The sequence below is a fragment of the Canis lupus genome, chromosome 38 (genome assembly GCF_048164855.1).
Source record: "Canis lupus baileyi chromosome 38, mCanLup2.hap1, whole genome shotgun sequence".
In the NCBI taxonomy this organism is placed as follows: Eukaryota; Metazoa; Chordata; class Mammalia; order Carnivora; family Canidae; genus Canis; species Canis lupus.
Genome location: NC_132875.1, coordinates 5,793,662 through 6,071,873, shown reverse-complemented (window position 1 = coordinate 6,071,873; position 278,212 = coordinate 5,793,662). Strand labels below are relative to the sequence as shown.

At 47.5% G+C, this 278,212-nt stretch overlaps 1 protein-coding gene and 3 long non-coding RNA genes across 6 annotated transcripts; 2 read left to right on the top strand and 2 right to left on the bottom strand.

The window, feature by feature from the left end:
* Window positions 1-41,165: 41,165 nt before the first annotated feature.
* LMX1A (LIM homeobox transcription factor 1 alpha) lies at window positions 41,166-193,796 on the top strand. The gene is made up of 9 exons (XM_072814529.1): window positions 41,166-41,237; window positions 41,660-41,757; window positions 44,033-44,219; window positions 145,616-145,848; window positions 183,358-183,530; window positions 186,304-186,381; window positions 187,713-187,782; window positions 190,175-190,345; window positions 192,121-193,796. The coding sequence occupies exons 2-9, from the start codon at window positions 41,682-41,684 to the stop codon at window positions 192,279-192,281; spliced, it is 1,149 nt and encodes a 382-aa protein (XP_072670630.1). The 5' UTR covers window positions 41,166-41,237; window positions 41,660-41,681; the 3' UTR covers window positions 192,282-193,796.
* LOC140626622 (uncharacterized) lies at window positions 70,764-87,226 on the bottom strand. 3 transcript variants are annotated; one of them, XR_012025685.1, is made up of 5 exons: window positions 87,093-87,226; window positions 81,494-81,669; window positions 78,336-78,465; window positions 76,874-76,949; window positions 70,764-71,105 (listed from the first exon to the last, which is right to left on the bottom strand). It is a non-coding gene; the product is annotated as an uncharacterized lncRNA (long non-coding RNA). The 3 variants fall into 3 exon arrangements; XR_012025686.1 differs by lacking the exon at window positions 81,494-81,669 and having other exon boundaries at window positions 87,093-87,220; XR_012025684.1 differs by lacking the exons at window positions 78,336-78,465; window positions 81,494-81,669 and having other exon boundaries at window positions 87,093-87,220.
* Window positions 134,735-137,546, bottom strand: LOC140626699 (uncharacterized). The gene is made up of 2 exons (XR_012025741.1): window positions 137,433-137,546; window positions 134,735-136,536 (listed from the first exon to the last, which is right to left on the bottom strand). It is a non-coding gene; the product is annotated as an uncharacterized lncRNA (long non-coding RNA).
* LOC140626829 (uncharacterized) lies at window positions 137,595-139,353 on the top strand. The gene is made up of 3 exons (XR_012025829.1): window positions 137,595-137,726; window positions 137,891-137,934; window positions 138,902-139,353. It is a non-coding gene; the product is annotated as an uncharacterized lncRNA (long non-coding RNA).
* Window positions 193,797-278,212: the final 84,416 nt, after the last annotated feature.

The window sequence follows — 278,212 nt, the reverse complement described above, 5'->3', positions numbered from 1 at the left end:
TACCCTCTGCTGATAATTTGCCATCACTGATGTAATCCTAGAGACTGGGGCTCAGGCCCTGAAGGATCGATCCTTCCCGGGAATGGTCTCAAGGCTTCAGGCCATAAACCCAGAACATTTCCCCACCCCAGGGAGGAAGATTGGGGCCCCTGATGTGGGATGGATTTAGGGCATTCCTGGGGCACATGACTGAGTGGGAATGGGAGGGGAAAGGCCGCCCCCTCCCCTCTTGCCTCCAGGCAGGAAGGGATGGGGGATTGGGGAAGGGAGCCTCTGCCAGCCCCGGGCAGCCAAACTCCTTTGCAGGCAAGGAGGAGCGGCCTTCATCCGTTCCATGGAAAACTCCACGGAGCTGTCCCGTGACAGTGTTGGAGCACACGGGCGGCTCTGACCACACTGAACTGGCCGGGGTCCGGGCCCCCAGGGGCAGCTCCTGGCCGCCGCCCGCCAGCTGCAGGGACGCTGGGGACCCGCCCAGCCCCAGCGGGACACTCGGTGCCAGGATCGTTAGGCACGGGCACCCTCTGCTGCCAGCTCAGGGTATCACACCCACCGTCCCAGGAAAGAGGCTTCCAGAAGGTCTGGGAGGGATGGGATTTTCAAAATGGAAAACAGGAAGTTTGAAAAAAACGAGCCTCAAAGGGACTCAGAAGATCCCCGATGGCCCTTGCCAGAGGCTCCCTCCGTGGAGTTTTAGTTTCTGGGGAAATGGGCTCCAAAGAGCAATTTCGAAGAGGGAAGAATGGAGAGGCTCATGGGGAAGCTGGGAAGGACCACCTCCTTCTAAGCTGCCAGCCCACCCCCCGGCCCCCCCCCCCCCAACGCTAGCTGGATGCACACCTGCCACCTGCGACCTGCTGCGTCACCAACATCACACGTGAAGTGAAGGGTAATGATGCCACAGGAGGGCTGGTCCAAAGCCGCTTACTGCTAGGTGGATGGCGGCAGTGGGTGCTCCCAGGACAACACGGCCTGCCCATTAGACTTCTTTAAAAAAAATTTTTTTTTTTAATTTACTTAATTTCTTTATTTGAGAGAGAGACAGACAGAGAGATTGAGCATAAGCAGGGGAGGGGCCGGAGGGAGAAGCAGACTCCCCGCTGAGCTGGGACCCTGACTCAGGACTCCATCCCAGGACCCTGAGATCATGACCTGAGCTGAAGGCAGATGCTTCACCGACTGAGCCCCCCAGGCGCCCCTTAGACGTCGTTCTCAGAGACAGAATGGGGTCTTGGGAGAGTGTCCGCGCGTGCACTTTCCACGGGACCGGGTTTTAGGGAAATGTTCTGTTGTTCTTTGCTTGGAAAGGCTGTGAGCCGGGGGTACTGCAGAGTGGACAAGTGCTGTGTCAGCCTCTCCCAAATTTGCAGAACCAGACACACGCTGGCCGCGAGTGAGGTCACCTGCGTCTCAGATTACCTGGTGGAAGGAGAAGAGGACGAGGAGTCACGGGCCTGGGGTCCTCTGCGGGGTGAGCAGCAGCCCCTCGGCTGACCCTGGCAAGGTCGCTGGACCCCCTCGGGGCTTCAAGTCCCTCCTCAGCCAAGGTCCTGGCAAGATGGTCTCTGAATTCCCTTCCACCCCACGGAGCCAGTCATGTCTTTTAGAACTTGATCGATGCTCTATTGCACAACCTTCCATGGAGGCCTGGGAATGCCCGGAGCTCTCAGTACTGGGTCCAGAGAAAACCCCGAAAGATCCTCTTCCTCAGAAAGCTCAGAATCTGAAGGAAAAAGAAACAGGTTAGAAACCGTTGAATTATTAATTGAGCACTTGCTATGGGTTTAGTGCTCTGTCAAATTGATAGAGGTATCTAGCACCAGGGGTTTCTAGCACCAGGGAAACAGAATTAGTTCATCCTCCCCGGCTGATGGCGAAGCTGGACTCCCAAAGCACCTCTTTTGCTCATTTTCCCCTCCTTTACCATCTCCCTCAGATCGAAATCCTCCCAAAGGTAACCACGTCTCACGCATTTGTGGTAGGCCCTTGAAAATCCACCTTGCGTTTGTTATTTCTCCAGATGACGTCCGCGGGAGTGGCGCGGTACTATTTTATGTGTCTGAAAAATGTGCATGAGTAATGTTTTTGCTATCAGTCTCCCCTTGACTCATTCTGTTTTACTCTGCACTACGCTTTGAGATCTTTCAGCGACGCTCTAGGTAAGTCCAGCTAATCCCCCCCTGACGTCTGCGCCGTATTCCCGTAAACAGCTCGGTGGCCTCCAGTTCTTTGCCAGGATAGGCATGGATGCTTGGGTCTCCTTGCTCGCGTGTGTAGGAGTTTCTGGAAGGCATATCCCAGGAATAGGACTTACCTAGATCACAGTCACCTGCCCACGGCACCAACACGCCCACACGGCTCTCCGGGAGGTTGCAACAACATATTCCACTGGTGCATGAGGGTCCCATGTCTACGCGTCCTTCCTAGCATTGTTGGGGTTCAAGTGATTACTTTTGTGAGCTGCATGTCAAGTGAGACTTTTCTGGAATTGCCTTTCTCTGATAAGTAGAAAGATTGGGCTCCTCGCTTTATTCGCCTTTTGAGTTTCCTGTCTGTGAGTTACCTACTGATAGCGTTCTAAGGGACTCGACCAATTTTTAGTGACCCGAAAGCCCCCAACGTTTCCCCAATTTATTGATATTTCGCTTTTTTTTTTATAGGAAACCAATGGGCTCGGCACATGGTTCCTGTTCTCTCTTCGCTCAAATAAATCACAACAGGATTTATAGGCAACTTCCTCAGAAAGATACATTTCACATCTTGGCAACAGCTAGAATGCGGAATGCGTGCATGCATCCTCTGAGAAATTTTGGGTCAAAACTCGATCGGGCTTGCTGTTTAGCACAGCTGCTAGAGAACAGACGGGAGCCCGCTTGTTTGATGAGGCTGAAAGAACCAGCGGGATTTTGACGGACTGTCATCACCGCTGGTCACGTCTACTCTAACAGGAGGGTGCGAATAACCACCTCTCACATCCTGAAGCAGACACGTGGGCACAGGCCAAGCCCCCTAAAAACCGTTTTGGAGAAGGGTTCAGTTTTGTTCAGTTATAGGAAAACAGAAGTCTCGGGAAGAGCACTGACCCGCTTATGGCAAATCTGAATGTTGTATGAGAGCACGTGGGACAGAGAAGAAACAGGTGGCTGAATGACAATTTGGAAGGATCCCGAAGCTTCCATTTTGTTGCTCATCTTAATTAAAAATTAGGCTTGGCCTAAATGGGGTTGTTGCCCATTTTTTTTTTTTTTTTTTTTTTTGGCAAATGCCTAATATATCATCACTTCTTTGTCCTTCTTTCTATTATTGTATTTCTTGACTTCTTGTTACTGATTAGCAGTTTTTTTAAGATTTTTTTTTTTTGAGAAAGAGAGAGAGAGAAAGAGCAAGAGAGAGTGTGAGCGGGGTGGGGAAGGGGCCGAGGGAGAGGGAGAAGCGGGCTCCCCACTGAGCAGGGACCCCCCCCCCCCCCCCGCATGTGGGGCTTGATCCCAGGACCCTGGGATCATGACCTGAGCTGAAGGCAGACGCTTAACTGGCTGAGCCACTCAGACTCCCCAGGCAGGAGTTTTAAAAATATTCTCTACATCACACCTTTGAAAGCTACAGATGTTACAAGTAGCTTCTCCCAAACTAATACTATTTATTAACTTGAACAGAATTTTACTTTTGATGTAGTAATGAAATCCATTCTCCTACTTTGAGGTTTACAATTCCAGAGTCCTGTAGGAGAAAGCACCTTCACCTCCAGGGTTTGAGGAACACTTTCTCCTTCTGAAGCATGTACAGAATTAACCTAACAAGAGACTCAAGGAGCCAAGTGCTTGCTCTGTGAGTCATAGGTTTGGACTGGAGACACCACAGGCCCTTCTCTTCCCAAGACTGAGAGGTCCAGATCCACAGAGTAGGTGGGGAAGGTGGAGAATGGACACGGCTGGTGGAGAGAGCGGCCATGCATGGATCGGGGTCCGGCCCGTAGGCCCCGGGAGCACGTGGTTCACTGTACTTGAGCACGCCCAGGTCCCCGCAGCCACTCAGGCCTTCACCGATCCACCCTTCAGATCTGCCCCTATCGAGGGGGAAATGTAGCCGCATGTCTGCTCTTCCCATTCTCACCAATCAGACCCGCCACCTTCCTTTCCACGAGGAAGAGCCGGTGACAGGGCAGAAAGGGGATGCTGAATGGTCTCTTCCAGTATTTCTATTTCGAGTGAAGTAGTCATCTTCAGGTTGAGATGGAAATGTGAGCTGGGGCAGAGAGTGAACCAATGCCTTTCCCTAGGCAACCTGAAGAGCTTCATGGCATAGTCGAAGAGAATGTGGCTTGGAGAGGTTGAGTAACCTTCCCACGGTCACACAGCAAGAGGTGGAGCCAGAATTCAGAACCAGTCCCTAGAGTCCACCTGACTGTAGAGACAAGCCCTTAATTTCTCTTCTGTTACCTTAGATTGAAGGACGGACTCTGCCCCCCTCCTTGCTCCAGCTCTCTCAAATCACGGATGCCTAGGGTATTAGAATTTCAGTGTCCGCCTCCCACAGTGGCCTGGTTGTGTTGCTAAGAACTTCACTGCTGAGAACCCAGTGAGCACAAAGGCTTGTCCGGAGCCACCAGTGAATTAGGGCAGAGAGTGGGCATCTACCAAGGACCCGACGAAGAGTTCTGCATTCCTGCTGGATGCTTTTAGCCTTGAGCTCCTGTTCCCAAGAGGACCGACGTAAATAGCAGAAGACCCAACCTAAGCCGACTTAGGCAAAAAGGGGAATGTACTGTCTCACAAAAGAGAGAGGTCTGAAGGCAGGGCCAGCTCCAGGCCTGGCAGGGCCCAGGCCCCCGGACCACGCCTTCCGGACTCCTCATGCCATCTCTAGGGCCTTCCTTTCTCCTTGCGACAGCCATTCTTGACAAGCTTGGCTGAGGATGACTACCGGGAGCTGTATAAGGGCATCCCAGCCGGCCAGCGCTCACGGCTGAAAAGACTTTCTCTCCCCGTCACCTTCCTGGGGGGATCCTGGTGCTCACAGCCTCTTGTCTGTGAACCCAGTTCTGGATACACCTGTGGGGATGACCCCACAGCATCAGCAGCGGCACCTGTTCACGTGGCTGAGACGGTGAGGCAGTGGCTTCCTAAAACAAAATGAAAAATTAGGCCTGGTCCCTCGAAGGGACAGAGATGCACCCAAAGAGGCCAAAAAACGAGGTGTCACCGCAGTGGACAAATACAACATGCAGTCACTCGTGTGTATATCTCCATTGCTACCTCCGCTGTGCTCCCAGGGGACCTGTCCAGCGTACACACGGGGTGCCCGACATGGGGCCGAGTGTCCCGTGTGCATCGCCTCATCTCATGTGCTTCCGTGACATAGGGACCACCATGATCCCTGTTTTAATGACGAGGCTAACCAACGTCAGGGAAATCCCGTAACCAATTCAAGGTCACGCCAATAGTAATGGACAGGACCCAAACCCAAACACAGGAACGCCTTGATCTTGTTCACATACCACTCACCACTGCATCTATTGCACAAAAGGCAGCTAATCCCAGGGAAAGAGGGCCTCCCGCATCCTACAGACATCATAAATCTCCCCTCGCCCCAGCCGCCACCAAACTGTAGCACAGAAAGCACAAATCCATATTTGTACTGCCCATGATTTCAGAAATTCTGGATTTCCGCTCCCCTCGCAGCTCACAGACGCTTCCTCCCTTGGCAAAGGCTGACCACCCACACGAGAGGGCTGGTGTTGTGAGGGGACAGCTGTTTTGGGGTTGTCCACAGCCAGAGAGACATTTTATTTGTTTTCAGCCAAAGAAAGATATTCTCCACACTACCATCCCCCACCCCCACCCCACCCCAAGTCGCCCGGTTCCAAACTGGCTAAACCACTTTTGTTCAGACTTCCCGAGCAATTTCATCCCTGGGGTGGAAACAGAGCATGGAATGATTTGGAGCAAAAGGACAATTTTTGGACAATTATGAGTGAGTGAAAACAGGAGGTTATAATGGATGTTGTCTCTCAACCCTTAACTCCAGCATTTGTAACCAAGAACTCTGTCCCTCAGGTTTTGGTGGTAGGAACGTAATGCTGAGCAGTTGTCTGGAACTACTTCTAGATGTTCAGTAATTGGAAACAGTGATGCTGACTCAGGAGCCCATCAGTTGGGTTGCAGAGCGCCAATTCACATAAGAAAAAGAGGGGGAAATGTTGGAAACATGTAAAGATAAAAAAATCCAACAAAAATTAACAAATATTTCATATACATTTTGAGAGTGACTCGTATTTCTCCCTTTAAAATTGCAATGTCGAATGCCTAATTTAAATAAGTCCTGTAAGAGGAGTGAGCTGGACCCAATGATGAAAATTTTTCAGTAACGACGAGAAAGCAAAATCTCTTATTGGGGGGCATGCAGTCAATGGAAGGAGACAGTGTGGTTTAGAAGTGAGTCAGGTGACACAGCTAGGAAGTTAATTTGTCTGCAAAAATGCATTTTGAAATTTGGTCCAGGATGGGATCAGACATGTTCCAATTTCCTCGAATGGCTTTAAAAGCTGGAAAACACCCAGCTATTGTCCATGATTTAGACACAGGACTTCCTGGAGGCAGAGAAATGCTTTTCGGAGTGTTCCTTCCAACTCCGTGATTTCTCAGGGCCTTTGCATTTTACAACGGGTGCATCTGAGCACATTAAGAGTCTGCGTGTGTGTGCGCGTGTCTGCATGAACACACACACACACACACACACACACACACACACACTTGTTTGGACCGTGAGCCTGTGTGGGATGCATGAGAAGAGAGAACAGAAGAGGAAGGTGGAAATACGAAAATCTTGCACAGCGTGGAGCAGGGCTGGTTGTGGTGGCCGCGTAGACGAGTCCCCTCTCATTGGCAAGTGCATCATTCACAGCAGCCGCAGCGGGCACAGCCAGCTTTCGGTCCTGGCTCTGGGGCAGATGAGGCCACTCCTGGCCCCTCCTATGCCACCGTGCTCCTTTCCCGGGAGCATCCTGTGAGCAGCTACGGTTGGGGTCAGCATACTGTCTGGCCCTTAAACTACTCTGTAAATGCCTGTTGCAGTGATAAGTGGCACCCCTCAAGCCAGGTGAGGGGCTCTGGCCTGGGGCTGTCCCAAATTTTCAATACGGGGCCTCCTGCCTCTCCAGGGAGTATTGGTTGATGGAGGTTGGAGCTGGGGGCAGGAAGACTGTCTATGCACTGACCCCCCCAGGTGTCTGACAAAGGGCACCTTGTTCATGCCGCTTCTTTGTACGGGGCTGGGGGGCTCCCCAAAGCAGGTGCTCATTAACAGGGGGGCCGAAGGACCAGGTCCTAACCTCGGACCTGGCTCTGATGTTCAGCATTAGGCAGGCCTTTCAAGAAGTTTGCTCATCAAGCATGTACGGCATTTAGAACAGACATTTGCTCTATGTGAAATTCTATGCCAATAATAATATACATAACGTACTTTTCTATTTATGCAAAAAAAAAGTATGTGGGTTTATGTGGCGTAACTGAATGCATAGAAGACAGGAAGGACTCACTGGGGTACAGGTGGGTACTTCTGGGAGCAGAGTGGGATGGGAGGCAGAACTAAGTGTGCTTTTACTTCTCTATTTCTTTTTTTAAAGATTTTATTTATTTATTTGAGAGAGAGAATGAGCATGAATGGAGAGAGGCAGAGGGAGAGGGAGAAGCAGGCTTCCTACTTGGTGCAGAGCGAGGCTTGGGGCTCAATCCCGGGACCCCAGGATCACGACCTGAACTGAAGATTAACCAAATGAGCCACCAGGGGGGCCCCACTTCTGTGTTTATTTTTCACAACAAGTTTTCATAGGCATTCCTACATCACTTCTGAAATTCCGCAAAATATTCATCATTTCTTTCATTAAATAAATATAAATGCATACGAATTCATTTATTTTCTGTCTCTGATGAAGACAGGGACCATTGGAAAGATGTCATGGACGAGGGGCATCTTTTTTTTTTTTTAACTATCGTTTCCCCCAAACAGTATCTGGCACAGGGTAAATGTTCAGTATGTATCTATGGATTCAGTGAAAGGACTGTTTACAAAATTAAAAAAAAAAAAAAAACTGCAAACATGTACATGTTCCAAATGCAAGGCTTTAGTCTCTGGAACAGTCTGGCTTGTGCTAAGTACTTAATATGTGGATTAATTAAATACTTTGGTATGTAAAGCTTGGTGCCCGCTCTTAGAGATTTTGAAATCCAGACGCCCACCCTTCTAGCCCCACCCTTCTAGCCGTGTTACAAAACGGATTATGCAAAGTCTCCTGAAGATGAATAAGCAAAGAGTGGGGCGGGGGGGGGGGGGGGTCAGTAAAGGGAGCTAGAGTTTCTTTCAGAGGTAATCAGAGCAGGCTTCGCGGAGAAGGTGAGGTCCAAGGAGGATTTTGAAGGGTGACCTAATAGTTTCCTGGGGCTGCTGTAACACATCACTACGGCCTTGGTGTTAGGAGGCCCAAGCAAGATGCTGGCAGGGCTGTGCATCCTCCAGAGGCTCCAGAGGAGAACCTGTCCCTTGCCTCTTCCAGCTTCTCATAACTGCCTGGCAATCCCCGGAGCTCTTGGCTTGTCGCTCCATCACTCCGACGCTTGCCCCTGTTTCACGTCACCTTCTCTGAGTGTGTCGGGCTCATCCACCTTGGCCTCTTTCTCATAAGGAGACCTGAAACTGCATTCAGGGCCCGCCCAGACATTCCAAGATAAGACGCTTTTTTTAAGACTCTCAATCACTGCCTTTCACCACGGAAGGTAATACTCACAGGGTTTGGGGCTTGGGAAATGAAGATATCCTGAGGAGGCGTGTTTCCTGCCCAGCAGAGAGGGAGAGAACTCTAAGACGCGGAGGAGAGAAGAGGGGTGCTCCTCGCTTCCTTACAGGTCTGCTTCTCAAAAGCACTCTTCAGTCAACTTCTGCGTGTGGTTCTCCCAGTTACATCTGCTCCCAGAACAAGTGGGAGTTTTGTTGTTTTTAAAGATTTTATTTATTTATTTTAGAGATAGAGTGTGAGCCGGGGGAGGAGCAGAGGGAGAGGGGACAAGCAGACTCGGAGCCCAACTTGGGGCTCAATCTCAAGATCCTGAGATGACGACCTGTGTTGAAACCAAGAGTCGGCCGCTTAACTGATGGAGCCCCCCCAGGTCCCCTGAAGGGGTGGCAAGTGCGAGGTATGACATGGGGCAGTCTCAGCAGAACCATGTCTGATTCATTGGAGGAGAGAACAGAGACAGGAAAACCATTTGGGGGCCCATCCCAGAAAGCAAGGACCTGAAGTAGGACGCTGGCACGAAAAAGGAGAGAATGGGCAAGAGAATCAGAGGCGGATTCGCCATCGAGGCATTTAACCGGGTAGAGGCTGTGAGGTGGTGTTTGAGGTTCTGGGTCAGGGCCACTGTCAGTGGTGGTCTTGACAGACAGGGGCACGCGGGTCAGGGCAAGGATGGGGAAGAGGGGACCGTGAGTTGGGGATGCTGGTGGGGTCTCCAGGTACACGGGCAGGTACACGGGCACGAGAAAAGAGGCCACCGCGGTGGGAGGGCTCCCCAGGATGAGAGAAGAAGTAACCAGTGAAGGAGGTGAAGAAAGAGCACGTCCAGCCAGAGAAGCCAGGGGGAAGAGCCAGGTTGCAGGAAATGCCGCCGTGGGGACCCGGGAGACCATGGGTGTGTTTCTGTATTGCTGGTCTGTTAGCAATTCTTCTCAAGTAGAACCCAGTTGGCATGACCCCGTTTGGAGTAGAACCTGGGTCCTGAGCTCTGACCTCTCGGCCACTCTCTCCCATATTCCAGCAGCCCACACCCCCAGATCCCCAGGTTGATGGGGGGTTGTAATTGGAAACCCAGATTACCATCCTTGGTCAGACCCCATAGGAGCCATTCCAGACCATTCCACAGAAGCCAGAAATATATATCCATGGTGATAAAACATCCAGCCCGATCACTACAAACTATAATCCTAGAATGTATGACTCTAGTTCCCCGTAGAAGTATCACCACAAGATGATAATTGATTGTTCTTTCCAGACAGGGCCGTTTTGGTGAAATGACTCGTGGAGATACTATTTTCTTGTTCACTGGTATTTATGCAAAGATCTTGAATATAAAACTGTTCTTATCCTTTCCGAGTTGAAAAATATTTGCTTTTCCACACCATCTGATGTATTTTCTCTTGCAGACATCTAAGGGCTTTGTGATACAACCTAGTTGCTGTTTTAATGTCGTCCATCAGGATGCTCAGGCCAAGTGTTGCAGCAGATTGCAGGGGCACCTTATGTTGGGTTTTCTGGCACAATCCAGTCTTTCTTTTGCTCACCTTCATTCACCCTAGCCTTCCTCCATACTGGCACCTAATAGTTTGATGGGCAACACAGTCATTCATCACGCGTCTTTTCAACTTCTTTTCGGAGGTTGGTGAGACGTAGAAATCCGGTAAGTGGGATGATGGAGGTAGACGTTGGTGCCATGACGGACCGATGGTTGAGTTGTCTGGGGCCCTGGGCCTCCTCCAGCCTAATCGTGTCACACCACAGAGGCAAGGCCAAGATATAGGTGTGGCTTGTGGCATCAGGACTGTGCACCAAGCTGAGCCTCCCCGGCATTGTATAGCATGGAGCAGGTGAAGGTGACCTGAGGCTGCTGTGGCAACAAGAGGACCAGGGCAAGCCAATGCCTAGTGTAAGTCCCTTCAGGCAAGATTGTCCACGCTACTGCTACCTCCCTGGATGTTCCTTACGTGGCGCAGGATCTGCGGAGAGGGATGTGGGAGACAGGTGAAGCTTTCTCTCTATTCTACTAAGCGGCCTCCCCTGTGCTGATGACGAGGCGGGAGTTAGCCTGTGGTTGCCTTAATTGGATGGCTAATTTGCAGCACGATTTCACGAGACTCCTGGGCACCGGAATGTGCTCAGTCACCCAAGCAGCCACGTGCCTTGCCCTCTGCCATGGAGCCTGGCACTAAGGCCGGGCAAGTACCCAGTGGCCTGGCCGCAGCACACCAGCCAAGAGGCCACCCACCCTGAGTCCTGCCAAGACCTGCAGGGAGGCTGGAGGTCTTCTCTGCTGGCTCTCTGGCATTGCTCTAGTTTCTCCTGCAACCTGGCCATGCGAATGCCACTGGTGTCATAAGGACAAAGGCAAAGGGGACGGAGGATCTGGAACAGGGCTCTCCCAAGAGCCAGACCTGAGGAAGCTTTGAAGGTCAGCTACCTCGTTCTGTGTGGCCGGGAAAGCGCCGTCTGGTGTGTGGGGTTCAGACCGAGGGCGATGCCCAAGGCCGAGCCCCAGGACCCTCTTCATAGCGAGGCCTCTCGGGCCTGAGAGCCCCACCCTTCGGGCCAGGCATCTCTAGGAAGGCTTCTGCTTACTGACCTTCCCAGCCCCACCAGCTCTTTGTACCCAGAAGGGAAGCCATCCTTCAATAAGTGGGTTCAGAACCCGTAGGAATCGCTCTGGCCCTCTGGAGCCTCTGACATGCAGCGGCTACTAGAACTCTGGCAGAGGTCTCAGACACGTTTCCTCCAGAGATCCGAGGAGAACTGGGGCCATGGCTAAAACACCCATGACAAAAAGGACACAGCAGTGCTCGTTTGGTGGCCACCAAAATAGCAGAAAGGCATCCTGGGCTGAGCTAGACCAGCGACACCCAAACCTGTCTGTGCATCAAAGTCCTCATGGAGGCCTGAGCGCTTGGCCCGGATCTGTGGAATCGCAGTCCCTGAGGGCAGCTGGATATGTCTTTTTAGAGCTCCCCAGGTGACGCTCATGTGCAGGCAGGGTCAGATCCAAGATGCTTGCTCCACATCTGGGTGGCGGGCCCAGAGAGTGACTCACCGGGGCCGGCTGAGCCGGGCCGGGGGGACCCACGTCTTCTAGCACCCGGTCCCAGTCTTACATCACCCTGGGACTGTCATGCCATCCTGGCTGAGTCCTGCACACCCAACCCCGTGGCGCCCTCAGGGCCTTCCTGACCTTGCTCAGCCCCACAGCGCTGTTCATCCACATGTGCATGCTGCGCCTGCATGTTAATCTGCTTATTAGGGGGAAAAAAAGACACAACATATTTACTTGTCTCAACAGATCGAACTCTAAGTCATGGTCCAGAACAAGGACTTCGGGCCCCACAAGGCTTGGAGAGACATCAAAGTCGGGTCTCTTCCAGAGTAGGAGACATCAGAATCTAGTGGAGACGGAATCAGGCAAATCAGCTTTGGAATCGGTTTTTGAATCTGAGCTCTGAATCTCAGTTTCCTGACATGTAAAATGTGGCTCAAAGGAGGACGTGTGATCACGTGAGTGAATGCACCTGCCTTATTAGGGTGGGTTGGGTCTGCTGGTGTGACACAGCTCTCCATCTCTCGCGTGAAGCAAGGCTGCATTTCTCCCACACGCCACAGGCTCGGGGTCAGGAGGGGATGGTGGATGGTGGGACTGTGCGGGTGGCAGAGCGATCCAGGCTGTCTCCACTACCCTCTCGACATCAGGCTTCGGGATCCACACGGAGGATCACATGCCTGCTCCCCAGTGTTCTCTGGAAGTAAGCGCGTCGACATTCCATTGGCCCAAGCAGGTTGCAAGAACACATCTAACCTTGGGGGACCCATGCTCAGAAAGGGAAGAGAATTGCCTTGAAGAGCACAAGTGGTGTCCAGCACCACATGTAGGGTCTGGTGGCAGCGAGAGCCATCACCCCACTAAGACGAGGGCACAGGTTCCTGGGCTCCCCTGTGAGGCTGAGTCACCTCCCCGGCATCACGCGGCTCCCAACGGACCGTTTTCTGCTGCATGGACTCTCCTCCTGGCTGACTCATGCGCCCCTCCTCTGGTTGAAGACTGGAAAGAAACATTTCCAACGGTCACAAAAGTATGGGAGCAAACAGCATGCGATTCCACCACCAAGCCTTCCAGCTCAGGGATGGCTCCTTCCTCCAGGCCACATAATTCCCGTCGTATTTCTAAGTGGCTTATGCTTGTCAGCAGTCATACTTCCTCGGTAAACAATGGAATTTGAGGTATGGCTTACAAGAGATACATCATTCTTCAACACATGCTTTTGACTTGGTGGGGGGGTAAGTTGACAGCATGGGTCCCCGAGCAGTCGTTTGCCAGGATGTCCTCCTTCGGCCAACCTCCTCCCGAAGAATCCTTACCATTCTCACTGGTGGAGCCCCGGATCAGGGGCCTGCCCCAGCTCTGCAGAAGCTGCTCGGGCTGCAGGTCCCCTGAAACACCAATCCAGCCACATAAAGTCAGAACACTCAGGGGGTAAGAGGGAGAGAGTCAGCCTCCAGCCTCTCCAGCTTCCATAAAGTTCTTCCCTAGAAGCACACCTGGAAGTTTCTTTTTGTTTGTTTGTTTTTGGAAGTTTCTTTTAGGGATCCATTATATGTGCATGTTACATTCAGCTCCTGCCCTCCACCCCCCCCCCCCACCTCCATCCCCGTCCCGCTGTCAATCAGCTTTTGTTCTGGATTTCAGGACTCTGCAGTGAGTCGAACCATCTCCTGCTCCCCTGGAGTTGATGTTCTGGGGAAGGAATAGAAAATCAAACAAGGAAGCCCAGAGGTAAGGAATTCTATTTGAGGCAGAGCCCGTGAGTAAGAAAAGCGTGCAAGGCACGGAGGAGGGGATTGCCCGTGCTGGGGAGGAGACTGCTATTTTAGAGAGGCTCCGGAAGACTTGTGAAGAAGAGACAACTAATCAGAGAGGTGAATGAAGAGAAAGTGCCAGTAATGTTATGATGCAGCTGAGTGTCCCACTGAGAGGACGTGTGTGTGCGTGTGTGTGTGTGTGTACACATGCACGCAAGTAGCAACGTCCACAGGCAGGGCAGGGTATAGGCCATCGTGTTTTGTGCATATGTGGGGCGTGAAGTTCTGTGTGCAGGACAGATGGGGTAAGAGCAAGTGTCAAGGCCCTGAGGCAGGTAGTAGATTGGCCTGCTTGAAGAGCAGCAGGAAGGTAACTGTGACCAGTCACCTGGTTGAGCAAGGGGAGGAGAGGGAAGGGATGATGGGTCTCATCAAGACAGGTCTTGTCCGCAGGAAGGGTCAAGTTCTGATGCCTCCAAAATGTAGCCCCTTTCAAGGTCCACACTGCCTTTCACTGTGCGCAGTGCGGCTCCGCTGCAGAAAGGGGCGCAGTGCCATGACTGCTGAACCTGGGGAGATGCTGGCCGTCACAGGCTCCGGGGTCGAGGCTCTGAGATGGCCCTCAGTGTGTCCCGGGGGAGTCTAACATCCTGGGAGGCAGGTAAAGCCTCCTTCCCACCCCGCTCGCTTCTACCCACACCTCTCCACCACTCATCCTTACAATGCCCATGGTTATGAACCCGTTTTACTCCTGAGAAGCTTCGAGGGCTCTTGTGGAGCCCTGCCAAGAGCCTGAGGGGTCTGTGGGGAAGACAGGAGCCCCTCCCTCTTTGGGATGGATTGTGCGACCCCGGGGCCTCCGAGAGCGGGGTGCTCTGGGAACTTCCAACACGAGGTCCTGCTGGTCAGCCCTGAGGTGGATGAGGGGTTCATAAAGCCAACCCCTCCTCGCCCAGCTCATCCATGGGCACCATCTGCTCACTGCGCTCCATTGCCCTGCTAATTGTTTTTCTTGGCATTCCAGGGTAGTAGGTCACGTTAGATTCTTTTCTTTCAAATAGTCTCCTGACATCAAAGTGGAAGGGATGTAAGGTAAAGAGAAATAAATCGGGGAGGATTCCGCATGTTTCACAACCGCTTTCATGTCTGGGATGTGCAGGAATGCCGGGGTGGGCACAGAGGCACAGATTCTGTTATCTCCCCCGGTTCAAGGAAGGGCGGTGGGTGGGAGTGTGGTATCCAAATGCAGAAACGATCTGGACAGACAGCAGGGCAGCGGGCTGCATGAAAGCAAGAGTCAAGGGCAAGATTTTTCAAATTGAGATAGCTGGGTGGATAAGGGGGGGCTGAGGCCGAGCCATAAAACATGCGAACTGGAGGGGGTGTGGCCCAGCGGTGGGAGGTACGCAGTGACCAGGAATGTCCACGGAGAGAGCTGAGAGCTCATTGCTTATGTGTGAGCTGCGGGGAGGGGGCACCACCCCGGCTGGGGCCCCCACTTTCTCACCTGTATGGGACAGCGTGGCATTCCTTGTCGCAGGTCTTCCTGAACACTTCTGAGCTAGGGCACAATTTATTCTCTTCCGAAACAGCAAGTGGTCAACTGAAGAACTACATGTGATTTCAGTATTAAAGAGGGGTTCGGGGTGGCGGGGGAGCCCTCGAAGGCGTGAAGGGTCAGGTGGCAGCAAGAGCCATCACCGTGCTCAGAGGACGAAAGCTAAGGCTGACGGACAGGTGGATTGTAACATCTGGAGGGTTGGGAGGGTTGGGTTCACGTCTGTTGCCCAATGAGCCCATGAGAGTGAGGGCACACAGGGTGCAACACAACTGTGATTTTTAAAATTTTCTCCCTGTCTCTGCCTTTATTTATTTATTTATTTATTTATTTATTTATTTATTTATCTTTCTTTTTTTTTTAAAGATTTCATTTATTTATTCATGAGAGATACAGAGAGAAAGGCAGGGACCCAGGCAGAGGGAGAAGCAGGCTTCATGCGGGGAGGCCGATGTGGGACTTGACCCCGGGGACTCTGGGATCACGTCCTGGGCCAAAGGCAGGTGCTCAACCACTGAGCCACCCAGGCGTCCTTCTGCCTCCTTTTTTCTTTTTTTTTAAAAAGATTTTATTTATCCATTCACGAGACACAGAGAGAGAGATATAGAGGGAGAAGCAGGCTCCATGCAGTCCGATGAAGGACTCTATCCAGGACCCTGGGGTCACAGCCTGAGCAAAGGCAGACGCTCAACCACTGAGCCACCTGGGCTGCCCTCTGCCTCCTTTTAAATGCAGTTCACATACCTCTTCCTTATGGTGCAACTTGGCAGTGTGCCTCAAAAAAAAACTTCAAAACCAGGGGCGCCTGGGTGACTGACTCAGTGGGTAAGCCTCCAACTCTTGGTTTCAGCTCAGGTCAAGATCTTGCGGCGGTCGTGGGATCGAGCCCTGCGTCTGGCTCCGGCCACAGCGTGGAGTCTGTTTCGGATACTCTCTCCCTCCCTCTCTCAAATAAATAAATAACATCTTAAAAAAGAAACAAACCCACAAAACTTCAAAATGGTCAAACCCCTTCCCCCAGAGGTTGTACTTCTAAGATTGTATTCCAAAGAAATGATCGGGGGCTAGCTACCATTAATTGAGTTCTATGTGCCAGACCAAACCATTTCAATATATCATTTTATTTTGGCCCAAACCATTTCAATGTATCATTTTATTTTGTTCTCCACAATCACCTATACAGAAGATATTACTATCACCATGCAGCATGTGAGAAGAATGAGACGTAGGAAAATTTAGTAGATTCATACATTTAGTAAATTTAGTAAAGTTACCGTGACCAAGAGGTAAAGCCAGGATTTGAATCCACGTCAGTGATTCCAAAGCCTATTTCCAACCTCGACAATCTTCTCCGTCTTTAGGAACAAATACAATGATTTATGTTTAAGGACTGATTAAACTAACTATGGCTCATATGTCATGTATGTATGAGGAAGACATGAAAAGTGAAAAAGTGAAAAAGACATGAAAAGTACAACACTTTGTCATGGATATCTATATTGTATTAAGTTAAAAAAATAGGTTATGAAACATTGTGTACAATGTGAACCTGATTATATGAAAAAAATGAGAGCAGCTAGGTGCTGGTGAAGTAAAATGTTCACATTTGCTATATGTTAATATGCAATTGTGGGTGATTTTTCTTTTCTTTTCTTTTCTTTTCTTTTCTTTTCTTTTCTTTTCTTTTCTTTTAGTTTTTTTTTTTATTTTTCTTTTCTTTTTTTTTTTTTTTTAAATTTTTATTTATTTATGATAGTCACACAGAGAGAGAGAGAGAGAGAGAGGCAGAGACATAGGCAGAAGGAGAAGCAGGCTCCATGCACCGGGAGCCCGACGTGGGATTCGATCCCGGGTCTCCAGGATCGCGCCCTGGGCCAAAGGCAGGCGCCAAACCGCTGCGCCACCCAGGGATCCCCTATTTTTATTTTCTTATTAATGCTTTCTGTTGTCTCAATAATTTTCTTAAAAGTAAGGGCCTGGCTTCTTTTAACCAGAAAAAGGTAAGAAATGTCCCCCCAAACAGCTTGCTTTTTATTATAAAATTAATACCTGATCGGTATTGAATTTTTGGAAACTATCTGAAAGTAGGAGGAAGGAAATAGTTATTCTAATCTCCCTACTTAGCCGTCCAGGGACAACTATTTGGGTGTATTTCCTTTCTGTGCATGGTCTGTTTATTGGTTTCTTTTACATAGTCATTCTCAGGTTTAAATAGGAGCTACGCCGTTTCAGTGGCAATTGAGAGCAAGAAAATTTTATTTGTTTTAACTGTCTTTCTCACTTGACTGTACAGACTGTGAGGGCAGAGATGTTTATTTTCGTGTTCTTTCTTGTATTTGCAGCCTGTAGCTCAGTGCATAGCACTTTATAGATGCTCAGTAAATACTTGGTGAATGACTAAGTGGTGGGGGCCAGCCAGGGGGGCTGGCTCCTGAGTTTTGCATAATCGCAGCAGAAGTCCTGCTTTGCAAGAGTTAGGAGAGAAGGTCCCTGAGGCGGGGCAGGCAAGATGGGGGGCCATGGGGGAGGATCTTAATGCTCATGGTTGGAAATTGAGATTTGACATATAAGGCCACTGGGACTCACTCCGGCCTTCCAAGTGGGGATGTTATATGATCAAAACCAGTGAACGGAAACGTGATTCTGGCAGCTTTGAGGGTGGGTGGGGGCAGCAGAGGGAAGGGGTTGGAGGCAGGGAGGCTGGAGGCTGCCCTCGAGAAACTTCCTAGTTTTTGAGCCCCAGTATGTGCCTGGGGAGGGGTTTGGACGGTGCTGTGAGCGCGCACACGGAGAGGAAAGGGTCACCCGGGGCTCTGCTTCCAGGGCCCGGGAAAGGAATGAGTGGAGGCAGAGACAATGCAGGAGGGTGGGGCCCAGGGCTCGGAGGCCTCCGTGCCAACAGCCCAGTGAAAGTGCCATTAAAGCAGCACCCCGATCCCCTCCCCCCCACCTCTTTTGGCTTCTTGGTTGCCTGGGTGTACAGAGGAACAAATTTGTGGTGTGGACAAATTCCAGGCCAGTCATCCATCATCCACAATGAATACTCACTAAGCACTCATCACACACTCGGCAGCCTCGCCCTTTCCAAGAGAGAGTTCTGGAAGCAGTCCAGGGGTCTGCCCAAGGTGACTTGCCAGATTCTCCCTTGAACTTTGCTCCCTCCCTTGCTCCATTCCCTGTTTTCTTTTAATTCAGAAAAAGCAACAACAAACAGTTCTCAGCGCCCCTCCCTCCCTGGGCCTCATCCCTCCCTGCGGTTTGGCAGCTGAAGCTCCTTGGCCGGTGGGGAGATTACCTAACCCGGCCTGTGAAGGGCCCAGCGTCCAGCGGTCTGGGCGGGGCCGTGCACCCCTGGGGAGCAGAGTTCCCCGCCCCGCCCCGGGGGCCCCTGCAGCCTGAGCCACCCGCCCCGGTGCCCTCCCTACGCTGAGCTACCCGCCCCGGATGCCCACCCCCCAGGCCAAGACACCAGCCCCAGCCCCCCAGCCCGAGACACCCATCCCGGGCCCCCCTTAGGCCAAGACATCCAGCCCGGGCGGCCCCCCCAGGCCAAGACACCTGCCACGGGCTCCCCCAGGCCAAGACACCTGCCATGGGCCCCCCCAGGCCAAGACACCAGCCCCGGCCCCCCCAGCCTGAGATGCCAGCCCTGGGCCCCCCCAGTCAGAGACACCTGCCCCGGATCCCTGCGCGCTTGGGGCTGGGGGGGAGGCATAGCGCAGACGGCCAGGGTTCGGCCCCCCACGAGCACAGCCACCCCGTGTCCAAGCCTCAGTTTCCTGCTCTGTAAAAGGGGAGTGAGGGCGCCTGGACCCCTCACTGTTTTGCTGTCAAATTCCAATGCGGGAAGCACCAGGAGGGGTACTTGCAACGTGTACTATAGGAGTCCTAGCATTTAATGTTGTTGATTATTAGGGTTCGGAGTATCAGCACATTAAGGATCACGTGAGGGCTGCAAGGTCCTTCTCAGCTGTTCATGGGGCCCTGTGCCGCTTGACCTGACGCTGGGCTTGCACCTTCCCAGGCTCAGGCCATTTGGTGATCCTGTTTTCCACTATTTGCGTCGCATTATGGACCGAGAAAAAAATCAAAATATTTCATGTTTTCAAAAGCAGCAATATGCAAAAGCACAGTAAACCCCACAAAAGTAGAAATGCTTGCCTTTTAAATTAAATAAAATTTAAGTCGACGGACAGGACAGTGGAAGCATGGGGATGCATGACCAAGGAAGGGGGGTCTGGTGCGCAGCGCTGGAAGGCAAACAAAGCCACGTTTCAAGATTCCCTGACCATTTTCTTCCATGCCACTTAGGTGTGACCCCAAAGCACAGCTGGCTGGGTGCTATTCACAGCCCCCCCCCACGGGGCTCCCACCACACCTGTGCCTATCTCCAAGCACCCCGAGCACTGTCCTGCAACCTCTGCTTTCCTTGGTGGGCTCCCCCAGCAGTCTGTGCACTGCTTGAGGTCAGGGGCTGAGAGAAGCAACCTTGCAGCCCTGTGGGACAGCCCCCCTGGGAGCCCCAGACCTCGCCTGTGGTTAGGGAATGGGTGGGTGGGCGTGGCCAGGTGGGCGGGGGCAGGGTGCTCTGTGGAGGTGGTGGGAGGAGAGGCTCTTGGACCTCTACGGTCCCCTGTCCCCTCCTCTCCTCTCTCCTTTCCGCACCCAGGAGGGCTGCTGCGTCCCAGCAGCTTCAGGTAAGCACAGCAAAGGTGAGAGTCTTGCTAGTGTGATGGGCTTAAAAGGAAACAAGATCTAACTGTTGTCAGGCTTATCTTGTGATCAGTTTGGGAGACTTCCTTCTGGAAATAACTGGTGAGAACCCATGAAATATGTTTCCAATCCTCCTGTCAGGCTGATGGTCACCCCGATGACTCTAAAGGGAGTCTGAGAAATCTATGGGATGACTGCGCCCAGAGGATGAGCCCCCGCTGTCAGAAATTTAGGTAGCTGGAAAATCCAGGGGGCTGTCCCTCCAGCAGCTGTGGTCACTCACCTGCAAGAACCAAACTACTGGGTCTGGCCTTCGTGTATCTCTCGGGGTGAGGGAAAATATGAACTTCTGAGATTTCCCACTGGAGGCCTTACTGAGGAAACATGCCAAGCCTGAGGCCTGGTGCTCTGTCCTGCTGGTGACCAACGGGCTGTCAGGAAGGGGAGGCCGTGCGGCCTTCCCCTCCAGGGGACAGAGGGGAGCGAGTTTGATGACAGTGCACGGAGCTGGATCATGGATCTTTCCAGAAAATTTGTTCCGGGTCAGTTTATTAAATATATGTATCACTCTTAAATAACACAGACTTGGAATAAACCATTAAACATTTTTTAAACTTTAAAATACAGGAAATCTAAGCTTGGGACGCCTGGGTAGCTCGGGGTGTGATCCTGGGGTCCTGGGGTCAAATCCCTCACTGAGGTCCCCACAGGGAGCCTGCTTTTCCCTCTGCCTGTGTCTCTGCCTCTCTCCGTCTCTCATGGATAGATAAATAAAAATCTTTAAAAAAAATGAAGTTCTTAAAAAAAAATCTAAGCTCTATGTCTTTTGATTAAGGAAAGATGTTTTTCTTTCTTTTTTTTTTTAAAGATTTATTTATTTATTTATTTATTTATTTATTTATGAGAGACACAGAGAGAAAGAGGCAGAGACACAGGGAGGGAGGGCAGGGAGCCCGACGCAGGACTCGATCCCAGGACTCCAGGATCACACCCTGGGCTGAAGGCAGGCGCCAAACCACTGAGCCACCCAGGAATCCCAGAAAGATGTTTTTCTTTCTGAAGGTAATACATCTATGTGAAAAATCAGCGTGTGCAGGGAAGCAAATGGAATGGGAAACAATCCATCGTCGACGGAGCTACATGAACGTTAAGCGTTGTTAACCTCAGGTGACCCACATCACGTGCCAAGTTGTGCAAATGATGCAAAACCTCACCGACCTGGAGCCTGAACACAGGACTTTATTTGCTTTTGTCCTTTGGAGGCTGCAATAATTTGGGGGCCCACAGTGGAGTTGCTCTGGAAAGCGCCCCAGGCACCCCGGCCTCTGGCAGGCCACCCTAAGAGGACACACAGATTGCAGGGCAGGGGTCATCTGCCGGTGGAAGAGGCGGTGACGTCCCAAGTCCCTTAAGAGGGATAGGGTTTGCCAAAGAAACACAACCCCCTAGAGAGCATCAGTGCATGTGGGCGCCGTCAGGCAACCAAGACCTGGAGTATACTTAGCTGCACTGGGGGACCTGGTGGGGGGTAAATCCAGAGTCTGAGCTGGTGCCCTCACGAAGCAGATGAGGCCTCGCTGTGCCCCTGCAGCTACCAGGGACCCTGTCTTAATGCAGACCCGTCTGCTCTTACCGGGTCCTCCAAGAGCCGGCGGAAACGTTTTGGGTTGGAGTCTGCTCTGAGGTTGAAGTACTTGTGGCCTGTGGGAATGAGAGGCTTGGCTTATGTGGGGTACTTTGGGGTCACACTATAAATTAGAGGGACAACTAAGACCAGTTTGTGAATGGAAATAATTACGGACAGCCGCCTTAGAAGTTACTCAATGAAACCTGGAGGAAAAAAAAAATCAGTCCTGGGCAAGAATGTTCAGCATACCATGGACCAGACGGAAGGGTTTTTTTTTTTTTTTTTTTTGGACTTCTAGGAGAGATTTATTTGAAAAAAATATTACAGCATATAAAAACTACATAAAGTCTCGATTTCCACTCATCCAGTGGTAGGTTTGATATAACGCACAAGACAAGAGGGCTTCTTTAAGGGGCTGTTGAAGACATTGGCCAGGAACTGTGGCCCGTGGATCCCATTGGCTCCGAACACACAACTTGGAAAGAACCATGGCAACCTAGAAAGTTTCACTTGTCCCGCTTATGATTCCAGGCTGAGCGCTGACAGATTTTATGTGTGAGTGGAGAAGGTCGTAAACCCCGAGTTACCACTCCGCCCCTGCCCTGGCTCTCTCTCCAGAGCTGTGGGGAGACTGACTGGTGTGTATGGTTCCTGCTTGCAGACCGGTTTGTCAGCTAGTGGAGGACTGTGGATGGCCCAGCACTGTGGAGGGCCTAGCACTGTGGAGGGCCCAGGACCGTGGAGGGCCCAGGATGGTGGAAGGAGCACATCCATGGAGGGAGCAGGGCTGTGGAGAGACCAGGACCATGGAGGGCCCAGGACTGTGGAGGGACCACATCCATGGGGAGACCAGGTCCGTGGAGGGAGCAGGACCCAAGACCATGGATGGACCAGCACTGTGGATGGCCCAGGACCATGGAGGGCCCAGGATCATGGATGGATGGACCACCACTGTGGATGGCCCAGGACCATGGAGGGCCCAGGATCATGGATGGATGGACCACCACTGTGGATGGCCCAGGACCATGGAAGGACTAGGACCATGGATGGATGGACCACCACTGTGGATGGCCCAGAACCACGGAAGGACCAGGACTGTGGAGGGCCCAGGACCATGGATGGACCACTACTGTGGATGGCCCAGGGCCATGGACAGCCCAGGACCATGGAGGGCCCAGAACCATGGACAGCCCATGACGGTGGAGGGACCAGGTTCATGGAGGGACCAGGACAGTGGAGGCACCAGGACCATGGAGGGACCACCACTGTGGATGGCCCAGGACCATGGACAGCCCAGGACCGTGGAGGGCCCAGGACCATGGATGGACCATCACTGTGGATGGCCCAGGGCCATGGACAGCCCAGGACCATGGAAGGACCAGGACGGTGGAGGGACCAGGTTCATGGAGGGACCAGGACGGTGGAGGCACCAGGACCATGGAGGGACCAGGACTGTGGGTGGCCCGGGTTGGCAGGAGAAACACACACATGCACAGGGTCTCCTGATTCAGATTCTGGGACCGAGCAGAAGTGTTGCACTGTGAAACCCATTCACACCGATAAAAGAAAAGGAAATGCAGATTGGGGGGCGAGAACAAAATTGTGGGAATTGCTTGAACTACTTGAGAACAAGTAAGGTTCCAGGCCTTTTAAAGATATTCACATAAAATGAGCATGTTGGTTACACCGATTCAAAAACATTTTTTTAAAGATTGTATTTATTAGAGAGAGAGAGAGAGAGGGAGCAGGGAAGGGGCAGAGGGAGAGAGAATCTGAAGCCGACTCTGCCCTGAGCGTGGAGCCCCACGCGGGGCTCAATCTCACAACCTCGAGATCATCACTTGAAATGAAAGCAAGAGTGGGCCGCTCACCGGGCCGGGCCACCCACGCGCCACCACCCACATTCAACGACATAAAGTAGCTCCTGCAATAACTTGAGGTGCCAACCCACCTCGATGAGGGATTCTAGACCAGCGATTTTCTGGATCATCGCTTTATGAAAATTCAAGCAAATCGAGTGCCCTCCCTCCCGGGGAATCACTCCGGAGGTTTTAGGGGAGCGGGCTGCCCTATAGACTCAGAGACCTGTCCCACAGGACAGGGGTGCTGCTCCAGGGCGATGGGGCTTCCCTCTCAGCCGCCTCCGGTCTCCGCCGTCCCAACTGCCTACAATTCTCTGCTTTTCCCCTCATTATTGTATTGTCTGTGCCTCAGTGTCCTTATCTGTGAAACGAGGAAATGACAGTCGCTCCCTGATTTGGTTATTAAATGGGTTTACGTAAGTAATACATGGGAAGCAGTTGGAATAGGGCCTGTCGTGTAGGAAGTGCTCAACCTCATTGAGGTTGTTTGATACTATTACTGTTATATCTGTTTCCTCCCCTTCTTCCTGACGTGGATGCTGATAGTTTCACTTTCATGGGCATTGATACCCAATGGGAAGTCCCATTTTCTTTTGGCTAGCAAAATAACTGAATCTCAGCAGATTTCCTGCTTTGGGCTATTTTTGGATATTTTCATTGCTGCGGATGCCTGAAGGACTCTTTGATTACTTATGGGTTTGTGGCTTTTTTTGGGGGGGGGGCGTTGAATTGAATTAAATTGAATTGAGATATTAAGCGTCCAAATGCCGAATAAGGAAAGTGCCCCTGGATTTGAAAATAATAAAAGTGTATTTCGTTAACAATTTGAATAGCCTGGACTCTCCGGTAATTTGCTTTTGTCTTATTTCCAAGGAGTCTGAGTTAGCGAGGCATTTTATATGTGCCGGGGGCATATTCTCTGTGTGTTTGCATGTCCTGTCCAACTTGGAGTTTATATTGTAAAGGGGATAGGGAGGCTTATATTTACAGCCAAATTACTAAATACTGTGAATTTCGTGTGGGGAAGACCTACTTGGAGGTGGTCTGCCTTTGGCATGTTGTCTTTATTGCCAGCCTCCCCGTGCAGAGGGCAGGGGGTGCCCTTGCGAAAGGTTTTTGTCACAAAATTCTTTGCTTATTCATGGACTTGCTTGTTCATTTGTGAAGCATGTATTTTTTGATGCCTCACTCTGGGCATGGGGGGAACAGCAACAAGCAAGGCAGCCCCTAACGTGTGGCCCTTACCTTCTGGTAGCGGAAGCAAACAAACAAACAAAATCAACCCATAAATAGCTGAGTGATCAACCCGAAGGTGACAAATGCTATGCAGACCAGGTGAGTCTGCGCAGGGCGGAGATGGGGGCAGAGGGTGCTTGTTAGCTAGAGACACCTTCTCTGATAAAGCAGTAATTGAACAGAAACCTAGAGAATTGAAGGCACGAGGCATGTAGGAAAGGAAATGAGCGGGGCCGGGAGAAGGGAAGCAAGTGCAAAGGCCCTGAGGGGGGAGATCATGATCAAGAACATACTGAAAGAACCAAGAAACTCCAATTTTAAAAAAAGGAGAGGTGGGCAGCCTGGGTGGCTCAGCGGTTTAGTGCCGCCTTCAGCCCAGGGCCTGATCCTGGAGTCCTGGGATCGAGTCCCACGTCGGGCTCCCTGCACGGAGCCTGCTTCTCCCTCTGCCTGTGTCTCTGCCTCTCTTCTCTCTGTGTCTCTCATGAATAAATAAATAAAATATTAATAAAAAAGGCAGAGGGATTTGAGATATGTACAGGGTTGTGGTTCAGCAGGTGTGAAGCTCCGATTTGGGAGAACGAATGTTCTGGATGACAAGAAATCACCTACTTATGTTTATATTTATGTTTTAAGATATGCCAGGATCAGAAGGTTTTATCTCATTTGCCAAATTCAGTTGACTTGAAGGGGCCTTTTGGAGGTTGTTGTGGAGCAGGAATTGCAATGGCATCTCCGCTCACTGCTGTGCTCGTTAGTTGTGTTGTCCATGGGAGTGACTGGATGTGTGTGGGGTTGGGTGGGTGGCACGGAGGCCTCCAGTTTGCCATCCTGGAAGTAGGGTGGCTTCAGGAGAACGTACATCTGGGTTTCCAGGAGATCTCCCTCTTAGGAGACGCTGGAAGACTGGGAGAGACAAGCACCCGCAGTCACTCCTGCCCTTTCAGCCCTGACCATGCCCACCCCACCCTGGTCCCACCTCCTCACATACCTTCCTCCTGAGTGTGGACACGTAGAGTAAATAGGGCAGAGGAGGGTTCAGAGAGGCTCCCCCAAAACTATTTGCACCCCCCCAAAGTTTCTTGGGAAGGAGACTAAAGCAGGGAAGTCAAATTTTTATTGTCCGTTAGGAAATGAAGTGAATTCTTGAAACAGGAATCCATGCCCACGTCTGCTAGGGATGGACTGTGTGGGCTCACACACGCACCTCTGCAGAGCCATGGTCCCCAGTCCCCAGAACAGGTGGGAGGGGTTGACCAGTCAGCTTCTCTGGTCCTGGGGCCTGGCGGCCTGTCGTCAGTCAGCGGGAGGAGGAGTGGCTCCCAATGGTCAGCTCAGCGTCCCTCCTCTGCCCTGTCCCTGGCGCTGGTTGTCTTGCCCGGAGCCTCCACACCCAGGTGGGCTGAGAGTGGGAAGAGGCTCCCCTTTGCATCCCCCCTCCCCTGCATCCCTCCTCCCCTCCAATGAGTGCAGTCACCTCCACCAAGAGCAGTGCCTGGTGGTTTGAACACCCAAGGCTTGACTGGGTTAAGCAGGCGGCCTTCAGCCTAAAAGGGCCTGATGTGGGTGAAGCAGGGCAGCAGGCAAAAGGAGCAAGCGCTGGACATAAAAATCCGAGAGAAGGGACTCCTGGGTGGCTCAGTGGTTGAGCGTCTGCCTTCCGCCCAGGGTGTGATCCTGGAGACCCCGGATCGAGTCCCATGTTGGGCTCCCTGCATGGAGCCGCTTCTCCCTCTGCCTGTGTCTCTGCCTCTCTCTTTCTGTGTCTATCATGAATAAATAAATAAAATCTTAAAAAAAAAGATCCGAGAGAAGAGGTGAGACCAGGATGCTGGCGTTTGCATAACCCCATGGGGGTGGAGAAAGAGAACACAAAGGTTTAGGTAAAGTAGCTTTCTTTGCTTTGTATGTTTTGGGATAAATATATTTCATTAGACATTTATCGTGTGCCCAGGACGGTGCGCACAGGCAGGTACCTCTCAGGGTGGACGCGGCCCGGGGCGCGGGGCCTGGAGGCCGGACGGCACCCTCGGGCCTGGCGGGCACGCGCCACCAGGGGGCGCCCGAGCTCACGGCAAAAGGCCGGTCCTGCCCAGCGGGTCCGCGGGATTCTTTCTTTTTTTTTTTTTTTTTTGATTTTATTTATTTTTGTTATTTTTAAAGATTTTATTTATCTATTCATGAGACACACACACACACACACACACACAGAGGCAGGGACACAGGCAAAGGGAGAAACAGGCTCCACACAGGGAGCCTGACATGGGACTTGATCCCGGGACCCTGGGGTCAGGCCCTGGGCCCAAGGCAGGTGCCTAACCCCTGAGCCACCCAGGGATGCCCTGGTCCGTGAGATTCTGGGAAAGATGGGCCGTGCATCCCAGGGATGCGGCTGCTCTGGGGGGGGGGGTGCTGGCTCCCCAGCTCCAAGGCCCCCCGCCCGCCCGCACCTCTCCCGGCCCTTCCCCTGCACCTGCTGCCCTGCATTTTGCATTTGCAATTTCAATTTTTTTCCCCTTCTGGAAAATAATCTTTACCGAGATCCCATAAGCCACACAATCCGCGCCTGACCTGAAGGTGTCCTCTTTCTTTGCCATTTGGTCTTTTTTTTTTGGTGTGGCACCCTCCAGACCGGGCCTCTTTCCTCAGATCTGAGCAGCTTGGGCGTCCTGTGCCTCCTTCTCTTTGTGCCCAACGTGGCTCTTTCTCTTTTCCCAGGGCCGGCGCTGCCTGGGAAGGATTTGTGTCTGAGAATTGTTCTCTGCCGGACCAGAAACAATTATGAAGATGCGCGAGCGTTTGACTCCGTCTCGCCAGGCCCTTGTGGGGCAGTGGGTATTTTTATTTTTCTGGGGTTCCTTTGTCTGGGAGATGGGGTTGAGGGGCTGGGTGAGAGCCCTCAGGCACTGTCCCCCAGCAGGTACAGGTGCGGGGCTGCCCGGCTGGAGAGAGACAGAGTGCCAGGGCCCCAGGCTGAGCGTAGCGTCCCCAGGGGGATGAGGCCCGAGCCCATCGTTGGTGCCCCTTTCTCAGCTTCCACCCAGTGGTATTTCTTTGTTTTTTTCTTACATGTAAGTGCACGTGAGGCATTTATAGACTTAAAATTTCCAGGCAGGGGGATCCCTGGGTGGCTCAATGGTTTTGCGCCTGCCTTTGGATGAGGGCGTGATCCTGGAGTCCCGGGATCGAGTCCCACGTCGGGCTCCTGGCATGGAGCCTGCTTCTCCCTCTGCCTGTGTCTCTGCCTCTCTCTCTCTATCATAAATAAAAACAAATAAATAAATCTTTAAAAAAAATTCCAAGCAGGCCCTGGGGGAGGGGGGGTCTGGGATCCAAGATCCCTTGCGAGTTTTAGACCTGAGAGAAATTGTGTATTGGTTAGAGTCCCGTTGTGGAACAGAAGCCACCCCGGTTACTTAAGCAGTGAGAATTTAATATAAACTGTAGTTAAGTAGGCTCAATTAATAGGTCACTAAAGAGGTGGGAAGAGAACACTAGGTTATCCTAAACGTAGGAGGCCCTGTCACCTGTAGGAATTAGAATTTAGGACCTTGGCGGGGGCAGCCAAGTGTCCAACTCTTGGTTTCGGCTCGGGCATGATCTTGTGGCAGCGGTGGAATCAAGCCCCACGTTGGGTCCCGAGCTCAGCGTGGAGTCTGCTTGAGATTCTCTCTCCCTCTGCCTCCCCTCTCCACTCACTCTCTTTCTCTCAAATAAATTAAAATAAAACTTAAAAAAAAATTAGGACCTGGTGGACCTGGGACCCACACCTCTGAGGATGGGGCATGGCCAGCGGGTATGTCTCTGAGCTGTGGACACTGGGGAGGCAGACGGGCTTCAGCTGCCATCAGGGGATGACATTGCTACTCTGGGATGAGGAAATATTGCGGGGGCAGCCCCCAGAGCCACAGACCGAAGCAAGGAAGCCCAAAGAGGCAGACTTCCAGGAGGAGATGAATCCTTTCTTCCACCATCTTCACCTACTGGAGCCTAATGTGGAATCATCCGGAAAAACAGAAATATGGTGTGCAGAAGGGTGATTTTAGAGCTGAGAGGCCATGGCCTAGAATCTGGCATGGTGTGCTCAACTGCAATAGCAGAGGGGGTCAGGTGTGGGCAAGGGCAAGGGAGGGACACTCAACCAGTATTTTTTTTCTTTTCCTCTCCTTTTTATTTTTATTTTTTTTTAATTACTGATACTTCAAGACTAATAGGTCTGATGATGAACCACTGCGATGTCAGACTGGCTGCATGGGACAGGAGCTTATGTGGCTCCTGCACAGGAAGAGGGCGCCATCCTTGTCCATCATTCCAGAGAAAGTTCTGTGGAGGCTTGCAAGTGCCAGAGGCCTCGGAGGCGGCTCCTCTGAGCTGGGAGGCCCATCAGACACCCCGCGAACAGGAGAGCTGCCTCCCTCTTGTGGACACCTGCCGCGCCGCAGCAGAGCAACGGGACCGCCTCCTTGAACACCAGGAATGAGGTGGGAGCTGGCTGGGAAAGGTCAGTTGATCCTCTGATGTCGGTGAAGGAGCTGTCAGCCCTGGTTCATGGGGACGATACCTTTCTCCAAAAGGGATGACAGTCTCATCCCTTGAGATCTAGATTCACTGCTTGAAGAACCCAATGGCCTATTTGGTCAGGTACAGAGGCCCAAAGCTAAAAGACAAGCCTATCCCTCTCTTTTTTAAAATTTAAATTTAATTGATTAACAAAATGTAGCATTAGTTTCAGAGGTAGAGATTAGTCTTAATATAACATCCAGAGCTCATTCCATCATGTGTCCTCCTTAATGCCCATCCCTCTACCACCTCCCCTTGGGGACCTTCAGTCTGTTTCCTATGTTTAAGAGTCTCTTATGGTTTGTCACCCTCTCTGATTTTGTCTTGTTTTATTTTTCCCTCCCTTCCCCTATGATCATCTGTTTTGTTTCTTATGTTCCGCATACGAGTGAGATCATATGGTAATTGCCTTTCTCTGAGCTAGGTAAGTAAGAAAACTTCTTACAAAGGAAGAAACTTACTTTGCTCAGCATAATACCCTCTAGTTCCATCCACGTCATTGCAAATGGCAAGATCTCATATTTTTTGATGACTGAGTAGTATTCCATTGTGCATATACACAATCTCTATCCATTCAGCTGTGAATGGACATCTGGGTTCTTTCCAAAGTGTGGCGATTGTGGACACTGCTGCTATGAACACTGGGGTGCAGGTGCCCCTTCGGGTCACTACATTTGTATCTTTGGGGTCAGTTCCTAGCAGTGCAATTGCTGGGTCGTAGGGTAGCACTATTTCCAACTTTCTGAGGAACCTCCCTACCGTTTTCCAGAGGGGCTGCACCAGCTTGCATCCCCACCAGCAGTGTAAGAGGGTTCCCCTTTGTCCACATCCTTGCCAACATCTGTTATTTCCTGATTTGTTCATTTTAGCCATTCTGATGGGTGTGAGGTGGTATCTCATTGTGGTTTTGATTTGTACTTCCCTGATGTCAAGTGGTATTGAGCATTTTTTCATGTAACACAAGCCTATCTCATCTAGACATCTGCCCTGGGTCTTGGAGTATCCTTTAAAGTGGGGTGGGGGGGCCGACTTTCTCTGTAAAGGGCCCAGATAGTAAATACTTGAGGCTGGAGACCTTACCGTGTCTGTCTCAATCACGCACTCTGCCAAGGTAGTGGGGCAGCAGCCATGGATGGTAACCAAACAGAAGGGTAGGTTGTGTTCAGATATAGCTTTATCAGTGACACTGAAATTTAAATTTCATATAATTTTCACCTGCCATCAATGTTACTCTCCTTTTGATTTTGTGAAATTGTTTTAAAATGTGAAAAAAAAATCATTCTTAGCTTGCAAGCCTGACAAAAACAGGCAGTGGGTTGGATCGGGCCCATGGCTAGAGTTGACGAATCCTTGATTTACAGTCTTCAGCCTTTCAGGTCCTTAGGTGGTACCACTCAGTGTCAGCTAAAATCCTTAAAGTGGCTCCTGCACTACCTTAAATTCCCAGAAAGTTAGCCATGTATCCACAGGACCCAGCTCCTGGGATCGCATGGGTCATGGCACCAGCCTGAGCTTTCTGTTCCCTGTTTTACAGGTTTGAGGGGGCTTCCAGGGGAGAAACTCTGACTCTCAATTCCACCTTTTTTCTAACAAGACAGAGAGTCTTGATCTCACTTAAATACCTGGTGCTGGGTTCTGACGAATGGAGGTTTCCATCTGAACCTAATACGTAGCATGAAGAGTTGCATAGAGACCATTCATCATTGAAGGGAAGAATGTCTCCAGATATCTTTAAACAACACACCCCCTCAATGCACTGAAAATATATGATGGGTTTAGTGACAATGTGATTTTTACGTGGTTTCCCCGAATCCCAATCTTTTTCAAAAGCAAGCTGCACTGTGCTACAACTTCTATCCAACGCATGGTTTCATTTCATGGATATTCAATTTGGAGATTCCAGTGGAGACAGGATAAATATGAGGCACCCTGAAGGATCTGAAAGGGTTTTTGTGGAAAAAAGCTTAGAGCGGCCTTACCTTTTGGGTCGCAAAGCGGGGAGTGGGTGTTTGTGTTTTCTTTCAGGTGTGCAGAGAAGTTCTGGAAGGATAGCTAGCAAGAACTGAATACCTGGTGGATGTGGGGGAGACGCTTCGCTGCATCTGCTTCCGGGCCCTGGTTGTGAGCCCTCTCTGCACCTGCCTTTTCCCTTCTTCCCTCCTCACCTGTCAGCAGGACCTGACTCTGCCAGGTTGCGAGGACACAAGGCTCCCTAAGACACAGATGCATGTGTTGCCAGCGAAGGAGCCAGGCGTCTAAAGAAAAACTGGTAATATCATGTGATAAATGCTAAACAGCCCGTGAAGGGACCCAGAGGAAGTGCTAATTACCTGTCTAGGAGCAGAAGAGGTAGGTGTTCAACGGGCGCGGAGGAGGAAGGGAAGGGGACTCCTGGCTGAGGACGTGGCCTGCGCCCGAGCCCAGGGCTGTGCCCGCAAGAGTCCGGGTGATGTCTGCAGGGCTGTTTGGGGTGCTAGAGTGGTCGGGGGTGGTGTCCGATGTTGAGTCCATGGGGGGCAGAGAAGAGAAGGGGAGCAGGGGTTGGAAGGGGGGTGATGAGGCCTGCAAAATCGGTTGGGGACAGTGTGTGAGAAATTTATGCTTTTCTGGGGCTGGGGGGGGAGGGTCAGGGTGTCCCTCAGAGGACTCAGAGCAGTGAGGGCACTGGGCAGACAGACAGGAGGCCCCCAATCTGTGAAGTGGGGGGCTGGACTAGCCGAGCCCAGGGGTGCCTCGCAGGGCTGACATTTCTCAAGGAGATCAGTGTTTGTTCTCTTTGCGAAATCGCTAGGCCGACTGCTGAGGCTCAGCCAGGTGTAGGGGGAGGCCTCGCACCCGGGCCTCACCTCGGGGCGGTGAGCAGTCCTCGGGCCTGTTGCTCAGGGGAGAAGAGGGAGCAGGCTGGGGAGAAGTCACCGCCTGGGCCTGGGACTGAGTCAGTGGCCCAGCCAAAGCCCGCTACCCAGTGGGAAGAAAGATGAGTCGCTGAAGAAACTGATGGATGAGCTCCTCCCTCCCCACCCTGCCCAGATGTTCTGGGAGACTCTGGCTGAACTCTGGGGCACACCCATCCATGTTCCTGGCAAGCATGGCAGGCTGGAGTGTTTCACTACCTGGCTTTTAGCTGCTGCTGGCGCAGACCCAGGACAGGAGGGCTTAGGCCTAGCGAGGGCTCTGTGATGCCCGGAATGGGCAAGACCCCTCAGGTGGGTGCCCTGCTGTCGCCGGAAGGACCCGAGGGCAAAGGTTTAGTCATGGACACTTGGCAGCTCCAGACAAGGGCAGAGTTTTTTTCAGGCCGATGTTCAGGGTGGATCTCTCTCTACTTGCATATGAAATCAATGAGATAATGGATGTGAAAACATTTTGAAAAGTCACCAAACTTATTGCACCCCGTCCTTCGGCTCTGCCTCCTGCATTTCCCACTCCTGCCCCTGTGCCACCATTCCCCCAACGCTCCTTTGATTCCTTTTTCTCCTTCTGTTCTCCCCACACAGCTGAGCAGACTCAGCTTTGCTGACTCCATTTCTGAACTTTCTCATCCATCCCCCTTGATTTCATTTCTGCAGTCCTTGCCCTGGCCCGGGCCCCGGATTTCTTACTTATACTAGAGTAATGAAGTTTATCTGTTCTAGTCCCCCCTTTCTTCTTTTGAGTTATCAGCCACACTGCTACCAGATGCTGTCATCTTCAGCCGTATTCCTGATTATTTTACTCCTCTGGTCCAAAGCGCTCAAAGGCTATCTGTTGTCTGCAGAGTGATAAACTCTGAGGTCCAGTATTCAAGCCTCCTAGGCTGGCCCACTTCCCTGTGTTCACAGAGATCCTCTAGCTCACCTTGGCTTTCTGCCTTTTGTGCTTTCACTCAAGCCCTGCAATCTTCCTGGAATGCCTTCACTTTCAGAAACCTCCTCACAAGTTTTTTTCTCCCTTCTCCAAGGTCCAGATGAATTATGTATGGGATAAGAAAGGCGGGAATGATTATAGTTTAGATGCATCAAAGCATCTTTAAAAAAAAAAAACTTATCTCATTAACGTATCCACGCGGCGTAGACTCATTTTGTGCAGGACACTGTGCTGTGGATTGGGATACAAAGGCTCACCGGGGGGATCCCTGGGTGGCGCAGTGGTTTGGCGCCTGCCTTTGGCCCAGGGCACGATCCTGGAGACCCGGGATCGAATCCCACATCGGGCTCCTGGTGCATGGAGCCTGCTTCTCCCTCTGCCTGTGTCTCTGCCTCTCTCTCTCTCTCTCTCTCTCTGTGACTATCATAAATAAATAAAAAAATTAAAAAAAAAAAAAAAAAAACAAAGGCTCACCGGGTACATGCACTCGGGCACGGGGATCTAGAGCTCCGGGGATTAAGCTAGCTTCTTTCTTTCCTTTCTTTCTTTCTTTCTTTCTTTCTTTCTTTCTTTCTTTCTTTCTTTCTTTCTTTCTTTCTTTCTTCTTTTTCTTTCTTTTTTTCTTTCTTCTTCTTCTTCTTCTTTCTTTCTTTCTTTCTTTCTTTCTTTCTTTCTTTCTTTCTTTCTTTCTTTCTTTTTTGCTTACCCAAATCCACAATTGCATCTCCAACACTAGTGCCAAAATATCTGTGGAGTGGCTGTATCTCTTTTTGCCCTTGCTACCAGGAAGCTCAAAGGCAAATTTGACCCTCAAACCAGTATTCTTTAGTGTGTTCAAACATCCACACATAACAGGTGCCAAGTGTGGACTCAGAGCTCTGTTAGATCAAACTATGATGTGTAAGACATACGCATGGTTTCTGCCCCAAAGAGCCAACTGTTAATTATTACATAGTTAGCATATCTTCATTTCTGTTTTCTCTATTCCTGATCTTGTAGTTTGTTGCATCTATCTTTAGGAGCTTTTTTGTTTCAAGTTTTAATTTACATTCTAGGTAGTTAACATATAGCTTAATATTAGTTTCGGGAGTAGAACTGAGTGATTCATCACTTGCATCCAACATTCAGCGCTCAAATAGACCTTTAGTTTCATGTTATAAAGTGATTTTCAGAAGTACAGTCTATATATAAAAGTAAAAATGTTCCAACACTGCTAATAAGGTCCCCGATTTGATCACTGTTGCCATGAATTATATATATTTTTGTTCCTTTATCATGGGGTCTCTCCTAAAGCCAGCTAGACATATAAATATAACTGATACAAAGTTTGATGTGATCGTCACAATCTTGTAAGGCCTTATTTTTCTCTGATCCACCTTGTAAATTCAGAGTGACATGTAACATTCTGTCACAATAAAAATATTAGCCCCAAATTATTATTTTGGGGGAAGATTTGCTTTTCTGTGGCCCGTATATAATTTTGATTTAAAAAAATCGATTACAGTATTTTTAAAAAATTTTATTTATTTATTCATGAGAGAGAGAGAGAAAGAGAGAGAGAACTTTCTTATCCATCCCCCTTGATTTCATTCCCTTTCAGCAGGGACACAGGCAGAGGGAGAAGCAGGCTCCCTGCAGGGAGCCTGACGTGGGACTTGATCCTGGGTCTCCAGGATCAGGCCCTGGGCCGAAGGCAGGTGCTCAACCACTGAGTCACCCAGAGATCCCCTCGATTACAGTATTGATAATATTTGTATGTCACCTCAAATCCTTTTTAGAAACTCGGCAGGGTGTGGGATGTAAATCAGTTAGCATTTGGATAAACATGGCTTATCCATTGGAAAAAGTGAGAGTGGGGAGATGCAGGGGTTAAGGGTCCCTAACCCAGCAGCCACTCGGGTTTAATGTACTTGCAGGGTGGAGATGCAGGTGGACACCCCTCCTTCCTGAAGACACCTGTACGTAGCTAAGGTCTTGCTACTGGGTTGGTGGAGGTGGTCTCTGCACCTGCTCAGCACAGAGCTGCCTCTGCACTGGGCGGTGCCTGCCCGTGGGCCACATTCGGAGAGGCTGTACCCCAGCCCTGGAGACCCCAGTGCTGCAGAAGGCTTTAATCAGGCCTCCAACTGTTCCACCAGGCGTGGTGCTCAGGGACGTTTGCCTAATCCACCGACACATTCACTTCATAGCAACTGAGGTATGCTGGGCACGTGAATCAGGGAACCAGGCCCAGGATTTTAACAGACCTCATGTCTTCACAGATCTCTCTCTGTTTTGGTGCCTGGGGAGTTCACTGCTTGTGTGCCTCCCCCCTTCTCATCATTTCCAGGTTCTTGATATTTAGTGTGAAGTATCACATGTAGATGTCAAAGATGGGGCTTGTGAGAGCCCACAAGTGAGAAGCTTGTGCAGGAAGCCTGCAATCTGGGAACCTGTTATCATGTGGGATTTTTCCAAAAGAAATCCCTGCTCAGGTCGGGGGTGGGGTGGCATCAAGAGCCAGATTCCACCTGAATCTCACTTGATGCCAAAAATGGTCTTCAGTCTGTTTAATTTATGGCGCGTTCTCAGGACATCTGTACTCAGATGCTAGGTACTAGGGCCACATGTATAAGTAAAATGGTCCTAGAGGTGTTTACTGTCTCATGATGATGATAATGATGATGACAATGGTGACAGCAGATAAAATTCACTCAACTCTTACTAACGTGCCTATTTCCGTGCTAGGTATTTTGTATTATTTCACGGAATGCACGAAAATTCACCCCCAATTATTCCCTCGATTTAATAAAAGGGAAAACTGAGGCTTGGAGGGATTAAAGAACTTGCCCAAGACGGTCCTACAGGGTAGAGTCGATGATCAGTCCCAGGTCTGTGTGACTCCAGGCTCCATCCTCTCATTGCCCTACTATGCCACCCTCCCAGTCAGAGGGCACAGCCTCTCTGGGGCACAGAGGCACCTCAGCTATGGAAGGTGGGGCAAGACAGGTGCTATGGCTAAACACATGGACTCTGTCTGAATGCTGGCGTGGCTCCTGTTTGCTCATGAGAACATGGCAAAGCCCAGGTGATTTTTCCTTCAGAAGTTATGTCTGCTTGTTCCCCAGGAGGCTACATGAGGGCATAAAGGTGACGGGCACTGAGGGAGGCACTTGATGGGATGAGCACTGGGTGATATGCTATATATTGGCAAATTGAACTCCAATAAAAAAAAATAAAGGATATTCGAATGTTAAATGAACCAGACAGCTTATGAGATGTTTCACATCCATCTCTTCTCTGAACTCTTGAGGAGTATTTTATTCTTTTCCTTATACAGAGAAGGATGCTGGAACATGGAGGAGTTGACTGATTGAAGTTTGAACAGTTGATACATGTTCCAGCTGGGATTTGAACTCAGGCCTCCATGGTTCCAAAGCCAGGCATGCTGTTTCTAGGATACCCAGGTATGCCATGAAATAGGCTGACGCTGAAGGGCACTCTCTGTCTAGGTAACAAATACTCCCTGGGGCTCTGGTTAGGGAGAACACCGCGCTGGGTGCAGGAGAAACACAGATGAGTGTGACATGGCTCCTCTGAAGGAGGACACGGTCCAACAGGGAGATGGAGTGGGCCATGCAGATGATTCTAGACAAGATCCAAAGAATGTGGTGCTGTAAATGGTGCCTTTGTTAGCTGACCGCCTCCCCCCCCTCCCCGCCCCATTCCAGCAGCTGGTTTGGGATGGCCCCCTTTCACCCCCAGAAAGTCCCGAAGGACCCGAAGTACCCGGTGCTCCAGCTCCTTTGGGAGATCTGCACGTGAGTGCAGGCCCACTCCTGGGGAGAGATTTCAGAGGTCAGGAGAGTTTGCAGCTCCAGTGCCCCCCACCACACTGGTCTCTGGCCGCCCCACCAGAGTACGGCCTTCTCTGTCTAGGCAGTAACGTGTCTGCTTTTTTTCCTCTCGCTGGAAACGCACTTTGACATTTTTTTAACAAATAACACAATTTTCCCTTTGTGTTTCCCTTAATAAAACACAGAAATGAGAGCAAGAAAAGGAAAGTAAAAAAACATGTTCCTGTCATCTCCACTCTGTAACAGGATGTCCTCCCTCCCTTGCTGTCTCCCTCCCACCGCGCGAGGGCCTCTGCTTACCCCGTCCTCACTCTCTCCCCGGATCTCAGCCACAAGCGTTCATGAGTCTGGTGGTGGAGCTTCTGTGTTCTCTGCCATAGATGGGGTAGCTCCCCGGCTGGTTCCACAGATTGCTACTTGACAGAGGACAGGTGACAGGAAGAGGACCAGAGGCATCTCCCAGGTGAAGAGGCATGGGCAGGTTACAGGGACCCTGTGCACCCTCTTGAGGCCCCCCCATTCACTACCCTGGCCTGTCTTCCTCCAACGATGGCAGCTTCCAGACCAGCCTGGCAAGAGCCCTCTGTTTCCTCCTCAAAGCAAAGTACTAGGCTTAAGATGTAGTCCCTGGATCTCTTGGAATCTGCTTGAAGTTGCAAGATTCCTGATGTTTGGAACAGCTGCCTATCTCTTAGCAGGGATAAATGTTGAGTTTCCACACCAGGGGCCAAACACCAATTGTACGATTGCAGTTTCGGGGGAGATGTGGCCTACCAGCAGCCCATGTGGAAAAGGACAGAGGAGGGTTGGTTAATAACATACACGGGATGAGTCAGCGGCCGCCACCGAAAATGCTAACCCCAAATCGGGCCATGTTAATGGGTGTTCTCTGGCCAGAAAGAGGAGATGAGGTCCTGAACACATGGTCATTGGGAAGCTGCAACAGGTCTGGGTGCCATAATTTAGGAGGAGAGGGAAAAACTGGAGCAGGTTCAGAAACAAAGCGAACAGAACAGAGAGGGCAGCTCTGCCCACATCTGACAGATCTTGGAAGTAGGATTTGACATTTCGAATGGCCAGCCCTGAGCAATCAATGGACCAGATGTGGCAGTGCCAGGGAAATGAATTTTGACCCAATATAAACCTAACACTTGGGTCAGAGGAGCTGTATGTTTGCTCCCACCTCTAAAAGTCAATAATTTGGGGTATCTCTCCTAAAGCCTGTCTACCTCACTTCCACAAACTCTCAGAAAACAGTGTTTCTGATAAAAGGGAGAATATGGCTGCATCGTCATGAAGAGCTTCTGGACAGTGGCTTTGTGGCATCTTCTGTCTTTAAAAAGATGAAATTATAGCGTTGAGTCTAAAACGAACGACCATGTGGCATGATCAGGAGACTCTTCCACAGATGGAAAGATGTCTGTCTACCTGCCCACGATGTCACGGAGCTGGCTCAGGTCAAAGTGAAATGACACTGGGGGAGGAGTGGGATTCACGATCCCCAGTCAATCGAGAGAGAGAACATAAAGCATAAAAGAAAAAACCCCGAAGGAACAAAGTGTCTCTTTAATGATTTGGACACGTCACTTAGCCCCATCGGCATCTGCACCTGGACCAGTTCTGCAAAGCGGGTGATGCGCTGTGGGTTCTAATGCTCACCCCATTGTTTCACAGCCTGCAGGCCGGGAAGGCCTGTGGGACCATTGGGTGAGTATAACCCTTCATTGCAGAGAAGTACAGTTGCCCAGAAAGGTGAACCTGGCCTACCTGACTCAGTGGCAGAACTGTCCGGGGAAGTGAGGTCCTTGGATTCCTGACCCCGCCATGTGCTTTCACCTGTACTAGAGTGCTCCCCCCATCCCTACTGTGAACACAGTGCTCAACCATCAGTTAAGTAAGTGGCATTTGTTAATCACATATATGAGCCTGGCTCTGCACTAAGGACCCCACGGCTTAGAATATGATTATGAGACGGTCTCCATCATGAAGGTGCCCAAGAGCCAGCTGGGGGAAAGACATTCCTAGCAAACACTTGTGAGTGATCTCTGCTAATCAGCCTGCCTTCCAGATGCAAAGACCATTTCGAGGGGCCTGGGTCCCAGATCAGATGAGAACCCATCCACATCCACTTCCAGAGTATTCTCTACAGGGAATACTCTGACCACCAGTTAACCATATTTCATACATTCAAGACCTCTAGTGAAACCCAAACTCTGTTGGGCATTTAAAAATATTCCTTATGATGGTATTTGCTTTACTTTGTTTTTTTTTTTTCTTGCCTGACTTCTATTTTATATATTATCCTAAGAATACTTTTGTAATTCATATTTTCCCCCCACACTCTACCTGGGGTGGCAGAAAGGACAAAGGACAGGTGTCAGGGGACATGCCACTAGCCGTCTGGGCCACACAGGGAAACCTCCCAGCCCTGCTTAAGCCCCAAAGATTCATCTGAAACAATGGATAAAACTATTTGTTCTGTCTACCTCACAGGTTTGTCGTAAAGATCAAGCGAAATCATGTATGTGAAAGTATCCCGGAAAGTATAAACCGGCACTCAAATGTAAAGTATTAAACTCTTTGCCCTTTTCTCTCGTTTCCCTGAAGTCATATTCTGTGTTTGGCTTGTGCCTGCTGGCAGAAAGCGCTTCTAATGGCGAGTGGGGTCAAGGCCCCCTGAGCACTCTTGAGCCACAGCTGCCAACACTTTTTTTTTTTTTTTTTTTTTAAATAAGGAAGTGGTCCTGTCCTTGGAGAAGGGAATAGAAAGTGCTCGCTATGTGGCATCTCGCCTGCTCAGGATCACTGTGCCAAAGTTCCTGGCCATTCCAAGTCAGTTCCCTGCAGCTCAGGAGTTGAGGGGCCCCCAGAGAAGCCGGCCCAACTGACCCCTCCCGTGGTGCTCACTCGGCTCCGTTTTCCTCACCTGTAATATCAGGATAATCATTGTCTCCACCTCATAGGGTTGCTGTAAAGATTAAACGAGTTAACTGTGTAACCAAGCCTGGCACGTAATAAAATGTTCGATAAATGTTAGGATCTATTTATTGAGCATCCCCTTGGGGCCGGGCACCGTGCTCACCTCCTGGACTACGCAGGTGATTAAGACCCGGGTCGCGCTCCTGGAGGGGCTCGAGGTCCGACCGCTGTAAGCTGAGGTTAGGAGGTGTAGGGAGTTGATATCTCCCTTCTCCCCCCGCCCCAGTACTCTGCTCCCCTAAGTGCGCCCCCTTAACTGACTTCCTGCTCAGTGGCACTGCGGGCTCGCGTCTGGGGGGTCCCATCCCACCTCGTCTCTGCCCCCGAGAGCCCCCATTGGAGCTTCGGGCCGCGGCTCCTCAGGCAGCCGCACACCCCATCCGCGGACGGGGTTCCGTCTGAGCCGGCCGGCGCGTTTGGAGCTCAGGGGAAGTTGGGAACTTTGCAGGGGCCCCGGCTGCAGGAGCAGGGGGACTGGGGGGCTCGGGGGTGTGGGCGCCCCCCCCACCGCCCCCCGCAGGCCATCGCACACCTCCGGCAGCTCCCCCAGGCTTCCGAGGGCGCGCGGGGAGGGCCGCGGTGCCCGAGCGCCCGCGGCGGTGGAGAGCTGCCGGGGAGCCGGGGGCGCCCCGAGGGAGCCCCGAGGGAGCCCCCGCACGTGGAGGGGAGGAAACTTTGCGCGGCTGCGAGGCGGCCGCGGCGAGCCGGGCCGGGGAAGGGAGCCCGGCGGCCGCTCCAGGGGCGCGCTCCCAGCCCGCCTCCCCGCGCACCCCACCCCTTCCCTCCGCCGCGCGCAGCGCCGCGGCCCCTGCGAGCTGCGGCCGGATCCGCCCCGGCGCAGCAGGGCCCGACTCGCACCCACGACCCCGGGCCTCCGCCCTCGCTCCCGGCCCCGGAGCGCCCCGGGCCTCCCCGCCGCCCCCCGGCAGCGACGCGGGCGGCCAGGACGCCCCGAGAAGGCCGGCCGCCCGCGGCCACGTCCCGGCCCGGCCCGCGCGCGCCGAGGAGCGGAGCCAGGGGCCGGCGCTCGCTCGGGCTCCCTCCCGGCCGCGCCGCCTGCAGCCCCGAGGGCCTCCGCCGGCCCCGGCCGCAGCTCCCCGCGGCGCCCGGCCGCCGCCTCCCGCCCCGGCCGCGGGGAGCGAGCTCGCCCACCAGGTAAGGACGGCTGCGCGCCGCAGGGCTCCGGCTCGGGCGGGCGTGTTTCGGAAAGTTGATTTGAAATGCGTCCAAGAGAGAGCAGGGCCAGCCGCGGCTCCTCCCCGAGGCGACTTCCCCGCTCCCGCAGACGTTCCCGGCACCGGCCGGCCGGCGGGAGGACCGCCCCGCGCGCCCCCAGCGGCTCTCGGCGCCCGGGGTCGGCGAGCAGGCGGGCGCGCTCCGGCTCGCTCTCCCGGCCCCGCCCGGGCCCCGGCAGGTGAGGGGCGCGAGGGGGGAGCACCCACCCCACCCCTCGGTCCCGGCCTCCCCGCGGCGCTGGGTCCCCGCGGAGCCGTCCCTGGGGCCCGCAGGGGTGCAGGTCGGGGCGGAGTCGGACTCGGGATGGGGAACCGCGGCTGGGACCGCGCGAGGGTGTGCGCGGGGGCGGGGGGGCAGGGAAGGGGAAGCGCAGTTGGGGGGCGGAGGTCTCAGTACAAAACGCGTTGACTTCAAGTGAAATCAGATCACTCGGCAGTTCGCGGTGACTCGCCTCTGCTCCCACCCCACGTTGCTCTGGGCTGGACTCTCGTCCTGGGGACCCCGGGCACTCCCGCCGTGCTTTCCCAGGAGTGCGGCGGCCCCGGGCTCCCGGTCCCGGAGCGCACGGACCCCAGAAGCAGCGTTTCCTCTCCTCCGCAGGTCCTCCCGGCCCGGCCCGAACATGCTGGACGGCCTGAAGATGGAGGAGAACTTTCAAAGCGCCATCGAGACTTCGGCGTCCTTCTCGTCGCTGCTGGGTGAGTGTTCAGGCCGCGCGCCCCGGGGCGCACCCTCTTTGCACCGGACCCCAGCCCTGCAGCCCGGCTCGCCGGGTCCCGGTCGGAGGAAAGGGACCCCGCGCGCCCCGCGCGCCCCGCGCGCCCCGCGTCTGGCGCCCAGTGGAGCCCACGCGCCGTCTGTCCATCAGTCCCCGTGTGTCCTTCCTACCCCAAGCCGCCCCAAGGCCTCCCGCGCCGGGCACCGAATTCCCCAAAGCCGCGAGGGGCGGGCGAGATGGCTCGCGGGCGTCTGAGTGGCAAGTGATTAAAAATACCCAGGGCTGGGTTTTTAATCACGGAGCTGATGGACGCGTCGCAAATGCCGCCCGCTTCTCCGCGGCCTAGGGGCGAGCGCGGGGCAGCCGAGGCTCGCAGGCGCCCAAGTTCGAGGCGGCTTCTCGCCCCCTCCCTGCCCCCACCAGCTCCAGCCCGGGTCTCAGCCTCGGGCACGGCCGAAGGGCTTTTCCGGGCCGGTGGGCAGCGCAGCGCGGGGATTAGCCCGCGCCGCAGGGCCCTCGCCTCGGTTTTAATTAACTGGAGCCGGACCTCGAGGCCGGCGGGTCCCCCCTGCCTCCCGGATCCTTCTGCAGCGACCGCGGAGGAGCCGCGAGCCAAGGGCCTCGAAAGCGCGTCCTGCTGACCTGAGGCCAGGGATTCGCAACCCCACCTCCCACCCCGACCTGGGTGCTTCTCGGGTGTTTTACTATTTTAGCGGGAGGGGTTTTCGTTTTGTCATTTAAACCTCTTGCCTCTTCCCGGCATTCGGAACCGCTAGAGCCGGGAGGTGATGGTGATGAGACTGGAGACGGTTCGGCTGAGAAACCACATCCAGGGAGGACCCCCCACCATCCCCAGCTGAAACGAAATCCCGGGCGCACTGCGTTCCCTCCTTTCAACCGGGTTTGCGGAAACTTCTCGACTCCGTCCAGCGTCGGAAGAGCGTGGGGGGGTGTCCCCCTCCGCAGCTGGCATTGCCCTGGCACGGAGCGCGCGCGACCTTGTGCCCACAGCGCGCGTCGCGGCTCCCAGTGTGCGCTCCGCGGCTCCCACCGCCCGGGTCCCGGCCCTGAACGCCGAGACAGGACAATTTTACAACTGAAAACTATCTTTTCTACTTTTCTGAGTCCTCCCCTGCGCGCCCCAAGGCGACAGGCTCCACTCAAGAGCTGGTGGCAGGATCCCCCCCGGGGGGGGGGGGGGAACCACAAGAGTGTCGCGAGGAAATGGGGAAGGGTCAGGCCCTTTGGGACACCACGCGCAAGAGTATTGTTATCAGGGGACATAGGCCTTCTTTAAATAGCTGTGAAATGTGCCGACAAAAGCGGCCAAGTGTTCCCCCATCCTAAAAATAGGGCATTCCCCACCCCCCCACAAAATAGAGGAACAAAACAGACAAAAGTCCAAAGGGTAGGGTAGAGAGGATTCCCTCTTTCCGCGGAGTGGGTTTGGGGTGGGTGCAAAATCGCAAGCGCTGCAGCTGAGTCGGCCGGATTCCCGGAATTCCCGCAGCATCTCCGCGCCCTGCTTCTTTCCTCTTTTTTTTTTTCTCCTCTTCTATTTTGATGCGTCTTAATTATTTATATGTGTACGTACGAAAATACACATAAAATCCTCCGTTTAAACCCACCTGCAATTTGTACTCCGGCCAAGGCACAGCACTTTGGGGGTTCATTGCTTTTTTTTCCACAGTACTGAGTTTGCCTGGAGCCAGACGGTATTTTTCTGTATGCCTGAGACTTTTTAGGAAGAAAATAAAAGTTTTAAAGCTTTCCCTCAGAAAATACAACAGAAATTGCATTTTAGCAAAAAGACAAGACCAATCCTCCAAAATTCTTTTTATAGACTCACAAATTTAATATTAAAAGAGACAAGCAGGGTGAGTGACTTAATGCTTAGGTGATAAAGGTGGGAGCGCAAATTTATTTGTAGTGTAATTGTACGGGATGTGCGCTCCTTTGCGCGAATACCTGAGTAGGTTGGATCATTAAGGCCGCTTATTGATTTCCGCCCCTTCCCATATAGGAGAATTTGAACTTTCCCACAGAGTCGCTGTTTTATTAGAAACAACACCTGGTTTGATTTTTCTCTGTTTTCCAAAACTCGGTTTGGTTGATTAGCAGGGATGGGGGGTTTTCCGGGATGGGAGCGCGGGTTGCAGGGTGGGGGGTGGAATCGGCGGGTGTAGGATTGATCGGAGTGTGGCCGGGGTGCTGAGCCGGCGCGGTTGACCCGCGAACGTCTGTTGCTGCTGCAGGCAGAGCGGTGAGCCCCAAGTCTGTCTGCGAGGGCTGTCAACGGGTCATCTCGGACAGGTTTCTGCTTCGGCTCAACGACAGCTTCTGGCACGAGCAGTGCGTGCAGTGCGCCTCCTGCAAAGAGCCCCTGGAGACCACCTGCTTCTACCGGGACAAGAAGCTCTACTGCAAGTACGACTACGAGAAGTAAGTGATCGCGCCGCCGGAGCGCGCCCCCCGCACCCGCGCACCCAGAGGCGCGTTCACCCGCAGGCGGTGCGCTCCCCGGGGCCGCAGAGACGCGCGCGCTGCGCCCTCCCCGGGCGGCCCCGCTGGCGTGCCGGCCTCCCAGGCGCCCTCCCGGACTCGGCTGATCCCGGGGGACACACCTCTGTGCGCGCTCCGACCCACCCGGCTCGTTCCCGCCGCTCCCCTTCTCTGGGGTGCCCCGCGGGCTGCCGGCGGCCAGGTCTCCTGGGGGGCGCCCACGCCGTCGCACCCACGTGTCTGCGCCCCCCGCGCTCTGGGATGGGAGCAAGCCGTGCGGCTTCAGCTCCCGCGGCCTCCGGCGCGGCCCGTCCCCTGTGCGCATCTGTCCACGGGCGTCCCGACAGCCGGGGCTCAGCAATGCTGCTTCCTCTGCGCTCTGCGCACACCCCGTTTGCCTTTGCTCTCCATGATGCCCCGGACCCCTCCTTCTCCGCCCAGAGTCTCCAAAACCCTGGGGGCACAGGGGCCCTTAGGCCGGAAGCGCGGCCTGGTCTGAGGCCCCCTCCTCCCTTGCACGCCTCCCCTCCCCCGAATCCCCCGTGGGGGTGTGCACCGCAGCCCCGCACCGGATTCACTTCTCTCCAGCCGAGGTGAACGTTCTGGGGTGTTCTGAGAATTAGTTGGCAGGTATTTAAGCAAGTAGATTATTTGGAATCTCGATTTCTGTAATGCCTTAAAGCCTGGATGCGGCCGGGAGTGGGAGTTAGAAGGATTTCCTGGTTCTCGCCAGGCAGGCCCAGAGTTGCTTAGTGGGTCCATGGAGAAGGGGAATTGCTTTTCCTTGCAAGAGCGGCTAGTTCACGGGGACACTGGCTTCGCAAAGCTGATCACGCACGGTTTGGAGGAAAATGCAGCCGAACGCAGGCCTGTGTGTGTGTGTGTGTTTTTTTTTGCACACGAGGATTGGTGTGTATGGCCAAGGGGCCGCGCGTGCGTGCACAGAATTCCGAATGTGTTACTGGTGAATAAGACAGCAGTAGGTGAGGATAATCGAAGGAGGGGCAGTGTGCACGAAAAGCAGCTCCTATCACGGTATTCAAAACACAGCCAAGGGGTGTGTGTGTGTAAGTCTCCTTGTAGCAAGAACAACAACAAAAAACGCTGAGAAAAACCAGAAGTGTCTTCCTTTCTGTGTTGCCTGGGCTATGGGTTACTGAAAGCTGGCGAAGCTCATACCCAGTGACCACACACACGCACACAATCTTTTTTTGGCCGCAAAGGGCTCTTTTGCCCACCATATACTTGAGCTTTGCCCTCCTGTGGAAGGGGTCCTGGGCCTGGATGCTGGTTTTGAAAAGATAACTTTGCATCTTTAGCCCTAAAAAAGAATCCATGTTCGGTTTTGGATGAGTTGGACAATACAGAAACGTATAAAGAAATGAAAACACATGACCACTTTACAAAGTGGTAATTATGGTTAACATTTTTTAAAGAAGACATGCCTGTATCCGTTCTTGGTTGTCTGTTTGTTGCCACAGTGTCTGAGTGAAAAGTGCAATTTTTAGGGAATTAAGCAGATTTCGCCCACAGAACTTCAAGTATCACCTTTGGATAAAGCTTCTGGTGGATTGCTCGCTTCCCCCCTCCTCCCCCCACCCGCCCTCTCCTGCTTTTCATCTGAAGGTTTTGGGATTGTGTAGACCCAATCTTTATCTTTCTGCTTATAGATTACTGAAATGTCCACATCCTTCAGGCACAACACTAGCGAATTCAAAAGTATTGGAGCTTAGGAAAGGATTTGGGTTGTGAATTTCTATTCTGTTTGTTAAAAAAAAAAAAAATCACGAATCAAAGAAGGCTTAAGGGTCAACACAGCTGTCTGGCCAGTCAGATCTTCTTTAAGGAAGTCAGGCTGTGTCAAGAGGGGAAGAAACAGTTGTTGTAAAGTACTTAACACAACAATGTCCCCTCCATTTCAGCCTCCCAGGTTTGGTGCAGTTTGGGCTTATTAGCCTACTAGGGTCAGTTCTCCTCTCTCACAGCTATTTCTGCAAAGGGAAAATTGCAGGGATCAACTTGCCAGCTGTTGGCCAGAACCAAAAAGATTTTGTAGAGGAGCATGAGCTGCATTGTTCAGAGAGGTGTTGATGTTACAATGAGGGGTTTTCGTTTTAATTTTAACGTCTATTTCGGAAACACATGTGCAAAAAATGGAGTTGTTTGCACTCGTTAGCTCAATGCACACTATCACCACGGGTCTGTGCCCGGCCTCTCTCTCTCTCTCTTTTTTTAAAAGGATGACTTTTATTCCTAGTTTCTCTTCCGTTCCCCATCCCAATCCCAGCCTTCTTCAAAACAAAATGGGGTTTTAATACATCTGATCGTCTTAACGGCATTAGCATGCATGGTGGTTGCTGGGTTGGTTTGTTTCAAAATTAGGCTCAAGACAGATTCCTTTAATCAGCCAGCTGTTACCAAGCTTCTCGCGGCAAGGCATTGGGCTGTGGGATGAGAGGCTGTGAGACCGAGTCCCAGCTGCCTTCAGGGGGCTTGTAACCCGGCCCTATTGCCTTTCTGTATTCTCCCAACTATGGAGCATTTCTTAGAAGCCTCCTCTAAGGGCAGGACTAGGTGTTGCCCAGAAGCTCTCCTGAATGACCAGATCTTTATCCTCCAGAGGGTCAATTCAGCTGCAGATAATCACCGTGAGACAGGCACAGCACGTTTCCTCTTTAACGAATTGATCATTTAAGAATAATTTTGCCCTTTCGAGTGGGTCTTTTTAAAATCTGAGGCCCAGGCGAGGCAAACAGAGGGAGGACGGAAAAGAGGTGGAGGTGAGGCAGTGGGACAGCGTGGGGGTAAATGAGGAAGCACATCATGAAGATTCGGGGCTGGTGTGCCCTGCTTTCCAAATTCGCCAAGTGTAAATGCTATTCCTTCATGTTAAGATCAAAGAATGTATAGCCAATGTGCAGTCTCCAGGGACGGTCATACACATAAAACATAATATTAACAAGGGGAGTTTATTGTATTTGTTTTAGCCATTTATATGTGCTTTTTCAGGCTGTGGGCAGTTTTGCATTTGAATTATTAGCTGCCTATTCGTGGTGTCAGGTGGCCAGCTAAAAAGGTGAAAATTCTACTCCATCAGCTAGTGGCTTCACCTTCTTGGTGTCAAACACCAAATTTGTCTAATTAAAAAAAAATGGAATTGACAGTGGCATCTGAGACACAGCCATTTGTTTAAGACTTCAGGATGTTTTGTTAAATATTTGTCTCGTACACTATGACACCCTCAGGAGTAATTTATCTTCTGATCATCCAAAACAAATAAGCATTTAAGGTGGAGCGCAGAACACTGATTTATGAATGTCCATAGGAATTAAGAGCTGGAGGTGGTCTTTTGGTGCATGACAAGTCATCAGAGAAAAATAACTCGTTAGGTGGGGCGATATGCTTATGGTACTGCTGAAGCTGTACCAAGTGATGTAAAATAGGAGGATCCTCTAGGTATGGATGTTTAAAGACTGGATTCAAAGGTTTTCAGTATTCCTGAAAGTTAGCAGACAACCAAAATATTTTCCAGCCTAGGGGACTTCTATTTATATAACTGTTGTTCCCTATTTAACTGAGTCCTCTGTGATCTGGGTAGTTTGGAGATTTCCCTGAATTTGTTCCAAACAAATACTGTAGTTGGACTGTGGCTGGAGACAGAAGAGGCTGCTGAATAACGGGAATGTGGTAATACAATAGATAATTAAGCCTTCTGGAAGGGATCCCACATTTAAATCAAGTTTATATTGTTTCTTTCATGTGCCTGGCAGCTCGGTGCGTCAGCCGGGGCCCTCTCCCCTCACATATGAAGTTTATCATTATCCCCTAGATTGTTCTGGACATCCTAGGAGCAGAGTGGGATAGTTCTGCTGTCATCAGGGCTGTTCTCATAACATCACAACTCCCCACATGTCAGCAAATCCCAGGCCTTGCGAGACCTTTCCTCAGAGGGCCGGTCCATGTTTTCTCCCCTTTCTTTTGGAGCAGACCAATTTTCTGAAGAAAGGGACTAAAATGGGGGCAAAGTGGATATCACATTTAGAGTCGTCTCTATCTTGCCTTGGACCTGCTGATTGGCAGCCCCTCGGAGATGATGGCCGAGGTAATGATCTCTATTAGGACCAGTAACGAACTAATTCTGCGTTTTGTCAAGGTGTAGCGTAGGATGTGAGTGTGTGTGTGTGTGCGGGGAGGAGAATTCGTTTAGTCTTATATTCCTGTGACATTACTTGGAGATCAAAATGGGGCATGCAGCTACTCATAAAAGGAGCCCAGAGATGAAATTACAGAGGCAGTTGTTAGATTTTTGCTGTACTTACTTTATCTTTTGCTGGCCCGGCTCCTGGCATAATAAAATGTAAGGAATATAAAAATCAAACACAGCTAGGTAATAAATTGATGTCTGCATTAAATTGCAGGGGGGTTTAGCTCGGGATAAGCACTGTCCACGGGCTGTGGCTGTGTGTTGATGCAGGCCGAGTAATCTCTTTTTTTATTTAGTGGGTGATTGGAAACAGTCCTTGCTCAGAGGTGTTTTCTCTTTTTATATGTATTGGTCCCTGGGTAGGACTTCCTTGGAATCTCAGACTTAAAATTTTGAAATAAAATTAGACAGCACAAGTAGATATTAATAGTATTCTGGGAATTGCATATGAACAATGCTTTTCAGAGCAGGGTTGTGGGATTCTTTTGATCCTTACATAAATGGAGCACATTATAAAAAGTTATTTATCCAGTCCAGTGTTGCATACTGTAGAGTCCTGGAACTTTTGTCATCCACCTAGCTACTAAGGACTTGCTTTTGCTTTCAGGTTTCAGTGACCAGAGCTTTTCTGAAAGCTCATCGTTTGTCTTGCTTTTCAGTTTCATTTTTCTAATTTATAGCTTTTTGTATTCGCCGAAATGCTGTTACTGATTTTAGAGAGGCCTCGTCACCGTTGCTTTTTCATTCTGGAAAATTTTTTTGGAGGTCATGAGCAGGTACTGTTTCTCTAGTGAGAACAATTTCCATTTCTTGAATTATCAGATAATTATTCTTTTCGGTCAAAGAAATCATTGGGGTCATAGCGTTTCGAAGTGAGAAAAGAGACGGGGATTTAAGATACGCGTTATACTATCAGAAATTTGGTAAAGCTCCTTAGAGCCAATGCCCATACAACACGTCATTGTTGAATCACGTCAAGTTCAAAATAACCCATATTGAATCCCGTCCACTTGATTGTTCAGTACAATGGGAGTGAACTGGGCGGGGGGGGGGGCGGGCGGGGGGGTGAACTATGGAAGGAAAATATGCACTCGCATGGGAAGATGTAAAAACAATTTCTGCCACAACTGTGAACTCTTAGTCCTATTTGAGTGCTTTTCAAAAAATTTTAATTTATTTTTAATTATTTTATTAAAAAAAAAGATTTTATTTATTTATTCATGAGAGACACCTAGAGAGGGTCAGAGACACAGGCAGAGGCAGAAGCAGGCTGCCCGCGGAGATCCCGATGCAGGACTCGATCCCAGGACCCCGGGATCACAACCTGAGCCGAGGGCAGAGGCTCAACCACTGAGCCACCTGAATTATTATTATTTTTTTAATATCTTTCTAACATGGATTTTTCAATGTCCTTTCACATCTTCAGAGGGGAGTTCTTAGTAAGCCACTTGCGGGCTGAGATGGGAGGATTGGGGGCTGCCGAGGTGGAGGGCCGCTCACACCCTCTGCACGGAGCAGAGGGGTCCCTGTCCTGGGAGGGCCCTGTCCTCTTTTCAGCAGGCCTGAGGCCACCCCCTAGGAACCCCTGTGTTTTTCTGAAAGTCTCTTAGTGACATGTAGACCAGTGTTATTGCCAGCAGCCTTTGCAGATTTGGTTTGGGAGAGTTGGTGATTTTAGGAGCCAAACGTAGCAAAAGTTCTGAAGGAAGTAACATTTGAGGGCAGGAGAAAAGAGGCCCTTCCCTCCCGTGTGCCTGTTTTACTGGGACCTATGGGGAAATGGGCCAGCCGTGCCTTGGGATTTTACATCATCTCCTCAGTCTTTTTGACTCGCACGATGTGGGATGTTTAAGTCCATTCATCACAATTAGAATTAGTTATGTTATCGCTGACCGACGTCGGCTGCCGCTTTGTGTCTCTTTGTCATATATTAAATGAAACTCAGCCAACCGCCTTGCTGAAATGAAGCGGACACCTTCCAAATGTCAAATTGTTATTTGAGTCGAGCACAATGATCTGTCTCTATATTTTTAACCAAGACGAAATTAATAAAATTGCTATGGCCCTGGCATTAATTAGCGGGAGGATTAGAGCTGTATGGGCTAAAAAGGAGGTGTAAACACTGTAATCTTGCTACATGTTTGTTTTCACACTACTGAAAATAAATAAAATGAGACTTAGGATAGGGATTAAGTTTCTTTTGGCATTACACAGCAGATTCGATCGGAATGCAGCAGGAACACTGAAGTATTAGCAAGGCATGATGGAAGGAATACAACCGTGGCCCTCAGTCAGTTTCCCACCTTGTGTGTATGCTTGCTCCCATCACAGATGACCCCATCTGGGTAGTTAGACAAAGATTTTTAAAACCTATCTCCGTGCCGTTCTTCTCACTGGCGCATCAAGGCAGCCGAGTCATCTGGAGAGCTTGTCACCTGGCTGCCATGCTTGAATTAGCCAGAGTTGCAGGAAACCATTGCCAGATTCCCCATTAGTGCACCATAATGTCACAACAACTAAAAATACAAAATGGACTGTGCTTTTCCTTAGTCCTCTAGCTGAAGCTCCACAGGAGAGTTTGGTCTCTGCCGGCCTTTCCAGATTCCAGTTTGGGGATCCTATTTTTGGATAACAGTAAATACGTCTGGCTTTACTGACTCCAGTGTCTCCCTGCCCTATTAGATTTGTGTTTTATCATTATTATCCTGTAATGGACAAGCCCTGATAGATGTCTGGCCACTATGGATGGGCCTACCTTGGCTGACAGGCCCAATTAAACTCTGTGTGTATAACAAATATCTTCAGCGTCCAGCGTTGCTGGGAATGGACCCCATGCGTTATCTGGTGTTCACATCTGGCCCCGTCCCATTCTGCCTCCCCCTCACTCCCCTATGCCCTGTGGAATTCTAGTAACTTGACTCTTGCCAGCATCAGATCTTACTTAAATACCATCTCATCAACTGCCTCATTTTTTTCCCCAGGCCATCCTTATGGACCATTAGTCCTCTTTTGATTTGCTCACGTGGAGGAAACAAATTAGTCTTCTGTGGATGCAGAAGTCAGAGAGTCCTGTCACATGGCCACCCAGTTATAGAGCAGGGCTCCGCTCAGCAGTTGGCAAGGGGCATACCCCTCAGGTTTGCATGATGCCATGACCATCGATTGCTCTTTGGGTGACCATGTAGGCACCCCTGAACATCCTCTGAGTGTGCCTGGTACCTCCGTAGATGCCGCTGTACGTCCTGCCACTCTAGATGGATGTTTTTTTGGGAGGGAGGGTGGTCAGAGAAGTGCCTGAGCCTGATGCTGTCACCAGTAAATCAGAAGGAGTTATTAGGTGGGAAGCCCGGCTGGCATTCTGCTAGGAGGTAAACACACCATTCAATCCCAGCTTCTTGCTGTTTCTCTGGACATGGCCTCTCTCCAGCCTGGAAAGAACCATCCTTTATCTCTGGAGCATCAGGTTCTGCTGCTGCAGCGGGGAGGGATCTTTCCAGCAGCCTCCTCTCCGGTTCCATGGGGCCCTTTGGCCACACCAAAGCCACGCCTTGACTCAGTTCTGGTGCCTCCTCCCCATCGAGCCTCAGGAACCTTTAAAAGGATTTTTGAAAACAAAACAAAACAAAACACCCCCTCCTGAACTCCAGATTAGCCTCTTAAGCTCATTAAAGTTCCTTTAAATACCAAAATGTTGGGCTCCTGGGGACTATCCCCCCAAACCATATTTTCATTCTTCACATTGTTGTCATTCACTGTGCAGCAGATTAAGGGCAGCTCTCTCTGGGCCCAGAAACGGTCCCCTCTCTCTCTCTGCAGGAGGGTCCAAATATGTCTTTGTTTGAGTACCTCAATAGCCTGAACCTAACTAAGGAGGAGCCAATGTCGGCTTGGCCTGGGGGCCCCCAGCTCCACGCTGGAGAAGAGGTTGATGTCTTTGGAGAATAAGATGGGGCCCCAGACGGGGAGTGGGCAGTTGAGTGGAGAAGACGTGGCTTGTACAATTTTCAGGAGCTGGGTCTCCACTGGGTCCTCTCCTGGTCCCTAGAGAGGCCCGGGATGGATGAGCACTCCAGTGGCCTGGATTTCAAGGGCCCTCCTTGGCCTAGAGAATGAGGCTGGTCTGGGGAGCCCCCTTTGTGGGACCCAGCAGAAACGCTGGAGCCCAGTTTCTGTTCTTCCCCTAGGCGTTGGTGGACTGTCACAGGTCAGAGGTGGATTTTTATGGCCATACCTGCCTTTTGCCTGATGCTCCTCCCTCTTTACTTCGTCATGCCTCTTTTCCAAGGAGCCTCCTTAATACACCCACCCCCTCTTTGTCATTTCAGGCTTCCTTCCCTAAAGCTGGCTCTTGGGGAGAGCTTTCTGGTTTTGACAGTGGAACAAATCCTTTTTAACATAACCATCGAGAGAGTTTCCTCCCCTGCTGCTGGCTCCCCTCACCCCTTCTCCTCCTGCCCCTCCTCACATTGTAGCAGGGATTCCTTTGTGCCCCGGGGACAGTGATGGCCGCCATCTTCACAGGAATGGAGCCTGAGCTCCTCAGAGATGAAAACCAGTTGGCAGTGCCATGGGGTATTCTTTGGAAACCCAAAGAAGAAGAACATTCCAGAAGACCCTCCCTTGCATTTCTTTGGCAGGAGTGTTTGCCTGGTCCCCATGCCTCTGTTTCCCCTGGGGGCTCTATGTATCTGGCATCCCTAGATTCAACCAGGGCACTACTTTCTACAAGTCCAGTTTCAAGATCGCAGCTCAGACTTGCCCTCTTGCTTATCTTGTGCTCTGAACCCATCTTGTGACCTTTGAAATTTCATATTATCTTGTGTACAGGCTAGTGCCTGGTCTTAGCTATCTGTCAAACGGGGCAGGCTATTATGAAATAATTCACATTGGGATGCACATGAGAATGTGGTGTTCTTTCCAAGATACTTTTTAACTCGAAGGGTGTTTAGTCGAAAAGGAATGATGACCCAACAGTAGAGTTTGAGGTCCTAGAGTGGGACCAGCAGAGGAGATGATCTTGGACTGGAGGCAGGTAATGCTTCGTAGGGTGCCTTCCTGTCTGTGTGTAAGGCTGGTTGGGATTACACACCCGCTCCTTTTTTCTGGGTTTTATTTTCTCTACACTCTGCTGTTGGCTGGGGTCTTCCTTTTAAAAAATCCACATCCATAGATGGAAGGGGTTGGACAGGTGGGCGAGCATGGTTTGGGCACTGCATAACTCCCTCCATTACTGGAAAAATAACTGGAAACACATGTTCTATTGTCAAGAGATGTCCAAGGCACACTGTCTTCATCTGTACCAAGGAATGTGCTAACAACCTCATAGCGTTATTGTGAGAATTAAATAAGAAAATGAACATGAAATGCTTTTTGGTAAAATACAAAGAACTAGACAAGGTTGGATATTATTGTTGATTTTTTTTTATAGGAATAAGAGGATACGGATTCTCTGGAGCTGTGCATGATAACTCTGAGTGCTGTCTAGGTGGTTAAGAGCCTAGATTGTGAAGGCAGGGTGTCTGGGATCACGTCCTTGCTCTGTTGCTCACCAGCCGTTTCCGTGGGCAAGGGTCTTACTTTCTCAGTGCTGGTTTCCTCTCCCTAAAATGGGGATAATGATAGTACCAACCTCATAGGGTCATTGGGTTAATATTTATAAAGCGTGCAGGTCCATGCTTGGCTTGTAGGAATTGCCCTAAAAGGATGTGTGGACAAAAACGTATCCTTTTCCATTTTCAAGAGCCCCTTGCCTGTATTATCTTGATTGGACCTCACAACAATTTTAAAAGTCAGATAAGGAGAGTTTTTTTTCTTCCCCCTGAATTTTATTGCTAAGAAACTGAGGCTCAGAGAGGTTAAGAACTTGCCCAAGGTCACGCTGTTGGTAAAGAGGGAAGCTGGGATGCTGTTCCCAGCCGCTGACTCCTGGTCCAATGGCCTTTCCTCTAAATCACACCATCTGCTGCTTGAATTCTGGTGTTCACACCCCAGTGAGATCACAATTCTCAGTTTGTCCTGTTGAACCAGCTCTTGGAAAACAAGTCCCCACCTGCTAGATACTTGAGCTTTTGGGCAGCCTTCTGACGGTCAGCTGTTTCTATGTTCCGTGGTTTTGAAGGAAGTTTTTTGGATTTGGGGATTGCCTGAGTGTGTATGTGTATGTGTGTGTGTGTGTGTGTGTGTGTGTGTGTGTGTGTGTTTGTGAGAGAGAGAGAGAGAGAGAGAAAGCTGCTAGCATACACTCATCGCACTCCTGTTTATCAGACTCCACGCCCACAAAGCCATCCTGCCGCCATCTTTTCCGGTCCCATTCCATCTGCATTGGTCTCCGTTGTTCCTCTAGCTTAGCTGTTCTTCCCCCACCGGAAGAATGACAAAAAGGCAGACAAGCATCCATTTTTCTCTCTCTCCAGCTCCCACAGTTTGCTATTGGTGGCTTGTTCTGGGAGCCTGTCTGCACATTTGGCAGCAGAACTGTTAAATATCAGATCTGGAGCCTTCCAAACATAACTTCCATTGGGACTAGCCAGCAGCTGTCCATCCATTCCTTGCATAACCCCTTTCCAAGGTTTCTTCTGAACTGTGTTGTATTTTCAAGTGAGCCTCAGCCTCAGCTAGAAAAGATCCCGCTGTGCCCTGGAATGAGGCTGGTTTGCAGAACTGTTGATTCCTTCTTGTTTATGACTTGGCCTGGCCGGATCAAAAAAGGGGATAATGGAATATTGGCTTTTAAGGAAATTAAGTATTCCTGTATGGCTTTACTTCGCTCACCAGCGCTGACACTTGGTTCACTTAAAACTAGTTCCAGTCAATTTTAGGGAGATGGAATGTACGCGTGAATTTAATTTCTGTAAAGTGACGTGTAACGAAACTAGAGATTTCAGGTAAAACAGCAGTAACTGGAATCCACTTTATCTGGTTGTATGTGGATTTCTCAAATTGAGAATTAAATGGAATCTTATCAACCATTGGTTTATTAATTAAATCACTTGTTCATTCATTTCATCATCAACCAGACTTACTAAATTCCTCTATGTGCTAGGTATGTAAAAAATGAGCAAAATGGAGCATTGATGTGTTAACAGTCTAGTAGAGACTGCTTAGAGGCTTAAATTAAACAGAGGCCTAAGAGAAGAGTGAGATTGTTAAGAGTGACATGGCCTGTTGGACAGAGAGCCCACTGACTTAAGTCCCTTGGTTCTGCATTACTCTGTGCTATTCGTGATCTTATTACTGCTTGTCACAACATGAAGGATATATTTATTTGTTGCTTTGTGGCCTATGTTACTAGGTCATAAACTCTGTGAGGGCTGAGACCTTCCTGTTTTTGTTTTGTGTTATTTCTTGAGACCTGTATCTCAGCATCTTGCATGGGACCTGACACATAGCAGGCATTAGACAAATATATGTTGGTTGAATGGATAAACTCATCAACAGGTAGCTTGCTTGGGGTTGTTATAAAAGCTTCATGGAAGAGGTAATAAACTAATAAATAAAGGCATATTTCAAATCGTGGTAAGCACCAAGAAGCAAATGAAAATAGTACATAGTAATACAGAACCAAGGAACACCACGCTTTAGGATATATTATCATATAAATCATGAGAAGAGGGGAATGCCCAAGGAGATACAACACAGAGTGGGAGAAGCACCTGCATTCAAGGAGCTCATCCTTGATGGGATGACACAGAGGCAGAGAATGCCGGGTGAGTGGATTTCTGGAAGACAACGCAGAGGTGGAGACTTTCCACAAGTAGGGCTACCTACTAGCTCTTGAAATTGGCAGCCATTGGTAACCTTATCAAGAGGTCATCAGAAGCATAGAGGGGATGGGACAGCATTTTAATGGGTTGTGGAGTAAAAATTAGTTGACATAACAGAGGGAGTGATATGACCAGCTCTTCTGAGAAGGTGGCTAGCAGAAGAAAGAGCAGAAGGAAATAAGGCAGTGCCGGAGGTGGAGCTAGAATGAAGGGAAGATGTCATAGGATGGGCTAGTTTTGAGCGTCCTTGATGGCTAAGATGACATTAGCCAGGAAAGGAAGGAGGCTGAGGATCCAGGAGAGAGGGCGGCCTCCAGTTGACAGAGGAGCAGCTAGCTGGGGGAAGGGTCAGGGACACATCTAGGGCACATAGAGTCTGGCCCTGCTCTCCTCTCTCCCAACCATTTACTCCCTTTGTCCTTTTCTGCCTGCCTCTGTAGATTAGCTGGAACTGACACCACGGAACAGAGGGTAGCAGAAGGTAGGCTGTCCCCCATCACTCCTCAGGTAGCTGCTGCAGATTCCCACATCGCTTCTTTCCCAAGGCTGCCTTTGTTCGTGGGCCCGAGGGGGCCAGCAGAGTGAGTCTCCAGCCTGTGTCCTCCTTCCTCACACACTAGTTGTCTTAGGGTGAACCTCACTGTCTGTCATCTTCCTGGCTCCACTCTTTACCCATCAATGGGTGACATTAATCATGTCACCTATTGCTTAATTTATCCATCCAACCCACATACATCTGACTCCATCGATGGAGTCACAACTCCATTTGGTTATAGTGTGGTCCGAGGTGTACACCGTGTGGCTGATTCCTCAGGACAGGTGTGCAAGCCTGCCCAGGCCCAGAGCTAGTCAGCTGTGCTTGGCAACTAGACCGTCCACATGCCTGGCAGTTGAAGGGGGCTTTTGCTTCCTGTGATACTCAGGAGCAACCTGAAGAGAAGGACCTCCAGAATGGGGACACCACCCCCCTCGTTGCCCAGGGTGGCCGGGTCTCTCCCCCTGGCTATCACTGTTTGTGGTCTCATTCACACGATTGGTTGGTATGGTAACTTTCTCAGACTGGAGTCTAGAGTGACCTGGAAGATGGCAGTGGGTTTTTCCAGAAGCCTTGGGCCATAATCCTGCCTTTGCCTCTGCTCTGGCTGGATAGGCCTGGGCAAATCACATAATCTCTTTGAGATCACACGGTTTGCCTCAGTGCCTTTCCCTTGAGCTCTCTCAGGTGTGGAGCATGATCGCAAACTGTCTGATGTGCGCAGGGAGGGAGTGGGAATGGTTTTGACAGGAATTTGGGGAGTGGTGCATGGAGAGGCGTGCAACTTTCCTTAGGTCTACGGCTGTCACATCCGTATGACTCTAGGAAAGAAAAAATAAGTGTCATCAGGGGTCCGAACTCTTCACTTAGAAGAAGGTTAAACTAAAATTGGTGCTACCAATGGAGCTGAGTGTTGTTCAATGGCTCTGCCTCTGTAGCCAGTAAATTCAGTGGGGAAAAAAGAAAATCCGTGACAGGTTATTTGAGATCATAGACACCCAACTGATTCATGGAATGAGTTTTTCTACTCGTCACCTGGCTGTGGAGCTTGGTTTGGACTGAGCTTCACAGTGCCAGAAGGAAAAACTGTAATACACAGATTTCCAAACTTGATGATGTATCCCTTTTTCAGTTTCCCCGTTGACCATTAAAGAGCAAGGGCCAAATGGACCGCACTCTTCTAAGTGGCAACGTGGACACAGTGGGATTGTTGGAAAGCCATTAGTAGCCGAACCTAGTTAATCTCAGCTCAGGTAAATGCTCTTCCTCACTGGCCGCTTTCCCTCAGCTCAATTATTAAAGGATTAAAGGACTTCCCCGATGAGCTCCCTTAAAATTTTAATGATGTACAGTATTGTAAGGGGTTGGACTGTTACGACAAAATGATTCAGCTTTGCCGATAGTGGCAGAGAGTGAATCAGAGAGAAAAGAAGGTTCCGAAGCTTGTGTCAGCTGTAATAGGTAAGACCCGCCAGCGGTGAAGTCACATGTTGTGGTATCTGGGCAGCTCACATTCCTGACTTTTAACCAGATTGAGCCAATTTCTGGGGGCAAGATGGAGGGACAGTATGTCCTGCCTGAGGCCCCCCCCATCCAAGTATACTTCTTCTTTCTTAGGGTTGGATAGTATTTTCAGGAGAAGCTGATGGCAAGATATGATTGTTTTATTGTAACTGTGTCTACGGGGGTCATTTGGTTCTCAGTGGTCCCTTTGAGCTTTCTTGAACATGAAGCATGGGCTTCAAGTTGTCCCCCCTTTTCTTGGTGTGTGTGTGGGGGCAGTAACATGTGTGCACACGTGCATGCACACACATGGGCACACTCTGTCCCCTTGTGTAACTGGGGGTATGCACATGTGGGGTCACGGGGACGAAATCAGAGGTGGGAATCTGTGGCCAGAGAACTGAGTCTGCACTTCTGAGTTTCTGTGGGGACCCAACCCATGTCAGACCCGTCAGTGTCAAGGGATAAATTCTGAGCTAAGAGCTGCAACCAAGCTTAAAATCCACGCATGCCAGTGCACGTGGGTGTTCTGGATATGCGGGTCTGCAGTGGGGAGGGCAGCGAGAGCTGAGTGGCTGGCACTGTCCAGGTTGGTGGCGTCCGTCTTAACTGCTACGTCTCCATGCACCTCGCTGACAGCCTAATTGATGAATCACTCAGCATTTAGAAGCCCTAGATTTCAAGGGTCATTTCTAATATTGAAACCCTATTTGGTATAGGATCTCTTTGTTTCTTGTTGTCTTTTTTTTTTTTTTTTTAATCCCATTCCTTATTCGGTTGTTCTAAAGCTGGAGTTCAGGTTATTATCATTTCCTCTGTTGGGTTTTCAACTTTCCTTCTAAGCGGTGCAGCTGTCTTGACTCAGTTTCTTTTCTCTCTGCTTGGAGTTTACCAGTTAATTAAGAATAGTGCTGTAGTTAGAGTAGGATTTAGAACTGTGGTCCTAACCCTGTTTCCGCCAGCCAGAAAGGTAAATTTTACGTCATTCACTCATTTACTTATTCAGTTGTATTTATTGAGGACCCACTACGTGCTAGATATCATTACAGGCTCTCGGGGGAGAGCCTTGAACAACAAAAAAGAGAAAATCCCTGACTTCATGGAACTTACCTTCTAGATGAGAAAGAAAACAGTAAAGAAACAAAATACACCCCCCACCCCCACTGCCACCACCGATACGCACAAGTTTGACTTTTCCTCCTACTCAAATATGTCTATTTAATGCTACAACCCACCCCTACCATCTCCACCACCCCATTATGTGTCTATATTTTCCCTTTTTCCAGCCACTAACCACCTCCTAGCATATGCTATAATTTACTTTTTTATTATGCCAATATATCATTTCCCCCATTAGCGTGTAAGCCTCATGAGAACAGAGCCTGGAACAGTTTTGCTTACTTGTCCAATGCCTGGAACATGATAGGGACCCTGAGCCCGCAGTGGAAGATTGGAGGGCGGGATTCATTGATAAAGCTGTCTCATAGCAGTGGTAAACAGAAGAGCAGACAGGAGGTGATTCCAGGGTATTCCCCCGAGCTGGGTACTTCACGGAATTGGAGAGGACGTGAGGGGAGAGGGGTCCATGGGAGCCGTGGGGGCAGCGAGAGTTTTCTTGGCTGTGGACAAGATCATGTATCTGCTTCCGAGCCCATCATTTTATTCCTGAAACACTTCCATAGAAGCCAGAAAGGAGGGGGAAAGGACACAAGTGAGTGAAAAATCCAGCAGTGTTGACACTTGGAGATGGTGTTTGGAGGAGAGGTTTCAAACCTGGGTTTTGCTTCAGGGTGTTCACGAGTCCCCTGAATTATTTTCTCAGATGTAGGAGTGTGTAGGTGTGTGTGTGCGAGCACATGCACGTGCATGCACAGGTGCACTTTTCTGGGTCTGTAGATTTTGTTAGATCCTAGAAGCTGCCTGTGATCCCCAAAGGGGTAAGAGTTAGTGATATGGAAGAAAGGAAAGTGTGAGGCACATTCTCGCATGGAGGTTATGGGCACGGATGGCAGAAAGTCGGACATACCTATCCCCCGCTTTCCCCACCCAGCACATGATAAGGGTTCAAATCTCCACTCCGTTACTTCGTAGATTAACCTCTGCGGAATCCGCCTCCTTATTTCTAAAAGGCAGAAACTATCTCTTTACATATGTTACAGGGATTAAAGATCACGTGTGTTCATACAGCATCTAGTAAAGATCCTCGGTCGATGGCAGCTAATTATACTAATAATTTACCCACTGATGTTCAGCACTGCCCACCAATTGTCGATTATGCCCATATGGGCAATTTTATTCTCATACCAGTGGTTTGTTTCTTTCATTACTCTTAAACCTCAGCATCACTTTTCTAAGAATTCTCAGTGGACGTACCTAATATTTTTAAAGGACGTAAAGGCAGACAGATCGTCTTGTAAAGTAAAAACACACATCAGATGCCAGAAAGAAGAATCACGAGCAAGAAATCCTTGGTTTGAGAACAGGAGCTTTCAGACAGATAAAATCTACTTCCCATTGTTGGTTTATACGAACCGACTGATAAACTTAAGCCACAGGCATCCCGTATTTATTTGTTACATTAATCCTAAACCAGAAGATAATTAGCAAATTTGCTAAGTAGGCTTATGTTTACCCATCTTTGCCAACAATTGTGATCATTTGTTGGCGGCTGAAGGTTGAACTGAGTTCTTCTGTCTTGATCACAGCTGTCAGGAGGAAATAAGGCACTTGAATCTCACAAATGTGTGAACTTTCTAGGTCTCGTGTTATATGGAACAGAGGCTTAGTCTCTCTCAGAAGGTACCAATAATGATGAGACTTATTAAGTTATTGATCATCCTTTATAAGCAAAGCAGCAGAATGGACCCTAATTAAACAATTTGCTAATAGTCATTTGATGAATGGGCGTACACTTCAGTTTTCAAGTTTATCTATAATACGAATTCACTTATGCATATATTGTCAGTATTTTAGTTTTTTTTTTTTTTTTTAAGGACTTATTTGAGAGAGAGAGCAGGGGGAAGGGGAAGACGGTGGAGAGAGAATCTGAAATAGACTCTGCTTGGCATGGAGCCTGACACGGGGCTTGATCTCATGACCCTGAGATCATGACCTGAGCCAACACCAAGAGTCAGATGCTTAACCGACTACACCACCCAGGCGCCCTAATGAGTATTTTAACTTTTACGAGGGAGTGCAAAGTCTTTATTTGTATTTTCTTTTTATTTATTTTTATTTTTTATTTATTATTATTTTTGTATTTTCTTTTTAAAATCACAGTTTCTTGGGTGCTTGTGTGGCTCAGTGGTTGAGTGTCTGCCTTTGGCTTGGGGTGTGATCCCGGGGTCCTGGGATCGAGTTCCGCATTGGGCTCCCCACGGGGAGCCTGCTTCTCCCTCTGCCTATGTGTCTGCCTCGCTGTGTCTCTCACGAATAAGTAATTAATTTTTAAAAACAAAGAAAATCGGTTTCTTTCAATTCTTCTTTTTTTTTAATTTTTATTTATTTATGATAGTCACAGAGAGAGAGAGGCAGAGACACAGGCAGAGGGAGAAGCAGGCTCCATGCACCGGGAGCCCGACGTGGGATTCGATCCCGGGTCTCCAGGATCGCGCCCTGGGCCAATGGCAGGCGCTAAACCGCTGCACCACCCAGGGATCCCTCTTTCAATTCTTCTAATGCTTGCTTTGAAGCTACCAGGAGAACTACTGGTGATGGATATTGAGAGCCTGGAGGAGAGAAAAGCCTAGAGAGTCTGTGACAGCAGACGCTGCATCATGTACTCATCATCCCAGTCTCATTTGAGCCGAGGAAATTGAGGCTCACAGAGGCTGAGCTGCGGTCCCGATGTCGCATGGTTTCTGAGCGGTGTGGATGGGAATCAGGCTCAGGCTTTCCAGAGCTCCCTGCGGAGTGTCACAGCTGCTTTGTCTGCCTGGCAAAGCCCTGGAGATGCCTCCTGTTCTCATCACCAGGTTGTGTGGAAAGGTCATGCCAGTCCCTTTGGTGGAAATTGAAATTCAGGCAGTTCTGGGGCAGTTCTGCGGCCGAGCACATAGGTTTAAGTCACCCTGTAAGCATGAGTGAAGTGATTATCCTGGACGGAATTGCACAAAACTGACCAAACAGTGATGGAGAAACAAAATCTGCAAAGATGGAGCCATTAACCTGGCAAATGGTTCCTTCCACCATTTCGTCTGGGTTTGGGCACACAGAAATTTGACCATGACTTACTGTAACTGTACCTTGCGCCTAAGAGATGTTTATATATTGTATATACATGTAGATTTGATGTGTATGACACATACACATGTGGAATCATTGGATTTTAGTGATAGAAGGTACTTTGTAGATTATGGGTGGTGTACACAGTGAAAAACAGGAGACCGGTTGCCTAATTTCTCATTTTTTAAAAAAGATTTTATTTATTTATGCATGAGAGACACAGAGAGTGAGAGGCAGAGTTGGAGAAGCAGGGTCCATGCAGGGAGCCCGATGTGGGACTCGATTCCGGGTCTCCAGGATCAGGCCCTGGGCCGAAGGTGGTGCTAAACTGCTGAGCCACCCAGGCTGCCCTGATTTCTCATCTTTATTTTTAAAGTAATCTTCTATAGATGGCATATAGCTGAGTCTTTTTTTATCCATTCTGACCATCTCTTTTGGTTGAAGTGCCTTGTCCTTTAGTATTTGATGTGATTATTGATATTGTCGGATTTCAGTCTGTCCTTTTGCTCTTTTTATGCTATTTTATTTTCTCTTTTGTTTTTGCTTTCTCTTTATGCACTGTTTTTGTTGTTGTTGTTGTCCTCCATTTCTCCTTTCATGCCTTTTTTTATTTAATGGGTTTAAATTTTTTTTTTTTTATCTTTTAAAGATTTTGTTTATTTATTCATAAGAGACACAGAGAGGCAGAGGGAGAAGCAGACTCCCCTCGGGGAGCCCGATGTGGCACCCAATCCCAGGGCCCCAGGATGATGACCTGAGCCAAAGGCAGACGCTCAAGCACTGAGCCACCCAGGTGTCCCTATTTAATGGAATTTTAAAAATAATTTTAGTTTCGTTTAGTTATTGGATTCCTAACTATGGTTCTTTAAATTATTAGTTTTTAAAAATGTTTATTCCCGGCATTATAATATGTATCTCTAACTCTTCAAAATGTGTGTAGAGTTGATATTGTATCATTGCACTTAACACTTAAGAACCTTAGAACTATATTTACTCATTTATTCTCTCCTTCTGTTCCGTTTGCTATCGTTGTCTGAATTTTTTCTCTCTCCTTTGGATTGTGTCATTTCTATTGATCTACATGTAAGCTCATCAACACTTTCTTTGTCATCTTTGATCTGCTGTTAAGTCAATCCAGTATATTTGTTTAATTTTAGATATGGTACTTTTCAGTTCTGGAGCTCCTCTGTCCAATTACGGTAGCCAGGAGCAATGGGTGGTTACGTAAGCCTAAATTAAATACAGTTGAATACAGTGAAAAATACAGTTCCTCAGTTGCACTAGCCACATGGAAAGCACTCGGTGGCCACATGTGGCTGGTGGTACTCTATGAGGCAACAGAGACATAAACCACTTCCATCACTGCAGAAAATTGTATCACACAGTGCTGTTATAGAATCGCTGATTCTTTATAATTTGAGTTTTTGGTTACTATTCCCTATCTTTTCCTTCTTTGTAAGCGTATTTTTTTTCAGTACATACTTACGCATAGTTATATTAGATGCTTTAAAATCCTTGTCAGGTAGGGGCACCTGGCTGGCTCAGTCAGTAGAGCACTTATTTGTATTTTGTATTTGTATGTGACTCTTGATCTCAGGGTTGTGGGTGCGAGCCCCACGTTGTGCACAGAGATCACTAAAATAAATAAATAAAATCTTTAAAATCCTTATCAGATAATTCGAACATCTGAATCATTTTGGAGTCGATCTCTGTTGATTCTCCTTTCTCTTAAATACGGGTCATGTTGATGATTTTAGATTGTGCCCCGGAAATGACACAGCAGAGGTAACCTGAATTCTTCTGTTCCTTCAAAGAGTATTTATGTCATCAGAAATTTCCAGTAGGCAGCTAACTTGGTTGAACTCAAACTGCAAACTCTGGCTTTCCTATGGCTTTCCTCACTTCAGCATTTTGATCCTTAACTCGACTACTTGGAGTCTACCCATTGCAGGTGGCATCCAGGGGCCAGCTAGAGGTTGAGGTAGAGCTTATCCGCAGGATAAGGGGTTCCCCCTCTGTGGGTCTTTCCAGATTTCTTCTCTCACTTTTAGCTGCTGTGGTTGCCCCGAATTTGATGTTCTGGTCCTTTCCATCAGTGAGACTGGGGCTTTTCCATTCGTGTCTCTTGGTTACGCTGTCTGACTGAAAGCAGTAAAAACAGGAAAATCACCCAGTTCTAGTCATTTTGGTCATCATCTGGTGTCTTCCCATACTGCCTTTGTATGTTTTGTCCTGAGTTTCCGGTTATTTGTGGGAGGGGAGGGCACTGAGTAGTGTGGAGCTACTCAGTTTGCTGCAAACAAGCTACCCTTGTTTTGGATCTTGGTTCAGCTGTTTCCTGTGTGACCTCATTACTTACCTGTTATGCCTCAATTCTCTCATCTGTAGGATGGGAATAAGGCTGCCAACCTTAGGAGATTGTCATGAAGATAAAGGAAGTGCAGTGAGTGCACTTGGAGTTATTTCTGGCACAGAGTAATTGTTATTTGCGGGATTTGGTGGCACAGCCGGTGTAAGGCTTTTTTGGGGGGGAGTTATTTCGGCGTGTGGGCACTTACTGCCTTCAACTGCCTTGCTCTGTCCTCTTTTTCCATTTAGTCCGACAGTCCAGCTTCACTCCCCTCGCTTCATTCACGAATTACCCTCCCCAGGCCCGCATCATGCTGGCTGCCTTCACTGGACAGCCTTAGGTTGCTGACATGTTTTGGGGACAGAGAAACCCCATCTTGCTGCGAAAGTGTATGTGTGTGTGGGGGCACCCCTATGGTTCTCAGCTCAGGCCTCGCCCCCACTGTGGGGCGAGGTGCACCTGATGCATATTGGTACCGGCATGAGCATAATTTTGTAGTTTGAGCTTTCTGTCCCTGGAGAGACAGATTGCTTCTTCTCTTCTGACAATTGCAGCATGAGCTGAGATGGTCCTGGGAAGCTGAGTTCTTTCCGTGGGGTCTTGAGATCAGACAGGAGGCCCAAGAGAGCACGGTGATAGGGCCTGCATCTCCCTTGATGGTCTCGTGGGATGCCTAGATTCCTCGGGAGATTCAGGTCTGCCTTGGTTGGTCTCTGTGAATGTGGCTGACCAGCACCAGGCAAATCTTTGGGTTGCCCCCCACCCTCGAGGTTCACCCACACAGCTGTGCTTGCAGCAGGCAGCCAGCCAGCACGGGCACAGGTGTGCAAACCCTGACGGCGGCCCCTCCAGGTGAATCACCTGTTTCAGTCTTGCTGGGGTCCTGGCCAGGTGCTGGGACCGACTTGTGGCAGGCTGGGAACACTACAGAGACCCAGTGCGGAGCTTGTTTTCCAGAACCCTGGGGCTCCCGTGTCAGGACTCGCACATTAACTGTTCACTCTCGGGGTGGAGGGGGGGCATGGGTAGCACTGTAGGACCGCCCTTGCGCCCGGCGACAGAATGGGACATGTTCCCATCCCTGTGCCCTGCTCCGTTCACACGCTGACTGGTTGTTGCTGGGCCGGGGACTGACAGTGTGCACCCGTGAACCCTCTCCAGCACTAGCCACAGGAGCAGATACTTGGCCCAGTGGGCAGCTGATCAAAATCCAGAGGTTTCTGTGTGAGATCCTGAGAAAGTGCTAAATGAGGGCACAGCTTGGTGTTTTTGTTATGCCCCCCCCACCCCAGTTTGTGTCCTGTGTGCTTCTTCTCTCCCCTGGCCACTCTCACTGCTCTTCCTCCCCTCACCCCATCTCACCCCGGAGCTAGAGCGAGGCAAGCCCTGCAAGCTTCCAGGCTTCCACCCTCCATGGAAATATTTTCCATTAAAACCTCGTTGGTTTCCCAGAGTTCGGAGTCCCTCCCGATTTGGTTTGTCTTCCTCTCTAATTCCCCCCTTTCCCCCCTTTGCTTATAGTCCCTTGCACTCTTGCAGAAGGCGAGGGGGGCAAGGGGATGGGGTCCCTGGGTGACGGGCACTGAGGAGGGCACGTGATGAGCTGAGCACTGGGTGTTAGACTTATACGTTGGGAAATTGAATTTAAATTAAAAAAAAATTTAAAAAAAAATCAAGTTCCTTGTTGGACTCTCTAAGTAGAGGTGGTGGCTACAGCGGCTTTGGCCTCACCCCACCTTTGAGAAATCCCCAGTAAAGGCCTCTTAGTGAGAAGGATTTACAATTGAGACAATGCTGCTTTCACAGCTTTTAATTACACTTGACTCCTTCCAAAGCCGCCTGCTGGCTGGAGCTCCCCTGTTGAAAAGGGCTGGATCTGGACTGAGAGCAACAGGGAGGCTCCTGGGGCTGGGTGGTGTGTGTGACCAGAGAGGCCCACAGTCCAGGGGTCCCCTCCCTGGCAGGGCGGTGCTGCCCCAGAGAAATCCCAGCTTGGCCCACTTGAGCAGGCGGTGACACCCAAGTGTAGGGTTGGGAGCCACAGGGGGTGGCCACCCTTGGGTCCGTGTCTCCTCTAGTGGGTCCTGGGATGGGATTTGGAGGGCCTGGCGCCCGCCTCTGGCTTGTCCTGCATACCCAGCAGGCTGGCACCAGGTTTTGGCATCTCTCTCTCTCAGGTCAGGTTAGACTTGGTTGAGGTCAGGATCCCTGGAGCTTTTTCTGGGTGGCCTCAGCTGCTGCAGCAGCTCCTTGAACAGGCCGGCACCCCTAGTTGGTTCTGGATGATGTGCAGAGGTAGCGTTAGCCTGTGATTTGGGTTGGGTTGGGATCTCTTCTCTCCTTGGGGTGTCACTTCTTTCTCCTTTTGGTCCCTCTGTGGTCTCTCCCCATAGCCTTCATCTCTCTTCTGCTCTCCTTCTCCCCACCAGGGAGTTCATTTCTCCTCTGATTTCAGCTGGTGTCCCAAGGAGAGGGACTTTTGAGTCTGAAGCCAACCCAGCCCACCTCTACCCTGGGCTCTAGACCCATGTTTTAAATGGCCTCTCGTGGAGATGTGCAGCTCAGTGAGTTGTTGAGCCACAGAGGCCAGGGGAAGGTTGTCCCTCTCAGCCTGTCCGCATTTTGAGCTGGAGAGTTGTCTGTCGTGGGGTGCTGCCCTGGGCACAGTAGGATGTTTAGCAGCTTCCTTGACCTCTACCCACTAGACAGATGCCAATCTCAGCCGTGACAATCGGGACTGTCTCAACGTTGCCAAGTCTTCCAAGGGGTTGAAATCTCCCCCAGGTGAGAACCACTGGGGTACAGTGGCTACTAGGAACTCAATGGAAGTAAGTTTGGGGAAACAGATGAGTTAGGTTTTCGAGATTTGATACACGCGGTGTTGCCAGAAATTGGGATGAGGAGGGCCTGGGAAGGGCTGGGGAAGCAAAGGATGCAGTCACTGCAGAAGGAAGTGCTGGGAACCGGAGGGCCGGGCTTTCCACCGAGGTTGTCCCCTAACCGGGCTGGCCCAGTCCCAGGACTCAGGGAGGCCTAAAAGGAGACGCTGGCCCAGATGGACTGTAGGCTCCACTGTCCGTGACCCTGGTTTCACATCACTGAACCAGTTTGTAAAGGCTTCCCCCATGGATGGTGCTGTCCTTTCACAGGGACACAAAGCAGGTAAAGGAGAAACACACTGGTAGGGGGTGCGTCTAGCGGTTGGCCTCATATGGCCCCTATTTGCAGCTGTTCCTAGCTGGTCCTAAGAGACCCACACGTTGCCTAGAGGGTGCAGGGAAATACTGAGCCTGGGAGGCCATCCTATGGAAATGGGACTGGTCCAGGACCCAGGTATCTTCCCTCCCATCTCCTCTGCCCGCTTTCCCTCCCAGACCCCCCACCCCCAGCCCCTGTAATCACCATTTCCATCCGGCCTCCTCCAGCCTACTGGAAAGATCTGGGAGGCTGGTGATGGATTTGACTGAACAGTATGTAATATAAAAGGGCAGAGCTGAGCCTGCAGGGACCGGGGGCTGCATGAGCTCCAATATTGCTTCCTGCAGCAGGGCAGTGTCGGGGAGCCCCTCTGGGATTACTCACACAATATTACTGCCACCGGTGAGGTTGGGGGGGGGAGCAGACAGGCGCGGGGAGGGTCTCGGGCTAGCTGCCTACGAGGCCCGGAATAACAACAACAATAATAATGGTGATATTTTCATAATAGTAAAAATAGTAATAATTGTGTTTTCCAGGTTTATTAACTTTGGGAAGTCTGGTTTATTAACTCTCCTGGCTTATTAACTTTGCGAAGTCTTTGCTCATTGCAGCATCTGCCTGAGGCTGGCGGGCGTGTTTGAGTTCATCCGTCTCAAGCTCTCTAAGAGAAAGAGGGGCACAGGAGAGAGGGGAGGGGCAGGAGCGGTGATATTTGAAGTAATTAGACTTTATTGAAATCAAATGCCCAGGCAAGAAATGGTAATTAACTGAGAGAGGAGGATGCTCTGTTCTCCCTTCATCCAAGGAAGGTGGGGCTGTCAGAGATTAGCCTCATCTTGGGGCCACTGGGTAGCTTCTGAAAGGCTGTGTTGCAAGGAATATTTTTGTTTAACAATAGAGATCTCAATCGAACAGGATGGGAAGGAAGCGTACCTCCTTTCTCCTAGTACAAAATACAAAAAGGGGAAAAAAAAATAAAATGTAAGAGATAGAATGGTTTAATTGGAAAGTCACGTTCTGTCCCTGAAGGAATTCACTAGTGCAGATAATCCAGGACCCAGTAAATGAGGGAAGAAACTGATTATGCAGATCTGGGGACATCAGATAGAAAACTTTTGATGAGGATTATGGTGAGGAGGACGATTTTGAAAACTGACCTGATGGTACCCGGGATTAGGAACCCGGGAGGTTGGGTTTCCTTGGGTTCCCTCTGGGGGCTGTGCAGTTGCCTTTGGAGGGTTTTAGAGGTGAAGGTGCAGGGGCCATCTGGGGCTCAGGGCTGGGACTGGCGCCTCCGAGAGAGTCATTCAGCTCAACCTAAGGAAGACTTTCTAACACTGCTTTTGAACTTGGAGAGAGTGAGTCCCTTATTGTCATGGTGGCATAGAAGGCGTCCCAAATCCTTATGTTAAACATATATTTACTATCTGCTGTCCTTCAGTACAGAGAAGAAAGCTGGCCTAACTCGATGACTTGGAGATCAAAAGAACATTGGATTTGGAGGCAGGAAACTAGGTTTAAGACACCCTTTGAACCCGAGTTTCTTTATGTGTAAAAATGGGGCAAGTGATATCTGACGGGGTCGGCATAAGGCTTGTACGCGACGACCAAGTCTGAGAAATGCTTTGCAGACTGCAGAGAGCTCTGTACCTTCAAGGTTGAAAGCAGTTGTTGTTATTATTAAAATTCATCGTTGTTTTATACATACAAGCCTCCACAGTTGTGTAGTAGCAGACATTCTTTTTCTCCCAGCCTCTCTGGTGGTTTTGCTTTACGTTCGCCCTCCTGGCGCTGGACGATAAAGAGCTGCTCTGTCAACATTGACACAGGGATTGCTCTGTGTCTGGATGTATTCAATCAGTAATTTTCACTTGCAGCTTCTTTTGTCAGTGCTCTGAGACTCATGGCCAAAATGCACTGTGGACACGCAAAGGCTCTCCTGTATTACGGGGATTTACTTCTAATTAGGAGAGTATCAAGTTGAGAACCGGGCCCCTCATCAGGGTAGAGCCACTCTTGAGCTGATGGAAGGAGGCTTAGCTTAGAGGCTTGGGTGGAGCTGTGTGGTTCGGGCCCTGAGAAAACCCGGACTTTCAGCCCTAGGTGGGCCTTGGTCTTCACATGCTGACTCATCTGTACTCATCCCTCTCACCTTCTGCAGGTGGTCTAAGGAGGCAGGGCCTTTTGAGTAATGGTCCCACTTAACACTCATCCCCCCAAACCTACTGAATGCTATTGTGTCAGGGATTTGTCTAATTTTTTTAAAAAAAATTTTATTTATTTATTTGAGAGAGAGAGAGGGAGAGAAAGAAGAGAGAGAAAGAGAAAGAGAGAGAGAGAGAGACACGCAGGCTGCCCATCAAGCAGGGAACCTGATATGGGTCTTGATTCCAGGACCCCTGGGTTCATGACTTGACCCAAAGGCAGTCACTTAACCAACCGAGCCACCCAGGCGCTCAGCACCTGTCTTATTGTAACAAACCATCCTTCCCACTGGTTGACATCTGAATCAGGCTGTTGCGGCCACACCGTATAGACTAGGAAATGATGTGGGTGGGTTTCTCTCTATTTAGAACACAGATGATAAAAAGATAACTGTAAGCATTTGGTGGGCACCTTTCGTTCATTTAAACCTTATCAATTCAGCAAATGTTTGCTGTGGTGTAGTTGGGCCTATGGGAGGGAATAAAAGGAACAAGACAAGATCTCTGGCTTTTGGTGTTGTATGATCTAGTGCTGGTGTTGAAAGTCTAGATGGGGGTGAATTGAGAACATGGACAGGCAAAGGTGTAAATTAAGCACGCAAGAGCTTATCACAAAGGCATCTCTAAAACCGGGTGAAAAGCAAATCAGAGAAGGTTTCCTAGAGGAGGTGAGTTTTGATTCGGGTCTTTGAGAAGACAGTTAGCAGAGATCATTGTTTCCTAGGCGTGCTGCCAGCCGTGGTACTGACGGCGACCTCCCACAGCTCATAGGTACACAGTTTTCATCGCGGCAATGGTGTCTTCTAACATGTATAGAAGAGTCATGGTATCAGACCAGTGATGTCCTAAAAAATGATATAAAGTTTCTGTTAAAATAAGTCTGTTTAAGTAAAATAAGTTGAACAGATTGCAAGTATAATGGGTTACAATGGTGCAGGTGACGCGACCCTTGACCTAAACTACGTCTGGGGAGGTGGAAATTCCTGAAGCTTAGAAATACTGGCATAGAGGAGATTATCACTTTACATAGGTTTGGTGCCTTATCATTTGCAATTTGATGTGGTTTCATCTATTTCATGCGGCCTGTCGTCATAACTCCTCCAGAGGGTGGACTCGCACACCATGATCCTAGCACAGATTGGAATTTTGTTTATTTGTTGATTGAATTTTGACTGATTAATTTACATATACGAAAATGAGGCTTGGAGCAGTTGCCTTACCCAAGAGGAGACAACTAGTGAGTCGTGGACGGGGGTTACATCCTGGGCCTTTTGATTCTGAGACAGGTACTCCGTTGTAGAGGAGTGAGAGGGTATTCCAGGCCGAGGCGGTGGGATTTGAAGAAATAGCGTTGTAGCTGGCAAATTGTGTTCTAAACCTAGGGATGCGGCAAGAAGCTGGTGGACTGGATCAGAACATGATTACACATGAATTGAAAAATCGGGGGGCAGCCCGGGTGGCTCAGAGGCTTAGCACCTGCCTTCAGCCCAGGGCATGATCCTGGAGACTTGGGATCGAGTCCCACATCGGGCTCCCTGCATGGAGCCTGCTGCTCCCTCTGCCTGTGTCTCTGCCTCTCTCTCTCTGTGTTTCTCATGAATAAATAAATAAAATATTTTAAAAAATCAGGGGAGACCAGGGTGGGAATAATTGCAGAGGGTTTTCAAAGTCTAGGTGTTAAAGCAACAGTGTGTGTTCTTTATTATTATGATTTGTAGTAGTAGCAGTAGCTGTGTAAAAGTCATGTAACATGAAATTGACCATTTTTAAACCATTTTAAAGTCTACAAGTCAGTGGCTTTCAATCCATTCACGATGTTGTGCCATCATCACTACTGTCTAACTCCAGAATGTTGCCATCATCCCCATTCCGTCAACCCTGTACCCGTTAAGCAGAGATCCCTTCCTTTTCTTCCCCCAGCCCCTGGCAAACACCGCCCTGCTATCTGTTTCTACGGATTTGCCTATTCTGGGTATTTTCGTATAAATTGAATCATGTAACAGAGGGCCTCTACGTCTGGCGTCTTTCACTTTGTATAATATTTCAAGGCTCATTTCTGCTGTAGTAAATATCAGTATTTCATTCCTTTTTATGGGTGAATAATACTCCATTGCATGGATATACCACATTTGTTTATCATGCATCCGTTAATAGACATTTGGCTTGTTTCTATTTTTTGGTTACTGTGAGTAACATTGCTGTGAATGTTCATATACAAGTTTTGCTTGAACACCTGTTTTCAGTTCTCTTGGGTATATACCTAGGAGTGCTGTTCCTGGGTCACACAGCAATCTTATATTTAGCTTTTTGTGGAATTGTCAAACCATTTTCCTACGGCAGCCACCTGTGTGTTGTTCCTGTCAGCAATACGCAAGGGCTCCAATTTCTCCGTGTTCTCACCAACACTTGTTATTTTCCCATTCTCTTCTGATTCTAGCCATCCTGGTGGGTGTGAAGTGGTACCTTACCATGGTTTTGATTCGTAGTTTCCTGATGACTCATCATGTTGAGCATCTTCTCATGTGCTTATTGGCCGACTCATCATGTTGAGCATCTTCTCATGTGCTTATTGGCCATTCGCCTATTTTCTTTGCAGAAATGTCTCTGCAAGTCCTTTGTCTATTTTCAAATTGCGTTTTTTGTCTTTTTGTTGCTGAATGGAAAGAGCCTTTAACTATTCTGGAACTAGACCCTGTGATCTGCAAATATTTTCTCCCATTCTGTGGATTGTCTTTTCATTTTCTTGATCATGTTTTCTGATATACAGAAGTTTTAAACTGTAATGAAGTCCAATGATCCATCCTTCCTTTTGTTTTAACTTTAAAACAAGGAGGTCCATGTGGTTGAGTGTTACAAGGTTATAATGCTCAAAGACACTGAATTGTGAGGTAATTAAATGCTTATTGGGGAACATTTGGAAAATATTAAAAATGTAAGGAAAATGAAAATCATCTATGATATCACTATTCCCAGAACACCCTCTTAGTATTTTGGTGTTTTCCTTTCTAGTCTTTTTTTTTCCTCCCTTTTTTTTCATGGGTATTTATGTGTGTCTGCCTGTCTGTTTATTCATACCTGCATGTCTGTTTATTCTTAGAACCACTCATCTGCATCTGACACTATGTGGTGAACGTGTGCCCGTATCATTAGTCTTTGAAAGTATGGCTTTATTGGTTATGAAACTTAATTATAGCATAATTTGTTTAATCATTTATGTTTTTATAATTAACATTTAGTTGACCTTCCCAGTAATACGTATTTTATCATGTCTTAGATTATTTCCTTAGGTGGCTGAGGGGAGAATTACAACATAAAATATATGAACATTTTTTAAGGTTCTTGAGATCTTTTCCTTCCTTCCTTCCTTCCTTCCTTCCTTCCTTCCTTCCTTCCTTCCTTCCTTCCTTCCTTCCTTCCTCTTTTTCTTGTTTCTTTCTCTCTCTTTTCTTCCTCCTTCTCCCCTCCCTTCCCCGCTCCCTTCCTCCCTTCCTCCATTCCTTCCCCTTGAAAGGGGCCAGGTGGAGATATCAGTGAAAATCAGTTTGGAAATGGTGTTGAGCTGGGGCAGGGCCTGTTTTTGGTTCTCTACCCTTGGTTCTACGAGCTTACAACTCCCATTAGCAGTATGTGAAGGTGTCAGGCTCTTTTCATCTTTCCCTCGCTATTTTTAAAAAAAATAGATTTTATCTTTCAGACCAGTTTCAGATTCACTGAGAAATTGAGTGGAAGGTACGGAGCTTTCCGAGAAGCTCCCTGCACTCCCATGTGCACAGCGCCTCCCATTTATTGACCTCCCCCACCAGACTGGTGGTCCATTTGTTATAGTCGAAGAACCCACATGGACAGCTCATTATCCCCTAGAGCCCACAGTATATACTCAGGTTCCCTCTTGGTGTAAAATTTATGGGTTTGGGCAAATTTATAATGACGCCACTTATATTCACCATGATTGTATTGCACAGAAGAGCCTTGCTGTCCTAAAAATATCTGTGCTCCACCTGTTCATCCCTTCTTCTCCACTAACTGCTGGTAACCACTGATCTCTTTACTGACTCCATACCTTCTCCTTCTCCAGAATGTTATGCAGTTGGAATCCTACAGAGTACATGTAGTCTCTTCAGATTGGCTTCTTTTGCTCAGGGACATGCGCTTCAGATCCTTCCCTGTCTTTTCATGACCGGACAGCCCATTTCTTCTTAGCATCGAATAACATTCCATTGTCTGCATGTACTACAGCTTTATTTATTCCTTCACCTGCCAAAGGAAATCTTGGTGCCTCAGAGTTTTGGCGATTGAATAAGTTGCCATAAACAGCAGTGAAAGGTCTTGTGTGGACATAGGTTCTCTGTTCCTTTGGGTAATACCGATTGCTGGATTGTGTGGTAAGAGTATGTGTAGTCTTTTTTTTTTTTAAGTTTTTATTTATTTATTTGAGAGAGAGAGAGAGAGCACACAAGTGAAGGGGAGAGGCAGAGAGAGAAGCAGACTCTCCGCTGGGCAAGGAGCCCAAAGTGGGGCTCGATCCCTGGACCCTGGGATCATGACCTGAGCCAAAGGCAGACACTTAACCTACTGAGCCACCCAGGTGCCCCAAGTATGTGTAATCTTGTAAGAAACCACCAAACTGTATTTCATGGCGGCTGTGCCATTTTGCATTCCCACCAGCTGTGGGTGAGACTTCTTGTTGCTCCATATCCTTGTCAGCATTTGGTGCAGTCAGTGATCGGATTTTGGTCTTTGTAATCACTGTGAAGTGATATCTCATTGTTCACTGACCAATAGTCACCCAGGCGCCCCTTCATCGACCATTTCTTACTTAGAGACATTTGCTGACTGATAGTGTTAAATTGGATTTTAGGTTATGTAAGAATTTGAGTAAAGTTTCAAAGCGTCAATGGCCATTTTTTTCTGCTCTGTCTCTTCTTTTATACATTTTTTTGTTCTCTTTTGTGTGTTTACATGAGTGAACACTTTATCATATTCACTGGATATGTTTTTCCTAGTTTGTCATTTGCTTGATAATTTTTTTTATACCATACATACATTTTATTTTATAATGAAATATTCCTTTTCTTTTGTGATTTCTTCCCTGGCATTAATGCTTATTAGTCAGACGAACAAATAGGAATGGAAGCTCATGTCTGTGCCAGGGACTGTATCAAGCACTGTGGAAATAACCATGAAAGGCCGACATGATTCCTATCTTCATGGAGCTTGGAATTCCTGAGATGATCAATACTTGACTCTTGCTTTCATGCTTTTACATTTAACTTTTCTACCCATCTAGAATTCTACTGTATATTGGTAAGGAGATAACTTTCGATTTTTCTCTAATATCCAATTTTCCTGATGTCTTTTGTAGGAGGGCTTATCGTGCTTTTGTCACGTGCTGACTTCTTGTACATCAGAGGGTTTGCAGGGAAACTTAAATTGTGTCATTGACTTTATCAATTCTAAGATTGCCAGTACCCTGCTATTTGAACTTTTGTAGCTTTATAATTTATTTTTATATCCTCAGTAGAGGATGGCCTCCCTTATCGCAGAAGTTTTTTTTTTTTTTTTTTTTTTTTTAATAAAGACCTGTTTGGTTCTCCTCAATTCATTCTTCATGCTGTACTTTGTATTTATTTTGTCAAGTTAGAGGCAAAATATATTAGGATTTTGACGGGTATTTTCTTAAACTTTGGGAAAGGATGGCCTTGGTAAACCAGTCTCCTCATTAAGGAACAGGCTGTGTCTCTGCATTTATTCAAATCTTTCCATCTCTCTGTGAAGTTGCATTTTCATTGTGATGGTACCACATATTCCTTTTTAGGGTTATTCCTAGATATTGTGCGTTTTCTTGTTGCTGTGAATTCTTAGTAACTTTTGTTTGAAAAGTTAGTTTCTACGTGTGTTTACACGTAGAAAAAATAATTCTTCCATATTATCTTGTCTCTGTGTTTTACCCAGCTATTAATTTTGTTTTTCATTGCTTTCTTGGTTTGATTCATTTTCAAGTAATGAAAATGTATTGTATCTTCTTTCCAGTAATTTTAAGTCTTTGTGTCTGTTTTATGCTTTTTGACACAGGACTTTTAAAGTACTTAAATTGTGGAGGTTTAATAGGGAATATTCTTACCTTTTTCCTGGATTTTAAGGGAGGAATGAACGCCTTTTGGTTTTTTAAGTATGATGTTGGCCCTACATTTAAGGTTGACATTCTTTTTTAATAAACATAATAGTATATTATTAGTTTCAGGGGTAGAATTCAGTGATTCTTCAGTCTTATATTAACACCCAGTGTTCATCATATCGTGTGTCCTCCCTAATGGCTGTCACCCAGTTACCTCATCCCCCCATCACCCCTCTAGCGACCCTCAGTTTATTTCCCGTAGTTAAGCGTCTCTTATGGTTTGTCTCCTTCTCTGTTTTCATTTTATTTTATTTTTCCTTCCCTTATGTTCATCTGTTTGGTTTCTTAAATTCCACATAGGAGTGAAATCATATGGTAATTGTCTCCCTCTGACTTAATTCACTTAGCATAAAACCCTCTAGTTCCATCTGTGTCGTGGCAAATGGCAAGATTCCGTTCTTTTTGATGGGTGAGTAATATTCCATCATGTATACATACACACATATATATGGTGGACATTCTGGAAGAGTAGCTCTGTTCCTACGACGAGGTTGGCGGGCATTGGTGTGTGTGCCTGTAGGAGAGAGGGCAAGAGAGAGCTCAGTTGAATTACATTCAGCTTCAATTAACAGCAAACCCAACCAGCCCTGGCTTAAACAGAAGGGGAGTTGTTTTTTTTCCCCCACATTACAAGAAGTCTGGTGAGTGGAGGTGATGTTGTGGCTCATCAGTGCCATTGGCAACCAAGCTCTCCCTGTATTTCTTCTTTCCATCCTCAACACATAGGCCTTTATCCTCTTGGCCACAGAAAGGCTGCAGCCCCAGCCTTGAAACCACATTCCAGGTGGGAAGAAGAGGGCAGGGCCTGAAGGTGAGGGGTAAAAGTTCTGAGTCATACCAGCTAAGTCTTTTCTCCTTAATCAAGCTTTCCTAGAAGCCACTCAGGGTCTTCCATTTGCATCTCGTTAAGTCAGATGGATGACCTCTAAAAGCAAAAATTTTCTGGGAGAAGGGGTCTGAGCCTGCTATGGGTCAGCCAGCCAATAGTAGCTGGCCCAGCTTGGAAGCACAGTAGCTTGGGGCCCTTAGGGCAGAGAAATAACGTAATACCTCGGGGGGCTGGGGGGGACAGTTGAACTTCCCTCCTGACCCTCTTTGCCAGGCATAAGTCCCTTAACCTCCCTCTCTGTTCATGGGGTGGTTTCTGCGTAGACTTCCCAGAAGCGTGTTTGTAAAGGGCAGATAAAAGTCAAATCCTGAAAGCGCTCCTATTTTCATGCCAGGTTTTTTTTTTTTTTTTTTTTTTTTTGGTGTTAGGATGATTTTTGTGTTTGTTTGTTTTTTGGTTAATGAGTAAACTGTTCTTTCTCCCTGATTTTTATGGTGTTATTATTAAATTACTTTTGCCTGAACAGAACCAAAAGGTGGACAGGATGTCAAAAAAGGTAACAGGGACAGCTGTTCGCAAGGGGAATGACTCCCCCCCCCATTTTTTTTAAGATTTTATTTATTTGAAAGAGAAAGAGCAGTGGACAAGTAGGGAAGAGGGGCAGAGAGAGGGGAGGGGGGAGAAGCAGACTCCCTGCTCAGTGGGGAGCCAAATGCGGGGCTCCATCCCAGGACCCCAGGATCATGACCTGAGTGGAAGGCAGCCACTTAGCCGACTGAGCCACCCAGGCGCCCCAGGAATGGCTCCTTTGAAAGAGAGTGAAAATTGGGTGCTAAGAGAAAAAGAAAGTCCTCTCAGCTTCTCCCCCACCCAGGGGAGGGAGGCAGAGAGAACCTGTGATGGTGCTACTTAGTGCTTCGCCTTCCTCCCCTGCCTTGGGGTAAGAGAACTGCCTAGCTTCGCAGTTTGATTGGGAAAAGCACCCTCGATCATGTTGCTTTTGTGGCAACTATTAATTGCTTCCTGAATTTATATAGCATAAATAAAGTAGGTTGCCAGGGAGTGAATTACCCGGTGGATAAATGGTGGGTCATTAATGTAGTGTTGACCCTGAACCCAGAGGATGACGTGAGATCCGCGAGAGCGCTCGAGAAATTTACCAGAACCCATTTCAGCTGGAGGTGATGTGTTTTAAATCCCCCTGTAATGCAATGAGGGGAATCAAATTAGATAATAGTTTGCAGAAATCTTCTGGGCTTGGAGCCCCACTCACAGGGAGTTTATCCTCTTGTGTTATCCCGCGTTCCTTTCTGGGGCTATACCTGTGTCCCAGCCATTCCCGGAGCGGCTTTCTCACCCCCCTGCCCTAGTTGACACCTCGGAAATGTTGGGGTGGGCGGGCGTTCCCCGTGATTATCGTTATTTTTGTATTAACAATTCCGATGTTGCCTTATTCTGAAGCCTAAGATTTGAAGGAAGATGAAGAGAAGGGTCATTCCATCCATCCTGCTGCAGCCTTTGTGATTTTCTCCTTTAGGAATGTCCACGGGGTCCTTCCGTGGGTGTCACATGGTGGGAGAGTCAGGGTGCGTGTGTGTGTTAATTGTATTCGTGGAGAGTGGCCTTTCTCTGGGCTTTGAAAACCCATGATCGGAGGTATCCGGGAGTCCCGTCTCTAGACTCTTCTCCCTGGGAGCGGGTTCCACAAAACCAGAGCAGCTCTGGAAGCCCAGAGTGATGGGTGTTGGTGCGGGCTATGTAGGATGTGCGCTGGGTCCCGGGGCGGGCAGGTTCCGAATGACCAGAGAGCCCACTGTCCTCTTGGGCGTCTAGAAATACTGGTTCCATGAGTGACCTGTCGGGGTAGGGGTTTGTTGTGTTCCCTCATCCTTCTCAAACTGGCTGTCACTGAACCAGATCCTGATCAGAAATGGGAAGGGAATGGGGCGCCCGGGTGGCTCAGCAGTTGTGCATCTGCCTTCAGCCCAGGGCATGACCCCGGGGTCCCAGGATTGAGTCCTGCATCGGGCCCCTGCAGGGAGCCTGCTTCTCCCTCTGCCTGTGTCTCTGCCTCTCTCTCGGTGACTCTCATGAATAAATAAATAAAATCTTTAAATTAAAAAAAAAAAGAAAGAAATGGGAAAGGAAGCCTTGCCCCTGCTCGGCTCCTGCCTGGCCCGGGTGCGCCTCCTGGGGATGCAGACTGCAAGGTGCTGGTTCCCACTGGCTCGGGGCTCCCCTCAGGCTCCCTGTCTTCTGGCCCATCCTCTGGTGTGATGTAAAGGGGCAAATACACGAGGCCCCATGGCCAGCTTCACGTGTGTAACGCAGGTGTGGTCCCTGGCCGCCCCCTGCACATATGGGCCAGTGAGGACATGTTAGCATTAGAGACTCCCCTGTCTGCCCCAGGCCCTTTAGGACTCTGCGGATACCACCATCCTTCCCCCCACTCCTGCTCCCTGCCCCTTGCATCTATTTCTGTATGTGGTCCTACAGCCGCCTGTCAGCCCTGATCTTCAGAGTTCCACTGACCTTTCTCTCCTGTTCCAGCTTCTCCCTGCAGGGCTCTCAAGGCAGGAAGCAGCCTGAGGGTGAGCCACCGGCCCTACCTCTGGGGACCAGGGAGGGAGGGACCCCCCCAAGGCTGGTGGTGTGGCTCCCACGGGGGCGATGCCAGGGTTCCCAGGGCAGCCAGGCCTCGAGGTGACCCGAGGTCCACATGGAGGCTGGGTCCTGTGCTCCCGGGCCCTCGCCTGTCTTCCTGTCAGCTGGTGGAATCAGTCGTGGAGCTGGGGCTGGGGTGGGGGGCAGGCACTGTGCGACCCCCCTAGTGCCCAGTGATTACCTGCCCCTCTCTCTCTATCTCACCCCTCCTCCAGTGCCTAGTGATTACCTGCCCCCCCGTCTCTCTCTCTCTCTCTCTCTCTCTCTCTCACACACACACACACACACACACACACACACGCATGCTTGTGTTCATAACCAAGACAGAAAGCCCTGGGATTCATTAAGCCACTCAACCAAAAGAGAAAAACCTTCCTCCTTCTATCAAAAAATGGAAAGCCCCCTGCCGGCATGTCCCACAGACAGACTAGGTGAGGAGGTACTGTTCACCAGCCGCCCCACTCTGATTTGGGCACCTGCTAGGGCCTCCTTGCCTGAACAACTCTGGTCTGCGTCAGGACCCTGATTCACACCGGTGCTGCCGAGAGGGGCACACCTCAGGGGTGTTTTTAGGCCACAGCTTGGAAAGGATGAGCTCCTAGCCGCTGGAGGCAGGGCTTTCCAGGAGAGGGGCAGAGGTGCTTGTGGGGGGAGGGGGAGTCACACACGTCTACACATGCATCCGGGTTGGATGGGGACTCTCCAGAGCCTCGAGCGCCTGTTGGATGCTTTTGAGATTGTTCCGGGGGCCCTGCCGGGTGGAGGGGCCACGTCTCAAGGTTGTCAGACCCACTGAAGGGTAGTGAAGTCCCTACGCTGTGCCGCAGACGCCCGTGGAGTCAGGGTGACAAGGATTTAGTTTTACAGTGTTGGATTAAGGACCAAATGCAAGATGACTTGGATAATTTTCTCTTTGCCGGCTCCTTAGCTACGAGTAATTTCTTCTAACCTGCTTCCATAATGCCAATTACAGCTGTTAGCACGTACTTCAAAGCCAGGATCCAAAGTACAAAGCCATGGTTGGGATTTCCTGTGCTGGTGTCCCAGAGGCTTTAAACCAAGGTTGGAGTTGGTGGAGATGAAAGGCCGTGGGTTTTTTCCCCCGAGTGCTCTTGGGTTAGTGTGGATGCTGGGGAGGGGGGTCTCGGAGGAGGCAGGTGGAGCCGGCCCCCAGAGAGGCTTGGCCACAGGGAAGACCAGTCAGGAGCTGCGGATGTGGCCTGGGACAACATCCACATGGTAAACCTGGGGCTCTGGTGTCCTAGAAGCCGATTCCCAGTGAACGGGGAGAGGGAGAGAACAGGCCTAACAAGAGACAGAGGCAAATGACCTGTCTTGTTGAACATGTCCAAAGGGACAGACGGTGGCACTCGAGGCTGTCCTTTCTTGTGTGGGCCTCTGATCTAACCTGCAGGGCGGATGACAGAAGAAGGAGCCCAGTAGCCAGCCCACCAGGAGCCGCTGGGACGCCGCCCCTCTGGTGCTGTGGCCTGGGAGGGAGCGGGACTGCCTGTGGCCACCACGCTCCTACTCAGTGTGAAGAGGACCCCACGAGTGTCACCTACTGACTGTGTGTCACTCCAGGTAGTCCCATAAATACTGGGGGCTTCTTGATGGGGAAAGGCAACATGCCCGGCTGCTACAGGAAACAGAAGCTGCCCATTTTGCATCCAGGGAGAAGGTGCTAGAAGGCTCGTTGTGGGTCTGGAGACCAGGGACATCCGTGCTGTCTGTTCAAGCCCTGAGAGACGAAAGAGAATGGGGCGGGGATGTTTGGAATGAGAGCTGAGAAAGATACTGGAATAAAACGTTTTAAAAATGTAGAGGAGAGGCTAGAAGAAATAAAAGGAAGAGAAAAGAGAAGCCAAGCAACGAGGAAGGAAAACAAGTGCAGGACCAGCTAGAAAGGGGGCTGGGGTTAGCATTTGGGTTCCTACACCCTGTCTTTCGTCAGCTTAAAGTTAGGAGAGTAGGGACGCCTGGGGGGCTCAGGGGCTGAGCATCTGCCTTGGGCTCAGGGCGTGACCCTGGAGTCCTGGGATTGAGTCCCATATTGGGCTCCCTGCATGGAGCCTGCTTCTCCCTCTGCCTGTGTCTCTGCCTCTCTCTGTGTCTCTCATGAATAAATAAATGAAATCTTAAAAAAAAAAAGTCAGGAGGATAGACTCAGGGGAGACCTGGGGACACCCCGCACTTAGAATGCAGGCAGAGATGCTGAACTCTGGGGAACAGAGGGTGGCTGGAAGGGGGTGGGGGGGGGTGGTCACGGGGGGATGGGCATTAAGGAGGGCACACGATGGCATGAGCACTGGGTGTTATATGCAACTGATGAATCACTCAATTCTACCACTGAAACCGAAAAAAAAAAAGGATGCAAGCAGGGAACCAGAGTTGCTGGGGTGCATTTGGAAGCGTCCTGGGATGTCTGAGTCTTAGGGGCCGATGCGGTGAAGCCGTCTTGCTTTGCCACCATCACTGCCTCGGCCTCCAGGGGCCAGGCTGGCAGTGTGTCCTGCAGCTCCGGGAGCTCCCATGTGACTGTCCCCCGGGCATCTTCCACACAGATGGCTGAGGCAGCCGCTGTTTCTCAAGGAGGCACCTGCTTGAGAGATGTCTGCTGCCTCACGTAGGGAGCTGGCTTTGGGGGCTCTGTTTGCTGCGACCCCTCCTGCTGGTGACTGTAGGGTGAGGGCTGGCTCCAGCCAGTTCTCTGGCATAGCCTCCGGCTGCCTTCACCCCCGCGGCCCCCCAGTCCAGCCCTGGTTTCTGAGGGCAGCTGGGGAAATGCCTCCGAGGGATCCCTCCTGTGACGCTGGGCTGGTGTCTTCAGATGAACAAATGGGAAAATGTGGAGATTTCCTGAAGAGGATTTTTCCAGTTTCCTTAAGCATAAGCTGAGCTTTCATGTGTGCTCCCGTTGAGACTGACTTGGAGGCCCTGTCTCAGTGGACCCACTTGGCTTCTGGCTTCTCTTGGGTTTGACCAGTAGGAGCTGGTGGGAGAACTGAGGCCAGGTGTCTGCTCCTCTGGCTCCTTCCCTTGCCGCCCTGCCATGTGGGTGTTATCCTTTCGCCAAAAGCCATAGTTATTTCAGGTGACTCTTCCTGCAGCAGCTCTCTTGAGTCAGAAGCTGTTCCCCACCTGGCCCTGCAGGTGTAGGGATGGTGCGGTTCCCTGCGGCTCCCAGCCTGGGGTACTGTGCCATCCTTAGTCTCTTTCCCTCTTTGAATTTTATTTTATTTTATTTTTAAAAATATTTTTAAAAATTTATTTGAGAGAGAGAGAAAGAGTGTGAGCATGAAGCAGGGTGAGGGGCAGAGGGAAAAGCAGACTCCCCGCCGAGGAAGGAGCCTGATTTGGGGCTTGGTCCCAGGGCTCCAGGATCATGATCTGAGCTGAAGGCAGACGCTTAATCAACTGAGCCACCCAGGCACCCAAGTCCTTTGAATTTTAAAGGTCAATGGTATCTTTTAAAAACTACTGTTACCTGACCCACCAGTGATGGCAACATTGACAAGGGGAGTGTATGAGGTGTGGGACCGAGGATGAGGTTGGGCGGTCCTTTCTGAAATGGCTCATGACACGAGGCAGCTTGTTCTGGGTTGCTCTAAGTGAAGTTACAGAATGGTTTGGGGTAAGGAGCTGAGGAGATGTGTTTTTTGGGGTTCAGGATCCATGTGCCTACGATGTGAATCATCAGGGCCATTAAGCTGGGATGCGGGGTGGCTTTGTGGGGGTTTGATCTGTGTGGTCACACAGCAGGATCTGCATAATTTACAGGGCCCAGTGGCAAGGTGAAAATACTGGGCCCTTCCTTTAAAAAATTAAGAATAACAATTTTATAATGTATATATATATTGTTTATATTCTTAGGTATATTAGTACCTTATGGATAGATAAGATATGTTATAGTCTAACAAGAGTTAAGAATTTTAATTTTTAAATTATTAAGAATTATTAAGATGGGGGGCACCTGGAGCCCTGCCCTCAAGAGGGACCCAGAGATTAATTCTCTGCTGTCCTATCTTAAGAATTCTTTTTTTTTTTTTTTTAAGATTTTGTTTATTCATGAGAAACGCACATAGAGAGAAGCAGAGACACAGGCAGAGGGAGAAGCAGACTCCATGCAGGGAGCCCAACGAGGGACTCAATCCCGGGACCCCAGGGTCACGCCCTGAGTCCAAGACAGACACTCAACCACTGAGCCACCCAGGTGCCCCCCATCTTAATAATTCTTAATAACTTAAAAATTAAAATTCTTAATTCTTGTTAGACTATAACATATCTATCCATAAGGTACTAACATACCTAAGAATATATGTAATACATATGTTATAAAATTGTTATTCTTAATTTTTCAATGAAGGGCCCTGTATTTTCACCTTGCCACTGGACCCTGTAAATTATGCTGGTCCTGCTGGGGTGAACTTGTATGTGGACTCTGTTTTGTTTCCAACTGATGTGAGCTGAGCATGACTACGACTAACCCTCTGCCCACGAGAAGGCCGTTGATTAGAGTGCCACTTCTTCAGGGGACTTTTTTTTTTTCTTCTGGTGTGCAGCCTCCTTGTAGGAGCTAGAGAGCAACAGTGGAAAGATAATGCCTCTGTATTTTGTTCATTTCCACCTTCTCTACCCAAAAGTCTGAATGCAAGTTCCCATCATTTGCTGGCACATGACAAGACAACCCAAAAGCTAGTGGCTTGCAACAGCAGCAGCCGTCTATTTTGTTACTGGATCTGCAGTTTGGGGAGGACTCAGCTGAGGTGGCTTGTTGCTGTTGGATGAGGCTGTCAGCTGGGGTGGCTCAGCCGGGGACAGAGGGTCTGTCTCCAAGATGGCTCGTACCTGTGGCTGGCAGGTTGGTCCTGGCTCTTGGCCTGGGAGCTCGGCTGGGGCTGGGGGTCCTGGTTCCTGTCCACGTAGGCGGCTACACAGGGTTGCTTGGGCTTCCTTGCAGCATGGTGGCTGGTTTCCAAGAGCGGATGATTGGAGAGGCAGGAAATGGAAGCTGCCGGTCCTAAAATCTGGGCCCAGAGACTGGCATCGCACGGCTTCTTTTGTCCTTCCACTGTCACAGCACCCACTCAGATTCAGGGTGAGGGGACACAATCTCCAAATGGATGGGAGGGCAAAGAATTTATGATCAGATACCTAATCTGCCACATAAGCATACCTTTCTCATATGAAAAAATATTAAAGGTAATGATGGAACGAAATCTCTGAGCAACAGCAAATGCAGGGCAGAGCGGGACTCAGTGTCTAAGAGCTCCTGATTTCCCAGACTCTGCTCGTCTAGCATACCATACTGCTGTTTTGCATAATCTAATAAACAGCGGTAACTCTTCTCTGTCCTCATGGCCCTGGTTTTCAACCTCAGAGCACACTGGAATAGTAATAAGGGAGCTATCTAGTATTTTTTTTTTTTAACTGCTGAAACAGAGTCTGTTCATTTAGAACACAAAGATTAGCATCAAAACCCTAAAAACAGAAGCAATTCTCATTCTCAGGTGATTAGGGGGCATGGGGTTAGTACAGTACATGGTAGCTTCTTGTTCTAGAGGCAGAGTGGGAAGTTCAGGACCCCTGCGTGAAAGGCCGTGATGGTGTTGGGGGGCCTCCTCTGGGTCACTCTGAGGTTAAGACTGAGGTTTTGGGGGTAGCTCTCAGCCCTCATGAATGGGGATGCCACACACCAGGTTCCCCTGAGAAGCACGTAAGTCAGTAGGGCCCTCTAGCAACGACCATCCCCGACCTCTTGCAAAGAGCTCAAATGCCCATGTGCCGAGGGAGCTGGAAGATGAAGAGTCACTGTCCCCGGAGCCTTTGGGGTAAGCAAACCCTTCTCTTCCCCGGAGTACAGAGTCTTCAGATTAGAACTTGCTCAACCCAGGGTGACAGGCCTTAACCTCTGACTGTTCTGGGAAAGAAGGCGATGGTCTCCAGAGTTGGTCCTGTGTGGGTCTCTGATGTGGCACTTGGAACCCATTTCTATCTTCAGGCACGTCTCTGGAAGGACATGAGCTAGCTAGCGGTCCTCCACACCTGTCAGGTGCTGTCCTGGGGTCGCCAGGTCACCACTCCTGGCACGTGGTCGCTTAGGTAGGAAGCCGAATGGGCTTAGGGGCTTCCAGTGGTTTCAGAACCCAGTTGAGCGGAGACTTCTTGCCACGTACACCTCTACGGACCTGGGAATGTGGTCCAAGGACAGCCGGGTCTGAGACCCGTTTTTACACCTGGGAGATTATTTTCCGTGTGATTATGAACCTCCGATAAACCCCGTATCACTTCAGGCCTGTGTGCCTGTCGTCTTGAGAAACTCCGATGAGTGGATGCAGTTTATCCCGCCTACTCTGGTTCCAGTCAGGCATTCCTGGGGAAGAGTGAGAGGCCCCAGGGGAAGAACAAATGTGAATCCTGTTGACTGAGATGCTTAGTTCTTGGGATTCCATTACATCGGCGGATGAGATTCCAGATAAGTCTGAAACTCCTTGAATGTGGGAAAGAAGTGGTAAAGTCAGACGAGGGGTAGACGTTCAGATTTGCGGACGTTACAGCACATCCTGGCCATATTGGCAGCTTTTGTATTAAACACTTCTTTCATTGTCCTGTGGATGATCAGATTTGCCCAAGAATATTCTAGAACTCCTCATCAAACAGTGTCCTTCCCACGTCCTGTCCATGCGGCTCACCTCTGAATTGCAGGCTCCTGAGTGTGTGCAGGTGCTTCTGCCCTTCAGGTGTGATTACTTCCCGGTGGATCTCTGTGACACCCGCCCCACACAGCCCGAGGACTTCTCCTTCTTTATTTTTTTTTTAAGACTTTATTTATTTAATCATGAGAGACAGAGAAAGAGGAGGAGAGACACAGGCAGAGGGAGAGGCAGGCCCCATGCAGGGAGCCCGATGCAGGACTCGATCCCGGGACCCCCGGGATCACACTCTGGGCCGAAGGCAGATGCTCAACCGCTGAGCCACCTGGGCGTCCCCATCCCGAGCACTTCTGACACGAGCACCGGCCCACCTCCCCAGATCATCCGCTAACATAAGACCAGTCCAGAAACACAGGAGCAGCGTGGAGGCGAGGGGGAGAGGCAAGGCGCCTGGGACATGACGACACCACTGCCCCCGTGGGTTGGGTGCAGGACCCCTGGTGTCACTTGCCTGTTCTGCGCCGAGTCCGATCTGCTTTGTCCCCGGGCCCCTCGGGACGACTGGTGATGTCCAGCCATACCCAATAGCTCCCTTTTACTTCCGGCTCCGCCTCGGGTGTCCTGTGGATTTTGAAAGCGGCAGCTTTGAGGTCATAATGCTCCATCTGCTGACTTGCTATTGAGGAAGAAACAAAGGAGCTGGCAAAGGAGGTGTTTCTTATCCCTTCACCCGACTCATTTGCTCTATAATTTGAAGCAGGCCAAATCTACTCATTCGGCGAGTGAGCTTGGGTGGAGGGGAGCAGGAGGCTGGGGGGGGGGGTGGCAGGAGACCAAGTCTGGGTCGGAGAGCAAGGATTGTATTCACCCATCCCGGAGGAGGATTTCAGGTTCATGCTGCGTGAAGCGAGGATGAATTGATGGGTGGGTGGGTGGGTGGGGGTGTCCAGGGTCTCTGCCTTCAGGGAACTATCCTATCAGGCCACTATCAGCCTGAAACTCTGGAACAAAGCAGAGGACAGTAGCCTCTTGTCGTCAGACCTGGGTTCAAATGATGACTGCCACTCACTGCCAGTAGAGCGCTGGGCAATGGTTTTGTGTCCCCGAGGCATTTGTTCATCTGTAAATCGATGAGGATATTTATTCCATGAGGTCTTATTGTGAATCTCTAATGGCACAGTTTGAGGAAGGGACCATCAGGGGTAGGTGGCATTTTTCTTTTTTCTCATTCCTCCAGGTACGAGGAGGTGAATGGGTATCGTGGATCATCGGGAAGGTGGATGGTTCACGTCTGGAGCACCCGGCGATGCTGGGTGCCTGGGGGTTTGGATCCTTCCCCGGGAGTGGGGGGATCTGCTGAGAACCACGCAGGGATGCAGGTTCAGCAGGAGCTGAATCCAGGGGAGGGATTGGAAGCAGAGGTGGTGAGGGAGGTTTCCCTAAAGGAGGGGAGCACGAAGCCACCGCGACAGCCGACCGTCGCCGCTGCTGTTAGAGCAAAGGCAGAGGTCTGTGAGCAGGTCACGGGGTCCCCTTGCATCTGGGGCGAGAGGTAACAAATGAGTTGACAGTCTGCCCTCCAGCCCCCCCGCCGCCAGGACTTCCTCAGTTTTGCCACCGGGGGCTCTTGCTAGGCAGAGGTGCCTTCCCTGCCAGGTTTTTGCTATTAACGTTGATCCCATGTATCAGAGAGTAGAAAGCAAGCCTTGGAAATCCGCATCCAAGTGGGACTCGAGGCTCCCCGTAGCAGCGTGTGCCAAGGGGGGGGGGTGCGGCGTGCTCTCCGCTCCGCATCCAGGAGCAAGCCCTCCGCATCACTCACCCTGTCAGGGTACCGCGGTGGTAATCACTTCCAAATGGCGGTGGGGTGGGGAGGGGGGTCCCCCCCAATCGCCCAAGGAATGTCTTGACTCAGGACGGAAAAGGAGGTTTTCCATGAGCAGCTCCTCTTTCCAAAGGGGACCAACCATAGAATATGAGACGCCCGCGAGCCGCTCTTAGCATCATCCATAATCATAGCCGTGTCAACCCAACAGAGAGGGGGAGGGAACAATAGTCAAGGATGGTGACACGTCCTGTCAAAGGACCTGGGAGGTGCTTTTAGGATGAGCGGCTCCTCCCTCCGAAAATGATGCATGACCTCTCCGGTTGTCTTCTGAGGAGCAAGCGTAAGAGTGTGCACGGGCACCCCTTCTGTCCCTAAATGGATAGACTGGCATGGTGAAAGTCCCTCGTTACACACGCAGATCCACGCTGCAGGGTCCAGTGCAAGGGCATCCAAACCACACGTCACACGGTCACTTACTAGCTATGAGATTTCCATTAAGTCACCTTTCCGAGCCTTGATTTTTCTTACCTGTACAATGGGGATTATAATGCCCGTTTTATAGAATCGTGAGGACTGAGTGATCCCGCTTTTGAGAAAATGTGAATGGCCTCATAGGTGCTCAGTAAAATCACATTAAAATTGTATTGAAGAGGGAAGCCCGGATGGCTCAGCAGTTTAGCGCGTGCCTTCAGCCCGGGGTGTGATCCTGGAGACCCGGGATCGAGTCCTGCGTCGGGCTTCCTGCATGGAGCCTGCTTCTCCCTCTGCCTGCGTCTCTGCCTCTCTCTCTCTCTCTCTCTCTCTCTCTCTGTGTGTCTCTCATGAATAAATAAATAAAATAAAATCTTTTTAAAAAAGTGTATTGAAGAGATGCAGCGTCTTTCTGAGTGTTTTACCTCGGAGGTCTTGCTTGCCGGGTTCCTGCTGGGCACCTGGCAGCGATACACAGGAACATCATACCCAGACTGTGGACAGGTCTGTTGCATGCACAATGATTTCATCTGTTTCTTTCTTTTTTTCTTTCTTCCTTTTTTTTTCTTTTTCTTTCTTTCTTTCTTTCTTTCTTTCTTTCTTTCTTTCTTTCTTTCTTTTTTTTTTTTTATTTCATCTGTTTCTTGCTGCAGCTCTTACTGCAGCTCTTACTGCGCCCACTTGCAGTGGAGGGATCTGAGACCGGGGCTGAAGCGACTTGGCCACGTGGCCCGTCTGTAGGGTGTCCTGGCCGCTCTAGGCTCTCGTCCTGGGCTGAGCACAAGCCCTGTGGAGTCCAGGGGGAACCCACCAGCGGCCACTGGACTGCCTTCCTGCGTGGGATGCGTTGAACCCCGTAGCATTGATGCATCCATTTTAGACGTGGCCTAATCATTTCCTTATGAATATGCTGACCGGCTTTTCCTCAAGACTATTTCTTCCATAGGTGATTCTTTTCTTTCCTTTTTCCTTATATTGGCAAGCAGGCTCCGGAAGCCCTTCTCTGGGTGCCCAACCACCAGAAACGGTTTTGTGTCTCATCAGGAACATGCAGGAGGAAGGAGGGAGGGGTAGTGGCTTTCCTGGTCTTTTTTTTTTTTTTTTTTAAGTTAAAATGTAAAATATGCCAGTGCTCAGGGATGATTTTCATTTAAGATCTCGGTCCAACAGTCAGTTCAAATACTGATGGCTGAATGAGGTTCGCACTAAGAACTCACCATACTCCTCCCACCCGTGGGCCAGGCTCCTATGGACGGAAATTCCTTCACGTGTGTGCAGGACCGGCTGACCTAGGTCAGCATGGCTGCTTGGTTGCAGACTCAGACAGGTCTGTCGTAAGCGTATTGCTGAGGTCTGGAGGTTACAGGTGAATCCACTAGCACCTAACAGCATCTTTATTGAGTATGGACATACGGCACACCTCCCAGAACTCCGGGGCACAGCATGGTCCCAGGGAGGGAGGTCCTGACGGTCTTCTTTATTTTCTCCACCACATGGGCACATTTATGGTATAATAATTATCTCAAATTGTACTTTGGTTTTGGGCTTGCTCAAACCAGCCTTCACTCCCAACTGGTCTTCTCTCTATGTGGGCCCTTGGCTATCCTGAATTCTTGTGGAAGAGCAATTGCATTTTCCGGAGAGCAGTATCTATAAGATTTAAACCTTTTTGGAACTAATTTGGTAAGGTTTGGAGGGACCTTGTGAAGGCCTGTAATGTGATATACACGATGTTTTTCACACGCAAGTTGGAGATCCTCTCTCTTTGTCTCTTGCTGCCTATTATCTTTCCTCTTGCCTTCCCTCCACTTCCAAAGCTGTGCCCTGGCATTGCTTCCTGTGTTGGTCAGCAGAATGAATTTCCTGCCATTTGTTTCACTGTCATTTCTGGAACAAGAAGGAAAGTTTGGCCTGCCTTGCCTGCACCGCCTGATTCCCTTGCATGAAGCCACAGGGAGTTCTCATTACCACTGCCCATATGCACAGACACAGCATCTGTCTCCTGCCCAGGAGAACACCGGGAGAGTTACTGCCAGCGGCTTTGGGCTGACCCCTGTCTCCTGCTGACCGATTCACTGTGTCTGCTGCCTGGACAGGGAAGAGGAGGAGGAGGAGGAGGAGGAGGAGGAGGAGGAGGAGGAGGAGGGTGGTATGGCACACACAGTTTGGGCTCCAGACCATAAGGGCTGGAGTGAAAATCCTGCTGATGGTGGGAAGTCAGGCAGAGGCAGCTCAACCACCAGCCATCTTATCTCCAGGAAGTACGAAGAACCATATCCTGGATGTGTGATGGCGTGAAAGCCACCACCAGGCTAATGGCGAGATGCAGAGACCTTCTCCACTGACTGCATCTTGTGAAGGAGCCGTCACCACGTGATGCAGATAAATGGAGAAAGCACAAGCTGGCCATCAAGTTTAGCTCGTACGGTGTATATTGGTTAGCTGTTGCCACAGGGATGCTGCATCTTGAGACTCAGGACTTAAAAAACCAAACATCTGTCTTACTGATGGTCTCTGTGTTGGTCGGGGCAACTGCCTTTTAAGCTGTGGGTCACTCGGACTTGGCTCCAGGCTTCAGGTTGGGTTCAGGTCTTATCTGTATTTGCTTTGGATCAGTAGCCACGGAGTCATGTTCTCGTGGAGGATGATGGAAGCCAGGCTACACATACACATCAACCCACATTCCATTAACTGAACAAGTCCTATGGTGCAGCCCAAATCAATGGGGGAGGGAAAGTCCCTCCATCTCCAATGGACATGGCAGGAGGGGAGTGAATATTTATGACATTTTAAGTTAAGGTATCACACAAAGTTATGCTTCTAGAAATTCCATCAACTCAAGTTCTGAAGATGGAGAAGAGGAGGAGGAGGTGGAGGCAGCAGGTGAAGGGTATCTGATGGGTTGGTGGGTACTTAACTGGGGTGGTAGTCCCCAGAAGTGGGGCAGTGAGAAGGTGGGCTTCTCTGTATGAACATCTGGGTGACAGGGCTGTGCTGGTTCCCGTGTGCCATGGCTCTTGCTTGGTCAGGCCTTGTCCTGCCCATGACGCCTTATCTCTTAGGCCCTATGGGTTCTGGAATCTGCCTATCCTTCTGTAGTTTTCAAGGAGCTGTGAACGTGAGCTTTTATGCTTGTCACTGAGACCAGTAATAGAGAAGAACCAGGTTCGAGTTGGATGTGGCCAATACTTGAGTTAGATTTCTGTATCCCTGTATTTCTTTTTTTTTTAAGATTTTATTTATTTATTCATGAGACACACACACACACACACACAGAGAGAGAGAGAGAGAGAGAGAGAGAGAAGAGAGGCAGAGACACAGGCAGAGGGAGAAGCAGGCTCCATGCAGGGAACCCAATGTGGGACTCGATCCCGGGTCTCCAGGATCACACCCTAGGGCAAAGGCAGGCGTTAAACCGCTGAGCCACCCAGGGATCCCCTGTATCCCTGTATTTCTTATGAGCAACCAGTGAATACCCAGTCTGACTCTTCTGCTGTAGAATGTGCAGTTGGCCAGCTCCACCCAGGAGCCATGGCAGGAAGAACAGTGGTTATTGGGACTTCTTGGTTTCCGGACACTTGCACAGCTCCCTGTTCTTGCCACAGCCCTGAATGCAGAGGTTGATTTTTTAAAAATTTTTATTTATTTGTATTAATTTTTTTTAGGTGCAACATTTGGCCTACTAAGTCATTCAAACTTAAGCTTTAAGGTTTTCTTCTTGATGTCTCTTTTCCCCCGTGTGCAAGTTTTGAGAACACTCCGTGCAGATAATGTCCTATGTCAGAAGTGTTCTCTCTTCTTTCCTCCTCATCTCCCCCTTGCTCACATATTTCTGGAGGAAGGACCCTTTTTCCAGGGCCCTGTCACTGCTGGGTGGCAATATGTGTCTCTGAGACCCCTTTACTTGGGCAGAGTGCTATTTAACGAAGTCACCCCTACCTGTAGACCAATCCACCTGCATATTTCTTCCTTCCTTCCTTCCTTCCTTCCTTCCTTCCTTCCTTCCTTCCTTCCTTCCTTCCTTCCACACCTACTATGTGCTGCTCGGCACCTTATTTATTCATGAGACACACACACACACACACACACACACACATATAAAAGAAACAGAGACTCGTTCTTAGCTCTCAGGAGGCCCACACTCCAGAGTGCCTAAGAGATAAGGAATAGAGATCAATATAATGCAAAGAGGTAAGTTTAGTGGTGAAACGATGTGCCAGGACATCGTCCTTCAACTAGGACTTGAAGTAGAGGCTTCCTACCCCACTGATGGAGTCAGAGGCAGTAGTGGTGCATGGAAGGTGTCCTGGAAGAGGTGATACCTGACAAGAATTGGCAGATATGGAGAGGAGAAGCTTTGCAGGCTGGTAGGACAGTGTCAGTAAAGCCACCAGGCAAGGTACTCCAGGGAGAAAGAAGCAATTCAACATGGCGGGATTATAGATAACAAGATGGGGCCTGGCCGATGAGGAGGCAGGGAGGGTGGACCAGGGTCTAATAATGGACACCTTCGGATGTCATGTAAGGAGCTTGAATTTGGGGACCCATTGAAAGTGCCCTTTGGAGCAGGCAGGTGACATGACAGGATTTGCACTGTGTTTATATAAAAGCACTCACTGTGTGGAGTTCTTTCTTAATTATTGGGGTTGAGGGAGTAGGAAAAAAACCCTCGGACTCATAGTGGATGATTTCCACTTTTTCACTGTTTGGGCAAACCAGTCCTTCCTGTCCCTGATGACCAGGTTTAGAGGGGGCATATTCCAGGCAAGATGGTCCCAAACGCAAAATATTTTTTGCAAATAATTGAGAAAAGACTGAATTACAGTCATGGCCACTGGGTTCCTTTTTCTTTCTGAGACCAGGCTGTGGTCTTGAAGGATGAAACTTATTTTTGGAAGGAGAAGCAAAATTTATATGGCATACCATGATCCTCCCAATCCCATGAGATGGGCTCCATTATTATTTTAATTAATTAATTAATTAATTAATTAATTAATTTTAGATGAGGATACTGAGGGCCAGAGAGAGTAAGTAACTTTCCCAGAGGGACCTGGTTAGTAGAGCGGAGCCTGGCTGGCCCGCCTCACTTCTGAACATCTCCAGAACTAAACTTTAAAGCAGCGCGCGTGGCACAGTGTCTCCCTGACTCCCTCCTTCCTCCAGGCCCAGAATCTGAACGTCTTGGATCAAGGGAGTGATAAGCTCTTCCTTTTAAGTAAACAACAGCGTCTGGTCTGGGATAACTCGCACACACCAGACAGGACATCCTGTGGAGAAAACATGGAAAGTTTTCTGCTCTGTTGCCATTGCCTTGAAATCCACCCTGAGCGCCATAGCTTGCACCAAGATGACTGTTGGGGCAGAGGGGTCATAGCGTCTGGCGGACCACTGAGGATGGAGGAGTGGCTTCCTTCTCAGTCCGTCCTTAGCCCCATGGGTACCCACCTACTCCCCATCATGCTTTGCCTCCCTGGGACCCAGAGGGCTGGTGGTCGGAGTGAAGAAGGCGTGGGCGTAGGCGCTGTCTGGAGAAACGAGTCATTGGGCTGCCGAAGCCAAGTCCGTGACCAGCATGATCCCAGGAGGGCCAGCAGTTTGTGGTTACTTGGCCACTCTTCCAGCTGAGGAATGTGCTTCCCCCTTCTCATATGTCTTGTGCTTTTGTAAATTTTGACGAGGATCCATGAACAACCCAAAGCACCAGAGTGGGTACAAGGTCAGCCAACCACAAAGCATTCCCGGCCCCCAGCACATTCGGACTAAGTCAGATGCCACTTGTGAGCCATAAAGGAGATGATCACTTCATGGATAAATGCAGCTGGGACCCCGTGGGCTGCGGAAAGGCAGAGGCGAAGGCGGCCCGTCCCAGAATTTACCTGCGCATTTGGGAGCATCTTGGAGTCTTCTGCTTGGTGCTGTAATCTTGGCACAAAAACTGTGTTCTCGCTAGCTCTACATTCCTGGTTTTGGCCCAAGATGTGTAAAAATTATACGTTATCTTTTCAAAGCTCGAGAATTTCATCATTATTATTTATACTACACCCTTGATTTAAGGCGATTTACAGTCACGACAAAGCTACGGACAGAACATCTGTGTCCCGCCCCCCACCCTCCCCCCATCCACATGTTGAATTCTAATCTCCAGTGTGATGGGGTTTGGAGATGGGGCCTTTGGGAGGTAGTTAGGGTCAGAATAGGTCACGAAGGGAGGGACCTCATGATGGGATTAGTGCCCTTATGAGAAGAGGGGGAGAACGGAGCTCTCTCTGTCATGTGAGGACACAGCAAGGAGACACCATCTACAGACCAGGAAACAGGCCCTTGCTGGGATCCAAATCTGCCAGCACCTTGGCACCTTGGTTTTGAACTTCTCAGCCCTAAGAACTCTAAGAAATAAATGCTGCTTGTTTAAGTCCCTCAGGCTATGGTGTGCGTTGTAGCAGCCTGAGCTAAGACAGCAAAGGTGCAATAAAATAATTGGAACAAGAATGCCAGAGAAGGAGCAGAGTAATGAAGGGGAGCAAGAGGCGTTCCAAACACATAGGCTTAGAGGATCCTTCAGGCGAACACATGACACTTTGTTCTGAGTTTCCAAGGAGCCAGGAGGGAAAAGCAACGATCCTGAGTTATTGGTGGGTTGGGGGCCTCCACTGCTAGCAACTGGCAGCCTCCCCATGCACCAGGAGAGAGAAACTTTGCCTTTGATACTGTTCTCTAAAGATGAGGGATCCTAGGAACGATTATCTTAGGGTCACCGGACAACTTTGTGGGCAGTGATTTTTGTAAAAATGACTGCCAGGCGCTCAGTAATACTGGTCTTTCATCTTCATGGCCTCTGGGTGAGGTAAAAAGTGATCAGGGACGGGTATTTTCAGTGGACGGTTGGAGAAACTGAGGGGAGGGCTTGGACCACCATTGTCAGGAGTACTTAGGGAGTGAGGGGGAGAGCTTTGACCAGCGTCACCAATGTCTGAGAACATCCTCTTCTTTAGAAAAGTGTGAGCAAGGGGAAGAGGGAAGCGGGGGTATCCTGTTGGCTCTGCTGCGTGAGCATCTGTCGGCATGACTTTGGGAAAGTCACCTAACTGCAGGTGAGTGACCTGTGAGCTTCGCAGCATCCTCTACTGCGGAAGCAGAAGGTGGACGATGTTTTGAAGATCTCTCCTGTGATTTGGTAATCCCTCCCTGCCTCCTCTCCCCCTTCCCCGGGCCCGTCCCCAACAGCCATGTACAGAAGTAAAACCAAATGAAATAAGTCATCTCACAAAGAATTACTTCATCTCAAAAAAGTAAGCTGCTTTCTAGGGATACATAACTTGGCAACAGTTGAAAACAAAGGAAAAAGCAAAGAAGCCGTTTCATCTGTGTTCATTTTGTTTGTCCTTTCTGTCTTCACCCGCCTGTTGCTTTGCACCTGATTTTGTTTTCTCCTTAAGGTACATCTTGGAACCTGGCTGTCATTTTTAACACTGGGGGAACATATTTAGCAGAGTGTTCTCGACTTTTTTTTTTCTTTTGGCACTGAATTCCAGCAGGTTGGAAGCTGCTTGTGTGTATACACAGGGAGGAAGGGCGCCTGTTCGGATGGGTGTCGAGTGACCGAGAATGGTTCGTGTGGTGTGATGCGCTGCATTTGCTAGCTCCCCCTCATTCTCTGTGCGTGCACGTTTTAAGTAAATTTTAGGTCTTAAATTTCAGATCTTAGGGAAATCCTGGCGTGTTCTAGTATTGTGCTGACAGACGAGCGTGTTCGGGAAGAGTGTGTCTTAGACTCATGCTAGCTTGGGGTGAGCCAGATGCTCTGTGTGTGTCAGGGTGGGGGGCTCTAGGGTTGTGGTGCCCAACTGCGCAGGTGCCAGGTGGGGTGATAGGCAGGTGGCTGTAACACCCCATGGAACTGGGGCTGTAGGGAGTTCACTTGCATCGGGGTTTCTGCAGATGGCACAAGGTCGCAGTCCTGCAGCTTCTCACCAGGTTCAGAATTGTGTTAAGCTTGTCCTGAGAGTTCGTGGTTTTGAGTCCTCATTGTGCATATTTGCACAGTGGACAGAGGAGAATTTTACTGTGATGTCGTATATATGGAAAGCAGGTATCTGGGGTCGGATTTGCTCTACGCCAGAACACTGCCATCAAACGCCTGTCCTGAGAGCCCCCCCCTCCCCAGATGCCACCCAGGAGCTTCTCTGGCTGGTGCCACCTCTGTCTATAATTTTTCCTGGGTTCACAGGCATCCCAGGATCCATGGCTAAGGAGAAGCAGAGAGGGGTGGGGGTGGGAAGGGGGTAGGGAGAGGTCTGGGCATTTCTACAATATCATATGCAAGTGCTGTGCAAATAAAATGCAAATGAACACGGAGGGCTCAAGCGCTGAGCAAAGGTGATGCAAATTTGCTTTTAATTTCCCTGCAGTTGTAGGCACTGCGGAGGCATCCAGGGAGCCGCTGGGAGGAGCGGGCCGCCGTGGGGAGACAGAGATGGGCGCTCGGTGGTCAGTGGTGGACTTGACTCTGGCTCTTGCTGTTTGACGTGCCAATAGACAGCAGCTCCTCGGAGGACAGCTGAGGAGAACCACTATCTCTGCACTTGGAAATGAGGGATGCTTGGGAGAAGGGAGAAGAGGGCTTGGCTGGGGTCAGGTCAAGGTTCTGATGGGGAAGAAGGTTGCGTGGAGCACTTTCCGGTATGTCTGGGGAACTCTGCTGAGGAAGCTTCCCCAGTCCCTAAGTGATGAGGAAGCCCTTTCCAGAAAGTCAAGGGGAGAATGAAGTACAGAGGTCTAAAGTTGTGAGCACGTTGTAGCTGATGGCAGGTTCTGGCCAGCCCTGAGCTCAGAACGAATTGGCGAGAACTCCGGACATCAGCTGAAGCTGAGGATGGTGTGGGCTCTGAAGAACGGATGGGTCAGGGGTGGGCCTGCTGCCACCTGTTGGTGTCATGCTCAGCAGGGCTTCTGATGAATCCATCACCATGTAACTAACTCTTCCCAAAGGGTCCTTAGGGAAGAGTTTTCTGATCCAGTGTCTCTTGTCCCACAGAAGTTCTTGGGCAGCCAGTTGTAGGTATCTGAACCAGTGACCCAACAGTCCTGCTGGGTCAAGGCCAAGGATGGGCCCCAAATCAGGCCTTCGTATCTCCTGCCTGAGAGACAGTCTGAGAGGGGAAAAGAAAGGATTTGGGAGATGAAGTCAGGTGTCAAGAAGAGCCAACTGCCACCTTTAATAGTAGAGTTGCTGAAAGAGTACTGGTCTCTTTTCTTTCTTCTCCCCACCCCCCCCTTTTTTTTGTAGCGTTTTTCTTGGTTGCCCTGTTATCAGTCATACATGCAGGAGCTCCAAGAGAAATATGTTTTAACATCCTGAAACTGAATTATTAAATGGGGATTAACTTGGTGTTGACTTTTCTTCATGGCTGATTTGCAGTATAAACTGGGTTTAAGGCATCTTTCGCTAAACCTTCTGGATTTCGGTGGATCGCATTGGATGAGCCATTCATTAAAGATTTCATGCTGATGTTATTTGTTTAGGCTTTGATGCCCTTTTTCTGTTTTCCCTCCCCTTTCATTCAATAATGATATCTTTCAGGCAGAGAATACCTTCCATCCTGTGGTATTAAGGGCTTTCCATGATAGAGAGCATGGCCCCATGGCCAGCAGCGAGGCAGGAACTCAGAGGACTGTGGTGGCCTGGCCTCATCCCCAGGTGGCCATATAGCTGGGACTCTCTGCGAGAAGGAGTAAGCCCTGGGCTCCCTGGTTGGCAGATGCCTCCTCCAGCTGCTCTTGGAAACCTTGGGTCCATTAACAAGGGAACTTGCCTTTTCGTTTTAGTCTTCAAACACCCAGAGAGAATGAATCACTTAAATTCATGTGACGCGTAGATGTCCATCATCGCATTCTTGTCAGGGAGCAGATATTGAAGAGAAGAGGAAGGGACCAAGATCTACTAGAAGGACACTCACTGGCTCTGTTAAAACCATGGGTCTGAACCCTGCTTCCCCCTCAGACAAGTGATTCAGCCTCTGCGAGTCTCCCTTGTTCATCTGCAAAGTAGGAAAAATAAAAACACTCTTGGTGTTGTGAGGATTAAAGAAAATGATTCTCGTAATGAGCTCAGCATATGATAGATGCTCAGAATTTCCTTTCCACATGCAGACACGCTTCATGCAGCTGAGTCGTGGTGTTGGCACCATTTTTAGCCATTATCCTCACAATGTAAGTACTTCCTTTGATCCTATGGGCTCTCTCTCTCTCCATCGTTGTTAGAGGCTGCCCCGTATCACATGTGGTCATTTGCCACACTTACTGTGGAGTATTTTGGTTGTTTCCCAACTTCAGTCCCCTTCTATGGGCCTTAGAGACTCCTGTCTAAGGAACATGCTGCCTCTGTTCCCTCTGGAACACGGAGATGAGAGATGATCTCAGATGGCATGGGAGCATTTCACACGGACCAGCCACCTCGGCCCTGGCCAGCGCTCAGCTGCCAAAGTCCAGGATGGCACTTTGAATGTCATTCTCAGCCCTTTGGGCCCCACATTAATTGGTCTGTTCTTGCAGCGGGGTGTCCCCACTGTGTGCATCTGAGGCCTGGCCTGCAGCACCACGGATGTGCTGCTCCCTCTCTCTTTAGAACCCTTTGGCCAATTGTAGGCGTTTCCTCCCTTGAACCCCTGCTGACAGAGGCCTCACTGGCCCTGCTTTCCCCGCTGCCTGGGCCACATGCCTTCCAGCTGAAACTTGCACTTGAGCCTCCGGAGTCTTTCAGTCTCTAAGTGACAGAGGTCCTCGCTGGCAATACATGAGCTCTCGTTCTCCCCAGCTGGCTGTGTAGAACCCAGCCCTGCCAGAGAAAAGCACACCGGCGCTGGGGCACGTGCATGCCCGATGAAGGGAAAGATGGTCAGCCAAGGGGCTTTAGTACCTGCACCTAAGAGGATGCCTCTCTGGGACATTTTAGGTTTCAGCCTCTTAGCTCACGTTTCACTCTTGCAAGTGGTGTGAGGCTCCTTCTTCAAGGAGCACCTTGAATTGTCTTTCTGTCCTACGACCTTGCTTTCCTGGTTTAGGAAATGGGAATAGGCTTTTAATGGGCTGGATGCTTGACACGCATTGTCACATTGAAGCTTCTCACAGTTTGGTGCAGTGGGCTGGATTTTATTATCTCTATTTTATAGATGGAGGCATTTTACAGATGAGGCATCAGGCTTTTTTTTTTTTTTAAGATTTTTTTATTTATTCATGAGAGTCACAGAGAGGCAGAGACACAGGCAGAGGGAGAAGCAGGCTCTGTGCAGGGAGCCTGATGTGGCACTTGATCCCGGGACTCCAAGATCATGCCCTGAGCCAAAGGCAGATGCTCAACCTCTGAGCCACCCAGGCGTCCCAGAGGCGTCAGACTTTGAGAGGCTGAATGGTGTGCCTGAGTTCCCAAACCGATATAGCATGGGTGCTGATAATGGACTCAGTTCTACTGAACCCTCAGGCTTGGTGTGGGGGCAGTGGAGCAGGGGTGAGCCTTCTTCCTGGCTATGTGGGCTGCAAGGTCTTAGGGTCATTTAGGATCTTAGCCCTGGAGGTCACAGGAGGTGCCTAAAGTTGCTCTAGAGTCTTCTGGGAATCCATTTTTGTGTCTACTAATGTCCACCCCCTAGCCCTCCCTGGCCACCACTGTCTTCACCCAGAATGTAGAGGCCTTAAGACCATCGCCCACCGTTTTGCTTTTCAGTGTTGAGTGTTTTGCTCCTTGAGTGCAAGTTGGGGACATGCAGAAAACTAACATTAGACCATTTCAGCCTCACTGGGAGTTGAGACGTCCAGGGTTGCTTTCAGCCTTGTGTTTTCCTGGTGAGATAAAGGACACAACAAGCCCTAGGAAATACTGATCCCTAGGTCCTGCCCAGACCAGTGATGCCAGGACCGGTGGGGGTGTGGTGTGAGCATCGGAGGTGTCTCTGCACCACCCGTCGTCACCGCCCTGGTAATTCTAGTGTGCAGCTGGGAAAGAGAGCCTTTATTTTAACCTCTGAAGGAAAGAGATTTGCAGTACTTGGGTGGGCAGAAGGGGAAGGACAGCAGAGTTTACCTGTCCGTTCATTCAGGACCTAATGTTCTAAGTATTGTGCTTGGGGCTCTAGAGGCATCTAAGACGCCCTCTTCCTAGTCTGATGGGGAAGAAACACACAATTAACTGAGCTCAGACCAGGCACATGTTGTGGTTTGCACACCTCCGCACCCAAGGAGCTTGTTACAAATGCAGGAGCTAACACACTTGCTAAATGTGGGCTTACTCTCCTGCTAAACCAAGCATATTCAAGCCCCACAGCCTTTCTTGTAACCCACACAGTAATGGAGAGGAAATGCACATTCTCTGGAAACAGAGTAAAAACATAAAGTGACATTGCTCGCAGCACCAGCCAGTCCAGGAAGCCCTGTTCTTTGTAACGTCTACTGGTTCATACTGGGAAAAGCCTGTGTGAGAGGGAAGAGTGACCTTGAGGTCCCTTGAGGCCGGGACCTTCAGGTACCCGATCTGACTTGGTGGCTGTGGTGGGGCCCAGGCATCTGCTGTTTGTGCTACCCATGGGGTATGGAGGGGTCGCTCTAATGAATCAGGGAAAAAGCAGATAATTCTGAACGGAGACTGTGAAGAAGGCTTCACCGTGGAGGTGATGTTTGGAACTGGCCCTTCTGCGTGGGGCTGCACACCTTTACGGCCCTCTGAAACCACATCTGCATTTTGTCGGGTATGCTGGTACTTCTCCTCTGGGATGGTGAGCTCCAAGCACCCAGCAGGAAAGTCCTGGCCCCTCTTGCCATTCCCTGGCTGGCTCTTCATGCCCTGGCATGCATCTCTGCACCTTGCAGATGCCCTTCCCCATCTGCAATGCCCTTCCCGCTTTCCTTCGACCGGTCGGTTCCCATTTGTTGTTCAAACCCAAGCCAGACTCCTTTCGCAGGAGGATTTTGGGATCGCTGGGGAACATCCTGTATAAGTTTGACGCTCCCTGTTTCTCCCTATCTTTTGAAGAGGAAAGTGTCTAAGGATGGCTGGGATTTAGCAGAGTGGGGTGAGGGAGGTTAGGAAGTAGCCTTCTGCAAAGGGAGGAGGATGAGCAACACAGGACAGAGTGTTCTTGAGGCCTGGCAAGCCCTGGCAGGCCTCCGTGCGCGGGGTGGCATCTGAGGCCGGGATGGGTTTAGTAGGCTAAGTTTGGACGCGGGGCTCTGGCGTGGGGTGTGCAACGGCACTGCGATGTGATCAAATCTGTTCTAGAAGGAAACACACGCACTCCTGGTGACAACGCGGAGCATCTGCTTGCTTCCACAGATCTGTGTAGAGTGGAAAGAAATTTGGGGGTTGGCCTACAATTCTGCTTTTCAGATATATGTCCCTTCTACACACGTGGCTGTCTGTGTATTTACACAATTTAAAAGAACTCACAAGCAAGTCAGGCTCATCGGCTTCTATTTATGTATGTAATTGGAGTGGGATTTTAAGTCTGGATCTTTAATCAGTTCTCGAAAGGTTACAACTGTTTCCAACCAACCTTTTCTGGCCAAAGAAATATTTAGGATGAGAGAAGAGTAAAAAATGTGCAGTGTTGGTCTCCTGGGGCCCAGGATGGTGCCCGAGACCCGTGCGCAGATTCCGGGCCCATCTGTTCGATTTGCTGCTACCAGCCACGTGAACTTTATGTTGATTGCGGTCTCTTCCCGTCTGCCTCCTGGGAGCTAGTTTTCTCCAGGGCCTGGGGCTGAGGACCAGCACTAGGGAGGGGACTCTTCTTAAAGAGCCAGCCCTTACCTTTCCATTCATGGCTTTAATACTCCTGTGTCCTTCTCTCTCTGCAGGAGAAAGTATCTTCACTTTTCCATACAAGTAGGTGGAATTTCTCCACTGATCACACACTTTCTGATTGCAGTGTTGACCCAGGTGCCCCTGTTCTTAGGAGGGCTGGGGGTTTCTGTTGGAGCAGGAAAAAAAAAAAAAGAAGCCTCAGTTTTTTCGAGGCAATGTCATTAGGTTATGTCTCTTAAAAAAATAATTATATCTGATTTTGAAGGGAACCTCCTATTTGTTACAGAGAATTTGGAATACATAAAACAGAAATGAAAATACTCCATCATCACACGATCTAATGTTTTGTTACCTGGCTTCATGTTTTTTTTTTCCTCCATCTCTGCTTCTCTATATTTATAAGGATCATATTATAATACATATTATCTTACAAACAGCTTCTGCATTGAACAACTTATCATGAACACTTTCCCGTCGCATTAAAAGTTCTTTCACATTTCCAGTGTCAGTTTCAATGGCTGCATAATGTTAAATTGGATTTATGTACCATAGGATCCAGCTGTTGGACATCCTTGATTTTTTTTTTTTTCTGTAGGGAGTCAAAGCTGAAACTCAGATAGGCTTCAGATTGGCATCCATGCATCGTCTGTAACTGCGTGCAAACATGCATGTGCATTTAATCTTCATGGGGAAAAAGTACCACTGCTTTTATTAGATACTCAGAGGTTTAACTGCTGGAGGGTCAGAAATGGATAAATATACTTAAGTTAAATCCCCAGAAGAGGAATTGCTGAGTCTGAATGGTCTGTACATTTTTAAGGCTTTCGATGACCTTGCCAGCTTGTCCTCCCAGGGGAGCTGTGGCAGTTTACTTTGCCACCAGCAGCAGCCAGGAGCGCCTGTGTCCCTGTACCCTGGCCAACCATGACCAACCCGAGGCATCACACCTTTAGAGACTTGTCATCAAGTTACTACTGGCTGTTCTGGCCCTTGGCTTCTAAGTTCACTTTAAGCGTTGCAGAGTGAGTGCTCCTGTTAGAGACAGGGGCACCCCAAATGCTGCAAGGGTGGCGGAGGTCTGGCTGAAAGGGTTTCTAACTGGAAGATCTGGTTGGCAACCAAGTCAGCACAGCCACCTCCCTTGCTGTGCTCGCCAGGCAGGGTGGTGGTCAGCAGCTGGGTCGCCAGGCTCAGACTTGATTGTGTTTTCACGTTGGTCCCCGTGCTTGCCCTCTAGCTGTGTTACCTGGCACAGGTGTGTGAGCACTCCACATCTCCGTTCCCTCCTGCATAGACTAGGTAGGGATCTAGCATTCATGCCCATCCCACCCGTTAGGGCTCCAGCGAAGCCCAGTGAGAATGCCCTTGCGTGGCACTTAGCTTAGTGTCCACGGCATGTGCTGAGCCGTCATCGGCTGTCACTCTTATGAGCGCACCATTCTGCGGGTGGCTCCCTCCCTCCAAGTCTTAGGCCATGGTTCTCCATGTTGCAGCTTTTAGGGCTGGGAAAAGTCTTACTGATGTTTCTTTCAACTCAGGTCTTTAATTCTGCAGATGAGACAACCGACGAGACGTACTGGCCCCCACTGAAACAGGGAGAGTGGTCCCTCCCGGTTCAGAGGCTGTTTTTGAGGACCAGACATCGTCTGTAAAGTTCTTTTAAACCTGCACACACTGATCCTGTGTCAGTTAGTTGTGCACTGTCTGCATGGCTCAATACAAATCAAACCCAAATGGAAATCGGCTACCTGGAACCTGGGGTTAACTGGAATCTTCCTAAGCCCTTTCTTTCCTTGAAGCCACCTAGCCCAGCGTCCTGCAGAGAGCTCTGCCCTAGTACCTGTTTCCAATGTTCACAGGGAGTGTGACAAGTGCTCCAGGTTGGGGTGGAGGATCGTCAGCAGCCCTGGTTATGTTTGTCTATCCCGGATCCCTGGGTCTTGTTCGTCTCTGAGGCCCACCACCTTGCCCGCACTGTGAAAGAATGAGCGAATGAATGATGCCTCCCTAGAAGAAATGAAGGGGAATAATTTTCATCCCTGGGCGTTTTCAAGTCTAAATCTCTTAGCTGGGGGGTTCGCAGGTGGATGCCGTGGGCTGAGTATCCTGCTGCACAGGTGGACTCCAGGTGTGATGCCGGGCCTCTCTGCTGTGAATGAACCTCAGAACCATCTCGAGTGTCTAACCCGTCCTTTCCCCTCTGCCTTTCACTGCACAACAACCACTCCTACGGCAGACTCACCTTCTGAACCTTGCTTCCTCTCTGTGTGGTTCTCAGGGCTTTTAAGACGAAAACGATGTTTCCAGAATGGGCAACGCTGAGTCTGCTGTAAAAAAGGAGATTCCCAGTAGCTGTGCTCATTTCCCCCTACTTGCTAAAGAAAAAGAAAAACCCAGAATCCTGTAGAAACACGATGCCAGATTGTGCTTTTTATAGCTGGTTTGTGTTGGCTGTCTTTCAAAGCCCAAAAGTAAGTGTGCCTGCCTTTGCCAGCCATCCCTGCCTGTCTTCGTCCGCTGTGAGCAGCCGGGTAGTATGTGGTGGTTCGGAGGACAGGTCTAAATCCCAGCCCCGCCGCTGACTGGTTGTGTGATATCAGGAGAGTGATTTAACCTCCCTGACCGGTTTCTGATGCCTGAAGTGGAGATGATAACAGAACCTACCTCGTGGGGTTGAAATGGGGACCAAATGTATCAACGTGTGTAAAACAGCACGTGCTACTACAAGCAAGCATTCAAGATTGGGCATCTCTTTTATTTTGAATTTTGCTAGTGATTTCGGCCTAAGGAAGAGTCACGGGTGATTAGGCGTGGTCCAGTTCACTTACCTCCTTCTCTAGATGAGGGAACTGAGGCCCAGAGAGGTAAAGTGAGGGACCCAGATTGACTCAGCTGGCATGTCACATGGATGGAAACAGGCAGACCAGACCTCGAACCACCCTCTCTTCGCCTCTGAGCCAGGGGCAGATTACTTGCTGCTGCTCACATGGGTGTTTCACGCGCCTTGGAGTGGTTTGTCCGTTCTGGTGGCCCCATCCTTCCAGCCAGCCCCTGTGCATCTCATCCCTCCGTATCCCCTTTGGAGCGAAGGGCCTGGAAACCCAGTCGTCGGCTGCTGAGCGGAACCGCTGCGAAGGTGGAGAGCATTGGCAATGGCTGGAGTTTGCAGGGCAACTGTCGGAACAGTCTTTAGATCTTATATTGGTGACTAGGAGCCATTTACGTCCATACTAACAGGTGAGCAGCGGAACGGGCGGGTGTCTGAAGTGGTGATATTTAAGCAGGAGTTGGGTGTAAATTTAGCAGAGATGCTGGGGAAAGAAGGCTAGAATAAAGGAACTCGATTGCCTCCAGTCCAGTGGTCCTCAACGTAAACATGCATCAGAATCACCTTGTTAGGGAGACGGGCACTGAGGAGGGCATGTGATGGGATGAGCACTGGGTGTGATACTATACGTTGGCAAATTGAATAAAAAAAAAAAAGAATCACCTTGTTAGAACAGGCTCGATAAATACAGATGGCTGGGTTTCACCCCCGAGTTTCTGATTCAGAAGGTGGGGAGGAGGGCCGGGAATTTGGCTCCCTTAACAAGCTTTCTGGCAACGCTGCTGGTCCAGGGACCAAACTTGGAGAACCACAGCTCTCCAGTCTTTCAAGTCTGAAAGGCTATCATTCTTAACCCTCCTTGAGAGTCGTTAGCGTCTTACCATCTGCTGAGTTCTCAGCACTTAGCACAGTGTCTGACTCATGATAGGTGTAGTGGCCTAAAAATGTCCCCACAGAGATCCTGGTTCCTAACCCCTTATTTGGAACAAGGACCTTTGCAGATGTGATTAAGTGGAGGATTTTGTGATGAGATTATCCTGGATTAGGCAGGTGAGTCCTAAAGAGCCACAGGGGGAGATCTAACACATACACACACAGGCACACGCACGCAGGCACACGCGTACACACATGTATACACATGCACACGTGCACGTGAACACACACACTCACAGAGGTGATGTGAAGATACAGGTAGAGATTGGAGTGGTGCATTCACAAGCCAAGGAATGTTAGTAGCCACCAGAAACTGGAAGAGGCAAAAAAAAAAAAAAAAAAAAAAGAAAAAAAGAAACTGGAATAGGCGAGGGACAGATTTCCCCCAGAAGCCTCCGGAGGGCATTATGACCCTGCTGATACCTTCATACCAACCTCATGACACAGTTGTGACCCACAGAATGGTGAAGAATAAATACCTGTTGCTTTAAGCCCCCAAGTTTGTGATAATTTTTCACAGTGGCCAGAAGAAAGGAGTATGGTAGGTATTTGGCAAACATCAATGAGAGGAGTACCGGAGCTTAGATGCAGATATTAGGATGTCCATTTAATTGGTACATAAACCGAGGGCTCCCTGGATCTGGTCTATGCATACGTTTACTCAAAAGGATGCCCAGGTCTGTGCCTGCCTTGTTTCCCATCTTCTAGCCCGGTGTCCCCCGCCCCACCCCTAACTGCATGTTAGGAGGATTGAACTGGAATCCCCAGCTGTAGGGCCTAAGCTGTGTTATTCTTTGAAAAGTTTCTCAGGTGCTTGGGGTGTGTAGCCAGGGCTGGACACCACCTAGGCCACGTTCTTCATGGAAGCTGGCCCACCCTGTGGTGGCAACTAAGACCATAAATACGTGAGGGACTTGAGCGTTTGCAAAGCACTCCTGTCAAATTGAACCCCGCAGTGGCCCCCTGAGGCAGGCAGGCAGGGTGGATGCTGTCTTCTTTCTCCGGATGTGTGATGAGGCCTAGAAGCGGGACCAGCCTCAGCCCCTGACCCACACTCGGTGCGTCCTGCGCCCCAGGACAGTGTTGCTTGTGATGGTGTGCACCTGATGACACTCAGCATGGGCTGGCAGTCCGGAGATTTTGGACACTGGAAGCATGAACACTTGTATAGATTGCATCACCTGAGATGTGGGATGAGAGGAGAGGTCAGTGCGATTCAAGGCTGGGGAGCCTTAGCGACATTTCTCCCGAAGAACTTCACGTCCCTCCCCACGCCTGTTGCTGGGACACTGCATCTGACTCTTGAGCCAGGCTTGGGAGCCCAGTGGCCCCTGAGAGCCCTCGCTCACTCGCGAGCACAGGGACCCTTCTGGAGGAAATGAGTTTCCACAGCACCGATTTGCTTATGTGAGTGCTGGGGGCCTCTTGGCTCCTGTTTCTCTCAGGGACAGTCGGAGAAGGGTAGCTGAGCACACGTTTGGGTGACTTTTGGGTCAGGGGTTTTAAGTCGCATCAGCAGTACCCCTCCCCCTCGCAAGCGCAGTTGCACACCTCGCCGTCACTTCACAATGTGAGGGCACAGGGCCCGCGGGCCACAGTCTCTGGCCTGGTGCACGGGGACGCCCCAGCGGGGCCCCGCGGGTCTGTTTGCTGTGTCCACTCGGCCCAGCTGCTCGCGCTGGCGCCTCGCTCTGCCAATCGGATATTACCTAGTGATTTTTATGGAGTCAAACCTAGAGGAAATTTGAGGACGAGATCACTTCCTCTATTTTAATTAGAGTTCTGAGACTGTTTGCCTCCAACGCAACTGCACCACCGCACATCTGCAGCAGGCGGGCTGCCGTGACCGTGGTCAGGCGCCGTGGATGGCAACTATCCGGAGAGGGTTATTTGAAGAGCCAGGTCAGGACTGCCACTGCCGGCTGAGTGTGCGCGAGCACAGACACACACTCGCGGTGGACCCCATACAGATGTTTGAGCAATCCCTGGAGAACACACATTTTCTGTTGTAATAAAGGAAAACACAGTCCTCGGTGGTAACCTAGGAGACATGGGGTCCCCCCAGAATTGGAATCTTTAACCACATGTTGGCTGCTTGCAGGCCCGGCCCGGGAGGGCCTTTCCTGGTGCGGACTTCACGTCGCCTTGTAGTTCCCGGCGGCAGAGGAGACAGCTGCCTGCTGTTCGCTCGCACATAAATCCCTGGGGAGAAATAAGAGCTAAGTGGTTGTTACAAAGGGGTGAAGGGTTTGGCTCTCACGGTGGCGGCTAGTCACAGAAACGGCTCTGCTCTTCCCCACGATGCTTCTCCTCCCCAGACACCTTTCTGCCCCTAATCTCTGTGCATGTTCTGGAATCACAAGGCTGGAAGGGGGATCGGGGGGCCACCTACCCACACCCCTCATCCCCCCCCTACACTGCCTGTCAGTTCTTGCGTGCTGGCCCGGCCCAGGAGAGCTGTCCATCCAGTCACCCCCTGGGATGGGCATAAATATTGTTATCTCCATTTAATAACGTGGCGCTGGAGCAAGGTAGAGCGTATATTTGTTCCAGGGGAAATGACAGCGGTTTTAAGCCTAGTGACTTGGAGGTGATTTAAACCCCCTCATCTGGATTTGTTTAACACACTTCAGTTTTATTATTCGGTTTTCATACAGGAAGTTAATGAATAACTCAGTCCGGCTCTATAGCTATACAACCAAACAAGGGACCCTGGCTGGGAGTTCATTCTCAGGACAGGCGTACCTCGATTTACACAATAGCAGAAGTCTTGGGAAATTGTCTCTCCATCAGATTTTTGAAATAAGAGCCTTTAGAGGAATGAGGAATATAGCAGTCAGTGGGTTTATTGTTGTTTTTGAGGTTTTGTTTTGTTTTTTTCCTTTCTGTTTTTAAGGAAAGCCAAGATGCATTTTGGAACATGGATGACTTTCCCCTAATTGACTTTTTATGGATTTGTTGGGAATAGAGGATTCCTCAACAGGACTTTGTTTTAAGCTTGGGGATCGTGGCTCAGGGGGCAGGTGTGACCCTTTTAGGAGGTCTTGCCAGGGAGTTGAATGAATCGATGCTAGACCATTTGAGCAGAGGGACCCATCTTCGCCCTTCCTGGATGAAGTGCACCAGTGTTCTGGAACGCAAAAGAAGAAAACAATTCACAGATGTAACCTCTTTCAGGGCCCAATTCCAACCACATCTTGACACTGTCTCCTTTTTTGGCAAATCACTTTCTGAATCTGGGCTTCCTTCATTAAAGAGAGGTGTCATCTGTGCTTCAATTATCTATTAGGAGGGGACTGGGAAAGAAAAGTGCCTTGAGGTCCTTTATTTATTTATTTTTTTAAGATTTTATTAATTTATGAGAGGCACACAGAGAGAGGCAGAGACACAGGCAGAGGGAGAAGCAGGCTTCTTGCAGGGAGCCTGATGTGGGACTCGATCTCAGGACCCTGGGGTCACGCCCTGAGCCAAAGGCAGATGCTCAACCACTGAGCCACCCAGGCATCCCACCCTGAGCTCCTTAGAGAAATGGACTCTCGTGTGCAAAGAGGATTTTTAAAATCCTTGATTATGTTCTGCCCACCGAACCATCTTTCGGGCATAACGAATTGGACTGGGTCAGTGGATTCCTTGGGAAGAAGCCCACCCCACCCTGAGGCAGCTGGGTAGGCAGTGGACTAGGAGGTCATTCAGACAATTAACAGTTTGCATTTTTAAAGCTCATATGCTCCCTATTATCAAGACAAATACAACGGAATGCCTTGATTTATTTTTCCTAATTAGCCTAATCTTAAGAGTAATTCCCACTGTAATTGCCTCCCAGATTTCAACCTAGTTGGGTGATAGGCGGGGCGGAGAGATGAGACCTCAGAGAGCACCTCGGACCCTGAAGAATTGTCAGCTCCCTCCTGGCACCAAACATTCTTTATAGTATGGTGCTAATTATTTTACTCTTCTCTAATTATTTCTAGACACAATCTTGCAAGTGCCCAGAACACCTTGGAGAGGTGTTCAGAGATTGGAAACAGGCTTGTCTTTAGAACTGAGCAGGCTGAATTTGAATCCTGGGGCCACAGGTGATCTGTGTGGTTGATTTTAGGCAATTGACTGTCCACATCCGCAAAGTGACTCAGTGGTACTAACCCTGCAGAACTCTCGGGGTGATCAAAGGAGAGACCGTATAGACAGTGAAAAGTTTGGTGCCTGGCCCACGGTGGGCACCCTCTCCGCCACCCTGGATGTTCTTAGTCTGTCTTTAATGAATAAGGGGAAACTGAGGCACACACAGAGAGGTTAAAGTCACGTGATCAAGGCAGAAATCAATGGGGAATCCTCAGATTCTGGTTTTTGAAGCTGTGTGCTTTCATTGTCCTTGTGTACAGAGTTAGGAAGCTTAGACCAGTCAAGGGGCCAGGACCTGGCAGGACGGGCCCATCCTGGCTCTTCCCTGGCTCTTGTCTTCCAGGTGGGATTTGCACAGTCTATCAGGGCACTTCCTGCACACATCCTGGGCCTGCCAGCAGGAAAAGAAGGACACGAAGATTTAGTGGGTGCTTTTGCATAAGTTAACTCATCTGATGCAAGAGCTGTTCAGGGTTAGAATTACTGAACCTCTGTTACAGATGAGAAAATTAAGCTTCAGGCATTTTAAGTAGTTTGTCCACCGTCACAGAGACAGTGATGGTAGGGGTCAGCGGGCCTCCAGCTGCCGGCCCTTCTGCCTCGCCCATGTCCGCCCGTACGGTGACCACTCGGGGTCCTACATCCTCTTTGAGTCGGGACCAGTCCTGGGCTGGGGTTCCTCTACTAGCCTAGGAGAGGGGCTGTACTTTTTCTAATTAGCTAGTCCACACTCTGACTGACACCACGGAGCTGGGTCACCTGGCTGGTGAAGTTGGGGTGTCTCATCACCCCTGCCTTCCACCCCACTTCCATTTCCCAGACCACTGAGCCACTTCAGGGAGACCAGGGCCCATCAGGCCAATGAGGGCATTTGGAAAAGAAGCTCACACAGCTTCTCTACGTCGCTGCATTTCACAACCCGTCCTGGCTAGGAATGCTTGCCGACGTCTGGCCTAAGCCCCGGTCCATTAGACAGAACCCGTTCCTTTTAGTTTGGTCCTCAGTAGGATGGCAAACAGCTGGTCTTACAGCATCTGTCCTCATCTGTCATGAGGAAGCCCTGGCGCATGCATCTGCCTCAGACGTGTAGGCCTTTCCTCCTCCTCTGGACAAGAGGGCCATGAGCCCATACCACCCTGCGACACAGAGCAGCTCTTAGACCAGAAGAAGGTCTATAGCGTTTCTGAGCTGTTGTGGCAAGGGATGAGCAGAATTATAGAATCACGGAATCTGGAAGTGGAAGGAATATGAAAACCCAGTTTCATCCAACCATGTCCTGTTGTAGACTGGTCCTACAGTGTCCAGACTTGCCCAGCACGGGTAGTAAAGAGGATTTATTTTATTTTATTTTATTTTATTTTATTTTATTTTATTTATTTTATTTTATTTTATTTTGTTATTTTATTTTATCTATTTTTTAAAATTAATTAATTATTTATTTAAATTTCTTTTTATTGGAATTCAATTTGCCAACATATAGCCTAACACCCAGTGCTCATCCCATCAAGTGCCCCCCTCAGTGCCTGTCACCCAGTCACCCCAACCCCCCACCCACCTCCCTTTCCACCACCCAGTAAGGAGGATTTAGAGTTCCTGCAGAACTTTCTCCTCCAAGTCCATGATGGGCCATACCTGCAAAGCGGAGGCCAGCATTCGTTTATTCCCCTAATGAATTCCTGCCTCCGGGCCAGACACCCTGCAGCCTGTTTTCATATGAACACTTAAGTTAAAGGAAACACACTTCTTCTTTTTAAGAATAGCACCGTGGATGTGTGGCTAAGGTATGAATGGTTTTCTTCCAGGTATGACTGGTTTGCTTCCAGTCAAGCACTTGCACTCTGTCCGGGCTTGGCAAGGTCACCTTCTCTTTTCTCCAGTCACCCGTCCTGTGGATGGAGAGACTGAGGCACTCTGGCTGTCCCGAAGCCAACAGTCACGGTTCTGGTGGTGGCCCTCGAAGCCTGCTCAGAAATCCAGAAACTTCCTGCCGCCTCTCCGCACGCTCTTCCCTGTGGGGAACAAGAACACCCGGGGGGAGGCCGCCTTTCTTTCCACGTGGGTGCAGACGGGCGCGAGGCGGCCGGGGCTTTGTAAACGGAAGGACTCCCGTGTTGGCAAACCTGCTCGGGCTCAGCAGACATGTCCATAAATCTTGCTGAAAACAAATGGTTTAACTAGAGAAGGAAAGTTTAAAAGGCCCTGTGGGCATATTCTAATCACTGCTCGCTAATATGGGCCAGCTCGGGTTTAGAGCGCGGTGCTCCCAGCGGAGGGCAGGGTAGGCCCGCGTGCAAGGCCGCCGCCGGCTGTAATTAACTCTGCCCTCGCTGCCCGCGCTTGCTCGATATGAGCTGGGACCCCCAGCGTGAGCCTCCCGTAGCTCCTGTTCCAACATCAGACGCCCACACCGAGCCGGGGTGGTCCGCTGGTATCAAGTGAACTCAGCAGCCGGGTAGATTTTTGTGGTCCCTACTGAGTCCCTTTAGCTCGGGAATGCTCGCGATCCCTGTGCTTATGGTCACGCTTTGCTCGCTGCAAAGTTCTTTTGCATACACGCTCGTGGCCCGTTACAACCCTGGCAGGTGGCAGGGCTGGTGTGATATTCAGCTAACAGACGCGAGGCAAAAACAAACAAACAAACAACAAGCTGGGAGAGGCAGCCGCTTGTGTGACGTGGCCTGTGTCGCCAGCGTGGATTCAGACCTGGGTCCTTGGATCTCGACGCTGTTTCTCAAACGCCGGTGTTCTTATGGACCAGAGATGGTTTGCAAAGATGGAAGTTGGGGTGAGAGAGTGAATTTGGCTCTTTTCTTTTACTTCCTGCCAAGGGAGGTGATGATTTTTCAGCAATTTCTTTCTTCTGTCTCCTGGCAACAAAGGGATATTAGATGTAAAGTAAGCATAGCCTCGTCGTTCATGATGTCTTGTGGGCAGTGACGAGGAACAGCCCACCTGCATGTGACTACGATGAGAGTTTGTGTGTACCCTGTTAGAAGAGCCATACATTTGAAAAATAGTTTTTATTTTATTTAATTATAATTATTTTTTAAGATTTTATTTATTTATTCATGAGAGACACAGAGAGAGGCAGAGACACAGGCAGAGGGAGAAGCAGGCTGTATGCAGGGAGCCCAACATGAGACTCGATTCCAGGATCCCAGGATCACGCCCTGAGCCAAAGGCAGACACTTAACCACTGAACCACGCAGGCGTCCTGAAAAACAGTTTTTAGAACATGCTGCATGCTGGGCTCTGTTCTGACCACTCAACCACATTCTCTCTGCCCATGGAGATAAATTAGGACCCAAGGAGACAAGTCCAGAATAAAGATGCCGGGAGGAAGAACAGTGCTTTGCTGGGTGGTGAATAAAGTGACCAGATGGGCACTTAGGCTGGATGACCTGGAGGCTATTTGAGCTGAGATCTGACTGCCAGAAGGAACCATTTATGTAAAGAATGGGGAGAAGGACATTGTTCCAGGTAGAAGAGAGGCCTGTGGAAATGCCTGATGTTGGGGAAGAGCGTGGGGAAGACCTATTGGAGGCAGAGAAGGAAGTCTGCGCAGCTGCCGTTGAATGAAGGAGGGGAGCAGCGTGGCTGCTTCCATGAGTTGGAAAAGGTGGCAAGGATCAGACTGGAAGTTTAGTCAAGCTGAGTAGGGATTTTGGATTTATTCTAGATCCATTAGAGAAGTCCCCCCCCCTCCCCCCCGCCCGGAGGGCTTTACACCGGGGAGTGAGATCTGATTTACATTTTCAAAAGGTCACTGGCTGCTGCAGTGGCTGAGGGTAGGGAGGCAGGAGATGGAGAAAGCAGTGGAGACAGTGAGGAATGAACAACTCTGGACGTGATTCGAAGGACCGGTGGACTTAGATTGTGGCTGAGGGACAGAAGGAACCCAAGATGACTCCTGGGTAGATGGCGGCCCTACCTAGGCTGCCATGTGGACCATTTGGCAAGTGGAAGGGGGCATTGCAGAGTCCTGTTTGGCCATGTTAGGTTGGAAATGGGTTGTATATCCAAAAGGAGGCATCAGTAGGCAACCTGATGTGAGTTTGGAGTGAGGGCAGAGCTCAGGGTTGGGGTTCATCAGCTGTGGATGGTCTGGGAAAGCGTGAGGTTGGATAGATGGCCTGGACAGAGTGTGGTAGAGGGAAGAAGCAGAGGCTGGTGCCCAGGATTTGGGGTTCCAGCAGAAAGCAGAGGCGTCGAGGCTGGGGGCCGGGCATGCCATGTGTTTCCTTCTGTCCGATGCCCCTAACCCCAGTCAGCTGTCTCACACCCGGGGGGCCACTGAGCACAAGGGGGCTGAGTGGGAGGTTGATTGATCGGTGAAGATTCATTGCTGTTTCTGGAGGAAAAAAATCCCCTTACGTGGATGATCTAAAAGTCAGTAGGACTCTGATCAGTGAACAGGTCACGTACTCCATGTCTGCTGTCGGTCAGGCACCGTTCTGGGCACTGCAGCCTTGTTTTCAGAGGACAGTGCATTGTGGCTTCACATGTGCGTGCACACATATGTACACAGATGTAGGTGGACCCGATTGACAGCGGGTACAGTTTGCTGAGCCGTCGTCCTTTGCCATGCACGTCCTTCGGGTACAGCTGTGGCCCAGCATCATCAAGCCTACTTTCCACTCTGCCTGCGGTCAGCCTGAAACCTTTTCCCTGTATGCATGTTGCCCCATCCTCACCTCCAGGAATCCTGGAGTCTTCCGGGGGGATGGACCTGGACTGGGTTGTCCAGCTCTGTGTTTGGCATGGTTTCTGGTTTTCGTGTTTGCTGTGGCCATCACTTAAATCTGTCACATCTGAATCTGTGAACGTTGAGGCCCCACGTCCAAGCCACCTGCTGTCAGAGGCCTGGGTCTGTGCTTTGGGGTTGGGTGCTCCTTCTTTGCTGCTGCTTTTCAAGTGAAGATGAGGGTTCAGGGCAGCTGGGTGCAAAAATATTCAAGAACTAGGGCAACCCGGGTGGCTCAGTGGTTTAGTGCCGCCTTTGGCCCAGGGTGTGTGGTCCTGGGGTCCTGGGATCAAGTCCCACGTTGGGCTCTCTACTTGAAGCCTGCTTCTCCCTCTGCCTGTGTCTCTGTCTCTCTCCCTCTGTGTGTCTCTCATAAATAAATAAATAAAATCTTAAAAAAACCCAAACAAACAAGAACTAGAGAATCCTGGAGAGTCTTCCTTATTTTTTTTTTCCAAAAAGCTTAGTATCTTGCATTTCTGTGTTTTCTTTCTCAGAAGCACTTAAAGTGTTTTCTGCTCCCTATCCCATTCACCCCCCAAAGCCCTGGGAGTTCAGTGAGGGGTAGCAATTGTTACTCTCATTTTTGGAAGAGAAGGCTCCTAACAGAATCCTGCCTGAGGTCAGAGAGTTAGCCAGGGGTGTTGTGGGCCTCAAGGCCCCAGGTCTGGTTCCCTATATCCTGGAGTGCAGAGGTAACTTCTGCAGCAGAGGTGTTGATCTCAGATTTGCAGATGGTACACACTTTAGGACCCCATCTCGTCTCCAGTCCTCTGATGCCTGTCCTCTATTAAGTGTCACAAAGGGCCCATCCAATGCACAGATCCTGGGGAATTGGGTAAAGGGTCAATAGGACACCATGGTGCGGGGCTGGGGGGGCGGGGATGTTGATGTGTGTGTGAAAAGAATTGAAAGCTGCATTTAGTTTTAATGAAGTTCGATAATGTTTGTGTTTAATCTCAGATAAGCCTACTCCCGTACCTTTGCCATTTCGACCTAGCCCTCGAAATTCCTCAGTAGAAAAACAGATTGGACTACAAAACCATGCCTGCCAGTTTACCAAGCTGGCTTTCTGTGTGGTGTGCAAATACTTACTAATGTTAACGATAGGGGCGCCTGGGTGGCTCAGCGGTTGAGCATCTATCTCCCTTTGGCTCAGGGCCTGATCCCGGGGTGCCGGGATCGGATCGAGTCCCACATCAGGCTCCCCGCAGGGAGTCTGCTTTTAACCTCTGCCTGTGTCTCTGCCTTTCTCTGTGTGTCTCTCATGAATAAATAAATAAAATCTTTAAAAAAATAATGCTAACCATAACCGGTGACAGTGACATAGCCAACAACAACAACAAAAAACAAAAAAACAACGACCTTAAGGTTGAAGTTTTGGGACCATGGTAGTAAATGGTCTGGTGTATAGAGGCGACTGAACGGGAGCGGCGTCATTCAGGGTAGAACGGGGAGATGTGGAGGTGAGCCCCACAAATCCCCACACCTTCCTCTTTAAGAAGTCAGCCCTCAAAGCACCGAGGACTGGCCCCTGGGTGATGGCTCATCAGGGCGGGGTGGGGGTGGGGGGGAGACTTTGGAAGAAGGGGGGTGGTGGTTTTTAAAGGTGAGGATCAAATTTAAAAGCACCACCATTCACCTTGGTTGCTAAGCCCCCCTGAGCCCGAGGTGAGGAATTCTGATTGGCAGAGTCTGCAGGGACTCAGACGCGGGGAGCGGCACGGAAAAACGGGAGGCTTAGGACGGGGACCCTGGCTGCAGAGCGACTTGGGGCTTCAATAAGCCCGAATCTGCTGAGAATACATTTTACGAACATGCAGCGAAGTTGGCTGCCTTTGTTTGGGGGTTTGTTAAGCATTATCTAAAGAATGCCATGGTTCAGCCTGCTCGGTGTGAAGCCTAATTCTTCCCCTTTCTGGAGCCACGGCCTGGTGTGTTCAATTTTTCTCTCTCCGTAGGGCTGCAGGCTCTCTGGTACTCCAGCCAAAAAAACACTCATATTTTAGCAAGCTTAGTCCCAGTCTGGTTGCCAGGCAGTAAAACGAGCACTTGCCCGCCCCGGGGAGAGGGGGACCGGGAGCTGGAAAGGGGTCATGTAAATGACGGCTCAAGCCCTCCCCACAAATCTCCACTTGAGCGTCTTTGGGGCAGTTGATATGTTTATTGATGTATAGGCCCCGACCATTGACCACTCATTGCAGCAAATAATACAAATTATTTTCATCATCATAGAGATGCTAAGGGGATGATAAGTTGGCCTCATGTACCCCCCGCCTCCCGCCCTGGCCCTGGGAGGGAAGGCGTTAGGTCTTTGGCGAACATTCTGGACAGGTGGCTCAGGCCCCCATTGAACCACAGTGGAAACTGAGGCATACAGAGCTGCTGGCTCTGAGAGGACAGATGAACCAAGCATCCCTGCCCCCCTACTCTCTCAAGGGAGGACAGCCCAGTGTCTCTCTTAGCTCTTCTCTCACGTCCCCTAGTAGGAAAAGAGCCTGCGTGCATGGGAAGTAACGTGCGCTTCGGTTTCTGCAAGTACTTAGCCGTGACCGTTGTTGTGACCCAGGCATGGAGCCGGGCATGGAGCTGGGCATGCTGGTGCGGCTTTGGGGGCGCCTGGGGCAGGAGACGCAGTCGGCCCATGCCCGCTGCCGGCGGGGCAGCTTCCAGGGCCAAGGCCTCTTCCCACTGGCTGCGGGCTCCATCCCCTTGCTTCTCAGGGACCCGGGTCACTCGTCGGGGGGTCGCTGCATCCAGCGTCCCTCAGACAAGCGTGGTGACCGTGCAAGTTCCTCAGCCCGTGGGCTCCGGAACTCGTGAACAAATGAACGTGAATGGGAGGCCCTCGGGACACACAGCCGGTGGGGTGGGGGGTTCCCTTGGGAGTTGCTCCGGCTGATGCTGCAGGAGAAAGCACCCACGAGCTCAGGGCCCGCCTGCTTTGACGCAGGGTAATGCCCGCTTGGGGCCCTCCGAGGCCGGGGGTCCCCATGGTGCCAGGTAACGAGGTGCAGCCTGCAGTCGGTGGGAAGAGGTGCAGGGCTCATGCGCCAGCGCCATCGTTCGGGCCTCTCTGCTGCTGCCCGGCAGGTGGCTCTTTGTGGGGAGAACCTGGCTTTTGTTACTCTGGTTCAAGTACTCCTCCCGCCAGAGGATGACCTGTGTGCTGAATTTCTTCTGGCCTTTTTTTTTTTTTTTTTTTAAGATTTTATTTATTTATTCACAAGAGAGGCAGAGACACAGGCAGAGGGAGACGCAGCCTCCACGTGGGGAGCCCGATGCAGGACTTGATCCCAGGACCCCGGCATCACGACCTGAGCCGAAGGCAGATACCCAACCGCTGAGCCACCCAGACGCCCCTATTTCTCCATCTTTACATGGCAGGTTAAAACAGTTCCTATCTCCTATTTAAGGATTAAATTAGCTGACACGTGGTCAACCCTTAGACTGGGGCCTGGCACAGGGTGACTGACCCTATCGGCTATTGTTGCTGCTCCCAGGAATTCACATAAGCACTTACACACAAAGCCAAAAGGTTTCTGGGGGCTGATGGATGACCTGATGCCCAATCCTAGACCCCTGGATGGGAATCCGACTTTCCTTTTTTAGGTCATCCAGCCAATTGGAAGAAGCTGGATTCTTGCCCCGTAAGAGGACAGATCCTCCTCCCGCCTCTCTGTGCCGTTCCAGCGGGAAGCTGCTCCGGCTCTGCGGGGCGTGCGCGTGCACGTGGGAGTGGAGACGGGGTGCAGTCATCTGGGGAGCTGACCTCCCTGTGGCCACCGTGGGAGGAACAGGGGCTACAAGGAATCCGCGGCCCAGGGAGGGCCTGTAAGAGCAAAGGAGGACTTGGTTTTCCTGCAGCCGGGTGCTCTGCAGGAGTCACAGGGAGCAGTGACAACATGGGATAATCTGTCTCTGACACCAAGGGACATGTGCCCGCAGGGAAAGGGAATGTGCAAAGGGGGAAGACCCAGGGAGGGACCTTCCATCCCAGGGCTGCGGCCCCCACCTGCGGCCCCTGAGCTGCTGCCCGGGCCCTGGCACAGCCCTGGAATGCCCCTGCCCGAGCGGGGGATTTGGCAGGGATGCCCTCTGGAGGCTGGCACTCCTGCTCGCGAGCCCCTGGTGGCAAGTAGCGAGGTGAGCAGGTGCCAAGACAACTTCATCGCCACGATGTGCCACCCACAGAGCCTTTCTGCCCCCTACCTCCTGCTGTGGGCGGTGTTTTGCTCGGCTCGGGCCTGCCCTGCATTGGAGATTCCTCGGGGCCAGCAGACTCGCCACACCTTCCCCACCATGTGCAGCTTTCTCAAGGGAGCCCAGCCAGGCACATGTGGGTCCCCAGGGCATTTGCACCCCTGCTTGAAGCTCCCAGGGCTCCTCCTCCCAGTGCATTGCTACTCCTTTCCACGGTGGTGGCGCGCCTCGGATTTGATTGATTATGGATTTCAGAGCCCAGATCTTGAGCTCGGCCAAGGCGCGGAATGATCCTTCTCTGCATCTCTGTATTGCTCAGTGCCCCGTTTCTGATCCAAGATATGATAATATCAAATCCCACATGAGGAGTTTTTGCATCCTTTAGGAGGTTTGCTCACGAGCCTTATCTCCTGAATATTCCCCCTCTCTGAGAGTGTATTCTCTTCTGACGGTTCCCTGAAGCGCCAAGGGATTTATTGCAATTGATGACGGTGGCCGTGGATCACACTCAAAAAATTTGTTTTGCTTTTCTTTACAGACACCGTGTGATGGCGAACGCACGGTCTGAGGCCATTTCCGTTGCCAGCTCGGGGCAGAGTGATTCTAACCTCACGCTTTGGGTCCTGTGTTCACCCTGGGCTGGAGCATGAGGTTGTAGGGTGGCTGGCCTTTCGGCCTCCTATGTCATCCCTCCAGTGACTTGGGCTGATCCGTCCTGGCACCTGCAGGAAGGGGGTTTGGAGCTGCACTTTGCCAAAGCTTGCAAGGGTGAGGCTGGAGGGGCAGGGCTGTCTGTCTGTCTGGCTGGAATCCTTTTTATGTTTGAAAACCTTTTCACAGGCAGGGATTTGATTTTAAAATCTCAGCAGACTCATTATCAGAAAAGGCGGGCCTGGGTTTCAGTGTTAAAGGCCTCTTGATGGGCAGGAAAGGCAGAGGGTTTTCCAGAATATGTTGTGACCGGGGAGTTTACGTTTGCCAGGGAGAATCAGAAAATGCATTCTCGGGACTGTAGTGGGGATGACTCCTCTGAAGGAGCCCCTTTTTGGCTTTTCCTCCGCCCACCGCATCTCATGTGCCCTTCCCCCACGCTCACCCCCACCTCCAGCCTCTCTGAGGGCATCCCCCCACTCCCGCCGGGCTCCCCTTTGCGAAGCCTCAGGGACATTCCCAACACAGTTGTGGTTATCTCCTGCCTAGCCCCAGTCTGCTCTCATTCTCTGAGTTGGCTGGCATTCAGACTCATAGGGAGGAAGACACACACAGTCTCGCGCTGCGAATGTTCTAGAAACCAGAGGGAGGGGAGCACAGTTCTGCCGATTGTCTTTCCTGGATGCTGCCTTTTCTCATCTCTAGTCTTTTCCCTCCCTTTGACCTGCCCCCACCCTGCCCCTCATCCTCAGGGCATTTGACTCATCTGCAGCGGGGACCACCTTCTTTCCGTGGGGAGGCCGCGTTGGGGTCCGCATCTGGATTTGTTATAGAGGGGAAAGGAGGGGGTTTTGCTGAGGCAGGGGGAAGACACAGAGTGTGGGGAAGGGGGGCCCAGCAGGGGTGTTTGTGAGGTGACTGGAAGTCACGTGGAACTGAGTCGACCTCTGTCACTCTGGTCAGGTTTAGTGGGACATCATTGGGTGTTTTTATTGGGGTGTCCCTCACAAATGCTAATGAGCAGTTGCATTGGGCTCTCCTGCAAAGCCCAGACGCCTGCTTGTTGGGGGTTTTCTTCACACTCGCTAATGAATAACTGCCATTAGTGTACTAGCCAACAAAGCCAAACCAGTGAGTGCAGGGACCCAGGGGCAAATAACTTGCCTGGTAGAGGCCCAGCCTAGGACTCAGGGCTGTCTGGTGTTGTGAGGTTGGGAGGAGTGAGCTCTGTAGCCCTTTGGTGGCAATTTCAGATGTCAGCCTGGCCGCGTTTGATCAATGAGCAACCTCGTTTATTGGAAACCATAGGGTTCCTTCCACTATTATTGCCAGAGTTCCTGTGAATCCCGTTCTTGTATATTTAAATGAAAAATCAAAACAAGGTGACAAAACCCATCACTCTGGTGATGCAAGAATGCTAGGGCTTGTATTCCCAACAGTAGTAAGGACACAGGAAATGCTATTGATGACCGAGGGGCCTACTCTGCTCCAGCCCCAATGTTTTCCCTAGATGACTAGATTTAATCCTTCCAACGACCTTAAGGAGATGTTGTCATCTCCACGTTACAGATGGGGAAACCAAGGCTCAGAGAGGTTAAGTCACTCACTCCTGCCCGTGAAGAAGTTCCCACCAATGTTTCACCTCTAGGGGAATTTCATTTTTTTGCCTCCATGGCGCGTTACATCCGTGACCGCCATGGTAACAGTGCCATAAAGTTTCAAGGGACTTAGAAGCCCTGAGGCTGTGGCTGGAGACTGCATCCCACAGCTCTTTATGAGGGTGGTGGCCATCCATCAGGGCCGCTGCCACTTCTGATTTCCGTAGTAAATACTCACCCCTGGAGTCCAGCACTGGGAAGGTAGATTAGCTAAGGGCAGTTTGGTCATTCCTCACTTCTTAGAATCAGCAATAAACCCTGACTTCTATGCCCAAGAACCTAACTCCCAAATTGGTTCAATTCACTTCCATTTAACCCAATCTGACCAAGAGTTACTATGGATATATGGTATGCTAGGTATGATGCTGTGGGCTAGGGATACAAAATGAATGTTGTTCCTCTAGGGACACGATAGAGTGAAGGAGTCAAATATAAACCAGTACTTATGAATACAGTGACATAAACCACAGTAGATGTATGAAACTGTTCTTAGCACAGAAAGTTGGAAGTGCAAATGTGTGTGTGTGTGTGTATGTGTGTGTGTAGGGGTGCTGGGGACAAGGATGGAGGATGGCCAGTGGAGGCCATAACTGGACTGGAAATTTAGAAGAGAGAAGTCACTCTCGGAACCCAGGCAGGTGTTCACTGCCCAGGACCCAAGGCAGATCTGCTGTCAAGCTTGGATGAGGGTGTATGGTCATTTAACCTCTCTGGTCCCACTTTCGTAATCTGTAAAAATGGAGATTATAATTGTGTCTGACTTGGGTGGTTTTGAGGGATAAATGACAGTCTTAGCACCTGAGGAGTGCCTTGGGCAGGTGAGACAGGTAAGTGAGCATGACGATGCTAGTGTTTGTTGTCTTTTGTCTTCATTTGGTGCTACCTTGGGGTGCCTCTCTGTGACCCTGCGTGCGCTCCCAGTGGTGCCAGGTTTATGGTTGGCACTCTACTGCATGTCCTGTTGCACCCTCATCTGGAACACTTAACTCTTGTATTGTCACTTAGCTTTCCTCCTGTATATGCTCTGAATCTCTAACAGATGTTAGACTTCTCTTGGTAAGGGACAGTTGCTATTTTTGTGATACTCGTAGCATGGGGTAGCTCAGTGCAATGGGCATACTTAATTATTTACGAATAAAATAGTATGTAACTGCTGCAGTGTGTTCCGTGGGGCAACATGCATATGAAAAGAGACAAAACAAAGATTTAGGTAGCTTAGCTAAGTACTCATTGTATGGGAGCCTAGACAGGAAGGTGAGGCCTGCCTCAGTGGATGGGCTCCACAGGACCCCAGATTGGTTGACTTGACTTCTTTTTTCTAAGATTTATTTGTTTATTCTTGGGGCACCTGGGTGGCTCAGTAGGTTAAGCATCTGCTTTCAGCTTGGGTCATGATTCCAGGGTCCTGGGATCGAGCCCTGCATTGGGCTCCCTGCTCAGCAGGGAGCTTCTCCCTCTCTCTCTGCCTTTCCTTCTGCCCCTTCCCTTTCCTTCTGTTTGTGTGCTTTCTCTCTCTCAAAATAAATTAAAATTTATTTATTTATTTTGAGAGAGAGGGAGAGAGAAAAGGGGGAAATGGAGAGAGAGAATCTGAAGCAGACACTCCACTGAGCATGGAGCCCCACGTGGGGCTCAATCTCATGACCCCGGGGTCATGACCTGAGGTGAAACCAGGAGTCAGATGCTCAGCCAACTGAGCCACCCAGGCATCCCCAGTTGACTTGACTTTCTTGACCAATTTCTCCCCGTTGAGTTGCTTCTATCTTTGCATCTGCTGGGTGTGAACATGTGGACGCAGAATGAATGTCTTGGGACTTTGCCATTAGGAGGTTCCCATGGGGTTGGAGCTGACCAGGTGGGCTCCCCTCTGTAGATAACTCCTCCTATGTATCCTCTAGAAAGGCCTGGGAATGAGTCTGTAGGCACGACAGGCCACTCAGTGGTCATGATGATTTCACCATCCCTTTAAGAGCTTGCTCAGAAATTTTTCTCCATCCACCAGACATAACACATTTGGACTTGCCGCAATGGCCAGTGCTCCATAGACACCCTCCGTGGTGCTCCTACCTGAGCCAGAGCACTTAGTGCTGTGACTCCTCCCAGCCTGTTTCTCCAGCTGTGTTGGTGCAAATCCAAAGCACGAACTGCTTCTCTCGGGACAGGTGGGAATGTGGGTGCAATGCACAGGCTGAGCCATACAAAGTCTTCCTGTTTCCTCTCCACACTGCCAGGGAGGTGCTTACGAATGCCTCTCCATGGCCCATGGAAGAGTGTTCAAGGAAGATCTGAGTCTTGCCTTCTTCCCCGCCAGCCATGCTGTTCAGGGACTTCCCCGGCTGCATTCTAGGCTGAAGGCCGGTGGGCCCCAGGTTCACCCTCACTGGCCTCTTCCTAAACCACACCATCAATAACTATGGCTTGCAGGCCCCATGCAGACCCCTAGCAAACCAGCCTGACTGCTCTGGGCCTCCTGGGTTTCTCTCTCCCTCTTATTTCAGCACTCACTGGACAGTGGAACACAGCCAGCTGACTTCCCAGTCCGTCCCCATCCTTCCACCCCTTCCTGCCATCATCTTGCCCTGCCCCCACCACCCTGGTCCTTCCAGTCTCCCTCCAGTGGCCTTCAGCTTGTGTCGACAGAGGGGTTGTGCACTCTTGGACCTGGCGTGTGCACTTGCTTGAGCCTGGTGGAGGTGGGGACCGGCGGGATGGGAGGGGAGGGGGCAGTGAGTAGGGGTCCATCCACGGTTTGATTGCCACCCTCAGGTTGGCCCCGGTGCTTTCAATGAGTGCATGAGGCTGGTTGATGCTTCAGCCACCAGTGTAACCAGATCTCTGTGGGCTCTTGAAAAATGGAGCTCTCTTCAGCAGCAAATGTTTGCAATTAACTTTAACATATGGTGGAATTTGTTTTTGTGTCCGTAAAGCATGATAGGCAGTGAGGATCTGGCAGGGAATGCACCAAGCTCGTCACGCCCTGGGCCCAGCTAGTGGGCGGGATCTTTCCACTCGGTTTGGAGCACGAGACACTCGGTGAACTAAGCGGTCATTGATGGGTCAGCTGGGGCCCTGAGCCCTCTCTATGGCTTGCCACATCCTCTTCCTGCCAGATGTTTCTACCTGTCCGGCAACGCGGTAAGGTGTGGTCCCTTTCCTTTAATGATGGGGCTCCGCAGCCTCTGGCCCTGACTGTCCTTGCTTCTCAGTTATGGCCCCTGCCCAGCTCTTGTTCCCTTGGTATATATACCTTCTACCCCAGGGGTGTCCTGCAAGATCCGCATGCTCTGGTTGGTAACAGCAGTAAGAATCATAGAACAGCTCTGGGACCAAGTCCCGGGTAAGTCCTGTGTTTGGGTTCATGTTGGGCTACAAGTAACATGAAACTGAATTAACAGGGGGCTGAGGCCAATAGGAGAGTGATCTTTGCCTAACGGGAAACTGGGGGTATGAGTGACTGGGTTGGTCTGGCAGTTTGGGGTCATCAGGGATCCAGTCTCTCTCCAGATTCCCATCGTCTGTCTTCAGGGTGCTGGCTTCTTGGACCAGCTTGTCCCCCAGGGCCTGCAGCTTCTCATCCTCGTATGACAGGTCCAAAGTGAGAAGGAAGGGCTGGGACCAGTGCTTGCTTCATTGTTTGCTTCTCATGTGGAGGAAAGTCTTTGTCAGGGGTCCCTAGCAGACCGCCCCTTGTATGTATGTCTTTGACTATAACTGGGCCACATGCCCACCCCCAGGCTAGTCACTGGCAAATGGGAAAGAGATCAGTCTGCCTGGCTTAGGTAAGTCATGACTCATCCCTGGAATGGGGAGCGCATTGCTGCCCAATGAAGTCGAGATCCTCTTAGCAAGGTAGGGGTGGTGTTCGGGAGGGCAACCAACAGTGTATGGTGTATTGATTCCTCCACTGTCAGAAATGGTGATGGCCGAGGGGATGCTTGAAAGTGCTGGGAGGGGAGTGATCACTCCTGGGGACACAAGGCCATGGGATGCGAGATTGCAGCAGCCTCTTCAGGTCCTTGCATATCTATCCTGTGTGCTGCCCCTGCTTGCGATCCTCCCATAGTGCTGTTTGCCCCAAGTTATGACTGCTCAATGATGTGCCAAGACTTCCCATTTCCTGTGAAAGAGTAGTCAAACCCAGCATTCAAGGCCCTCTCCCTCTGGCTCAAAATAACCTCACATCTAGCAGAAAACATCATTTCCTGTTTTATCTCTTGATAATTCTTTGGGCTGAGCAGACGGCAAATCGGTCTGCTCTCTGCCTGCATAACCCACCTTGGGTTTTTTGTCTCTACGAGCTTGTCCCTCTATTTGGCATGTCTGACTCCATAACTCAGCCTGTTCTGATTCTACTTTTTGTTTGAGGTTTTCACTTAAGTCCTCATTTCTTTGGAGCACACCTCCTTGATGGCTCAAGCTGGAGGTGTCCTGAGTCTCCTATGAATTTCTGTAGCCCCTATTACTGGTCTACCCCTAAGAGCCACGGAGAGCACTGGATGGGCATAGATGACCTTAGAGCAGGGCACAAGGTTTGCGCTGACCCTTGAAGGCTGGGGAAGATTTGGGTTAGCTAAGAGGACAGAAGCCATGCCAGATTGTTGGGGTGCAAGATGACCATCTATTAAGCGTGCACCAGGGTCTTCACATTCCTGCTTTTGTCTCGCTTTCCAACATCTTAACACTCTTTCTCCAGGAGCAAGTAAAATTGGTGTGTGGTTACCATAATGGACAGCTCGGATAAAGGGCACTTGCAGAAGGTTCTACTGCACCGTACTGATGTAGATCAGGGGAGGTCTTTAGTGGGGCTGAAACCCTGATGTCCTTTGGCACAGGGGCAGTTCTCACATCTACCCCATTAGTTTGCTGAACTCTGAGCTGGTAGTTTCTAGTGTGGGGTTGGAAATGCTGAGCTGTATAAACAGACCTTTGAGGAACTGATGCTCAGCAGGATGCTTCCAAGCAGGCCCGCTCTCAGTGCTGGGATAGATGAAACCCTCTGGAGGCAATCCCCAAATAGGGAGTCTAGACCTCATCTCTCACCCTCTTTTGTCTTGAACACTCCAAAGGACTGAAGTGTGCTAAGCAAGATGATGGGAGTCAATGATGAAACAGGATATTGTGACCTCCGGGCAGCTTTTGGCGAGCCTTTGATGGCTTAGCCAGGGGTGAGGTAACGAGCCCAGACCCCTGAAGAGGCCACATGCTCGAGCTGTTGGGATTCCTCTCTGTCCTGTTCTTGGACTTTGGGTCTAGTACGTAGAAAGCACAACTCCTCCTCTGGGGATTCTTGTTGCCTGTCATACAGTCTTTTGCATTAACTTTCAGAAATTCGTAAACATGTGAAACACATCGAGACAAGTAAAGCCAGGTTACGTGGATAACCACGTAGTGTTCTACAATCTGTTTTTAGAACTATTCTCTCATTTGTTGCTGAAGACTGATGATGTGGGTATTCCTGACCCCATTTCTCAGGCTCAGAGAGGTTAATTAGCTTGACTAAGGCTCCGCACCTAATATGTTGTAGAGGGGGGTCTCAAATTCAGGCCTTTCCATGCTCTTTCCACTATAGTTTCATTGCCCCTTAAATGATATTATAAAAAGAAATTGTGACATACCTTTCACCTTGCTTCCTATGTGTCCATATAGGCACATGCGGGAACATTTACTAGCCTTCCTACCAAGACGCAGTCTCTCTCAGCACTGTACCTAAGGCCTCAATATTTTGCATGTTGTATGAGGTGCAGAGCTTAGCATAACCAGTCACTCTGCTCACTCCTGAACCAGCTGCTCTACTGTTCATGGTGGTAGCGTTATTTTTATTTATTTTTTAAAGATTTTATTTATTCATTCATGAGAGACAGAGAGAGAGAGAGGCAGAGACATAGGTAGAGGGAGAAGCAGGCTCCCTGTGGGGAGCCGGATGTAGGACTTGATCCCAGGACCCCAGGATCACATCTGAGTTGAAGGCAGATGCTCAGCCACTGAGCCAAAGAGGCGTCCCCATGATGGTAGCTTTAATGTTAGCCCAAGGACATCATGAGAAGGGTAAAGCTAAGGCAAAGGAAGATTACTTGGAATATTAGAGGGCCAAATATGAGTGCTGTGGTTTTGTGACGTTTTGACTTCAGCTTGGCTTCTCTTGTCATTAGGTGAGATAATCCACAGTGGTCCAAACTTAGGCTCCTTCCAGTATGACTTCCTGAGAATTTTCCCTACAGCATGGAGGAGGCTTACCCTGCTCTTGGTTAAGGCCTATGACCACTCCACGTGTGCCCTACATGCCATGGGATCCCCGCTCATGTTCTTGTGGGGTCACTCCAGCCCCAGCACTACTCCACACCTCTCACCTGCATCTTGATGAGATCTCTCTGGTGGAGAGGGAGGAGAAACTGCTTAATGTGTAAGGGGTTTTATTTTGGAGGAATGGAAATGTTTTGGAACCAGAAAGGAGGTGATGGGCTTGTACAGCATTGGGCTCCTACCGCATCATTCGTACCAGCCACCGTTCCATGATGACTCCCATTAAAACAGACCTTTGACCTGATAGCCCCTTCCACCTGTCATTCCATTTCTCTGCGCTTTTCATGAAATTCTTTGAAAGAGCTGTTGCCTCTTGTGTCTCCAAGTCCTTCCACTCCATTGAGGCTTTCCCCGGCCATCTGCTCACCTCTGCGTGGCCAAGCCCAGTAGGCAGTGATCAGTCCCCATCTTGCTGGATCTTGCTTGATGGGCTTCATCACTCTTGTTTCCATGAGACACTCCCTTCCCTTGGCTTTCCCTCCACTTCCTGTTTGTTCTCCTTTCTCCTGGGTCACTTCTTCGCAGGATCTGTCTTTTCTTACCTGGAGTACTTTGGTAACCTCTTTTTTTTTTTAATTTTTATTTATTCATGATAGTCACACACAGAGAGAGAGAAAGGCAGAGAAACAGGCAGAGGGAGAAGCAGGCTCCATGCATGGGGAGCCCGACATGGGATTCGATCCCGGGTCTCCAGGATCGCGCCCTGGGCCAAAGACAGGCGCTAAACCGCTGTGCCACCCAGGGATCCCTTTGGTAACCTCTGAACTGGCTTTCCTCCTGCCCTTCCTCTCCCCCCAGACAACTCTCAACCCACCAGTGATAGTGATCCCATTAGAAATTCACCCTAGGGATATACCCAAAGGAATTGGAAACAGGTGCTCCAGTGATAAGTTCATGGATACACATGGTCATCGCAGCACCATTCCTGATAGCCAAAAGGCAGAGAGAGCCAAAACATCCATCAGCAGATGAATGGATAAGTAAAATGTGATATATCCATGCAATGGAATATTATTTAGCCATAAAAAGGGATGAGGTACTGATATATGCCACAATGCAGACGATCTAGAAAACATGCTAAGTAAAAAGGAGCCAGACACAAAAGGTCACATACTGCATGATTCCATTTATGAGCAAAATCTGGAATAAGTATATTGACAGAGACAGAACACGGATCTCTCGGGTGGAGAAGGGAGGAGAAACTGCTTAATGTGTAAGGGCTTTTATTTTGGAGGGATGCATAGGTTTCGGAACCAGAAAGGAGGTGATGATGGGCTTGTACAGCATTGGGAATGTATTGAAAACCCCAGAATTGTTCCCTTTGAAATATATAACGTGTCTCTTACCTCCATATAAAGGAAGTTCATTGAGCATGGCACTCCTCTGCCAACACTGCCCCCAGGCTTGGAGAAGAAAAGTCAAAGTCCCCGCCATCACCTGCCACAGCCTCACTGGCTGCCCAGTCCCTCCCCAGGACTTCTCCAGTTGCAGCTCTTACCACCTTTGCCTTTGCCCACTGCCCAGCCACACTGGCCTCTGTGCTGTTTCCCGGCTAGCTGTGCTCCTACCCTGGGGCCCCTGCACTTGCTCGTCCTCCTGCCTGCCACGTTCTTCCAACAGACAGCGGTAAGGCTCCCTCCTGACCAGCGACTTCACATCTTTGCTCAAGCATCAGCCACACAGTGAAAATTACAACTCCCCACCCCTGGCACGTCCTGTCCTCTTTTATGCCTGCATTTTTATTCATTGCACTCATCTGACATTTTATTTGGTGCCATTTGTTTTCCATCAAAGGTAAACTCCAAGGGCTGGGATTTTTGCCTGGTTTGTTCACGGGTCTTTTGCTAGCACCTGGAACCGTGCCTTGGTATTAGCAGTTAGAATAGTAGTCACTTAATAAATACTTGTTGCAGGTACTGTATGAATAAAACTCTTTCCTCAAATGATCTAGAATTCCACTCTCCCAGCTTTCTCTTCAATATTTGCTAGTTAGAAGGACCTTATGTCCCTTTGCTAGAGATGCCATGAAACTCATAACCTTTTTCCCCAAAACGTTCCGGGGGAAATTAGTTGGCCATGACCTTTAAGTTGCTTTCAGGTTGCTGGAAATGTGCTGTGGTGTGTGTCTAGCCTCATCACCTCTGCACCTCTCATGAATGCAGTTTGGGGGGCAGAGTATTTATCTTCGTGGACATACTGGCCTATTTTTAGAGGCATTCAGCCCATGAATGTAGTCTAGATAGTAATGTATTTCAGTGATGGTGACAGCCATGTCCCTCAGCATGGTTCTCTTGGTACGATTGGGTTAGAGGTTGATTCTGGTGCACACAGCTTATCCTTCACAGAGCAGAAATGTGCATAGCTTCAGGAGGTGCTTCTGTTTGAATGCAAGGTATGTCTTGCCTTTGCCAGAGAAGTCCCTTCTTCCTGGCAGACGGGGTGGTGGTGGTGGTGCCTACAGGCCTTTTGAGAAGTAACTTCACAACAGCGCCTTTGCCAAAAGATAAAACAAGCCCCTGCCTTTGTGTCAGTTGTAGGTAATCTGCCTGACATCCAGTGATGAAAGCAGGCATTTCTCTTCTATCTGGCAAGAGGAACCCCTCGCCTTATGTTTTCGCTGGGAGGAGCACGCCTTTAAGTTCCTGACTATTCCCAAAATTGTAACTGGGAACCTGGAGGTCTCTGAGAGGTGGGGAAGTGGTGAGCTACTTCATCAGCACCTTCCCCCTGGGCTCGCCTTATGGAGATCCGAGCCCCCGACCCTGCCCTGAGCAGAAGAGACATTCCTGGCAGCTTGTGCTCTCTTCAAGACACTGTCTGGTTTGGAGACACCCTAGCTTGTCATTGTTTATTCCCATGGTAGGGAGAAGTTGTTGTGAACTATTTTTTTTAAAAAACTTCTGTCTATAGTATGCTATGAAACCAAACTGCATCCCCAATCTTAAGGGGTTGTGTTTGTGAGTGTGCGTGTACTGGGGGGAGGGGACACACACTCACATCTGTACACAGAACTCGGCACTGTGATTCCAACCAGGAATCCTGTTTCACAGAGATTTTTGTGGTTCTCCAGCTCCTCATGTCTGTCCCTGCTCTCTAATCCCCTGAATGGAGCTGGATATGGGGAGCAGAGCCATATGAAAGGCATCCAAGATGAAAATTATATCCTAGACTTGCACATGAATGTTGTGGTTGGAGGTGGGGGTGTATGCTGGCTGGCGCTACACACTTGCCACCATTCCTCCTGGATTTTGCATTTCCACCCAGTTCCCATTTGCTTGTTTCCACACAGATTCCAAGGTTGATACTCTCCTGGGTTAGAACCAGCCTGGATCACTGATCATAGAGACTGGGCTCCCTTTAAAGAAGTGGTGGCCAATCTCTGACCTTTCCTTCCTGAGTAAAATATTTCAATATAGTTAATAACTTCATTCGTCCAGTTCTAACTTATGAGGAGCTTGGGTTCACAATGATGGTAGTATTGCCTTGCGGTCACATAGAACTTTTAATTTACAAAATACAGTACCATCCTGCCATTTGATTAGGACAGCCCTCAGGGCTAAGTTAGGAAGTAATATATAGTGGATCTTTGGTGGGTTTTGGCACCGACAGACTTGACTTGAATCTTGGCATTCCCAACTCGTAGCTGTGTAAAGTTGAGCAAACTACTTAGACCTTCATAAGCCTCTATTTTATCATCTCTAAAATGGGAGTAAGTTTTGACAGATGAGTGACATGATCTAATCTAGTTCTTAGTGAGATCACCTTGAATCGAAGCTGTATGGAGAAACAGCATTGGGGGCGGCAGGAGGAAACAGGTGGTCCATTTGGGAGACTGTTGCAGTGATCCAGGGAAGATGTGGTGGGAGTATGGCCTACAGTGGGGGTAGTGGGCATGATGAGACATGGTCAGGTTCTGGTTATATCTTGATGGTGAAGCAAAATGGCTTGTTGATGGTTTGGATATGAAGTGTGTGGGGGAGAGGAGTCAAGAACGATTCTGAGATATTTGTCTTGAGCAAAAACAAAGATGGAGGTGCCATCCATCCATGGAAAAGGAGAGACTGTGATTGCTTGGAGCAGATTTGAGCCAGCATGAGGTGTGGACAAATGAAGATCAAGAATTCTCTTTTGGTTTTATTAAGTTTGAGATTTTGATTAGAGATCCAAGTGGAGATACTGAGTCGGTAGTTGTATATACAAGTTAGATTTGGGAGGTAGATCTGGGATAGAGATAGAAAACAGAGATGATTTCTTTTTGAATTTTTTACAAAGGTTATCAAATGGGGAAGTCGTTGGTAGAGAAAGGATTAAAAGAAGGGTATTTTTATTCTCACTATGGGAGAAATAAGGAAAAATAAGTGTGAAAATATTTACAAAGAGGGAGAATGTGTGATGTTGCTTTTGAGTAAGCGTGAGGTGCTGAGGTCTAGTGCCTGGGTGGAGAAGTTGCCCTAGATAGGAGTGCAGGGTATACTACCTTGAATGGCAAGGGTAAGTCCTTCATATAACTGTATCCTGACCGTGGTGGGTTAATTAAAGTTTAATTTTTCCCACACAGAAGAAGCCAAAAGGGGAAGTCCAAGGATGGTAAAACTACTCAAGAATGTTTTCAAGGATCTATGCTTTTCTCCTTTTATGTTGCATCCTGAACAGGTGGCTTTCACTCTCTTGGTACCAAGATGGCTGTTTCCAGCCAGGTGTTATATTTAATTCTAGGCAGAAATAAGGGAATAGGTAAAGAGTGAGAGGTATGTACTAGCGGATCCTCATTTTATCAAAAGAATAATAGCATTTCCGAACTTCCTGCTCCTGTCCCTACTCCTAGCGGGATCCCACGTACTGCCTCCTATGGCCACTCCTAGCTGCAAGGGAATCTGGCAGGTGCGATTTTCACCAGAGAAACCAGCCATCTAAATTTTGGCTGTAGGATGCAGAATATGAAAGATTATTGTTTGTTTCAAAAATATTTTTAATTTTTTTTTGCATTGTGAAAAACACATAACATAACATGAAATTTGCCATCTCAACCATTTTTAAGTGCACATTTAAGTGGCAAAAAGTACATTCACATTATTGTGCTACCATCTATCACCATCTATCCATTGAACTCTCTTTATGTTGCAAAACCAAAACTCCATACCCCCCCTCCCACAGCTCTCTGTTTCCTTCTTTCTCCAGCCCCTGGCAACCACCATTCTACTTTATGTCTCTAGGAGCTTGACTCTTCAAGTTACCTCTTATAAGTAGAATCATCTGCTATTTGTCCTTTTGTGACAGACATTTCATTTAGCATCATATCCTCATTATGTTTTGGCCAGAATTTCCTTCCTTTCTGAGGCTAAATAATATTCCATTCTAATATATTCCAATGTAGATAGTACAGTTTGTTTATCCAGTCATCTGCTGAGGGGCACTTGGGTTTCCTTTATCCTTTGGCTGTTGTCGGTAATGCTGTTATTAACATGAGTGTACAAATATCTCTTTGAGTCCTTTAAATTTATATATACCTAGAAGTGGAATTACTGGATACTATGGTAATTCTATGTTTAATTTGTTGAGGCACGGCCACACTATTTTCTATAGCAGCTGCACCGTTGGGCAGCCAGCAGTGCACAAGGGTTCCAGGTTCTCTACATTCTTGTCAAACTTGTTATTTATTTATTTTTTTGTTTTGTTTTTATTCGATCATAGCTGTCCTAATGCGAGTGGTATCTTCTGGTTTTCAATGGATGAGGAGAGAGTTGAGAGATAAAAATAATTAAAAACAAGAAATAAGAACTGTCTCAGGGCACCTAGGTGGCTCAGTGGTTGAGTGTCTAGTTTGGCTTCGGTTGCGATCCTGGGGTTCTGGGATCAAGTCCTGCATCAGGCTCCCTGTGGGAAGCCTGTTTCTCTCTCTGCTTCTCCCTCTGCCTATGTCTCTGCCTCTCTCTCTGTGTCTCTCATAAATAAAAGTAAAGAAAAGAAAAGAACTGTCTCACTTCCACTGGGTCAGACATCACTAAAACCTTTCTGGGACTCTCCAGACACACCAAGTCCAACCAGAAAGGAAGGCAACATAATCTCATGGGAAAGAGATCTTTGGAGGTTCAGGGGCCTGGCTTTTTTTACTCAAGACTCCACCACTGCTGGATTTGGGGGGGTGTCTGTAGAGTACTGTTTACCTATTTTACCTTCTGTGTGATGAGCATAATAGAATCTTAACCTGCCCCCCCTCTTTCTCACTTACATCAGAGCTGAGATGTTACACAAGATCACACATGTTTGAAATCTGTGAACTAAAGGCATTCTGGAACTTCAGATGATCCAGAGATATTTTCCATCCCTCACGTGGAAAGGGAAAGTCCCACATGGCAGCTCTTTGTGGTTTTTATGCAATGGTGAGAGATTTTTACTCAGATTGTTAGTCAATGTTTGTCTTTTCTGGTCTCCCCTGGAAGACTGGATGATCCTTGAGAACAGGTGTCGCACACACGAGGAGGAGAACAGTAACAACTGTCAATGTTTTGAACACTGTCTTGTGCTAGTTGCTGCACCAGATGATTTAGGAACATAATCGGTCTTCCAAATACATCTAGTTCCTAATACAGTGCTAATGGTCTCTGCTGATTCAGTAAGGAGCTCTTGGGCTGTGACAGTATGTCTGTTTCTTTTTTTTTTTTTTTTCCTGGATGTATGGCACAGTGGTAGTCATGAAAAGTGAAGGTGACAAAAGCAAACAGAATTCATAGAGAGCTCGGTGTTGCCCCCTGCTGGGATCTCAGAATCTTTCCCATCAAAACATCATCAATAATGTCCTTGTCCTTCTTACTTTTATCACTCCCGCGCGCGTGCGCGCGCGCACACACACACACACACACACACTCTTTCTATGTCTCTGTCTCTCTCTCTCTCCCACTCATAGAACCCAGGAAGCATACAGTCTTTGTCAGAGTATACATTGTATTGGCCACGTGCCATCCAGCCAAGCCAAAAATTGTGGAACAATAGGAATGTGTGCCCGGAATATCAGCTAAAAATACCTCATTCCCTCTGCTCTCTTGTTTTCTGGGTATGTTTAAGAGTGTCCCAGGAGGCTAATGAGGATGAAGGGGAAAGAAACCTGACAGTTTCAAAGGAAAACAACCCTTTAACTCCCTAAAAAGGAAACATACAGTTTCTGTACGTCTGTTTTATGTTTCTTGCCATCTTTGCATGTCTGTGTGACAACATGGGGAGTCTATAATATAATTTGTGCCACCTTGGCTTGGATTATTGGAATCCATGCTTTTACCACAGTGTTTTGCTCTATGGTCTGACTGGTAGTCAGCTTTCTAGGTTTTGGAAAAGAAGAGGGGGAAGGAGAAGAAAGAGCTCCTAAACAGGAGACTCCCTGTCTCATACATGCTTTGTACTCCTTCACCTGGTCCAGGCACTGCTTAAGAGCCGGGGGACATGTTTCCATCCTTGGTTGGGCCATATGTAACGTCTTTCATTTTTTGATCACTGACCGATCCTCAGGCTCTGGCTGGCTTTCTCAGTAATGTCAGCTTTGTCTGTGATTTGGGGTAAGCCATCAATCCTTCTCCGGCCTTGGTTGCTTTCCTTTTATAAAATGAGGGGAGAAGTTGACTAATCTCTTGGTGGGGGGTCTAACAGTTAGGGGAGCAAGGCAAGAAGAAGGGTGTCTCAATGCAGGTCCACGCAGTGGTCAGCAGCCTCAGTATGAAGCAGTCATCTGAGAACTGAAATGATAACGGGGCAAGGGTCTGTCCCAAATATTTGCCAGATAATGTCAGTGTTAACCAAATAGCAACTGTTGGCTGTGGTTGGCTAAACATGGAGCTGCCGACTTCCTGAACATATGCTGGGTGTTAGGCAATGAAAGTGGGTGTTGGTCAACATGAGTTGGCTGATGTCAATATTTACCTTGGGTTCGGGTGGACCATAGCCATAGTTGCCCGCATGAAATGCACTATTTCCTTTCAAGTATTTGTCCTTTCAAATTTGTCTGTTGGTCTGTTCTCCAATAGCGTATGAAAGGCTTGTTGAATTTTGATTTAGTTTGTCAGAACACTGAAGAAGAAAGCCTTGAGATACACGTGAAGTTCTATTTTTGGCCTCAGTCATCTGTCTTAAAATAAATGATCTACAGTTATTTATGTGGGCAGATATGGTAAATTGATTTCAATAAGAAGAGTTAATAGTCGCTACTTCCTGAGACCAGCTAGTATTGTCAGCGACTGCAAATACATTTGTCTTCTTTAATCTCCAGAACATCTTGTAAGATAGTTACCATCTCGTTTCTGGATAAAGAGGCCAAGGCCCCAAGAGTCTATCAGCCACCCAGACTCTCAAAGGCAGAATCGGGATTTGAATCCAGGTTCTTTTGGAATTCCAAGGCCATGCTCTTACCATTCTGTCTCGCTGACTCTGGAACAGATGCACTGTAAGAACAAGGAAAGTACTGAGTGCACCATTTTGAGGTAAAAGCTGCCCATTGCCAGCAGGGTTTTCGATAGGCGATGAGCCATGTGTTACCCCAAGCTCCTCGGAGCCTCCGGGACGTGCAGACATCATACTTAGCGGTTCTCATCCCATTGTATGGTCCTCCTCGCTGCTCCCCAGGAGCCCCAACGAGACAGAGACTCTGATTGGCTCTGCCTGCCACTTATTGTTTTCCATTTTCTCCCCACTGCAGAGTCTTGAGACTGTCTCCTATAGAAGATCCTGCCACTTCTATTGTCCTTGCAGACTTTCCCACCGCCCCAGGACCACAGGCTCGGTTTCTTATTGTGGTCGTGTTGGCTCAGCCTCAAGGACAGAGACCTTGAGCCAGCTGACAAGGTTGCTTGTGTCACTACTTCTAAGGCCACAAGCCATGCTTTTGCTTCCCAATACTTTTGAATACGCTTCTCTCACCGCTTCTCCTTCAGTTTAGCCCCATGGTCTCCCAGACTCCCAGCAGCAGATTTCCCCGACAGACAGTTTTGGCGTATGGCCAACCCCTGTCTCTGTGCCTGGGTGACCTCAGTTACCAAGTCAACGTGGCACTTAATGAGTGCTGCTGTGCTGCCCCCTGGTGGAGAGGGTGGAAACCGAGCGAAGCACAGATCGCTGCCTGCTGGCTGTCCAGCTCCGTGAAGACCCTCCCCTGGTTTCCCAACCAGAAGTTCACATATTTGACCGAGCCTAGTTTTGGTAGGCTCCAGCAGCAAGACGGCATGCTGTGTGGTTGCCAGCTGTCCAAGGCTAAAATCTATTTTTTTTATGTCGGGGCAAAAAGAAGTATACAACCAGTTGGCTTCAAGTAAAAATTAGGGTTTTTTTTTCCCCCACATACTTATTTTGTCTTCCACCCTTCCATTGAATTGTCTACGGTATGGAGGCCTTGAGTAGCTGCCTTTGAGATCTGCAGGATTCTGGGTCAAGGTTAATGAAGAGCTCAATCTTTTCCAAACACGCCCTTTGTTCTGGAACATTCTGCAGTGTCATAATGGGGGCTCATTCCTGCTCATATTCCTGCTCGGTCCTCATGAATCTCAGGGCTCTTGCCTTGGGATAGCTCTGGGTTTGCATGAGGCTGCCATATTTTGCACTATTCCTGTCCATGGGAAATTGCGTCATCAACCTCAGGGTAGATGTGGGGGCTGACGCAGCAACTAATGTCTGGTGTCTAGAGGGTTGATGGGGGGCAGAGGTGGGAGAGCTTGAAAGTAGCCATGGGAATTTATGGGTGGAAAAGTCAGGTGTTTTGAAAAGAAAATGAAGCCTGTCAACGTCTTGGTTTTACTTTAATAGAAAGAGCAAGAAGGCATGTCACCTTGCCGTGCCAGGGCTATTAGGTAAATCCAGACAAATCCTGTGGGGTCAGGCTGCATGCAAACCCTAGACTGAGGCCATTTCAGCCAGTGCGAACTCAGTCCCTCGCTCCATTGTATGGTCAGGGCTGAACCCCAAGTTCATAGCCAGCACCACTGGAAAGCTGACCTCTGACATCTTGCGTTGTTCATGGCCTTGGTCCTGAACTACTTTCTCCACACTCCTTTGTCAAATCCTGATTCTCCGAGTCTGACATTACAATTCCTCAGATTTTTTTTCTTTACTAATTTCTCTCTCATATTCATATTCAGCTCTTTCTCTCCATCATCATCATCACCACCATTGTAATGGTTACCATTTCATTGAGGATTTACCATGTACCAGGCACTATGCTAAGCAGAGTCAGTGCATTAGTTCCATTAATTCTTCTTGGGATTCTATGAGAGAGAGGTCCTTTTCTTACTCCCACTCTATGAGATAGGTAAACTGATGCCACCACAGCCTGACTGAGATCACCTGGCTAATAAATGGTGAAGTAGGGACTTGCACCTAAGTTTATTTAATTATATCATCTTGCCTCCTTGTTCTATTGTGGATAATCTATTATATTATTAATCTGTCTATTATATTATATTATTATAATAATAATCTGTCTCTGACTGGGCTTCCTTGGGTCTCCCTGGGTCCACCCCCACTGGCCTACACTTTTGTCTGTACCTTGAAATAGTGACCTACCAGGTTCCCCTGTCTGGGAATGGGGTTCCAGCCAGAATTATCTCATTTTGCAGTTATTTGGAGTCAGCGTAGACTCTTGCATGCTGGTGTTGGGTCCTAGAGAGTCTCCCACACACTGTTTGTTCCTAACCTAAATTCATGGAGGGGAGACGCCTTTCAGGGATCCCTTCAGGTGTTCTGGGGGGCCCAAGAGCTGAGTAGTCGAAGGATTAACTTGGTTCCTAACCCTGCCTTTCTCCTACCTGTGGACGGCAGAGTCTCAGGACCCAGCCATGGTCCCACAACATAGCCATCCCAGCTGCTGGGTCTTTCTACTTATTTCTCCCGTGGAAGCAGTGCTAGAGAGGCTATAAGAGAGAAATGGAAGAAGGAACCTAAGAATCAGACACCTTGGTTCTCTCCTGGGGAAGAGAAGCCTCATGAATGAAGCTGAGCTGAAACATGGTGAGATACTCTCTGAGTTCACGACATGGTTCTATGTACTCTTCCCTCACTGGTTCAGTGAGGTGCTAGATAAAGGAAATACCACAGTTGCTGGCTTCGAGTGGTACTTAATAAAGATCCATCCCCCTTTTTTCTCTCTGCCATAAGCTTCTCTTCCTTTGAAGTACAATAACCTGGGGCGGGGGGTGTTGAGACATGATCAAAGTACGAGGACCCCAGCATTCAGAATGGTGGGGTGGTTTTCCTACCATAACACAACTGGCACCAGGTCTGGGGGTGTGTCCGGTCCCTCAGCAGATCCCTGTCTTTCTGCTGGGATTCCTGCATTGGAGGGATGTGCTGGTGCCTACCGGGCTGCTCTGCTTCTCTCCTGCCAGACTTTGACTTGTTCCTGAGGTCGTTCTCAGCTGTCACGCCTTCAGGTCTGCTTTTTTTTGGAATGCTCTTGTCTCCTTAGCTACAGGGTTGGGTTCCCAACCCTGCAATAAAATCCTGAATTACAAAAATGGGAACGAATTAAGAAATTACCCAGCCCTAGTGGGTTTCGAACATGCCCTAGGGGCAGATTGCTTTCTTCATACAGAGTTTTTTCTAGAAATGTATCTAGGGAGATCCTTTTTAGAAATAATCCATACATTTTTAAAATTTAAATTCAATCTGCCAACAACGAAATAAAACAAAATAAAATTACATGTGTGATCACAAAAAGAAAAAAAAATGATACATACAGAGATGTAGAAAGACAGGGAGAGAGAAGGCAAGTACGTGAGTGAGTTGTAGGTTTTAGCTGGAGTGTGCGTATGTGTGTTTTGTGGGTTTGTGGGTTTGTGGGTCCATACATGATCTCTCTTGGCCTTAGTTTATATACATATAGGTATATACACATACATGTATGTATTACATATATAAATCTGTGACTGTGAACGATACGGTTCTGGAAAATATTTTGTTGGGAGAATTGCCATGGCATGGCCGTGTCCTGCCAAAGCACCTTCTGGGGACCTGGATTTGGGTACCGGCAAGGTGAGCTGCTTGGCTGCCAGGTGTGGAGTGAGGACACCTGAGGAATAGAGACATGTCCCCTCTGCAGCCTCTCCATCCTTGATCTAACACCAATCTAGGCAGTACTTAGCCATTCAAGACTAGAAAGGGAAAGGACAGGTGGCTTTTGGGAGGCTGGTTGGTAAAGGAGGAGCCCTTGAGCCCTGGGTTCCCAGCTCCAATCCCATACCTGTCCTCCCAGGGCTGCCAGCATGGAGCCAGGAGGCTGAAGCTGGGTTGGGCTTCACTCTCCCACCCCAAACCCCTTGGGTTTGCCCCCCCAGGGCAGTTCCCCAGTCCTTCGAGATGAAGTCACACTCACATCAAAGCTGGGAAATGTGGGCAGACTGGGCTCAGGCCACCGAGGAAGAAGAACTCTCCCAGGATAAGCCTCGGGAGACTCCTAAGCCTAACTTGCTACCTTTGGGGCCAATAAAATAAAATAAAATAAATAAAAATTTAAAAAAAATCCAAAAGATCAAAATCCAGAGTCTGGGCAAATAAGAATGACTACAGCATATGCGGCCCCTGATGGATGATAAAGTACTCCGCACCCATGTTCTCGTCTAGTCCTCGCTGACCCAGCAGTGAGACATTACTGCCTTTTATATCTGAGGAGACCGAGGCTGCAGAAGATTACGTGCTCTGCTCCCAGTCCTACTAGGGATAGCGGGCAGCAACAGCACCTGCCGGCTCAGGCTCTGTCGCCAAGACTGCAAGTGGCCCGTCTCATGGCTGTGGGAGAGTGGGGCGCTCGACAGGGAGGGGTGGCAGCAGGACACTGAATGGAATTGCAGCCAGGCTACATCCCAGCCTGGTGGATGGTGTGGGAAAGCACCAGGGGGAGGGGGACAGGGAGGAGAGTGAGGGGGAGGGCAAGACCAGAGATTCCAGGACCCCTAAACCAAGTGGCTGGGGCTCTCCTTTGTGCCACTCTGGCTTCCTCCCTCCTGCATACTCCGGACACATGGTGTTGTGGTCTGTGTTGAGAGCTGCTATGGGCTGCATCTGCAGCCTGGGAGCTCCCGGAGGCCGGGACACCCCGGGGCCCCCTGCAGAGGGCGTTCACTGGAGCAAGGAGAGCGCTAACTGCGGGCTTTGGCTCTGGAACGGGCACCGCCCCGGGGCTCTTTGGTGAGCCACAGGGTATTGTTCCCATTTTATTTTATTATTTTTTTTAAAAATTATTTATTTATTCATGAGAGACACAGGCAGAGGGAGAAGCAGGCTCCGTGCGGGGAGCCCGATGCGGGACTCGATCCCAGGATCCCGGGATCACGTCCTGAGCCAAAGGCAGATGCACAACCACTGAGCCATCCAGGCGTCCCCTTGTTCCCATTTTATAGGTGAATTATAGAATTCGATGCAAAGAGGAGATAAGGAATCACTGGAAGAGTTTGCAGGGCTAGGAGAATTTCCAACGGGAGGAGGAGTTGGGAGTTGTTACGCATGCCTGGAGGAGCCGGACATTTCTGGAAACCTTGTGTAGCCTTTCAAGGGCACAGCCAGTCTGCCAGGCTGTGAACCCAGAGTACGGTCTCATTAGCATTCAGAGGGGGAAGGAACCGTGGGGGACGCCATCCAGGGCATTGGGAAGAGACAGGCTGTGTTTTAATTACGACCTGGACTTTTGAACAAATCCTTTTCTCTGCTTGTCTGAGCCTTAGAGAAAACAACTTGTGGGAGGTGTGCAGCCGGCGGCTGGGGCCACAGGGGCACCCGTACAGCTGTGTACACATCTGGCACACAGGTGGTGGACTGCGTGCGCCTCTTCTTGCACTGCGCCGGGGTTAGGGAGGGTGACGAGAGTCACGGTAGTGGGGTGAGGTTGACCTGGTCTTCACCCAGAAGGGGCGAGCCGGTGGAGAGAATGGAGAGAGATGGGGCTGTCCCCCACCTTTTTCCCCTCTCCACCCCCCCTTCCTGGCCTGTAATCCCCACTGACCGTGACCATCTCAGGACTGGAGCCCCGACAACTCCCGCCACTTTCTCCGGCCTCTCCTGAGTCAACACGGTGGCCTTTCTTTGCGGAGCTCACCCCGACCCTCCCTTCTCCAAGTTGGTGAAAGTTTTAAGAGAGAGGGATGAAATGAAGAAGGGCGGAGAAAGGGGAGGAGATTAACAGGGTGGAAGCCGGGCCAGCACAGATGCAACCACCTGCGGCTGCCTCAAGTGCTTGTTGACTCGCTGGGAGTCTGTTTAACAGCTCCCTTCGGGGAAGGGGAGGAGAAGGAGGGCTCTGGGGACAAAGGGCCTTTGACCAGCCCCTGGAAAGGCATTGATTAGTTTGCTCAGGTTGGCAAACAGTGACTAGGGATGAGGGGCCAGGGAGGAACCGGGTGATTATTCTGCCCCATGCATCCAGCATCCAGCGAGGGGACAGGAAGTAAAGGCACATGTTCAGGGGACTGGTGTGCCCTGCAGAGGAGGTTGGATATGGAGCTGGAGAGAGGGGGTAGGAGAAGGCAGGGCTGCTGGTTTCTGGAGTTGTGGTTTGGGGCTGTCGTATACCTTGTCTGTGGTGGAAGAGCCACCCTAGCCCCTTGGACGTCGAGAGGCAGAGGGCGGGCATATCAGAATGGGGGGCTCTAAGGTGCTCCTGATGGCCGGGGGTGAGGGGCTGGTGTGGTGGCCCAAGGACTGGGTTGAGAGGGAGCGGGGGCTCATGCATTCCTGATCCTGAGCTGTGCTGGCATCACCTGCTGGCTGGCCTCTGTCCTGGGAGGCTGTTCCGTCATGGAGTCATGGGAGGCCGCTTCATTCTCTTCCCCCAGGCCTTGGCTTCCTTTACCCAAAGAATTTGAATGGCTTCCATTTTTCTTTGGCCAATCTGTGTGCAGCGCCTCCTTGGGAACCCCTCTTTCGCTTCTTCCTCACCCTCAAAACTCTTCCCTTCTTCAGGAAGCTTCCAAGTAGACTTGGAGTCATGAACTCGTACAGCTCCAGAGCTGGGAAGGGATTGTTTTATCAACAAAGTATGGCTTGACGCCTTTCTGTTGTGTATTCACTGGACATTTTGTATTGTTCTTGTATTCCCTCCCACAGGTAAATCTCTATGGGCAGAGGTTATTTGGTATTTTTGTTGTTGTTGTTTTGTTTGTTTGCTGTTTCTCTCGCTAGTGTGTGAGCTCTGCGGGGTTGAAGACTTGGTTTTGGATGATTTTGTGCCTACAACAGTGCCCGACACCTAATGGACACTCCATGTACAATGGTTTGCAGATGTGAATGCTGCTGGGCGGTGGTTTCTCTTCTTCCTCTCCCAGTTAGGACAGACAGTGTGCGGTGTTAGTGCGAGGTGGGTGCTTCCGAATGAATGAATGGGTGAAGAGAAGAGTAGACAGGTAATTGAATGTGTGAATGGAGATGGGGTTGGCCACACTTAGGCCATGATGGTGGTTGGCCTGTGTATAAGAAAAGGCTCTTCAGTTATTCTGCATCCTCAGCTCCCACCAACATGGGACTTGTTAGCAGAGCAAGGTGGCATCAGCTCTGAGTGGTCTCAGTTGGCTGGTGTGTATGTTTCTGCAAAGAGAGGAGGGCGTGGAGTTCAATGGACTCTGGCCACTGGTCGCCCCTTGCTGCCATCCTCGCCCTACACCATCTGAACTGTCCATGTTTGTTGACCCTCTGGTATGTGAGGACAGAGGGGGGGGGCGGGGGAGGAGGTTTTCGGAGAGATTCTTTTCCCCCTGTTGTGCTACTACATAAAAAAGCAAAGGGCAGCCCAGGTGGCTCAGCGGTTTAGCACCACCTTCAGCCCAGGGCTTGATCCTGGAGACCTGGGATTGAGTCCCACGTCAGGCTCCCTGCATGGAGCCTCCTTCTCCCTCTGCCTGTGTCTCTGCCTCTCTCTCAGTCTGTCTGTCATGAGTGAATAAATAAATAAAATCTTTAAAAAAAAAAAGCAAAAAAAAAATCCACAAAAAAACCAAACGCCTGTTTATTTTGGAGATAGAAAAATGAGTGCTATAATGCATGAATCCCAGAGATATTTTTAGGGTGTATTATCTCTGTGCTTATGCCAAAGGGGTTGCCAAAGGCAATTATGTTATCATGAGGCAATTTTACAAAGACATAGATCTGCTTTAAATTTTCATCTGTCCCCAGACTACCCTGAACTGTTACTGGTCTGGGGGTCGCAAGGAGAAGGGTTACTTTTATTGGGACCTACTGTGTGGTAGCCCCAATGCATGGCTCTTTACACATGTTATTTTAGGAGAACGAGTTAGATTGGTGGGTCAAAGCAAATCAACGTTTACTGAGTGTCCACCAGGTGCAAGAGGGTGTGGGTTATACAACTATTCCATAGGTCTTGTTCTTCAACTGCAGGCGTGAGAAAAACTAAATGATGAGGCAAGATTAAGATGTTTGAAGTCAGCAGTAGGAAGTGATCACCGTAAGGCTTATGAAGCTGGGAGAGATTGTCTGGCCTCACATCTTAGCAGCATCCGGAGAAAAGAAGTGCAAAGGGAAGGAATCGTGCCCGTGGTTTTGCAGGCAGTTGTTGGTGTAGCTGGTAGCAGGGCACAGGCCTCTGGATCTCGCTGCTTTTTTGTGTCTTTTTAAAAAAGATTTTATTGATTTTAGTTTTTAAAGATTTTATTTATTTTAGAGAGAGTGTGAGAGTAAGCATGAGCAGGGGAAGGGGAGGAGGAAGAAAGAATCTCAAGCAGGCTCTGTGATGAGCATGGAGCCCGACGCAGGGCTGGATCTCATGACCCTTAGACATGACCTGAGCCAAAACTGAGAGTCGGGCATGTAAGTGACTGAGCCACCCCAGGTGCCCTGCATTTGGCATCTTGAAACCTTAGCAGGAAGCTACCTAATGACCAGCACAGACATGTCAGTCGCCTGAGCTCATATCTGAAGGGGGTTTTCTTTTATTCACCTTAACATCGCTAGTGCCTACTGCTTTGGCTTGGCATAGATGGCCACCCTCTACATGGTCTGTTGAAAATAAGTGAAATAAGAAGTCCTGGGAGAGAGGTTGAATCCATCGAAAGCCACCCTGGGAAGCTGGGATACAGTTTCCGTCTCACCAACCACGTTAGGCCTCAGAATGCCCTGCCAAGCTTGCCATACAGATTCACATCCTGGGGTCCCCCCTCTTACAGGCTGATGGGAGTGGGCCTGGACGTCTGTGTTAGAGATCTTTGGTTTGAACAATAAGCTTCCCCAGGGATCCCAACGGGGTGTAGACCACCCTTTGGGAACACTGTGTCCTAGACCACGCCGGTTGTGGGCTGGGCTCAGGATGCTTCCAGCGCCTCTGCCCCTGCTCTTCTTCAGCCTTGGTGAGGAATTCAACTGAATCCTCTGGTTCAGCCCTGCCGGGGAGCACGTCATCTGGATTTCGGGTGTACTCCATTCCGACCGCCCTCACCCCAGCTCTTGGAGTCTCTTTTGCTCTTCTTGACCCGAGGCCAGCTGGGCCCAATCAGACCTTTCTCAAAGACCTTGCTTCCCTCTCTCCCCTGCTGCCAGGCTGTTTGCGGTCAAATGTGGGGGCTGCTTCGAGGCCATTGCACCCAATGAGTTCGTCATGCGGGCCCAGAAGAGCGTGTACCACTTGAGCTGCTTCTGCTGCTGCGTCTGTGAGCGGCAGCTCCAGAAGGGCGACGAGTTTGTCCTGAAGGAGGGGCAGCTGCTCTGCAAAGGGGATTATGAGAAGGAGCGGGAGCTACTCAGCCTGGTGAGCCCGGCAGCCTCAGACTCAGGTGAGTGCGGCAGGGGCGTGGGGGGTGGGATGGGGTGGGGGCTGAGCTGATGGTCTGCATTACTGTCCCCCTAGACGCCCAGCCCCTGGGGCAGCCCCACTCCGTGGCACAGCAGCCGTGTCTTTGTAAGGTTGGCAGGATCTCTCACTGGCCAGGAATTGCCCCCAGATTCCATGGTGTGTGACTGTGAACGCTTAATCCACAGGTTCACAAGTCTCTGGGTTAACGGGGGTGACTCTGCGTCAGCCCGAGGGTCTGCAGGTCACCTGGAATCGGCTGAGCTGGGCTCTAGGCTGCATACCAGGGTCTCACTCCGGGGTCCAGGCTTGAGAGGCAGCGGCATGATCTCCTCTTGGCCGTGACAAAAGTGCAAGAAGGCCTGCCCAACCTTGCAAGCGTGTTTCCAGCCTCGGCTTCCATCAGGTCAGCTAATGGCCCACTAGCTAAAGCCAACTCAAAGCTGAACCCCAAAATCCAGGGGGAGGGGACGTACACTGCAAGCACCACGAGGGTATAGATACATGGTACCATTACAGGCAATGATGCCCTGGAACCAATAATTCGGTTTCATAATCCCTGAGCTGCTCTGAGCCTCTGTTAGGGGCTAAGAGAGCTCCAAGATCATATACAGTGGGTTTCAGAAGGCCAGAGAAAGTGAATTAAGTGTCTAGGTTGAGTGTGTGTCTGTCTCCACCAGGTGGGCAGAGTTTGGCTGGCTTTGTGCCTCCCTTCTGCAAATTGGTGAGAGCCCCTGGCCTTACTGATTCTCTCCCTGACGATCCCAGTGCATGCAGGTCTCCTGAACGGGCTCTAACCTCCCTCTGTCCACCTCTCAGCCCCTCGGCAGCGGGAGTGGGGGGCCTCTTAGACCTCTGGCTCTTCACTCGGCCTCCTTGGACTCAGCTCATCAGTGGTTCCCGCTCACCTCCCTGCCTTCAGCTTTCGTTCTCTCTCTGCCCCTCTCCCACAGTTTGGGGTCTTGCTAGCATATTCTTTCAGCTTCTCTCTCCGGGCTCTTTTCCCCAGGGAAGGCTCTTAATCCCTGGTGTGGATGAGTTTGCCCTTCACTCCCCCTCCCGCGGATCCTGCTTTAATGCAGTTGCTTGTCTGGCTGTTTGTTGTTCTTGCCAAATGCTAAGCCCCATGAGGGACGGCATGTGTCTCTTCTACCGCTGTGTCCCCAGGGCTTAGCACAGGCCTGGAACATTAGGGGTGCTGGATTAAATCTTTAAGGAATGAGTAAACTCTTGAAACAAAAGCACTGTGGCAAGATGCTCGAGTCCAAGGGCTTTGGGGACAGGTGGGGATGGGGGTGAGGAGGGGTGCAGGTCTCAGCCTGGCTGCACCCCTTACAGTGATGTGACTGTGGGCAACTTTCTGAACCTCCCTAAGCCTCAGTTTCCACAACTGTGAAGTCGTGATAGTCATGCCAACCTCATAGTTTTATTTGGGGGAACCAAAGAGAGAATGCAAACCAAAAAGCCTGGCATGCACTATAGGCTGGCTGTGTCTGCTCGAGGTGGGTCTTCATGGGAGGCTGCTTTGCTTCCTTTACCCCCTGTTGGTTCTTCTTGCCTGACTCTTCTTGCAGCCTTAAGTAAGCGGACACCAGGACAATCCCAACTCCTGCTGGGTTTGCCCATCTTTAGCTTTCCCTGGTTTGTTTTGATTTGGAGGCAGTTTCTCCTTTTGAGGAACACTGTCACTGACACACTGAGTGTCTCCTGCTGGGGTAGTTGAGCCTGTTCTAAACCCGACTTCATGGCCCCCACTTGCTTTAGGAAGGTCACCTCACCCTGGATTTCCCTGTGGGTGTCTTGCTGTGCCCACCCACTTGGGCCTCCTTCCCAGAAATACTGCAAAATCTTCAGATTCCCAAAGGGCTTAGGTGCTATGGGGATCAGAATGCCAGCATGACCTTAAAGATACGCATACCCAGAGGGACGCACCATTCTTTCTCACATCGAAGGAAGTGCAGTGGCCCTTCTTGGTACAGGATTGTGTGGGGCTTGACTGCAAAGTTATCTAGTTCCCCCTGTGGTAAAGATTCACAGATTTAACTGACTACAGAATTAGCATGAAGTATTAACGTACTGTCCCTCCCCCATGCCGCCCCTGTGCAAAGACAGAGAAAAGGCTAGATCTGAGCAGCATTAATAGAAATACAATGTTCAGAGCATGGGGACTGCTAGGAGCCCACTTTTCTGGCTCCATTTTCAGCAGTATGTTCAGTTCTGAGCATTTTCTTTTGAGACTGATGTAAACAAAGTAGAGCTTTCTGGCTCCTTTACGTACATATTCATTCGGTAGATGTACCTTGAGTGCTTGCTTTGTGCGGCGATGGAGTCCTAGTGTGACTGGCCAGAATGATGTGGGGGGGTGGGGAGATCCCCAAATCATGTCAGATGAAGGAATTACAGATGTTCAGGCCAAAGAAGTAGAGACAACGTGAGGGCATAATCATTGCCTTCACAAGGTTGGATGAGACCTATTTCTACCTTCAGAGAGCAGAATTTGAAGTTGTGCAATTATTTAGCAAAATCACGGAGTGCTTCATTATAGATAGAAAGGTAAAGGCAAGCAATTTGGACTCAACGTTGGGTGTGTGAGGAGGTCATCCTAATTATTAGAGCAAACAAAGAGCAAAATGACTCAAGAGGTAGACCCTCACTTGTTGAAACTAATTTTGGGTGTTGGGAGAGGAGGAGAGTGCTTCTAGAGGACTTCTGTTGTCCCTCTCAACTTGAAAAATCTATCATTGTTTTGCAGCTTTAACCAAAGTGATAAAGTCTCAGCCAGAACCCAATATATTTTCCCTCTTTTTGTCAATTATATAAATATTGCTTGTCTTACATCATAAAATGTTTTGTGTGCCAAATCCTGCCTCACTAACGAGAGGGTAAGTGTCTAAGGAACAGGGTTATGGGTTTTAATTCCTCTGTTCCCTCAACAAAGCTTAGCATGATGCTGAGGGATCACTAAATGATCAATAAGTATCTAATGAGCTGAATTAAATCTTCAAGGAAAGAAGTCCATCTCATATTGGGGGGTTTACAGAAAGCAAACAATTTAGGACGTGTCCCAGTACAAACACGATTTCTCCTCTCATATCTGTCCTGAGTTCTCTACATATTATAGGTACTTGACAAATATTTGTTGAGTGAATGATGGAATGCGCTGTCATCTTTAACGTTTTTATCAATGATTTGGATGAAGACACAGAAGGCAGGTTTATTCGATTTGCAGATGACACAAACCTGGCAGCGAACGCTGTTGTGGCAGCTGTTACTCTCAATGTTCAGAAAGATCTTGATGAGCTCACAGAATAGCACAAAGTCAGCAAGACGAAATTTAACCACTGGGTTCCAAAATTCAATAGTAGTTATGTGGAACGGGGCCTGTTTTGGTGGAATTCCACACGGGGCTTAGTTGGCCACAAAGCCAGTGGGAGCCTCGAGGAATGCCGTGTTAATAGAGCTATAATGTCCCTAATATGCGATTGTTGCAGTTTTGCATTGCTTAGAGCACATGTACACTATTTGGCCTAATTTAAGTGATGCATTTTAGGACATCACTGACAAACTGGAGAGGGTCTAGAGAAGAGTGATTACCTTCTTGGACAATAAATAAATAAACTCGGTGTATTTAGTCCTGTGACAAATAGGCTGAGGGAAATAGAGTCATACCCAAGGGTGCAGACCCATGTAATGTAGATGAAATGACAGGTTTTGTTGTCCAGTGTGGGTGCAGACTGGACCCTTTATGACAGGTGAAAAGGCTTGTCTCAACATTTTAATTATAGTGGGTGGAAGACAAGGCCAGTGATCCCTAGGGCCACTTAAATCTAGGATTCTAGAATCTGTGGTCTTAAGGTGCTGACCATTCTGACACAGAAGCAGAGGACACACTTATAGGCCTAAGAGACACCAAATTCAGGGATATTTTGCTGCTGGATCTCTTTTCTGGTGTAGCCAGAGAAGTTTCTTTTATCCTGATCCCTGTTTTGCCAGTGGCCTTCTCAAGGAGAAGAATGGAATTTGTAGCTTGAGTCTGACAATCTTCTTCGGGCTTATTGGGCAGCTTGGATGGCCCAGTGACATTCACCCCTGTGCTCTCCTCCTTGACCAGAGAATCACAGGTGCTCGCAGTTCAAAGGCACATGAAAGGCTCCCCAGTTCACATTCCCACCAGATGCTCATCCAGCCTCTGGCCTGTCTCCAACCACGGGGAGCTCTTGGTCTCACGTTCTGAGTGGGGATTATCAGAACTGTTGCACGGAGCCCCAGTGTCTGTCTCCACATGCAACCTCAACTTCGGCCTTGGTTCTGCTTTCAGGAACTCATGAAATCAGCCCATCTCCCTGATACGTGCCAGCCCTTTGCATTGCAAACGGAGACCCTCATAGTCCTTGGGTCCTCTTTTGTCCTGTCTTATTCTTCTCCATTCCTCCAGCCATCCCATAGAAGAGGCTGATCTGTCTGTAAACATACTGCCGTCTCTCTAGAATGTACCATCCAGAAGGGAATGAAATCTTCTGACGTGTGGTCTGAACTAGCACGGTGTTATTACTACTACTACTTGTCATGGACGTCACATTCTATTGATGTGGCCCATGATTTCATTGGCTTTTCTGACCTGGGGTGGGGACAAGGGCTTGGGGACTGATGGTAGGCAACTGTAGCGCCTGTTGGCTGGTCCATGTTGTATGTCTCAGTAATCTATCCCTCTTCCTATTTCGACATCAGAGGTCATCTGACAGTGTCTTGTGCAACAGTTTTTTTTTAAAGATTTATTTTTATTTATTTATGATAGAGAGAGAGAGAGAGAGAGAGAGACGGGCAGAGGGAGAAGCAGGCTCCATGCCAGGAGCCCAACGTGGGACTCGATCCTGGGACTCCAGGATCGCGCCCTGGGCCAAAGGCAGGCGCGAAACTGCTGAGCCACCCAGGGATCCCCTGTGCAACAGTTTTTAAAAACTTTATTTTGAAATAAAATTGTAGATTTACACAGCAATTGCAAAGTAAGGCACATTGCCATATAACCTTCAACTGGCTTCCCCTAATGTTAACACTTCATATTCATGTGTACATTTTGATAAGTATATCATGTGAACTAAGAAATTAACATCGATCCAGTACTGTTCACTCAACTATATAAACTGAAATTATTATTTGGTCTCATGAGATTTTCCACCAATGTCTTGCATCCGTCCTAGGATTCAATCCAGGACACCAAGTTGTGTTTAGTTTTTTATGTTATTTTTATGTTAACATTTCTTTTTTCTTCATTTTTGGGACCACCGAGGAATGTCGAGTCAGAATTGCATTTTTTGCCCCTCCCTCTAACAATATCTTTTATATTTTATTTCCTTTTATAGTCCCTTACCATGGACTCATAATGTGTTTTTTGGCTTGTTCGTTCTGGGGTTGGTTTGTTTATCATTTTAAGGTTTTCTTTCTTGAAGACCACCATTTTAGATTGTGCCCAACATTGATCCCTTGGCCATTATTTTCTTGCAAGTTTCAAACCATCAATTCCTCTTGCCTTTACCAATTCTCCTTGGTCATAACCAAAGACTAGAGTAGCTGGCCCTGCATTCCTCCCTCTTTTTTTCTGAGAATGGAAACTAGTAGCAGGGTAAGGCAGGGCTCTCTTCAGTGCTGTTTTTGTGGAAGGATTTTCCCAGAGGAAGCCCTGAGCCATGAAGTCCCTATCATGAGGATGCCTTTCTGCAAAGGAGGTTTTATATTTCAGATAAATACAGCAGTTCCATGGCCTCTGTTTATCCAGTAGTCCAGACTGGCTTGGGAAGGCTTCTACTCCTTCTCGCCTTGTGGTCTACACTCACCTGGCCCTAGCACAGTGCCTAGCATGCAACAGGAGCTCAGTGCATGTTTCCTTGGTGTGTGAATAAATTAACTTTGTCCTGTTCGTATTAGCCTCTGAGGTCCTTGGCGGAGAAGCACCAATCTCCAGTATGGCTGCTGCTTACTGGAGCTGAAGTGAAGATTTCTGACACGTCCCGGAGTTTGGGGATCCTTCTTCCTTCTTAATTTTCCTTAGGATATGGGCTATTGCTGCTTTGGGAGATCCCGATGCCTCTCTAATTGTGCAATACATCTCTTTTCCCTTCTTTTCTGAGTCAGGTTTAGACATTTGTTTTAATTTCCTTCCACAGCCTTGGAACTGATTTAAAAAAAAAATCCATTACAGAAGTATTTCTTTCAACCTAACTTGGAACTCTTGTTCTCCAATAAATTAGAGCAGAGAGGTAGTGGTTACCTCATAAGTTTTGGAAAATGCCTGACCATCTTAGAGGATTATCCTTGTCAGTTCATAGTCATGAATTTCAGAATGCAAGATTTGAAAGGAAAAGTCAGCAGGAGGTATGAGGAAGTCATTTTCTGAATGGTAGTGCAAAGGGCGTGGGGTCTAAAGTTAGGTCTGCATTTGAGTCTTACCCTGCACTCCCATCAGTGCAGCCTTGGGAAAGTTACTTCCCCTTCTGGGGACTCTTTCTGAATCAGTGAGAAGTGACCTAGGGCCTGAAACTTGGTCCATGTCCAGTAAGTGGCAGGCATCAATCTTATCTTCTGGTGCAGGGGCTGGGGAGCTCATGGCTCATACACTAATTTCACCAATGACCCATCATTTCACAGACGTCTTGTCTTCTGTTTTTGCTCTTCTGTTTCAGATGCTCCTGGATAGCTGACCTGGGGCCATCTCGGGGTAGTACACAGAGAGGGCCTGTGATTTTTGAGTGGCTAGGATGTGTGAACTGCAGATGGACTGAGTCACCCATGGGCTCACACGTCTCAGAGATGCTTCCCAGTCTCTGAACATTGTAGCTGGTGCTGCATCCAGGAAAGTCCATGCAGAAGGCCAGGAGGAAACAGTTTTCTGAGACTTAATAGGAAGTTCAAGCAAGAACAGGAAGCATGCATTGAACTGAGTTATCCTTCTTTTATATACTGGGGATCTGAAGTTTAGGGAGATTCTGATTTTAGCTCTTTTGAGTGCCCAAGTATCTTCTTATTCCTGAACGTAACATTTTCTGGGATTTGGTTATCTTGGGGGTGGATCTCTGTGCCTCTTGCTCTGAGGATGGCGGTAAGTCTCCCATCTTCAAATGAATTGCTTTTGGAGTGGATTTGCTTCTGTTCTGCAGCCCTAGTCTTTGAGTCAAGGAAGGACACTGAACCTGACAGCTACCTGTTAGTGAACGCGCTGTATTCCTGAATAGGCCTGTTAGGATTGCTCTGTTACACACCATAATCTGTTTATATCCTTCTGGGCAGCCACCTTATCAACCTTTAATTCAATACATATTTCTTATAGATGCCTACACTGTCTCAGGCTCTGTGCTAAATGCTGTGTTTTAGTTGCAGGGAAAGAAGGGCAGAGGAGTTCAAGAATACTGAACAATGCAATTCAGAGAAACCTCTCAAAGCCAACCTCGTAATGTCAGGGGAACAGTGGGGCCCTGATAGAAAGTAATATAAGGAGGCTGAGAGCTAGGAAAAAGGGACAGCCTGGAAATCAGTTTTGTCATTCTTTCCTTTAAGAAACAAAAGGGTGAAAAAAAAAAAAAAGAAAGAAACAAAAGGGTGAGTCATTAAGAAAACAACAATAATAAAAATCTTACGCAGGTATTAAAATACTCTGATACTCTGATAAATAGTGTAGTTGTTAAAAGACATATTTCAATCATATTTTATATTTTCCTCTAACGCAGTGTTTTCAGAAGACTCCCCACAGTGTTTTCCAGAAAATTTTTGCTACAGATTGGCAAATATATATATATATATATTTTTTTGTCATAACCTGTTATGCACATTCGTGTGTATGAAATAAAGTTTCAACACTTAGATTGATTTACTAATTACCCTACATGCTGCTATTTTCTATTCTATTTATTTTTTAATCGTCCTCTTATCTCTATTAATGTCATAACCCACCGATGGATCAGGCCTAAAGTTCGAACAACACCGGCTTCTAAGGGCAGTTATTTACGAACCTATCCCCAGGTTTTGGAATTGGTATGGATTCTTCAAATTTCAAGGCAATAACTATGTTTTAATCTTCTCTATATATCCATCTCTGTCAGGTGCTGAGAGTAAGACCAAAGACACAGAAGAGATCATCTGGCCCCAAAGACTTGGCACAGTGCCCCGCACAGAGTAAACACGCAATAACTATTACCTGCTTTCCTTGTTGTTAGCATTATCAAGGGGACTTGAAAAGCACACATATTTATATCATGACTAACACAAAGATCTTTGTGGACATTTTCTGATTTATTCATCTGGCATCTTCTGATAGCAAGGAAGAGAAAGCTATAATTGCCGCAGCTCTTTGCCTTGTTTTCAAAATCAAGTCTTGTCTCTTGTTAGTAACACAGTCATGAAACTGACTGCAGAATTATTTGTTGCCTTCAATCTGGGGCTCAGTGCTGCTTTTCTGTTCTGAACCTTTGTCTTCCCCTGTATTTGTTTTGTCTTCATAGTATAGATGGAGAAATAAGGACACAGGATACTTGAGTCAGGGATAAGCCACAGTAAGAACTTAATTCTACCAATTACCAAGTCAGGACACTTGATACTCAGCCTCTGCTATAATTGTGAGTTGAGTAGAGTTTATCTTTCGTGCTTGAAAAGTTACGGGCGATGTACAAACTCAGACAATGCATTATCTCTCTTCCATCAACTGTAATTTAATTTGGGATTTGTGCTCACAATCACTTTAGGAGAAATCATGATTTAAAATCAGTGCATTTGCTTCAGAGAATATTTAATCTGTCATGGTGTGCTGTGTGCATTCATTCCTCTTGCACAATCCCTATAAGAAAAAAAATTGGTCAGACGAACAACTGATCATTGTGACGTTCACGTGATGTTGTTAATAGGTATTGAGCCCTTACTCTGCACAAAGCATCGCCTTTGGCACTTTATGCAAATTAACTAACTTAACCTCATATCAAGCTGATGTGGAAGACAATGTTACGATTTTTCCCATCCTATGGATGAGAAAAGGTGACCATGGAAAAATTAGTAATTTGTTTAAGTAATTGAAAGAGCCCAGATTGAAACTAGGGCAGCCCAGCTCCAGAGCCTGCATCATTAAGCACTATGCTGTGCAGCCCACTTGATTAAAATGTGACGTCTATTTTAATATAGATCTCAAAATATTCATAATGGTCTCATATGTTTCACCGACAGTCCTTCCTGGCTGCCTATGGCAGTGCTTCAGTTACTTGGTAGAACTACCTGTGAGACTCCAACAGAAGAACCTTTTCACATACAATTAAAGCAATGAAAATAAGGTGATTTGAACTAAGTTACACTCCCTTTCAAATCAGACAAAAGTTCACCTTCTGTTCTAACTCCAGATCCTCCTCCATAATTAATCACTATCGCTATACTTCTCATGGGCATCTCCTAGGAGGTAGGAGGCTTTGAAGGATCCAAAGACAACGTGGTGTATAAATATGGAAGTACTTTAAAAGTGCACACAAAAAAAATTGCTGGTTTTGGTTTGTTCTGTTTTTATAATTATTCATCAAATTTCAGCTCCTGTGGCCATCTGATGGTTGTAGGAAAAACCAATTGACATTTTTGTCCAGATGAGAGGTATCAGCTGTGTAACCCACAGCCCTCATTAATTAAATGAATAAGAGTACAACAGTGGAGTAAATCAGTAAATATCAAAACTTCTAATACGCTTCTCTGATCTGCTATGTCCTACCATCTGTTATGACCCCACTTTCAGGAGAGATACACTCAGATACGTTTTTCAAGTAGCAGTGTTGACATTGTGCCTCTATCGACCCATTCTTTTTTTTTTTTTAAGTTTTTATTTATGAGAGAGAGAGAGAGATAGAGAATGCAGGGAGAGAAGCAGAAGGAGAGGGATAAGCAGACTCCATGCTGAGTGCAGAGCCTGACATGAGGCTTGATCCCAGGACTCTGAGATCATGACCTGAGCCAGGACCAAGAGTCAGACACCTAACCGACTGAGCCACGCAAGGGTCCCTCTATCCATCTTTATATTAGACCCCTTTTGAGTACAAAGCCAGGACTTTGCAGTGTGACTAGTAAAGATTAGGAGTGAAGTCTCTGGCCATGGAGACCCAACCCATGACTTTGACTTTTCATTACCTGAGTGAAATGACCAGAGACTCCTTTTCCTTTATTATCATACAGGAAAGGTTGGGGAGTAAGTGCAGGGAAGATGCTGATTTTTTTTTTTCTTGCACCGGCATTCCAGCCATGCCAATCAACCTTTAGATTTCCAACCCAGAGGTATCACGATGGATCCGAAGATGCTTTAGACCATATTCTGAGCAAAAGGAGGAACCACCTCCAATGTTTCTCTGTACCATGGCATCAGTGACGTAAGAGAAACCCTAGAGTCTACTTTACTAAGGTTTGGTGGCATATCAGGCTCTAGCTTTCTCTCAGCACTTTGGTATTTGGTGCTGTAAAAGTATATTGAAAATGAGGCAATTTAAGAACCATTTGGATTCTTACTGGTCCAAATCCAGGTTTGCACACTGGGACCCAGGGACATGCTTCTTTTTTCTTGGTGATGCTGAGCAGGGATTTGAATTGCATGTGCATGCATATAGGAAGTGGGATCAGTGGTCCAAGTTGATACTCAAGGTAAGTGTCAGGAATTTCTTAGGAATCTGTATGGGTGGTAAGGTAGTGGCTTGAACCAACTCAGCATCAGTTCCATGTGTGGGAATTTGCAGAACACCTGCATCAGGCAGTGGGTTTGGGAAAGGAGGGGAACGTATAGAAATATATGAGATCTGACTAATGCACAAATATTTTGAGCACGGACTATGTAGCAGGCCTGCTATAGGTACAGCTTATATCCCAGTGGAGGGGGACAGTCAATAATCAAATAAGCAATGTGATGCTCTCAAATGAGAATTACTCTTCAAAGTAGTCACCCTGTAAGACCTATTCTACTTACATATTTTTAAAAAATACTTTGGGCTTCTATGGAATGGGTCTGGAGTATTTAGATGGGCTAGGGTTTGCCTGGGCTTCTGAGATTTTTTGCTTTTTTTTTTTTTTTTTTAAAGCTCCCTATGTGAGTCTAATGTTTAGCTGAGGTTGAGACCCACTGCCCTAGCAGAAGGTGAAGCTCAGGGGGTCAGGGTTGGGGCACCCCAATCAGTGTCTGAACCCAATGGCAGAGCTTTGGGGCCAAACCAGGGAGATTCAGGAATTAAACCAGAAGGACGCTGTTTTCCTTAGAGTGAGCAGGGCTGTGAGATTTAGCAAACAAAACTCTAGTTAAATTTGAATTTTAGGTAAACAATGTTTTTTTTTTTTTTTTTTTTTTTTTTTTTTTTTTTTTAAAGGATGTCTCCTGAAATACAAAATTACTGCTTATCAGAAAATCAAACTTGGGATCCCGGGGTGGCTCAGCAGTTGAGCATCTGCCTTTGGTCTAGGGTGTAATCCTAGGGTCCCAGGATCGAGTCCCGTGTCGGGCTCCCTGCATGGAGCCTGCTTCTCCCTCTGCCCATGTCTCTGCCTCTCTCTCTCTCTCTCTCATGAATAAATAAGTAAAATCTTAAGTTTGAATTTCTTTTTTTTTTTTTTTTTTATGTCTCCTCTTTAGTTAACTGGCAGCTCTTAGATACAGAGAGATAGTCTGGTTGGTGGGTGGAAATGAACAGCTGGTGGTTGGTGCTGGAGGCTGCAAGGGTGTACAGAAGGTTGGTTGGTAGATGGGAGGTAGATGGGGAGAAGCCTAATTCTGGCCCAGGGTCCTGGTTCCCTCGCATTTCCCTTCTGGGCGCAGGCTTGGGCTTGGCAATTTGCGGGGGGCGGGGGGGGCACCAAGGTCAGGGAGGTAGGGACTGGGAATGACCCGTTACCCTGGCAACTCCCTCTTGCTGCTGGCTCACAGAGCCCAGGACAGCCCAGCTAGGTGATGGGCCGTCGGGTTGCTATTCCCTGGGGTGCACCTGTTCCCTTTGTGCATGGCCGAACAGTCGGTGCCACCAGCCCAGGGCGCAGCCTGGGCCTGGCCACCACCTCCGCGCCGCCCTCCGGGCTTCAAAGGCCCTTTGGAGCTGGATGAGGGCGGGTGCAGAAGCACACCCGGCCAGCCAGCAGTTTGATGAGAAAATGCAGATAAAGAGCCTGGCGGTGGGGCCATATGTTCCCCATAATCTCCAAAGCCGTCACTTCAATTAGAGCCTCCCCTGAGTTCTAATGCCCGATCCTGAGTAAACAAGCCGCCCTGAAAGAAGAACTCGGTTTCCAATTAAAAGTGTACTAACATTTCTCCTTCCCTTAATTCCCGCGGAGCAAAGCCCCGCGCGGGGCGGAGGCGCGCCCGGGTCGTGGCGAGGTCGGCCCGGTCCCCGCTGCCCGTTCCCAGGTGACGTCAGGCGGGCCCGGGATTAGGGCCCTCCCCGCACCCCCCCGCCCAAGCCGGGGACTTAATTAAAAGTAATGCCACGGTAAATCCGCCCGTCGCTTCTGGTGGAGCCGGGCCTCCGGGCCAGGCGCGCAGAGAGGGCTTCGGAAGCAGGTGCTGGGGATTTGTGTGCTTGTGTGTGTGTGTGTGTGCATGCATGCATGCATGCAGGCTCGTGTGTGTTGCAAAAGGGAGGGTCATGCGCATGGTTTTGGGGGGATGGAGATGACCTTCACCTCCCCCCCCCAGGCCTCCCCCACTCTGCACAGCTCAGAGGTATGTGCCACCTGTCACCCGGCTTTCCTTCTGGCTCGGTTCGGGTTTGGCCCTGCGGGGCTCTGTGTGTGCTGTGCTCTGGGGATCACTGCATTTGCCCCCGACCCTGCTGCCCACCCCACCTCCTCTCTCTGACCTGCCCCAACCCTGAGAATCCTGAGAGCATGAATAAATGGTAGCCAGATGTAAGGTTCTGTAAATGACTGGAGAGCACCTGCGGGGGTGGGGGGGGAGGGGTGTGTGTGGCTCCTGGCGGTCCTCAGGAGCTCTTCAGAGTGCTGAATCTGAACACGCAGGCCCTCTAAAACTTGGTTTCCGTTGAATTTCTCTGTTTTCAGCAGAACAGGTTGAAAGGTGCCTGGTTTCGGATGGGAGAGTGATGGATAGATTAACTTTCTGGCCTACTCTCCACACCAGTGAAAGAATGAAAGAATTGAAGGCATTATCTGAAAAATTCCAGAAACATCAACAAGCAGAAAATCCTGGCTAGATCATTCAAATGCAAATGCTTTTTCCTTCTTTCATGAATTATCTGCCAGAGTAATTATTTTAGTTTTTAGTTAGGCCTTGCTGGTGAAGACCTCAGAGAATTAGTCTCACTAAGTCCAGGGCTGTTGGTTTATTCCGTACTGTCTGATTGATGCTCACTAAATTAAATTGAGGCAAGTTCAACAAACATTTGAGGGCCTGTCGGACACTGGGCTAGATACTGGTGAGTATAAGAGAAAGGGGAAAGACCTCTGGGTTACAGAACCTACACGAAGGTTCTTCAGTGGAGAAGAAACTCCTGTAACAGAATAATTATAGTAGGGGCACCTGAGTGGCTCAGTGGTTGAGCATCTGCCTTTGGCGTGGGGCCTGATCCCCAGGGTCCTGGGATCAAGTCCTGCATGGGGCTCCCCACAGGAAGCCTGCTTCTCCCTCTGCCCGTGTCTCTGCCTCTCTGTGTCTGTCATGAATAAATAAATAAAACCTTTTAAAAAAGAATAATTACAGTAAAATATAATCTACATGTTTCAGTAGACACAAAGGGTTAGGATCACAGAAATGGGATCAGTAATCCTCCCTTGGAGCATGTGTCTATATATTAGGGCAGAGGGATCAGGGTACTCTTTGGAAAGTGCTTCACAATGAATGTGGCATTGCAGCTGGGTCTTGGTGGAATAGGTCATTTTCAGATGATGAGAGGTAGATGAGTAAGTCGTTAGAAACAGTGGTGTAGGGCAGCCTGGGTGGTTCAGTGGTTTGGCGCTGCCTTCGGCCCAGGGCATGATCCTGGAGACCCAGGATCGAGTCCCACATCAGGCTCCCTGCCTGGAGCCTGCTTCTCCCTCTGCCCATGTCTCTGCCTCTCTCTCTCTCTCTCCCCCTCCCCCTCTCATGAATAAATAAATAAAAAATCTTAAAAAAAAAAAAAGAAAAAAGAAACAGTGGTGTAGCTTCGTGTGCTCTGTTGCAGAAGTAGGGTTGTGTCCTGCTATGGGGGAGGGAGGGCTGGGATGTAGGGTTCCTCTGGGGGACTGAGACCCTGTGGTGCTGGGGTGAGTGGCAAGATGGATGCCAAAATGTGAAGGCTTTTGTGCATCTTGGATATATTCTGATGTTTAAAGGGAATCTGATTAGAAGTTTGCAAACACAGTTGTGAAGCTTCTTAATTTGTGCCTCCAACAGAGGATTATAGAGGGTGGAGCAGAGTTGGGGTAACATTGCAGAAGTGGGGAACTGGGCAGGAGGCTACTGAAGTGTTCCCATGAGACATGAAGCCTGAACTCAGGCACAGATTAGGGAGGGGTCTCAGAGAATTCATTCTTTTATTTATTCATTCAACACCTAGTGAATCCCTACATCATTCCAGGCATTGTCCTAAGTGCTGGGGATATGGTAGTGGACAAAATAGGCAAGCATCTGCCACTGGGGAGCTTAAATTCTAGAATTAAGTGATGTTACATATAGGAAGAAAAGTAGAAGTCGAGGGTGACTTTGAGGTTTTTAACCTGTATGAATGGTGGTAGCACAAGCAGAGATAGAAGTTCAGTAAAGAAATCTCTAGATAATGGATTCAGGTGGGGTATGTTGAGTTTGAAGTTTTTTGTAGGTGATGTAGATAAGGACATCTGGTGGGCAGTTGGATGCATCTGTCTTGGGTGCAAGCGGGAGGTCAGAAATTTGATTTGAGAATCACAGAAAAAAAAATGAAGGTTTAATACTAGGCAGTCTCTTCACTGATGTAGTTGTCAGAGTTCACATGGCTATGGGAAAGCAAATAAATGAAACCAGCAACAACAAACATCAAGTAAGGGCAGTGGTTCTCAAAGAGTGTGCCAGGACTAGCAGCATCATTGTCTGCTGGGAATGTGTTAGAAATGTGAAATTTTTTTTGAAGATTTTATTTACGTATTTGAGAAAGAGAACACGGTAGGGGATGAGGAGCAGAGAGGGAGGGCCAAGCAGACTGTCCCCTGAGCGTGGAGCCTGATCTCAGGACCCTGAGATCATGACCTGAGCTGAAACCAAGAGTCAGACCCTTAACCACCTGAGCCTTGAGTTGCCCAGGTGCCCCTAGAAATGCGAATACTTAGGCACTACTCAGACCTATTGAATCAGACATTCTGGGGGTAGGAGGCAGAAATCGGAGTCTGTCGCCCTGTAAAGCTTGAGAAGTACTGAAGAATAGCCCGTAGAGCTTATCAGATACAAGTCATCATGATTATAGCCTTAGCATGAGCAGTGGGCATCTGTATTAACATTAACATTAACATTAACATTAACATTAACATTAACATTAACATTAACAAAATGACCATTGTCTGCAAAAATGGATCTCAATCTCCTCTAGGGACAGCGGTCGATTATTCTGATTTTAGTAGGGAATGTGTGAACCCAGACCCTAATCAAGCCCTGAAGTGTTATGTAGTGATTCCCAACTTCCTTTTTTTCCTTCTAGAATAATCCTATGACATCGTGGGGGCTTTTACCTTGTCCCATCCACCTCAGATTCTGACCAATACGGTCTTATGTCTGTCCATATTTTTGCTGTATTCCTAACCACACTGTGAATGGATGGAGATGAAAGAACCTGGGCATCAGATGCATTATGCACAAAACAGTTTCTGAAATTCCTTTTGATCCTGTGGAACAAATGACATACACATACACACACCTATACATTCTACAAGTCCCTCTTTATTTTCATCACTTCTGATGTCATTCATTCAGGCCCATCCTCTGTGACCAGCCTCAGACTGTTCACCCAGGGAACATAATGATACAAAAGATACTGCCTCTATAGTCAGATAGACTTTAGTAACACACTTTTGACTATATCAGAAGGCAATACATTATTGTCTGAATAAATTGACAGTGATTTAATGTACATTTTAAGTGTTTAAATGATTTTAGAGAAGAGAGAAATTGATGAGGACAGGGGTAGTCAGTGATTCAGCTAAGACAGTGTTTTAAAACAAAGGTGTTGGGGGTTATGGACACTGGATTTAATTTCTAGTTCTTCTTCCTTGATAGCTGGTGACCTTGGAAAGCGCTTTGACTTTCCTTCCCTCACTTGCAAAATGGCCAGTTGTGATACTTGTAATAGCTTAATATACATAAAATATTTATCACAAAGTAAGTGCTCAATAAAGAGAGCTTGTCATCATACACGAGCACCAGAGGCTTCTGCTGGTCCTTTTGACAGCCTGTTCATGCACTGGTAAAGGAGAGTGATGAAATCCAAGACATTGTGACACTCCAAGGACATCTTCCTGATTCACCACAGTGCCCTTTTCATATGGATGAGAAACTATGTGTTAGGCTTCTTGACAGTGACGCAAGGAACCACAGCTGGCATTACCTCATCTAACAGCTGGGGTGTGACGAGAGGGAATTCAGGTTCTTGGAGGAGGGACAGAGGACACCAGACACAATCTCTGCAAAGTGGAATGTGCCAAAGGGAATGTGACATTGGTTCTAGCACTTTCTCCAAGAATTCATTGAGAATTATGTTTCTGGGCGGTCAGTTTATTTGAATTGTGTTTATTTTCTTCATAAACAACAAGCTATACCTAGGAAGCGCCTCACCTTGGCAGAAGTAGTGTTTTCTCAGGAGGAGATGAGGCAGTGACACCTGACGCCTCCTCCCCAGAAAAAAAGTACAAAGGCGTGTTCACCCTCCACCACTCCTTCCTTTGTTAGTGTCTCATGGGTCTGTGGGAAGCTCTAAGCCTACTCCATGTTATATGTAAGAGAGACCCGGTTTTCCCTTCATGAGGCTGGTAGAACCATGCACTGGCATTTTCTGATGCCCTTTCCAGGTTGAAAAAAGGAATGGAAATACCTCCCTCTCTTGGGTAAACTCTGGGTCTTTGAGCTGGGATACAGTAACTCCTAGGCTGGAGATCTCAGAACAGGGCAGCACATCTTGCCAGAATGTCAAGATTCCTGTGGGCCTCTCCATACCCTCAGCTGAGACCTTTTGCTCCAACATAGGATTATAACCCCAGATCCCCCTCTGCCATGGTCCAGGGAGGCAGACATTATAGAACCTTATAGAACCTTCCCCTACCCTCTTCACCTGCTTTGACCTTGGGTGTGCCCAAGGGTCAGGAGGACAGACAGCAGAAGGAGGTTTCTCTTTCTCCTTTTCTGAGAAGTCCCTCCTGAGAGTGGTTGCCAGAGGCATATGACGTACTGGTTTGAGTCCCGTGATGCCTTCAATCCATTGGAGGGTCTGTGTAGGCAGATTTCCAGTAGTGAGAGCAACTTGTATCAGAGTATCCTGAAGGCTAGAGTTCTCAAGTTTAATCTTTAGAATTTATAATTTTCAGAACAGGTCAAAAATGTCTATTACATTAGTTTAAATAGAAGAGGGATTATTCAGATCTAATAATGACTCTAATTTTGCATCAAATGTAGGTTCACAGAACCCAATGACCCAGAACTCTCAGTGAAGTAGAGTATGTCATTTGAAGTCCTCCTTTATCATGAAGAAGGAAGTAATCAGCAAAGAAGCTGTTATTAAAGATTTATTTCCTACACTATCCTTGAGAAAGTGTTTTCCAGAACTTTTCCCTACTCAACCCAATTTCCCTTACTTTCTACCCATGCAGTTGTATAAAGCAACTACGTTTAAAACAGTACACTTCAGGACTTACTAAAAGATGAAGAGCCATACCAAAAAACAAATGAACAAACCAAGACTATGTCTACAAACTCTACTTAGTGAGCCAGAAAGATGGAATAATTCACTTCAGAAAAATGTTTCACTAACAAATGTTGGGGCATAGTGTTAAACCCTATAGATTGAGGGTATGCGATTAACAAGAATTGCCTCTTTCCATGACATCACTCCTGTGGTTCCTGCCCAAAACACATAACTCAAAACTAATAATGAAACATCAGACAACTCAAATTGGTAGGTGTTGTACAAAACAACTGACCTGTATTTTTCAAACATGAAAGCTTATGAAAGTAAAAGGTTGAGGAGCTGTCCCAGATCAGAGAGGATTAAGGAGATCCAACAACTAATTATAGTGTTGGTTCCTGGATTGGATGTTGGACCAGAAGAAGGATATCATAGGGACAATTAACAAAATAAAGATTCAAATTTATAATGTATTCATGTCACTTTTTAATGTTGACAATTTTATTATTATGCAAGAACATTATTATTTGTAGGAAATACTGAAATATTTAGAAGGTGGAAAAAAGAATAGCTCATTCTCTGGGCAATGGGTGATTAAAGTTTCACACTGCGGTGGTGTTCACCTGTCTAATCAGTATTGTCGAAGACTTTGTCTTTTCACTGCCTATGACAGACACTCTGTGTGGCCTTGAACTGTGAGCGAACAGACAGGCATCCTGGACTGAGAGCTGCTAATAGTAGGTGTATGATCTCTGACAAGCTCCTTCACCTATCTGGAACTCTGTTTCCTCCCCTGTAATGTGAAGTCATTGATCTAAGTGCTGGCCAGGTTTCTTTGTTTGATGCTGTCCTTTCTCTCAGCATGTTCCACCAAGAGGCACCTGGAAGGTAAGACATAATTCTATGTGTTGATTTGTGAGTAATGTAACATGGCAGTAGGAAGCCTATTGGCTCCTCTTATGCCAGCCCATGTAGGGAGTTACTTCCTTATATGTGGGACTGGTCCCAGCACCAGAAAAAGTGAAACTTGAGAAAGTCATGAGAGAATGTTAAGATTCAGATTGTAATAGCAAATGCTAGGGCTTGGGGTGAGTTCTTCAGGCATTGCCTAAATGACAGTCAGGCTATCTCCCTTCTGTGCTATCGACATTAAACCATTATAATAAAGTTAGAAAGAAAATCATTATGGAAACAGAACATACACTCAGAGATTTCTGTTTGCCATCATAAATATCTTCTCAGAAAGTCTCAGTCAGGATACTTCAGCACGAGCACTACTGGCATTTTGGGTGAGAAAGTTTGCTTTTGTGCACTATGGTCTCCGTATACATTGTACCAACCAGACAAAGAGCCTTCATACATTTGCAGATGACTCTAGGGACAGAAAAATTCCTTATCCAGAGCCATTGGTTGATTTTGTGATCATAACCAGACAGCATATTTGCTGGTATTCCCCCTTTCTTGTAGAAGACCAATGTAAGACCTCATTTATCACAACTTCCTTACATCATAGTTGAGGAAACTGAGGTATCATCCACATTATACTTAGTATGGAAGGCATGTTTAGTATCAGGTTCTCTTCCACTCACATTAGGGCTCATCCACTGCCATGGCCAAAGAGATGTTGGGACTGATCATGGAAATGACCAGAGAGGGCTGTCTATAACTTACATTAATGGATGCTCTCTCTAATGTCCTGAGCTTTGGGCTATTCTAGAATGACAAGACTCTTAAACAGTTTATCTGGTTCAAGAAGACTTAGGTGCCTGAAGCAGAGCCAATTCTATATTTAATATTCTACAGCATTTTTATTGGTTGCATCTTAACATATCCAAAATTGGAGTGTGAATCATAAAATTGAGATGTAGTGAGAAAGTATTGTATCAAAGTTTAATCAGTGGGTCATTCTTTTTTCTTTCTTTGGTGATGCATAAAATAATGGCACATTTTATAATTAAAAGCACCTTATATTTGATGATGTTGGTAACTAATTTCCAGGACAGGTTGTAGAGATCATTTCAATTTTAACAAGTCCCAGAGGCTTGCAGCATGTGGCAATACCTGTCTTCTAGGTTGGTCTGTATATGACAAAGGAGTACAGATACTGGAGACACATTGAAGAGAGGCACTACAAGCAAAATGTCCAAGTTCTCTCTCCTGTCCCTGGAATAAATCTCCACTAAAGTCTTTTCTGGCTTCCCATTTTGTCTGTGGCATTTTGGATCTGGCCATGGTGCTGACTGCTCATAGGACTTTAGTACTGATTTCCAGCAAATCTTGTACCCAAAGTCTAAGTCCTGGAGTAATAATTGCCATGTCTCATTATCTAACTGCTATTCTGGCATAAGCTTTCAAAATGAGTCCAAGAAAAATAACAAAGTGAGAAGGTGATTTGAGCTAATTTTGTTTTCAGTATGTCTAGTGATATGATGGAGTGTCTGGAGATGCTTACTTGGAAAATGAAGAGACAGTTGCCAAAACTGTAAAATCCCCCTTGTCAGTCTGGGAACTATATCAGCCAGAGGCCATCCAGGATGGTAGAAACAACTGTCAATGTTTAAACAACTGTCAGAGTTTAATACAGAGCATTGGTTACATGATAAGGAGATTGTTGAGATATAGACAGATCAGAATGGGTGGATAATCTACAAATTTTCAACAAAGAGAAGTTGCAGAGTAACAGGTGATAAAACTTCTGTGAACATCAAGTGGAAACTGCTTTTCTTATTGCACACAAGCAGGGAATCTAATTCATAGTCCCACTCATTGCTGAGTTTAGTCTTCAGCATGTCCAACCAGAAAATCTAACCAGAACACACAGGAGACTGTACAGATCATCCAACAGCATGACATACAGTGGAATTTGAACAGAGAGCATAGTCTGTGGCTTCCCTCATCTTCAGAGCAAAACCAGTGGCCTCACCTGACCAGGGAATTCATTGCACACTCAGGACTGGTTTGAGCCCCAGAACAGTGAGCTGTCTGCTGCCCTGCCAGAGCAAGGAAACTAATTCACAGTCCCATTTATAGTAGATAGTACCCAGTCCCAACACTCTAGTAAGCCTCACCAGAGAATTTGTGTAACTTCAGAGTCCAGCTTAGAGCCTCATGTGGGTAGAGAAACAAGCCAGCAGTCCTATCCAACTATTCTCAGCTGGTGACACTCCTTCCCATACCCATCTTTGGAGATCAAACAGTTGCCTTACCTCAAAATAGACCATAGCAGCAGGTCCTACTTGCCTAGAGACATTACCATCAGACACATACAGAAACCCAAAATGAGCTAGCTGGTGAAGAACTGACTCTGCCAAAACAAACTTGTAAAGTCTTGAAGACGAGCCTCGTTACTCAAATGCATAGGGTACTGATGAAAAGAATAACAGATTATGCACACAAAAAATCAGATAAATATGACACCACCGAACAAAAAATAGTAAGGCTCCAAATACCCTAAGGAAATCGAGATCTATGACTTGTCAGACTAAGAATTCAGAATAAACCTCTGAGGGAAGTTTATTGAACTATAAGAAAACACAGCCAACTGAACAAAATTAGGAGAACTGTGCATGAACAGAACCAGGAGTTTGACAAGGAAATAGCAGCCATCAAAAAACACAAGCAGTAATTCTAGTGTTGAAAAATAAAATAACTGAAGAATTCAATAGAGAATTTCAAAAGTAGACTCATCATGCAGAAGAAACAATTAATAATCTGGAAGATAGGACATTGGAATGACCCAGTCAGAGGAGCAAAAAAGAAAAAAAATGAAAAAAAGGAAGAAACCCTGGGAATTATAGAACAAAATGAAAAGAAACAGTGTTTGCATTATGGAAATTCTAGAAGGAGAAGAGAAAGGGACAGAAAGTATTTTTAAAGCAGTAATGGCTAAAAATTTTCCAAACCTGAGCAATGTACATCCATAGCCAATGACTCAAAGAAGAATTAAAGGGGAAATATTTTTTTAAAAAAGACAAATGAAAATGGAAACAGCACATCAGAACTTACGGAGCGTAGCAGAAGCAGCTCTGAGAGAAAAGTTCATAGCAACAAGCCCTTCCATTAAGAAGCAAGAAAGATCCTAAATAAACAACCTAACTCAATGCTTTAAGGAACTAGAAAAATAACAAACTGAGCCCAAAGCTTTCAGAAGAAAGGAAATAATAAAGATTAAAACAGAAATAAATGAAACAGAACCAAAAAACAGTAGAAAAGTTAAACCAACAGTTCTGTGAGAAGATAAACAAAATTTATAAACCTTTAGCTAGACTAACCAGGAAAGAAAAATACTCCAAATCAACAAAATTGTAAATGAAAAAGGAGGCATTGCATCTGATAGCACAGGAATTCAAAGGATTATGAGACCACTGTGAACAACTCTATACCAACATTCTGGACAATTTAGAAGAAATGGAAAAATTCTTAGAAATGTGTCACTTTTTGAGACTGAATCAGGAAGAAATAGAAAATCTAACTAGACCAATTACCAGTAAGGAGATTGATTCAATAAAAATCTCCCAATAAAGAAAAATTCAGGGCCAAATGGCTTTACTAGTGAATTTTGCCAAACATATGAAGAAGAATTAACATCAGCTCTTCTCAGATTCCTCCAAAATTTGAAGAGAAGGGAACACTCCCAAACCTGTTTTACAATGCCAGCATTATTAGCTTTATGCCAAAAACCAGAAAAGGAACTACATAAAGAAAACCATAGGTCGATATCCCTAATGAAGATAGATACAAAAATTCTTAGTAAAATTCTAGCAAACTAAATTCAGTAGCACATTAAAAGGATGATTCACTATGATCACATGGGATTTATCCCTGGAATGAAAGGATGATTAAACATACACAAATCAGTCAGTGTGATACACCACATTAATATAATGAAAAAAGTGATATAATCTCAGTAGATGCTTAAAAAGCATTCACCATCATAAAAACTTTCATGATAAAAACCTTTAACAAATCAATCATAAAAACATACCTCAACATTATAAAGGCAATATATGATAAGCCTACAGCCAGCGTCATACTCGGTGGTGAAAGACTAAGGATTTTATTCTAGGATAAGGAAGAAGATAAAAGCTCACTCTCACCATTCTTATTCAATATAGTGCTGGAAGTCCTAGCTGGAAGAATCAGGCAAGAAAAAGAAATAAAATATATCAATTTACTTCTTCCTTAAGAAGTGAAATTGTCGCTATTTGCAGAAGACATGATTTTATATAGAGAAAAATCTTAAGTACTGAACCAGAAAACTGTTAGACTTAATAAATTCAGTAAAGTTACAAGACACAAAATTAACATACAAAATTCATAGTGTTTCTATACACTAACAACAAAATCTCTGAAAAAGAAATAAATTGATCCCATTTGCAATAGCATTAAATATAATAAGATACTTCGGAATAAGTTTAAGGTGAAAGATCTTCACTTTGAAAATGATAAGACACTGAGGAAAGAAATTGAAGAAGAGGGGTGCCTGGGCAGCTCAGTCAGTTAAGCACCTACCTTCGGCTCAGGTCATAATCCCAGGGTCCCGGGATTGAGCCCCACATCAGGCTCTGCACTCAGTGGGGGAGTCTTCTTCTCTCTCTCTGTCTGCCCCTCCCCGCACTTGTGCTCCCCCCCAAATAAATAAATAACATCTTTAAAAAGAAAACAAATTGAAGGAGAGACAAATAAATGGAAAGATATCCTATGTTCATGGATTGGAAGAATTAATATTGTTGAAATAATACCTATATTATTGAAAGTCATCTGTAGGTTCAGTGCAGTCCCTATCAAGATTCCAAAAGCATTTTTACAAAAGTAGAAAAAAGTCCTAAAATTTAGATAGAACACAAACAATCCCAAATAGCCAAAGAGATCCTGAGAAAGAAGAAAGGAGGAGGCATCACACTTCCTGATTTCAAGCTATACTATAAAGGTATGGTCATTAAAACAGTATTATACTGGCATAAAAACAGCCAATAGACCAATGGAAGAGAATCAAGAACCCAGAAATAAACCCAAGTGTATATGGTCAGCTAGTATTTGACAAGGAAGTTAAGGGTACTTAATGGAGAAAAGACAATCTCTTCAATAAGTGGTGCTGGGATCACTGGATATTGACATGGAAAAGAATGAAACTGGACCCATATTTTACACCACTAACAAAAATTAAGTTAAATGGGTTGAAGACTTAAATGCAAGACCCAAAATCATGAAACTCCTAATAGAAAACAGGAACAGAGGTTCTTGACATAGATCTTGGTAATGATTTTTTGGATAGGACTTCAAAGTTCAAGCAATAAAATAAAAAATAGACAAGTGGAACTACATCAAACTAAAAAAACTTCTGCACCACAAAAGAAACCATCAACATGAAAAGGCAAGCTATGGAATGGGAGAAAATATGTGCAAACCATATATCTGATAAGGGTTCATATTCAAAATATATAAAGAACTCATACAACTCAATAGCAAAAATTCCCAAATAACAAGTAAAAAATGAGCAAATGACCTGAATAGACATTCACCAAGGAAGAGATATGGGAAGCCAACAGGCACATGAAATGTTGCTCAACATCACTCATCATTAAGGAAATGCTAATTAACACTACGATGAGATATCACCTCACCTCTGTTAAAGTGGCCATCATCAAAGGGACAAAAGATAACAAATGCTGACAAAGATATGGAGAAAAGAGAACGCTTGTGCCCTGTTGGTCGGAATGTAAATTGGTGCAGCCACTAGGGAGAACAGTATGGAGGGTCCTCAAAAACTTAAAAATGGAACTACCAATATGATCTAGCAATTCTACTTCTGGCCACATATCCAAAAGAATTGAAATCAGGATCTCGAAAAGAAATCTGGACTTCCATGTTCATAGCAGCATTATTTGCAGTTGCCAAGACATGGAAACCTAAGTGTCCATCAGTGATGAATGGATGAGGAAGTTGAGGTATTTATACACAATCAAATATTATTTAGCCATTAAAAATGAGGCAGTCCTATCAATTGTGACATGGTTGGACCTTAAGGTCCTGATGTTAAGTCAAACAAAGGCAAATACTATAATCTTCTATGTGAATCTAAAGAAAAATAAGCAAACACAAACAAAACCAAAAAACTCATAGAACAGATCAGACTTGTTACCAGAGGGGAGTGTGGAGGGAGGGAGAATTGGAAGAAGGTGATCAAAAGGTACAAATTTCCAGTTACAAGATAAATAAGCACTAGGGATGGAATATACAACTTGCTGATAACAGCTAACACTGCTGTATGGTGCATGCAAAGTTGTTAAGAGAATAAATCCTAAGAGTTCTCATCACGAGGAGAAAATTTTTTCTTTCTTTTCGTTGTATCTATAGGAGAAGATGGATGTTAGTTTAAGTGCCTTAAACTTATAGAGCAATGTTAGCAGAAGCTACCGGTAATAATTTCACTATATACAAATGAAATCATCATGCTGTGTGCCTTAAGTGTATACAGCAATGGATGTCAATTTTTTGCTGATAAAACTGGAAAAATGACTCTATTCTGGTTGCTAGACCTCCCTGTGTATACATGCAGGGGTAGGAGTAGGCAAAGAGAGGGAGGAATATTCTAGGTCAGTGATTCTCAAAGTGTGGTTTCTGTACCAGCAGCATCAGCATCACCTGAGAAATATTAGAAATGGAAAGTCAGACCCTCTCAGACCTATTGGGGACAAGGCCCAGCATCCCAGAGACTCTGGGGAGGGGAGGGAGGTCCAGAAAACTTTTTAACCTGTTCTCCAGGTGTTCTGAGACATGCTCAAATCTGAGAACCACTGCTCCAGAGTCTAGACTATAATAACAGTGGTCTTAGGTTCAGGGCAACAGCATGCTTCCTCTTACCCTTATTTCAACAACAAACTCTATACTTTCATAAGTAATGACAGTGTTGAGAAAAGGAGTTTTTAGTGTTAGAAATTCAGAGCTAGCTAATTACATGAAGTGTCTGTGATGGTGCTATCAGCAATGATTTCTTCAATGTCAAGAGCATCTCAAAATACCCAATTTCACTTGAGGGTAGTAACCATAAATACTCTGCAAATGGTGTAGAATCATGGCACACAATTATATTCAGTTTATAGTTAATTTAGAGAAAGCTCTTTCTGCAAGAATACTTGGTTTCCAAGCCCAATCATGTGTTCTCACCTGTGAAGAACTGTGGCCATGTGAATGTCTGTTGACGATCTCTCAGGAAGGACAGCCCAGCCTGAGAGGGATGAGTGCCTCCTGGCCAAGGGCCTGCTCCTTCCCACAGCTGTCCTTGGGGACTGTGCATTCCAGTCACCGGATGACTGGCTGATGGACAAGTTGCGCCATGGTCCTTGCTCCACAGTGTTGGCCTCTCTCTGTCCATGTCTCCATTTTTTTTCCTTTTCTTCCTCCCTTTATCCCTAATAATCATAATTTGGAGTTTCTCTTTTTTTATGACCTGCTGTCTTCTCCTCTTGAAAACATAACTGGATGGGTACTGAGGAAACAGAGGGCCCTCTGTGGGATCAATAGCAATGGGAAAGGGAAATTCAGATCATTGTTTAAGGGGTGCACATCTCATCCCAGCTGAGCCCCCAAGTATAGAGGTAACTAGTAATTCTCCAATAATTTCTATAACCACAGGAAGTTGGTTGGCATTGGTGAATGAATTTGTGAAGAATGGGGAGACAGAGCTGTGCAGGGTGCCTGTTTGTGCCACGCATTGCCAGTGTGACTTTTGGATTCATTCTGTATTGATTGGGACATGAACTATCTAACAACTAACTATTATTCTCCTGAGTGCTCAGCACGGCACTGGGTTGTGGAGAATACAAAGATAATTTAGATGTATCTCTGTTTTCTAGAAGCTTATTCTAGTTATATGGAAGTATACAGAATTATAATTATTTAGTGAGCATTTGTTAAGTTCCAACCATAATACTATACATAAATTGTTTAGTTTAACTATTATAACTAGCCTATTGGGTAGATGCTTTTAACCCATTTACAGATGGGAAGACCAACTTAATGCCAGGTCGCTTGACCAAGATCACCAGCTAAATGATAAAATGATGGAGCAGACTATTTGAGTCCAAAGCACTGCTTTTAACCACTCTGCTACACGACCCATAGAACTATGTCCTAACAGGATTCTTAGCTTAGTCCAGTGCAGTACTTTTTCAAAAAAATCCACCCCAGTGTTTATAGCAGCAATGCTCACAATAGCCAAACTATGGAAAGAGCCCAGATGTTCATTGAGAGATGAACAGATAAGGAAGATATATATACACACAATGGCATATTTCTCCGCCATCAGATAAATGAAATCTTGCCATTTGCAATGATGTGGATGGAACTAGAGGGTATTATGCTAAGCAGAACAGGTCAATCTGAGAAAGACAATTATGTGATTTCACTCATATGTGGAAATTTAAAAGACAAAACAGAGGATCAAAGCGGAAGGGAGGGGAAAATGAAGTAACATGAAATCAGAGAGGGACACCAACCATAAGAGACTCTTAACTACAGGGAACAAAGTGAAGGTTGTTGGAGGGGAGGTGGGGGGATGGGGTACCTGGTGATGGGCATGAAAGAGGGCATGTGAAGGAGTGAGCACTGGGTGTTCTATGCAACTGGTGAATCACCTCTACGTCTGAAACTAATCATACACTACGTGGTAATTAATTGAGTTTAAAAAAAATCCGTGCTTAGAATTTATGATATTTTTACCTCCAGTGGTTAGAGAATGTAAGGCAACATATAAAGCTGCCTTCTGATTCAAATATTCTTGTGTAACTAAAACATTTGAGGCAGACAGACATGGGCTCTGGGTTTTGGGAAAGGGAAGGAACTGGCGCAGAAGGGAGTTGAGGGTGGCCCCAGAAGATTTAGATCTTTTGGGTACAGAATTACACAACTGAACAAAGTGTTCTCTACTATCCTTGGTCCTTCTGTAGCCTATTGGTCTATTTTATTTTATTCCCGGCGTTTAACATTGTCACAGACTGAATTATGATCTCCTTCATTTATGCATTGCCTGTCTTCTCCCACCAGAGATAGGAGGGCAGAGCCTTCATCGCTCTTGTCCAGGCCGCTTCACCCCGTGTCTGGAAGAGAGCCTGTACGTGGTAGGCACACACCCAGGTGTAGCTGTGCAGTGACGGGACATTCCGGATGAGCGGTGTGAGCTTCATAGGCAGTGGGGACATGCAGTAGGTTCATAAGCCATCCAGAAGACATAGTAAAAATGAGAACATTGAAAACATCTTACATTCTATAGTATTTTGCAGTTTTTAAAAAATGTGCTTTTACCTACTCCTGGTTTCAAGTTCTCACAGCCCTACCAGGGTGGCTTGGCAGGTCTTTATTCTCCTGATTTTACAATTCAGGAAGGTAGGGGTCAGAGAGCTTAGGTCATTGGCCTTAGGTCACATAGCCGGAGAGTGGCGGAGGGTAAGCACAGACCCTGTGTGCCTGACCCCACATTTCCTTGCTCTTCTGAGTCTCTCTGTGGTTTGTGGGGTGAACTAGGGTCTGGAGACCCAGACCTGGCCCGGGTCTTGAAGGGCCTTGCTCCTTCAAGCCAGCAGAGGGCCGAATCACAACCAGGGCGTCCCTGCCAAGGGCACAGGCAGTTGGATGAGCTGTGGTCATCTGAACGACTTCTCTGTACGGTTAAGCCCACAGTGGACCTGTCCAGGGAGGACTCACTTCCGCGGTGAGAACATTTATAGTGTTAGCCGACTCACTCAACTCCCCAGCCACCTAGAGGATTGCTGTCTGGGTCTTTTTTAATTTAGAGACAGAACTAACCCCTTGTTTCCCAACACTGACTTGAAGCAATTTCATTTTCCCAGATTATTTTATCCTCCTGAAGACTAGTAATTAATGCAGCAAAATTGGACAACTCCAAAGAGAGAGAGTATTCGATCCACCTAACTCTGTTTCTAAACCGGAGGAAATGCACTCAGACCTTGTTAATACTAACCTAGGACAATGTTATGCGTATCACACCCCACACCTCGTGAACCATCATGCAGCTGGATTGATGAGTTTTACTGAGGCCTGAGCACTGAGCCCCAAATACCTGATTTGGGCTTGTTACAAGCTTCCAGTGTCCGTCTCCAATGTTAGCTAAATCAAAACAACACAGTTCTGGCCTTTGTGTAGTGTTTTTCTGTCTGTTCTTGATTTGCATATAGTGATGTTGGTGTAGAGGAATCTTGTGATGTCTCAATTATTAGTATTTCCATATATGATGAGTCTGTACAGAGGGGCAGTCAGCATTTGCACCTGTGCTTATTAGTTTGGATTGCATGTAAACGTGTTTTTATTTATTTATTTATTTTATTATTATTTTTTAAAGATTATTTATTTATTTATTTTTTAATAAATTTATTTTTTTATTGGTGTTCAATTTGCCAACATACAGAATAACACCCAGTGCTCATCCCAAGATTTTTTATTTATTTACTCATGAGAGATACAGAGAGAGAGATGCAGAGACACACAGGCAGAGGGAGAAGCAGGGAGCCCGATGCGGGACTCGATCCCGGGTCTCCAGGATCACGCCCTGGACTGAAGGCAGCGCTAAACCGCTGGGCCACCCGAGCTGCCCACGTGTTTTTATTAAAACCGGGAAAGCAGGGACTCCTGGATGGCTCAGTGGTTGGACTCTGCTTTCGGCTCAGGGTCTGACTCTGCTTTCGGCTCAGGGTCTGATCCTGGAGTTCAGGGATCGAGTCCCACATTGGGCTCCCTCAGGGGGGCCTACTTCTCCCTCTGCCTGTGTCTCTGCCTCTCTCTCTGTGTCTCTCATGAATAAATAAAATATTTTTAAAAAATTAAAAAAAAAAACAGGGAAAGCAGAAGAATTCAGCAGAAAAGATGCAGGGTACACACGTATGTGTATGTGTGCATGCTCATGGCCAGAGAGGGACAGAGGCAGGGTAGGTGTTAGCATGAAGCCTATTCAAATGTGAAAAGGACCCAAAGTGATGCAAATTCACGATAATCCCAGCAATCTGCACCAATACTGTCAAGTTTCCCTACAAACCCCCAACCTGGCAAGGCTTCCCTGTCCTAGAGCACCAGCCACTGAGGCAAGCCAGTCGGGTGTCAGGCTGTGGTGGCTGCCAGCATTCCCAGAGCGGAAATGCAGCTCCCTTTGGGGTCCTGGCTGGCCCGCTGGCCCCTCCCTCTGCCTGACACAGGAACCCGCATCCCTTGTGGGCACTGCCGAACAAAGGTGCCTTTCTGGGACATTTGACCTCCAGCCTGACTCAGGATTGCGCTTGGCTTCTGTCTGCTGTGCTCTGGGAAGGCTTCGTGCCCTGAGATTGGAGATCTCTGCTGGGATTGCAGTGAGAAGAAGTCTGTGGGGAGGAAGGTGAGGCAACTTCCCTTTTGGGCTGAAAAGAATGGCTTTCCAGCAGGAGCTCAGGTGGATGACCCACCCCCGGGAAAGCCTTCCTCGTGAGCCTTTCTTTCCTCGCTCTTTAATAATGGTGACGCCGCCCGCAGTTGGCCAGCACCTGATATTTTGCAAATACCAGGTCCCCTGGGATCTTCGTAACAATCCCATGAGGCAGCTCAGGCAGGGAGAGGGGACATGGAGGCACAACACAGAGCATCCCAACTGTGTGCCTTTGGGCAACACAACAGCCTCCCTGGGCCTCAGTTTGCATATATATATATATATATATATATATATATATATATATATATATATATATATATATACATTTCCTGCCTCCTAGGGTTGTGATAGAAATGATGAAACAATGCAATTGTAAAATGACTCCTTGCCAAGTATTAGGTAAGCATAAGGGATTTTTACATTATCTTGTAGATGAAGAAATTGAGTCTCAGAGATGTGGGGAATTTCATCCAAGGGCATACAGGTGAGTAGCAGAATTAGGGCTAAGAACCCCGCTCTCCTATTTCATGGCCGGAGTTACTTTCGACCATTCTAGACGTCACCTGATATGAAGAGTGCTCTTGCAGTGACTGTGGGGGACAGAGCATCCAATTGTCCCCGCTCTTAGGCTGGGATAGACATGGGTAACTGTCCTTTACTTACGTCTGGTTTGCTGGTTAAACAGTCTGTGTCTGGGGCGCCTGGGTGGCTCAAGTCAGTTAAGCGTCTGACTCTTGGTTTCAACTCAGGTCATGATCTCAGTGTCATGAGATCGAGACCCCACGTTGGGCTCCACAGTGGGTGTGGAGCTGCTTAAGATTCTCTCCTCCCTCCTCCCTCTACCCCCTCCATCCTCCTCCCTTTCCCTCTCTCTAAAAAAAGTCTGCTTCTCTCCTCCCTGCGGGAACACCTCAGGCCTGGGCTTGGAAGTAGACAAGCCTCGGATGCAACTCGGTTTTGCCACCTAGGCCCTGTGTGTTGGAGGGGAGAGTTCTGAGCCTCTCTGAGGCTCTGTTTATTCCTTAGGTGGAGCAGAGTTAATGATACTCCTGGCTATGCTTGTTGCCATGGAGATGAGAGGACTCGTGCATCCTGGACACAAAGCCTGACACTGAATTGGTACTTGGAATGTGGGCATTTTCTTCTGTTGCAGGGTCCCTGTGCAGCCTGGGACCTAAGGGATGTCCTCAGCCCAGTCTTCACAGTGGATATGGTGGCCTGCCTTGCGTCCATGCCATTGGAAAGTTCTGCTCTTTTGACATACAGTGCCCCATCTCCTGTATCTGGAACTGCTCCCTGTGTGTGTCACTCATTTTTAGTTCAAGTGACACCTGCACGATGTTGCCTCCTCTGGTCCCCTCCCCTAGCTCCTCTGAGCAGAGTTGTCATTATTTGGGTGGTGAATCTTTCCCCCTTCCCTCATCTGAGATCTCTGTGACAGCAGAGGCTGAGTCTTCTTCATCTGCGTCGCCCAGAATTGTCCTGCTACGGCGCCTGACGTGAGCCCCACAGGGGATGCTTAATGAGCGAGTGATGCAGCGAACCAGTTCCAGGTCCGATCTTTCATGGGAACCTGGGTTTGGTCTGAGTTGAGAGCCACGTGGAAGGCAGTTTCAAACAGTATCTGCAGGGACTCGCCTTTTCCAGGGGACTTTGCTGCTTGTCCCTTGGATTTGAGATGGTGCCGTGCATTCGGAGTTGACCACTGCTATCTGCTCAGGTAGAAAGGAATTTCGATCCTGCAGTGCAGGGCAGCAACTGAAATAGCTTCCTGACTTCATATACCCTGTCTTCATAACTTCCACCCTACCCTCCTTCCCTCCCCCTCCACCCACGGCGAGTCTCAGACCCTTCCTCCACTCCCCCGGTCTGAAGGACATTTATGAGGCTCATCACTGGGGAAGCATCTGAGGTCTGTTCCTGCCTCTCCCTTCCCTAGCATGCAGGTCTCTGTCCCTCCTCCCTCGCCCTCACCTCCTGGGCCAACCTCAGATATCTCTTTCCCTGTTTATGGGCCGTTGGGATTTTTCCAACAACCCGAAATGAATCTACGAGGCCCCACAGGTAGTACAGCCCGTCTCAGGGCCATAAACCATGGCTGGGTCTTTCATCTGTGATTGCTTATGTCATAAACGAGTGGGAGGGCCAGGCAAGGGGGAAGCAACAGCCCTGAACCATTCCAGATTTTTTTTTTTATGAGAAAGGGGGAAAAAGAGACCCTGAGAAACATGTTCAAACTTTATGCCAAGCAAATTCATTTCACTATGGTAGGCTGTGTGTGCAGACTTCGTCTCTGGACTTCCCCGCTAGGAGTCAGATTTATGCTGTGTTTGTGTCTAAATGGCCTCCAGGGATGCTGACATTTGTTGTCGGAGACAGCGAGTGGTGTTCCTTTCATCTCCACTGAGGGGTGTCAGGTTAAATTATGAGGGATCGCTCTGGCCTGCATCTGGGTGTGGGAGCCGCTGGCAACAGAGCGGGGCCGCTCCTCCTTCTACTCCCACGTCTCTGCTATTTGAAAGCCTGTCTTTATCTTCTGCTCTCCGGTGTTCCTGCCGGTGCTGGGAGAAATTTCCTAGCTCTTCTAGAATGTTTCTTTCTCTTGGGAAAATCACTAGTGTTCTAGCCACTGCATGTGTTTTATGGAGAAGTTGGGGTCCGAGTGGGACAGGCCTGGCCCTGCAGCAAGAGAAGGCGGGGGAGCCCCTGAACATCCCAGGAGCAGCCTGGAAATTCCCCATGAGAGTCAGAGGGCACAGGTAGGCCCGGAATGTTTACAGCCCGGCAGATAAAAGTAGGGCGATGCTTAGCGATGGTCCACATTCTCCCTGGCAGCTGGGTTGTGGCATCTGCCGGCGCTTTGTGAGATGCCAGGAGGCCCCCGCGTGCTCCGTCTTCAGAATCTCCCCCTGCTCTGCAAGGACACCTGGAACTCCACAGCGGTGACCAGGTGGCTGGAGGCCTTTTCTGCACGATACATAGATGTTTTTGATGGTGGGAGAGAGCACATCAAACTCCCGGGGTGCCCATCAGCAGGGCTTCCTGCCCCCATAGTCGGGACCTGAAAGGACTGGGAAGCGGGACATGTAGGTTTTGCTGGAACACCGGAGATCGGGAGCAGTCCAGAGAAGGGATCGGCCCACAGTGGTCTGCAGGCCTCATCTGGCCTGGTGCCGCTTTTGGCTGACTCTCGTGGGGGGATCGCAGCACCCCCACCCCCAGACCAGGCTCATATGGTCTGGTCTGTGGTTTTTGCGCTTTTGCGCACCCATGGCAAAGTCAAAGCATCGCTGCACCAGACTGTCAGGTCTGCAAAGAGGAAAATATCTCCTCTGTGGCCTTTTACAAAAAAAAAAAGCATGTAGGCAGGCTCCTGGTCTAGATCATGAAAGGCTTCTTGGAAGGCAAAATGTGGGACCCAAGGAGACAGGGGGCGGGGGGAGAGAGAGAGAGAAGGAGCAGAAAATCAGAATCCAAGAGAGGAAAGGTACCACAAAAGCAGTAGGAACACTTCAGAACAATCTTCTTTTTTTTTTTTTTAAAAGACTTTATTTATTCATGAGAGACACAGAGAGAGGGGCAGAGACACAGGCAGAGGCAGAAGCAGGCTCCATGCAGGGAGCCCAGGATCATGCCCTGAGCTGAAGGCAGACGCTCAACCACTGAGCCACCCAGGTGCCCCTTGAGACCAATCTTAATCTAGTTCATTCTGTCCTCCCCCAGCCCCGGCCCCCTTCTCCTTCCTCTTCTGAAAACATGTAAACATGTTCTCACCTCTCCTCCTATGGGGCATAGAGAGGATGAAGGGCCACGCGTAGTGCTGTCCACGTGCTCTGACGGTGGGCGCCAGGGGTGAGCCTAGGGGTCGTTCTCTTCCCTCCTGCCCGTCCTTCCACGATGGAATAGTAGGTCCTGGGGAACATGCAGGCAGCCCAGATGGGGTGGGGTGGGCGGGGGGTGAGGGGGAGCGTAGGGCCCTGGGGCTTCAGCTAGCTGGCCTCCTGGCCTCCAAACAATCTGGAACCGGCCCAACCCCCTCTCCCTCCCTTCACCTTCATCGTGGACGACACTCACAGGCTCACAGGCGACAGAACCGACTCTCCGTGCTGGCTGGGGTTGTGTCTGCAGAGAGAGACATGAACACCGGCTTTGTGAGACCCTAACTCAGACTCCCGTCAGGCAGCTATTATTAACAGAAAACATGTGTCTCGGATTAAGAATACTTCTTTCATGTCACTGTAATAATGACGACGACGACGACAGTGATTTACTAAGCACCTGTTAGGTTCTAGACAGCGCCGATCCCCCTACGCATATCATGTCATTTAATGCCAGCAGCCCTGTCACTGTCCCTGATGAGACAACTGAGTCTTGAGAATTGGTCCAAGATCACACCTCATAGTTGGCAGAACCAGAATTGAGACCTGAGTTTGGGTGACTCGAGCCCACGTCGCTTTCCCGGACGGTGGCAGCGTGTATGAGCCGTTGTCAGTGAATCTAGTGTGATTTTAGACTTTACGTTTTCATTGGTTTTGTTTTCCTCATTGTCAGTAAGCCTTCGCCCCAGACTGTGTGGGGAGTGACTGCAGGAGCACCAGGCTGGGCCCCCGGAGACTTTTGCAGATACCATTTTATGGACAAAACTGATTATAAGACCTGCAGTTCTTAAAATATATGGTTACATCTTATTTTATTGTTTTTATCTGATAAAACATTGCATACTTTCCAACTTCTTTAAATTAAGCTTTTGGTTTAAAGTCCAGCATAGTTCACGTACAGTGTCCTGGGTATTTCAAGTGTGCAATGCAGCAAATCCTACGGCTGCATTTTTTTTAATTTTTATTTTATTTTATTTTATTTATTTATGATAGGCACACAGTGAGAGAGAGAGAGGCAGAGACATAGGCAGAGGGAGAAGCAGGCTCCATGCATTGGGAGCCCGACGTGGGATTCGATCCCGGGTCTCCAGGATCGCGCCCTGGGCCAAAGGCAGGCGCTAAACCGCTGCGCCACCCAGGGATCCCCTACGGCTGCATTTTTAAATGTCGTCTGCAGTGGCCCCCTTGGTCCTGTGTTCCAGACTTCAGTCGCTGGCCTTGTGGGAGGTCTGGGGTGTGGGGTGTGGGGTGAGCCCGTTTCCAAAGAAAACTCACTGAAGGCCTCACAGGTACCAGAGGAGCATCCTTTTGACCCTGGGAGTTCACCAGCACACGAATTCTTGGCCTCAGTGAAGGACCAGGCTTTGAAGGGCAGGGGGTCGTCTCTGAGCAGTGGGGTGTAGGGCCTTGAGAAGGTGAATGAGAGGAGTCTGTGGCTCTTTTCCCCACTGTCTCTCTTCTTGTGGGGTCGTCTTCTTTCCCTGTGGCTTTTCACTCTTATATGCTTCTTTTTTCCTTACCATTCTGAAAACATCCTTCTAGAAAGATCTTCAAACCTCTTTCTGGGGAGGGATGGCTGAGGTCGGCTTACTGGGTTTGCCCCATGGAAGAGCTGCCTCTGAGGCGAAGATGCCAGAGTAGCCACTCCTTGTCTCGAGGATTCTTCTTTGATCTCTTCTTTGATCATTCTGGGTTTTCCCCTGTGCTCTCTCTCAAGGGGAAGGAGGCAGAAAGGAAAAGACATTCTTTCCCCATCGATTTGGAGCCTCCTCTGTGCTGGAACCCACAATAGCACTACCCCTGAGCTGCCTGCGGTGTGGGGGGGTGTCATTGTTGCGGTGGTGCAGGTGGGGAAACTGAGGCCCAGTGCATGACCGCACTCCCATAGCACCGCACCTATAATGGAGGGTGGTGAGCTGGTGGAGACTCAGGTGTGCCGGCGTCAGACCTGCTCAGTGACATTGAAAGGGTCAGGCCCTCAAGGGCCTCACAGGTTAGTGTCCCTTCATGTTCCAAGCGTATGTCTGAGTGTTCCTAGAGAAAAGAGGCCATCGTCCTTTCAGATGAATAGTCTACGCTAAACCAGCACGTGCAGATGAGCATCCTTTACAGGGGAGGGTGGGATGAACAAGTGTGTGTAGCTCACTGTGGAGGTCCCCATCTCCTGGGTTTCTTGAGGTGGCCGGAGGGGGAGCCAACGTCAGGACACCGGAGCTGGGGATCGGGCCTTCCACTGGAGGCAAGAGGACAGCTGGGCTCTGTAGGACCCAGACAGAAACCAGGTTCTCATTCAGGTTGTTTGGGCACATAACTGCCAAGGGCTTTTGGTGCTGAAAGGAGCAAAACGTCTCCCTCACATGCTATTTCCCAGACCCTGGAAGCATCTTCTCAGGAGTGTGAGGTCCGTGGGATGCAAGAGGTGGTCTGGGAGAGAATGCGACTGATACTAAAAGCCTTGCTTCCTTCACATAACCCACCTAAATATAAATACAATTATTCTAATAGTTATTTATTTTCTAGACAAGCAACTTTGGCAAACTCCCTGTATTTTGTCCATTCTCAGTTACTGGTCCCTACAGGTAATCTAATGCTGGATCGTTATGGCCTTTTAAACAGTAATATTTTCTAGCCCCTGGCAGTGACTAGAATTTCGGGCACAGTGTCTAGGTAGTTATGGAAAACTTCTCCAGGCCTAGACTTGAAAAAAGTGACCTCTAAGAAATAACACTGGGGCACCTGGGTGGCTCAATGGTTGAGCGTCTGCCTTCGGTCCAGGTCGTGATCCTGGGGTTCTGGGATCGAGTCCCACATTGCACCGCCCGCAGGAGCCTGCTTCTCCTTCTGCCTGTGTCTCTTCATGAATAAATAAATAAAATCGACCTCTGATTAAAAAAATACAAATAAATAAATAAAATCTTTAAAAAATAACATTAATAACCAGTGCTTCTTGGGCATTTATTATATGCCAAGTAGCGTTTTGAGCACATTATTGGTAAATTTGCTTAATCCTTGCAACAGTCCCGATGAAGTGGGATCCCTAATGTCCCAGGGAAAGACACTGAGTCAGAGAGAGGTAAGTAACTTGCCCCAGGCCATGCAGTTAGTAACTTTGCATCAAGGACACCATCCTGGGAGAAAATTCTGAGCCGTAATGGTAGACTTTCTGGTTGCTGTCCCTGGATTTTAGAAATATTTTCCTTTGCACCTTCCTGGATGGAGGCTTTCAAGTCAATCCCACACAGGTTCCTGCACTCACATGTGAAGCCATCCTGAGGACACGGACCCCAGTGCCTTGTTCTAGAATAACCTGTAGCTCTAGGAAGTGGCTTTAAAGAATGTAACATACTGTTTTCTGCTTCCTTTAGGCAAAAGTGATGATGAAGAAAGTCTTTGTAAGTCAGCGCATGGGGCAGGGAAAGGAGCTGCTGAAGATGGCAAGGACCATAAGCGCCCCAAACGTCCCAGAACCATCTTGACAACCCAACAGAGGAGAGCGTTCAAGGCCTCATTTGAAGTGTCCTCTAAGCCGTGCAGAAAGGTACAGGGGGGAGGAAGGGAGGAAAGGGGATGGGCCCCCCCTTGTTTGCGTGTACTCTGTGCTCCTCCGGAGTGTTGATGGATGCACCCGGGGGTCAGGGCAGTGAGGGAGCTGTTCAGATAGTCTGTGCAGGTGGCCCCGAGCCTTCTTGGAGACTCTGGAGCACTGGCGCCATGGCCAGGGAAATAATAGGATCTCCCTATGCTTTTGTGCTTGCATAGCCATTTCACGTGGCTGCTTGCTCAATTCGTGGAGAGCAACAGCAGGAACAGCAGCAGCAGGTGCCAGTTAGGGTCTAGACTCAGATGCTATAACAAGAATAGTAAAAAATATAGTGGTTTGTAGAAATATATTTATTTACTTTGGGTCTAGCTTATTCCACCTGGAGTAGTGATTTGGGGACTCGCTGATGTCTTGGTTCATTCATTTTCGTGGCTGAATGGAATCCCGCTGTATGGATGTGCCACAATTTGTCCATTTGTCACCTGTGGATGGGTGTTCAGGGTGTTCCCAGTTTGGGGCTGTTACAGATGGGGCTGCTGCGAACCTGATGAGGTATGGATTTATTTCCATCTCATGTCACAGTCTGGAGATGAGCAATCCAAGACCAGCAGGGAGCTCTGTTATCAGTCATAGGGTTCTAAGGCACCAAGGTGTCACCATCTTTTCCAGCTGCCATGGTGGAGAAAGAGGACAAGCCATGCCCCAAGCGTCTTTGTATCACTTTCACTCATACGTGGTGGCCTGAATTTAATCCCATGACTGCATTTCCTGTAAGGGGGCTGGGAAACGAGTCTATCCTGGGTGACCACATGCCCTGCTAATGCTTGGGGATTTAATCATCAATAGGAGAAATGAGAAAATGGATATTGGGGACAGTCAGCGGTCTCTGCCACAGAGAGCTGTGCCCATTACGCAGCACCTGCCATTTATTGACTACCTGCCATGTGCTCAGTCTTGTTACTTAGACGATACAAGCAAGAAAACTTTTTTTAATAGAAACTCATGGGGACATACATATTTTTTTAAGTTGGCATTGTTTTTCCCATGTCTCTATCTGTATTAGTCAGCTTTTGCTGTCATAACAAATAAAATCTTAGTGGCTTCCAGCAAACATTGCTTTCCTGCTCCTGGGCGGTGGCTTGGCTGTGGCCCAGCTGGGTTCAGGTTCAGGCCTGTTCCACCTGCCTCTCCGGGGCTCTGGGCTGAAGGAGCGCGCTGTTGTCACGAGGATGGCAGAAGGCAAGGGGCCAAGTCATACTGGGCAAACCCACTGAAAGGCTCTCCTTGGATCACACATACCGTATCCACACATATCCCACGAGCCAAAGCAAGTCATGTGGCTCACTGGGTGTGAGGCATGGGGGGAGGCCTGCCCGTTGGAGCCGGGGAGGGAGAGAGGGGGAGATGTTTGCTGACCTGACCAGCAGTACAGTCCATCACCACATGTGACCTCCTGCAGACCTCCTTCTCTCCCTGCCCTTGCACCCTTAGGCTCCAGGGGAGGTGCTGGGAGGAAGTAAAGTAGCCCCAAAGTAGGCTTATGCAAGGACAAATGACCACATCCTTCATTTATTACTTTTTCTACATGTACTAGGCTCCCAGCCTCTGAATGGCCCTGTGCCTGGTGCTGCTGGCCAGGCAGCCTGCAGGCCTAGTGGGGAAGAGATGCATATGCACATAACTAACAAGGGAAAGAAGGCCCTGAGAACCTAACAGAGGGACAGCCGGGAAGGGCAAGGTCATTTCTGTCTGGGGAGTCAGGCAAGGCTTTGTGGAACAGGTGGCTTCTGAGCTGGGCCTCTGAAAAATGGATAGGGTTTCAGCAGGTGGAGGTGGGGCCGGGGCACACTGCTATTTGAGTGGCTTAGCAGAAGGATGTGCTTTAGAGATCCCGTCTAATCATCTCACTTGTCCTCAGCCCCTGTGGTGTGGTAAAGGTAGAGCACTTCCCAAGGCCTCCTGTGAGCTCTCTGCTCCCGTGTTTTGCATTCAACCTCATGTCCAGCCCAGAGTCTAAGCCAGGAGGGCAGTGCCTCTCAGCCTTGCTCTCAGAAAGGCTGTGCTTCTCGCCTCTTCCCTTCCTGCCACCTTGCCAGTCCCTCACTGTGTGTCCGCGTGGAGGGCGGATGTTTAAACCGTCTCTTCATCACGGGGCTCCTGACCGTCCCGTCTCTGCAAGGCCACAGAGCACGTGCTGATCAGAGCTGACCGCTTTGCTCTGCCAGGTTCCAGATCACTCTGGTCTTATTCTCCTTGAGTAGGGCTCACTCAGGGTAACAGTGAAGATGAATATTCATGGAACACCCAAAGTCACCTAGAGCTCTGTGAGGGACAGAACCAAAAATTTAGGTCAAGGAATTTAGACAGAAGAGGACAAGAGAGGGCCATTTGTCTTGCAAAGTCATTGCCCCCTCCATTCTCCCTAAGTAGGTTATTCCATAGGCATGGATGTGACTCCTAAAGCACAGTAATAGATTTTGCTGATGTTCAAAGACCATTTGAAGGCCCAGTTTCCAGAGTCAGAGAAGCTGAGGAACACCTCTTGGAATGCACATCTAAAGTAATCATTCCTTTCTTCGTTTACCTGATGAAGGACCTCTCTCCACCCGAAGGGAAGCAGTGGTCTTGTGTTTGGGATCACATTGCCCTTAAACATTAGCCAGCTCCTATATAAGACACAGCCTGCCTGTGCGCCGCATAGGGAACGTCCTGCCCCCCCCCCCCCCGAGATGCCAATGTTTCTCTATTTTTAATGTTCCGTTTTGTCAAGGTGAGGGAGACCCTGGCCGCAGAGACAGGGCTGAGCGTCCGTGTCGTCCAGGTGTGGTTCCAGAACCAGAGAGCTAAGGTAATCCACTTCATACTGTCATCTATCTCTGTGTGGCTGGTTTCCTGATAATAGCAGTAGGACTTAGTATTCGCAGATGGGCTCTCTAACCAGAACCCTAACCAGGATGGAGTAGTTCTCATGATTCAAAAATTCTGTTATTAACAGTCATGTCAGCCCTGCAGAAGGGGAGAGATGGGGCATTTGTTCTAGTGAGATGGCTTTGATTTTCCTAGTGGCCATGACTATGACTCTGGCCAGCCATCTGCCAGAATAAATGTCTTTCTGTGTCTTTTGGTAAAAGCGGATTCTTTAATTCATCTTTTTAAACCCAGCTACCAACGTTCTCTTAAAATTGTGAAGAGAAACCTGCATAGCACACATGTGACTGAGGTGATATCCTATGATGTTGGGTGGCATGGATGCCTTGACTCAGTGCCCGCCATGTACACCCCAATTGTCATATTGCTCTCTGGATCCTACTGAGGTCTGTGTTGCTCCACCATAGTCTTTCACTCATGTGGTTTCCTGCCCCTAAAAATGCATGTGGCCCATGGCCCATGTGTCTGGGGTCCTGCTCTATACTGGGTGACAAATTCACATCTCATTATCTGATCATGATTGTTAAGATAGCCCGGCGCCACCCTAACCAAATCCTTCAGCGCAGGGCCAACGACACATACTCCATCCTGAGAAGACTCCATGTTTCCATAGGTTTGAATGAGGCCCCGTAACCTAATGGATTCATAAATCAGAGGAGGTTGAAGCTCTGAGCAATGTTTGCTGGTTTTGGTTAGGGTCTCGCGGAGCCCTGACCTTCCACAGAACACAGCATGAGAAGCTCGGGTTAAAATGTTCCTGCCAGGAAGTTTTGGTGTTAACAGGGTGCTCTGGGGGATCAGCTCCCTACCCAGAGGTACAGGTCTCCTGGCAGGCGTCTCAGACCCCAGGGCCAGCAGATGGGGGTGTGGGCAGGGAGCAGCCTCCTGCCACATCCCAGGTCACACCCGGTCAGCAACCCCTTGCTGTCATCCAAGCCGGGCTGTGGTCCCCACACCCACACTTACACTTCACCTAAAACTGTCACAACGTAAGCGATGATGTTTAGCTGCTGAGAGGAAGTTCCTGTGCCTGTGAAGACCCGCAGCCTCATGCTTCCCAGCCAGCTGGCTTCCCATGGCTGCAGGTGAAGAGCCTGAACCAGCCTTGGGACATGTGGCTGGCTCCCCCAGCATGGTTCCTTCACTGAGTCAGAACTCGAGAGTGTCCCCCTGCTTTACGCACAAGGCCTGTCCTGCACCCCCGGCAGGAGCCTGCTGCCAGTCACCTGACTCTAACCCTCTCCTTGTCAGATGAAGAAGCTGGCCCGGCGGCAGCAGCAGCAGCAACAGGACCAGCAGAACACTCAGAGGCTGAGCTCCGGTAAGCGGGGCCCCTGCAGCCAGGCTTGCAAGCCTCCAGGCCTAGCCCCCCCGCCCCCCGCCCCCCCTCCCCCGGCTCTGGAAACGGCCACATCAGTGAAGCCCCATTTGCACCAAGGCGGGGGGCGGGGGGTGGGCTTTTCCAGCAGGGATCTGACTGAGGTGGTTCAAACCTTCTCCAGAGCTCCCACTTGGCAGGACGCCCCAAAGAGCACACACCTGGATCCTCCTCCTTCCTGGCAAATTGGTTGACAGGACACCACTGTGACTTACCCCTTTCCCGAACAACATAAAATAGTAAAAATACTGCTAGTGAAACTGTATCCCCCTCCCTTGTCGGGCATGTTTATAGTTCAGGGTGTTCTCACCTGACCCAAGTCTGACAACACCTCCCTCCTGAACCAGGGGAGCAGAGCAGTACTTTGTCCCCATCTCACTGATGAGCAGACGAGGGCTCTGCAAGGCTGAGTAGCGGGTGAGTCAGGACCAGAGCATATGCCTCTGAATCTGGGTTCTGCTAGGCTGTGCTGCCCTAACTCTTCCCTCCTGCATGCACCTTCATTTGCTGCTGTGGTTCATAGGGATGGTGTGAGGACTGGAAAGAGGGTGAGAAGGGATAGGTTGTGGGCAGGAGGCTGCTCAAGGGCGTTAAAAAGAAAAAAAAATCAAATATATAACTATATTATGACCGTGTTATTCTTAAAGGGATGTGCCCCCAAAAGCCATCCAGTGGGATTCCCTGAGACCTAGGGTCTGTGTACCTCAAGCAGGAATTATCAGCCTTCAATATGCACATAAATGACTTGACATTTGGTAAAGTACAGATTCTGATTCCTCTAGTCTGGGTAGACCGTGAGATCCTGCATTTTGAACAAACTCCCACCGCTGCCAGCCTGTGGACCACACATTGAAGGTCATGGGCCATGACATTGGTTCTCAGCCCCTAGACAGGACTCCTTGTCCTTACGTGGACCTTGCCTTGTGCTTGATACCTAGGCTAGGCTCACTCTAGAATCTGACTCTTGCAGCCCGGAGTTCTCTTGGCTTCTTATCTTCTAAGCCAGACAGTATCTTAGTGGCAAGATAGATGCTCAGAGAAGTCAAACAAAGACATGGGGACCAGGGAAGGCTGGAGGGGCAAGTTGCTCAGGAGACCTGAAAGCTACCACAGCTCTACCCGCAGACCTGTCTGATCTGGGGCCAGCCTTTCTGTCTCCTGGTGCCTCAGGCTATCTCTGGTGATAGGATAATCACACCTACCAGCCCTATGGCCCTGGTAAGTTCAGAGGGGTGTCACGGACAAGAGAAGGCTTTAGGAAGACCCATGCACGTTGACTCCACATAGGTCCACATGGTCAAAGGGGGAAGGATGCTTCAAGGCAGTATGAGAACACCAGCTCAGAGTGCTTGAGGCTTGGAAGAATTCGAATGGCAACTTAAGAAAGGGTAGACTTAAGAAAGCAGAAGCTGGTGGAAAGTAGAGTCTCTGAGAGTTAACGGAGAACCACACAAGATATGGAGGCAGGCAGTGAGTCCTCTGTTCTTCAAAAATTCTGTACACAACTGTAGCAAGTTCTTCCAAAGCACATTCACACCATCTCACTGAGTCTTTCTATCAGCTCCATAGGGTCAGTGGGGCCGGTGTCATAAACCCAGCTTGATTGACGGGCTCCCAGAGGGGTGAGACTGGAAGGATCTTTAGATGCATCATCTCCAGTGGCTGCCAAACCCGTGGGTAGCATCAAACGCCTTGCTTTTAATGATATATTTCAAGGAAACTCTCCAAATTCAACTGCACTTCCCTCATCCCTATTCTCTGAGGTTGACCGTGATGGCCCTTGGCAGGGCACAGGCTGGGAGCCACTGATGTCACCTCGTTCCAGACCATTTCGTAAATGAGGAAACCAAGAGCCAGGAAGGAAAATAATCTCATCATGGTCCCACGGCCAAGATGGCCCTCCATGCCTCTCACCACCTGGTGTTCACACCTTTGTGTTGTCCCTTTGGACACTGACTTGGGATGACCTACGGAGTGACTTCTGAGGCGGGGTCACAAAAAGTGTGGCAGTTTCTACTTTGTGCTCTGCTGGCTGGCTGGCTCCAGGGAAGCTGGCTGCGGTGTTGCCAGGCTGCTCAAGCAGGCCTATGGAGAAGTGCATGGTGGGGCGACAGTGGGATGGCGGACTCAGCATGTCCCACTCCAGTGGGGCTCACAGTATCATGGGCATCAGCCCCTGTCACTCCTCCTTATGAAGCCATAGCAAAGGCTGGTGCTAGACAGGGACACCGGGCCATGGGGGGTATGAAGTTCAGAAGATGCTGTTGCCTTCTGTCCCAGCGTGGAGTCCTGGGCTGCACACGAAGAATGATCTGTCTTCTTCTTTGTCCCATAGCTCAGACAAATGGCAGTGGGAATGCTGGGATGGAAGGGATCATGAACCCCTACACGGCACTGCCCACCCCACAGCAGCTCCTGGCCATCGAGCAGAGTGTCTACAGCTCAGACCCCTTCCGACAGGGCCTCACCCCGCCCCAGATGCCGGGAGACCACATGCACCCATATGGTAAGATGGACTCAGGGCCCACGGGCACCTCTCACGACCTGCTTGCACAGTTCCCCCTTCCCTTCCAAACACATCCACGTGGTTCCCATATGCTCCCCCGAAGCCAAGTAGAACACGTGCCCAGAAGATTTTGCTAGAATCATCTAACAAGCGGCTACAGAAGAAAGACCAACACGCATGGTCATTAGTGATACTTCCTTTTATTCTCCTTGTCAAGGATTCTTGTTAGTTTTACATAAGAGGTTGTATTTTCATTGTTGACCTGTTTGCTGGGATCAAATTTCCCTCCTTTCATTTCATACCAGGTACCACGTGCTTGTAAGCGGTACCAGCAGTGATGTGGGCAAAAGGCCTTAACTAAGCAAACTGTTACACGAAGAAAGAAATTACATAAAAGTATAGAAAGCGAAGTTTCTAGTTGAACTGATGCTTTTTAGGCATTCTAAATTAACTCCTGAAACATGACCTGACTTGTGAAGTGGATAGTACCCCCCGCCCACTCCCATCACCCCCACACTGGGGTTGCCTTAAGTGCTGGGCATCGGGAGGGCTTAGCCGCCTCTCCCTGCCCTGCTGCTGCTTCAGCTGGGCACCCTGACGGGGTGGGCGAGCTCGGGAGCGGAGGGCTGAAGTTCAGTCCAGGGCCAGAGAGAGGTCACTAGATTTCTATACACAGGAGGTCAGTGGCCTCCGCGATGCATCTGTTCTGTGTAACCTGTGCAAGATGACGCTGATCGCTAAAAATAAAGCTATTTTATTCAGCAAACCTTCAAAACGGTATTGGAGACACATGCCCCAGCTCGCTGGTATTGTCAAGCAAATGCTTTTTCTTCCCCTTCATTAAAAAAAAAAAAAAAGTTGAAGTGACCCATCTTTCCGCGTGATGCAAAGTCCCTCTGCGGGGACTTCATTGAGCACTTGCTCATTCATCCGTAGAATCGTCTGGCCAGGTGGAAGGTGTGCAGGGCACAACGAGGGCAGCTCTGGGTTCTTGTCACGTGGTGCCTGGGCTGCTCCACAGTCTGTCTTCTCTGACAAGGGTGTAACTTAGTCGAGGGTGGGCACCTCACCATCTTTCCCTTGCAGGACGCATTTGGGGGGCGGGCAGCAGACACTCAGTGTGATCTTGCTGTTTTTTTTTTTAAAGATGTTATTTATTTATTCATGAGAGACACAGAGAGAGAGGCAGAGACACAGGCAGAGGGAGAAGCAGGCTCCCTGCAGGGAGCCCGATGTGGGACTCGATCCCGGGACTCCAGGATCATGCCCTGAGCCGAAGGCAGATGCTCAACCATTGGGCCACCCAGGCGTCCCTGATCTTGCTGTTTGAAGGGACCCCTGTTACCATGGAGGTGGCACCAAGCACCGATGTTAGCCTTCTTACTAGTCCTCCGTCAAGAGCTTCCCTTGAGGGGGCCAAGTCCTTAGGAGCCCTGGACCTGCCTCTCCAGCCAGTGGGGCCGCGTCCTCCCCACTCCACAAACTCGCCATCTAGACGTTGGGATGTTTACTTCTGCTGGGCACCATTTGGCCCTTTGTCCCGTCCTAATTTATACGGGCTCCAGCGGTTGCACTTTGCACCCGAGCCCTCCAGGCACCTGAGAGGCCTTCTGTGGATAGGGCCCACCTCCCTCCCATTCCCCAGTGGCTCCCTCCACCCGCTCCCCAGCGCCCGCTGGGAGACATCCTCTGGGGGCTGCATCCTGCTGCATTTCCTGGCGCCCACGGGAGTCTCATCTTCGGGACCCTCACGACCCGTTTTATCTCTGTTACAGGTGCCGAGCCCCTCTTCCATGACCTGGATAGTGACGACACCTCCCTCAGTAACCTGGGTGACTGTTTCCTAGCAACCTCGGAAGCTGGGCCCCTGCAGTCCAGAGTGGGAAACCCCATCGACCACCTGTACTCCATGCAGAATTCTTACTTTACCTCTTGAGTCTTTCCCTGGAGTTCTGTGGCGGGGCTCCCACTTGGAACAACCGTATTCCGTGCGGGGCCGGCGTTAGGATGGGGAGACCATGGAGGAGGTGGGCTGGGGAGGGAGTTTGGTCGGGGATGCTGTTGTATAACGCCCTGGTGTAGCTCGGCATTTCCAAAGACTGAATACATAATGGATCGCATAGTTTCATGTTTCTGATAAGTCTTAGCTTTAGGTATGAAGATGTGTTTATCATTAAGGACAGGGACTTTTAATATAGACATTCTCATGCGAACTAGGTACCTAGAGACTCCTAACAACTTCCCACCATTTTGGGGAAGCTCCCGTCAAGAGGTGCATATGTCTACCCGTCCATATACCCATAGACAGACAGACGGACAGATGTGTGTGTGAGTGTGTAACCTTCCATGCTTTATCATCAAAGTTTATTCCTAATTATAACAGACACCAACTGTACAGCAAAAGTAACTTTATTTTCAGTGTGAACTATATTTAAGGAAATGCTTGATGCACTTAAGTTATAAGATGAGATAATTTACTTTTATAAACTTTATTTTTAGTTCGGAGAGACTTGTCGGCAGGGCAGAGAGGGCTGCTCCACCTAGGCCGGTAGCTTTGAGTGCTTGAGCTAATTCTGTTTTCGAGAGTGTGTCACCGAGGCCTGGAAAGCAGCTCTGTGTGGCTGACCGTACTCTTTCGTGGATTCTTGCTCTCTTTGGGGTTGAATCACAGGGCTTGGGTGGGACAGAAAAAACAAAACAAAACAAAAAAATCCTTGATCGTGTTCTTAGAAAAGGTAAAGCCTAGACTCTTCAGCTTCCTTTTAAACTCTGACACGTAGTTGTGGGCAGCAGTAGGACGGCCAGTTCTGCTCTTAAACTCAGCATCTGCAGGTGTGGGATGAGGCTGATAGTATGTACCTACCTCACTGGGGGACGCTGAGGCTTAATTCGCCCCCAGGACACATGAGCAGGGCTGAAACGAAAATCCCATATTTGTTTAAAATACCCGACCAGTCACTTGGCGAAAGGGGCTACCGGGGGCTGCCCGTACTGTGAGCCCAGAGGGCCTTGCTCTGCCCGCTGTGGTCCCTCCTGCAAAGCCTCAGCCGGCGGTGCCCGCTTAGGGCAGCTCAGGGGCCAGAGTCCTGCGATGGGGAGGTGGCTGGTGCTGCAGGGATGGAGGAGGGCGTCGTGCTGTTCTAGACCAGGGGTTGGCAAACTGCTGCCTGCGGGCTGTGTCATAGGGCCGGCCAGCTATGAATGGTTTTTATATTTTTAAAGGGTTGTGAAAGAAAGAAAGAAGAAAGAAAGAAAGAAAGAAAGAAAGAAAGAAAGAAAGAAAGAAAGAAAGAAAGAAAGAAAAGGAATATGTGACAGAGTGTCTGTGGCCCAGACAGCCTGAAATATTAACTACCTATGCCGTCTGGCTCTTTTCATAAAATGTTTGCTGGCCCCTGTTCTAGAAAGTCTATCCCTCAACAGCCTCCTGGAGCTCATAGAGGCAGCAGGGACCGGCGAGGCGGGGGTGGGGTGGGGGGGTGGACACCCAGGGTTCTTCCTTCTGTCTCGCTTCTCGGACTTTGAGCGCAGAAGCCCCAGCTGCCATTGTACACAGGGACACTTCTGTGCCCTGATCTCCAGTCGTGGTGCTAGGACCAGCTACTTCTGTGCTAGGATGCCTCCTGGGAAAGCAGACGAGTGGACGGGGACGGGGGGGAAGCCAGGGGTGGGGGTCAGCTTGGAGTCCTCCGAGAGTGGCCGGTGCAGGCTTGGCCTCACTCCTGAGGACGTCCTGGGTCTCTCGGGCCTTGCGTGCAGAGCCGGGTCCCCTTCACTCTCTGCAAAGCCAGAGGGAATGTGCTCCCTTATGGTAGAGTCTATGTTGTGTGATTTTTGTGCTCATGTTTATAATTTATGCAAACCACCGAGAAACCCGAACCAGTCTGGCGAGGGAAAATCATGCAGATGCCGTATGAGTCTGCAGACTTCTGTGGTAGAGATGCGTCGGAGAATGTAGCAGATACTATGTGAGTGAAAACAAATAGAGATCCTTACTCCGCTCGTAATGGCATACCAAGATGAAATTAAAAACCTCTTACAAATGAGCTGTCATTGATTTGGGGCCAGGGGTGGGGGGCCGGGACCTGGGGGCAGGAGGGTGGTGGTGGGATGCGGGTATTTTGTCAACAGGGGCCTGGAGGTGAGCATATGGCGAAGCTTAGCGTGAAGGGGAGGTGACTCCAGCAGAACCGGAGGAGAGAGGCGTCCTCACCTTCCCGCCAGGATGAACTGCTGCGGAAGGAGGCCCGGGGAACATTCCATCAGCACCGTCCAGTTCCCCCGAGGCGGAGTGGTTTGCAGTGTGCACTGCAAGAACATTTGCTTGAAAATCACAGCAGAATCGTGGGGCCGGAGACAGAGCTGTCACTCGGATAAAGGAGGTGCCCAGCTGGCACGAGGGGGCTGAGCGGAAGCTTCTCCCAAAGCTCTCCGTGGTCTTAAATGTGGCACAGGGGCGACTTTTACCACTAGGAAGAAAAGAAGTAAGGAAACCATATGAGTGCAAGGCCACACAGACACCCTCAAAGTGTGGCTTCACTTGTGCGTGTTCTCTCCTCCACCTGCAAGACCCAATTACCCTCACCCCGGCTCACTCACCCTGTTAGAAGCTGGCCCTGCCTCCTGCTGAGGCCCTGGAAGGAGAGAAAGGTGGGCTTTGGAGCCAGGCTGGCGGGAGGAAGGAGCCCACCGGGGAGCCCTGCCCGGGCTGGCCCTGCTTCCCTCTCCAGCTTCCAGAGATCCCAGCCCGAGACCGTTCCCTGCCATGGTTTGTTTGCCTGACGGCGACTTGCCCTTCGGCATCAGCCTGCACCTGGCCCTCTCAGGAAGGCTGCAAAGCTGGATGTGAGGACCCCAGGAGTGCCACCTGCTACAACGAGCACCCCCCACCTAATTTTCTGATCATTCAGACACAGTAGAAATTGATATTTTTGCTCACGTGAAGGACCTGGGAGGGAGTTTGGGTTCGGAGGGCGCCTGTCTTCCATGCACAAGGAAGGCTGTGCTCGTGGCTTCCAAGATGTCACTGCCGAGTGATTTCCTTTCTTGTCTTTACTACTTTCTTTCTTTCTTCTTTCTTTCTTCTTTCAGCTTCAGCCTCCTAAGTGGGCACATACTGGTCTGAATCCCAGGTGGTCCACCTGCTAAGAGCGTGGCCTCCCTGGGCAGGTTACTTCACCCTGCTGAGCCTCTGCTGCCTCGTCCACAGCACAGGTGCGGTGCTTGTCCCCAGCAGAGGTGCTGAGGTCAAGTGAGGTGACACAGGCAAAGCCCAGAGCCCTGTCCTGGGCACACAGCGAGTGCCCACCTTGTGGCAGCTGCTGCACCAGGCCTGCCCTTGGGGTTGAGTGGTTGATGCAGGGCCAAGGGAGTCTCACACCATATTTGAGAAAAAGGGAGAAAACACTCTGGTTCACCCGGTTCACCCCTGGGGTCGACATAATCACTTCTTACGTAACTTCTTTAAACCTCAGCCTGGGTCTAAATATAGCCTGACTCACAATTGTGGGAGAGTCAGGATGGTTTTTTGGTTGTTTTTTTTTTTTGGTTTGTTTTTTAAAGGCCTGCAGATAAAACTCCAATTGCAAAGACGCAGTATGAACTGTGTCCCCTAAGGAGAAGCAGTCAGGTCGTGGGCGATTTCTCCAGCCATCTGTTGTCACCTCAGGCCTCAGATGAGAGGGATGCCCCGGATCCGTAGTCTGAGCCTTTTCTGAATGACAGACTTTTGAGCTGACCAGACATGAATCAAAGATGGGAAGAAATTAGAGTTTGTCAATTCCAAACCCAAAGACAAATTTTTAACTGTACTGCAAGTGAAGTCCAAGTGTCTCCCCATCTCTCTCCCTTCCTGAACCTTCCAGAGCAAATCCATTCAGTCCAAATTGGATACAAACTGACACAGTTCCACTAGAATAAAACCCAGTAATACATTATTTCCTCGAGTCCCTTTGTTTAGCACAATGACAGAAAGTGGAGAGTCTCAAAAGGAGGTCTCCTGGAGAACACAGCCCCTGTGCACATGGCTGACACGGAGGATTGGGGGTCCCAGGCCCTAAAGTGTGTGTCCTGAAGTTCCCTAGATGTGCAACCTTGAGGAAAGCTCTGGGCTGCCGTTTCTTCATTTATAAAGTGGGGCCAATGACACCAGGTTGGCTGGTATGAACCTCAGTGGAAATAATGAGGAAAGATCTTTGTAGGCGGCAAACCTCTGTACAAATAGCAGGGCGTCTTAGTATCTTGTCCCAGGAGACACAGGCAGATGGGCAATGCTCCTGCGTGGGTGGACGCCCACAGCAAGGAAGGGACACCGCAGATCTGAGAGAGCATTCCTTTCCTCCTCCAGCAGCTGTGGATTACTGCTGCCACAGCCTGATTCTGGGGAAAAAAATAAAATAAAAGCCTAGGGTGGCTCAACCCCTAGCGCAAGAGCCTTCACTCACCTGTCTCTACCTGTAGTCTCCACCTGTAGACCCCAGCCTGGCACCCCGTGTGCCCAGGAGAAGGTGGAGCCTGCCCTCAGTAGGTGGGCAGCTGACCAATTTGCCTCGTTTAGCACCTTGTTCGTTCATTGAGTTCATCCAACAGGTATTTGCTGAGCGCCAAGAATATGCCACGCTGTGGGTCCCAGAGGCAAGCAGGAAGAGCTGTTGGCCCCCCTCTTGCGGAGATTCCAACCAGCGGGGAGAAAACATGCATGAACTGAACCTGCGTCGAATGAAGAGCCGCAAAGGAGATGTAGGGCTGTAGCAGGAGAATGTGGGCCAGTGCGACCCCGTGTGGAAGGGCAGAGAGGGTTTCTCTGAGCAAGTGATGACACAGCTGACTGTGTCCATCTCTCCTACTGCCCTGCCCTGTCAAGTAGCAATCGATTCCTCCTTTCTGTAAGGTTTTCTTCCAACCGCCCTGGAGGAAAGAATGTGCCAAACCAATGTCTCCCCAAGGCGCCCACCGGTAAGGTCTAGAGACATTGCCTAGAGTGCAAAGAGAGTCAACACGTCTTCAGAATCAAAGGAGGGCCACTGTCCCTCCGGTGGCACACATTTATTAAGCACGGTGGTGGACACTTGCTGTTTGCTGGCCACCCAGCATCTATTCATGATGCTCATGACATCACCCTGATTTCCTTTGAGCACTTGATCTTCCTTCATCACATGTGGACTTTATGGGGGCTGCAAAGCCAGGTGACTAGGGCTGCTGTGACCAAGGAGCAGGGACCCATAACCAAAGCTAGGCTGACATCCCTTTCCGGGACTTGAATTCCAGCACGAAGCTGGAAACTTGTTTAGAGCTAGTCCAATTTTGCAGGGGGACCTGCCAGGACGGCCACATTGCCTGCCGCCTGGCCTCAGAGCTGCCCTCTCTCCGTCTGCCGAGATGGGTCTCCACATGCCCTCTGGCTCTGTGAACCATCTGCTCTGCTTATCCAGCAAAGGCTCTTTTTTTTTTTTTTTTTTTTTTTTTTCCACTCAAGTTAGCCTGAATTGGTCTCAGTTGCTTGTAGCCAAAAAATCCTGACAGGAGCTAATACCTACAAATTTTGTGGCTCACTGTGTAGGAAGGGTGTATGTGTGTGTGTATGTGTGTGTGCGCATGCATGCGTGCGCACGTGGTCCTCTGAATTTGATTGGATAGCTGGTACTTGCTTCATTTTATAGATGAGAAACCTGTAGCTCAGAAATTAAGCCCAAGGTTGCAGAGCTAGGTAGGGCCAGAGTTGAGTTTCCGATTCATTTCTCTTGGCTCTGACTCTAGGCTTTTTCCCCCAGCCCTGACTTCTAAGTGGCAAGGTACGTGGAAGTCGGGGACATATGCATGGCTAGGGATTGGGAGAGGTACCAAGAAATCACAATATGTTTTCCTGCCTGGGAGGAGCTTACAGTCTAGTTGCAAGTGAAGGACATGCTCACGAGCGCCACATGTGTGGCTGCACATGCCACATGCCAGAGCGCTGGTGTGGGTGAATGTGCTGAGGCCTTCGGAAGAGAGAGGTTAGTGGGACAAAGGAAGGGAAGAAGGAGCTTTACCCAGAGGGTGGGGCTTGAACTGAACCTTTGAAGATGGTCCTTGAGACCATAAATGTAGACTTTAGATTTTAAATGTCAATGATGTGATATATGTGCTGAGAGGAGGAGGGAGGGTATTCTCAACAAAAGGACCAAGGTGATTCAAAGTACAGAAGAAAGGATGCAAGGCCCTTCAAGTGTAAATGCCTAAAGACCATTCTGATTGGTAGCAGGTTGATTAATGGTGGAACTTGAGGAATTGAATAAGACTGCTGGTGAAGGTGACTGAAGCGTGTTGCCACCAATTCCCGAAGACAGATCCGAGGCTCCCTATTTCAAGGCGTACCTGCGGCCACTAGTTGTTCCCATAATGTATTCTCTCCTAAAATGACCCTCCCGTTCTTACAAGGTTACTTGGAATAAAGCCCATACCTCTCAAACTCTAGTGCAACTGAGTTCGTTCATTTGACCAGGTTTCTTCTGCCCAGGGGGATAAATAAAAGTATATTATGGCATCTTTGAGGTGCCTTCCTTCAAAGATGACTGGCATGTGCCTTTTCTGTCTTCTGTCACTTTATTCTTCCTGGTTGTAATGCAGATGTGATGGCTGGAGCTGGAGCATCTATCTTAGGTCCTGAGATGAGCCAGTGAGGGGAGGTGAACCTTGATGCGGCAACATGGTAGAAGGAGTCTGGATTCCTGGGGACTTTTATATATACATATATAAAGAAATAAACTTCTTTCTTTAAGTTGCTGTTGTTTTGGGTTTCTTTGACTCACAGCCAAATCTGATCCTCACTGAAACACAAAGCCAATCCCAGTTAGGGAGAAGTCTAAGTCCATATTGTTCCCCTCATGCTGCTAAGATAAAGAGGGAAAGGGCCAGACGATTCTTAGGTAATGGGAGTCAACTGGAGTAAGGTGGAAGGTGGGTGGCATGATAGTCCTGAGAATTTAGAATTTATGGATAGGTCATCTGGAAAACACTTACTTTAGAGCTGGGTCCTTTTATCCCCTAAAGAAAAGGAAGTAAAGGTGGTTTGTTTCCCCACCTCATCTCAACACTCTTCTCTAAATATCCCTATATATCTTTAGGCGTCTTTAAGCAACACGGAATTTGACTAGCTCGCCCAGCCTCTGGAAGTACCCTGTGGCCTTTCCTGCGTACCCCATATGTAGTATATGCACACTGCAGTACACACATATTGAGTATGTAGTATGTACACACATATTCACATACACATATGTACCTAGTACGTGCACACGCCCATAAACGTGCACACACACACACACTTATGAGGTTAGGCCAGAAGTCACAGTGCCATAGCTGGCCAGGTGTTGTCTGTTAATTTGAGCTCAAAGCTATAGTTTGGAACAAAGACTGAAAATGGTTCTATGCATGTGCTGGGGATGCCGGCCGCAGAGGTGGGAGGCAAAGAGAATCAAGGTGCTCTTTTCATCTCCTAGTGATACGAAGAATGCTTCTTCCAACCATCTGCTGCTTTGGGAGGGGGAGACAAGTAGGAGATGGGAAGTTGAAGCAGTACTCTGAGGAAGCTTGCTCCACTCTGAAGTAGAGGAGAAAGGGCATAAAGACACCAAAGGCGCCAGGCATACGCCCTCCACCTTGTGCAGATAGGCCTGAGCGGAGGACCAGTTCCTGGGTATGAGAAGAAGAGTGAGGCACGTGGGAGCCAAGCAGAGGTGGTTCATCACAAATCACATGCCACGCCAATAATAAGCTACTCACTGATTTTAGAGAGGAACCTTCATTCCCTGGTTCCCTATTTCTGTGAGATTTCCACTGGAGAAATGCTCCTGGCCTCTCCCCTCAGCCCTAACTTGCTTCTCCTTAAAGGAAGAGGAGAAGGTACCTGAGTGATGGTTCAGGAAAGAGCTGAGAACGCTTGGCTCAGCTCTGCTGGGTCTCTCGAGTCTCTAGGTGGTCTGGACGCAGCATTAGGTGTTCTAGGTGTATCTCCATGGACAGTAACTGGGACAGAAATGGAGTTTGGGGGACACTTCCATTCAAGAAGATGGTAATTAGGGGAATCCTCTGATTGTGGCTACAGATCTAAGCTTCATCCTTTAATTAGATTTACCAGTAAAGCTGATTTTTAAAAAAATCTCCCTTTCCCTGGTTCATTTGTAGTATCTGCCAGTTTGTCACAAACCTAGGAAACAATGACAGTGATGTTATTCATTGTTCCCCTAAAAGTCCAAAATTAATACCCATGAGGCATATCACAAAAAAAAAAATCCAGCAATTGTGTGGTGAATCTAAATAAATCATTTGTTTATCCACTCGACATTTAAGACAAACTTTTTAAGAACTATCTGTGCACCAGTGAGAGAGGATGGTGAGTCTAGATTTCGGTTTGAAAGCAAACCTTTGTAAGAAACGTATGTCTCCTTGCATTCTATATGAAAACTAATGTCTAATTTTGGTCCCTTTCCTTCCGAGCTGGGTTTCCTCTCCAACCACATGACCATGTGATAGTCTTGGGTCTTGGGCAGGACCAAAGTGGCAGAGGAGTCAGAGGAAGGGGCCCATCAGATGTTGGCCTCTGCCATCCACCCAATGTGCCCACCACCATAGTCAACACCATTGCTGTCTTTCCTCAGAGCCATCATGGCCCTGACACACCTTCCAGTACCTTCTCTCAGGTCTTCTGACAGCGTTACTTGGAAGCCTGCAGTCTCCTGTCCTTTCTCTTTCTCCTAATCCAGCCAGGAACCCCCCTTAGAGTATGGGGAAAGCTTTTCTTTCTTAGGTTTCTAGTCAAGACCCTTAGTCTACATCCCAAATCTTTATGCTTCTGCCTTTAATTCTCTAGTGATAAAATAATATTTTAAAGGTCTGTATTTTGGGATCCCTGGGTGGCACAGTGGTTTAGCGCCTGCCTTTGGCCCAGGGCGCGATCCTGGAGACCCGGGATTGAATCCCACATCGGGCTCCCGGTGCATGGAGCCTGCTTCTCCCTCTGCCTCTCTTTCTCTCTCTCTCTCTCTTTCTGACTATCATAAATAAATAAAAATTAAAAAAAAAATAAAGGTCTGTATTTTTCTGCCACACTAAGGTTCTGGAAATAATATTTCCCCACAAAGTCTAATTCTAGCTGATGAGAAAAAGTTTGTAAATAGATTGTTACGTTGTAATTGGGTTTTTAACAAAGGTGTAGACACAGAGTTCCATAGAGGCAAAGTAGAGAGCGTGGGTTAGGAATGATGTCATGGAGCGGCTGGTATCTGATCCAGGCCTTGAAAGATGAGGAGAATGCTAGGAGCATGGGGTGGGGAAGGGCAATCCAGAAAGGGGAAATTTTGAGCATGAGGGGTGCACTCTGTTTAGGGGAAGACGGCCCTCATGGCTAGAACAGCAGAGGCATGGGGAAGTGGGATGGGGAGTGGCTGTGACACCAACTTAGGGCCCAATTGACTGAGCCAACCTCAGATGCATCCTTAACAGGCTGGACTTTCTCCACTAGGCACCAGGAATTATTACTCCACAAACATTTTCTGAGCATCCACTTGAAAGGGCTACTGCTATGGGATCCCATAACGATGAAGATACAGCATCTATCCTTATAAAGCTTAAAGCTTAGCAAAGTGATAAGGCATAGTATTAGATATTTTTTAAGTATATGTAAGAAAATAATGTGGCAGTCATTGAACAATCTGTATAAGACAAATAAATATACAAAGGGCAGCAATATAACAGGGACCTAAGTATCGATCCCAACAAGTCAGGACTCCGACAGGTCAGCAGACTGGGTCCTACAGCCCCCACCTGTCAGATGTTTGAAACACCTCGGGTTATGAATTAAGTATTTAACTCTTCATTTAGATATTAACCTATGGAGAAACTGATGTAGCTGAGGCAGAAATGGCTTTGGTTCTTTCTTACTGTGTGACACCAAGACGGGGAGACCAGCATGAACAGAGCACAAGCTTTGGCCTCAGACGTGCTTGGGTTATCCTTGTGCCACTTACTGCCACTCATTCCCATCCCCCAAATCTCTTATTTCCTTGCCAGCAAATGGGGATAGAGATGCCTGTTCGCCAGACTGGTATGAGGAGGACAAGTGCAAGATGGGTAGCTGCATGGAACGCAGTGGCAATTATTGCAGTCACTCTGGACCCGCAGTAACAGCCTGGCGCAGGGAGGCAAGAATGTGGAGAATCACTTGGTGGCAAAAGTAACAGGACCTGACCACAGAGAGACAGAGGCATTAAACACATTTTGAACCCCCCTAACTGGAAACAGGACAATGCCTTTAAAAGTAGCAACGCAGAGAAAATCCTGCCTGGTCCATCCTCCTCTGTCCAGGGAGATCACCTTGGACAAACACAAATGCAGTATATGGTGGGTAGTGGGTCATGGGATGTCGGGGCTGTGTCAGAGCAACTCAGAGAGGGTTTTTCCAGGGAGGCTGCTCGGTGCCTGTGTTTACTGCAGGGCTGCAAATGAGAATGCTGGCACAGCAGGAAGCTGGGTGTGGTGGGGGCTCAGAGATGAGGGGTCACTGGTGAGCACTAGGCCCAGAAAGTAGAGGTCCCCTCAGGTGCAGGAGCCCGAGGAGAGGAGAAAGGAGGGATTCAGGGTTGACCTTCCTGTGGGGATCGGGACATTCCTTCAACAGCCCCTCCTTTGTCCTCAGATCTTGCCTGATAGCCAGCCCGAGATTTGTGGGGAGATCACCTTTCAGGTGGGGAGGTCCCCGTGATCTTATCAGGAGGGCAAGAGCTTACCAGAGATGTGATCTTATGCTAATCACCTGACCTTGCAAAAACAGTAGCTTGGCATTAAGTGGAGGGGTTTCTGGCCTAGAGAGCCGTCAGCGTGGGGCAGAGGAATGACTTGAACCCGGTCCCCTGCTAATCCGAATGTCAGATGGTGAACTGAGGCTGCCCAGTAGATCCACGCTGTCCACTAGGAATAGAATGGGAGCCACCTGTGGAATTTTAAATTTCCCTTTAGTCATGTGCAAAAGAAAAATAGCGAGAAACAAGGAGTGACAGTAATTTTAAAAATATATTTTATTAAACCCAATTTATTCCAAATGTTATTTTTCAACATGGCCCACTAGCCATGTTTCAAGTGCTTAATAGCCATGTGTGGGGAATAGCTACTGCATTGGACAGCACACATCTACACAATTTGGGTCAGAAGAGAATTTCAAATACCGAATGAGGGGCAAGGAGGAATTTGTAGTTCTAGCTGGAAATATCTGAACAAGTGGCTCCATTGCAGCAGAAGTTTAATAGCATTTCCCTGCATTATACCAGCCAACACCACCAGAAGCCAAATTCTCTAAATTTCCTACACCCTCTTTCTTTTCTTCTTTCTGCTTCCTTTTATCCCCAAACCTGCTAGAAAGAAAATACCAAAGGAATGAGAAAACAAAGACTTCGTCAAGTTTGTACATCAGTATCCAAGAGGAATTGTGGCAAATGGTTGAATCTAAGTAAATCTGCCCTGCAGCCTGCACAAAAGATTTTCTACACTTTATGACCTAGGGTTGCTGTCTGCAACTTTCGAATTTACTGGGGATTTCCTTGCTCTTTGGCCTATCCATGCTCCAGGGTTAGGGCTACATTTGGATGCGACCGACCACTCTGTGTGAACTGACCCTGGATTGCCCTTGAATGTGGCGGCAGATGAAGGGCAGACATAAAGGTGACTAGTTATTCTTTCCTGCTAGACGTGATCTCCACACCTGCATATCTTACCATCAGCTCCTACTGTGCCTGGCTTATAACAGACATTGGGGGGAAAATTTGCTGAATTAAATGAAATATCCAAGAGGTAAATCCCTGGCCTTTGCCTCTGTAAAAATGGAGAAGCAAATGGATTTCATTCTGATATAAGGCCGGCAGGGTGGCCTGGTCTGTCACTGGAAGAGATGGGTGACCAGTTGTTCATTTCTTCTTCCAACAAACATACCCTGAGCACCAAATCCGTGCCTGGCATTATATTCTGCACCTGGTTAGAATGACGAATCAGGTAAGCCCCCACCCTCAATCAAGAGAGAAGCAGACACAAGTAATGACAATCCCTACGTGGGAATTGACACATGTGTCAAACTAGAAATCTGTGGGGATTCTGGCATGGGAATCCAGGAGAGGGCAAATTTAAATCCACTTGGGAAATCAGGGAATGTCTAGTGGAAGACATTGGGGTTGTGTCTTGAGAGGTGAGAGGGAGTTGGCTTGGAGACAAGGATAGGGTGGGAGCTATGGACTTAACCATGAGCCGGGCGGTATGGAGGTGGGCAAGGATGCGGGAGGGAAGGGGTTGCAGGGAGATGCCACTAGTGCGCTGTGGCTCAGCCAGCGGCTTGACAACCTTTTCCTCTCAAGACCTTAATAGGACCTCAAAGAACTTTGGCTTAGGGCAGCCCGGGTGGCTCAGCGGTTTAGCGCCTGCCTTCAGCCCAGGGCTTGATCCTGGAGACCCAGGATCAAGTCCCACGTCGGGCTCCTTGCATGGAGCCTGCTTCTCCCTCTGCCTACGTCGGGCTCCTTGCATGGAGCCTGCTTCTCCCTCTGCCTGTGTCTCTGCCTCTCTCTCTCTCTCTCTGTGTCTCTCGTGAATAGGTATATAAAATCTTTTTTTTTTTTTTTAAAAAAAAAAACTTTGGTTTATAGGGGCTCTTTCTGTTGGGATTTACCCTATTAGAAATTTAAGAAAATTTAATTTTTTTTTCTTATTAGCCCATTTAAAATAGCAATAGTAGACTCATTACATGTTAACATAAATGATACATTTTAAAAGACATAGCTCTATTTTCCAAAAGAAAAATAATGTAGCATTGCATTTGTTTTACATTCTCGCACATCTCTTTCATGTCTCACTTTGTAGAGGACGGTTGGGTTCTCACATCTGCTTTGGCGTCCTTGTCTGTGGCAGTATGTAAAATCCAGCTGCGTGCAGATACAGCAATAAGTATATGGGGGAGGAGTATTTTAATAGTTTTTTCTTAAATTATGTGATTATTTTCTTTCATATTACATCCAAACTTGACAAGCTATAGTTTCTTAAAGGTTGCTCAAGTCTAAACTCATGTTCTCTATTATGTTAAAATCCATCCGTGCCTGGCACCTAGATTGTGGTTGCTAATATTATCGTTTCATCAAAAGTCTCCTGGGATAAATGATTCTAGCAGGGCTGGGGCAGGAAGTACACATGATGAGCCTCAACACGCTCGCACGCACACACACGTACACACGATGGTGGGGGCATGTCAAAGGGGCTCAGGAGTCCACCCAAAAGGCTGGCCAAAGCTAGAAAAATTTAAGCAAAAAAAAATTAATAAAAAGTATTGGATTCTAAACCGAAGTTTAGAAATAAATATCATGAGTCCGCATTGAAATAGATGAATGGTTGAATAAAGAAAGAATGAAAAGATAAATCTCCCATGTGAAGAATTCCAACTCATTTATACTGTGCCCTCAAGGAGAGGAACTCAGCTCCCCACTCCTGAAGTGTGGGCTGCAGATAGTGATCTACTCCCAAGAGGACCCCCCGGCCCGAGAAGGGAGGGAAAAGTAACTTAATAGCAGAGAAACCTCGCGAACACTCCCTCAGCCAGGTGACTGAAGTGAAACCAGTGGTCATACATCAGGTCGACAGTATGTAGCTTTGATGTGATGTGATGAAAACAGCGCTTCACCTCTGTGGCCTTGTCCCCCCAAACCATAACCCCAGTCTAATCAGGAGAAAAAAAATCATGCAAATTCCAGTTGAGGAACATTCTGCAAAATATCTGGCAAAGGTCATCAAAAACAGAAGGAAGTCTGAGAAATTGTCAGAGGGAGAGAAGCCTGAAGAGACAGGGCATGAAACACCATGGGGTTTCCTGGACGGGAAAAAGGACGTTAGGTAAAAACCAAGGAACCCCAATAAAGTAGGGGCTTTGGTTGACAGTAACGTGTCAACACTGGTTCACTCATCATAATAGATGAGCCATGCTGATGTCAGGGTTAATGACGGGGGAACGAGGCTCAGGTTCTATGGGAATTCCCCGAACGACATAATTTTTCTCTAAATCTAGAACCGTTGGCAAAACTAAAGTTTATTTTTAAAAGGTCCAGTGGTCAGTCCTGCACTTTTGTCTTTTAACCCATGCTTCATTTTGTGATATCATTCGTTGGTCTTTGGGGAAATAGTAATGCTCCGAGTTGGGCAGATCTTCCTAACGTTGACACATTTCAAGGCACCACATCAAATACGTCGTATTTTCGAGTGTCACCATCGATCTCATCAGAACAGTTTTGGCGGATTGGGGAGCTGTCAAGCTCACAAGTCCATGCGAGTTTTCAAAATTCTAATTTTCTTGTAAACTTTGGGATTTGGTCATTGGCAACAAAAACTGTTGGTGTCTCCCCTTAAAGCGATAGCTCCAATTTGCTCACTCCCGAGAAAATGTGTAACAAATTTTAAGTCTGCGTAACCACGGTTGGCCATTTCTTCAAGGAAAACTGGTATTCTGCAAAAACAGTAGTTGCTCAGCTCACAACTTGACCGTCACACAAGGGCTGCGCGGGACCTACCCATACTCCAGGTGTCAGCAGAAGTGCCGTGTGCATACGTCCCAGAGCATCACACTAAATATCAAAAAGATGTGTACTCAAGGTTGAAATTTAATAAAATTCACCATTTTTACTGGTTCATCTATTACATTCTTGAGTGAAAGTGGCTTTTTCTTTTTGAAGAAGAAGAAGCAAAGTTTCCAAGAACCAAGGTTCCGATAGTTTACCAACCACCACTTTGAAGAGTATTAAGCAGAGCAGAGACGTGATATGCTGTACACCAGATCCTTCTGGCAGCAGTGGGAAGGACGGGTTGGAGGGGATGACACATGAGATAGAGGGATGGGTTGTCTGCAGTGACTGGCGTTCTCTGCTCCTCCCTGCTCCAGGTGTGCTCTCTGCTCAAGATGCACCTGCCAGCCCCGGGGTGGCACCTGCCTGTGTGCCACTGTGGGTACCTCTGTCAAGGGCCACATGGGTCAGCATAGGGCAACTTGTGGGTTCTTGCCCCATGAGTGTCTGGCCCAAGGGCCTGGTCCATCTCCCCACAGATGACTTGCTTCTAGGGCCTCCGGGTGTTAGTGCAGGAGAAGGAGGCTCTGCTAGCCTTCTCTGAACCCCTCCAGGTACAGCTCTGAAGCCCCACCCCTGCATCCCCAATAATGGTTTCCCCAGGGCCCACGAGAGGAGAGGTCTGCTCTTCTCCAGTGTGTATCCTGATGCCAGAGCGATGTTTCTGAAGGTAAAATCTGATACCACTGCTGCTGGCTTGGAGGATCTATAGCCTTGCTTCCCCCCTCCTTCCCCTGTACTCAGGCTATAGTCCCCAGGTCCCCCCAGACTTCCTCCAGCCTGCCACACTCTCTCTACCTGCAGGTCGTGGCACAGGTTATTTATCTTACAACACCCCGTACCACACACACACACACACACACACACGCACACATGAACACACATGAACACGCATGCACTGGGTTAATTTACTCATCCTTCAGGTTTTAGATCAGATACCAGCTCCTTCAGGAGGTCTGCTGACCCCTCCTCCTGTGCCCGAGGCCGCTGCCCTCCTGTTGGGCCCTCGGAGCTCCCCTTGGGCTGCATCACCAGCCAGCAGAGACTGTGTCCTGTCTGTCTTGTTCCTGAGGTATCCCGGCTCCTAGCCAGTGCCAGGCGCTTAAAGTGTTGCCATCTGTCAGTAGGAGAGGCCTGTCTGTGTTCTGGCGCTGCCCTGTCCTTGGCTCCATAAAGCTCAGGGCCGGATCCCCTGGATTCTCAGGTCAGAAAACCAACTGGCAGAAACAGACGGTCGTTCTCAATGGGCAGAAGGGGGACGTGGTAAGGAGAGTGGGTCCTGGAGTCCCGCACCCTGGGGTCACGAGAGCAGCTCCGTACGCCTATCGTGTGACCTTGTAAAGCGTTCCCTGCCTCAGTAGGATGGGGATAATCCTGGTACCTGCACCAACAAGGTTGCAAGAATTCAAGGAAGCCGTGCATATAAAGCCCCGGGCACATCATGATCAGCCGAGAACATGCGGCTTTTAGCATTTGATCTTTTTAACTTCTGTCTTCTGTTCCCTCGGCGTCCTCTTGGACCCTTCAGTGTGGTTGATGCTGACTGCACCTGCCTAGTGCCTCCATCCCCCAGTCCTGGGGGCTTTGGGCTCTGGCTATTGGTGTTGCTGTCCGCCACCCTGCAGCCTTGGTCCCCTTGGTCCTAGGAGCCTCTCACCTGTGTCGCAACTCCTGACCCGTTAGGTCAGCAGCACAGGTGCCAACCTGGGACCCGGGCTGGCTGATGGAGGGCGGGGGTGGGGCGGTGGACAGGACTAGTGTCCCAACAGCGTCTCTGTCTCAGGCAGCCAGCCTGGGGGCATGTGGGCTTCTGCAGGTGTGTCACTGGGAGGGCCGCCCCGATTCTTCTGACATGAGCTTTGCTCCATGGTTGGAAAGACTGGAGACGACGGGAGCTCCGGTGGCCCACCTACCTGATGACTGCAGCTGGGCTCAGGTTGGACGACATTCCTCACCCTCCAAATGTTTAGACTAGGGGACAGGGAGGGAGAGGAAAGCATCAGTGAGTAGCCCAGGTGAAGCCCTTTCTCCTAAAGAAAAGAATGGGTTTGGATTCCAGCCCAGCCCCCAGCCCCCAGGGCCCTCTCGGTTTCTTGACCTGGGCCCCCTGGTGACCCGGCTCTGCTCCCTGGGTAAGCAAGTCTCTTCACCTCATCACCGTCTTCATTCACACTCATCCAGCAATTTAGGCTCTGCAGGCTCCCCGTGAGGCAGGTGAGGCTTATTGTCAACACCCTTTCTGGATCCTTATCTCTGATTGCAGGAGAAAGACTTGTCTGCCATTCAAGGGGTTCAGTCAGCAGCCAGTAGAAGCAGGAGAGGTTCATGGCCCTGGAGGCCTCGGGAGGCAAATGATCCAGAAACATGTTTACAGGGAGGTCTAAGACCTCAGGGCCCCTTCATGGGGGACCAACTAGGATTTATGTGAAGCTTTGGTAGGTGACTGTCCACTTGCCTAGCACTGCTACACCCGTTCCTCACCACCACCCCCTAACCGGGCCTGCTTTCCCTTAAAGGAGAAAGCAGATTCCCAGCGCTGGATTGATCTGCCCATGATTCTGGAGCTTGCAGCCTGGACTCAGTTGCACCTCCATAGACTTTGGGTAGAGACTTAAGGCATCCCAGGCATATGCAAACGCCCAGGACACAACCTGTGCTGTCTTGCCTCCCTTCCTCTCATTCATTTCTTTCCATCTTCTGCCAAATATTTAATGAATGTATGCAAAGTGCCAGGCATTGTGGGTGCTGAGGATATAATGGGAGAAAGAACCAAGCTCTCCAGGACTTGAGCAGTGAAAGTTCTCCGTGTTGGCAAGGAGCCCCTTGAGAACTCCATCTGGGGACTTAGTCTCTCGTGTATCTGCAACTTTGTGAATAGAACTGTCTCCTTTTAGTCACTTCCTTGTGCTCAAAATTTGTTGAGGCCACTAAGCTTTAAATTAAGCACAGACTGTACGATGACATTTACAACTTACTTTGAAATAGTTCAGCATAGAGAGTGTGATATGACACTGTCGGCATACGTTCTTCCAAGACTTTGTCCCTCAACATCAATCTTCCTGGGAGTCATCCCTGTTGTCACATGTAGCTGTAGCTTCAACATGTCCATTGAAGAGGTGCCATCTTGCAGTAGTAAAGCAGAGCACGATATTTTTATCCATCCTGTTGATGCACATTTAGCTGGTGTCTGTCTGGAGGCCATTATAAAGCAACACAACCGTGAATGTTTTTGCACGTTGTTTCGGTGCACATGTGTTTTGCAAACTGGATGGTAACTCGCTTCATGATCAACATTTGGCATAAAATAGAGTTGACCATACTAGAACATACCCCGCATATGAAAGATAAGTATTATTTGCTTATGTTTTTTTAAAGTGGAGGCATTACTTACTAAAACACTCATTTGACATATCCACAGAGCTCTCTGTATACACACCTGTGCACGCACACACAACACTCCACACATTACTTTTGTCTCAGGGTTGTTGCTGTGATATGAGCAACACCTCTTTGAACTGCATGACATGGTAACAGGTTTCAAATGAGTGTGTGTGTGAGTGTGTGTGTGAGTGTGTGTGGATGTGTACACTTGCTGGGCCCCAATGTTCAGTGTATTTTTTTACTATGGTTGAAACTCAAAGATCTTTTTTCTTTTCTTTTCTTTTTCTTTCTTTCTTTCTTTCTTTTTTTTTTTTTAGGGAGAGAGAGAGAGAAAGTGGGCAGGGACAGAGGGAGAGAGAGAATCCCAGGCAGGCTGCATGCCCAACATGGAGCCTGACGCAGGGCTTGATCCCATGAACCTGAGACCATGACTCGAACAGAGATCAAGAGTTAGACACCCAACCAACTGAGCCATATGGGCGCCTCAAACTCAAAGATCTTTAAAGCCTTAAGGTCATGGGAATATGTAGCATCAGTTTTCCTTTTATTTTATTTTTTAATTATTATTATTTTTATTTATTTACTCATGAGACACAGAGAGAGAGAGAGAGAGAGAGAGAGAGAGAGAGAGGCAGAGACATAGGCAGAGGGAGAAGCAGGCTCCATGCAGGGAGCCCAGTGTGGGACTTGATCCCGGGACTCCAGGATCACGCCCTGCGCTGAAGGCAGGCACTAAACCACTGAGCCACCCAGGGATCCCCAGCATCAGCTTTCCTAATGTAAAATTATATTCCAACATGGTTACACATGCTATTTACATTTTATAATTACATTTATCTTATTCAGAGTGCTACTATTTTTTTAATTGGCTCCTACTAAAAAGGTTTCTTATGATTTTAATTGGCATTTCTCTGACTGCTGATATAATAAACATCATTTTCACATGGTACTGATCTGGATGCAATCACTTATTTATGTATGTTTCAAATATCTTCTCTCAGTTTGTGATTCTGTTTTCACTTTCTTAATTCTGTCAGTGAACAGAAATTCTTAATTTTTTTACAGCCTTGTTGAGGTATAATTGAAATCCAAGAAACTGCACATATTTAACACATATGAGTTTGAGGACTTTGGATGTATGTGAATGCCATCATACCATTACCGCAATCAAGGTGATAAGCATATCTATCACCTTCGAGAGTTTTCTTGTATATGTGTATGTATGTGTACACACGTGTGTGTGGTAAGAACCTTTAACATGAGATTTGTCCTTTTAACAAATTTTTAGGTGCACACCACTGATTGTTAACTCTGGGAACTATGTTGTACAGCTGATCTCTAGAACTTGCTCATTTCATGGAACTATAGTTTCATGCCCATTGAACAACAACTCCTCACTTCTCCTTCCCTTCATTCCCTGATAACCACCATCCTATGTTCTGTTTCTATATGTTTGACTATTCTAGACATTTCATAGAAGTGGAATCATGCAGTATTTGTCCTTCTGTGACTGGCTTGTTTCGGTTAGCAGAATGTTTCCCATGTTCATCCATGTTGTCATACGTAGTAGAATTTCCTTCTTTTTTGGAGGATAAATAGTATTCCATTGTGTGTCCTTAGTACATTTTCTTTATCCATTCATCTACCAATGAACATCTGAGTTGTTTCTGTATCTTGGTGCTCATGAATAATGGTGCAGCAAACATGGGTGTGCAGATATCTCTTCAAAATCCTGATTTCAATTCTTTTGGATATATATCCAGGAATGGGGTTGCTATCTGCTCTATGTGTATGTGTGTGTGTGCGTGTGTGTAATTGGTATGAGTATGAGTTGAGATCTCATGGTGGTTTTAATCTGCAGAAATTCTTAATTTTTTAAAAGATTTAATTTATTTATTCATGAGAGAGAGAGAGAAAGAGAGAGGCACAGACACAGGCAGAGGGAGAAGCAGGCACCATGCAGGGAGCCTGACGTGGGACTCGATCCCGGGTCTCCAGGACCACACCCTGGGCTGAAGTCAGCGCTAAATTGCTGAGCCACCCGGGCTGCCTGAAATTCTTAATTTTAATATAATTAAACCTATTTATCTTTTTTTTTTTATGGTTGACACTTTAGGTAACTTGTATGTGTAATTCTCTCCTTCTCTGGGGTTATGAAGGAGTTTTTCCTTTCACATTTAATTCATCTATTTGGGATTTTTGCTTATGTATTTTGTTTTATCCCTTTTTAAAATCTGTTCTTAGAGTCTTAGGTTTCTGATTTGATTTCTTCAGTCTTATTACTCATATTTTATATTCTCATCTGATAATTTGAATTTGTAATGTATTTGCAAGTTTGACCCTGCTACCTGTTGTTCTTGCAGGATTTAGCCCATGGTTGCATGTTTCCATGTTAATTCAATAATTTTAAAATAAAAGTTCTTTATCTTTGAAAATTTGATGCCTGAGATAGAGGTGGGTCTCTTTGAAATGGATCTGCATTTGCTTCTGTCAGTCTGAGACCATTTTGAGTTTTGAGCTTGAAGTTTTTAAAACTATCCAGGTAGTAGGAGGGTCAACTTGAGCTTTGATGGTTCGAGGTGATAATCCCTTCCACCTTTATTCAAATCCAGAGTCTGAGACTATTGAGTTCATTTTCTTTCTTTCTTTCTTTCTTTCTTTCTTTCTTTCTTTCTTTCTTTCTTTCTCTCTCTCTCTCTCTCTCTTTCTTTCTTTCTTTCTTTTTCTCTGTCTTTTTGTTCATTTTCAATTGATTTATGGCTCTCCGGGGTCTCAGCTTTATGCAGATGTCTTCTGTTAGATTACCTGACTTAGGAAGGCCTTGAACTTTAGCTTTTTTTAGTCCTTTGTTCAAATTCCTGAGGCTGGCTTGGCCTCCATTCAACCACTCTGGGTTCACTGCTTCATTTAGATATTAACTTGACTATTCCCAACATTTTTACCAATTCATGGACAAATTTAAGAAGATCAAACAATTAATCTAGCATTATTGGTTGTATTTAATGGAAGCATTGTTTCAGGTATGAAATCCTTTATGCTGCTGGAAATGAAAACCATTTAAAATGTTCAATTATAATCTATGTCTAGAAATTCAATTTAATTCCTTTTCAGGTCTGCTTGGTAATTTTAATTTCATTACTTTTTGCTCACATGTACAGTTCTTACTTTATTTCTTTTTTTTTTTTTTACTTTATTTCTTTAAACATACTTAACATACTCATTTTATAATTTGTGCCTAAGAATTCCAGCAGCTGAAATTTTGACAGGTCTGATTGACCTATTATTGTTCTTATGGGTTCTTACTGTTTACTTGTGGTTTTTGTTTGTGTGTGTGTGTGTTAACTCTGAGCTTATATTTTTTAGAGCATATCTGTGGGGATTATTTGAGGCCTGGGTTGAAGATGGGTGCCTTCAGAGAGGATATAAATATTTTGTCAGGTTATGATAGGGTACACTACCGACCTGGGCTTATTTTCTCATTCAATTTTTGCCTTAAGACTTTTCAGACAATTCTGGTAATACGAATCTGGACTTCAAACACTCATGAGGGTTGACTAATAGTTACAAAATTGGAGTAGAATTTTTCCTTTTTCCACATCCCAGGTTTGAGAGTATTAATTTCTCTTCCTCTTCTCAGGTGTGGGGATTTCTAATTTACTCTTCACTGAGGCTATAACCCTTTGGGTTTCCAGATTGACATAGTCTTCTGTTAGTCTTCCCAACCTATGTACTGTAGGTTGTCTACTGTTCTCCACATCTTGTGCAGTATGTAATCTAAAACTCGTGGTTATGGGAGGTTAGGGAAATGTTATAGAGAGAACATTGGCTTCAGGGCTCTGCTTGTTTTCCTTCGCATTTTCCCCTTGGATTTCAACCTCTAAGGCATCTTTATTTTACTGTATGCTCTGGAATGCATCTCAGGATGTTTAGAAAAATAACCCACCACTTTGTTATTTTCCATGAGAAGGCTGGCCCAAGTTATTTAGTATACTAGGCTGTCAGAGATGGAAATTCCCTATACATGCTTAGTAAGAGTCATAGTGAGCCCTGTAAAAGAATGAGCTACATGGTTTCCCCAGGACTTCTGTGCTCAATCCTTATGATTTTACCACCCAGAATCCTCTGTGGGATTTAATTATTTGTCTAACTAGAAGAGATAGTTGCTTGGGACACTCTGGCGGCTGGAAGAACACACACCTCCCTCTCCACCTCTTGCCAATGTGCACCATACTCTGACTGGAGTGGTGAGAAGTTGTAACACTTGTTCTTATTTTACTCATTTCCAGTGGTCCATATTCTTTCCATAAAAAAACACTCATTTAGAGAAAAAGAACCAGTTCTTAGTTTCACAACTGGAGTGGCACAAAAACAAGTATTTAATTTGATATCCCCTCTTACATTCCCATAAATATATTTTAGTCCCATTTGCTGTATGCTGCCCTTGACTCTCTCCTGACCTATTCATCACACACATGGGCCTTGGGATTGGAGAGTGATTGGCAAAGACCATGAATACATTGAGCAGATACCCAAAGAAGAAGTCGTGGGATTTGGTGGTCCAGATGTTAGGCCTTCTGATTCCCGGTCCTAATGGCTGTGCATGTAATTCAAGAGACAATGAACATGTACTGTGGTGGTTGGCGTGGGCTACTTTGTGGTGCTGGGAGGCTACAGGGGGAATCACTCTCCAACCTCATAGTAGGATTGGGAAGTTAAATGCCTACAGACACTTCTCCACTAAATAGACTTAAATAAGTTCTATAAAAGAGATTCAAGTAAGTTTTCATGAGATGTGATGGGGGGAGAATTCATTCCAATTGAGAGCATGGCATCTCAACTAGGTTTTATTTTTTTTATTATTTTTATTTTTTTTCAACTAGGTTTTAAATGAGGGACTTTGGGGTACTTGGATGGCTCAGTCAGTGAAGCGTCTGCCTTTGGCTCAGGTCATGGGGACCCTGCTTCTCCATCTCCCTCTCACTCTACCACTCATCTTGCTTGAGCTCTCTCTCTCTCTGGCAAATAAATAAAAATCTTAAAAAAAAAATAAATGGTGGACTTCAGCAAGCAAAAGTTGGAGAAGCACATTTGAGCCAGAGGAACATACAGTTTGGGCAAAAGCAGGGTGAGCTAGAGATATTCAAGGCTAGGGGAGTGTGGACACCGAGTATGAGCTGTGCTGAATGCAGCAGCAAGAGCGTGGCAGCTGCAGTTAGACCCATACCTATGTTGATGAGTGTGGTGGACTTAGGGCTTGGCTCCTCACTTCTGAAGTGGAGATCACAATATGCATAGGGTTACTATGAGTATTCTGGGAAGTTCCTGTAGCAAGCAAGACACTTACAAATACAAACACCATCTACAGTGTAGCCCTTACTTTTAAAAGAAAATGAGGGGCAGCTGGGTGGCTCCTTGGTTGAGTGCCCAACCCTTGATTTCAGCTTAGGTCATCATCTCTTGGACCATGAGATCCAGCCCCACACTGGGCTCTGTGGCTCAGCAGGGAGTCTGCTGGAGATTCTGTCCTCTGCCCCTCCCCACCTCAAAATAAATAAATAAATCTTAAAAAAAATAAAATAGGATGAAACCAAGATCCAGAGAGGTTGTGACTTGCCCAACGCCATGTGATCGGTCAGAGGCACGATTTCATTTCACTATATTGTTACTGTTGACTCACACACACCCACACCACTTCCTTGTACAGAATAGCTGTATTTCCTTCTGTTGACTCACACAGTAACTATTTACACATACAATGGCTCAAATATGTTGACCAACAGATGAATAACTGGTTGGTTGTTTGGCTTGGCTGACTGTATTACAGGCAGCATTTAGGGTTTTTCTTAACTGTCTCTCCTCTTTATTCCTGTTGTGAATTCCTCTCAAGAATTTGAACAGAGGGCGCCTGGATGGCTCAGTCAGTTAAGCATCTGACTCTTGATTTCAGCTCAGGAGATGATCTTGGGGTTGTGAGATTGAGCCCTGCGGCAGGCTCCATGCTCAGTAGGGAGTCTGTTGGAGAATCTCTCTCTCCTTCTCGCTCTGCCCCTCCTCCTGTTCACTCTCTTTTTCTCTCTCTAAGAATAATAAATAAATAAATCTTTAAAGCATTTAAACATAGAACCAGATCACAAGCACATTGTATTAGTTTCCTTTTTGCTGCTGTAACAAATTTCCACAAATGTAGTGGCTTCAAACAACACAAGTTTATTCTGCAACAGTTCTGGATGCCAGAAGTCTGAAATGAGTCTTCTGGGGCTAAAATCAAGACGTCAGTAGGGATGGTTTCTTCTGGGGGGTCCAAGAGGGAATTGATCCTTGCCTTATCTATCTTCTGGCAGTTGCCAGCATTCCTTGGCCTTTCTTGCCTCATCACTTCACTGCAGCCCCTGGCTTTGGTCATCACGTCTACTTTGAAAATTGATCTTTGGGATGTGTGGGTGGCTCAGTGGTTGACTGTCAGGCTTTGGCTCAGGTTGGGATCCAGGTGTCCTGAGATAAAATCCTGCATCGGGGTTCCCACAGGGAGACTGCTTCTCCCTCTGCCTATGTCTCTGCCTCTCTTTCTGTGTATCTCTCATGAATAAATAAATAAAATCCTAAAAAAAAAAAAATCGTTCTTCTCTGGTCCTTCCTATAAGGACACTTGTAATTACATTTAGGACCTACCTGGTTATACAGGAAAATATCCCCAGCTTAATATCCTGAGCTTAATCAATATCCCTTCAGCCATGTATAGTAATATTCACAGGTTCCAAGGATTGGGACAAGGATATTTTTGGAGGCCATTATTTAGCCTACCATACACCCCAAAGTCCCTTTTACCTGCGTGTGTCATCTCCTCCTGGGCACAGTGTTCACATGCACTATCTCCTTGCAGTCCCTGGTCACTTCATACATGAAGAGAAGCTGGCTCATACATGTCATATCACTAAGCTGGGAATCCTGTAGCTGAATCTAGGCTCTTTCCTTTAAATTTTAGTGAGTAAGTAGGTTTATAGCCATGGCCCTCTCACACTAGAGCTGTGGCAGGATGGGCTCAGTGATCAGATATTGGGGATTCTCAGAATGAAGAAGAATTCCAGGTTCTTGGATCTCGATCTTTGGAAAGATTAAGGAGAAGTGATTATGAGATTTCTCAGTTCTCTTGCTCTTGTCTATAGGAAGAAGGTTGAATTTCCTAATGTTCTCAAGATCTGATCCTTGACCTTCGCACATGTACATGGTCCTAGGTCAAGGAGTTTAGTTGTACAAGTGGAAAATGATTTGCTGAGAATATCAATTTTCTAAAGGTTATTGTTTCTCAGAAAATAAAAAACAATTTCCCAAAGTAAGTATGCTCAGATTAACGTGATTAGCATAAGATGATGGACTCCTTTCTCAGTTCTTTGCAGCTTATACCACCCAGTAATTGAGAGCAGGCTAGACCAGAAACTGGAGTAGATTGTATGTAGTAATTGGTCTATGTCTGCATCCTATTTGAGCTAAGTACTTGGCTAAAATGCTGAAAGGTTGGTTAGGAACATTCTTAAATGAGCTTACCATATCAGCTGGTGCATTTTTAAATTGAGTTGATTAGTACTGATACTGCCACAGACAACTGGTTGATTGTTTCAGTCAATAAGAAACAAAATGAAGTCAAACTGATTTACATGAACTCAGTAGGGAGCCCATCAAACATCTGGGTACCAAGCAGGGCACTGCTCTGATTTTATTTCTCACTTTCATCCATTAATTTGGTGTCACGTTGGCTCAACTGTAGCAAAGCTCTGAGCTATTCATTGGTATTTTATCACATTCCCAATTCACCAAATATTCACACCGTCTTTTGCTTTTCCATCTGAACATGACAGGGCATCAGTGTGGGGCGCAGCATTGGCTGGGTTAAGAGTATAGGCTTTGTAGTCAGTCTCTGCTGGGCCTAGCCCCACCTCTGTTCTACAGTGTTACTAGACTGTGTGGCCTTTAGGGAGTTACTTTATGTCTCTGAGTCTCAGTTTTGTTTTGTTTGAAGATTTATTTTATTTATTTTAGAGGAGGAGAGGGGCAAAGGGAGAGGGATAAAAAGAATCTCAAGCAGACTTCCTGTTGAGCATAAAGCCCCACTCAGGGGCTTGATCTCACCACCCTGAGATCATGACCTGAGCTGAAACCAAGAGTTGAATGCTTAACTGACTGAGCCACTCAGATGCCCCGGGATCTCAGTTTTCTTTTCTGTAAAATGGGTAATAACAATAGTATTGTGTCCACTTCAGAGTTTTCATGAACGTTAAAAGTTATAATCCATATAACGCACTTCAAATAATGCAGGAAACCTAAAGAAAAAACACCCTACAAGAAAGTTAGTCATTAACATATGTATACATCTGAAGCACTGAGAAAAATGAGTTACTCATCCCAATCAATAGAAAGTCAGCAGGTCATTCTTAGGCATACTTAGACTGGTTACATTTCTAGTCATTATTATCGGTGATGTAACTGTTTTCCCATTAGTATCTGTGCCTCAGCTCTGAGCACATACCAGTATACCCCATACAAGCTATGTCTTATACCCACTAAAGCAAGAGGTAAATCTAGATTAATTTATTGAACAAACTTTGAAATGTTACCTCTTCCAAACTACGCTGAGTGTACTGCTAAGCTTTAGCAAATATGTGGGGTTAGGAGAACAGAGAAATCTGAGCATCAGAGAAAAATTTTTCATGAATAAGTTTTTCTAATCTTCTCATTTTAGCAATCCATTCCTGGTCGGTAGGCTGGTTGTTGTTCTCATCCACAACCACAAGATGATAGCACATCCAGTGAATACATAGCTCAATTTAGGTTTCTCAGAAAGCAGAGCTGAGTCAAAGATTTAACGGAGGAGAAGGACCCTGGGAGCAGGGGTGGAGCACAGGGAGAGCAAGGTGTGGGAGGGTGAGACAGTCATCACTGCAGTGATGACTTGCTTGACCTCTCCCCAAGGCCATCTAAGGAATTCTATGAGGCGCTTCTCAAGACCATCCATGCGGGACGCGGAGAGTGAAGGGGAAACATGTCCCACTCTCTTCTTTCTGCTATGGACCACAGCTTTGCCCAGGTGTATTAACTCTCTCGTGTTTCTCTGGCTTGTGCAGGTCAGGGCTCCAGGTGGGTTTCTGAGGTGTCCCAAGGCACAGTGTGGACAGAGAAGGTCAGAGGTGGGAGGTGAGGGGTGAAGGTCTGAGGCCAGAGACTGTCCAGTCCTACCTACAAGAAACCAGTTGCAGTGGTTAGGCCAGGAGGATCGAAGGAGACACAAAAGTAGGGTCAGGAGAGGGCATTAAACCACATGCCAATAAACGTTTCTATTGTCCCTAGGACATGCTACGCCTGGGTTAAAAGACCAAAATGTTTTCTTTTCAACCAGTTATTATGATGCCACATAATAGGATTCTGAGAAAAGGTTGCAAGTAAAGGTTGATAATTTTTTTTTTTTTACTTGTGGACTTGGTGCTGAAATTAAACCAAACTGCTAAGAGTGGTTCTCGCCTCCATTGTCCTCTTAATATGCCTCTTATATTTAGTAGCTACACCCAGTCCAGTGCCAGCTGACTTCAGCTTTGTTTCCAGCTGGGTTCATATTAGCACTCCTTTTTTTGATGGGGCCCTGATCTCTACCTTCCCATTCCAGTATCCTGCGTCCTGGGCCTCTGGGTCGTGCTTGATGGACAGCTGTGAGTGCGCTCCCTCCACCCCATCTGGTGGGTTGCTGGGATCCATCCAGACCCCTCCCACGCAGAGCACACTCTGCTCTCATGATGCTATGCTGTGCCAGCCTCTCATGATGGAGAATGATGTGCCCAGCATGGCCCTCTGCTCCAGGCGCTCACACACATGACATCCCTCCTCACCGCTGTGCCACCCTACAAATGTGCTGCCCTCCACTTGAAACACTTCCCATAGTCTCTGCTGCACTTCATGAACCAGCTACACACTCTTACTTGTCATGCTGCTGTCCTACACCGACCCATCACACAACGATCCCCACCCCTGCTCTCTGAATTCTAGGGGTCCTTGATATATGCTAAGTCTTGGTTTATACCACAGCTGAGGAATCACCAATCCAGTGGTGTGCTGGGTAAATGCTGACCCATTCAAATACAATAACCTGATTTGTAATGTTTGCCAATTTCCACGAGGTAAATTACTCCCCTCACAGCCTATTTCAAGCTGCTAACAGTTTAACAACCAGCTAGCAAAGTTTGTGACTATTTCACGAGCTCTCCACAGAGAACAGCACTGATTTATTCCCCTGTTAGAGCCGAACGCTATTTTTTTTGACCATTAATTCTCATTATGGTACTTAGTTAACTGTGCAGTAGGCATCTGATCAACTGGTATCATTCCCTGCTGAACATCAGAGCATGAAGGGAGAATGAAGGTTCTGGAACCAGGTTCATCATCCTGGCCCTGGCACTTGCTGGCTGTGTGATCGTGCTCAAGTTACGTACCTTTGTCTGTCTCCTTTTCCCAATCTATAAATGGGTATATTCATTTTCTGTTGCTGTACAATGAATCACCACAAACTTAGCAGCTTAGCCAACACCAGTTTATTAACTCATAGTTTTATAGGTCAGAAGTCTGAGCCCAACATGACTGTCTTCTCTGCTTGTGGCCTCATCAGGCTGAAATCAAGGAGTTGGCTGGGCTGCGTTCTCATCTGGAGGGTTGCCTAAGGAAGAATCTGCTTCCAGATTCACTCCGGTTGTGGGCAGAATCCAAATCCTTGAGGCTGTGGAGCTCAAGTCCTTGCCTTTCTCCTGGCTGTTGATCAGAAGTCACTCTCAGCTTCTAGATGCTCTTCACCATCCCTCATCAAGTGGTCTTCTCCACTCTTAATGGCAGAAATGGAGAATCTCCTTGTCATCAAGCCTTCAATCCATTTACATTCCTATCGATGCTTTGAATCTCCTCAGGAAGTGCCCCATCTCTTTTTAGGTCTCACCTGACTAGGTCAACTCATCCAGTATAATCTCTCTCTCTCTTTCTTTTTAAGATCAGCTGATCAGGGACCTTGTTTCATTTCGTTTTGTTTAATATTTGACATACGTTTATTTTGGTCTGAGAACAATTTTTTTTTTTTGGCTTATAAAATTTCACTCAATGCAATTTAGCTAGGCAGAAAAAAAAAAACAGTTTTATTCTGTGGTTTCAGATGCCTGTTTGGTCATGCAAAAATGGCAATGGCCAAGCTAACCAAGAGCTAAATTTCACGTGGTAGGAGATTGCTGGCACCACATCCTTACTGTCTCCTAACCCCAGCAAACATTTATGTTGGCATTGGTCTATTGCACACTTTCCAGGGCATTTTTTTCTGAATTAAGTATCTTTAAATAAAAAAATGCCTTTGCTTGAGGTATATAGCCCAGTGACTTGATATACATATACATGATTATGTCATATATATATAAGTACATAATATGAATATAAATGATTACTTCAGTCGAGCTAATTAGTACATCATCTCCTCAGATAGTTACCATTTTATTGTGTGTGTGATGAGAGCACCTGAAATCTACTCTTTTAGCATTTTTCTGGTATTCCACAGCCATTAACTTATGGTCATCATACTGTACATTAAACTGTGGACGTATCCACCTCCGTGTCCCTGGTAACTCCTGTTTTACTCTCTGCTTCTTTGAGTTTTCTTTTCTTCTTTAAAGATCTCATGTATGTGTCTGTTAGGCCCATTTGGTCTCTAGTGTTGTTCAACTATACTGTTTTCCTATTGATTTTCTATCTGGATGGTCTATCCATTGTTCCAAGTGGAGGACTGAAATCCTGTCCTGCTATTTCTTCCTTCAGTTCTGTTAATATCTCCTTTATATACTTAGATACTTTGATGTTGGGTGCATCTATGTTCTCTTGATGAGTTGATCTCTTTACCATTATGTGTGACTTTCTCTGTCTCTTGTTACAGCTTTTGACTTCACGTCTATTTTGCCTTGTTATATTTCCATTGTTCTCTTTTAACTGCTATTTGCATGGAATATCCTTTTGCTTTCCTTCACTTTCAGCCTGTGAGTGTTTTGGCTGCTGAAGTGAGTCTCTTGAAGGTAGCATATGGCTGGGTCTTGGTTTTATTTTATTTATTTTTTTTCAAAGATTTTATTTATTTATTCATGAAATACAGAGAGAGAGAGAGAGAGAGAGAGAGAGAGAGAGAGGCAGAGACACAGGCAGAGGGAGAAGCAGGCTCCATGCAGGGAGCCCGACATGGGACTTGATCCAGGGTCTCCAGGATCACGCCCTGGGCTGAAGGCAGTGCTAAACTGCTGAGCCACCCAGGCTGACCTTGGTTTTATTTTTTAATACATTCAGCCACTCTGGTCCTTTGATTGTAGAATTAATCCATTTACATTTAAGGTCATTATCAATGGGTAAGGATTTACTATTGCCGTTTTGTTGAATTTTTTTTCTGATTGTTTTGTAGTTCCTTTGTTCTTTTCCTCATCTTTGGTTGTCTTCCTTTGATTCCTTTCTCTATCTTTTGTGCATATTCTATAGGCATTTTGTTTTAGCTACCATGAGTTTTACACAAAATATCTTATAATTGTTAATTTTAAGCTGATAAGGACTTCACTTCAACTGCATACAAAAGCTCTACACTTTAATTTCTACTCCGCCTACATTTTGTTATTAATGTCACAATTCACATGTTTAGTTTTTGATTTTTCTAAATTCCAGTATAATTAATGTACAGTGTTATATTAGTGATTCAAAAGTCTGCATACCATTCAGTGCTCAGCATAACCATACTTAAAAATTATTTTAATTCCAGTTAATTAACATATAGTGTAATATTAGTTTAAGGTATACAGTATAGTGATTCAACACTTCCATACACCTGGTGCTCATCACAGCAAGTGCCCTCCTCAGTCCTCATCACCTATTTCCCCCATCCCTTCACCCCCCTCTCCTTTAGTAACCATCAGTCTGTTTTCGATTATTAGAAGTCTGTTTCTTGATTTGTCTCTCTCTCTTTTTACCTTTGCTTATTTGTTTTGTTTCATATATTCTACACATGAGCGAAATCACGTGGTATTTATTTTTCTCTGATTTATTTCACTTAGCATTGCACTTTCTAGGTCCACCCACCCATGTTGTTGCAAGCAAGACAGTTGCATTCTTTTTTACAGTTGAGTGGCATTTCATTGTATATATATATACTGCTTCTTCTTTATCCATTCATTTATTGATGGACATTTGGGCTGCTTCCATAAATTGGCTATAGTAAATAACCCTGCAATAAACAGAGTTACATATATCTTTTTGAGCTAATATTTTCATATTCTTTGGGTAAATACCAAAGAGTAGAATTATTGAATTGTATGATAATTATATTTTTTAATTTTTGAAGAAAGTTCATACTGTTTTCCACAGTGATTGCATCAGTTTGAATTCCCACCAACAATCCACGGGTGTTCTTTATTTCCACATCCTTGCCAACACTTATAGTTTCTTGTAGTTTTGATTTTAGTCACTTGGACAGAAGTGAGGTGGTATCTCATTGTGGTTTTGATTTGTATTTTCCTGATGATGAGTGATGTTGAGCATCTTTTCATGTGTCTATTGGCCATCTGTGTGTCTTCTTTGGAGCAATGTCTGTTCATGTCTTCTGGCCACTTTTAAATTGGATTATTTGTTTTTTGTGTTTTAAATTGTTTAAATTCTTTATATATTTTGGATACTAACTCTTGATCAGACATGTCATTTGTGAATATCTTCTCCCATTCAGTAGGTTGTCTTTTAGTTTTGTTGATTGTTGCCTTTCATATCCCAAACTTTTTATTTTGATGTAGTCCTGATCATTTTTTTTTTTTTGGCTTTTATTTCCCTAGCCTCAGGAGACATAGAAAAATGCTGTGACACTGATGTTAGAGAAATTACTGCCTATCCTTCTAGCAATTTTATGGTTTCAGGTCCCACATTTAGGTCTTTAATCCATTTTGAATTTATATTTGTATATGTTGTAAGAAAGTGGTCCAGTTTCATTCTTTTGCATGATGCTGTCCAGTTTTCCCAACACCATTTGTTGAAGAGACTTTTTCCTATTGCATATTCTTTCCTGCTTTGTCAAAGACTAATTGATAATGTAGTTGTGGGTTTATTTCTGGGTTTTCTGTTTTGTTTCATTGATCTGTGTGTCTGTTTTTGTGCCAGTCCCATACTGTTTTAATTACTGCCCCTTTGTAATATAACTTTGGAATTATGATACTACCAGTTTTGTTTTTCTTTTTCAAGATTTATTTGGCTATTAGGGTTGTTTTGTGATTCCATACAATGTTTGGATTATTTTTCTAGTTCTGTGAAAAATCCTATATAATTTAAATGTTTTATATATGGTGCATCCATTTACAAGTTATTGGAGCTAGAGTTTTTAAAATATTTTTGTCTTTAATTTTTGTGTACCATCAATTCAGTATTAGAGTATCCTGAATTTGGATATATTCTTACCTTTACAGTGAATGTTACTTTCACATATAGGCAGGCTTCCTGATGGAGTTCTCAAATGGGCTGTTTTGGGGCCTGGGTCCAGCAGGACAATCCTGGATCCTGGCACCAGTGATCACTGGGATCCTGGTGATTGGGTCATGGAGGCAGATCTGGAGGCTGGATCCTAAGCTGATGTGGGTTGGCCTGAAGCCTGAAACCACAGGAGCCAATCTGGAGCTGGAGGGAAACCTGAGTTCACAAGTGCTGGCCTGGTGCTAGGTAGGATTGGCACCTGGGTCCAAGGAGAAAGGCCCGGTCCTGAGTCTGTGGGGGCTGGCTTGACACTAGGGTCCACTGAAGCCATGCCTGGTGCCTGGGTCTATGGAGGCAGGCCTGCTTCTGGGACTGCAGTATTTTTCCCTGAAGCCTGGGTCTGCAGGGGTGGCCTGCAGCTGGGGTTCACAAAAGGCCTGGTGCTAGAGTGGTCCATGGGGTCCAACCTGGTCTCAAGTCTGCTTGGGCAGTCCTGGATCCCAGTCTCCAATAGTGTAGACCTAGAACCTGTGGCTACAGGGACAGATCTGGTGCTGAGATGGGTCAGGAGCCTGGGGCTGTGAAGCCAGTCTGGTATTAGGCCAACCTAGAGCCTCCATGATCCAGTCACGAGGCCCACCCAGTGATTACTGGTGCCTAGTTGGCCCCACAGACCACAGTGAAGTTGGGTGCTCATTTTGCTCTCCTTCCCCCACAAGGAGGGTATCTCTCTATGAGCTGCCAGGGCTTGGGGGAGGAGTAATGGAGGTAATATGATATTGTCTTCCTAACTTCTTGAATGTGTCTTTCTTACAGATGTGCTCCACCTGGGCGCTGTAATCTCTCACCTGGAATACTTAGCTCTTGTGAAGGTATTTTCCTGTATGGATAGTGTTCAAATTGATGTTTCTGTGAGGAGACAAGAACTGAAATTCTTATATCTCCATCTGGCTGACTTCACTCCTCCCGATTAGGGACTTTGACCTCCTTGGCAAAATCCCTTTTATCATACAACATAATCACGGAAGTGACACTCATCAAATTCACAGGTTCCACCTACATTCAACCCTAGGGCAGCACATAAGGCAAGAGTCACTGGGGGTTGCCTTAGAATTCTGTTTCCCACAAAGGAACTAATAATAATATTTACCTCAAAGGGTTGTAAGTTATATATGAAAAGCATTCAGAACAGTTCTTGGCACATAGTAAGTGCTCAGTAAACATTAGCCAAAAACATTACTAAATGAAGGTTTTTTTCAAAAAAGATTTCTTGGATTATTTGCCTTGGCTCCAGAGCCAAGTATCACTGGGAACTCAATAGTTGTTTGTTAAGTGAATGCATAAATCTATCTCATGCAGATATATAAAATAACATTTTACCAAAATAAGCAACTTTGGAGGTCAGGTCATCTAGTCCCACATTGACATTTTTAACAATTTTATGGCCCAGATTGGTGGGATGATCACAATGATCATCAACTAGGGACAGACCGGTCACCAGATGACAAACCTCCAAATTGTCTAATATCTCACTGCATTCCACTGTGCTTCAGACAGGGACCTGGACCCGCGTTCTCAGCTATTTTGTCCATCTGCCTTAGGACAAGGGCGAGAGTTCCTATTTAGTGTCTCCTAATGGCTCTCAGAGTGGTGCTTGGCAAACAGGGTGGATGGATTAAATTATACCCTTTGTGATATCATGCGAGTAATCTGACTACCAAACAAATTACAGTGCCATAGGCTGTCTCTCCCTCTCCTTATAATCAAGTTGTTCACTTCCCTATCATTCATAGGGAAGCAGATGGTTTTAAGAGTATATAGGCCCTTACACATCTTCCAGAACAGAGTTGCATGGATTATTTTTTTTGTGCAATGTCAGGTCCAGAGATATTACTAAGAATTTTTCTTAAAGAATATTGGTCACTCACATCTCCCTTCTACCCAAACTCTCTTTTCTAATTTGTTATTTTCCATAATTCTTTTCATCATCTCATAAGCTATATATTTTAATTTTTTATTTTGCTTGCAGTAATCTCCCCCATTATGAGGTCAGCTCTCTGTGGGAAGGCATTCCTCTGCATCATGTTCCCTGTTGAATCCCCAGCAGCTGGAACAGTGCCTGGGACAAAATTGGGTGCTCAGTAAATAGTTTTTTTGAATGGAGAATGAAATGGGTTTGGGGAAAGCTGGGTCAAGAGCTTTAAACTGGATTCTTCCCTTTAGAACCTCTCCTGACCTTTATTATAAGAATGTGTGTCAAGATTCTCCAAGATGAGATGTGCTGTCCTATAGCATTTCCCATGAATAACGACGAACATACCGAGGAACACTGCTCTGCAGGGCACAGTTCATGAGGCACTCAAATTTTCTATCTTATTTTTTCAGTGCAGAGCCTGAGGCCCAGGAGGGTTACACAGCTCAATATTTGGGCTGGACCCTCAAATCTTGCTGACATTCAGACCACTGCTCCTTCAACTGCACGCTTCCTGAGGCATCATTAAATTCATTTCTCTGCTACATAATAGCTAAAGTTTTAAATGATTACCCTGGTCCAACAATCTTTTATCAGGTAGAAGCATGAAACTTGATAGAACAGTTCCCAAATATAAGAAAGCACATAAGATACTTAAATGGATGTATAGATCAAATCTCAGTGTTAAAAAAAAAGGCCATTAGTCATCTAAATTCCTTCCCCATAATGGAATTTAATTATGATTATCGTCTCTTTTAGTTGAGTTTTTAGGAACTTGAAAAGAACATATCAGGCATCTAACTTCTCTGATGATTTTGAAAAGAAGAGAAAATGTAATGGGTATAGGAAGGAAAAGAGAGAGAGTTCCCCCTCTTCCTCTCCTTCTGTGTCTCTGTCTCTGACTCTTTTTCTCTCATACACATACTCAGACACACCCTTGTTTTACTCTTTTTGCCCACAGATTCTGGGACTCTTGTAGGTCCTTTGTTAGGTGGTGAGAACTTTTGGGAAGGATTGAAGGCAGTTGGAGGGTCAGACAGCTTGGTGTAGTGGAAAGAGAGCGGAATCTGAAAGCATTGAACTTGGGTTTCCTTTTGTCTCCATCACTAACCACCTGTGAGAACCAAGGCAAATCATTTCCTTAGGTTTCAATGATCAGTGGCAAAAGGTTGTTACACTGCTATGAATAGTTAATAAAGGCTGATGAGTACCTTCCTACTTTTTGTTGCAATAGTCAGTCTATGAACTAAGCTTAACCCATAGGACAATTGCTCTCCAATTTTGGAGGACATGAGAAGCACCTGGAGTCCATTGGATTCCAGGCCACACTCCCAGAGATCCCCACTTAGGAGTCTGGGACAGGGCCCAAGAATCTGCAGTTTTAGCATACACTCCTGGAGATTCTGATGCGTGCAGCCAGACTGAACACCATGTTCTTGGAAGCATTGTTCTAAAGTATGGGATTGCCATTTAACTTTGGCAAATAGATCAGAAAAAGCATCTATATGTTCAAGACCCAGATGCCATGTTGCAGTCTTATTACAACTTTATTGAGAACACCATTAGTAGAGGAAGATTAAAGTGAAGGAAAATGAAAATGAAAAAAATAAGATTGGCTCATAAGACAGGTTAATAGTCTCCAGTCTGCATAGTTCATCAATGCCTATGGGTTCACTGGGTGCTTTTTTAAGGCCCAGATGGAGAGAGGAGAGAAAGGAGAAAGGTTTTGGTACAAACCTAAGCATATTGGTGAGACTATGCTTAATTTTCACAACTCCCTTCTGGATTGATATAACTTATCATTTTCCAAAGGAGGAAAATAAGACTAGTGACTTGTCCAAAGTCACACAACTACTAAGCAATAGAGGTTAGATTTTGAGCCAGACCTTCTAGCTTCAAAGATTTATGCTATTTACCATATAACACACTGCCCCTGTGTTAAAAGATACCTATTAACATATATATGCATGTCTCTTCAGGCTTTGGGTAGATGGAGTAGAGAGAAAAATAGAGAAGACATTGAATGAAAAAAGAGAAATAAGGAGGTATAAAATGCAGAGAAAAAAATAGTACCCATGGTGAAGAGTATCACAGGATGAATAAATTTAACATGGATTCTACTTGGGACAGGGGCAAAAACAGTTGGAGAAGTTGAGATGGAACTGACAATGACTTTGAAGCTTGAAATCCTCTTTAGAGTCCTCCCAACTCTTCTGACTCAGGGAGCAAATCTTAAGGTCAGGAATGGGTTATATCAATTGATATAAAGTATAAATGACTTATATGGTTTAAAGCACAGATTGCCAGGGATGCCGGTATTTTAATGAAGGAAAATTAAGTTAAGGAAACGCATGGCTAATTGTGAAATTTCAGACCACAATTGACAATTAGTAGTGAGTCAAGTGGCCTCCCTATTGCATCTAAAAAACAAAAACAAAAACCATAAGAGAAGAGACTTCCTGTTCTGCTTCTGGGCACTACAGAGGAGAGTGCGACATTATTCAAGCACAGGTTAGATTTCCAGAAAAAATGTTGACTTGTGTGCTACATCCTGAGTCTTAGAGACGTATTTTGAGGCTGAAAGAAGGCTAACCTCAAGCCATTGTCTTCTGACTAATGACCCATTTCTTTCCTCCACTTCCATTCCTGTCCTCTCACAGCAGACAGAGTCCTTCTTCCTGTTCAGAGTAGCCTCAGGGCTGGCCTTTGAGTGAACAGTACACCTCTATAGGCACCTGCAGCTCCTTTATGTGCGGCCACCCAGCATTTGGGAGTCTTGTGTTATCAGAGCAGCTGTCCCTGACCTGTACAAGATTCCTTTGTTTGTCCAACAACCTCTGCAAACCCTTTGGGGTCTGGGGTCATTGACTCTAGCAAATGCTGCCCATGCTTCTTGAAGAGGTGCCTTTTGGGAGTGAGGCTTTCATCCTCTGTCATCAGATAGGAGAAAGTTTGCTTTGCTCTTGAGCCAGCCAACTGCCCAAAGATCAATCCCAGAAACTTCCTATCCTCTTTGGAATCTTGTGCTGCCTCTTCTGGAAGCCACCAAGGGATTGAGGGGTCAGCTCCTTTCCCCATATTCACTTACATATTCATTGACAAATAATTACTGAACGGGGCCATTGGGTGGCTCAGTCAGTTAGGGTTCTGCCTTTGGCTCAGGTCATGATCCCACCGGAATCAAGTCCCACATGGGGTTCCATGCTCAGTGGGGAGCCTGCTACTTGCTCTTCCTCTGCCCTTCCCCCTGTTTGTACTCTCTCTATCTCAAATAAATGAATAGATAAAATCTTGAAAAGAAATAGTTATCAAATGTCTATGTTTGCCAGTCAGTGTGCTAAGTACTGTGAGTCCTCAGGAGCTCATAGGCTAGTGAGGGAGACAGGGGTACTAAAATCCAGGGGAAGTATGAAGACAGAAGCAAGGTGGGATACTGTGGAGACAGGTAGGAGTAAGATTGTACCTTATCCAGATTAGGGCTTCAGAGACAATGTCCTGGAGGAAGTGTTAGCTAAGCTATACCTGGCAGGACTATCAGTAGGTAGGGAATGAAGGGTAGAAGTGTGAGGATGAGTCTTCCAGACAGAGGAACAGCATGAAAAGAGACCCAGAAGCCAGATAATGGTTGCATGGGAACAGCCTAGCAGTTCAGGAGCAAGAATGGAGAGGTGTGTGGGAGAGGGGATGTTCGAGATAAGGCAAGGTGAGACATGAGCAGAGCCAGGACATACAAACTCTGGATCAATAAAGATGGATTATTCTGAAGGCAATCCGAGGTCAGTTCAGGGACTCTCTTGATTGTATGTCCACTACCTTATAACCAATGAGTTTAAAGGATGCCTCCATCACCAAGAACTATTGGCTGACTTTTGAGAACCTTCCCATGCATTGCCTCACACAAGCCTCCCAAGAGCCCCAAGAACAGATAGGGCATTCTCCATTTTACCCCTAGTTTACAGATTTCCAAACCGAAGCTCAGCAAAGGTGATAGACTTCACTGAAATCACATAGGGAGTCCATGGTAAAGATCGGACATAGACACGGGGTAATGGTAAGTGCCAACACAACTGGTGAATCAGCAAAGGTCCTAGACAGAAGCAGAGTTACCGTGAAACTAGTCTTAGCTCTGAGGACCACTTGTTTCCATGGGCGCCTTCAAAGACCTGAGGAGTCACGCAAGGTGTACGTGTGGTCATGGGCTTTTCTGAAAGTCACATCATTGAGATATTCCAGAAGCACTCAGTCATGACCTTCTCTTCAACTCTGCCTTTATCTCCATCCCTATCTCCCCAGGGTTGGGGTGAGGCTGCGGGGGCTGTGTGCAATTTTGAGATTTGGTTAAAGGGCTGCTGAGTTGGAGCTAAAATTTGGGGAGAGATTAATTGTTTTCATAGTCATTTTTGTGCAGAGTTGATCTATTGCTAGCCAAATTGGTACAGAAATGGCCCCCGGGAATATACCTGTGGCCCCTGTTCCCAATCCATTGATGAAACAAAGATGTGGGGCCAAGGGTCACATGACATCTGGCAGCAGAAGTGTGTGGATCATGAGAGAGAAAGAAGACTTGAAATGTAGGGAGCCAGAAGCTAGTCTTGGAAAATTCTTCCAGATATTATATTGTAAGTGGAAGATTTGCTTTTGGTGGATGACTAATCGGAATGACTAATCTGAACTTTTCTTAGGTCAGAAATATACTTAATAATGGAATGTGTACAATCATAAACACACGCACACACCCACTATATGCAGAATGTAGGGGTGCATGTAATGGAAATGACATGAGACAGAATTTATCAGAATTCCCAATTCCTGTGTTGGCTGGGACAAACCCTTGGCTGTACTGCACAACTGAGTACATCTGTGTGTGTTTATATGTTTTATGCATCCCAACTATCAATAGCAACAAACAAATTTGAATTAACCATGCTAAAAGAAAGCCTCAATTATCTTTTCATTCTCTTTGGTAGAAAGTGGTACAAATGTACATAAGCATATAAAATAGTAGGTACGTACAGACGTATACAACATATGGATGTATGCAAAATAGTATGCAGCTAAAAATGTAGAGGAACAATATAAAAATATATCTGGCAGTTAACCCATAAAAAATGTGATTTTCCCCCCAAACTTTGTGATGTTTGTTATATTTGCCAGCTTTTAAAATCTTTATAATTTGGTGGTTTAACACTCCACAGTGTGGCTGAGCCCTTATCTCCTTAACTCTTCCCCTGTAATGGGCATTAGCTTAGCTTCCACTTTTTTGCCACTCTGAACCCTGCTGCAATAAACATATTTGTACATGTGTCCTTAAAAAGAATTTTATAGGGGATCCCTGGGTGGCTCAGTGGTTTAGCGCCTGCCTTTGGCCCGGGATGCGATCCTGGAGTCCCAGGATCGAGTCACGTGTCAGGCTCCCGGCATGGAGCCTGCTTCTCCCTCCTACTGTGTCTCTGCCTCTCTCTCTCTCTCTCTATGCCTATCATAAATAAATAAATAAATCTTAAAAAAAATAAAAAACTAACAATTAAAAAATGATTTAAAATAAATTTATAATTTGCTTCTTATTTCATCCCAAATAAGTATTTACCTTCCAGTCAAACCTGAATGATAAGTTTTGTTCCTTCTTTTTATTATCTTATTTTACTTTTTATTATTTTTTTTTTTACTGAAGTGTTATACTATATGTTCCTTCTTTTTAAAAGCCCTTCCCTCTTCTCTATGTCTCCTCAGTGGCACCCGCTTCCTCTCAGATTCCCTGATCCGCTCTGGCCACAGGGATTATATAAACCCTGGGCTATTACGGTCTGGGGGAATTGAAGGTTTGGCGGAGGAGGTGCTGTTTGTGTTGGGCTTTGATAACGGGTGAAATTTTCTATTAAGAGTCTCAGCCAGTTATCCTCCAGTGAGTTTTAGCCAGGGGAGCATTTCATAGAGTCATAAGTGGATCCTACCGCACGAAAGGGATCCTACCCAGCCGTAAGGCTCCAACACAGTGGTAGGTAGATGCTGGGTTTTCTGTCCACGTGTGAAGTGAACGTGCACACTTTCTCACAAACAGAATTGATGCTGAGGTCGGTAGGAGGGTCAGTTCTGACTTAAGGGGGGAAGGTGGCCCAAGACTCATCTGAATTGAAAGCCAAACCCAAACCACCACTGGGCTTCATTTTCCCTGATCACAAGCTCTCCGAGAAGCCATCTCAAAAAGTCCTGTTTTGTGAAGCCATTCCTGCTTGGCATGCAATATATGCTCAGTGATTATTTGTTAATATTACTTAATATCTTTGCAACTTGGGGTTCCCATCTGTCAAAAGGATTTAATGGGGTCACTGTGAACATTAAGCACCAAAGCCCAGGTAAAGCCCCTAGCACTTGCCTGTATACAACAGCAATAAGTAAATGTTATTTCCATTTCTCCTTCTCCAACATAATAAGTCTTTAATTACTTAAGTCAAACTTTTCACCGGCCTCATTTCCCCCCTGAAACATACAGAGGGTTGTTTAGGGGAGTGCTTGGCCGCAAAACATCTCTTGCCCCTTCATGATGTCCTTCTCAGGCCTTTCTCTTCCTCCTAGCCTAAAATCCCACTTCTTTTTTTTTTTTTTTTAAGATTTTATTTATTTATTAATGAGAGACATACAGAGAGAGGCAGAGACACAGGCAGAGGGAGAAGCAGGCTCCATGCAGGGAGGCCGATGTGGGTCTTGATCCCGGGACTCAGGGGTCACGCCCCAAGCTGAAAGCAGGCGCTAAAACACTGAGCCACCCAGGGATCCCTAAAATCCCACTTCTAACGTCATTTGTTTAGCAAATATTTGTTGAAGTCTAGGTACCAAGCTCTTTTCATTGTCACAACTGCTCATGAGGTGGTACCTCGGCTACTGTCATTTTACTGATGAGGGCCTCAGTTGAGAGATGGCCTGACTTGCTCCAAGGCACACAGCGGGTGAAAGTGTCACAGCCAGGGCTGAAACAAGGCTGCCCGTGTTCCCAGGCTGAGCGCTTCCGCACAGTGCTGTCCTGCCTTGTCCTTACTCCAGGTCAAACAGAGATCTCTGGTGGCTGCACGGCAGGTAGCACGTGTATCTTTGTATCCTTCCCAGGAGGGCCTGGCCGAGGAGGTGTGCAGCCAGTGTGGCTTGTCGACTGAGCTGGAGGACGGAGCCTAGAAACCTCAGAGACCAGTCCTCTTGCTTTTACATGGCAGCGTTGTCCCAGGCTTGGACCTGCTCACGAGCCACAGAGGGTGGTTTAGTGTAACTAAAAAGGTGAAAGTATTCAGGGGGTCTGGGGGGCTCGGTAGGTTAAGTGTCTGCCTTCGGCTCAGGTCATGATCTCAGGGTCCTGGAATCAAGTTCTGCACTGGGCTAGGCACTCAGCGGGGAGTTTGCTTGAGATTTCTCTCTCTCCCTCTGCCCCTCCCCTCTGCACTCTCTCTCTCTCTCCAATCAATCAATAATCTTTTTTTTTTTTTTAAAGTGATGGTATTCAAATGTCTGGCTTTAATATCCTTGTTGGTTATTTGCTAGTTTCCTCCTCATTTGTGTCAAACTCGACACTGTACGTTGTTAGGAACTTAAGATGTGGTAGGTCTGTTGAGACCTACTCTAAGGGTTCTGGCGTTGAGGGTGAGAATCCTTTATTACTAACACTATCATTTTTTAAGCATCTACCATGTACCAATGTGTCTGGTTTGGCTGTCCGCAATCTTCACAAGATCTCTACCAAATAGGCGCAGTGATCTCCACTTTATAGATGAGGAAACTGAGGCTCAAGTAGGTCAAGACAGTTGTCTGGAGTCACACAGTTGACTTTGTTAAGGTGCAAATACATACCCAAGGCTATAGCATTCCAAATCTACAGTGTCTCCTGTAAAAGGCCCTATTTCCCTCTATGATGACTGGTTCTTTTTGGGTCTAGGCCTGCTCTCCCAGGCTGCCAATCAAGTGTTATGGTGGGGCCACCAGCTTCGCTGTGCAGCGTGCGTGATGTGTGTTCAGTGTGCTGATGGCATCAAGGCTGAAGCCAACTACAGCGCCAGCCTCCTTTCCAGCCAACATCAATTCCAGGGTCGATCCACATCCTACAGAAGCCTAGAGAGGCTTTTGGCATGGGAGTCGGGAAAGAAAATGCTCTGATGACTGCAATGTTAATAAGGAGCAAGCCCAAATATGATTTGTCCCTCACAAAGGCCACTCTGTCCTCAGTCGACAGCCTGGGAGTCCTGTTTCAGCTGCGAGTCCGGCCACCCTGGCTCGGCCGCTGTCTCACCGCGTGGAGCAGGCCAGGCGCGCCTGATAACATCACTGGGGCACAGTGGCGCATTGTGTAGGTTCAGGGCTCTGGTTACCTGGGGCAGGCAGGATGCGGGCTCCGGGGCCGGAGGCCAGGAGGGAGGCAATGACTAAGTAAAAACAAGCATGAAAGGGGAGTGTTTTGAAAACCCCAGAGGAAGCTCTCTTCTCCCCCCTGCATCCTCAAGGTCCTTCCCAAGGAGGCTGCTTGATCACTGCCATCAAATTCAGCAAAGAAGAGGAATTTGGGCAAGACGTTTCAACCATCAGCTGCCTTGGGTTCGTGTGTGTTCCTACTCACAGCTGGAAGCGGGCCAGCTTGCGAGTACGGACACTTCTCCTGAGTCCCTGGAGCCTTCGTGGTGTGACGAATCACAGGCGAACCGTCTTCTGAACCAGGGTTGGGTTGCCCGCGACTTCTTCATCTGGGGCCAACAGCCCTGATTTGCCTTCAAGCGCAAGTCAGATGGTTCGTGAAGCCTTCACTTCAGAGAAAGGCAGCCTGAAAAAAAGCTTTTCATAAATCACTCTGTTCGGCCCAGAGCCTGTTCCAAAGAAGCTGGGTTGGATGAGCTGCTCCCTTGGGGGCGGGGGAGTCAAGTTCCTCTCTGGGAATGAGTCTGATCCTCTGAGCCTTGAGCCGGAAGCAAGTGACTTAAAACATCAAGTGTAGGCAGTGGGGTTGGTCGCTGACACCTCAAGTGCCCTCTTGGTGGTCTCCCCTAGTTCGTCCTAGCCTCCCTCGCCCTGGGTGCGCACATTGACCTGTTCCCCGTATGTTCTGCTGTGACCTCTCTGCCACACCAAGGGCCCTGCCTGGGTCTGCTTGTCACACCCCTTCACCAACTCTTCCTGCTGTTCCTTTCCCTTCCTGATGAAGCCTGTAGGTGTCCCAAGTCCTCGAGCTTTGAGCTCTAAGAAACAACAAAATAACATAATAAAGTAATTCCAAGGTCTGAGATTAGCTTCCCAGGACTACCCAAACAAAGCACCGCGAGTCTGGCGTTTAAAACAATATCTATTCTCTCGGAGTTCTGGAGGGCACACGCCCCAAATCCAGCTGCTGGCAGAGGCTGACGTTCTGTGGGTGCTAGGGGAGGACACTTCTACCCCAGCTTCTGCTGTTCCTGGCATTCATTGAGTTGTGGCCACACTAGGTCACTTGTTCCATTCACTGATTCTGAAGTCAGGATATGGACATGTAGTTTGGGGGGCCCTGGTTCCACCCACTACAGGGGGGTAAAAGCAAATAACACTTGAGTGTGTTATCAACACTGTGCCATATTTGCATTCTTAAACATGGGACTTCACTGTCTTCATTCAAAAGAACAATCCCTAGTGGAGATTGTGGGCAGGCTTGTAGGCAGGCCCTGTGCAGCACTTTGGAGCAGGATTTTTGGCTTGTTTATTTCCTTCTGATCACACCAAGCGCTCTATCTTCTAAGGGTCACTAAGGAAACCAGCCTTGTGGTTCCTGAGATTGAGATGATGTGTAGATCACCAACCAGGGAAGAGTCTTCTTTCCTGAGTTGCTTTGGAAGAAGTCTTGTCATCCCCTGTGGAGCTGGAAGGGGGCAGTGGGGCGGTTCCCAGGGCTCTCTGCAGGAGACAGCTGCTGACACAACAGGGACCCTTTGAAGCTGGGATTCCGGGAAAATCCCTGCCCCAGACAGGTGGTTACCTTCCAGCTGGTTCTGGAAGGATCGAGGAAGAACAGGATGGGTTCTGTTTCTCTGATTCTCAATGCTTGGCTTTTCCATGACAGAGCTGGCCAGGACTTCGTACTTCTAGGGTTTCTAAGGGAAGCCAACTTTGGGAGGACCTCTGATCCTTTTGGAAATGTGTGCAGAAGGGAGTTTGTAAACTCTGAGATTGTGTTTGTTCTTCTGCTTCCTGGAGCATCCCTCTCACCTCCAGTATCTACCTTAAATCAGGGTGGACTTCCCTGACCACCCTATCTAGAAGAGCATTCCCTCATACCCTCTATATCCTCTTTTTTGACCCAATTTTTTTCCTTCCAGAACTTCCCATCTCTCTTGAGGACAAGAGATGTGTTTGGTAAAGATTTTTGACTAACTAAGTGAGTCGTAAAACCAGGAAGGGTTCATGAAACCACCAGCTTGGTGTAGCCACCTGCCTTCAGGGTGGCAAAGCTCTGTTATCATCCTTATTTTATGGTAGAGACCCTTGAGGCCTGGAGAGGGCGGACAACTGCTTGAGGTCACAACATTGTGGGAGATGGATGGGGAAATAAAGCTGGAATCTATGATTACCAGTCCAGGGAGCTTTGTGCTCACTATCGAACTGTTACATCAAACCTCCATTTGGTTGCAACCCAGTGGTCTGCCTTCATGATCAAGTAGTTTTCCACTGGGGATGAGAGCAGGAAGACTGGTAGCAGGAAATGTGGGCGAGGAGTTCCTCAGGCATGAGGACGCCCAGCTACAGCCAGGGCACCGAGGGCAACTCTCCAATACCTTGAGCTGGAACATGTTGCTATGATGATGTTAATGGGAGCTGATTGTGTGTGTGTGTGTGTGTGTGTGTGTGAGAGAGAGAGAGAGAGAGAGAGAGAGAGAGAGAGACAGTGATACTGAGAGAAGGAGAGACTGAGTCAGAGATAGAGCAAGAGAGAGACAGAGAGAAGAGAAAGAGGGAGAATGAGCATGAGTGTGTGTTGGGGGGAGACCATGTGGAAGGCAGAGCCCATAGTCAAATATTTTCACCATAAGTTAGTAGTTTTATTGCATCTTTTCTCCCTGTCTTATCTTTGCAAGGATCGCATTTTTCCAAGCAGCTTTATTCCCCAGGCTCTTTGGAAATTAAGATTTCATTTTTTTCTTGCACTCCCCCTGGCTGGCCGGCTGGTGCCCACTGACCCCCACAGGGAGGCGGCTCTGAGGCATCTCCCTCACATCCCAGCACAGCTGCCCGCGGGCAGAGGCTCTTTGCTCTCTTTCCTTGTTCCAGAATGACTCTGCTCCTTAGTGGGGCTTCAGGAACTGCAAATTAAAAAAAAAAAAAGAGGGTCCCCTGGGTGGCTCAGTGGTTTGATGTTTGCCTTCAGCCCAGGGCGTGACCCTGTGGTCCTGGGATCGAGTCCCACATCAGGGACTGCTTCTCTCTGCCTGTGTCTCTACCTGTCTCTGTGTGTCTCTCATGAATAAATAAAGAAAACCTTTAAAAAATAAAAAAGGAGGCCTGTGGACATGATGAAAGACTTAGATAAGTGTCCAAGGAGAAACTTTTAGATACTAAAAGGGTGATGCTCTTAGGCCTAGGGACAGAGGAGCCAGAGGATGTCAGTGGAGAAGTGGCCACATCCCTTCCCCAGCTGGGTGAGGTGGTGAGGCTGCTGGGGGCCTGTCAGCCCTGATTCCAGCCAGCAACACCAGCAATGTCTATCCCCATCCCCATCCCCATCCCCAGACCCTAGTTCCCTTGCTTTTGAGGTCTCCAGGCAGCTCTGAATCAAGACAGCCTCTTCATTACTCTTAGAGATAAAAGCTGAGAAGAAGTGTTCTTATTTCTATTGACTCTTCTGGGCCCAAAAAAGCAAATGGTGACAGTGGCAGGGTTTGTAGAGACTTGAGGTGACGCGGGGTGTGGTGTCTTGAGCCTGGGCTCTCATATCAGGCAGGCTTGTGTGAAAGTCTATGGCATTTTCTCATTCCTGAAAACAAGACCCTAACTCCTCATAGACTTGCCTTCTGCATCTGGAAAATGGGAATGATGCTGCCTTCCCACTGAGCTTGTTGGGAGGATTAAATATGATGTGTAATAATAGCTGGTATTGAGGTGCTGGGCTAAATGCTCTTCATAAGTTTCTCATCTACCCTGTGAAGCCTGTGAGGAGTTCATGGAGGAGGGGCCCATTCAAGGTAGAGTAACTGGTAGGACCAGAAGGTATGCCTAGGTCTGTTTGGATCAAAACCCCAAATTCATAGCCATGATTGTACTGCACCCCGACTAACCTCCTTCCATTAGAAATTTATCATAAGCATACATTTTTATTTTTTAAATTAATTAGTGAATTTTTTAGTTTCAGAAGTTGAGTTTAAGGACTCATCAATTGCATGTAACACCCAGGGCTCATCCCATCACGTGCCCTCCTTAATGCCCATCACCCAGTGACCCCATACCCCTACCCATCTCCCCTCCAGCAGCCCTCAGTTTGTTTCCTAGAGTTAAGAGTCTCTTATGGTTTGTCTTTCTCTCTGATTTCATCTTATTTTTTTTTCCCTTCCTTCCCCTACGATCCTCTGTTTTGTTTCTTTGATTCCACATATGAGTGAGATCATATGAAAATAGTCTTTCTCTGACTGACTTATTTCATGCATAATACCCTCTAGTTCCATATACGTCATTGCAAATGGTAGGATTTCTTTTTTTTTTTTTTTTTTTTTAGTGAGTAATACTCCACTGTGTAGATATACACCACATTTTCTTTATCCAATCATCTGTTGATGGACATCTGGTCTCTTTCCATAGTCTGGCTATGGACATTGCTATGAGCATACATTTTCAAAAGACAAACCTAAAAGTCCAAAAGAATAAACTAGAAATTGCTTAGAATTCCATCACCCAGAAAAGCCATTGTAAACATTTTGCTATATGGTTTTCCATACAGTCACATATATTCTATGACATATACATGCTATTTTTTTTTTTTGCCAAAAATAGCATCGTTTTGCTTTTATGGTTTTGTAGCTGGCTTTCCTCCAAAATGATGTATCATAGATAACTTCCCATGTCAATTTTTCATTCAACAAATTTGATTGAATGTCTTCTTTGTGACACTTGTAATAAATCAGGGAACTGAAAAAATTAAAATCCCATTTCTGATGGAGTGTACACTGCTCTGTGCCAGATAACGTACAATAAGCATAATGAAAAGCACAATGAAAAATCACATAGTACCTAAGAAGGGGATATGTGCCATCAAAGAATAAAGCAGCATAAGGATTGGGTCGCATTTTTAGCCAATGAGCCCACTGAGAAGAGGGCATTTGAGCAAGGATATGAAGGTGAAGGACTTCGCTCTGCAGACTGAGTGTCCTGGGCAGAGGAAACAGCCCGTGGCAGCATGAAGAAAGAGAAAGCGGTTGGTGTCTGTCTGTGTTTGAGAGCAGTACCAAAGGGATTTTCTGACAGACAGGAGGGGGAGGCCTGGGAGGAAAAGAGGAGTCACAGAGAACTCCAGGGGATTGGTGCGAGCAACTGGTAAGAGACGTAACGGACACAGGGGAAGATCAGGGGTGGAATGAGTTTTGGGGCAAAGATCAGAGGTGAGTTTGGAACATGCTGGATTTGAGTTGCTGAAGATGTTGGAGTCCAGGAGTGAGAGTGAGGCTCAGATGACATGGATTTGGGAGTTAGTAACACAGATGCAGTTTAAAGCATGAGGCTTTCTGAGATCTGCCCAGAACAGAGCATGTGAACAGGGTAGGGGACAAAGATCTGAACCCTCAGGGACTCTATTGTGCAGAGCTTGACAAGAGGAGGAAAATGAAGTAAAGACTGAGGAGGAGGAACCAGGGAAGTAGGAGAAGTGCCAGCAGAGCGTTGTGTTCTGGAAGGTCAGAAAAAGAATATATTTAAAGGAGGGGGTGGGGACTGGGTGTGTTAATATGTGATCACAGGAACAGCGACCACCTGAGTACAACTCCAGAGGGGGGAGGAGCCTCCAATAGGATTCTCTGACGGTTTTACTCATTGGGTTATAACCCATTGGTGTCATTGTTCGTTTTCATGTTCGTATTGTCCTCTAGTTGGCCCCTGTGTCCTTTGCCCAAGCCCATGTCACTCTTGGTGCACTTACTTATCTTCCGATGGATGTTTCAGTTTTCACTATTGTAAGCGCTCCACTGAACATCCATGGACAGACGTCTTTCTATCCTCTTAGGTCACTTTAGAAACTTCCCTTATTTCAGGACGTATTGCGACTATTTTCTTTGACTCCGCCCACCCCATGCAAGTGTTTCTTGGTATTGCCTGCCTCCTTTCCCTATAAGGAGAATCTGTATATTCTTTTCTCGTCATAGAATTTGCTTTTTCATTTAACAACAACAACAACAATAATAATAATAATAATAGTTTCCACACATAAGTGCCACACTTTATTGATCTGATAAATATTCATTATACACCTACCTTGTGTCAGCCTCTCTGACACCTTGGCTCCAGGTGCGAATATTTGAATAGTCACTGTCACCATTCATTGATGTACTGATTCTCCTTTCCTTCCAGACACATGGTGGGATCACAGTGGAGTTTGCTTTCTGTGGGGTTTGGGTGGCATTACAGGACTTGTTCTGGCTGATAAAATGTGATTGTGTGTTGCTTCCAGGCGGAAGCCTTGGGACCAGTGCAAGACTTGCCACCTTCTTTTTTCCTGCTGTGGTACCTGGAAGCACATGTTGATATGGCACTTCTATCTGCTTGTTCTGCAAATGAACCAAGTCCCCTGACAAATCCGTTGAGTGAAAAGTACACTTGTATCATTAAGTCACAGGGATTTTGTGGTTGTCACTGCAGCCTACCCTCTACTGACCACTAGTATCTAATCAGCTATTAATTTACTTAATTGTGTTTATCTCAGAAAAAGACATTTGCCTTTTTGGGGCGCCTAGGTGGCTCAGTTGGTTAAGCAACCAGTTCTTGGTTTCGGCTCAGGTCAGGATCTCAGGGTCCTGGGATCGAGCCCCATGTCCAGCTCCATGCTCAGTGGGGAATCTGCTTCTCTCCCTCTTCCTCTCCCTCTGCCTCTCTGCTCTTTCTCTCTCCTTTCAAATAAATAAATAAATATTTTAAAAAGACACTTACCTTGCTGGATATCAGATATATTTACAATTTGTTACTAATCTACCAAATTAATAATTTTCTAAGTGCACAAATGGCAAGTTGCTCTAAACCCAGAGCATGGTGGGAACGAAGGCTGTAGGTAGGTCACTGCTTATCAAACTGGTATGAAGAACACCAGCCTCAAAACCATCTGGGGTGCTTGTGTAAAAATGCAAGTGGCTAGGCCATACAACTCCAATAAGGTCAATAGATCTGTGGTTTGTATTTTTAATAACGTCCCCAGTGATTCTTCCATATATGGAAGCCAGGGTGAGGAGGGTGCATAGGATTGCAAACATTAACTCAGCAGTTTTGGGGTTGTTACAAAAGAAGCTCACTAGTGATGATTGAGTGTTTTCTATGTGTCAAATGTTATGCTGGATCCTGGAAATACAAAGACAGACAGAGTTCCTGGCCCGAGATCCTCAGAGAGGATGATTGTGGGACACATTTGTATAAAAGACTAATTTTAATCAAGTGTTGGGATGGAGGCTTCTACAAGATGCGGTGGAGGTCCCAACATGGAAGTGGTCACTTGGGGGTACTGAAGGGCATGGGGGCTATTTAAACTGAAGTGAAAGGTATGTTTTGAAAGCCAATGTCAGTCATCAGAACCCGACCATGAGGGAATCACGGGGTGGATTTGGTGAAAAGGAGGTTATACGATGAAGCAGTGGCTGGGTGGTATATTTTCAGCTGTGAGGAGGCAGTGACTAAAATCAAATATATCCTCTTCAGAGATTAGTCTTTGGAGGTAGGAAGGAAGGGAGGTGCTCGGCTATCTGGGTGCATTTTGGAGGAGCCAGAGGCAGGTGCATCCCGACAACCCCAGTTGACTCGGGTACCCAAGCCTTTGCTCTCTATCTGTTCTTCCTGTCATCCATCTCCCCCCATGTTCTCTTGGCATCCTCCAGAAGAAAGAGAACTGATATGCTAAATACACAGATTCATGTGCTAGGAGCATTTTGCCGAGAAATTTCCTGCTTGAAAATAACTAAAACCATAATGAGTCATAGATCCAGGCAGGACGAGAAATAAGTACTGTTCCTTGACCTACAGATCAAAACCCGGGCCTGAGGGTTTGGCAGTAATGACAGTAGTCTCCTGAGGGTGGGCTGTATGCCCTTTGCTACTGCATTTCATATTTCACTAGTGGGGACGCTGACCAGGATCTTCCCTTGAGATCGACTTGAAGGAAAATCAGGAGACATCCTTTGCAAGGGTTGTGGCCGGTATTCAGGAAGTGCTCACCTTGTTTCCTAAGGCTTCTGGTCTGCTCTTTCCTGAGCAGCTGTCACATACTAGCTTGTGAGACACCAAATCCCAGGGCCAGTTACGGAACTAAATGCATGGTTCTGCCTTCCTTTGGCTTCTTCAAGGGAAACTCATCCAGAGTAGGGCAAAAAGAGAGCTGAGGTCCCACAGTTGGATCTGCTGAGGAAGTATGGAAGGGACCCGGAGGGTTGGCCTGGACAGAAGAGGGTTCTGGGAGACATGAACTCAACACAAGGGCATGCTCTTAAATAATTATAGCTGTTCAACTATGGTAGGAGCTGTCTTAGGAGGCTGCGCTCATCTAAATGTTCAATCATTATTGGGACACTCTCTAAGCGTTAGGTGTTGGACGAGTTAGGGATACAAAGATGAACAATGTAGGGTTTGTTCTCTTGGAGAGGCCATTACAAGAGACAGATTCGGATGTAAACAGATACATTCCAGCACAATATGTGCTGGTGGTGTTGGGGAAAGGTGCTGAGGGATCACAAATTAAGGAGTAACTAATCTGCCTGGGTTGCTTCGGGGGAGCCTTACTGAGCAGATGACATTTGATCAGGGTCTTGAAGGATGTGTAGGAGTCTGCTATTCAGCCATGTGGAGTGCCTTATCACTAGAAGTGTTCAGACAGAGATTGAATGGCCACCTGTCAGAGGGATTGCTGGGAAGGTGGGAGACTGGCCTGGGTGACCTCAAAGGTCCTTCCAAACCCAAGATTTTGTAAAAGAGCCCCAGTCGAGGGACATTATCATCCTGGCGTATATGTTACCATCCATCAACACGTTATGTCCAACGCTCCGCCTCATGGGGCTGGAGGAGAGCCGCTGTCAACCCGAAGAGGGTTTAAGTTGGGATCAGGAAAGGGAGGAATTTATCTTTTCTTTGCCCTAAGGGTGCATATCTCTTTACACGTCTCGACTGAGTGTACTAAAATTGGAGGGTAAGATGGAATTAATGAGAAAACACAGAGATTTGGGGATGGAGGAGAGAGCTTTGCTCAACTCTGCACACTTGGCAGAGTCAGAGGGTTTCCCTTCTGCCCGGGTGGGCTCCTGTCGCTCCTGACTGCACAGAGCAGCTGAAGCAGCCTCCTCTGCTGCGGCCCTGCTTGCCCGAGCCAAGACAGCCATCTGAGGCTCTCCGCCTGCCGTCCAGCGCCGACTCGCCCTTCTGCCAAGAAAAGCAGCGGAGACAAAGGAGAAACACCCGAAGAGCAAAGTGCACCCAGCTTCTCTCGGCTGGAGAATACTTGAATTGTTCACATTCTTGACTCTGCTCAGGTGAGCACAGGTGCACTCAGGTGGAGCCACCAGCCTTTTTCTCCACCTGCAGGGCTGAGAGGCCCCAGTGACAGGTGAACACACAAACCTGCCATTGTCACCTGCACGGGGTGGTATATCAAATGCATCTTAAGAAGGGCTTGGGGCTTGAGGCTCCTGGGTCTCCACAATACACACTTACAGGGAGGAAAGGAAGAAATCTCACAAATACGGGCTTTCCTTCTGAGAACCGGTGGGGAAGAATGTTTAGACAACTGAGTCTAGCCGCTTCCTTGGTGACTTCTCATGGTCAGTCAAATGTAGAAATAAATCACCCTCCCTCTGGCCTCCAAAATTCAAACCTTGGCTTTCATACTCGTTAAACTCTGGAACTAGTTAACACGTCAAGTTTCTTCTGGGATGTCTGTCAAGAAGGATTAGCAGCCGGTTGATGGATGTGGGTTCAGACTGCAGTGAACTTGCAACATCCACGCAGTTCAGGAGAGCTGACTTTGTGTCCCCTGCTGACCCCTACAGGCTCCTCGGAGTCAGTAGGAAATGCAACCCGATAGGAGGGACTCTACGGTGTGTACAGATTGTGCCTTTTCTCTAAGCCAGCAATAATTCTAATATTAACTATTATAAGGAAATAAACACACGTCTGCATTTTTGCCAAAAGAAACACAGGAAGGATAGACCCAAAACCAGCGAGGCTGGTTATTGACCCAGGCTGGTGGGGGCGGGGTGCAGGGATTTGAGGATATGACACTTTTTAAAAAATACCTTTTTTGAACAATCTTCACTTTTGAAAGCATGTTCATGTTTTGCTGCTCAGAAAGGTCAAATCGGTAAGGATAGGGGAAAAAACAAAAAATGGGACACAAACAGACAAATGGATCTATTTACATTTCTTATGAAAAACATAATCACACTAAAGGGGGAAATAAAACGAACCCAAGGAACTTTGGGCCTCAGGATTTTCACTATATACCTTCAATCTAAAGTCAAAAAGGCCTGTCAACAAATATTGAAGTTCGCTTCGTAGGTTTGTTGTTCATGGTGGCATGAATTGGCAATTTTGAAACTAGTGTCTGAGTGTCCTGAGCAAATTTGTGATCATTCTATACATGGAAGCCTGCTATCATGTCAGAGAAAGGAGATGCAAACATGGGAAGGGGGAGGGTTTGGAATGAACTGGTAACACTGGTCTGAATGGGACTGACTGGGACTGGTGTGAATGGAACTCATTTTCTTTATGTATATTTTGTGCAATACATATGTATATAACAGGATGTGTGTGTATTATGCTTAACTACATATGAACTGTATCAGGACAATGAACTTATCTAGATATCTATCAACCATTATTGCAAAATCTTTTATTTTTCTATTGTGAAAGGATTACACCATCTAGTTAATTAACAAACCCAGCACCTCACTTTTTTATTTGTTTGCCTTTAAATTTTTTGGGGGGCGGGGAGTGAACATTTGAGTTCCACTCTCTTAGCAAGTTTCAATTATACATTGCAGTGTGATCAACTATAGTCACCATGTTATACCTTTGATCCCCAGACCTTATCCAACTTTTTTTTTTTGAGAGAGAGAGAGAGAAAGCACATGGGTGGGTGTTGGGGCAGAAGGAGAGGGAGAGAGAGCTGTTTTTTTTTTTCTCTTGGATCACTTTCTATTTTTTTTAATTTATAAATTTATTTTTTATTGGTGTTCAATTTGCCAACATATAGAATAACACCCAGTGCTCATCCTATCAAGTGCCCCCCTCAGTGCCCGTCACCCAGTCACCCCCACCCCCAGCCCCCCAGCCCCTTCCACCACCCCTAGTTCATTTCCCAGCTTAGGAGTCTCTCATGTTCTGTCTCCCTTTCTGATATTTCCCACTCATATTTTCTCCTTTCCCCTTTATTCCCTTTCACTATATTTTATATTCCCCAAATGAATGAGACCATATAATGTTTGTTCTTCTCCGATTGACTTATTTCACTCAGCATAATACCCTCCAGTTCCATCCACGTCAAAGCAAATGGTGGGTATTTGTCGTTTCTAATGGCTGAGGAATATTCCATTGTATACATAGACCACATCTCCTTTATCCATTCATCTTTCGATGGACACCGAGGCTCCTTCCACAGTTTGGCTATTGTGGACATTGCTGCTGTAAACATCGGGGTGCAGGTGTCCTGGCATTTCACTGCATCTGTATCTTTGGGGTAAATCCCCAGCAGTGCAATTGCTGGGTCGTAGGGCAGGTCTATTTTTAACTCTTTGAGGAACCTCCACACAGTTTTCCAGAGTGGCTGCACCAGTTCACATTCCCACCAACAGTGCAAGAGGGTTCCCTTTTTTCCGCATCCTCTCCAACATTTGTGGTTTCCTGCCTTGTTAATTTTCCCCATTCTCACTGGTGTGAGGTGGTATCTCATTGTGGTTTTGATTTGTATTTCCCTGATGGCAAGTGATGCAGAGCATTTTCTCATATGCATGTTGGCCATGTCTATGTCTTCCTCTGTGAGATTTCTCTTCATGTCTTTTGCCCATTTCATGATTGGATGGTTTGTTTCTTTGCTGTTGAGTTTAATAAGTTCTTTATAGATCTTGGAAACTAGCCCTTCATCTGATACGTCATTTGCAAATGTCTTCTCCCATTCTGTAGGTTGTCTTTGAGTTTTGTTGACTGTATCCTTTGCTGTGCAAAAGCTTCTTATCTTGATGAAGTCCCAATAGTTCATTTTTGCTTTTGTTTCTCTTGCCTTCGTGGATGTATCTTGCAAGAATTTACTGTGGCCGAGTTCAAAAAGGGTGTTGCCTGTGTTCTTCTCTAGGATTTTGATGGAATCTTGTCTCACATTAATATCTTTCATCCATTTTGAGTTTATCTTTGTGTATGGTGTAAGAGAATGGTCTAGTTTCATTCTTCTGCATGTGGATGTCCAATTTTCCCAGCACCATTTATTGAAGAGACTGTCTTTCTTCCAGTGGATAGTCTTTCCTCCTTTATCGAATATTAGTTGACCATAAAGTTGAGGGTCCACTTCTGGATGGAGAGAGAGACTCTAAAGTGGCCTCCACACTCACCACCTTGAGATCATGACCTGAGATGAGAACAAGTGTCAGACGCTTAACCCACTGAGCTACCCACACATCCCAATCTTATTCCTCTTATAGCTGAAAGGTTTTTTTTTTCCTTCTTTTTTTTTATATATAGCTGAAAGTTTGTATCTCTTCCTCCTTCTTCAAGATTCCACATATAAGTGATACTATGCAGTAATTGTCATTGTCTAGTTTATTTCCCTTAGCATAATGCCCTCATGGCCCATCCCTATTGCTGCAAATGCAGGATTTCTTCTTTCTCACGGCTGAATAATATTTCATGTCCAACATTGAGACAGACGGACATCATGGGTCTCCTGGTATGAGAAGGATATGACAATTCTTCTATGGTATTTCTTTCAAAACTGCATAACCTGAATGTAATCCCAAGGAGACATCAGATAGATGCCCCCAGATATGGTTTTCTTTTTTAAAATTCCCCTGGCTATTCGGGGTCTTTTCTGATTCCACACAAATCTTAAAATAATTTGTTCTAACTCTCTGAAGAAAGTCCATGGTATTTTGATAGGGATTGCATTAAACGTGTATATTGCCCTGGGTAACATTGACATTTTCACAATATTAATTCTGCCAATCCATGAGCATGGAATATTTTTCCATCTCTTTGTGTCTTCCTCAATTTCTTTCAGAAGTGTTCTATAGTTTTGAGGGTATAGATCCTTTACATCTTTGGTGAGGTTTATTCCTAGGTATCTTATGCTTTTGGGTGCAATTGTAAATGGGATTGACTCCTTAATTTCTCTTTCTTCAGTCTCATTGTTAGTGTATAGAAATGCCACTGACTTCTGGGCATTGATTTTGTATCCTGCCACGCTACCGAATTGCTGTATGAGTTCTAGCAATCTTGGGGTGGAGACTTTTGGGTTTTCTATGTAGAGTATCATGTCATCGGCGAAGAGAGAGAGTTTGACTTCTTCTTTGCCAATTTGAATGCCTTTAATATCTTTTTGTTGTCTGATTGCTGAGGCTAGGACTTCCAGTACTATGTTGAACAGCAGTGGTGAGAGTGGACATCCCTGTCTTGTTCCTGATCTTAGGGGAAAGGCTCCCAGTGCTTCCCCATTGAGAATGATATTTGCTGTGGGCTTTTCATAGATGGCTTTTAAGATGTCGAGGAATGTTCCCTCTATCCCTACACTCTGAAGAGTTTTAATCAGGAATGGATGCTGTATTTTGTCAAATGCTTTCTCTGCATCCAATGAGAGGATCATATGGTTCTTGGTTTTTCTCTTGCTGATATGATGAATCACATTGATTGTTTTACGGGTGTTGAACCAGCCTTGTGTCCCAGGGATAAATCCTACTTGGTCATGGTGAATAATTTTCTTAATGTACTGTTGGATCCTATTGGCCAGTATCTTGTTGAGAATTTTTGCATCCATGTTCATCAGGGATATTGGTCTGTAATTCTCCTTTTTGGCGGGGTCTTTGTCTGGCTTTGGAATTAAGGTGATGCTGGCTTCATAGAACGAATTTGGAAGTACTCCATCTCTTTCTATCTTTCCAAACAGCTTTAGGAGAATAGGTATGATTTCTTCTTTAAACGTTTGATAAAATTCTCCTGGGAAGCCATCTGGCCCTGGACTCTTGTGTCTTGGGAGGTTTTTGATGACTGCTTCAATTTCCTCCCTGGTTATTGGCCTGTTCAGGTTTTCTATTTCTTCCTGTTCCAGTTTTGGTAGTTTGTGGCTTTCCAGGAATGCGTCCATTTCTCCTAGATTGCCTAATTTATTGGCGTATAGCTGTTCATAATATGTTTTTAAAATCGTTTGTATTTCCTTGGTGTTGGTAGTGATCTCTCCTTTCTCATTCATGATTTTATTAATTTGAGTCTTCTCTCTCTTCTTTTTAATAAGGCTGGCTAATGGTTTATCTATCTTATTAATTCTTTCAAAGAACCAACTCCTGGTTCTGTTGATCTGTTCCACAGTTCTTCTGGTCTCGATTTCGTTGAGTTCTGCTCGAATCTTTATTAACTCCCTTCTTCTCTTGGGTGTAGGATCTATTTGCTGTTTTTTCTCTAGCTCCTTTATGTGTAAGGTTAGCTTTTGTATTTGAGTTCTTTCCAGTTTTTGAATGGATGCTTGTATTGCGATGTATTTCCCCCTTAGGACTGCTTTTGCTGCATCCCAAAGATTTTGAACGGTTGTATCTTCATTCTCATTAGTTTCCATGAATCTTTTTAATTCTTCCTTAATTTCCTGGTTGACCCTTTTATCTTTTAGCAGGATGGTCCTTAACCTCCATGTGTTTGAGGTCCTTCCAAACTTCTTGTTGTGATTTAGTTCTAATTTCAAGGCATTATGGTCCGAGAATATGCAGGGGACAATCCCAATCTTTTGGTATCGGTTCAGACCCGATTTGTGACCCAATATGTGGTCTATTCTGGAGAAAGTTCCATGTGCGCTTGAGAAGAATGTGTATTCAGTTGAGTTTGGATGTAAAGTTCTGTAGATATCTGTGAAATCCATCTGGTCCAGTGTATCATTTAAAGCTCTTGTTTCTTTGGAGATGTTTTGCTTAGAAGACCTATCGAGTATAGAAAGAGCTAGATTGAAGTCACCAAGTATAAGTGTATTATTATCTAAGTATTTCTTCACTTTGGTTAATAATTGATTTATATATTTGGCAGCTCCCACATTCGGAGCATATATATTGAGGATTGTTAAGTCCTCTTGTTGAATAGATCCTTTAAGTATGATATAGTGTCCCTCTTCATCTCTCACTACAGTCTTTGGGGTAAATTTTAGTTTATCTGATATAAGGATGGCTACCCCTGCTTTCTTTTGAGGACCATTCGAATGGTAAATGGTTCTCCAACCTTTTATTTTCAGGCTGTAGGTGTCCTTCTGTCTAAAATGAGTCTCTTGTAGACAGCAAATAGATGGGTCCTGCTTTTTTATCCAGTCTGAAACCCTGCGCCTTTTGATGGGGTCATTAAGCCCGTTCACATTCAGAGTTACTATTGAGAGATATGAGTTTAGTGTCATCATGATATCTATTCAGTCTTTGTTTTTGTGGACTGTTCCACTGAACTTCTTCTTAAAGGGGAATTTTAAGAGGCCCCCTTAAAATTTCTTGCAGAGCTGGTTTGGAGGTCACATATTCTTTTAGTTGCTGCCTGTCTTGGAAGCTCTTTATCTCTCCTTCCATTTTGAATGAGAGCCTTGCTGGATAAAGTATTCTTGGTTGCATGTTCTTCTCATTTAGGGCCCTGAATATATCCTGCCAGCCCTTTCTGGCCTGCCAGGTCTCTGTGGAGAGGTCTGCTGTTACCCTAATACTCCTCCCCATAAAAGTCAGGGATTTCTTGTCTCTTGCTGCTTTAAGGATCTTCTCCTTATCTTTGGAATTTGCAAGCTTCACAATTAAATGTCGAGGTGTTGAACGGTTTTTATTGATTTTAGGGGGGGATCTCTCTATTTCCTGGATGTGAATGCCTGTTTCCCTTCCCAGATTAGGAAAGTTTTCAGCTAGAATTTGTTCAGACATCAGATAGACTCAAAATGAGGAACCTTCTGCAAAACTGACCCGTACTCCTTGGAAATATCGAAATCATGAAGGAAAAGGAGAGCTGAAAAGCTATTTTAGATTAAAGGAGGCTCAGATATCATGACAATAAATGCAACACTTCATCCTGGGTCAGATCGTGGAACGAGGAAAAATAGCTGAAAGGATAGTATTGAAACCATTGACAGGGCAGCCCAGGTGGCTCAGCGGTTTAGGGGGAAACCGTCAGTCCAGGGCGTGATCCTGGAATCCCGGAATCGAGTCCCACATTGGGCTCCCTGCATGGAGCCTGCTTCTCCCTCTGCCTGTGTCTCTGCCTCTCTCTCTCTGTGTCTCTCATGAATAAATAAATAAAATATTAAAAATAAACCATTGACAAAATCCAAATATGGACTGTACACTAAATTATAGCATTATATCAGTGTTGAATTTACTGATTCTGGTGATTGTACTGGGGTAATATAAGAGAATCTTCTTCTTGGGATATACGCACTAAGGTATTTAGGATTAAAGAAATATGTCTGGGATGAAGGAAAGAGACAGAGAGAATGATAAAGCAAATGGGGCAAATTATTACCAAATGCTACCTCTGATGTATCTAGGTTAATAAGATATGGGTTTTCCTATAATCTCTCTGTAGTTTGAAATTATATCAAATAAAAAATTTACAAGATAAAAGAGGCAAATTTGAACTATGTTGATGAGGATTATTCCTGCCTCATTTTGCGTTGTTTTGGGGAGAATTAAATATCAATTTAATTTTTAAAGACCTTCCATTTGTATGCTGGTTTAGACCAACACTCTTTCACATTTTTATCTCATTTGATCCTCAAAACAGACTTTTGTAGTGAGCAAGGCAGATATTTTATTGTCCAAATCTTCCAGGAAACCCAAGATCAGACACCTTGCGTTTTTCGAAGTTACAGATGTGGCTAAAGGTCAGGGCTTGGACCCCGGGCATTCCAGCTTTGGTACCAACTTTCCTCACTGCACTATGGTCACACCTTTGACCTTTGCAGTATGGGTGCTCCCTCCTCATCAGCTATGGAGGACATTGATTAGACTGTGATGAGGTTTGGCTACTCGGTGCCTGTCCTATGTCTCTTCACCTGCCTTGGATAAGGCTTCCCACGATGTACTGCTTGTCCAGCCAAGTGTCATATGTGCTGTACTAATACCTCATTGTTTTGTGGTAGATGGTCATGCCAGTGTCAGCAGCTAGACATTACTATGTACACAGATTCCAGCCCTTTCCCCTCATATATGCCCAAAACTTTAGGCTGTTTATGAAGTAAAAAATATATCCAGCATCTTAAATTCTACAGCTCCTTTCTTTCGAGTTCAAACCCAAGTAATAAAAGTCTACCTTTAGGGCATATGGGTGGCTCAGTCAGTTGAGCATCGGACTCTCAATCTCAGCTTGAGTCCTGATCTCAGGGTCTTAAATTCGAGCCCCATGTTGGGCTCCATGCTAGGTGTGGAGCCTTCTTAAAAAAAAAAAAAAGCAAAACAAAACCAAAAAATCCTCTATCTTTGAGGAAGGATCATAGGCAAGTAAAAAGGTATTATGGGATGGACAGGAGAGGAAGCAATGTGAAAGTCAGCAACAGGCCTGGTGATTGGTTACTTGTAGGTCTTAAAAGTGTTTACATTACAGTTGCAGGCCCTCTTGCTAAAAAGAGTCAAGGCTAGAATTTCAGAGGGTTTGAGCTCATGGACAAATGAGGCAGGGAATGTCGTGTGATCAGACTTATTAAACTTGTAACCAAATTCCAATTTAAGTCCAGGCCCGTTGCAAACCTTGATTTTTTTCACGTAGACATCCATGGACCTGCCCTTTCCACAGTGCTCTTCTTGTTCCAAATCCTTAACACTCTGATCATCTGTGCCCTTCATTTGACGCTGATCATATATTGCCCTATTTGGAATCATCTGAGGGCTTGCACACATGCACTAGACACTCCTAAACCCAGAATTGAGGTTTTGACTTTGCTACAGCTGCTCTGTAATAGCTGCCTGGTCACCAAGTCCAAAGACCTGTCCTCAGTCTTTATTCTCCTCCATTTGTCTAGAATAGCCTTCTTACCTTTGAGGATGTGACCAGCATGCAGATGGGCCCACATACACCATTCTACCTATAATTTCAATCGCCTCCTTCTTCTTAGTCCTCTCTATTAGGAGAATTAGAAACAGGTGTTTGGTTTTGGTTTTGATTTTGCCACCTGACTTAATGAAGCTCAAAGAATCCAAATACTTGGTAGCAGAAAGCAGCATAAGGTGCTGGGGGCATTGCATCCACCTAGAAGCAGCCAGCAGGCCTCTTGCCTCTGCCCCTCCCTGACCACGCTTGGTCTTTGACAGGCCCTGGCTTAGCACAGTCCCATCACACTGGGCTTTTATGAAGGCTGCTGAAGTATTCCTTCACTTGGGAATGGCAGGTAGATAAAAGGTGGGGCAGAAAGCATGTCACCTCTCTGAACTTCTACCTCCAGTCCCTTTTCTACCGGTCAGTCCAGCTTCAAAACACCTGGATCATATTCCTGGTGGTACCAACCATCAAGATTGATGGTTGAGTTATGGGAGTTGATCCAACGGTTTGATACTGGACAGACATACCTTTAAAAATGACACTGTGAGCTTCTAAAATGCTTTCTACTTCCAGGGATGTTTGGGGGCGGATAACATCTGGGAACGAACTATGAGCTTCTTGGGAGAATTTATTACCCAACACTCTTGAAAATCGTTCCCCAAGTTGTCAGGTGGCCAAAACTGTAGTCATCCCACAAAACTGAGGCTAGCCCAACCCATATTTACCAAGGTCACATCTGAAGCACCCGGTTGTTCCCTCCTGCTTCTCCTCACTTCATGAGGATGACTAAGAACTCAGAGCCTCTGACTCCATGTCCAAGCATTTCCCACTATGATGGTGTGGGCTACTATTTAGGGGACAGTGCCCTGGGAGCACTAATAATATGGAAACAAAGAAATGCACCCTACAGCTCTGCTATGGGGAAAGTACAGTATAGTTTGAGAGGAAGATTTGTGTGTGCAAAATCCAACTGTGAGTATCAGCATTTCCTGAAATGAGCTCCTTGGCATTCTAGTTTCCCGGAAATCTGACAGATGCTACACGAGAGAGAAAATCCATCTACTCATGCTTGGTAGAACAAACCAGCCAACTGCTAGCCACCCGTGGTCAAGTACTTTTAGGAGATGCTGGCACATAATAATAGAGTATTGTTGAATGAATGCATAAATAAGTGAAATACTGAGTCAAAGTTCAGTGGGGTTCTTTGTACTATGGTGCGTCAAGTTCCCCAGAGGCCAACCCTGAGGTGAGGATCTGTGGCCAGGGATTTATGAAGGATGTGCTCCCTGGGGAAGTCAGTAAGGTGGGGGGTGGAGGTGGGGGGTGGTTGGGAAATAAGACAGGGGAGGAAGAAGCCAAGCTACCATGTCATCACGGGTGAGGACTCAGCCCCGGCTCCCCCGCCCCCCGAGAAGCTCCAGGGATTAACTTACTTGTCAGAATTTGTCCCACCCAAGGCAAGGGGCTAGGCTTCCAAATTGCTGCCCTCATCATCACTGGCCACAGCCTCCTGGGGGAATGTGAACTCATGCTCTCAGGGCACCCACCAGTTCTCCGAAGAAAGTTGTGAGGGACACAGAAGCTGGGGATGAGCATAAAGAACCATAAAGAGATCTTGGAGGGCTGGAGAGGGCATTGACCATCTCTGCTACAGCTCCTCGAACTCCTCAAACACTTTACCATGCTGATAGAAACTGTGACTCACTAGGAGGAAAATCAATCACTCAGTGATAGGAGTCCCTTTTTTTGGACCAAGACCATTTTCCCCCTTAATGGTTCCCTCACTGGTTTTCTGTGAAACATTCTTTGGGAAATGCTGCTTACATTTTGCTCTCTTTTGCAAATGTTGTTTTAAGTGGTTTAAGGAGACATAGATTACGACTGTGTCAATGGGCACGGGTTAGCCAACAACTCCCTGATTTGCAACACATTCCAACTGATTGGTAGGCATGTGGCCAATTTTGCATCCTATTTCTGAGAGTGGAAGATATTGAAAGCCATCTGGGGCAAGCCAGTGGGGATGGTCCTTTGGAATTTAAATGGCATTTGGGTCTTGGATTTCAGGTACCTGAAAATGTGTCTACCAACAGCGTAAGTCTGTAAATATAAAATTGTAGACATACAAAACTATACAGATTATAAGGTCCTTGATAAAAGGATAATTCAAAGATATCTCATTTTTAAAATATTCAGCTGAATAGGCCTAGTCATTTCTTTCTCTCTGTAATATCCCTGGCAGCCACTAACCCAAGGCCAAAGCCTGGCTTTGTCTACTTTATCAAGAGAGCTGAGAATTAGAAGGGAATGTTCCAATTTTGATAAATCAGTCTCAGACGTAGGGAGAGAGGGTGGGAGAAAGGAAAGGAGAAAAGCCTGCCATTTATGTCCATGTGACAAAACAACCACTCTAAGGACGGGTGACATTTATACCCCTGACCTGAGGGGTTTATGGGAACAGCTCTTCTACATCGAGAAGCCAGTTTCCATTGTTAACCCCACACATTTCCAAATTCAGGAAAGGAGGAGAAATACCCTTGTTTCCCAAGTGCCAAATGGTAGAGGCAATCCATGAACCCTGTACTATGTTATTCTGTGTATAACACGCATCGCGTAGAGTTGCCAAAATGGCTTTCCGCATTTCGATCTGCAGAATGACAACAAGCAGAGCTCAACTCTGACCCTGGTCAACTTTTTTATTACAACAGCTCTGTGGGATGATTCACACGAAAACTCAAACAATAGAATATAAATGCTCACACTGGCTAATGGCCCAGAAGGGAGGATGATTTTAAAATGTTTTCGTTGTATTTTTTTCGTATAGTTGCTTATCCTGGAAGCAGACAACTTGGTCATGAGTATTTCCTGGTAGGCTGCAGGGATGGACAACGCCCGTGTCATAGGATGTCAGCTTTCCATGATCCCCGGACATGTGCACATCAACCGGCTGTCTGCGTGCGCCTGTGTACATCTGCACGGACACATGTGTGATGCATCCCTTTTCTCTCGCTGACCTAAAAGCATTGTGCCACTTCAGCTTAAGCTTTGTACGCACTCACCAAATTCACATTGGGCTGAGACCCAGTGTGATCAGGAAGGAAATTTTCCCCAAATTATGAACAATTGGCCAAATGAGAATGGGAGAGATGGCAGGGAACCTGCCACCTTAGTGTTTGCTTTCCATACACTTCTGTTACCACTGGTTCAGCTTCAGGTGCTAAAAATAGATTTCCATCCTTGCACTGGGGCTTCCATCAGTGTTTTCTGGGGTACGCCAGTGCCCTCTGGTGGGCATATGGCTGGAAGTGTTGAGCGGAGGACGTCCCTTGTCCTGCCGTGTGGAGCAGACACTCGATGGTGTGCATGGAGCTTCTGTAAAGAGCAGGGACCCGGGCGCCTAGGTGGCTTCGATGGTTGAGCATCTGCCTTCAGCTCAGGGCCTGATCCCAGGGTCGGGATCGAGTCCCACGTCGGGCTCTCCGTAGGGAGCCTGCTTCTCCCTCTGCCTGTGTCTCTGCCTCTCTCTGTGTGTCTTTCATGAATAAATAAATAAAATCTTTAAAAAAGAAGAAGAAGAAGGACTGAAGGAACCTCCCCACAAGAGTGTCAGCAACCTTGCACCGTCTAAATCAGCACTGTCTTGGAGAACCTCCTACTGAGACAGAGATGTTCTCCATCTCTGTTGCCCAACATGGTAGCCATTGGCTAGTAAGCCCTTGAAACAGGGCCAGTGAGATGAAGGAACTGATTTATTTTTCATCAAGGTGAAATTCACATAACATAAAATGAATAGTTTTTAAATTGTATGTAGTTCAGCAGCCTTTGATGCATTTATATTGCTGTGCCACCAGCATCTCTATGTAGTTCTGAAACAGTTATCACCTCACAAGAAAATCCAGGGCCAATAAGCAGTGACTTTCTTCCTTCCTTCCTTTCTTTCTTTCTTTCTTTCTTTCTTTCTTTCTTTCTTTCTTTCTTTCTTTCTTTCTTTCATTTTACTTATTTATTCATGAGAGACACAGAGAGAGAGGCAGAGACATAGGCAGAGGGAGAAGCAGGATCCTTGCGGGGAGCCCGATGCAGGACTTGATCCCAGGACCCCACGATCACGACCTAAGCTGAAGGCAGGCTGAGCCAGCCAGGTGCCCCAGGCAGTGACTTTCCATTTTAGCCTTCCCTCAGACCCTGGCAACCACCAATCTCCTTTCTGTCTCCACGGATGATCTACTTTGGATATTCCTCATATGTGGAATTATACTAAATGTGACCTTGTGTGACTGACATAATGTTTTTGAGCATCATCCAGGTTGTAGCGAGTGTTAATACCTCATACCTTTTTATGACTAATATTCCACTGAATGTATATGCACCGTCTTGTTTATCCTTTCATCCACTGATGGACATTTGGATTGCTGGAACTTCTGGCAATTGTGAATAGCACTTCTGTGAAGATTTGTGTACAAAGATCCATTCAAGTACCTATTTTCAACTCTTTTGGATATAAACCTAGGAGAGGAACTCTGGGGGACATGGTCATTCTGCGTGTAGCTCCGAGAAACCACCATGCTGAGGTCTGAATTTTATATAGTTGTAATGAACAATTTAATTGGATAAATAATGGGTAAATGATTTTAATCCCAACACTGCAACAAGGTGTGATGATTCTAGAGCATCTTAATTCTTTTTGCTTTTAAAATATTTTATTTATTTATTTAAGAGAGAGCATGAGGGGGATGAGGGGCAGAGGGAGAAGCAGATTCCTTGCTGAGCAGGGAGGTGGAGCAGGGCTCAGTCCCCGGACTCCAGGATCATGACCTGAGCAGCCCAAGGCAGACACCCAATAGACTGAGCTACCCAGGGGCCCCAGGCATATTAATTCTTTCTGAGCAGTAGAACAGGGAGCTTAAGAATTGTCCAGAAAGGGCAGCCCGGGGTGGCCCAGCGGCTTAGCCCACCTTCAGCCCAGGGTGTGATCCTGGAGACCCAGGATCGAGTCCCATGTCGGGCTCCCTGCATGGAGCCTGCTTCTCCCTCTGCCTGTGTCTCTACCTCTCTCTCTCTCTCTCTCTCTCTGTGTGTGTGTGTCTCATTAATAAATTTAAAAAAAAAACCTTTAAAAAAAAAGAAACTATAAAAAAAGAGTTGTCCAGACAACATCCTAAAAATATACTCTGCTGGAAAGAAAGCCATAGATATTCCATAATCCTACCGTTTTCTTTTCCTACATTATAGGGAAATAGATCACAGATCATAGAAAATAAGAATTGAAAGTGACCTTCAAGGATCAATATCCCAGTCCTGATGTTTAATAGATGAAGGAACTAAGGTCCAGGGTGGTGACATTTTCTTTATAAGCATTTGGTGTGCACCCCGCTCAGGGCAAGGGCTGGAAGTCTGCAGCAGCCCATGGGTGCTGGGTGGCAGCAGAGAGCACGGGGGGGCCGGGGAGCACAAGGAGAATGAATGGGGAGATGAAGCCCCAATACCAGGTCTATGGTCTCGGCCAGAGGGTGGGTCTGGGGCTGCGGCTAACCGGCCTCCGTTTGGGTCTGGCCTGCCTTGTGGCTAAAGCCAAATCCGATCGGCCCCCACCATCAACTGTGACCTGCACCTGGCTAGTCACTGCCTCCATCATTACCCTCCCAGGCCTGCACCCTGGGTGTCATCTAGCTTTCTACTGAACCACCAACACCCCCACCCCCACTGAATTCCCTTCCACTCTCGTTCATTTTCAGTCTTCTCTGCTCCAGAAACCTGAGAGAGTCTCATCGCACTCAAATTCCAAGGCCCTGACCCTGGCTTATGAGACCCCGTGTGTGTGTGTGCCGGGGTTGCTCTCCACCTCATCTCCTATCAGTGTCCCCCTTGTTCTCCGCTCCAGGAACAGCAGCCCTTCTGGGTCTTCCTCGAGCTCACAAACACATTTTGCCCCTGTCCTCTCTGTCTCGGGTCCTCTTTCCAAAGACATCTGAATGGATCCCCCCTGCCCTTCGTTCGGGTCTCTGCTCAAGTGTCACTTATCGGAGAGGCCTTCCCTGCGCATGTGGACTAAAGCATCATCTCTGCTCTTCCACCATCTCTGCTCATCCCCATCCCAGGCACCAGGATTCTCCATAGCCCTCATCATCTGGCATGATCCTATGTGTAGTCTATTCTGTACAAAACCGTGGCATCCCCCGCCAGAGTGTGAGCTCTAATGGGGTTGGGACTTTGTCTCTTTGGTTCTGTCTTCTGCCTCTAACAGAGACTGATATGTTAAAAGAAAAAAGAAAAAAGAAAAAAAAAAAGGAAGAAGGAGAGAGGGAAGGAAAGAGGATAATCTTGGCCAATAAGCTAATCTCTCAAATCTTGCTTGTTTCGATTCAAAAATGGAACACTAAGAATCATATCTACCTCATGGGGTCATTGGGTCTTGTGGCTCTCTGTGTGCTTAGTCCAAATCTGGCACCTTGTAAGTACTCAGTAAATACAATTTTCCAGAAACTTCCCCAGATTCTTTTTACCATCAATTTTTCTTCCGAGGAGATGCCTGTACTCCATGCATAATCTCTGTAACAGGCTGGGAAAGGAAGGCATGGTTGACCCCCATTCTTTCCATGTCACCCAGCTTGACCTGGCCCACCTGCCATTTCATGCCTCTAGATGATGCTCTCCATTCCTCCCCAGCCACCGGAGCCTCATTTCTTCCCTGCTCTGCTCAGGGTTCAAAGTTCCTCAGAGTCCCCCACTGATTTCTCACCACTTGGTACACCAGATCTCTGCTGAGACTGATTTCATATTTAGGATGCGTGTGTGCCCACACAGGCACACTTCTCAATTTTCAGCACCCTCTAGAACCCTTGAATCTCTGGTTGATATGACGAGATAAGGATATAACATAACATCATTTTTTTACATCTGGACCTCCAGACAGTCAAAATGGGGCTAGGTGATCTGCCCCTTGTAGACCGCAGCCGGCACTCAAAACTTGAAGATTAGTAAAGATATCTACTCCGGGACTATGGTCTCCATAGGTCAAAGTTTTCTGAGCTGGTCTTTCTCACTAAATAAGAATGAAGCTGGTGGCCTGTCTCCTTGACAAGGCATTGGGTCTGTGTGACCATACTTCTTCAGCTGGCACGCCAGTCCTCTGGGAGGTATTTAGCTCCAGGATAAACACAGCAAACACTTGCAGGACATCAACTGTGGGGATATAGGTGATTTAAGCCATTGTTTGAGATGGAACATGGATATGAAGTAGACTGTGCATGGATTTGAAATAGCCTTATAAATGTTTAAGATAAAATATCAATCTTCAAGGAAACATCTTGCTTGTAGAGTGCTGGTTCAGTCTACATGCCCAGGTTCCTTCATTCCTTTAATCCTCACTAGGTACAGATTCTCACTCTCCTCTGCTCTTTGAATACTCTAATGGAATAATCTGAGGTGCATTATTGAGATGAAATGTGCTGCTGTGAGATATTTCCATGCTTTTCACAATTACATGGCAAAACAGAGGAGCCTGTTGCCAACAAATTTGTCTGATTAGTGTGGTTTGTATGAAATAAGGCCCAAACCCATTTCCACCACCAGAGAGTATCACTGGATTAGCCAGTCTGCAACTGATGCAGGTCTTATTTATTTATTTATTGGTGGTGGGAACCTTTAATTATTTTTCAATAATTAATATTGGAAAAAATGTACTGAACACATCTTCAGTGTTTTGAAGTGGGGCCTGGATATACTTAGCTTTTATGGTTCTAATAATAGATGTTTTACATTCTTTAGGATCATATTAAGGTCTTCCAGCATTTGGAGCCTCCTTGATCCAGTGATCACCCAGTGGTTCATAGTCCTCAATTGGTAAGATGATGGTGCATGAAAAAAAATAGTTTAACTTGGTGGCACCTACAGTAGCAAGCTCAGATCCTCGGTGGGGGACCTGTAGCTCATGCCTGGGGCTGGTAATTACACTTAATAATAAGGTAGGTGCAGGGATTGTATAGTCAAAAATGCAGTCTGGAGAGTTCAAAAATTCATCTCGTGGCTGCCTCCATGCTCTTCATTCCTGGACCAGCTTTCTCAAATTACTCTTCTTTTGACCAAAGAAAATCATAATCACAGGGAAGGAACTTCAACCAAACATCTGCTGGGGAAACAAGTAGAGCTATTCACCTGCATAATCAAAGAGGTTCCTAAGTTACACAGGGCACAGCGGTGACCCGGAATCCAAGCACAGGGGCGGCCATGCTGGGGATCCTTCTTGCTAATAGGAAGAAACTGAATGACGGGAAAAATTGCTTGTGGAGGGTGCTCGGGCCACATAACCCCCAAGTCACCTTAATTCAAAGTCCCAGGCCAGTGCAGCTCATCTCTTAGGTGAGATTATATTTGGGGGAGGGAAGGCAGGTGGTAAGATATGGAAGCGTGATACTTCATGGAATACACCAATGACCAAAGAAAGTTGAAATCTGCTTCTGACCTCAAGACACTCCTTTGATCTTCTAGCTGTTGAAAGTTTTCTTTTCAGAAAAATGATCTATTCAGCTAGATTGTTTGCTGGGCATTGAGACATCACTTACTTGGAAAAAATTAGTCTTTATTACTCACTAGCAGGGTGGTCCCAGGTTAGTTTTCAGAGCACGACATATGGTCTCATGGGCTCACTTTTTAAAGCTCATTCCCTTTCCCTAGTAGACACAAGCGAATATGCTCAGAAGGAAGGGTGACAGAGCTTCTGGGCTGACATATGTATTTCTTACCTATGGCTGTCTAGAAAACATGAGCCCTGATCTTTCCCTAACCCATGAGTGGCTCTTGTTTGGGATTGTGAAATCAGGCTGGAAGGAAGCAGCCAAGCTGGTAGGGTGAAGGCAACACGGACGAGGGGACTTTTGGTGCCCCACAAGCCAGAGCAAAGATCAATCAACTGTTGTCTCTTCTGACTGGGGGGCACGTGTCCCCCAGTAGAGAGAGAAGTAGGCAGATGTTGAGCCATAGACAGTGTGCTTGGAAAGAAGGATATTTTGCCATCTTCTAGAAGAATGTCTTTCTGATGTTACCTGATGCTGCAATGCTAGGCATTTCCCCTCAATACACACACACACACACTCATTCTAGGACTGTCGCATGCCTACCACAATGTTCTGCAAACTCTATCACCCCTTGTAAATATCCTCCCGCCATTCTCTCTCCTGTGGTCTCTGCTGTCCTTCCCCTCCTCATCTTCCTCCTTTCCTCCTTTAGTTATTCCTACATTTGCTCATGACCTATGATTGGTGAGAGAGAGGACAAGTGGGAAGCAGCCTGCGGTGACCACAGAGACAGCGAGGAGGTCTTTTGTGCCTTTGTTCGTGTGGTCTACCCACGTTCAAGTCCCAGTGCAAGGAGCTCAGCTTCATGACATTTCTCCTAGGTGCCCCCAAGGAGAGCCAACTGCTATCCCGTTTAGTCTCCTTTGTCCTTGTTCAAACTTCCATTGTAGCATTGGGTCCTTTGTGTTATTATCCAATTCCATGGAGTCTCCCTATTGGATGGTCTGTGAATGCTCCAAAAGCAAGGATTAGTCACCGGTCTTTGAGCCTGCAGTTGAACCCTGTTCTTGGCCCATACATGGTATGTGTACCATGAGTGCAGGCTGGATGAATGAATGAATGAAATGCATGATTGATTTCCTATTGTCTGGAAAATCATGTCAGAACTCCTTAGGATAGCCTTCAGTGCTTTACTCAGTCTGTTCTCAACATGTTCTATGTGGTTCAGACCCCCGATCCAGCCAAGAAAACCTGTGTACTCCCATCATCGTACTGCAAACACTCCCCCTTCCTTCCTTCCTTCCTTCCTTCCTTCCTTCCTTCCTTCCTTCCTTCCTTCCTCTTTTCTCCCTCCCTCCTCCCTCCTTTCCTCCTTCTATCTTCACTGTCACCTTATCCTCCCCAATGATATGGTATCTCCTCATCTCTCACTCTGAGTTTCCATCTTGCTCCTCTGTAAAGACTGTCCTGTCTTCTGCAGCTGTACTTTCCTACTCTGAATTACTCGCAGGACATTTAATCATTTATACCTCGCAGCATCTTTTAGAGTTGTTTTGAAATTGCTACTTAATGGAAAATAACTTCCGAAGAGCGTCTTTCTTGTCTCCTGTAAGTTCCCTGCAGACAGAGATGATGCCACACACTTGTAACTGCAGAGCTTACCTCTGCCACCCCCCAAGCCCAGCACATTGCTGGACACAGGAGCTGCTCAATGCTGTTTCTGAATGAATGACTGGAGTCTGGCACAGACAAGGAAGACTATGAGCAACAAAGTCATTGGGTTTTTTTGAGAGTGTATTTTCCTCTCCTGCCTCAACTGCCCTCGATATCTGAGAGAAAAGCTGCAGGAATGTGTAAAGTATCTGAGACAGTAAGAGAAGGCAAAACAATGCCAATGAAGAAGGCCCGAGAGTCCTGGAGACTCTTCTCTTCCATGGGTGCCTAAGCCAGACTCCAGTGGAAAATGGATTCAGAATGACTCGCTTCTCCCACCTGTGTGGTTGACAGCTGTGTGCTTCCAGCTTTGTCCACATTTCCTTACCCTCGGTTTCATGGATTTCCTTTCAGCAGTGCATCTTCTAGACATGCAGGGCTGTTCTTCCTCTGTCCAAAACACTTTTTTTTTTTTTAAAGAGTAAGCCACTTTTCTGCCAACTTTTTGTCCTTACCTACATAGCCCACCACTTTTTGATGATACCCACGAGGTATCTTTACTTCTTTTTGTTAAAATTGCAAACCCACTTTGCTTATTCCTCAAATGCTCTATTGGGAAGAAGACTCACACAGGAGTTACTTAACAGCGGGCTTTACTTGATCCCATTTTGTTCTAGATAGAGCTTAGAATATACTGAGCTTTTCAGCTACAATCTGTTATTCATCTTGGTATCCCCAGCATTTAGAATGGCACCTGACTTCTGTTGAAGGGTACCAAACTTAAGTGAATCTCATTTATAATGGTAGTATTGAGCATGAGACTGATATTTACCTCAAAAGCCAGTGGTCCTTAAAGTATGGGCCCTGGACCAGCAGCATCAGCGTCACCTGGGAATTTGTTAGAAATGCAAATTCAGGGGCACCCAGGTGGCTCAGTTAGTTAAGCATGTGACTCTTGGTTTCATGATCCCGGGATCATGAGTTTGCATCCGGCATGGGCTCCTCGCTCAGTGGGGTGTCTGCTCGGGATTCTCTCTCTTCCTCTCCCTCTGCTCCTCTCTACTTTGTGCACTCTTTCTCTCTAAAATAAGCAAGTAAATAAAAAAAAATAAAGAAAGAGAGAAAGAAAGAAAAAGAAGAAAGAAAGAAAGAAAGAAAGAAAGAAAGAAAGAAAGAAAGAAAGAAAAAGAAAGAAAGAAAGAAGAAAGAAAGAAAGAAAGAAAGAAAGAAAGAAAGAAAGAAAGAAAGAAAGAAAGAAAGAAAGAAAGAAAAAGAAATGCAAATGCACCAAATCTGACACTCTGGGGGTTTGCCCAGCAATCTGTGTTTTAACACATTTTCACAAAACATCCAGCTCATTCTGATGGACTCTCCTTCGGAGTTGAGCTTTTTCAGTGAGTTGTTGTTATATATTAAAAGATGCAAGAACTTGATCGAGATTCGTGGAAGCCCATCATGCTCTAACATGGTTCTGGGACATTGTATGTTTCTAGGCAGTGGGGCAGCTGGAGCTTGTTTTCAGTCTCTGATATCAGATGGAGAGAGAGCTGCCTGTCTGTCACCACACACGCCCTGGGCTTTCTTTGCTGCCCTCGGTTTGCACTTAGCCGCCCCGTCCCCCACACGCAAAGGATAAGAGGAGTAATACAGACGGTGCTTGATTCACACAAGCCCTCCTCTGGCCCCCTGTGCTATGCATGGCATTCCCATAACCTGGCCAAGCCGCCCGAGCCCCCATTCTGCTGAGATTCACCTGCACCAGGTAGACAGTGAGGGATTGTTCGGAGCGAAACACTGTGCAATCAACTGGAGATAACGGAGGCACAGGGGTCAGGCGAGCTGCCCGGAGCATCTTTCATCTTTGACTTATATTGGTGGGGTGTAAAGTGTGGCATCGGCCTGGCCTGCCCCTCGGTCAATGGCTGCCTTGTTCTGCCCCCCACTTATCTGCCATCGCTCTGATGTCACAGGTTTCATTTGGATAGCTGACTTCAAAGGTGCTTTTCAAATTTTTTTAATTTTTCTATTTCAGGGATAATAGCACAGCTTTTCAAAAGCATTTTGCTGTGCAATCAAATCAAACATTCTTAAATGGACGGGGCCAAGTTAACCCAGCCCAGGCACAGAAGCTCCCAAAAGGTTGCCAAGAACTTGGTGCCAATTCTGACAGATGGACAAAGGGAAGCTGTGTTTGCTGTCCTCCTCAACTGTACTCTTTTCTCGAGTCCATCGTGTGCTGAGATTTAGAAAGCAGAAAACACCCCTCCCCACTCCCTCCTCTCTGTGCGTGCCAACTCCCCTGGGATATTTTCCTCCAGGATCTGTGGTGTATTATCCAGGAATGACTGGGCAGTTGAGTCAATAACTGAATCTCTGAGTTTTTCTGATGGATTAACTGCAAGTTCCACAAAAAGAGCCAAGCTGAATTCTGGCCTTCATGTCTTATGACTCCGCTTTTATTTGAGGTCTTATCTATAAATGGACCACAGAATCTGCCACTTTGTGGCCTGTTCCTTTTTTTGTGTTCTTCCATTGTCACATTAGTGGCTGAATGCTCTGTCATGGCCTTCCTGTGCCTCATGGTGGTGGCTTGACCTGACTTTTAAGTAGGTTGAAAGTACTAGACCCAAGCTTGAGTCTTTACAGGGGAGGGACATTTTTCCAGTGAATGATGAGTGCACATTAATTGACATGGTTATTTCTTAGAACTGAGCTAAGTGCTTTCCAAGCATTATCTCATGTAATTCTCATGTCCCTTGGTGGCAGGTTCTGTTATTAACCACGTTTCACAGGTGAGAAAATTAAGGCTCAAATGGCTGAGATTTAAACTCATGCCTGTCTGCTTCCAGACTAGGCATCTTAGCTATGAATTTGTGGCTCCTCAGTCTTGCTGCAGGTGGCATCTGAGTTAAGGGAAGTACAGAGGAGAAAAAAGAAAACCATGGTTTTTAGCCAGGGAATATTTTGCCCTGAGCTTCAAAGAAAGAAGTCTGTAAGAGCAAGGGGGGAGGGAAGCATTGCTTTTGGGCTTTCAGCACCCCAAGATCTGTCTTCCCTCTGGAGCTGTGGAGAGCCCTTTCTATGGGATGGAAAGAGGTTGCTTTGCTACCTAGGTGTTTAGGAGTGGGGAGATGTTAAGCTAAGGCCAATCTTGACTCTACAAGCACTTGACTGTTCACAGTGCCCGAGAGTGTAGGGCAGAGTCAGAGAGATGTACTTTATACTTCAGGAATTGGATTTGGAATAAGTCCGCAGAAACAGAAGCTCAGAGAAAAGATAGGGAAGAAGTCCCAAAGACTAAGAGGCAATAGACTCGGAATTTTTCAGAAAATTCTCAAATGGGAGAAAAGAGGAAAAGGATGTTAGGAAGCACTGAGTGGTCCTCAGGGAAAGTATCTGTAAGTTCAAACATAAATAAGCCACAAGGATAAGCTCCTATAAACAATGGTGGACAAACCACCATGCCATTGACGTCTGGGGGCAATTTGCAAGTAAACCAAAAGGCATCAGATGGTGAAAGATAGTTGTTTTTTTTTTTTTTTTTAATTCAGATTTTGAGCAAGAAAAACCAGCAACAAAGTGACATTGCTCTGCTGAAGGTCAATACTGAAAATGGCCACAGGTCACAGAGAAAACAATTCTCCAGCACCTATTTCGCTTCTATGCTCTTTTAAGGAGAAAGATTGTACAACGGTGAAGATCGACATCAACATCGATGGGAGGGGATTTTAACCCTGGAGAGGCGGGAGGTGATAAAGGAGAAAATAAGTGCTCTTTCTGCATGCCTCATGGGAGGAACTGTGTGTTTTCAGAGTACAGAGTGCTTTCACACAAGCCGGCTAGCTGGAAGCGTCTGCAGTAATTTTTGAGGAATCCTGAAATCAGTGGTCTTTGAGAAGCTGGCTTGTGAGCACTTGGACAAGAAAGAAAAGAAGTGAGGCCTTGGGCCAGGTATAAAAGTATTAAGGACTAGTGATGACAAAATAGGCTCACCTCCTTTCTTCTTAAGGCTACGCTATAGGCACTTAATGACACATTTAACAAGTGTGTATGGTTTGAAGCTGACATGCTAACTAATATGCCCAGTGAGAGAATAAATCCCAAAGTTATTGGTGGACTGGGCCAAAAAAAACAAACCTCACAAGATAAAAATAACACAATATCGACCACAGCTCCAGTACAGAATAGGGTAAAGGTGGCTCGCCAGGCATATCGTGAGAAAAGAAACATGGCTTTCAGGTGATTGTAGACTCAACATAAGCCTGGAATATGATATTGTTGCCCAAAAGTTAATTCAAACTTGATCCACATAGATGGAAATATAATGTTCAGGACTTGGCAAAAAAAAAAAAAAAAAAAAAAGAAAGAAAAAAGAAAAAGAAAGAAACCAACATATTTTAATGCCTTCCTATTGCAAAATATTTTCAAACACATTATCTAATTTTATTGATTTTTTAGTAGGATATAAAACCTCATTTTTTATAACTGAGTTACACAAACTGAGACACAGAAAAGCTAATTGATTTTTCCAAGATTGTGTAGCCAGAAAGTGGAAATGTCAGAGTTCAAACTCAGGTCAGTTTGGTTGCAAAGCCTGGTTCCTCCCACTTTCCCAATGATAAAGCTTCCACCAAAGCACGTAGGGCACGGTTGGCCCTGCAGCAGGGTGCTGGTCTAGGTGGTGAGGGCTGTGCTCCAGGAGAGGGATTAGTAATCTAGAGCATTTTTCGAGTGCTCTAGGTTTTTCCATGCTGGAGTGCACTGTGCGTTGTCCAAGGCACCAACTTTTTTGGGTGAGGGTGAGAACAAAAATACAAAGTAGATACAATAATGAGGGGTCTGAGAATTGTCATGTGGGGAAACTCTGATGATATTAAACCAGCAAACTAAAGATTTAGGGTGGATTTGAGATGTGTGTTCAAATAGCTCAATATTTGCTGTGGGGAAGGAAGAAACAGAGGTGTTTTCGTTCTTCCAATAGCAGATCTAGAGCCAATGGGAGAAGTTATAGGAATGTTGACTTCCCCTCTGTAACAGTTTCCTATTGCTGCTGTAACAAATTACCCTGAACCTAGTGGCTTAAACAATACAGATTTATTACCTTATAGTTCTATAGGTTAGAAGCACTTTATAGGTCCCACCGGACTAAAATCAAGGTGCTGGCGGGGCCGTGTTCTTTCTGGAGGCCCTAGGGGAGAATCTGTTCCCTCGCCCACATTTCTTGGCTCGTGGCTCCCTTTCTCCATCTGCAAAGCCAACAATGGTGCATCTCCCTGACCATTCTGTACTCCCTCTGATGCAGATAGGAAAGCCTCTAGGTGATCAAGCTGCACCCTACCTGGCTAATCAAGAATCACCTCCATCTGCCAAAGGAGATTATTCCTTAAGCTTATTTTAAACATAATCACATCTGCAAGTCCTCTTTGCCATATGCTCATGGCTTCCAGAGATTAGGATACAGACATATTCGGTGGGCCATTCTTCTGTCTATTTAGCATGAGGGTATACTTTGCAGACAGCTCCCTAATAGAGCTGTACAGCCAAGAGTGGGCTATTTGACACCCCGCTCCTGGAAATACTCCAACAGAGAATAGACCGAGTTTTGATGGCAGTGCTGCAGCAGAGGTTCGATTAGCTGACGCGTAGTTGATGAAATGTTTGTATAAGGGTGATCCCACCCTGAGATGTAAGATTTTGGGCTGCGACCACCCATTCTGTAACAGGTCAAAGAACATCCCTCCAAAATTCATGTCCACTTCAGAATGTGATCTTCTTTGAAAAGAAGGTCTTTGCAGATCCGAGTAGTTAAGATGAGGTCATATTGCATTAGGGTGGGCCTCAAATTTGGTGACAAGTGTCCTTATAGAAAGAAGAGAAGACATACAGTGACACAAAGGGAAGAAAGGTTTGTGAGGATAGAGGTAGGATTAGACTGTGGTGCTTTTTACCATGCTGTGCATGCATCCTGTGGTGCTTTTTACCATGCTGTGCATGCATCCCAATCCAGTTCTACCACCGTGGCTGAGAGCATAGGCCCCAGAGTCTAGGGGCTCCTGCGTGGCTCAGTCAGTGAAGCATCCGACTTCAGCTCAGGTCATGATCTCAGGGTCCTGGGATCGAGCCCCAAGTAGGGCTCTGCTGCTCCCTGCCCCCCATCCCTCCCCCGCCCTTCTTCCCACCCCCGATTTGTACTCGGGCGCACTCTCTCTCTCAAATAAATAAATAAAATCTTTAAATAAAAGAAGAAGGTAGGCCCTGGAGTCTAATGGCTCAGAGCTGAGGACTCAGCCTCTCAAAGATCTATTCTCTTATTTGTAAATCATGGGTAATAGCACGACCTTTCTTGCTGAGGATTCTAAGATGCCCGTGTAAAAGGAAGCTCTCAGTGAAGTGTGTTCACTCATACAGGGTGAATTCTATGATCATCTATGGAGTCTGTCCTACGTGTCAGCCACCACGCTGGGTGCCTGGATATCTCAAGGAACCAAACAGACAAAACATCTCAGGCCTTGTGGTACTTACTTCTACAAGGCAGCAGAAAATAACAAATAGCAAACTTAACAAATGTACAAATTACATAATAGGCTGGAAGAGAATAAAAGCTATGGAAAAAAAAAAAGCAAAGCAAGGGGCATGGGGTGGGGTATGTGTGGAGAGTTGCAGACTGAAATTTTTAAAAGTCAGAGTGAGATTTGAACAAGCACAGGAGGCTGCGGGGGAAGTCAGCCATGCAGATACATCAGCGAGCACATTCAAGGCAGAGAGAGCAGGGAGCACAAAGGCCCTGAGGCAGGAATATTTCTCATGAGTAGTAAGATCAGTGTATCTGGAACAGAGATACATCTATGTGTATCTTACCTTTCCTTTGCCTGGTCTTGCAGGCAAAGGAAAGGAGGTAAATGAGGATACAAGAAGGACATAAGGGGACAATCAAAGGATTTGGCTTTCACTCTGAGCAAATGGAAGCCACTGGAAGGGAATGAGCAGAAGGGTGATATGGTTTGGTTTACTTTTTAAAGGAAGCACTCTAACTTCTCAAGCCAGCTATTGAGAATACATCACGCCGGCTTAAGAGTGAAGCAAGGAGGCTATTGTAGTTGTCGGGTGAGAGATGATGGCAGTCAGGACCAATGTGGTCTCAATGGAGGTCAGGTTCTGCACAGATTTTGAGGATAAGTCCACTAGGGATTGCTAACATTGATAGTAAGAAGGAAATCAAGAATGACTCCAAGGTTTGGACAAGAGCCATTGGAAAGGCAAAGTTGTCCTTAACTAAGATATGGGAGACTGAACATAGAACCTGTTTTGGGGGAAAGAGGTTTAATTTTGGATATGTTAAGAGAGTGATGCCTAAAATATATCTCAAAGCTGATGTAGAATAGGTGGTTAGATACAGAAGTCTGGGGATCAAAGGTAAGACACAATCTTGTAATATCAAAAGACCTATAAAATTCTGTTATTGATTTTGTGGAGTGTGAGTTACGGGAGCATGGGGACGGTGTTAAATTCATACCTGAGTCTCCTGGCTGCCTAGCAGAGAGCGTCACATAGTTTGTTGCGCAATAAATGTCAGCTGAGTAATTGGATACTTCCATTTTTCTGAATTTGGTGGGTCTATAGCATGAATATAGGACCGATATGCCTAATGCTTGGTCTAGATTATTTCTCCTCTGCAAATCATTGCCTAATGGAAACAAAAAGAGCTTGTTACCCATTCTGCATAGAACTAGGAGTCCCTCCTCCACTACATCCTTGAGTTTCTTCCTTCATGACATGTTGAATAACCCCATTCCCTGGAAGAGTGAGGTGGAAAAATCACAGGATGCAGAACAATTCAAGTGACAGGTGAGTTCCTTATTTGTCTCCCATCTATGACAGTAAGAAGATCCTACTACTTACTTTTCTGAATTCCTTCTATGACAGTTACTTCTCGTTTATTGCTATTTTTCAATCTTAGATTTTAAACCATCTTCTTTTCTCCCATCCCAGCACCTGCTCTAGGCCCCGAAGGGGGCTTTTTAGTTAAGAGCCTAAGAGAAAGATGAAGCTCAGGATCCCTTCAGAAGCTTCAATACACTTTGTAACCTCAAATATTTAAATCTGGAAGAATCAGCCAGTTGCTCAACATCTTGATGTCATCTCGAGCTCTACGCTGGTGGGCTTTTCTGACTTGAAGCTAGATTGAGAAGGGCTTATTTTTAAATCAGCCTGGAGTTGTCTGATAATTTCTAATTTCCAGTCTTATAATTTCTGATTTCTAGTCTTATAATTTCTGATTTCTAGTCTAATAATTTCTGATTTCTAGTCTAATAATTTCTAAGCCTAGAGATGCATTACAATTACCAATGGGACTCAAACACTACAGATTCCAGGGCCACAGCTCAGACCTGCTGAGTCAGGAACCTCCAGGTCTTGAGCTCAGGAATCTGTATTCTCTAAGGTCCCATCATGGACTCTGATACAGCTGGCCTGAGGACTTAGACCATGCGACCTCCTTCTAACGACATAGCACTTGCAGGATCTGAGGTAGCTCCCCTACTTTTAAAGGCATCCCCAGGGATCCCTGGGTGGCGCAGCGGTTTAGCGCCTGCCTTTGGCCCGGGGCGTGATCCTGGAGACCTGGGATCGAATCCCACGTCGGGCTCCCGGTGCATGGAGCCTGCTTCTCCCTCTGCCTGTGTCTCTGCCTCTCTCTCTCTCACTGTGTGCCTATCATAAAAAAAAAAAAATTAAAAAAAAAATAAAAAATAAAGGCATCCCCAAAAGAAATTGTTCAAACCACTTCTGCAAGTCATTCAGTTTTCTCATAGATATAAACAGCTAATTTTTTTAATGCTTTAGTAAGCAATCTTTTAGGAAAATGAGTATGGCCATGCTCATTATGTGTTTGTCTTGCCAATACTTGTTAAGCTAAACCATTTGCTGGCTGTTGGGGGTACAATGACAGATAAGACACTGTCCTTGCTCTCTTAAATCTCTGGCTACAGGGGGAGGGACAGAAAAATAGGCAATGAGCAGGGGGAGGTAATACCAAGAATAGACAGATGATCTTCAATATTAGTAGATGGAGACCCAGACGGACACATCACAGACACGCCCGTGTGTATTGCTTATGTGAGGATAAGTGTGTGCACAGATCCTTTGTGCTTACACCCTCAATCTCCAGGCTAGAATGAGTAAAGCTGATTTACCTTTTTCCTCCTTTAAAATTATTCTTTGGACCTAGATCTGTGAGTATGTATATGCGGGTACCCTGTGTGTCTTACTCTGTGTCTTACTCTGTTTGGGCAGCTACGACAAAATCCTGCAGACTAAGTGGTTTCTAAACAACAGAAATTTTTTCTTATGATTTTAGAAGTTGGAAAGTTCGAAATCAGAGACCACATATTTGGGTAAGGGCTCTCTTCTGGGTTGTAGATTCTTTGTGCCTTCCCGTGGCGGAAGAAGTGAGGGAGCTCTGTGAGGGTCTCTTTTTAAATTTTTTTTTGAAGATTTTAATTATGTATTTGAGAGAGAGATTGCCTGTGCATGTGTGCTCACAGGAGTGGGGACAGAGGGAGGAGGAGAAGCAGATTCCCCGCTGAGCAGGGAGTCCCATGCAGGGCTCTAACCCAGCATGCGGGGCTCCATCCCAGGATCCTGGGATCATGACCTGAGGTGAAGGCAGACGTTTAACTGACTAGACCACCCAAGCACCCTGTGGGGTCTCTTTTCTTAAGAGCACTAATCCCATTCACGAAGACTCCACTCCCATGGTCCAAGCTCTACCCAAAGGCCCCACCCACAGCACCTTTGAAGGTTAGGATTTCAACATACGAATTTGGGGCGGGGATGAGGGGGGGGATACAAACATTGACACCATAGCACTGTGTAACCACCGCTGCTGCCAGTAAGTACATGACATACACAAATACTGATGTCCCTCAGGACGTTCAGACACTGCACGGCCTCCACCACCCAGGCAAGCCGTGAAAGCAAGAACATGGTGTTTTTCACCACAGTTTGTCAAATGTGACTCCAGGACCCTCTGCCTGACTCTGGGAATTCATAGCATACATTCCACATATCAGAACAAGCTTTCTGGAGAACCCTGGTGATTCAGAAATACCCACCGTAACTCACATCTTGCAAAGTAGTTACCTTCCTTATGCATCGTCTTTAGTCTGGTGGCATCAAGGTCCTTCCAAAAGCAAAGCAATTGCTGCAACTTCCATTTATTTCATAAATGACTATCCCTGGGGCAGAAGGGCAGGGTTGATGTTCCCACAAGCAGTGCTGAAGAATTCTTAATAACGAAATGAATAAAAATGCTTTGCCTCTGTGTGTGTGTGCGTGCATGCACACGTGCCATATGGGACCAGATATACGTATGGGTATCCACGCATATATATTTTGCCTTTGCCATTTATGTTTAGGATGATTTTATTTACGTCATTTCATTTCAACCTCAAATGCTGTGAAGAAGGGAGGAGCTGGTGGCATTGTACCCATTTTGCCAAATTGAATACAAAGGGCTCAGACAGTTCATGTCCTTTTCCAAGTTCACAGCTAACGAGAGAGGAGCCTAAAACTTGAGCCCAAATGTTTGCCTCCTGTTCTGAGATTCTCTTGTATTTACCTCTGAGGATGCTTAGCTTGCTGCGCTGGACACTCCTAAAGAGTGTGGCTGTTGCTTCTGTGAATCTGCCATTTTCAGAGTTTCTTCTCGATGAGGAGTCCAAACTGAGGAGGAAATCCTGTTGTTTTTCCTTAATATTTTGTGTTGGTTCCTTGGGTGGAGACATCCACGTAGCCATTTGTTAGTACTGAAATGTGGCACCTGTTCCGAGCACTATTGGTCATGCCAGTGGTCCATGACCATGGCTGTCTTTCTGCACTTTGTCCTGACTATGGGCAATGGCTCTCTCTGGGTCCTGGGATGACTTTTGTAAATCGCTTACGTTGTCTGTAAAAGATGAGTCCACCATTAACAAAAGGGATTAAGAGTGTGATAGAAAAGAAATCTATTTTGTTTGGGACAAATAGGAGAGGGATAAGATTGGGACTCTCGGACCCCTACAGCTTGATCCATGATGGCTGTTGTCATTTACAGTAATGATTTACATGGATGAAGCCCGATGGCTTAGAAGGTGCTGGTTGGGATAATTTTGCCTTTATGAGATGTCACCCTGAGGTCAAGAAATAAATGTCACGGGCACCCAGAAAAGCAAGTTGAAAAGGTGAGGCACGTGAAGTCATGCCTCCAGGGTGACTAAAGGGTGTTGCCAGCACACACAGACGACAGCCTGCACTGTTTGTCCTCGTCTGCTGGGGGGACAAATTCCCAGGAGCCCCAGATTATTAATGGCACGCCAGCTGCTCTGTCTTTATTGCTGTCAATCAAGGCGTCTGCAGCTCCTGTGGTCGGAGTGCAGGGCTGCGATCCTGGCGTCTGCAGGCTTGCTGTGCATCCCTACCTGCCACATCAGCTCTGGCCTCCTTAGGTTAAGGGGGCTCCGGAGTGCAGAGGCGGCCTCCCAGGCAAACGATGTCCGACTGCGCCACCTGCTGAGCTCAGGCATGACGCCGAATCAGAAGGCTGTGAGCATCTCCACGGAGCCCTTGGCTATCCTGACTGTCTGCTCCCGTCAGTGGCAGGGTGGCCTGGTGGCAAAAAGCTACATGCAAACGCAATTTAAGGCAGAGACAGAAAACAGAGGGTGGTTGCCAGGGACTGAGGGGAGCTGGGAGCTGGGAGTGATGGTTCACTGGGTAGAGGGTTTCAGGTTTACCAGATATAAAGTGTTCTGGAGATGGCTGGCGGGTCTAGTTGCACAACACTATGAATTTATCTAATACCACTGAACCATACGACAGCAGTGATTAAGGTGGTAAATTTTATGTTGTTTGCATTTTTTACCACAACCACAGCAAAAAAATTTCCATAGAACTGTAGTAAGGAATTGATTTTTAGTAAATGAAATATCTTCTTTGATCACCAAAAGTACATACATAGAAGGCGCCTGGGTGGCTCAGTGGGTTAAGCGTCTGACTCCTGGTTTTGGCTCAGGTCATGATCTCAGGGTCATGAGATCGAGCCCCACATCAGGCTCTGTGCTCAGTGGGGAGTTTGCTTGAGATTCTTTCCCTGTGTCCCTCCCCCACTCATGCTCCCTCTCTCTGTCTCTCAAATCAATCAATCAATCTTTAAAAAAATACATATGTACAGTTTGAGTATTTTCCAGGTATCCAATACTCTGTCTCCATAAATTTCTACTTTCACATCTCGTTAATCTTGAAGTTGATCTTGAGAGGGTGTAATCATTCACTTAGAGAAGTAGCAGTGTAAACACTAAAAGGACCCCATATCATGGGCCTGGGTGCAGGTTGCAACCTCTCTGCAACCAGCTCTGCCAAGAACTTAATTAATTTCTGGATTTCCCTGTCAACTCATCAATTAAAAGAAAAAGAGATCAGGGATTTCTGTGAGCTCGAAGGCTAAAAATTCAAGGAGTTCCCATGAAAGTAGAAATTGGACTCATATTCTCGCTAGGAAGGAAATGAATGAGACTTTCTTAAGCACAGGCTTTCTTTAAGGAGAAAGCACAATGGGAGAGGGTGTTTTCAGGCAAAAGGATGACGGACGAGATGGGACAGTTTTGAAACCGAGAGTTCCAATTCCTTAGTGGGTCATGAAAATAGTTTGCTGGCTTCCAGTCAGCACTTTATAAAAGGAAATAGAACAAAATTTTGGACTGTGTTGTGTGGAGTCATGGTAAGTATTCTGCGAAACTCTGATTCCAGGTCATGAATCCCTGCGGGATAAAGCCTATCAGAAATTCCACAGAGAGGTGGGTATGACAGGTGGTGACTGCCTTCCAAGGATCCAACCCTCAGGCCACATTCTTTGATCACCAGACCTCCACGGCTTCTGGTTCTGTGCACCATGTCACACCTAGCTCAGTGGCATGGATTTTCATGGATCAGACATATCCAAAGGCCTGGAGGATATGGGTGTGAGGAGCAGACTCTCAAACTACTGGAATTGAATTTTCCAGACCTTGAAGAGCATTCTTAGTAAAAATGTCTATACACACAATGGTCTCATTGGCTAACTTTTCCAAGACACTGCTCAGTAAACTAGGCATTTGTCTGTAAGAGACTTTCATCTGCAAATATAGGTATGAAATGCTTGCCCAAATGCACTTGATTTGGGGTTGTTCTCTTCTTTGGTGAGAATTTATTGTAAAAAGAAGGCTTTTAGGATCCCAGGGAGAAGTTCTCCCAAACCTCCAGTATTTTCTAACCAGGTTACATAACAATAGAATAAGATCATAATAAGGGGACTGGTTGTCTATGAAAAGTGAGAATTTCGTAATTCCCAATCCTATGTAGTCAGCATTAGTCAAGGCAGTTAAATTGCTGTGGCAAAACACCCCCAAAACTCAGTGACTTAACATGAAAAATCCAACTCAGTGTTCCTAGTTGGCTGGTTCCTATGGGAGACTTTCCAAAAAGTGGTGACTTGGGGACTCAGGCTCTTTGCATCTTGCGATGCCACCATCTTCAACTGAGTCTCCAAAGTCACCATGGAAGGGAAGAGAAATGAGGAAGATACTCTGGATATCAACAATCTTGGCTTGGAAGTAATATGGATCATTGACATGGTATGGGCCAGAACTGGTCAGTCAGATGCACAGGAGCTGGAGCGTGAGGTCCCGGCTGGGGCCACTTCCCAGCAATAACTAAACCGTGGAAAGGGGACTCCAATCCTTGATGGTCGGGGAGCTGTCACAGCCACAACCTGACCTTAATGTCGTAAATCATAGGCCCTTGATAAGCATCTCCCGAGTTTATAAAGGGATACATGATTAAATAATAAAGACTTTTTAACTTTATAATTATTGTATTATTTCTATGACAATATAGTTTCATTTCTTATTTTAAGTCATTTTGAAGCACTCATTTAGCTATTTAATAATTTTCCTACCTTTCCTGCAGGTCTAAATGATTCTATACCATGTTTCAGAGTAGTTTAGGTGGCATTTTCCTTAAAAAGTAATGTGGGGGCAGGGGGCATCTGCGTGGCTCAGTGGTTGAGCACTACCTTTGGCTCACACTGCAATCCCGGGATCCTGGGATCCAGTACTGCATTGGGCTCCCTGCATGGAGCCTGCTTCTCCCTCTGCCTGTGTCTCTGCCTCTCTCTGTGTCTCTCAGGAATAAATAAATAAAATATTTAGAAAAAAAAGATAATGCAGGGGTCTGATAATGAAATTCAAATCCCTTCCAAATTGGCCTTTATAAGCTACACAAACTCTACTTTAACAATGTCCACAGGAAAGCAGAACATATTATTTTGCAATAATTCTATTTCAGCTAATTATGGGTATCTGTCAATGAAGCCAAGGCAATGGCGGTAGCCAGTATATAAGAAGTGTTCCCAGAATGATTTGAAGCTAAGAAAGCCAGTTAAAAAAAGAAAAAGGAAAAAAAGAAAGCCAGTTAAACTGCAAACAATTCTATTTTATTGTAACTTGCCTCAGAGTATACGTTGGGCTTATAGTGACTTAAAAAAAACAGAATTGGAAATTAAAAATTGTCAGCGATTTTCAGTACTACCCAAAGAATTATGGAATGGTCTATCCAGTGGTTCTAAGAATTGTAGTCACAAAAGAATGTACTTATCATAGGACAAAAGCCTTTCTGTAACTCAAATGACATATCTTGTAAAGATACCTAATTTGCTTTGCTCTAAACCTCTGCTCATTCCAGACTCTGATTACTTTACAAATGCTCTTAATTGATTACCCCTTAACTGATGGGCGAGACTGACCAACACTCTCTATTCCAAACTTGTAGACTGAGGCCCACA

Coding starts and splice junctions, on each gene's coding strand:
- LMX1A (XM_072814529.1), top strand. CDS start 41,682: ATGCTGGACGGCCTGAAGATGGAGGAGAACTTTCAAAGCGCCATCGAG. Junction 41,758..44,032: donor GTCCTTCTCGTCGCTGCTGG/GTGAGTGTTCAG, acceptor TTGCTGCTGCAG/GCAGAGCGGTGAGCCCCAAG. Junction 44,220..145,615: donor TGCAAGTACGACTACGAGAA/GTAAGTGATCGC, acceptor CCCTGCTGCCAG/GCTGTTTGCGGTCAAATGTG.